The 288,358-nt window shown below is 40.0% G+C and overlaps 3 protein-coding genes across 6 annotated transcripts in view; 2 read left to right on the top strand and 1 right to left on the bottom strand.

The window, feature by feature from the left end:
* Positions 1–57,110: 57,110 nt before the first annotated feature.
* On the bottom strand, positions 57,111–60,458 carry LOC126240894 (probable nucleoporin Nup54). The gene has a single exon (XM_049947961.1). The coding sequence runs from the start codon at positions 59,786–59,788 to the stop codon at positions 58,145–58,147; it is 1,644 nt and encodes a 547-aa protein (XP_049803918.1). The 5' UTR covers positions 59,789–60,458; the 3' UTR covers positions 57,111–58,144.
* Positions 60,459–94,592: 34,134 nt separating this feature from the next.
* On the top strand, positions 94,593–250,679 carry LOC126240858 (zinc finger protein 37-like). Of its 3 annotated transcripts, none has more exons than XM_049947959.1 (14): positions 94,593–94,849; positions 109,065–109,214; positions 121,609–121,746; positions 126,406–126,519; positions 129,511–129,618; positions 147,762–147,866; positions 150,310–150,441; positions 180,406–180,531; positions 198,617–198,754; positions 208,727–208,809; positions 215,396–215,586; positions 229,642–229,922; positions 237,763–237,979; positions 249,235–250,677. In XM_049947959.1, the coding sequence occupies exons 1-14, from the start codon at positions 94,802–94,804 to the stop codon at positions 249,423–249,425; spliced, it is 2,022 nt and encodes a 673-aa protein (XP_049803916.1). In that variant the 5' UTR covers positions 94,593–94,801; the 3' UTR covers positions 249,426–250,677. The 3 variants fall into 3 exon arrangements, with proteins under 3 accessions (XP_049803916.1, XP_049803915.1, XP_049803917.1); XM_049947958.1 differs by having other exon boundaries at positions 198,614–198,754; XM_049947960.1 differs by lacking the exon at positions 147,762–147,866 and having other exon boundaries at positions 198,614–198,754; positions 249,235–250,679.
* Positions 250,680–281,405: 30,726 nt separating this feature from the next.
* The window catches only part of LOC126240832 (hydroxymethylglutaryl-CoA synthase 1), a 10,660-nt gene continuing 3,707 nt past the window's right edge, over positions 281,406–288,358 (top strand). The window contains exons 1-3 of one of the 2 annotated variants that reach the window (XM_049947957.1): positions 281,406–283,345; positions 287,508–287,612; positions 288,057–288,358. The exon at positions 288,057–288,358 is cut by the window's right edge and continues 3,707 nt beyond it. In XM_049947957.1, the coding sequence (XP_049803914.1) occupies positions 281,635–283,005 (1,371 nt within the window). In that variant the 5' untranslated portion in view covers positions 281,406–281,634 and the 3' untranslated portion in view covers positions 283,006–283,345; positions 287,508–287,612; positions 288,057–288,358. The other variant, XM_049947955.1, reaches the window with a different exon arrangement.

Here is a 288,358-nt window from a genome sequence, read left to right as displayed (position 1 = left end):
GAAATGTTATGGGCCGCACGCGATCAGATAGCTGCATGGAGGGAAGGTATCGGTTGCTCAGTCAAACCCTGTTAGGCACGCTGCAAGTGTTCTGGATGACAGGGAAGCCGTTGCAGCAGTAAAACCTTCGACTCAGCGTCACATGGGGCAGCGTTCGTTAGGGCCATAGCAGCAACAGGTCGCGTCACAGCAGCAGACGTTTGCCCCCGTTCCATCTTGCCCATACTAATTCGACCAACATGAGTGCGCTGTGTGCCCTAAGTATTGGGCTGTTTACAACTAGTGTCAAAAGAAAGGCCACATTGTGTCAGTGTGTAACTCCTCTTCAAACGTGGTGGATACAGTAGTACGAATGGAGATAAACTGTATTTCTACAATGACTGTCTCCCTGAAAAAACTGTTTAGTGATGTGCGTGTGCTTAATAAACCGCTAAAAATGGAAGTGGACACATGACCTGCACTGACTTTAGTAAACACACACAAATGTATGTTGACTTGGGCTCCCCTCCTCTCACACAGGTTCTCAGAATTTGGTTAGCTACAACAAACAGCAGATTTCGATCCTAGATCAATTCTCCATTTCTGTCTCTTACATACCTGTTGTTTGCCCTCATCACCTTCCTTGTCGTGAATCATTCCAATACAGCAGATCTGTTCAGGTTAGATGCACTGAACACTTTCGGTTACTCCATTGCTGATGAGGTACATTTAGTGCCAGATAAAGTTCTGTATTGGCAACTGGAGTTCTCTGCTCTGAGTTTTCGTGTCTGTTTTCCCCCAGGGCTCAGTTGCGCTACCGGTTTTCAACTCTCATTACCATGAAAGAGTCTGCCCACTCTTGTTTCTTTCGGGTTGCCTGTCATATTGCGAGAGTCTGCCAAGGCCGAAATGGACTGTTTAACGTCGCTCAATGTCTTTGGCCTATTTCTTCCAATGAATGGGCTGCACCACTAGTCATCATTAAGAAACCATTAAGAAACCTTTGCGGCGACTTCAGCAGCATCAGCTGTCACCACGGATCATGTGCTTAGTTGGGTTCTCACTTTTGTGCAGTACGGTTGGCCAGAAAAACCCACAGACTGTACCTCGGATCCCTTTCGTAATTCGTCTTCTTACAGCACCACCTTCCTTTCTTGGACAGGACTCTTTCGGCAGCTATGGAGGATCCCGCTTCCTTGTGGCGAGATATACTGCATGCAGCTTCTCCATGTCGGTCATTGGTGGACCTCTCGCGCCGAAGCTTTGATCCACCAGCATGTGTATTGGCCGGGCATAGATTCGGATATCACGCAGCTTATCACCGCTTGTGCACTCACTGTGTTCAGCAACAGGCAGCCCCACGGGCATCCTTTTCCCCCTGGCTGACGCCACAGCACCTGTGGGAGCATCAACACGTCGATTTTGCTGAGGCCTTCCTAAATCAGTATTGGCTCATTGTACACTACTGGCCATTAAAATTGCTACACCAAGAAGAAATGTAGATGATAAACGGGTATTCATTGGACAAATATATTATACTAGAACTGACATGTGATTACATTTTCACGCAATTTGGGTGCATAGATAATAAGAAATCAGTACCCAGAACAACCACCTCTGGCCGTAATAACCGCCTTGATGCGCCTGGGCATTGAGTCAAACAGAGCTTGGATGGCGTGTAAAAGTGCAACTGCCCGTGCAGCTTCAACACGATACCACAGTTCATCAAGAGTAGTGACTGGCGTATTGTGACAAGCCAGTTGCTCTGCCACCACTGACCAAACGTTTTCAATTGGTAAGAGATCTAGAGAATGTGCTGGCCAGGGCAGCAGTCGAACGTTTTCTGTATCCAGAAAGGCCCGTACAGGACCTGCAACATGCGGTCGTGCATTATCCGGCTGAAATGTAGGGTTTCGCAGGGATCGAATGAAGGGTAGAGCCACAGGTCGTAACACATCCGAAATGTAATGTCCACTGTTCAAAGTGCCGTTAATGTGAACAAGAGGTGACCGAGACGTGTAACCAATGGCACCCCATACCATCATGCCGGGTGATACGCCAGTATGGCGATGACGAATACACGCTTACAATATGCGTTCACCACGATGTTGCCAAACACGGATGCGACCATCATGATGCCGTAAACAGAACCTCGATTCACCCAAAAAAATGACGTTTTGCCAAGCGTGCACCCAGGTTCATTGTTGTCTGTGATGCAGCGTCAAGGGTAACCACAGCCATGGTCTCCGAGCTGATAGTCCGTGCTGCTGCAAACGTCGTCGAACTGTTCGTGCTGATGGTTGTTGTCTTGCAAATGTCCCCATCTGCTGACTCAGGGGTCGAGACGTGGCTGCACGATCCATTACAGCCATGAAGATAAGATGCCTGTCATCTCGACTGCTTGTGATACGAGGCCGTTGGGATCCAGCACGGAGTTCCCGTATTACCCTCCTGGACCCACATATTCCATATTCTGCTAACAGTCATTGGATCTCGACCAACGAGAGCAGCTAATATCGCGATACGATAAACCGCAATCGCGATAGGCTACAATCCGACCTTCATCAAAGTCGGAAACGTGGCGGTACGTATTTCTCCTCCTCACACGAGGCATCACAACGTTTCACCAGGCAACGCCGGTCAACTGCTGTTTGTGTATGAGAAATCGGTTGGAAACGTTCCTCGTGTCAGCACGTTGTAGGTGTCGCCACCAGCGCCAACCTTGTGTGAATGCTATGAAAAGCTAATCATTTGCATATCACGGCATCTTCTTTCTGTCGGTTAAATTTCGCGTCTGTAGCACGTCATCTTCGTGGTGTAGCAATTTTAATGGCCAGTAGTGTAATAGACACCTATTCCAAGTTTCCCTATGTGGTGCATTGTCTGTCCACGTCCGCAGTGGCTGCTATTTCGGCCCTGTCTAAGATTTTTACAATTGATGGACTTCCATATGCTGTGGTCACCACCAATAACCGCTTCCAGTTTGTTTCTCGAGAATTTGCATCTCGTTGTTAGGCTAGCGGTATTCGCCATCTCACAGCTCCCCTATTTCATCCTGTATCTAATGGTGAGACCAGACACATGGTTCAGCTGTTTAAAATTCTGATGCAGAAATTTGCATCTGGCAGGTACCATGAAGCTGCTTTAGACAATTTTTTTGATTTCGTACCACTTCACTCTGGTGGGGGACGAGAACCCACTGGAGGTGCTATGTGGACGCCAAACTTGGACCCTCGTTCAGCTGCTGCATCCAACGCCTCATCTCCCAGCACCACCAACTCCACAGCAGTTCCAGCCAGGTCAACATGCCCGGGCTCGTGGTCTCGGCTGCCGGCTGAACTGGGTTCCTGCCATCATTGAGCATCACCAGGCCCAGTGCCTCTGCACCATCCACACTCCTGACAGGTCGACAATTCGTCACTTTGACCAGCTGTGGCCGCACATGGTGGGGTCTATTCCAGAGAGCCCACTGCCTCCCCCACACTCCCTGCTGCCGATGCCAGTTCCAGTGTTACAGACGGTCTGGTTTGTGCTGCATCAGAGGTTTCTGCCTAGCGGATTCCTGTATGGGGTCCCTGCCTCTGTCATCACTCCTCGAGTGTCGTCGCCAGCGCAGCCACCACTGCACCTGATGCCACAGCCATCGCCACCTCTGTTGCTGGGTCCTGTGCGGCCGTCATCTCCGACGGTTCCACTCACGCCTCTGGCGCCGACTGCTGACCTTGACAAGGACATCACTGTGGACATACTGTCCCCATTCTGCCCTATGGCCTCTCACGAGAGGGGAGATGGCACACCGAAATGCCCCCTCAACACTTCCGCCCATACTCACTGGTGCCTGCCTGCCACATGCGGCAGCAGCCACCAGTGTCAGGAGATGAAATGGATATCAATGATCTCATTCACGTTTTTAGTGATTGGTAATCTCATTGCCTTCTGAAATTAGTGCTTTTCTTCGCAGTACCAGTATGTCTTCAGTACCAGTGTTTTCTTTCGGAACCAGTACATTTTTTCTATACCATGCATTCTTCTGTGCCAAGTGTTTTTATGTATGTAAGTGGATTTCCCACCCCCTAGAAGGGAAGAGTGATGTACCTTCATTCATGACAGGCGTGATTACAGAGATCTTGCACCCATACAGTTCACAGGCATGCTCATAGAAGCCACCTGGGTCAGCCGCTTGGCACACTCTGGTGAGCTGCCAAAGAAACAATTATATTTAAATGATGTACCTGGGCATTATTAGATCCCTCTCTCATTTTGGCTGCATATTTTATCACAATGCTGTACAATTACTCCTTGCTAAATTAGACAGTCTACAATTCAGTGTCATTTGTACTTGCCTTGGAGCTATGTGATCGACACCTACAAATGCTATTAATGGAGACGGGGGCATGCTCAGTCAATAGAATTCAGTATTCAGCATATTAGGATGGCTTCTAACAAATGAATGAAAAATCCTGTTATCTGCTCTAGTTTCAGTATATAGTATCATATCATTCCAGACATTAAATGTTCCAATCTACTACCAATGTTTGAGTATGATTTAGATGTACTTAACTTTCAAGACCATTACATTACTTTAAACAGGTTGCTTGGCTATTGCATCTGTAAACCCAACTTTCACTCCTACAGTACAGAACAAGGGGCCAGATCTCACTTATATCTATACTGATGGATCAAAAATTTTGCAAGAGGAATATACTGCATGCACCTACATTCAGTATATTCCTCTTGCAAACTTTTTGATCAATCAGTATAGATATAAGTACATACACCTATATTCCCCCCCCCCCCATGAACCATAGACCTTGCCGTTAGTGGGAAGGCTTCCGTGCCTCAGGTAGGTTAGAAAATTTACAAATGGAAATGGATAGGTTAAAGTTAGATATAGTGGGAATTAGTGAAGTTCAGTGGCAGGAGGAACAAGAGTTTTGGTCAGGTGAATAGAGGGTTATAAATACAAAATCAAATAAGAGTAATGCAGGAGTGGGTTTAATAATGAATAAAAAAATAGGAGTGCTGGTAAGCTACTACAAACAGCATAGTTAACGCCTTATTGTGGCCAAGATAGACACGGAGCGCACACCCACCACAGCAGTACATGTTTATATACCAGCTATCTCTGCAGATGATGAAGAGATTGACGAAATGTATCATGAGATAAAAGAAATTACTCATATGGTTAAGGGAGACAAGAATTTAATTGTGATGGGAGACTGGAATTCGACAGAAGTAAAGGGAAGCGAAGGAAAAATGTAGGTGAATCTGGACTAGGGAAAAGGAATCAAAGACAAAGCTGCCTGGTAGAATTTTGCGCAGAGCATAATTTAATCATAGCTAACACTTGGTTCAAGAATCATAAAAGGAGGTTGTATACATGGAAGAAGCCTGGAGATACTGACAGGTTTCAGATAGATTATATAATGGTAAGACAGAGATTTAGGAATCAGTTTCTAAATTGTAAGACATTTCCAGGGGCAGATATGGACTCTGACCAAAATCTATTGGTTATGAACAGTAGATTAAAACTGAAGAAACTGCAAAAAGGTGGGAATTTGAGGAGATAGGACCTGGATAAACTGACTAAACCAGAGGTTGTACAGAGTTTCAGGGAGAGCATAAGGGAACGATTGACAGGAATGGGGGAAATAAATACAATAGAAGAAGAATGGGTAGCTTTCAAGGATGAAATAGTGAAGGCAGCAGGGGATCAAGTAGGTATAAACACGAGGGCTAGTAGAAATCCTTGGGTAACAGAAGAGATATCGAATTTAATTGATGAAAGGAGAAAATACAAAAATGCAGTAAATGAAGCAGGCAAAAAGGAATACAAACGATTCAAAAATGAGATCGACAGGAAGTGCAAAATGGCTAACCAGGCATGGCTAGAGGACAAATATAAGGCTGTAGAGGCTTATCTCACTAGGGGTAAGATAGATACTGCCTACAGAAAATTAAATAGACCTTTGGAGAAAAGAGAACCACTTGTACGAATATCGAGAGCTCAGATGGAAACTCAGTTCTAAGCAAAGAAGGGAAAGCAGAAAGGTGGAAGCAGTATATAGAGGGTCTATACAAGGGTGATGTACTTGAAGACAACATTATAGAAATGGAAGAGGATGTAGATGAAGATGAAATGGGAGATACGATACTGCGTGAAGAGTTTGAGAGAGCACTGAAAGACCTACGTCGAAACAAGGCCCCAGGAGTAGACAACATTCCATTAGAACTACTGATAGCCTTGAGAGAGCCAGTCCTGACAAAACTCTGCCATCTGGTGAGCAAAATTGATAATTGACAAGGGCCTTACTAAAAAAATTGAACAATTAACAGATGAACTTGCTAGTGATAGGGAGAAAAATAAAAATGCCTGTCAATGAAAATCTAGAGAAAAATATTAACATTCTTGAGGAAAATATGAATGTGAAGGTAGTTGCTATTACAAGTAGCCTAGAACAGAAAGTCAAGTTTTTTGTGAAAAATGTTGAACTTAAAAATGTAATCAGCAAAAATGATGTAAACAACTTAGGGAGTAATTTTTCTGTCCTAGCTAAAGAAGTAGAAAACCTCAATGTTGACAAGGTCAGTAGGAACTTGTATGATGTCATATAATAACTAGTGAAAAACTTTTCTGATGAAGGTAGCATGTATCCTGTAGGTTTTATGCAGCACCGTATAGATAATTTTGTGCCACACATGACCAACTGCATGAAAATTAAGTTAATTAATAAGTTTTTAGAGGGCAAAGCATTATCATGGGCAAATCACTATTTTTATATTGATATGTAATTTGAAGTTTTTGAAAATACATTTGTTGCCAGTTTTGGCCAGAAAAAGAGCAGGCACGTATCAATAGCGAATTTTTGAATGGACCAAGGCACAAGGAGGGGAGAGACAGTACGAAACAATTTTGCAGGAAACAGACACACAAACTACCACATACTAGCAAACCTTTTGATGAACTCACAATGATTAATTGTTTAAGACATAGATTACCAGGTGAAGTTCAGTGGGATTTACTTTATGGAGTAGATGACACACTTGAACAGTTTTTGAAGAATCTTGACAAGTTGAATAGCACTTTGGAAAGAATAGGAAAACAGCATCGTAGTTACCACAACTTTGCACACAAAAATGTGAATCAAAATTTGGGAAATAATAATTATCACAAAAAAGAACACAAAGACTATCGCCACAGTAGTCGTATTGAAAATAATTAGTATCAGCAGAATCAACGGAACAACAATAAAAATTTCAAACACAGAAACAGACATTGGCAAGATCACCACAATTTTAAAGAACATCAAGGTGTAACTGTACATTAAGTAAAAAATAAATAAATGAATAAACACCTAAGTAGCTCTCCATTGTCAGTCTGCAAGTTAGGAGCAGAGAAATGTAACCGTAAACTGACCAACCAACCTAATTATCCACAACAAATAAAGTCATCTAATGTAATGAATAATTTAAGGAAATGTATTATCCACTATGCACCATTACAGTAGAGAAGTAAGAATGCCACACATCAAAACAAAAAGACCCAATTGAGAACATACATGACAACATTGAACATGAAGTACAAATGAATTTAGCAGATTTTTATGAATGGGCAGAAAACAATACTTTATCGGAACAGGTAACTGAATTATGTAATTATTTTGGGATTGGTTAGTTTATGGAGAAACAGGTAAGTCACCACTCTCTCTCTCTCTCTCTCTCTCTCTCTCTCTCTGTGTGTGTGTGTGTGTCACATGAAAGTGACTCTCGAGAATCTGGATATAAAAATGATGCTATGTTTAAGAATGATTTCAAAGGTAATGATTTTTGTTGTGATGTTTGTGTTAGTAAATGTGAATATAATGATAAAAATGATGCTATGTTTAAGAATGATTTCAAAGGTAATGATTTTTGTAGCGATGTTTGTGTTAGTAAATGTGAAGATGACGATGATATTGTGGAGAAAAGTGAAGAAGAGAAGTCTTTTGTATGTTTTAAGGAATAAGTTAAGGTATATCATGATAAGGAGGAGAATGATGTTCATGAAAGGGTAGTAGAAATATCCAAGGACACAGTTGAGAAAATAAGCAGTTGTAATGATAGTGTTAAAGCTGCTGAGTTCCTGAGTTTAATTTCTAATAAAAAGTTATGTCCTAGTAGTTAATATACTTCACATAACATTCTTGCTGAAATAATTGGTGATTAAGTGCTCTATAACTTGTGGTTAAACAGTGAGGCAATTCAGAATGGCGAAACTTTCAGAAAAATGTTAATCAAAACTTCCTGTCCACTATGGTGGCACAAAATTAAGTATTATATGTAAACAACTGAAAGCTAAGTGCATGAGTGTAGATTAATGCCAGTCGAGAGAAATTTCTTAGATAAATGACATTCTACGAGGGCCTTTTTTAATACTATTATTTTTATTTTTAACCTCCAGTAGACTATACATAAAAAATAATTTCATAGAAAACAATTATTTTATTACCAAAATTTTTGTACACTTATGGTTACTTTTTTACTTTTCAATATCATCACCGAAAAGATTGAGACATTTATCGTACCTGTAGACAAGCTTTGCAATACCCTCTTCAAAAAATGTTGCCACCAATGATTTATATGAGCATTGATGTTGCTTTTCTGGTATGATTTTTTTTTAATTGAAAGCTTTGTTGCTTTGGTAAAAATAAAATTGGTTCTTTTTGTCGTGACAGAATAAATTACTATTAATCACACCAGATTTGTCGGAGAACAGCAGCAACATGTGTAATTGATCCAGCTTTAAGAAATTCTATTACCTTTTAGCGGAAAATTCGTGCGGTACTCTCCGACGTTAGAAAAGTCGTGGTGTTCCGTTCGGAGCAGGAGGCGGCTGTCTTTTCTCATTCGCAATATCGAAAATTACTAAAAAATGAACAGAAATTTTTTTTCCGGAGGAAGATCGCGCTAACAAAACAGACAGAAGTTACATGAAAGAAACCTAAGGGACCAACTAATTGGATTTGTACGAACATATAAACGGAACTGAAAGAACTTGGAATAAATACTATAACAATGTCGTCACAACAGCCTCCTGTTCCGACAGAACACACGCTGGATCATAAGCTGCATAAATCTTTTAAACAGAAAAGATTATCACAAGTATAATTAATGAAAATAAGGTTGAGAGATTTTCTTTGAAATTAAATAAACTTCAAGGCTTCAAGTATTATATTATGAAACGGAAACTTACATTAACATGGCCACCCAATGTGGCGGTGGAGCGAATTTTCATGATACACATTCTCGCTTGTTTGTGGCTATATATATTTTTAATCACTTAAACTCTTAAATTTACAATAAAATGATTATATCAGTATGGAGCACAATACTTCTGCGTCCGACTTGCAACACATTCACAGAAGAACAGCTAGAGAGCGGCGCGGCTCCCTGCAGAAGTAAAAATTGGCAATTGCTATTTTTAAACATAGGTGCAACGGTTTTTTTTTTTTTTTTTTTAACTGATCGATAGCAGCGTGTAACAGTTTATAGCTATCGTGATATTCTGCGCTTTTCAGGAGCGCGGCAAAGATATCTGGTTACAACATTCATTGGTATATGTTAAAAGTTCGCACATACTGATGCGAATACAGAAAAAAAAAACTTTTACATGTTAAAAATCGCAGTGATAAAGGCTGTAATGTCACAATGCCTCCCATGTGAGGCATGATGATTCCGGAAGGATCATCAGGACTCACATGTAGTTTCAAGACATTACTGTGTTTTATCATCTGCTTACTTTCGTTCTAACATAAAATTGGAATGAGTTTGTCATCTAGTTATTTTAAGCTTCCAGTACAGTTATGAAAACAAATAGTCTTTCAGTGTCTTTTGTGCACTTTGGCACTTCTCTCAGTTCATTGTAAGGTGTCCTTGCACTGTTATCTTAATTGCTGTTACTGTGAAACAAAATATGACAAAAAACAATCTTAAGTCTAACACACACAAAGATAAATGAATAATACTCTATATAGAAAACAAAACATGTCAGTAGACAAACATACACAGATACATTGAAATAATTACTTAAACAGTCCTCTAAAATTGTCTGTGACCTGTTTGGTCTCGTAATGTTTTTTATCCGTTTCATTAGATTCTTTTAGAATGTCGTTGTTAATCAGGACGTTTCACTTGACACTACACTGTACACTTTTATTTGTCACACGCTCACTTAACCGGAGTCTGCAACGTCTATTCTCGTTCGGTGAGCGGCGTCGTCCGAGAGGTCACGACCCTGGGTAGCGTCTTTTTTGTGTTCGCTCGTGTTGCCTCTCTAGTGTCTCGCATCAAGCGTCATGTCGTTTACATGCAAATAAACAGAAAGAAACCCGTGTTAGGTTCGTGCTATAATGTAGACTTACAGGTAAAGGTTTTATAGGATTCTGGACAGGATTGATAACGTTCCCTTCCAGTTAACGTTTCAGTGCTCAGTAATGCCTTGTCTTTATTTAACTATCTATCGCAAAATATCCGACGTGACTGATTAAATGGAAATTAATTTGAAGCTAAGACTTCTCTTTTTACAGAATAAATAAAGTTCATAATTAAGTTTCACTGTGATAGCTTTAGCAATGTCTCTTGCGTAGTTGTGAGACGGAAAACATTCTAATGTCAATGACACACCTCCATAGCGCGCGCGTCGGTTGTGTTTCAAATGTTAATTGTTGAGTCCAACTGCAAGCAGCTCCGCGCTGTTGCCGGTTACTAGTCCAGTGCAACATGCGCTCGTGTATGCTCGTATGAAGGTTAACGTGTGTCACTCGCGCTCTGCTAAAATGAGAACACGCGGAAAACACATGTCTAGTGTCCTTTCTCCATCGTCGATCGGCGTATCGAAAACTTGGGTAGAAAATACCACCGTCTGTTTCGAGGATTTCACACGACAGTCCCTGCGACCTGTCATGCTGCTTACACACAGGTAAGTGAAGCCAACCTTTTACATATAGTTTGCAAAATGCTTTGCTGTGATCGGTGTCACTACCTGCACTTGCGTGTACACATGTCACTGCACACGTATTTTGTACACTTTATCACTCGCATTTTGTTTAGAACGTCTTAGAGTGTCTGCAAATTCACATCTCCCATCTCACATTGCGATTTCAAAGTTCACAGTTCAAGTTACTCACAGGTAAATACATTACAAGATTAAACAATGTCCATAAATTACATACATACATACATACATTTCTTAAGTTTGCTTACAGTCACAAAATTCTGTTAACCTTTTCAGTCACGCCACGCCGGATTAGCGTATTGAATACCATTACTTGTGCATCAAGGCACGATTATTTCGGTTATTCTCTCTCCCTTTTACAAAGGTAAATTTTTTTTTTAAACAAATCTTTTAAGCAGCTTGTTATTTCGTTTCTCTTCAAAATTTAGTGTCACTGTTTATGTAGAGCACAGATTGAACAAATTCTCTCTCTACTGGTCGAGCATACTCATGCATTTCTCTCCGGAAGATTCATGCTTCATAAAGTTACTGGCTGCAAGTACTACTCGCGGAATGTATTATAATCTCTCAACATTGCTACTCGCGATACGCGATTAGAACAAAACTTTCGCTAACGGATCGCTCCCACAAATTTCGTTTCCACTTCAACCGTCTAAAGAGCACTCAGATGGGCCTGTCAAATTCTAATCCTCACTTTTTTTAATGGGATAGGATGGGGAAGTGGAAGAGGAGAGGATCAAATATTAACATAAATACACTATATACATATACAAATTCCAGCACAACTACGCTAGGATATTTTTGTGACCTTAGATGCATGACATGCGTCACGTGTGCCTTCAAGTGGCTATTCTTTAATCTAATATCAATCTTAATTTTATTATTATAATGTGAGTCATATCTGGTGACAGCTTTCTAGTTTCTCACGCTTCCTTCTGGGCGATTGTCGGGCTTGGCTGTGAAATAGCTAATTACTTTAGTGCATCTTACATGTTTCAAGAAGAAACGTTTACCATCAGGAATACTTCAGACTTGTCAGTACGACGTATATGTTTCCATGTAGTGGCACTCTCGACTACATGACCTAACAGCTGTTGTAAAACAGAATAAAGGAAATGCTTTGTTGCTTAGCTATTAAATCTTTATGAGGCTTACTGTTCGTAGATGATACTTTGAATCTGAGATTGAATCTCCTGAAAACTATCAAATACTACGTGATACTCTCTCTCTCTGTTATTTACTGCTTTTGACAGTTCAAACACTTGGCTACACAAATCTGTTTAATTCTGAAGATCGCTCTAACAAAAGGTATAGTTCATGGCCGTGTTACAATAATGCACAGTTTACACGCAATAGGCTGTACTCTGTACATTTAAAGACTAACATTCCATCTTGAGGGCTGAAAAAGAGATTGCTTAACCTAATATTTCACATACATATATATTCATTGGAGTTGGAAGGTGGCAATCTGCTACTTCCTTCCGTATCTCCTTTCACCAATAACGGCATTTCTCAATGCCAACAGCCCACTTGGACTGCTTACACCTATGACTAACTTAAAACTAACTGAGAATCTGTCCTCTCAAATGGAATGTGCTTTCTTTTTCGTACGCCATAATACACTCCTGGAAATGGAAAAAAGAACACATTGACACCGGTGTGTCAGACCCACCATACTTGCTCCGGACACTGCGAGAGGGCTGTACAAGCAATGATCACACGCACGGCACAGCGGACACACCAAGAACCGCGGTGTTGGCCGTCGAATGGCGCTAGCTGCGCAGCATTTGTGCACCGCCGCCGTCAGTGTCAGCCAGTTTGCCGTGGCATACGGAGCTCCATCGCAGTCTTTAACACTGGTAGCATGCCGCGACAGCGTGGACGTGAACCGTATGTGCAGTTGACGGACTTTGAGCGAGGGCGTATAGTGGGCATGCGGGAGGCCGGGTGGACGTACCGCCGAATTGCTCAACACGTGGGGCGTGAGGTCTCCACAGTACATCGATGTTGTCGCCAGTGGTCGGCGGAAGGCGCACGTGCCCGTCGACCTGGGACCGGACCGCAGCGACGCACGGATGCACGCCAAGACCGTAGGATCCTACGCAGTGCCGTAGGGGACCGCACCGCCACTTCCCAGCAAATTAGGGACACTGTTGCTCCTGGGGTATCGGCGAGGACTATTCGCAACCGTCTCCATGAAGCTGGGCTACGGTCCCGCACACCGTTAGGCCGTCTTCCGCTCACGCCCCAACATCGTGCAGCCCGCCTCCAGTGGTGTCGCGACAGGCGTGAATGGAGGGACGAATGGAGACGTGTCGTCTTCAGCGATGAGAGTCGCTTCTGCCTTGGTGCCAATGATGGTCGTATGCGTGTTTGGCGCCGTGCAGGTGAGCGCCACAATCAGGACTGCATACGACCGAGGCACACAGGGCCAACACCCGGCATCATGGTGTGGGGAGCGATCTCCTACACTGGCCGTACACCACTGGTGATCGTCGAGGGGACACTGAATAGTGCACGGTACATCCAAACCGTCATCAAACCCATCGTTCTACCATTCCTAGACCGGCAAGGGAACTTGCTGTTCCAACAGGACAATGCACGTCCGCATGTATCCCGTGCCACCCAACGTGCTCTAGAAGGTGTAAGTCAACTACCCTGGCCAGCAAGATCTCCGGATCTGTCCCCCATTGAGCATGTTTGGGACTGGATGAAGCGTCGTCTCATGCGGTCTGCACGTCCAGCACGAACGCTGGTCCAACTGAGGCGCCAGGTGGAAATGGCATGGCAAGCCGTTCCACAGGACTACATCCAGCATCTCTACGATCGTCTCCATGGGAGAATAGCAGCCTGCATTGCTGCGAAAGGTGGATATACACTGTACTAGTGCCGACATTGTGCATGCTCTGTTGCCTGTGTCTATGTGCCTGTGGTTCTGTCAGTGTGATCATGTGATGTATCTGACCCCAGGAATGTGTCAATAAAGTTTCCCCTTCTTGGGACAATGAATTCACGGTGTTCTTATTTCAACTTCCAGGAGTGTAAATCAAATCTTCAATTACCTCCATAGTTTTTCGCCAAAGTGTGAGTACTCGTATTGGTGTGTTTGAATACCGAAGTGTTTCACAGGTTAAACCTTAGGCTAATGTTCCTTTGCTTGTTACTTTGCCTCGTTATACTTCTTGAGATCCTGGTGGTGATACAATCCTTTAATTCTGCCAGATGCTGGATCCGCTATTAGATAACATCCTATATGTGGTTTTCTAATTACTATAAATGGTCCGTCGTACAATAGCCTCCATTTCCGATTTCTTTTCAATAACTTCGATGGCTTAAAATGTGTCCGTAAAAGCACCTTTTCATTAATATCATATGTAAGAGCCTTAGATACCTTCTTGTCATAAGACTTCTTGCGTAGATTCGCCCGTACAGCTAAGGATACCAATGCTTGCCTAAGTTTTGCATCTAAATCTAATTCTGGTTCTACAATTTTAGGTATGGGATCTAACCATTCATTTCTTTCCCGATGACTCGTCATTAATTCCGCAGGTGTAAATCTAGTTGAGAAGTGTGGAAGATTGTTGACAATCTGCTCGAATGAAGATACAAAGTCAATCCAACGGGTTTGTCGATTAGGTATGTAGGTTCGAATGAATCTATTGAACTCTTTGAAGATACGTTTGGTGGGATTAGATTGCGGTCTGAAACGAGATATAAGTATTTGTTTGATGCCATGTCTGGCAAGAAAATTGCGCCATTGTCTGCCAGTGAAATTCGATGCATTATCTGATAGAATGGCCTCCGGCTTGCCAAATCGAGGAAAATAGTCTTGTTCGATTCGACGGATGATCGGAAGTGCACTGGATGATTTCACTGCATAAAGTCTCACATGTTTTGTGAAAAGATCCATCAATGCGACTAGGTATTTCACCCCTCCCCACCCTTGCGGCAGGGGGCCGGCGAGATCAAGGGCCAGAACTTGATTTGGTCTCTCAGTAATAATTGGATTCAGAGGAATTAGGTTCGAATGGTTGAAGGGTTGTGCCTTCTGGCAGATAAGACATGTACTTAACAACTGGTGGATTCGATGGTGCAAGTTTGGTACATAGCAATACGCAGAAATCTTTCGTTTGCATTTTTCAGGTCCATAATGACCCCAGGAAAGATGTGTGTACCAGATAAGGTGTTCAACGTATGCGTGTGGTATACACACACACCATCTACCAGAGAGGAGAGAAGTTCGATGGAATAAAACATCGTTGTGTAGTTTATAAAATTTGGACAAGTGGTGATCGGGTTTTGTTAGAAGAAGTTGTTTGACCTTACGCCATTTGGGATCTGTTTCTTGGAGTATACGCATCTTCTTGCAGAGCTGAAGGAAATACTTTCTATGTAGTGGGTCTTTCATTAGAAGAATTCGGTAGTTAGACATCTGCTCGATAAGTTCACTGGACTCGGGAAGTCCTTGCGGCATGCGTGACAAAGCATCCGCGATAATGTTGTTTTTACCCTTGATGTATACTATTTCGAAATCATACTCTTGCAAGAAGAGACTCCATCGTGTAAGACGAGGATGAAGAAGTTTACACGAGAGCAAGAAATTAAGAGCTTGGTGATCAGAAAAGACCTTAATTTTCCGACCATGGATGTAGTAATTGAACCTTTTAAAGGACCATACAATGGCCAGAGCCTCCAACTCTGTCACCGAGTATGACCTCTCACATTCTGTGAGAACCCTACTTGCAAAGCTGATAACTCTTATCTCTTCTTTTCCATCAATTACTTCTATTTGAAACAAACAAGAACCAAGGACCTGAAATGAAGCATCTGACGATATACAGAATTCTTTATCCATGTCTGGATGGAACAAAATATTGCTGTTAAGAAGTGCTTGTTTAATGCGATCAAAATCTGCCTAACACTCTGGCGTCCAATGCCAGTGAGTATTTTTCTTTAGAAGATCATGCAAAGCTAGACTGTTCATCGACTGGTCCGAAATAAACTTTCTGAAAAAGGAAGTCATTCCGAGGAAGACTTTCAACTGGCGTTTAGAAGAGGGCACAGGAAAGTTTTTAATAGCTGCTAGTTTGTCTGGATCTGGGGTAATTCCCTGTGATGATACAAGATGTCCTAAAAATTTAATCTCGCTTTTACCAAATTTAGACTTATGTAGATTAGCTGTGACTCCATAGTCAACAAACCTCTGGGAAACTTTGCTTATTATGTCTAAATGTTCTTCCCAAGATTTCGTAGCAATCAGTAAGTCATCAACATACACTGTTACTCGATCCAACAGTTCAGGTCCTAATACATGATCAAGTGCAGCTATGAATATGCCTGAACTCACATTCAAACCAAATGGAACTACTTTGAATTGGTATGATCTACCTGCAAAGATAAACACTGTATATTTTCGAGACTGTGATGTCATCTTGACCTGCCAGTAGCTCGATCTCAAGTCTACCGATGTGAGGAATTTTACTCCATGAAACCTCTGTAATTGTTCATCCGTAGCCTCAGGTCGAGTTCTTACTGGAATAATTATTTTATTTATGTTTCTTGCATCCAAAACTATACGTACACTACCATCCTGCTTCAAAACTGGCAATAACGGACTACTGTAAGGTGAGTCTGACGGTTCAATGATCTCCCACTTAAGCATTTTACGTATTTCATTTTTCACAGCCTCGCGCCTTGCATACGGGACAGAGTACGTTGTCTTGCAAAAAGTAGAATGGGGAGCGACCTTCATGTTATATTCGTAGTCACGTATTACTCCAGGTTTCGAAGAAAAGACATGAAGATACCTCATAAGTAAGAGCAGTAAATCTTGCCTTTGTATGTAATCAAGTTCACTTGATTCGCTTAATTTATTCAAAATCTCTTCTCTAGTCGGAAGTCCGTCATCAGTATCAAAATCCGTCCAACTGTTACCCTGTCTTGTCATGTGTGCTTGGTTCAAAAACATTTGCTGTACCAGTCTGCGTACCTTAACTTTGTGCTCAGTGTTGACTCTTTTGACCTTGCCGCGCAACAATTGCAGCGTTACCTCCTGTTCACCTACTCGGATTGTACAGATACCCTTTTCTATATCAATCACTGCCTTATTCTTCCTCAGGAACTCCATTCCTAATAAGCATGACACTGACAAATTCTTAACTACTAGAAATACACACATGAAAGAAGTAGAATTGATCCTTATCGGTACCTGAGCTTGCAAATTGACTCGCTGTGATAAAGATCCTACCGCTCCTGTTACTGAACAACCTTGTACTGGTAACGTTAAAATTTTCATCCCTGCAGAAACTTTCTTAAACATACATAGTGATAAAGCATTTACGTTTGCACCAGTATCAATAATAGCATCTATTGGTGTATTGGCTATGTAAATTTTAGTCATTGCTTGTACTTCGTCTTCCCATACGTCATTCAAGTCTGTCTCAATATTTTCCTGCAACAAATCGTCTCTCAAGTCAGTGTCGCGATCACAACGTATTACGTTAAGTCGTTCAAGGTCGAGTTTGCCCCCATTATGTCCCGCAGCATCCCCAAGGAGGCGAAAAGGTGCTGCCTTTAGTTTTCCGCTTTCTTGTGATGCGACTGATTTGATTCTTCTGTCACATCACTTGACCATTCTCGCTGGTTTTTTACCCATTGTGTGTGTTGATTTGTATCAAACCCTTGTTGGTACTGCACTTGGTTACCAGGCTGAAAAATCGGTACATTACTTGCCTGCGTAAAATATAGCGGTGGATTGTATTGTTTTCTTGGTTTATTGTTATTGTATCTAAAGTCCTGTTGTGGTGGCGTGTACTGTTGGTGTTGCATGAATGGTTGTTGCTGAGGCGTGTATTGCTGTTGTTGCTGGTGTTGTGGCTGCCCATAGGGTTGTGGTGGAGGTAGCTGACCTCCGCAATTTTGATTGTTGCAACGTTTACCCTTGTATTTTTTCCCATTCTGGTAGAAGTTACTACCGTTATTGTTTGATTGGTATGGGGCATTCCCGTAATACTGTTGTTGCGTGTTGTATATTGGATTGTACCGTTGGTTGCCGTAATGCTTGTTTTTGTGTTTACCATTACGGTAACCATTGTTTCGGCCTCTATTGCGGTTATTGTACTGTTTGTTTCCGTATTGTGTTTCGTGTGAACCATTTCCATTACTACCGTTTCCATTCGAATACGTGCCTGCGTTGTTGTTCTTACGGTTAGCATTCGCACGCGCGTCTTCGTGTATAAGATCGAGCGAATCAAGGACGGATAAAAATGCGTCCTGATCTTCCTCTGACACGTTCACTAATTTTTCGCGTATGGAAATGGGTAGTTTTGACTTAAGAATCATAATAACATCTTTTGTTGTTATGGGAGTGTCCCAATATTGTATCTTTCTCAAGTACTTTTCAAAGTACCGGCGAAGTCCGCCACTGTTCGAATGGAGACGTTCGGCGTTGTAGACCTGTTTGCGTAGGCGTTGCTGAACACCTGCGCTCCAAAATTTGGTTAAAAAGTTCTTCTCAAACTCGCTAAATGCTTTGCGCTTATCAACCATCTCGGTTCCCCATATAGCACTTTCTCCTTGTATGTATCCGGTAATGAATTGTATTCTCTGTTTGTCATTCCAGGCAGCTGGAAAGACTCCTGAAAAGTTCTTTAGGAAAACGACTGGATGAATATTTCGCTTTTCCGGTTGGAATGGTTGAAAAACTCTGTGTTTCAATACACTCTCCTCTTTCATGAGGGTTGTAAGTGTCAATTGTTCAGTGTTGTTGTTGTGTGAATCGTTAAATTCATTTTTCGGTCGCGGAATGTACTGTGGTGTGTTGTGTTGTTGTGTTGTCTGGTATTGATGTTCATCTGGTTCAGAAGGTAGTGGGTGTTTCCCGTCACTCTGGTTATCATACTATAGTGTTTGAATTTGCTGTTTCAGGTCGGATATCTCATCTGTTACTTGCTTCCGCCATTCCGGCAAATCCCGGGTAAACACTCGTCTAATTTGGCCTAGTTCAGTACAAACAGTGTCTCCTGAACTGCCGGGTGCAGATAATATGTCTAAGGTTGCGGATTTAACAACATCTTTCAAGTCACGTGTAACCTTCTCCTCAACAAGCTTCTCTTGTACATCAATCCATTCTTTGTAATGTTCGGTAAGTGCTTTAGTGTGCGAAGCAACACTACTGTTAACTCTTTCCTCAATAGTTCGGTCCGAAATGTCATTCGCCATTGCACATACTTTTGATTATACAGTGGCTACCGCTGTCGCTAACTCGTCTACCTGTCGTGCAACTGTTTTATACGCAAGTTTTGCCGAATCGGTTTCTTTGCGACACGCTTCGATTTGAGTTGTGAGATTCTGACCAATGTTATCAATTTTGTTATTCAGAGTGCTTATCTGTGTTGTCAAAGTGGTTACTTGCGCCGTGACTTCACCCTTAACCGAATCTATCTGTGCTGTGAGAGAGCCTACTTGCGTAGTGAGGGTACCTACTTTCGCATCAATGGTGGTATTTACGTCATTCCTAACTGAGTCAATCTGTGTTGTCATATCCGTTTTCAACTCTGATAAAAACTTGTCTCTGTCTTTCTCACGTTGTTCGCGATCACGTTCGCGCTCTTCCCTCTCCTGTCTGTCTAGTATCAATTCCTGTAACATTTTGACAATGTCAATTGATACCGTTATCGGGGAGGTGGATGTTTCCTGCTGAGTGTCGTCCACGTTAACTACCTCTTGTCTGTCGTCTGTCCTGGCCGTCGTTCCGCGTGAGCGGAGTCGGTAATGTTTGTTAACAGTGCCGTCGCTTTCGTCTGCAGAGTTCGCGCTCGATTGTCCGTCCGCCATAATGAAATTCAACTATTGCCAACTTAAAATGGGTACTACCAACTGAAATTCTGATTGTCAATTATTCTTGCCGCGCAAGTTAAAGTCGCGGCGCGTTCGTCAAATGTCTAATGTTACGTGGGTAATAACTGACACACGTCTGTAGCAAAAAGACAAGATGGAGTCAACGCCGTTGAAACAATTGATTCCCAACGCTGTTACACAGAAAAGATAGAGTGAGGTCGAATTTGAAGGTCAAATGAGCTACTCTTTAGACAGAACTATGGCAAACGAAAATTTGGTACTCACTCGGCGTTGTCTTCAAAACTGCAAATCTGCGTCTTATTAAATCCCAAGATATTTGTGTAAATACCGCGTCCTTCAATATTGCGTATATTTATTGCTCATCCGTAATTTTATGCAGCATTGGGTTCCAAAGAGCGATACATGAAATAAGACAATCGTATATTAGTACCGTGACACTTTCAATATTTTAGTCAAGTCCCTGTTCGGGCGCCAGATGTGGTATGATTTTTTTTTAATTGAAAGCTTTGTTGCTTTGGTAAAAATAAAATTGGTTCTTTTTGTCGTGACAGAATAAATTACTATTAATCACACCAGATTTGTCGGAGAACAGCAGCAACATGTGTAATTGATCCAGCTTTAAGAAATTCTATTACCTTTTAGCGGAAAATTCGTGCGGTGCTCTCCGACGTAAGAAAAGTCGTGGTGTTCCGTTCGGAGCAGGAGGCGGCTGTCTTTTCTCATTCGCGATATCGAAAATTACTAAAAAATGAACAGAAATTTTTTTTCCGGAGGAAGTTCGCGCTAACAAAACAGACAGAAGTTACATGAAAGAAACCTAAGGGACCAACTAATTGGATTTGTACGGACATATAAACGGAACTGAAAGAACTTGGAATAAATACTATAACAATGTCATCACGACAGCCTCCTGTTCCGGCAGAACACACGCTGGACCATAAGCTGCATAAATCTTTTAAACAGAAAAGATTATCACAAGTATAATTAATGAAAATAAGGTTGAGAGATTTTCTTTGAAATTAAATAAACTTCAAGGCTTCAAGTATTATATTATGAAACGGAAACTTACATTAACATGGCCACCCAATGTGGAGGTGGAGCGAATTTTCATGATACACATTCTCGCTTGTTTGTGGCTACATATATTTTTAATCACTTAAACTCTTAAATTTACAATAAAATGATTATATCAGTATGGAGCACAATACTTTTGCGTCCGACTTGCAACACATTCACAGAAGAACAGCTAGAGAGCGACGCGGCTCCCTGCAGAAGTAAAAATTGGCAATTGTTATTTTTAAACATAGGTGCATCGTTTTTTTTTTTTTTTTTACTGATCGATAGCAGCGTGTAACAGTTTATAGCTATCGTGATATTCTGCGCTTTTCAGGAGCGCGGCAAAGATATCTGGTTACAACATTCATTGGTATATGTTAAAAGTTCGCACATACTGACGCGAATACAGAAAAAAAAACTTTTACATGTTAAAAATCGCAGTGATAAAGGCTGTAATGTCACACTTTGTAGATCTTCATTGGTTTGAAAGTGCTGCCCTGCCAACCATGTCTTCAGGTCAGGGAAAAGGTGAAAGTCGCTGGGTGCCAGGTCAGGACTGTTGGTGGATGATCGCAAATGTCGCATTGAAATTGTTCAAGGAGCCATTGTGTTGTGCCAGCAGTGTGTGGACAAGCATTGTCATGGATCAACAAAATTCCTGAAGTCAGCATTCCTCTTTGTTTGTTTTGAAGGGCTCTCTGCATATGTCGTAAGGTTTCACAATAAGCAGCTGCATTGATTGTGGTTCCAGGCTGCATAAACTCTACAAGCAACACACCTTTTTGGTCAAAAAACATGGTAGCCATAACCTTTCTGTTGTTGAATGTTTGTTTGAATTTTTTTTTGTTTGTTTGGTGAATTTGGATGCATCCATTGTTGTGATTGTTGTTTTGTTTCTGGTGTGTCGTATTGGATCCAAGTTTGATCTCCAGTAACAATTGATTTCAAAAGGCTCTGTCCTTCATCATGATAACTGTCAAGGAAATTCAAAGTTGATGCCATTCGGTGACTTTTGTGGGTGTCTGTCAAGATATTTGGAACCCAATGAGCACAAAGTTTTTGTAGCCTAAATGTTCAGTAACGATAGTGTGTACGACAGATCTTGAAACTTCCAGAATTTCCATAGACAAAGCAGTTATGGGGAAAACTTTGCTGATACTGTGTCAACCTGTAATTGGGGACATGTGGAAATAAGTGATGTAATTAAATCAGTGGCAAAGTTAAGTGACTCCAGATCAGAAGATATTTATGGCCTCTCAAATTTTGTGATTAAAAAAATAATCAACTTGATATCATTTCCTCTCTGCACACTCATAAACTGGATATTTGACAATGGTATTTTTCCAGAATGTCTAAAGAAGACAGTAGTAATTCCATTACACAAAAAGGGTGATAAAAACTACACTAATAATTATCGTCCAATTTCTCTGATACCTATTTTTTCAAAAATAATCGAATATTGTATACAAAAGCAAATTAACATGCATTTGTCAAAAAACAATGCACTGACGAAGTCTCAATATGGTTTTAGGGCCCAGTTATCAACAATTAATGCTGTTGAAAATGTTGTTTCTATTGTGCCATCTTCTTTTGAATCCAAATTATCTGCTGAAGCCACACTAGTGGACTTAAGCAAAGCATTTGATTCTGTAAACCATACAATACTGCTGGAAAAACTATGGTGTTGTGGCATTAGGGATCTGGAACTCTCCCTCATTAAATCATATCTCAGTAACAGAAAGCAAACTGTAACCTACAACGGTCAAAAGTCACAGTTACTGAATGTCACTAGAGGTGTACCCCAAGGATCAGTGCTTGGGCCATTACTGTTTATAATATTTATAAATGACCTGCCCAGCAATATGCCATGCAAATCTGTGCTTTACGCAGATGATACAACTTTCATCAATTCAGGGAAGGACATAAATAAACTGAAGGAGCAAAGTAAAGATTTTCTCAGATTATCCAACATGTGGTTCAAAGCCAATGAGATAGCTATTAACTGTGAAAACACTGTAAATCTATCCTTCAGTTTATCCAATGCTGATATTGAGTACACTTCTAGCAAACTTCTTGGCATATACTTAGATACGAAATTAACCTGGCAGAGTCACATAGACAACATATCTCGAAAGCTTTCGCGAGTTATCTATCTACTGAAAAAATTATGCACCTGTATTTCTGAAAGCCTGCTGATTAATTCCTATTATCCATTCTTTCATTGCCATATTAGCTATGGTATTCTTCTATGGGGTAATTCTCCATGGTCCAGGAAAATTTTTATTTGGCAGAAGAAAGCCATCAGGAGCATCTCTGGAATTACCAAAAATAACATATAATGTAGGTCATACTTCAAAGAATTACAGATAATGACAGTCCCTTCTCTTTTTATATACAGCTGCCTTTTGTACATAAAAGAAAACTTTAACAGTTACAACCTTAGGCAGTCCGTTCATAATCATAACACTCGTCAAACATTTAAGATAGACATACCAACAACTCGACTCAAGAAAACACAAGACAGTTATGAATACATGGGAATAAGGCTTTTCAACACATTACCTGTGCAGGCACATTGTGTCTCTCTTAATATATTTAAAAGTAAGACTAAAAAATGGCTGAAAGACAAAGTTTTTTACACTGTTAAAGAATTTGAAAACTCTTCAAAAATAGACCTGACTTACGAAACAACTTGCAACTCTGTTTGTACCTCTTCCTAAGCTACTTTTGTCTCTGTAGTTCCACATTTAACTGTTAAACATGTGGAGAAATACTTACGTATGAAATGTATCCTTTTATTATGCACATTCTTTAAAATCCACACTTTAGTTATGTGGGATATCTTTATGTATCAAATGTATTCCTTTATTATGTATGTTGTTTTAAAATGAATACTTTAGCTTTGTGTGATACCTCACAATAGTTATATTTCTTAATATGTAAATTGTACATTACTCATGATGACATCGATTGCATGTAAATGCTTAAAGATGGATAAATAAATAAATAAAAAATAAATAAATGAACCTATGATTTTCTCTTACCATTCTGTTAACGCATTCAACAAGGTCGGTTGCAACGACAGACTTGCGACCTTGCTTTTCAAAAAGGCAAAACCACAATATCTACTATAAATAATTTTGTTGATAAAATTAGTTCGTCTCTAGACAACTCACTGCATGACACAGGAATTTTTTGTGACCTATCAAAGGCCTTTTATAGTGTGGATCACTCCTTACTACTTCATAAACTGGAAAAGTATGGAATTAGGGGCACGGCATTACAATGGTTTAAATCTTATCTAACCAACTGAAGACAAAGAGTGGTTATAACATCAGAGAGAGCAAGTTATGCTATAGAATTTCACAAGGAGTACTCCAAGATTCTGTCTTAAGGTCCCATTCTGTTTTTGTTGTACATAAATGATCTGCCACTTAATATTGAGTGTCAATCGGTTTTATATGCAGATGACACATCTTTAATCACTGAAAGTAACAACATTACAGATCAAATTCCACAAACTGTATTAAATACTCTAGAAAACTTAGATACCTGGTTTGATTTAAATGGGTTAAAATTAAACATGGAAAAGACTTAGTTAACGCAATTTAAAACAAAACAAGCAATTAAATGTTATTCAGGTCTGTCACAGAAACCAAGATTTGCAGGAAGCTAGCTGTGTGAAATTCCTAGGAATGCAACTAGATAAAATCTATCATGGGGGTCACACATACAGTATCTTGGAAATAAATTAAATAGCCTAGCATATACAATGAAAATATTGTACAATGCTACCAATAGGACATAAGAAAAGTAGTAATCACAGCTTCTTTGAGTCAGTAATAAGGTATGGAATTGTATTTTGGGGTACCTCAAACCATATGTGTCGAATACTAAAACTTCAGAAAACCATCATTAGAAATATGCACAATGTAGGGTGAAGAAAATCATGTCTCCGTCTCCTAAAAAATCTGAGTATACTAAGTGTTCCCTCACTATACATATATGAGCTGATTACCTTTTACTACAAATAAATTAGAGTTACTGTGTACAATCATTTTCAACATGATTACAACACCAGAAATCAAAACAATTTTATGCTGCCCACCCACCGTTTAAAACTTTATGCCCGAACTCCATATTATGCGGGTATGGAAATTTATAACAAAATGAAAGGAAGAGAATTGCTCAGCATAAATTTAGAAACAATGAAAAAATCCTTATATGAGAAACTAGTGCAGAAATGTTGCTATTCAGTAGAATAATTCATAAATGACAACCAGAAAATTTGAGCAGGTGAGAGTAAATACTTAGGACTGTTAATCTTAAAAGTCTGTTACTTTTGCAGAAAAATTATTAACTGCTTAGTTAAGTAATTATTCAGTACTGTATATTATATTACTGGTATTATAAGGAAAATTGTAAACCAGTTTTTGTGTTTTGACGAGTCTCCTGTACTTTTAAGTCAATGGGTTGAAATTGTATGTAATGAGACAATAAACATCTACTTCTACTTCTACTACTTGGCCCTCTTCATCATGCACTTCATTTCGGCCATCTTTAAACTTTTGGCACCATTCATGAACAACACCATCAGTCATGAAGTTATCACCATAAACTTAGCCCATTCTCTGATGAATTTCTACTGCACTATTCCCTTCTGCTTACAGAAATCAACTTACAATTCACACTTGGCAGAGCCAACAATGATGGCAGCCATGTTTACATGGCTGTAGTGCAACGCAGACTGATGTCTTGAGGTCGACAATAGCAGAGTGTGTAGTGCGAGAGAAGCGTAGTAGCCTACGGTGCAAGTCCACTGTCTGCCGCTTGCGTAGCTTCTATACTAAACTATCGGAGGTTGAAAAACAAAAATAAAAAAATAAAAAAGGCCCTCATCTGTGTGGATAATACTGTTGTTGTTGTTGTGGACTTCAGTCCTGAGACTGGTTTGATGCAGCTCTCCATGTTACTCTATCCTGTGCAAGCTTCTTCATCTCTCAGTACCTACTGTAGCCTACATCCTTCTGAATCTGCTTAATGTATTCATCTCTTGGTCTCCCTCTATGATGTTTACCCTCCACGCTGCCCTCCAATACTAAATTGGTGATCCCTTGATGCCTCAGAACGTGTACTACCAACCGATCCCTTCTTCTAGTTAAGCTGTACCACAAACTCCTCTTCTCCCCAATTCTATTCAATACCTCCTCGTTAGTTATGTGATCTACCCATCTAATCTTCAGCATTTTTCTGTAGCACCACATTTCTAAAGCTTCTATTCTCTTCTTGTCCAAACTGTTTATCGTCCATGTTTCACTTCCATACATGGCTACACTCCATACAAATACTTTCAGAAATGACGTCCTGACACTTAAATCTATACTCGATGTTAACAAATTTCTCTTCTTCAGAAACGCTTTCCTTGCCATTGCCAGTCTACATTTTATATCCTCTCTACTTCGACCATCATCAGTTATTTTGCTCCCCAAATAGCAAAACTCCTGTACTACTTTAAGTGTCTCATTTCCTAATCTAATTCCCTCAGCATCACCCGACTTAATTCGACTACATTCCATTATCCTCGTTTTGCTTTTGTTGATGTTCATCTTATATCCTCCTTTCCATTCCGTTCAACTGCTTTTCCAAGTCCTATGCTGTCTCTGACAGAATTACAATGTCATCAGCGAACCTCAAAGTTTTTATTTCTTCTCCATGCATTTTAACACCCACTCCAAATTTTTCTTTTGTTTTCTTTACTGCTTGCTCAATATACAGATTGAATAACATCGGGGAGAGGCTACAACCCTGTCTCACTTCCTTCCCAACCACTGCTTCCCTTTCATGCCCCTCAACTCTTATAATTGCCATCTGGTTTCTGTAAAAATTGTAAATAGCCTTTCGCTCCCTGTATCTTACCCCTGCCACCTTTAGATTTGAAAGAGAATATTCCAGTCAACATTGTCAAAAGCTTTCTCTAAGTCTACGAATGCTAGAAACATAGGTTTGCCTTTTCTTAGTCCAGCTTCTGAGATAAGTTGTACGGTCAGTATTGCCTCACGTGTACCCATATTTCTATGGAATCCAAAGTGATCTTCCCCGAGGTTGGCTTCTATCAGTTTTTCCATTCGTCTGTAAAGAATTCGCATTAGTATTTTGCAGCCCTGACTTATTAAAGTGATAGTTCGGTAATTTTCACATCTGTGAACGCCTGCTTTCTTTGGGATTGGAATTATTATACTCTTCTTGAAGTCTGAGGGTATTTCGTCTGTCTCATACATTTTGCTCACCAGATACTAGAGTTTTGTTAGGGCTGGCTCTCCCAAGGCCGTCAGTAGTTCTAATGGAATGTTGTCTACTCCTGGGGCCTTATTTCGACTCAAGTCTTTCAGTGCTCTGTCAAACTCTTCACGCAGTATCGTATCTCCCATTTCATTTTCATCTACATTCTCTTCCCTTTCTATAATATTGCCCTCAAGTACATTGCCCTTGTATAGTCCCTCTATATACTCCTTCCACCTTTCTGCTTTCCCTTCTTTGCTTAGAACTGGGTTTCCATCTGAACTCTTGATATTCATGCAAGTGGTTCTCCTTTCTCCAAAGGTCTCTTTAATTTTCCTGTAGGCAGTATATATCTTACCCCTAGTGAGATAAGCCTCTACATCCTTACATTTGTCCTTTAGCCATGCCTGCTTAGCCATTTTGCACTTCCTGTCGATCTCATTTTTGAGACGTTTGTATTCCTTTTTGCCTGCTTCATTTACTGCATTTTTGTATTTTCTCCTTTCATCAATTAAACTCAATATTTCTTCTGTTACCCAAGGGTTTCTACTAGCCCGCATCTTTTTACCTATTTGATCCTCTGCTGCTTTCACTATTTCATCTCTCAAAGCTACCCATTCTTCTTCTACTGTATTTCCTTCCCCCATTCCTGTCAATTGTTCCCTTATGCTCTCCCTGAAACTCTGTACAACCTCTGGTTCTTTCAGTTTATCCAGGTCCCATCTCCTTAAATTGCCACCTTTTTGCAGTTTCTTCAGTTTTAATCTACAGTTCATAACCAACAGATTGTGGTCAGAGTCCACATCTGCCCCTGGAAATGTCTTACAATTTAAAACCTGGTTCCTAAATCTCTGTCTTACCTTTATATAATCTATCTGAAACCTGTCAGTATCTCCAGGCTTCTTCCATGTATACAACCTTCTTTTATGATTCTTGAACCAAGTGTTAGCTTTGATTAAGTTATGCTGTGTGCAAAATTCTATGAGGCGGCTTCCTCTTTCATTTCTTCCCCCCAATCCATATTCACCTACTACGTTTCCTACTCTCTCTTTTCCTATTATCGAATTCCAGTCACCCATGACTATTAAATTTTCGTCTCCCTTCACTACCTGAATAATTTTTTTTTTTTATCTCATCATGCATTTCTTCAATTTCTTCATCATCTGCAGAGCTAGTTGGCATATAGACTTGTACTACTGTGGTAGCCGTGGGCTTCGTGTCTATCTTGGCCACAATAATGCGTTCACTATGTTGTTTGTAGTAGCTTACCCAAACTCCTATTTTTTTATTCATTATTAAACCTACTCCTGCATTACCCCTATTTGATTTTGTATTTATTACCCTGTATTCACCTGACCAAAAGTCTTGTTCCTCCTACCACCGAACCTCACTAATTCCCACTGTATCTAACTTTAACCTATCCATTTCCATTTTTAAATTTTCTAACCTACCTGAGGCACGGAAGCCTCCCCACTAACGGCAAGGTCTTTGGTTCATGGGGGGGGGGGGGGGGGAATTATAGGTTTTTCTATTAGTGTGATGTAATTTTGTAATCCAGATAAGACCAGTACAATTAAGATACAAACCATAGGTGGCAGTTTCAAAGGAACTTAAGATGATTTGTTATATTAAAATGTTAACCACATGATTATGGTGAAATTTGTAGTCCCATCATAAAAGTAAAAATAGAATTATGGAAAGGCAGGTGACTTGTCGACATACAGAGCCAGATGTCAGGAGTTTCTGAGGCCTTAAGCAAGAAAATAGAGGGAGGAAGTGCTTATGTTGAATTACCAGTGATTGGATTTAACATCAGAGGTGCTTCAGACAGACACAGCAAAACAGTGAAGAATCGAGCTCTGATTACTTTTAATATTGCAGAACTTTGAGTGAATTTTATGCTGGGGATAAACCAGATAGGAAAAGGCAGTGTAGGTTTTTATTGGAGAGGACGAAATTTTGTATTCCAAGACCAGATGGAAGCTGTGTCATAACCAATTTTCTCAAGTCAGATTTCAAAAGTAATAGTAAAGTTAATAGTATTCAGTTTTTGAAAGGAGGAGGAAATGTGAAGTATGACACTCTTGCTATAGACACAAATGAGGCAGAGTTTGAAGAACTTGTTAACATTAAAGTAGGAGAAGCTTGTTGAGTCATTGAACATCACAAACAGGAATTAAGATCTTTACTTGAGAGCACAGTAATGTCTTTGATAGTGAGCCAGGAAGAGTAAGAGTCTACCACTTTACACAGAGAAACAGACCACCCTGAAAACACTGATGAACTTTTACACAAATTTAAGACATAAAATTTATGCCAAGCCTTGATTTGATCTCAGGATTTCACCAGGTACATTTAGCAATGATTCAAGAAAGTATACTGCCTTTTTGTATAATGGTCACTGTCATCAACATTGTTTTATACTATTTGATTTGAATCATCTGTTGCTGAATTTATGAGAGCTTTTGATCATGTGCTTGTTAAAGAACCTGTGTCACAACTGACAATCTACATAAAAGACATTTTGGTAACTGGACAAAACTGGAATGAACACTCAACTTTTGAAACAGGTGTGCAATAAGTTAGACAAGGTGGAATGACATTTAAATTATAGAAATGTAAACTTGCTGTACCAGAACTTAAATTTTTTGGACATGTTATTACCAAAGATGGGATTCTTGCTGACCCATAGGAAATAGAAGCCTTTTCCAAATTGCCAGCACCACATAGCAGAAAGCAGTTAAAGTCAGTTTTTGGTTTATGTGGAGTCTCCTAAAATTTGTTAGTAATCGAGAAATTCGTAATCGAGAAATTTACTTAAGAACTCTGTGGATTTGGAGAAATGAATGTCAGAAAGCTGTTGAATGTATTAAGAAAGAATTGAACAGCCAGTTTGCCTGATTTCTGTTTGCCTTTTTGCTTACACACTGACTACAGTGATTGTGGATTAGGTACTAAATTATTGCAGAAAAAAAAGAAATTGATGGTAAAACTACACATTGTCCACTTGCTTTTGGAAGTAGAATGTTACTCAAACATGAAAAATCTTACAACATTACTGAAAAAAAGTTATTGACTATTCACCGGGCACTCAGCAAGTTTTGAAATTATTTGTTATGACATAAAATCAAAGTATACTCAAATCACAATATATTAAGTTACTTCAAGAGTGCAGATTAAATCATGAAAGACTCACAAGATGGGCTATGTTTTTACAGTAATTTGACTATGAAGTAGGATGCATCAAATGTACTGACAATGTTGTTGCAGATGCTTTATCTAGGTTACTCTTAGGTGGAATTAATGAATTACATGATCAGGAGGAGAAAAAGGAGTTTAAGATGAGATATTGAAGGGTGTTCATTATGAGAAAGTCATTAGAGCCATAGGAGAAATCAGAATCATGATTGAAACTGGAGGTTAGTCAAAAGCTTTTTAGGTAAGAGAGAATAAGAAAAACTGCATATACAAAGGAACACTGTTTAGGACATATTCTGACACTGATAACTGGGACTTATGTTGGTCAGAGGAGGAAGATAAAAATCAGGTACACTCATGAATGGTATGAAAACCATGGCATTCGGGAATGCATTCAAAAGTTACAAGAGAATGTTTATTTTTACAAATGGCTGAAAAGGTAAGGAAAGAATTGTCATTCTGTGATAGATGTCAAAGAGTAAGGGTAAGTAATAGGAAATGTCAAGATGTAATGCAGGACATCATTCCTGAAAATTTGATAACTGTTGACTTCTAAGGATCTTTGCTAAAGAGTAGAGGAGGTCACAGTTACATTTTTGTAATGGGTAACATTTTTTCCAAATCTATAGAATTCTACCCTGCCAGAAATGCCACAAATAAAGAGATTATTTATAAGATTAAGAAAGATTACTTTAAAAATGTAGGAAAACCAAATGTCATTCTGTCAAGCAATGGATCACAGTTCATGTATAAAAATTGGAAAGCATTTGTTGAAAGAACAGCAATTAAACACTTTTCGATTTAAGTGTATAACCCGTCGTCAAACCCTGTAGAAGGATACATGAGAGAGATTGGTGGCTATGTCGTACCTATTGTAGTCAAAAGCATGCTACCTCTGGTTTGAATACATTTGTGATTTTGAAGACTTCATCAATAGCTTACAACACAGTTCTAGAGTTTACGTTTCATAAGAAACCCGCAAACATTCTATCAGAGTTGATTGAATACATACCATGTACAATTTTGTCTACACAGGAAAGAAAGGAGAAAATCAAGACTGACAGTAAAGTAAAAGTAACACAGTTTAAGACTGGATATTAAGTACTTGTGAAATCACATGAAAGATCTAAAATGGTAACAGCAGTACTAAAAAATTCTTTGACATATACAGTGGTTCACTCAAAATTGCTGAAAGTCTGCATCCTAATGCATACTGTTTGATTTATCCAAAATCTAGAAAACTTCTTGGGTTGAGGAATATTACCAGGTTACAACTGTACAAACAAAAAAGTAGATTATTTGAAGTCTTGTGTTTCATAATGAACTAGCTGGAAAAAAAAGACTGGTAAACAGAAATTTAAATGCTAAACTAGTAAGTTTATATGAATATAGATTGAGGGAATATAGAATAGTTGTAGGTAAACAACTAGAATTCACTCAGATACAGATTTATTCACACTTAGCTTCTACACAGATACAAGTCCGGAGGCTAACTGCTGTTAGCGTCCAACATCCTGCCAAAAACCTTCTCCTCAAAGATAGCACACTTACGCACAGAACAAATATCGATATTTATGGCGCTCTACGCCACATAGCCCCCCCCCCGCACAGTATGGAGTACGTCCCTGTGAATGGGGGGGGGGGGGGGGGGTGAGAAGTTAGGAAGGTAATGCACAGTTCTTCTGCATCAGGCGGAAGCGGTCGACTGGTAGGAGACCGGGGGGTGAAACCCGGTACGTCGACGGTGAAGTCAGCAAGCGACGCTGGCGGCTGAAGACGACGTCCTGTCCTGGAGTGGAGGTGTAGCACTTCGTCAGCCGGCAGATGGAGAATCACCTTGCCAGAAGGCATAAAAAAGGCACGCAAATTGCCACACGCAGCACTTCTGCTCAATTTAAAGCAGCACACCACACGAGATTCTGCACTTCAGCCCTCAGTATTGTCACACGCGAGTACCACACACACCGTATCGCCATCTACGACAACAGATAATTTATGTATGTCATCAGGGTGCACATGTGTTGTGAATTCTTGGATGGCACCTGTACGAGCAATGGTAGGGAGGCAGGGAGGTGTGGGAAAGCCATGGCAGGGGGAAGCATCTGCTAAGAGGGGGGTGGCAGGTGCACTGGACTGCGCAGGAGACAACCTCGGGCGATCAGCTGACAGACGAGGGAGCGTGACCAAAGGCATGAGGAGCCAGCGTGGATTGAACGGCGTGACAAAGAGCTGTCACACGAAGATGATAACACAATGGTAGAATCCGAGTGGTTGGCAGTTCGACTGCGAGGGCTGTGAGGAGTGAAGCCCCGAAAAGATTGGCCACTCGAATTAGATGAACGCGGAGAAGGAGCAGTGCTCGGCAGAGAAGCACGCTGTGGAGAATCAATACCCAAATGCATGGTGTGGGAAGATGGATGGCCGCTCGAAGCAGGAGTGGGAGAAATAGGGGCAGAATCAGGGAGGTTCACCTGAGGCTCAATGAAAGCTGGTTTCACTCGGTTGAGTGAGACTGTGGTTACAGAGTCTTTTATGAGGAGATCCATGTTCTTTTCAGAGCGTTTGACGACCTTGTAAGGACCTGTGTAGGGCGACTGAAGTGGGGCTTTGAGTCGTCTCTGAGAAACACGTACTCACAAGAGTCTAGCGTGCGCGGTACATACACGTGCGGAGGTGTATGAGCAGCCAGAGGTGGCGGCTGAAATTTGCTGCCGTGCAAGCGCACCCGCTCGAGAAGTGAAGGGATTTCAGAGGTTGGCCATACACAAACTCGGCTACGGAACCCTTGAGGTCTTCCTTGAAAGTCGCACGAAGGCCAAGAAGCACGAAGGGCAGTGCCTCTGTCCATAGTGAGTCATGACAATGCAGGGCAGACTTTAAGGTGCGATGCCATTGCTCGACAAGCCCATTGCTCTGGGGGTGGTATGCAGAAGTATGAATTTTGACAATACCACACATTTTACATAGGTCAGAGAAAACTGAAGACTTGAATTGTCGCCCCTGGTCAGTGGTGAGGTAAACAGGTGAGCCAAATATAGAGATCCACGAATCTAAGAATGCTCGACTTACTGTCTCAGAGGTAATGTTCAGGATAGGCACAGCCTCAGCCCACCGAGTCATCCTGTCAATAGCTGTAAACAAATAACGGAAACCCTCGGAGGGGGGCAAAGGGCCTACGAGGTCGACATGAACATGGTGAAACCGGCCTGGCGGTTGGGCGAAACAGCCAAGGGGTGGAGAAGTGTGCCTGGAAACTTTGTTCTGTTGACACACCATGCATGCCCTTGCCCAAGACTGACAGTCACGGCGCATGTCTCTCCAGACAAACCGTTCAGCTACCAGACGGGTGGAAGCTTTGAAACCGGGGTGTGCTAATGTGTGTAGTTTGTCAAAGACCTGGCATTGAAGGGGCTTAGGAATGAATGGCCGCAACGTACCAGTCAATTCATCACACCACACTAAGTCAGATATGCCACGGAAAGTAGGGCGTACCGGTTGGAGAGAGGAGCTGTGGTCTGAAATTAACTGCATGGTATCGGGGTCTTCCGATTGCAACCGAGGTAGGTCCGTTAAGTCAATTAAGGTTGTGACAGCACCAACACGCGAGAGAAAATCAGCAACCACATTGTCGGCTCCTCGGATGTAGTGAATGTCATTTGTAAATTGCAAGATGTAATCGATGTGACGAAAGCGTCGTGGGGGCAGATCAGCCGCAGGATTTTTTATGGCAGGAACCAACAGCTTGTGATCAGTGAGCACATAGAAATCTCGTCCCTCAACATCAGTTCTGAATTGTCTTATGGCCTTGTAAACTGCAAGTAATTCTCTGTCGAATGCTGAGTATTTCTTCTACGCGTTGTTTAGCTTTTTTGAGTAAAACTGCAGGGGGGTCGTAACATCGTTGTATGTCTGACTCAGTACTGCGCCGATAGCATTGTCACTAGCGTCAGTAGTGGTAAACATTGTGGCGTCCGCACGTGGGTGAGCAATAGTGACAGCGGAGGCCAACAGCTGTTTGAGTTCGTTAAATGCCTTTTCCATGTCTGGTGTCCATGGTACCTGGTGGGTGCCAGAAGTTTGTGGGCCAGCGAGAGCATCTGTGAGAGGAGCCTGCGCCACAGAAGCGGCTGGCAGATGTTTTCGGTAATAATTAACTGTTCCAATGAACCTGCGTAATTCCCTATAGGTCTGAGGGCGTAGCATCTCGAGAACAGGCTTGATCTTGTCCTGCGGTGGTGTCAGACCATCCGATGACACAACATAACTTAGGAATGTGACGGATGACTGGTGCAATTGAGTCTTTTTATTGTTCGGTTCAATACCAGCGGCTGCTAAAATATCTGTCACGACTTGAATACGCTCCTCACTCTGTTCCAAAGTAGAAGCAAAAACCAATATGTCATCCATGTATACGAAACAAAAGTCTAGATGGGATAAAGTTTGATTGATGAAACGCTGCCACGTCTGGGGGGCGTTTTTCAACCCAAACGGCATAAATTTGTATTGGAACAGCCTGAAGGGAGTGGTTATGGCAGTCTTTTCAGTATCCTCCGGAGCCATAGGAATCTGATGAAATGCGTGCTTACAGTCCAAAACAGAGAAGTACTTTGCACCTGTGAGCGCATGGTTGAAGTCTGCAATGTGTGGGACTGGATATTTATCAATGATGGTGCGGGCATTTAAACGCCTTTAGTCTCCGACCATATGCCAAGTACCGTCTTTCTTTTGGTCAAACAGGATAGGACTAGCCCAGCAACCGGAAGAAGGTTCAATTATTCCCTTTTGTAACAGATCATCCAATTGTTCTTTTGCAATTTTCATAAATTCCGACTCGAGGCGGTGTGGGTGTTGCAATATGGGCAGCCCATCGGTTAGACGTAACCGATGAACTGTGCCGTTAGAGACTACTGCAATACGTGGCGCGGCACGACAGTCAGATGTCCATGAAGCGGAGCAGGCAGTGGCGGACGTGCAAAGCTGTGGCGCTGAGGGCACGGAAGTACAGGTGTGCCAACCACTCGTAGGCTGTGTAAAGGCCGCACGCATGTTAACATGGGCGAGGTTGGTACACTGGTTCTTGGTAGCGGGCCGTGCCGCTACGAGCGCTGTAGGCCCGAGTGGGCATGGCCGAACAGCAGATGGCTGTAGTTCATTGCCATGAGCTTGGCAAGTTAATTGTCCATTCGGAACGCAAGGAGCATGAGCACTCGGGCATACACTATCATTACAAAAGGGGGTGCTGACACAGTTTACAGAGTTCACAACATTGTTGTTAACGTGCGTGGGCATGGGAACACCATATTGGCATGGACTGACCTTGTCTGTAGCCGACAAGTCGTCTGCTTGTAGTGCCGCGAGGTGTTGTTGTGTGGAGGCCAACTCGTGGTGTATGTCGCGGAGATGCCGCAGCATTTCCGTACGTTCCATCCGCAACTTTGAAGACTTGTCACACTCCACTAGCCACTTGTTGGTCCAAGATTGCAGCTCCAAGGATAGGTTTACACACTTCTTAGCACAGCACACATGTTTGGTGTTAGCAGAACTGTCACTCAGCGAAGCAAAAGGAATATGTTTGTTAAGGGTGGGGGGGGGGGGGGTAAAACACAGTATTTTGCACAAAATCTAGTGACAACTGATAGTGCTTGAGAAAATCAATTCCGAGAATAGGTTCTTCAATTGTTGACACTAGAAACGTCCACTCCAGCTTGCACTCGGGCGAAAGTTTCACTGTATACAAAGTGGAACCCGAACACTGTAGGGTAGACAAGTTCACTGCACGAAGTACTGTTTTGTGTGGTTGCACTTTATTGGTTGCTAGGCGAACCGGCAGCAAAGAGAAGTCTGCGCCAGTGTCTACCAGAAAACATACACCTGATCGTAAATCGCGAACGTAGACTCAACCACACTTACTGTTATTGTCCGAAACGGAGTGCAATGTGGGATGGTGCCCGTTTTTTACATCGCAGGAGGTGGCACCATAGCCTACCTGCAGTTGGAGTTTGGGTAAGAACACGGCGACTGGCATTTGCGAGCTTGCTCCCCGAATCTCGCGTGGAAGAAACACTAAGGTTGGGCGGGCCTGTGCTCCTGCAGGTAGTTGCTAGGTGACGGACTATGTGCCCCATAGTCTTCCACAGAGGCCGATGCACTGTTGTTGCGGGGAGTTGAAGGTGCAGGCAGGGCGGCTAGTTTAACAAACTTGTTATTAGCAGCACCAGACAAGGGCGTGGCGTCAGAAAGCGTCTTAGTGCGGTCACGTCCAGAATGCAGTGCACGGAGCTCATGTTGCCTGGCGGAGTATGCTCTGTCGGCAACGCATAAACGTTCATTTACTGGCCTATCTTCATATGCAGAGATTGCAGTCTGGACAGGCAAAGGCAGCTTTTCAGTCCAGATTTCTGCGAGCGTGTCATCAGGCATAACTTGCTCATCGACGAGAAGACGGATGCACCGCCACAGCTGGGACGGAGACCTGTCGCCGAGACGCTCTTCTTAGATGAGCTGTCGCACATTTTCTCTCCTGGTTTTAGAGACGCGCTCCAGTATCGTCTGTTTCGCCACAGCATACTTCCCTGCTAGGGAGGGTGCTTTGACCAGATCGTAAATTAAATCGACGCGGTCGTGAAGATGGTTCATGAGGCAGGCGAAGCGTGCGTCGTCGTCCAAAGCACAAACATTGAATGTTTGCTCAACCAGGTTAAACCCGAACTCCGGGTGAGCGGGTTTGAAGTCTGGTAATTTTGGCAGATTCGGCACTGCAGTCACTGCGGAGGTGCGCCTATTACTTCGGATAGAAGTAGAGCATGCAGAAGATTGCGAGTCCGAATTATTGGCATCCCGTAATGCGGGAATCGCGAAATTCACTTGACGCCGGGGGGGCGGCTGAGAAGTGACGGACGCTCGAACGGTGTGAGGATCGTAGTCAAAATGTGCATTCTCACTGACGTGGTAGCTCAGAGAGAAGCCACAAGTGCTTAAGTACGGCGGCGAATGTCCGTTATGCACACAGTATGCACTCGACCGTGAGTGGTGGGGCTGGTTGTAGATGTCGGAGTAATTACTGTCCAGCACAGAATTGTTGACTTGATTAGAAGCAACACAAGGATCCCACACACGTCCACTAGGATGCACACTCGGTGTGATATTTGCTGTTTGGCGAGCATTGAACACCTGTTGACTAGCTGGCGCGGAAGGATACACACGTGGCGGGAACTGATTCGAGTTTGAATTTTGGATTTTCCAAAGTAGCAAAACCTCGCTCGACGCCACGAACTGTATTGAATTGTGTGTTCGACACAGGAGTAGGAATGTTCTGACCAACACTCTGTAGAGAACACGTGGGAAGGTCCAGGCTAACAAAGCCAGAGTCCATGACCGTTGGCGGTTGGAAGAAACTGGCGGCACTCGATGAATTCCACTGCATGTTCTGGCTGAAGGATTCCGAAGATTCTTGCGGCATGTCCACTATGACGGCAGGAGTTCTGAAGAGATGTTGCTGGAATCCGGGCGGCAGTGAATGCTGAAAGGCCATTGTCTGGAGCTGAACAAAGGCCCTCGCGATCGTGGAGAAACCCGACGCGGTAGGCGCGTAAATAACCTTCGGGCGGTAACTCGGACTCGTATTACACAAAAACGGGGTCACCAGTGAGGGAATATAGTATAGTTGTAGGTAAACAACTAGAATTCACTCAGATACAGATTTATTCACACTTAGCTTCTACACAGATACAAGTCCAGAGGCTAACTGCTGTTAGCGTCCAACATCCTGCCCACAGCCCTCTCCTCAAAGATAGCACACTTACGCACAGAACAAATATCGATATTTATGGCGCTCTACGTCACAAGATGAAATTTGATTCAAGTATTTGTCCTTAAATCAATTTGTGCTGAATTATACGCAGATATATTGTCTTGTTTGTAATCCTCAGTAGGCTGTACACTTCTTTGTACAGTAGGTGCTTGGTGAGCACAAAGGCCTTTAATGTTGCAATGCTGTTTTCTGTACTACTGCTTCTTCTGCTTTCTTTGAACCTATCAATATTTTCCTCTACTGTCAATGCTATATTTTCTTTTTGAAAACACCAATCATGAAGTAACACTTACATATTTACCTGGGAAACATTTAAATACAAAATGCCATAAACTGATTTAACGCTACATAATTTACCTACTGTGATACTAACTTCTGATTTGTGCTCTGAACTGTGATAGGTACCATACTCATGAATTCTGAAATGCTGAGAAACATGATGATGAAATGAATACATTAATAATAATCCTTATGAACTTATATTGGTTTTCACACCATGCAGTATCACCATTCAGGGTCTCAGATATTGTTGCATGAGCAATCTTTTTTTTTTTTTTTTTTTTTTTTTTTTTTTTTGCATGGAGACACCAACTGGTGTCTTTTGCAAACGTCATAGCATTTTTTTACACGTTTACTACAGTCATATATACATATGTGATTACATATAAATGATACAAATGTACCATTGTACCTAATAAGGCACAATATTGGGTGTTACATCGTACCTATTACAAATATTCAGATTTTACACAACTATATAATTTATTTTAGTTTAATATTAATATTCACTTAAAGAATATAAACACTTGTCAATCAAGAAATATTTCAGTTTCACTTTGAATAAGTTCCCTTTGTGGCACCTTATAGAGCTCGGTAATCTGTTGTACCATATTTGACCACTAATGCATGGACTATGGTCTGTTGTTTTTAATTTTGTTCTTTGTCTGTAGTAGCAGTCTTTATTTCTTGTATTATAGGCATGCATATCAGAGCACTTTGTTGCTTTGTTTTGATGTGTCACAAAAAATATAATTAATTTGTAAAGATACAGTGAGTAGACTGTGAGGTATTTATGATGAACAAAGATTTCCCTGCATGAATCTCTATACGCTAATCCATGGATAATTCTGATTGCTCTTTTCTGTAGGGTTAATATTCTGTTCATATGTATGTCGGCAGCACAACCCCATATCTCTATCCCGTAATTAATCTGTGCAAAAATGGTTCCATAATAAATTGTTTTTAATGTCTGATGTGGGACTACTTTTGATAACTGGCTGATTAGATGTAATGAACTGCTGATTTTATTGCATAAAAATTTGATATGACTTACCCATCTTAGATTTTCATCTAGGTGAATACCTAGAAATCTGCAGCCTTCTGTGTCCACTACTTCAATTCCACCTATGTCACTGATAGAGGTTTGGTGTGAGTTTGTAAGTTTAAATGGCAATAACTGAGATTTACTGATATTAACTTTCAAACCTTGATTTGGAAATAAGTAGTTATTTGACGTAGGCCCTCAGTTGCTACCAACGTTAACTCATCATTTTGTTTACCAAGAAATAACAGTGAGGTATCGTCTGCATAGGTTACCAATTGGGAGTTGAAAGGTTGCTCTATATCATTTATGTACACTAAGAAAAGGAAAGGGCCCAAAATTGAGCCCTGGGGTACACCTTGCGTGACTGTCTCATATTTGGACTGGAAATTAATGATCTGATTATTGATTTTGTAAGTCAGCTTTGTACACTGCTTGCGGTTAAATAAATATGTAGCCAGCAATTGCATGGATGCAGCATTTACATTGTATGACTCAAGTTTACTTAAAAGTAACTCATGGTTTACCGAGTCAAAGGCTTTAGTGAGGTCTAGAAATATGCCAGCTGTTTGCATTCCTTGATCAAGGGCACCATACGTTTTGTGAAGAAATTCCGTAATTGCTGTGATAGTACTATGATCCTTTCGGAATCCATGTTGTGTGTCTGTTAGGAACTTATTTTTCAAGAAATAGTCACTAAGTTGTGTCAGCAGCACAACTTCAAATACTTTGCTGAAGACAGTTATTAATGATATGGGCCTGAAATTTGAAACCTCTTACTTGGATCCTTTTTTATGCACTGGTTTAACTGTGCTCCATTTCAATACATTTGGAAATGTATGTTCTCTAATACTGCAGTTTACCAGGTGGGTGATTATTTTAACTAATTCCTTATTACATTTTTTAATCACGATACTACTCAAACCATCCCATCCAGATGAGTACTTATTCTTTAGGTTATTTATTATCCTGCCTATTTATTTTTCACTTACTTGTTTGAATTCAAAAGGTGGCTCTTCAAAGGGGCAGAGCTTTACCTCACTACTCACAATTGTGTTATTAACTGGACTAACAGCTGCAGATATAAAGTATTTATTGAAAACATTGCAGACTTTATTAGGATCTTTAATTGTGTTTCCTTCATGTCTTATATTTACAATTTCAGTTTCTGGCTTCGGTGTGGCTTTGCGAAATTGATTTACAATTCTCCATGAGGTCTTGGCTATATTGTCTGACTGAGCTATTTCACTGCTGTATATCTGTTTTCTTAGATTTGAAAGCTCTTTCTTAAAGATTTTCTTGGCTTCATTGTGCTTGGCCTTAAAAACATGCAGGTTTGTTGACTTGTGTAACACATCCAGGTCCTGGATGTTTTGCCTGAGTTTTATCATATTTGCTGGAAGTATCAGTCTGTTGGTTTTTGCACTTTGATTATGGGTGAACACACTTTGTATTTTTTTAACAGGGCAGCATCTGTCAAAATGTCTTAGCATAGTATCATAGAATTTGGCCCATTTGTTTTCAGATCCTTCAGTCTGGTAAACCAGATCCCAGTCCTCTATAGCTAATTTATTTCTTAGGGCAAGGATGTTACCCTCTTTTAGGATTCTTTTATTTGCGGTAACTTTTGTCATTTTTGGGATGCTTGTGTTTACATACTCTACAAGCTGGCATTTGTGGTCAGAGTAGTGAAAATCCATATTCCAGCACCTAACACTGTCTTTAATATGTTTACATAGTATAACGTAATCAATTCTGCTAGATGTGGACTTTGTTACCCTGGTATCACTATTTACTACATTTACGAGATTATATGGGTTAAGAGTACCTATTAACCTCATATTACACAAACTGGAAGATTTTGCCTCAATATTCAGATCACCAAGTATAGTTAGGTCACTGGGACCACAACGTCCCACTACTCTACTAAATATGTCTATGAAGCTAACTACATCAGCCTTTGGTGGATGATAAATCCTAATAACTTTATGTTTTCTCATAACCTCTCTACACTCTTTGGTGTGGACTTCGATGCCTGTCACTTCAATCAAGCCTTCTTTGTTGTACTGGTCTAGATAGTTTAATTTCTTGTACTCAAGATTCTCACTAATGTAAACTGCCACACCACCACCCTTATGTTGCTGTCTACAATAACTATTTGCTAAGGAGTAGCCCTCTAGTTTACAGTAAATAATTTCATCAGATTTTAATCCATGCTCAGTTAGCACTACTATATGAGGTGACTGTTCATTTACAAAAACCTGTAATACACTCCTGGAAATGGAAAAAAGAACACATTGACACCGGTGTGTCAGACCCACCATACTTGCTCCGGACACTGCGAGAGGGCTGTACAAGCAATGATCACACGTACGGCACAGCGGACACACCAGGAACCGCGATGTTGGCCGTCGAATGGCGCTAGCTGCGCAGCATTTGTGCACCACCGCCGTCAGTGTCAGCCGGTTTGCCGTGGCATACGGAGCTCCATCGCAGTCTTTAACACTGGTAGCATGTCGCGACAGCGTGGACGTGAACCGTATGTGCAGTTGACAGACTTTGAGCGAGGGCGTATAGTGGGCATGCGGGAGGCCGGGTGGACGTACCGCCGTGGGGCGTGGGGCGTGAGGTCTCCACAGTACATCGATGTTGTCGCCAGTGGTCGGCGGAAGGTGCACGTGCCCGTCGACCTGGGACCGGACCGCAGCGACGCACGGATGCACGCCAAGACCGTAGGATCCTACGCAGTGCCGTAGGGGACCGCACCGCCACTTCCCAGCAAATTAGGGACACTGTTGCTCCTGGGGTATCGGCGAGGACCATTCGCAACCGTCTCCATGAAGCTGGGCTACGGTCCCGCACGCCGTTAGGCCGTCTTCCGCTCACGCCCCAACATCGTGCAGCCCGCCTCCAGTGGTGTCGTGACAGGCGTGAATGGAGGGACGAATGGAGACGTGTCGTCTTCAGCGATGAGAGTTGCTTCTGCCTTGGTGCCAATGATGGTCGTATGCGTGTTTGGCGCTGTGCAGGTGAGCGCCACAATCAGGACTGCATACGACCGAGGCACACAGGGCCAACACCCGGCATCATGGTGTGGGGAGCGATCTCCTACACTGGCAGTACACCACTGGTGATCGTCGAGGGGACACTGAATAGTGCACGGTACATCCAAACCGTCATCAAACCCATCGTTCTACCATTCCTAGACCGGCAAGGGAACTTGCTGTTCCAACAGGACAATGCACGTCCGCATGTATCCCGTGCCACCCAACGTGCTCTAGAAGGTGTAAGTCAACTACCCTGGCCAGCAAGATCTCCCGATCTGTCCCCCATTGAGCATGTTTGGGACTGGATGAAGCGTCGTCTCACGCGGTCTGCACGTCCAGCACGAACGCTGGTCCAACTGAGGCGCCAGGTGGAAATGGCATGGCAAGCCGTTCCACAGGACTACATCCAGCATCTCTACGATCGTCTCCATGGGAGAATAGCAGCCTGCATTGCTGCGAAAGGTGGATATACACTGTACTAGTGCCGACATTGTGCATGCTCTGTTGCCTGTGTCTATGTGCCTGTGGTTCTGTCAGTGTGATCATGTGATGTATCTGACCCCAGGAATGTATCAATAAAGTTTCCCCTTCCTGGGACAATGAATTCACGGTGTTCTTATTTCAATTTCCAGGAGTGTATATTAAGCTTATTTCTAAGGTCTGTATGTTTAGGTGCATGAGCCTTAGTGGTATTTTTAACTGGTCACTCTGATTATCTTCCTTTAAAATGCACTGAGTTGGTTCACTAACAGTTGGCTTTAAATGTAATAGTTCCCCTTCCTGTAATATACTAAGCACTTCACTTGCTCCCTTTGCTTCTGGTACTGTGCAGTGATTTTTTTCAGTTTGTGTCATTAAACCTGGATCGTATCTTTGTCCGGTGTTTATATTCCTCTCACTATTGTCACACTGGTATTTAAGATGGACAGTTTTACTTACATCTTTTTCTGTGTTCTCTTTCTGCTTACTCGGTACCATAAAAAATCCTCACTTAGTGTAGCCGGTCTCCTAGTCCTCAGGCATCTGTCTTGATTGGAAGCTGCTTCTGCTGTTGATCTCCCAGGCCTCAGGTACCTCTTCTGTGTGGTTGCTGTTGCTGGTGGCTCCTGTGCTCCCCGACTTGGTGACTGCCCTTCTTTGTTAGCTGCTGCGGCTAATGATCTTTGTATATTTTCCTCACATGCATTTTCATTGCCTTGAGGTAGTCTTATGGGGTCTGCTGTTCTGGATGCTGTTGCTGATGACGACAGCTCTGCTGATGATTGTGGTGATTCTTCTGCTATTGGTTTATCTGACACTGCTGCTGAGAATATCTGAGCCTTTGCTGCTGCTACTGGTGTTTGTTGTAGCTCTACTGCAGATAATGATGGTTCCACTGTTACAGACAACTCTTGTTTTGGCGGAATTGGGATTGGAGACACTTCCATTACAGATGACTCATTAATAAATTTAAGTATTTCGGCACTAATAATCTTTTTCCCTTTTACGTTCATGTGGAGACCATGTCTTGTGAAGTGCTCTCTGTGAACACTGTTTATGTCTACGAAAGTCGTATTCTGGAAACCTCGACATATTTTCTCAAATAGCCTGTTTGCTGTAATAATCTCGATGTTTACGCACGAGTTTTCCATCAGATCGTGTCTCCTGGGGATGTTAACAATGTAGAAATGCACTCGAGGCATCCTTTTGATTGTTTCCTTTAGGATTCTCGTTGCACGTCAAGTTTCATTACAGTAAACATCATTTGCGCCTCCTATTATAATGCAGCTGGTTAGAGCCACCTAACATAAAGTCTCAGAATTGTTCTATAAGCAAATTCCCTTTTTCAGTCTTAACTGACTGGTTTTACTGGTCTGTACCAGAAGAAACCTTTAAAACCTCAGAATTATTGTCTGAGCACAAATTCTAGTTTATGTAAAAATACTCTTAAAGAAGTCTCAGAATTGCACTCTGAGCAAGTCTTTTATCATTTATGCATCTGACCTCTAAATAGGTCGTTGTACGCTATACACTGTAAATCATGTACTTGTATATACATTTACCCATTTGAAGGGATTTTCACTATTGAGTACTACAATTTCTATCTCATTTGTGAAAACATTTATTTTTAGCTACATGTATTTCTTTTCTCATGTGTATTGGTAATTAATGATGAATGAACATTTTGAATATCTGAAAAATTCTCAGAAACATCTAATGAGTTATTAAGTTTCTCTTCACTACTACACTTTTGATGAGCTATTAATGAAAAACTGTTTATTTAACATTTGTTTTACTATAGTGTTTTACTATTTTGATTGCATTGTCTCTTATTTAACTAGCAAACAATTAATTAGCATACAATATGTTCCAACAAAACACATTTGCTTTTATTCGTAAGTAACGAGTACTAATTGTTCTTGTAGTATTTTATTGTGTGTTTCATGCTATTTCCTTTTATATAGTTCTCATTGCTATATCATCCTTAGTTCTGTGACAACTTCCTCCATGTTTTATAGTCCACTGTGTCTCATGTTGGCATACAATCCTGAAACCCTTCTGTGATTGTTGTGTCCTCACTACTTAGTGACAAAGTGTCGTATCTGTTGTAGATATCTCCAGAAACATGTAATGATGATGAAGTTATATACGAATGTGCCACACAACTAATCACGCTAAGGAATTGCAGCAGAAGAAACTAGCAATGCCATGGACAAGAGGTCAAGTGAGCCCTTCATGAAGAAAACTAAAACATACTATTTTGCACTGTACAAAACGTAAAATTGTAGTCAGACCAGTTCCGTTTATGTTTCTGTCAGCCTGTTATTCTCATCCTCACATTCTGACTGGTGGGCTTGTGTGTTGAAACAGGTCTGACACGTCATCTTCTATGTACCAAGTGTAATTTCTAGTACAAGATGTTTTATAACACAGTTTGCAATATCCTTTTTTAATTTATAAATTTTGTAAATATTTGTTATGAAAAAAAGTCTTGATTATTTTGGTGACTGTAGGTGTCAGAGAGGTGTGTATGTGTGGAGAAATTTAATAATCATTGACCTGTGTGCTGTTGCCTTTGTATTTAACAATCTATAGACTATCAGTGGGTCAAATAAGTTAGATACTGTGGAGTAGTCTGCCGAGAGAAGTTATGTGTGGCCACATGTGGTCAAAGTTGGGTAAGTGTCGCCTGTTATGTCTAAATAACAATGCTCAAAAGCATCTTTTTTAAAATTGTGAAGCAAAAAAACGAGTTATTTAAAATTTGTGGAATGATTTCAAGAATATATCAACAAAGTAAAAACTGAAACATGTTCATTGTTTTGATTAGAAGTGATAGAAGAGTTGATACTCGTGAACTCCTGCAAATCCAAATATTTTGACAATATTCTCCAGGAAAGCAAGAAAGAAGACCGCTAGACGTGAACCACAAGAAACAACGAAGAAGAATTTTAGCAGCCAAGTATAAGTTATTTTGATCAGTCAATATTTCTGAACTTTCCATGCTACTTGCTCAGTATGCCGTGACAAAGGACGCAGTGTATGTCCCGAAAACCAGCAAATACAGTATTTAAATAATTAGTTGAATTAGTAATTATAGGATGGGAGGATCAGAACATACACTGTGAACTGTGTGACGTACTGCATAGGCTTGCTGGTAGATGCCATCGTGCTGAGGAAATACAAACTGTATTGAGGGGTGAACATGGCCCCAAGGATAGGCGCATACTTGTGTTGATCCACTGTGCCTTCCATAATGATTAAAACACCTAGGGAGTACCATGAAAATATTCCCCAGATCACAATGCTCCCTCCTGCTTACAGGGCATTTGCTTTCAGACTTGTCATGCCATGCACATCAATGGCCATCTGTCCAATGGAGCATAGAATGAGATTTATTTGAAAAGGCCACCTGTTACCACTCAGTGGACATCAAGTTGCGGTACTGCTGTGCAAATTCTAGCCTTCACCACTGATAAACAGCAGTCAACAACGGTGCATGAAACAGGCTCCAGCTGCGAGGCCCCATATGCAGCTATGTTTGCTGAACGATCATTGAGGAGACACTGTTTGTAGTCTCTTGGTTCATCTGGGTGCTCAGTTGCTCAACAGCTGCACATCCGTTTGCCCGCATAACACTCTGCAGCCACCATTCTCCCCTGTCTTGTATGGCCCATGGTGTGTCACAGTTGCCTTGGTGCCAGTTTTGGATAGCGCCATTTTGCCATGCACAGTATGTTTTAATCACAGTGACACATAAATAGTTAATAAGCTTAGGCACTTCAGAAATGGTTCCACCCTTGGTCCTTTTAATTGATCAGTTAGAAACACTGCTTAACATTCTTTTTACTGAAACAGCCAATGTAGTCGTCTGTGGAGATTTCAACATAAATCTTATGAATGAAAGTAGGCTAAAAAATCAATTCCTAAATCTATTATGTAGTCTCAATCTGTTTCCACTCATACACGAACCCACAAGAATAACATATAATACAAACAGTCTTATAGATAATATATTTTCAAACGTACAATCCACAGAAGTAGAAGTAACAAATACTGATTTGGGATTATCAGACCATAATGCTCTTATCCTCAAAATTCCTTCAATGTCACTAAGAAAAAAAGTGTACTTCATGTATAAAAGAAAATTTTCCACTAAAAACTGGGTAGAATTTACAAATACCCTAACTAGTGAGTCCTGGGCAGAAGTGCTGTCCCTAACAAATACGAATGATGCATATAATACTTTTTCTTCAACTTTCATGAGATATTTCGAAATGTGCTTTCCAGAGAAGCTGTCAAGAATCACATCACATCACAATACAAAGCCAAGTTCTTGGATCACAGCTGGCATCAAAATTTCTCGTGGAACTCTAAAGAGACTAAATTCAAAATTAAGATGTCTACAGATCCACGGTTCAAGGACTATGTTAAGAATTACAAGATGGTGTATCAAAAAGTAATTGCCAAGGCAATATTAATGAGTAATGACAATTTAATAAGACAGTCTGATAACAAATCAAAAGCCATATGGGGTATTGTGAAGACTGAAACAGGAAAGATGCAAAGACCAGGATATCATTATCAAAACACACAAAATGTCAATATTAAAAAACAAGATTTGCCAAATTACATCGACAATTATTTCATAAATGCAACAACTTCATTAAGCTTGAAATTTACAAACCAAGAAAAACCTGAATTTCCATAAGCTGCTTGTAGCATGAGGAGAGATCCAACAGATGAACATGAAGTGTTCAAAACAATAAAAAGCTTGAAACCTAAAATATCAGCACGATTAGATGAGGTGCCTGTTTATATCATAATAATCACAGCTGCACAAATCGCAAGGCCCTTGGCATACACAGCCAACTCATCATTTAGTGAAGGAGTGTTTCCGGAAAAGATGAAAATGTCAAAAGTGAAGCCATTATTCAAAAACGGCGACAAGCATAAGGTAACAAACTATCGGCCAATATCTCTCCTTCCAGCATTTTCCAAAATAATAGAAAAATTAATGAAGCACAGAATCAACAAATATCTAAATGATCATAAATTAATAAATAGAAATCGGCATGGCTTCAAGGCAAGTAAAAATACAGAAACAGCACTAACTGATCAAATAATCAAAAAACTAGAAAAAGACAACAGCGTAGTCGAAATAAATTTAGATCCCTCCAAAGCATTTGTCAATTAAGGCATTCTTTTAGAAAAACTGGAAGCATTAGGTATTCATGGGACAGGAAAAAAGTGGTTTGAATCATACCTACAAAACAGAACACAGATTGTAGGACTGATGTCTAATTACTCCAAACACAAAATAAATTTAGTATCAGATGCAAAAAAAGACTGGAAATAGGAGTGATGCAAGGCAGTATTCTAGGTCCCTGATTGTTCCTTGTCTACATAAATGACTTTCACACCTCAGATGGAGCAGCAAAGGCCATACTATTCACAGATGACACTAGTGAGTTAATAGGTGTACCAAAGTAAATGTTGCAAACTACTTCTGATCAAGTAATAAAGAATGTCCACACTTGGGTCAATGCAAACCAGTTGACATTAAATGCAAATAAAACAAACTATATGCATTTTGGGAAAATATGTCAAAATGTAAATCTTGCACAGTTGTTGGGGATTCATGTAGATGAAAATCTTAATTTTAATGATCACGTAATGAAACTTGTGCAGAAACTTAACTCAGCTTCTTTTGCTCTTAGAATTATTGCAAATGTTTGTACTGCAGAGGGTGCCAGGATGGCATATTTCAGCTGTCTCTTGCAACATACAGAATAATATTTTGGAGTTCCACCACTTGCCGTCTAAAACAAATCTTTCTGTTACAGAAGAGGGCTATCAGAATAATAAGACACAGTCATCCACAGACACAGCGCAGACCCTTATTCAACAAGCTTAAAGGTCTAACAATACTGTCCTTATATATATACAAATGTGTTTTATATGTTATGGCCCACCATACAGATTTTCCGACAAGTGCCGACTTGCATAACTACAATACTTGAAATAGCACAGCACTCCATACTCAGCAAACAAAAAGAACACACACACAAAGGCATGTGAGCCATATTGGTACAAAACTCTACAACATACTGGCAGCCAACTTCAGAAAGTCAGACGATGAAAACACATTTAAAGTAGAATTTAAGGAATTTCTACTTGAACAATGTTTTTACTCGGTAAATGACTGTTTAGGCCAATAAATAATTCTGATAATGCATACATTAAGGCAAAACTGAAAACACTGTCTTTCATCCCCTAAAGTATATCTGATGGACAGCTGCTGAGTGTTGTAATATCTTACTGAATAATTGTAGTGAATATAAGGGCTTCCTGTTTAGGGAAGACAAAAGTAAAACCTTGGGGCAAACAGAGTATGCAGTTACAATACTGTTAGTATACATGTATAAAAAGTTGTATTACTGTGTCTTGTATGACCAAGTATTATTCTTTGTATATTTTTATACAATTTTGTACGTATTATTCTTTGTGCTACTTAATGTAAAATTTTGTATGTACCTTTTGCACAAATTGTTTCCAGTAAATTTACATGTACTTTTGGACAAAATCCATGCAATATTTATTGTCTATAGATGGATAAATAAATAAATATTTTGGACATCAGATAAATCATTCCATTTCCATATTACCACAATAACTGCACTGTTTCCTATGTTCCTCCAACAAGCTTTATGTATCCTCCACTGCTAGTGCTGTGACTTGCTGTCTGCAAGTGGTTATAGTACATTGACATCAAACATATGCAGTAGTCACATTAACATGATTGGACCATGTACTTTGGGCCAGACCCTACTCATATAATTTATAGTGTAGATGTTCAGTATGGTCATGGAATTAAAGCACTAAGAGCAAAATGAACACAAAATTAATAAGGAAACAAAATGCAGGTACAAGTCTGATCATTAGGCACTTCAAATAAATAATTTCCATCTAGGTTATTCAAGGACTGTTTATTTCATACAACTCATTTCTGTAGCTATCATCATCCAAACAAAACACAGAACTCTTAATCTCTGTACTCCTTGATGGCAGTAGTTGAAATACTCTATAGAACAAAAAATCCCAAAGGAATTTAGACATAGTTTAGAAGAGAGTGGGTGCTTGAATAGTGTAGGTGTTGTGAAAACATCTTGGTTCAATCATTAACATGAAGCTCAGCAGACAGAGACATGTTTTACACATATGTGGAATCTTTACTGTGTCACATACATTTAAGAAAATTAAGAGATATAACATAGTTCCTTCTAATTATCAACTCTGCACTTTTTGATAACCATATCAGCTTTGGATAACAGTTATGGAGCTAGTCAGCAGATTTATAGTGTCCTAATCCAGAAGAAAAATATAATGATAATATTAACTAAGAAACTATGTCTTAGCAGTCCCATTTTCATCCAGACAGAACTAATGAAAAACCTTCAGAAAATATGTCAGCACAGCATCAAATGTGATAAAGAAAACCAGGAAACCTTTAGTACAAAATCAAGTTCCATATTCATAAAATATTGACTATTCATAACACTGAAAAGTATATATAGGTACTGTGTTGGGTAATCCGGAAGTTTCTGGTAATTAGCTGTGTCAATAACAACTTATCAAAAGTACTCGTATGCAATGTTGTGGATGACGTGGTAATCATCAATCATACCCATATTTGGACTCTCCTTTCTCCTAATAGAACGTCCAAGCTCTGGACAAATAATAATAATAATAATAGAAACAGTAGATCACATCACAAGCGGATGTACAATACTAGCAAATACAGAATACCCCAGAAGACATGACAATGTAGCAAAAATAATACATCAACAACTTGCCATACAACATAAACTAATAAAACAACACGTTCCCACATATAAGTATGCACCACAAAATATACTGGAGAATGATGAATACAAATTATACTGGAACAGAACCATTATAACAGATAAAACACCACCACATAACAAACCTGACATCATACTCACCAATAAAAAGAAGAAATTAACACAACTAATCGAAATATCCACACCCAATACAACAAATATACAGAAGAAAACAGGAGAAAAATTGAAAAATACATCCAACTGGCTGAGGAAGTCAAAGACATGTGGCATCAGGATAAAGGTGACATTATACCAATTATACTATCAACTACAGGAGTCATACCACACAATATCCACCAGTACATCAACGCAATACAGCTACATCCAAACGTGTATATACAACTACAGAAATCTGTAATTATTGATATATGTTCAATTACCCGAAAGTTCCTAAATGCAATGTAACATATACCGTACAGTTAGAAGGAAGTCACACTTGATCAAGGTCCGCGTCACTTTTCATTTTTAATCAGACATAATGTCTGAGAAAGGAAAGAAATAATAATAATATCCAAAGAACCATTTGCCATGAATGTTAAACCTATAGGAGAGAGAGAATCTCACTCTGTGAGTAGAACAGCTGCCAACTTGCAGGTACTGATGCATGTTTGTGTGTCTGAGATTTTCTGAAGTATGAAGATATCATATCTGAGACGAAGATCAAAACTGAGCATGGTAACACAGAATTTAGAAAAAAATCAGATGGACTTCATTTTATAAGTTGTCACTTTGCCAAGACTTCAAATCCTTAACATAAGAAAATTTTTGAATCTCATTTGTTAAAAGGACACAATTTTCAAGGAAGTCCAGCACCATAATAAATCAGAGTAAAATGTTGTCAGTATATTGTAAACAAGGGGATAAAAATCTGTGGAATTTGAGAAAGTTATCCACATAAAGGCTGGCACAACAGGACACCCTAGTTTCCAAGGCCAAATCACTGATGTTTGTAAGTCCGTCACTCAAATGTGAAATAGTTACTGGTGACTATAAAATTAATGAGAGGTGTACAGACATCACAGATTCGCTTTCACCTGGGTGCCATCTTACGAGTTGGTCAGCACCAGGCGGACAGGGAAGGAGGTTGATGTAAAGAGAGATTACATTAATGGTGACTGTAGATGGAGACACGGATGACAGCATTTGAGTTTAGGCTTGTTCTGTGCACCTAAGTCAGGCATTCTCCAACAGCCAATTAGCATTCAGTAGTGTTCTGAGCACTCTGCTATGAGTGCGGTAGCTAGTGTGAATATTAAACTTGATCGTAGCAAATTGTTTCTTGAATTTTTATTCCATTTGTTGCGAGTTGTCATCGCTGATGGTGGTGGAACAGTAATCAGCTCTGAAGGAACAAATGAGGAGGGTATGATTAGCATGTGTTCTTCTCAACACCTGTGCTGATCTATCAAGAGAGACAAAATGTTGGCAAGGAGGTATGGAGGGGTTGAAGTAGGAATTACAGAACTGAACAGCTGTTAATTTTAAAACTTACCCACATTGTTAATTTTACTTATTTTTTCTATAAACAATCAGGCATAGACAATGCTCCTGAATCCATATTTAAAAAATGTGTAATAGCACTAATTAAGCCCCTAACTCATTTTTGCAACTCTTCGTCATGTAAAGGTGTTTTTCGAGAAAAAATGTCGAAGGTAAGGCCTCTCTTCAAAAAGGGAGACAAGACAAATGAAAACAACTAAACAACTACAGACCAATCTCTCAGCTGTTCCATTTTTATTTTATTTATTTATTTATTTTACCAAGAACCCAACATGGAATCAGAAAAAAAAAACAAAATCAATAGAAAGAGCAATTTTTGATTCTAAAAACAAAGCACTGAACTGCAACAGACCAGAAGAAACATGTATCAGCAATATTTCTGGACCTCACAAAGGCCTTTGATATGATAAGACCACAACTTACTGCTACAAAAATTGGAATATGCAGGAATTAGGGGGGTTGATATGTGAATGGGTGACATCATACCTAAAAATCAGAGGGCAGACAGTAGAAAACACACATCAGGAAGAGAACATTGTGTATACCTACCACTCTAAAAGAAAAGAAATTATTTACAGTGTGTCCCAAGATTCAATTTTAGATCAATGTTATTCTTGATATTTATCAATGATCTCAAGTCATTCAGCAGGTCTGAGAAGTATACAATATCTGCAGATGACACAAATAAATTTATAAAAGGTAAAACTGCTGCAGACTACAATGTTGTTGTTGTTGTGGTCTTCAGTCCTGAGAATGGTTTGATGCAGCTCTCCATGCTACTCTATCCTGTGCAAGCTTCTTCATCTCCCAGTACCTACTGCAGCCTACATCCTTCTGAATCTGCTTAGTGTATTCATCTCTTGGTCTCCCTCTACGATTTTTACCCTCCACGCTGCCCTCCAGTACAAGTTGGTGATCCCTAGATGCCTCAGAACATGTCCTACCAACCGATCCCTTCTTCTATAAAATACAAAATTACTCCTCACACATTTGCAGAACAGTTCACCAGCAACACTCTTGTCTTTAAAACTTAAACATAAATACCAAAATGGGAATTTAATCCTACTCTATTGCCAAATCACTGTAGCTTGTCAGTCAGTATAAATGTGAAAGCTAACTTAAAATTCTGGCATCTTGTGTGAAACAAAAATAGCCTCACAATGGTTAAGATGGCAGAATTATTTAAGAGAAATCAGAAATATACTAGTCTTGCCTTACTGACACACACTGTGCAAAATTATGTAATTCACTTCGGGCGAATTTAACACAGCCACAGCCAATTCCCATCTTGTCATCACTTCTTAGATAGTCAGTGCATGTCCCACAGCATAACAATCACAAAGTTATGCATCAAATTGTTAAGGCAATGGAAGTTCTGCAACAAGAACAATGAATAAAAATGAGAAAAGAAAACCACTCACTCACCTGAAGTTGATATGGACTGAGCTCACATAGGTAACAACAGATAATTTTCACTATCTTTTTGAATAAGTGACTGCTGTCTTTGCACACTTTTTAAAGGCATAATTCATTTTAAGAAATTTAAGGAATCCTAACATCTGTTTTAACCACTGTACTTCATTTGGTATAGATACCAAAAGCAACTTTGCAAAATGTACACATGCCAAGAAAAATGATATACAGGGAATAATGAGATCTGTTACATTCTGGATTTGTCAGATATTACAGTGATGATGTACTAAACATCACATGTTTAATACTCAAAACTTTAGCTTTTGAACAGCCTCTTTCTTTAACTAAAGCAAACTGATGTGCAGTTCATACATTCATGTAACAGAAAACAGTAGTCACACTACCTGCAGGGATGCAGGAGTCAAAGAGAGAGTAGCAGGATAGTGTGAGGCAGGTCTTTTGACAGATGACTCAGTGGCTGCACGAGGCAAAAGGGGTGTGTGTGTGTGTGTAGGGGGGAGGGGAAGGAGAGGGGGGAGGGAGGGAGGGAGGGAGGGGGGAGAGAGGGGGGAGAGAGAGAGGGGGGGGGCAGCATGTGTTGTGCGCATGCTGTGGACAGGGAAGGGTCAGTGTGGACAGCTTCCCCTCCCCCCATGTGGGTATATAATGACAACATTATGAAAAGAATAGTGTGCTACTCACCGTATAGGGGAGTCGTTGAGTCACAGACAGGCACAACAAAAAGACTGTTACACGTGCAAGCTTTCAGCCAGAAGGTCTTTTTCTAAAATAGAAAAACAAACAATTCGTGCACGCACAATTCACACAAAGAACCACTGTGTCTGACCAGTGGCCATACGTGTGTGAGTTGTGCTCTGCTCAAGTGTGTGTTTTTTCTACGTTAGAAGGAGGCCTTTCGGCCCTAAGCTCACATGCACGGCTGTCTTTATGTTGTGTCTATCTGCTACTCATAAAGTGTGTGAGCCTGAAAGCTAGTGTGAATATCGTTTTATGTAACAAGTGTCTATGTGCCACACATCAGTCCACTACATGTGGATACAGTCTTTCCATCATTTTATGTACTGCTCCATCTCAGAATTTCCATTATCGTTATTTCTTTAACCGAATTCCCCATGCCTTCTCCCAATGCCCTGTGTCCACATAATATAATTTGATATGAAATTGTTAAGACATAGATTTCATGTGTGTGCAGTGCTAATGGCCATTTATTGTTTCATGTTTTGTATAGGTTAACTGAAAAGCGAGCAGGCAAGTTCCACATTCCTGCTAAAAAAAGGTTTTATCTACAAGCTACAGAGTGTTAATTTTTCACTAAATGTATTAACACTATACAGAACACAAAAGTTAGTAAATAATATAACCAACACAAGAGCTGCACAAAAAGAGAAGCTTCATGAATCGCTGCACACAGCACTACACTGTTATACAAGGAACTGTTTCTTATGAGTTCCTGTAGAGTAATTGTTGTGTTCCTCTGAGAAGCACCATTTCCTCCATTATGAGTGATGCCCGCTCTTCAGTTTGCAAACAGATAAAACATATTTTCTCTGACATATGTTCCCATACTTACTTTGTTATCAACTACAAACATGTACATCAATCTCCAACCTATTACTGGTTCACTTTAACTAGTTGCACAACTCTACCAGAGCCACTTATTTGCTCACTTATAATTAAGAGTAAAACAATAGAGAGAGACAATTAGTGATTGAGTCTTACTCACACACTCAAAATAATGCAATGTGTTCTATCCACACTTGACATTCCGCTTCCTTTAAGAAAAAATTACTTTCCTACATGGCAACACTGATTATATGTCTCACGATCGCAGATCAGTCTTCGTACTGCTCTGTAGGTAACAGATGGCTAGTTAAAACAGGTCTACGACCTAATCTGTGAGTATTATATGCTTACATTACTTTTCTATGGTAAGCAATTAACAACAACAATTTCAAATATTCTCTAAATTGTTATTTTTCGAAGTCTATGAAAAACAGTGTGTTCCTATTGCATCGAAGTTAGTTCAGTATAGTCAAAATAATATTCTGGTTTAGAATCAACTGATTTTAGTTTTTAATAAACTTTTACTAGTAAATAACAACAAATTATTAAGGACAAAAGTATGCATAACTTGTTAGATTGAACACAGTACAACAAGATTTATTGTCAGAAGTTTCACACAATTATGAATGTATAGGAATGGGTGCACAGAATACAAAAAAAAATGCAATAATTTTTTTAAATTATTTTTATCAACCTATGCTAGTGCTATATATTGTATTCATTTATCATTCCAATGTAAACACAAACACACAAAGGTATTGCATGAAAGTTCAGTCACATTTTGGATATCATACTATTCAGTAGACTATCTTTCAATATTTTATGGCAGGCAGAAACAAACTGAAAGATGACAAGTTCACATATGAGTAATTAAAAGTCTGTCTATAAAATGGATTTCAATTTTTTTTTAAGCAGCAGGGAGTAATGTAAAGGACAATCAAAGCAGATTAAAACTATATAAAAAATTCTTTTACATTCACTGTTTTATCTGTACATCTGCATTAAAAAAATTGAAAATAAAAATAATATAATTAATCTTCTCAATGAATAAACAAAAGTCTTTGCGAAGTGGACATAAATATTTCAAATCGGCACTCTAATGGCAAGTGTTAGATCATTCTGGGGCAGGATACAAACACAGTACAACAAGATTTATATTCTGAAGATTACAAATCAATTAAGACAATGTGAGGTGGTGTGAATATTGAAAATGACAAGCTCTTCACAATTTTGGTCAATAAGCAGGCCTATTTGTCAACTGCAATAGTGAAACAAAGGGCAAACAAATCAGTTGCAACATTTGAACTGAACGTCCCCCTTATGCAGATGGTAAATTTCTATCATTCAGTGTAGCAATAGGTGTACTACTTTATTTTGTACAACTTTTTCAGAATCTTCTGAACAGTTCCACATTTGACTGTGTTCTTTTCAAATCATATTTACAAAATTTCCACATAATAATCACACACTGAGAGGAAATTGAAACTATCATGTAAGAAACTGATGAATAAGTAACATAAATATAAAAATAGTGATGTTATGGAATAGGTCAATACTTGCAAATGAGGGCCCAGAGCAATGGACAATAATAAAATCATCGATTATAAGTTCTGGTTCATAAACAAGTAATTTTTATGATAAACATGCATCAAGAACCAGGTGGCAGCTTAAAAAAAAAAAAAAAAAAAAAAAAAAAAAAAAAAAAAAAAAAAAGCTAGAAAACCGAATGTTTAAACAAACACACTGCAACCTTGTCCAACTCACTCCACAACAACATAGTAATTTGTGTGTACATTCCATAAACAAACACACTGCAACCTTGTCCAACTCACTCCATAACAACATAGTAATTTGTGTGTACATTCCATCAAACAATAAATCTTTGAATCAAGTCACTGCCTCTTGACCTGTGGCAATGGTTAAGGCTGAAAAAGGAAAACATACTCCACACTAATGAACACACACCAAGTTAATACTCAATAATAAGGTAAACCAATTTACTGAATACACTGTTAGCAACTTATCAGACTGTGGCAGGAACTTTGCCACATTAACATGGAGTTTTGCACTCCTGCTTTATGAAATGTTGCATCCCTTCAATTTCCAGTTTGGTTTGACCAATCCTTTTTCTCTTAATCATCCCTTCTTAGCTCCTAAGCAACTCTACTATTTTTTTCTGTATTCCTATATGTACCCTGAATCTAAGGTCTTTTTCTTTCATTTTACAATGCTCTACATTCTAGGTGTTGGCTAAATATATTCCACCTTCTCTTCCTATTACATGTTAAAAATTCCCTTGGATTCATTCCATTCTGCATTACTTTAAAGCAATGTGTACATGTCACATCTTCATGTCTGAATGACTGTGTACGCAAAGCAGGAGAGGGAGGGATGAGAAAAAGGGGGCGTGGGCATGGAGGATGGATTCGATATCATGCATATAAAATTCACCAACAATATTTTAAATGCAATACTGTGACCTGGAAGCAGTAGTAATTTAATGAATTATAAATGTAGCACAAGAGAGTTGTCTTATATTCAAAATACACCAATAGCACAATAATAAAATTTTAACAAATGAGTAAAAAAATAGTTACAGAAAATATATCATTCACAAAACAGCCAAATGCTGTAGGAACATCTCCATTCTAGAAGCTCACCATAAACACAATGATCACATCTCACACGTATTTCCATTTCTTGTCAAAATTAAGTGAAATCTCATTTGTACTGCTGTGGCAAAAGTTTGCAAAGTCCTTCCTGAATTGTACGCATAGAATTCAAGTCAGATCGCACAACTTCTACAAGGCGATCAATGCCATCTTGTTCCATTTCCAGAAATTTTCGTAAGTCATCACCAAACATTGCTGAACTTCGTAAACCACTTCCTGGTCCTGCTGTGCCATCAACTCCTCGCCTCAAGCGTACCTGAGACAGACTTTCATTCAGTCTAGCTTTAACAACAGATGGAGCAGAAAGATGGGCTTGAAGTGCCTGCAATCGACTCAACAGAGCCTCTTCACGAGGGTCAAGCGCTTGCCCTGCTTTACGTCTGATCTGCTGTCTGCCGACTACAACTAGTGCTCTATGCTCCAAAGAAAGTGCTCGGCGACGTTGCTCAGAAACCTTAGCAGCTGTACGTGCCAATGCTGCACGCAAAGTAGAAACTTCAGCAGCTGATCGATCTAAGGCTGCTAAGTGTGCAGCTGCCTCACGTTCTTGGGCTTTAGCACGTGCTGCAAGTGCTTCAAACCCAATGACAGGGACAGGTATGAGATTAGCTGAATCTGGATTTTCAGCCTGTGCTTGTTTCCAGAGACGGGCATCAATACCTGGAGGAGGCTCTGACAGGTATCGTTCCACTTCAGGAGACAACAGGAGAGTAAGGGGCAGCACTGACTCTGCACCCAGCTGGGTCAAATGTTGACGTATGCCCGCTGCCAGTTCTGCTGCTCCACAGCGACGTTTTGCTGTTCCTAACTGCTGTTGTGCTTCTTCAGCATAAAGGCTCACTGTTGTTCTCTGAGGTCCTACAGAGCGAATACTGTCTATGTGAATCGTAGCTCTATCTCCCAATGCAGTTTGCAAGATCTGGACAAGCTGCGACTGGCCGGCTCGCACATCTGCCTCTGCCTTTGCAAACGTAAGCAATACAAGCCCTTCACGAGCTTCTTCAGGATCTACTCTGCGACTGTAAGCTATACCCTTAAATCGACATAAAGGGTTAGCAGGAGTAAATTCTACAGGTGGTTGGCCAGGTAAATAGTAACCTTTCCCACAACCCCACAAAGCCTGAAGCATGTTAAATTTTGCCAGTACTTGATCACGTTCATCACCAAATATCTGCACAAAGTACACAGCCCTTGCAATGGCCTCTTCCCCTTTCAAAGGCGCTTGTTGCTGCTGCAAAAATGACTGCTGCTGTTGTGGTTGAGAAAATAAACCAGTGCTTCCAAATGCTCCTATTGATGTCGCCGGTTTTGCACCAAACGCGCCAAAAGATCCAAATCCAGTTTGTTGTTGGCCGGTAGTTCCAAATCCACCAAATGTCGGAGCAGTTCCTGTCCCAGATACGGCTGATCCAGCACCAAACTGTAAACTGCCAGTACCAAATCCACCAGTCCCAGCTGCTGTCGTGGTTGTGGCACCAAAGCTGAATCCAGTATTCTGTGTTGATCCAAGGCCGCCAAAACCAAAACCTGTTGTTGTTGTGGCTGCTGTAGTACCCAGGCCAAAACTAGGAGTACCAAAGGAGAAACCTGTGGCTGCCGGTTTAGCAGCTGTCGTTAACGAGGAGCCAAAACCAAAAGATGGTGCAGACGTTTGCGTTGGGAATTTTGCAGTATTACCGAAACTGAATGCCATTATGTTAACTTAAAATGGGGCTATAAAAGTATCACTACACCTTCAAATTCTTAACTTCCTGGCCACAAAAAACATTCTTCCAACGCACATTTGCTTTACAGCCAACCCGTTAACATTACGCAACCGTGAAATTAGGCAAGTATATTAAAGACATGGTCAAAACCTAAATGGTGGTGGAAAACGCAATACAATTAACGGTTATTGAGAATGAATTCTAGTTCACATCAGGATGCTAAATAATGCAAAAAACTGTAACAGTACGAAACCAGTGCAGCATTCCTGTAATAGGTCACGGATATTATATTCTACGCTAACGATACACTTTATTGTCACAGTTTTGCAGCACCCACTGACAATCTCAACTGTCCGTCGTCAATGTATGTTTGTGTTTCTACCAGAATATCTAATTATTACTGCTTTAAGTAAGCGAACTTTTTCCACACAATTTTAATATCTGTTCCTGATAAATTAGAAAAAAATCAGTACAGTGATCTTCTTTACAGGGCGCGAAAACAAATATATTTACACCTCATAAGAAACTGGACCGTTGTCAATTAGTTTTCCACACTTCATCTGTACCATGCCCCACCATTAACACAAATAATCACACTCACTATTTATTACCGAAATACACAGAATTTAAATATCAACATTCCAAACCCTATGCATGAGAGATATGTTACATTACAATGTTATCAAAGATTACACATTCAGAACATATCACGCCATGTCCCTACATGGATGAATTACTTACGCATGCATCTCCCCACCGCTACCATTACATGCATATTAACTTAACCCCACGTTGAAGTTGGAAACACTACTGACGTGATTTTCAAGATGCAGAAAAGTGAACGTATTCGTACGGGAGCTACTGTAGTTGCGCAGCTTTTAGATGAAGAGGTTATAGTGATGATGACGAAGAAGAAATGGACCCAGAAATGTTGGGTACGAAAATGGGTATCACACAGGTATGCACGACCGCCCATGTCGTGCTGGCTCTATACATGAAGTCATGAGAAGACCGTTTCTTGCTGTAGTAATAAGGTGCAGCCAAAATTGGCGATACTGCATGAGATTAGGTGATAGCTGATGAGGTCGTGTAAAACGAGAATGAAGATTGGAGTTTTCAAGTAGTGTGACTTAGGTGAGGAGGGGAGAGGGGGATTCAGTGAAGCGGATGCAGTGCACATGCTTTGCTGTGATGACAGTGGATGGGCAGGGCAAGCCTTTTAGCAGCCATTAATGTCAGAAACCCAAGTGCAGAAACTTTGGAAGTGATGAAGTCATATTCGAACTCTGACGAGAGGCAGTACTGTCGAGAGAATGTCTCTGGTGGTGTGCCATCATAGATGCATTGCTCACCTTGTAGTTCTTCCACAACAAGAAGGTCACCGATTAGATTGACTGAGATCTTATCAGGTCAGAACTGGTGTAGCTCCACTCGCGACATAATTACATTGTCGTCTAGGTTAACATTCGGAATTTCGCCTATGTGGGTACCGATACTATCAGTAATATCATACAGGTATAACTATGTTGACCATAACAAAGGTCAATTTCCCATGCAGAAATCTGTCAAAGGTATTGTCACACCGTCTAATTACTTTATGAGGTCCTGAGTGGGGCGGATGTGGTGCTGGCCGTACAGTATCGTCATGCAGCATTATATGATAACAGCCATGAAGAGCTTTATGGACGAAAATTTTCTGGGGTCCAGGCGCTTACATTGGTAGGAGCTTTAAGGGGCAATATGTTACTTGATTTTGCAGACAAGCTGTGGCAGTTCTTTGTTTGTTGGCATTTGTGACATTTCAGTGAAATCTCCCAGAAGAGTGAAGGTTTCTCCACAAAGGAGTTCTAAGAGAGAGGCACTGTGGTCTGCTTTATAAGCCGTATACACACCTAGAAGAACCCTTAGGGTGGCTTCAATCCATTACCACCACAGGGTGTTTTTAGTGTGTGATGCCAGCTATATACCAAACCATTACTTTGTGAATGATAAGTTGTTGTTCAAAAGCACTAGAGACCACAGGTATGACAGAGTTCAGTAATAAGTTGTTGGAAACGTTTTGCATAATTGAATTTGTGTGTGTTTGCAGTTCTTGTTCTTGTTTATGCTCACATTCTGACCACTAATGCATAGGGTTTATTTATGTGAGCCCAGCTGTTTATCTTTGTCTTCTTTGCAGTAATAGTATTCTTTGTATTACTTTTGTTGCATATGAAAAGTCAACTGTTTGAAAGAAAGCCAGTTATTTTAATTAATAAGTAATTTCATAAACAGCTTTAGTAATCCCTCTTAGCAAACCTCCACTATTCACATCAAAAGTGCTCTCTCGAATTGCGTACCCTGGTCTGTTGTTATTGTAACAGGGCAACCAAAATGAGAAATCCAGTCACTCATAAAGGCTTTTGCAATTGTTTTCAGCACTGATGCCTGTAGTTGGTGCAGCCTCGACCCAGTGTGTTATTCAGTCAATTGCAGATGGAATATATCAATACGCATTTGAATCTGGAATGGACCCAACGAGATCTAAATGGAAATACAGAAAACGGCACTTAGGAATAGAGTAGCAGCCAAGTCGTGGTTGTGTATGGGTCCTATATTGGAACGCTGGTAGGCAGTGCATGCTTGCATCCAAGATTTACAGTCTTCATCGACATTTGGTCAGGTGAATCGGTCTGCGACAAGCTTCATCATTACACAAGTCATAGCGGGATGTGAAAGTCCATGCAGTTTATCGAAAGCGGCTCGTCTCATGCTGCGTGATACCAGTGGATGAAGGTGATTCTGTGGGACACCACATAGCACTTGTTTTGAAGAACCTGTTGTGGGGCGGCGGGTGGAATTAATTGTTTTGAAATGTTCCTACTATTTATTTAATGCTGTTGTTTGCCGTTCTCAACACTGGCTCTCTAACTACAATATTGGCAACCAGAAAGTGATTAGCAAAACGTGAAGCCTGCAGTTAGAATTCCTAGTGCCCACTTCATCTGAGAAATACATTTATAGCTACAGCTTATAGCTCTGAAGAATTAGGAAATTGTCTGGGATTCATAATCAAAAACCATTCTCTCTAAAATGTCCACTATATTCTGAAAGTCACAGACCAAAAAGAATCCACACAATCCAACTACCAGAGCAGTTCAGAGTCTAATGCGCTGATGCAACTATAACTGTTCAAATTAAATGTTTAAGTGAATGCTCGCCATAATTTGATGATAATGTTCATCAAACGCCACGCTAAATAATGGTAGAATGTCTGTCCTGCGGTGGCACGTGAAAATAGAACATACACAAACAAGATAGATCATTAAAGTCATCCCAGAATTAACACTTCACTCGAAAACGATTTCATGGTTATGCGTATCCCGAGTAACTTATTACTGCATCCGAGGCTGTTTATATCAACGATACCGACGCGACGCGACTCCCGGCACAGGTGGTTCGCTAATCAGCGTCTGGAGAGAACTGGGGCCTTTTTCTCTCGCGCAGCGTTCTTATATATAAAGCCGCGGTGCGGACGGCTAAGGGAAGGACTGATCAAATCCGCTCTCCCGACTAGCCGCTGGGCTAGTAATGCACCACTTTAAGTTATTGAATACATCACTGCTTCCTTTGCTGATGGCCGATGAAGCTCTCAATTTAAATGTACAATCAGCACACAGGTAAGTAATCATAATAAAAGTCTGACGTGGCTAAGTCAAATACTTTGGGCGAGAGAATTAATTTAATTACAGTACACGCAGTAGACGAGCTCTGAACTTGTCCTTTGGAGATACGTTATCGCTATAGTTTTATAGTTATTCAGTTGAAACTTCTCACATCATTATGATTGTAGCGGATCTTCCTTCTACATAAATTTAAACATCCTAGCTTTATTTAATCGCCTACTTAATCTATCTTGCTTCCTTAATTTCTAAGACAAAAACCAGAAAATCATGAATTTCAACTAAAATTTTAATTTGTGAGATCCAGAATACTGTTTCTACTAAATTATTATGCAAAAGGAATCTAAATATAAATTTTTAAGTTTCTAGCTCTTTTCTGTTGCGCCAATGATTTTTACAGAAAAACATCAAAATTTCGAAAATGGTTAAAGTTATTGAACTGATATCCAACACATATTGATTTAGTATTACTCCTGACATGCTAGAAACGTTTCAGGTTATTTACTTGATTTTTAAAGTATTGTGCAATATTTATGACGTCAGAGCTAGTTACAGCAGACTAGGCTGGTACACAATGGAAAGACATGTGAATTTTATAAGGCGTGAGTAGGCTGCTTCCCTACACTGTGACATCATGGCTTTCAATGCGCAATCTCAGTGTACTGTAAGATTTTGCAAACAGCCAAAAGCCGCACTTAGTATTTTCTGTTTACCGCTTTTGCTCTTCAAATGAAAAAGAGCATCATCATAATATACAGCGTAAAAGATAGAAACCGAGATAATACGAGAACTTGCACTGATGTTATGCAAAGTACATATTATATTTGCAGTACGGTGACTTATGTTCAAAGTTGACTCATGGCATTAAAGATTGTGTATAAGTGGGCTGCCTGCTCTAAAGACTAGACTGGATGTACTATAGTACACAAACTTACGTTTAAAGTATGTTTAAAGTATGTTTAAAGTACAGTCGTAAATCATAATATTAACACCACCAAAGATGATATTGACTGTGCAACACATGGAGGTAGAATTTTTACCTCCATGATACTACAGTACTTATTGCTCATGGTATACTGTATCCAAAGATAATTTATGTCTACAGAAAACGAAATTAACTTTTAATCGCCTCTTTTTTATATATAGATATCTGCTTATCTTTCCAAAAATACTAGTACATCTGAAAAATTAAAACAAAATTACATCATAAGAAATACGTATTTCAAAGTGTCTTTACAAAAATCCATTCAGTACTACCGTTTTTAAAAATATTTCTGTCAGGATAACATAGGAGGTGTTATATTTTGGTTACTTGTCTACAAAACTTCATCAGATAACTGAAAGAACCCACATAAATTAAATACTTTTTGTTTGGTTACTACATTTTGCGGGTTTTTCTTCTTCTCTAAAAAAAATAGAAATTCTTCAGAAATATTTAACAGAATACCTTTATGTCCAATGTGGATAATTTTCATACTATCTTGAATATCTCCTAATGTATGTGGTTAGTTGTCCTAAAATCTTCAAACAGTGCCACACAGTTTGAATTTAAATTTCCATGTTCCTTATAATGTATTTTAAACATTCTTCTAGTTTGGCCAACGCATGTGGTCTGGCAATTTTGGCAGTTCATTTTATATACCCCTGAATTACTGAATTTCACCATATGCAACATTCTTTTTGTGTATTAGTTAACGTCTAAGGGAGTTACTAGATCGAAATGCTACTTTAATTTACAGTCTTAGGAATCATCTCACAATATGGTCTGTTATAGGACCTTTGTACGTGGGTGTAATACACCTTTCCTTTTCCACAGCCTTTTATGCTATTGCTTTTCTTTCGTTTAATATTTTTCTGTATAATGTGGTACAGTTTCATTGTATCACGTTCCTGGTAACGGTTTCTTAATGCTATCTTTTTGATTATCTGTAACTCTGTCTTCATTTGTAAGTGGTAACTTTAACATTCTGTGTGAAGCTGAATAGAAATGATTTTGTGTACTATATTAGATTATCTGAATTATTACTAATAATTATAACTGATTATGTAGACTTCCTGTAAACTTTACAAACATGTTTCCCAATTAATCTACTAATTGATAAATAGAGAAAATTGATGCTACCATCAGTTTCATGTCAACTGTAAACTTAGCTTTTGGATGCATTTGATTGAGTTTGTTTCTTACTTCATTTAAATCTTGCTCTTTCCTTTAAGCAGAGCAATACCATCGTCTACATAACAGCGATAATACGGTATTTTTTGCTTTATATCGGGAATTTATCGAAAAATGTAATTTCCTAGCCATTAAGATAAGTTTCTGATATGATGCTGGATAAACTATTACACGTCGCTAGACCATCTCCCATGTGGTAAATTATTCCAGTAAAGGTAAATTATATGAAATCAGACTCAATTACAAAAAGTCTAACAACTCTACAATCTCACTTACTGCCTTAGATTTATGCTGTAGTAAATTACATTTAGTTATTTCTAACATTTCATCAATTGGTATATTAGTAAACACATCAGCAACATCCTAAGAGGCGAAAAATGCGTCTTCTGGGATAGTCACAATTATTAAATTGTTAGCAAACCAGATGCTGAAAGTTTTGCCAAATTTGTACACACTTTTAAGTTTTTTATCGAGTACATAATTCAGTTCACTATTGGTAGCATGTTTATTATTTTTAATAATTACACACATAAAAAAAGTTTTGCATCACCCCAGTTCCCAGAACTCCTGAAGATAGACGTTGACCCTGGATATTGTATCACAGTCAGAATCCCTTTGATTGTTCAGATATTTCACCAAACCCGCCCAAAGATGTGAACAACCATGCATGAGCAGCGCCTATTAGACGGAGGGGATCCGACAGCTGATCAGTTCTAGTCAATCCACCAGGAAGGAGGTACATGGCTCGTGTTGTCTGTAGTTCAGCCTTGCCTGGACGGTCAATACCGCAGTTCGATCGCGTCCACATTGTTACTTTGTACCAGAAAGGGCTCTCAACAACGGAGGTGTCCAGGCATCTCGTAGTGAACCAAAGCGATGTTGTTCGGACATGGAGGGGATACAAAGAGACAGGAACTGTCGATAACACGCCTTGCTCAGGCCGCCCAAGGGCTACTACTGCATTGGATTACCGCTACCTACAGATTATGGCTCGGAGGAACCCTGACAGCAACGTCATACTATTGAATAATGCTTCACGTGCAGCCACAGGACGTCGTGTCACCACACGAACTGTGCGCAGTAGGCTGCATGATGCGCAACTTCACTCCTAACGTCCATGGCGAGGTCCATCTTTGCAACCACGACACCATGCAGTGCAGTACAGATGGGCCCAACAACATACTAGGTTAGATTAGTACTTGTTCCATAGATATGAATATGACACTTCGTAATGATGTGGAACGTGTCAAGTTAATAAAATGTGTCTATACTAGATATTACATTACACAAAATATTACATGACACTCAATACTTTTAATTTTTGTGTGGGGGTTGGGAAATTACCCACTTACTATATCTAAAAATTCATCTAATGAGTAGAAGGAGTTGCCATTAAGAAATTCTTTTGATTTCCTTTTTAATGCTATATGGCTATCTGTCAGACTTTTGATTCTATTAGGTAAGTGCCCAAAGACTTTTGTGGCAGCATAATATACCCCCTTCTGAGCCAAAGTTAGATTTATCCTTGAGTAGTGAAGATCATCCTTTCTCCTAGTGTTGTAGCCATGTACACTGCTATCACTTTTGAATTCGTTCGGATTGTTAATAATAAATTTCATAAGTGAATATATATATATTGCGAGGCTACAGTGAAGATCTCTAGTTCTTTAAATAAGTGTCTGCAGGATGATCTTGGATGAGCTCCAGCAATTATTCTAATTACACACTTTTGTGCAATGAACACTATTTTACTCAATGATGAGTTACCCCAGAATATGATGCCATACGAAAGCAGAGAATGAAAATAGGCGTGGTAAGCTAATTTATTCAGATGTATATCTCCAAAATTTGCAATGACACTAATAGCATAAGTAGCTCAACTCAAACGTTTCAGCAGATCCTCAGTGTGTTTTTTCCAGTTCAACCCCTCATCAATGCATACACCTAGAAATTTTGAATATTCTACCTTAGCTACCGATTTCTGATCGAAGCCTATATTTATTAATGGTGTCATTCCATTTACTGTGTGGAACTGTATATACTGTGTTTAGTCAAAGTTTAATGAAAGCTCATTTGCAGAGAACCACTTAATTATTTTCTGAAAAACATCGTTTACAATTTCATCAGTTAATTCTTGTCTGTTGGGTGTGATAGCTATACTTGTATCATCGGCAAAAAGTACCAGCTTTGCATCTTCATAAATATAGAATGGCAAGTCATAAATATATATTAAGAACAGCAGAGGTCCCAAGACCAATCCTTGCGGCACCCCATTCTTGATTGTTCCCCAGTTTGAGAAATCACCAGTTTTTTGCATATTGTGTGATCTGTTTATTTCAACTTTCTGCAGTCTTCCAGTTAGGTATGATTTAAACTTTTTGAGCACTGTCCCATTCATACCACAGTACTTGAGCTTGTCTAGAAGTATTCCATGATTTACACAATCAAAAGCCTTTGATAGATCACAAAAAATCCCAATGGGTGACTTCAGGTTACTGAGAGCATTTAATATCTCATTAGTGAAAGTATATATAGCATGAGCTTGTCTAGAAGTATTCCATGATTTACACAATCAAAAACCTTTGATAGATCACAAAAAATCCCAATGGGTGACTTCAGGTTACTGAGAGCATTTAATATCTCATTAGTGAAAGTATATATAGCATTTTCTGTTGAAAAACCCTTCTCGAAACCAAACTGACATTTTGTTAAAACTTTATTTTTACAAAGGTGTGAAGCTACTCTACAATACATTACTTTTTTAAGAATTTGGATAAGGCAGTCAGAAGAGAGATCGGGCAGTAGTTGCTGACATCAGATGTATCCCCTTTTTTATGCAGTGGTTTAACAATGGCATAATTCAGTCTATCTGAGAAAATACCTTGCTTCAGAGAGCTATTACATATGTGGCTAAGAATGCCACTCATTTCTTGGGAACAAGTTTTTATTATCCTGCTGGAAATGCCATCAATTCCATGTGAGCTTTTATTCTTGAGAGAGTTTATTATCTTCCTAATTTCGGAAGGAGCAGTGGGTGGAATTTCAGTTGTATCAAATGGTGTGGGTAAGGCCTCTTCCATTAACTGCCTTGCTTCTTCTAATGCACATTTAGATCCTATTTTCTCTACAACATTTAAAAAATGATTATTCAAAATGTTTTCGACTTCCGGCTTGTTGTTTATCAAGTTTCCATTCGCTTTGATGGTGATGCCATCATCCTGTACTCTTGGTTGCCCTGTCTCCCTTGTAATAATATTCCAAATTGTTTTGATTTTGTTATCAGAGGTATTAATCTCAGACATGATGCACATGCTTCTGGACTTTTTAATAAACTTTCTTAATGTAGCACAATAGTTTTTATAATATTTGGCTGTTTCTGGGTCATTACTCATTCTTGTTGTTAGATACAGTTCCCTTTTGTGGTTACAAGATATTTTTATTCCTTTAGTAAGACAAGGATTTTGCATGGTTTCTTATAAGTAGATTTGACTACTTTCTTGGGGAAACAGTTTTCAAATTCTCCTACAAGCGTATCATGAAATAAGTTATATTTTAAATTAGCATCGGGTTCCTTGAACACCACATCCCAGTCTAACTGCTGAAGAATTTCTCTGAAATTTCTAATTGTTGAGTCATTAATTGAATGCACAACTCTGGAGGGTAGTTTTGAATTACTGAATCGAGGTATGTCATATACTGTAACTAGCTGAGCATCATGCTCAGAAAGCCCATTCTCAACAGGACAAGAATTTATGTTTTGTAAACCTATCTTGGTCTATAAAAGTGTTATCTATCAATGTGCTGCTGTCCTTTACTACCCGAGTAGGAAAATTAATGACAGATGTCAAATTGAAAGAACCGAGCAAGACTTCCAGGTCATTCATCCTATTACACTCTTTCAGTAAACCAACATTGAAGTCCCCACAAATAATAATTTACTTTCCCCTATCTGACAGATAGCACAACAAGGCATCCAATTTTTCCAGGAATAAATGAAAGTTTCCTGAAGGGGACCTATATACTATTAGAATTATAAAAGAGCCCTCCTTCAGTTTAAGTTGACAGGCTCATGCTTCTATATGTTGCTCTAGACAAAACTTTTTTGTGCAGCTAGTTTATAACCACTGATATTTACCTTTTCCATATCAGACACAATGTGATGCTCAGACAGGCATAGTATATCTATTACATTATCAGATTCAATGTCATCTAAACAAACCAGGAGCTCATCTAATTTATTCTTCAATCCAGGAATATTTTGGTGAAAAATGAACCACTCAGGATTGGTATCATTCTCTTCATCGATGAGTGTCGCATAGGCCTTCAACCAGACATTCGTCGGAGACGTGTTTGAAGGCAACCCAGTCAGGCTGAACGCCTTAGACACACTGACCAGCGAGTGCAGCAAGGTGGAGGTTCCCTGCTGTTTCGTGGTGGCATTATGTGGGGCCAACGTACGTCGCTGGTGGTCATGGAAGGCGCCGTAACGGCTGTAGAATATGTGAATGCCATCCTCTGACCAATAGTGCAACCATATCAGCAGCATCCGTCTTCATGGACAACAATTCGTGCCCCCATCGTGCACATCTTGTGAATGACTTCCTTCAGGATAACGACATCGCTCGACTAGAGTGGCCAGCATGTTCTCCAGACATTAACCCTATCGTATATGCCTGGGATGGATTGAAAAGGGCCGTTTATGGACAACGTGACCGACCAACCTCTTTGAGGAATCAACGCCGAATCGCCTTTGAGGAGTGGGACAATCTGGACCGTCAGTGCCTTGATGAACTTATGGATAGTATGCCATGACGAATACAGGCATGCATCAATGCAAGAGGTGGTGCTATTGGGTGTTATAGGTACTTGTGTGTACAGCAATCTGGACCACCACCTCTGAAGCTCTCGCTGTATGGTGATACAACATGCAATGTGTGGTTTTCATGAGCAATAAAAAGGCCAGAAATGATATTTATGTTGATCTCTATTCCAATTTTCTGTACAGGTTCCGGAACTCTCAGAACCAATGTGATGCAAAACTTTTTTTATGTGTGCATAATTGATTTGTCAGGTTGACATATTTTAATCTGAGCTCATTCAGTAGGAATCCTTAGCGTCATCACCTTCAATCTAAGTGTTTCTACTGGGTTAAATACGAATACAGAGGTATCAATTTTTCTGTTTCGGTCGGTCTGGAACTTATTGAGTAGAGCTTTACTAATGTTTTTGTCATTGTGTTCGAAATACTATAATATTTTGTCACTGTAATCTTGGTCATACAATAGCTCCGTAGAATTACCCTCATTAGATTTTATCACTAGAGCTTCTGCATCTAGAAATTTCTTGTTTACAGTTTTTACTGGTGTAGAGAAGCATTTGCGTTTAGTATATTATGTAGGACTTTGCTAGTTTGTAAGCTACTTTAGTTTCTTCATATTTGTTTAATATGATACAAATACAAGCTTAGAAATTATTTCTTTAGTGTATTTCTTCCATAAATAGTACTTTAAGTTATGATGAAGTCCTTTCTCCAATAGGTCTGTGTCACTCTTGTTCAATTGTATTTTTGTTAAATTGATGTGCTTGTCGTAGAATTTAATTTGTGTTTCTGAGTCACTTATGATAACATCCGTAACGAGTTGTGAGTTTAAAATTTTCCCAGGGAATTAAATGTTCGAAGAGATTTCGGGATTGCAGCTGGTCGTCGTAAACTGTACTCCACGATATTTCAACTGGACACCTGCCAGTCATCTTCAGGTGGACCATTGAAGACTGTCAAAGATGTTCTCCATACCACCTTATATAGTGCACTGATAGTATTGCCATGCATGCGAGTATTAATAAAAACATTATTCTAAATCATTATTGTAATCTAGATGCAAATATACTGTATTGCTTGAGATGTTGCATTCGTATTTTCAACACTTCCAGTCAGGAGACCTGAAAGCACTGAGTGTGTTAGCACTTAGTATTGGATGACTGATTATTATCATCCACTGAATTTGATTTCGTGTATATATTTAAATTATCTTTCTGTGTGTTCACATTTTATATCTCAGTGCGCTCAGTGTACCCACATACTACCGACATTGAAATAATGAAACATTTTCATGAAAACAACTATGAGGCCAGTTATTACTTCATGAAAAATTCGCTTGTACAATCAAGACAAAAAAGTGCAAAACATCTCCTATCGAGCGCCTTCCACTCAGTGAATCAACTCCCTCACTGATCTTCAGACTTCTGGCCTTCTGTACGTCAGCGCATCACAGAGCCCTGTCTCTGAATTAACAGAGTGCTCCTTTAATTCAGACTGAAATATGCCATTCCTGCTTTAGGACAGGTCTTAAAATCTACCCAGCAGATGGCAGTGAGTCGTTCATAAGTGAAGATAGAAAATGTTTTGCCAAATGTCTAGCTCTCTCCAAACATAACGTATATAAGACTCCTTGCAATAATGGCCACATCCTTCAGCCAACGTATTTGTATAGAGTTTGACAGACTACAGTAGCTTATATATATATATATATATATATATATATATATATATATATATATATATATATATATATATATATATAGTTGGTATTCGAGAAATTAAGTTGATTCAAATTAAGTCATTTTCAACAGTTTTTTTGGGATGCAAATACATTATTTCCTTTGTATTGCTTCGTTTACTTGAAGAGACCAAGTGTAAACAACGTGCAAATGTCAGTGTGAACACTCAAATTAAGATTAAAAAAGAATATTTTACGTGTAAAACGAATTATATGTTGCGAATGGAGACAAGGTGATTGATCTGCCTGATCTACCTGATTGTAATCAATTGGATTTTTGTCAAAATTGTATGCAATGGTCTAGTGATGGCAATAAATGTTACAATGGTTATCCTAATAAACCATATACACATAACAAGAAAATATATAGATCTAAATATTTCCACAATCATGTACTGGATTTATATAAAACTACTAGTGAAGTAGTGCACATATTTATGTTTAAGCCTCATAAAATGGATCGTATTGAATAGCTGTTTGAGATATTTAACAAACGTTACAAAGGTAAAGCTTTACTATACAAGCATTTTATTGCAAAGATAGCGGAATTGTTAAATAATGATCATCAGATAAAAGTATGTAATACAAAATGTAAAGTGTAACGAAATTATGTTAGAAAACCTAAATGGATCAGTATCAAACATTTTCAGTTAGTTTTCTGTGTTGTGCATCATAAGGGAAATTTTTCTTTCCATACATAATTATGTAGGCCAATGTACTGCCAAGTATTTTCTCATTAAAAGCAGTACATAATTTCATTGTTGTTTTTTGTTTAGCTACTATACGTTTTTCTATGTGTCATATTAGTCACATAGGTAGGATTGTTTGTTATAAAATTATATGGATTTATATCAACATCTGCTTTCAATTGTGTAAGACATTTAATTTCGCGAATTGCATCATAAGCTTTCAAACAATCATATGGTCGATCTAAACTACACATTTCTTGAGGAAATACTTCATTTCAGCCATTTTTCAAATGTAATGTACACAGCATTACACTGAACGAGGTAGTGCAGTGGTTAGCATACAGGACTCGCATTTGGGAGGACGACAGTTCAAACCTGCATCTCGAAATCCTGATTTACGTTTTCTGTGATATACTTAAATGCTGGAATGGTACCTTTGAAAGGGCACGGCCGATTTCCTTCTTCGTCCTTCCCTAATCCGAGCTTATGCTCCATCTCTAATGACATTGTAGTCGATGGGATGTTATACACCAGTCTCCTCCTACTCCACAGCATTACATGATCACGCAATGATGAAAAAGTCTACTAATTATTTTTCCGATTAGTTCGAAACACAACAAATATAAAGTAAGGCATATCATGCTCCACTCAATTATAATATTTCGTGATATCTATCTCAAAATTTTTCTTACTGTTTAATCCAGCTATCTCTGTAGTTTGTAATTCATAAAAAGATATCAGAATTTTTGGATTTTTCAGTATATTTTCTCTTTGCTCTATTTCATAATTACGTTCATATTTAACAATAAGTACCTGAATTTCCATATTTCTACAACAATTTTACCTTTATTTGGTAATGCGTCTTTTACTTCAACTCCATCATTGTAATCAGCCCATTTTAGTATAGCATTTCCAGCACTGGAACTCCATGTAAAAATTTCAGTAATTTCACCTTCCCAAATTTCCTATTTATAACCTCTGAAAAATTCATCTAACATTTCCAGTGTATATAGTACTTAGTTTTACTTCTTTCTTATTTTACCATTATTTAGTATATGTCCTCCCATACATATTTTATCAGTAACAGATTCAATAAAACTGATGATGAAATGAAAGAGTGTTCTATTCTAGATAAAACGTATTTCCCTTTTTATGGTTATAAAGTCTAATTATTTTGCCACACAGTTATCAATCAGGTTTTTATTGGATTTTCCCTCACATGTTGTATAATGTACACTATCATCTTGTATAGTTCTGAAGTTCATGTACAATAGAGAATGATTAGGATGCACCCAATCATCACCAATACTTATGTTAATTCTGTATCCTTGCCAGGAATATTTAAGTTATTTTTGATTTTCACATTCACAGGAAATGAGTAAAACTGATAGCTTTGAATCTCGTTTATTTACTGAGAATAAAATTCTACAATAACTGTTACATTAACACTATTGAAACGGTCAGATCATCATTTTCATCAGTTTAGTTATTACTAAATCCTGAATTTTATCATGATTCAGAATAAATAAAGAATGATTTGGTTAATAAATAATTGGTGCTCCAAATTCAACACTAGGTTTGAATGATGCAATAATATTAGTTTCGTGATGAAAGTGATCATTATGCTTTATGAACATTCCACTAGCTCACTACATACGAAAAAGTACATCAGTTCCTAAAGTTGACAAATTTCAATAGGCGCCATCTGAAGAACGCCATGAGCATGCAAGCACCACTCACAGCTGCACTTCAGGGCCACTGTACAAAAGGCAACAGGTCCATTCCCTGAATGGCACAAATGTTGGACAGTTTTGAGCAAACAAAACATGACTTCTCGCAAGGTGCCCTCTTAGCTCACCCTGACCATCCCACTCGCAGCTGTAACCGACTCCAGCCAGTCTGCTGTAGGTACAGTCTTGCAGCAATGCATCAAGGTGACTTGGCAGCCTCTGGCGTATTTCTCAGCGGAGGTCACACAGGCTCAGCAGTGTTGGTCTGCATGCAGTCACGAGCTCCTTGTTGTGTATGAGGCAATTAGGTATTTCTGCTCCTAGGTGGAGGGGCTCCATTTCACGGTTTTTACTGACCACTACCCTCTAACAAAGGATTTCTGTCACAAGGAGGGCACACACATCTCACCCTGAAAATTACGACAGTAGGAATATATCATGCAGTTTGCTACAGATGTGCATCATGTGGCTTGCATCAAAAACATAGACCCTGTTTGTGTTAGTAATTCATGTGCCCTTTCCACTCCCCCTTGGCTATATGGGCAGTGACGCTGCCAGGCTATAGACGCCAAGCTCCTGTGATTGCACAGTCACGAAAATATGCGCCTCAACCGGCAACTGCGATCATTACTAGGTGTCCACAAACCCAAACGTTCACACCAGTACTGGTGGCTACCTGATTCCCCCCCCCCCTTTGGAAAGTGTCAACCCCTGCCTTCCACCAGATTTACGCAAGTCGACCTTCGAACAATTGCACGGCCTGGCCCACCCTATCATCCATGCATCTACACCACTCATTCAGGAGCATTTATATTGGCTGGGTATCCAGTGTGACTGCACCAACTGGGCGAACACCTGTGTCCACAAAAGCTCTGAAAAGTAGGTATGCCTATTCCCCAAAACGGACCATTACTCCTCACACATAGACATGAATGCCGTAGGCCCCTGCCATCATCCAATGAGTACCAGTAAGTCCTTACTGTCTTTGACAGATTCACTTGGCGATTCAGTGTCGCGCTGCTGTCCAACATAACTGCAGACACAAGGCCTTCATAGACACATGGCTCTCGTATTTCAGGTTCTCCCGCCAAGTCACCATGGAACACAGACGATCCTTCATGTCTTGTGTATTTAAGACTCCTGCAGATACTTGTGGCAAACTTGCCCATTTTATGACAAGCTACCACCTTGCCACTAGCGGCATGATGGAGCGTTTCCACAGGTCTGTAAAAGCTGTCTTAATAAACCCCTCTACAAATTGGTCTGCTGCTCTGCCTCTAGTACTCTTAGGTTTGTTTGCAGGTGGATCACAAAGCTGATTTGGGCGTATCCTCCACCAATCTCACGTACGGGCAGTCAGTTACCATCCCAGGCAACCTCACTGAGCTGTACCCCGCCGCCCATGATCTGTGTCCTGGCTTTCATGCAACAGCTCCATGTCTCAATTGCACCCCTGCACCCTGTGCCCCCAAGTGACACAGCGAGCTCCACCTGGCTATGCACCAGGACCTTGGCATGTGCACAACATGACGCCAGTGCTCCATCTATAGTACTTGGACCCATACTTCATTCTCTCAAGAGGCGACAAGACATTCTCTGCATGGTTCTAAGGCGCTGCCACCACTGTCTCCACTGATCATCTGAAGCTAGCACACACAGTTGACCCCTGAGCTCGTGCTCACCACTGCCGATCCAGACTGAGGTGGCACTGAGTAACGATTATGGCGCCTTGGTCAACAATGCCAGCCTGAGAGGCAACCCATGAGACCCTGGAACAGGAGTTGCCCTACTGTTTGTGCTACCACCTCCCTCAGCAGAGCCACTGATTACTCACACCATCGTGCTCTCACTGCTGAATCCATCCGCAGCTGTGACGCTCAAATCACCATGTGGCATCGCTGTGTCCCGAGAACTAAAGAACCCCAACAATGACAGTGTACACTCCCACAGCAATGCATGACCTGGGCTACCAAAGTGGGATGTCAGCAGCAGACACCGGCAGCAATGACACACGACAGTATGCAGCATAAAATGTGCCTGCAGTGCACTACGTGACACCTGGTGTGCATTCCCTTCCCGTGTGTCAGCACACTACTGCTTCCCCTGACAAACTCTGAGCCCGTATCACAGCACATCCCAAAGTGCCGAACAACCACAATATAGCACCGCCCCTGCCCTGGATGGGAGTGCTCTGTCGCATCACCCTGATGCAAGGCTTGCCATGGAACAACACCAGGCCTGTCAAGCAAATTCTCACTGCATCTGCCACCATGACACATATCAGCCCCACTGGCACTGCGCCACTGCCACCAATGAGATCACAATGGGTGTCATCACTGCTCTGCAACACAGATGGCACTACCCTACCATCTCCTTCTCACAGGAATAGAACTGTGTGATGATAGACCACAGTGTGAATATGCCCCCCCCCCCCCCATTCACACGTTAGCAGCAGATGACATGTTGCATTGTGTGAGATCCAGCCACAAGAAAAGCGGACCCAAGAGTTGGAGTCTTGCTTCGCCAGCACTTCCCCGCTGCAGGGCAGGGTTTTTCTGCAAAGTCAAGTAGTAGAAAAATTCTCCCTGTCTCGCACTTCCCATGTGGACACTGAGTGACTCGCATCTCCATTTAAGAAACATAATTTTTTCTGTGTTTTAATTCTGGAGTATTTTGTGTTAGAAGAATGAACACTTGGCAGCTTGCCACAACAATGGTCCAGATAGATAGGCGTGAAGTAGTGATAAGGCCACTGAGTTAGCACAACACACTTTGAACTGAACTGTAATCACTGCCATCTGCAAGTGTTATTGAGAGCTAATGCAAGAATGGTTCATTTACCCTTTATACAGACCAAGTTTTGTAATTGATCTGTATGCATCGCTAAAGCATCTCTTTGGGTTAAAATGCTGCAAGCTGTAGTGCAAGTGGCTGTGGAGTGGATGGTTGAACCAGGAAACATGCAAGGTCAGCAGCATTCATAATTGAGTATATTGACTTTATTTTAAATCTGGTTAGAATTAACGAACAGGCTTCCCAGTTGATTAGGAAGCATATCTGAACAGTGAAGGAATTTTTTATCCCAGTACAATGATAATAACAAGAAACGCCTAAGAGGGTTCAAGCAATTAATAATTCTTCCCTACACGACAATACTGACAAAAGGTTATGAAAATCAGTTTAAATAGTTAAATTTTCTGTATCTCAGAACAATAATAGTATGAAAACTGCACTTAAGCAGCAGGGCTCAATTAATTTTCATCATACCTTAATAATGACAAAAGCTTATGGAAATCAATTTTTTCAAATGGTTAAAAAATTGAAACAGTAACACAAACTGATAGCGATATATTACTGTAGGTTAATGTAAATACAATGCACAGATCCCCCAAAAAGCACACTAAGGCTCTCTTCTCCAAATGAGATTCACGTCACAGCGCCACTAAACAGGCTAATGGCCAGAAATTCCGAAAAGAGCCTCATCTATAACACATCGATACTGGTCATGACTGACCGATAATGGAACAGATACAATTCAAACACAAATATACATTTACAGGACAATCCAGCTCCTACTTCTCCTTTCCTTTCTTTCCTTTTTCTTCTAACAAGCACTGGATAGAAGCTAGGAAGTCCCACAGCAGACCGGACGCGAGTGTCAGTGAACATGCCCATGCCACATACAAACATTCAAACAATTAGGCAATACTAATAACAGTAGTGCTCGTGGCATGGCACAAGGGCCCCATGATGTCAAACAGACCAGTTCAGGCGACCCAGCATTAACATGATCCCAAAAGAAACAAATTGTATCAGCCATCAGAAACCTAAATCATGTATCCAGACCAGCCCAGACAAAATTCGTAACTTATGGCAAGAATGAGACAAGCACACTCCAGGCCAAATTGACACTTCAAGATAACACCATAACATTTATAAATAAGGCACTTGCCAGGTAAAATTTAACACAAATCAGAATTAACTGCTCTTAGATCTCCACAAATCCACCAAGTCTCCAATGTTAAAGAACAGTAAAACCAGTTCTTTAAAGGACAGTAACCAAATTTGAGAACCTTGCTTGTGTTGTGTAGCGTAACCATACTATACTCTTCCATATAATTCCAAGCCTTTACAGCAGATCAAACAATCAATAGCCAAACCAACCAGAAGTGCCCTGGGAAACAATAAATTTACACAATGAGAACAGCTAGCTGACTACCAGTGCTTAACACGGTGGGTTCATTTTACATCAGTGAACCAAACCAGCAAACAGCTGCCTGTGGCAATGTTCAAGACAACAATCGTACTGAAAACATGTGTACCTGGTGCGACAATACATCTGTTGGGCGCTGCACAACCAACATGAATGCTCTCACTCACTCTCATTTGAAAGAAGCAGCTATCAGCAAATTCAGGGGTAAGAAAGTACCATCCCAGTGGGACACTCTATCTGCTTCCCAAGAAACACTTGGACAGGTCACACTGGACGTCCACAGCACAACTCAATTTAATTGGGCGCCGAAGAGGCCCTCTCCAGCTGTAGTTGTCCTAACCACCAACCCATACAAATACAACCAGAAGAAGGAATCATCTGCTGCTCGTCAGTGTCCATCGCTAACTGCTTGCGACCTGTAACCACTCTACCCAGCTGCACATGATGGCCAACAGATGGCACTGCGGCCCAAGCTAAGCCAAGCCATGGTAAAACATGGTACAACAGTGCATATATTGCCCATGGTATACTGTATCGATGTATGGGGCGGAATTGTTGGTGAAAAACTCGTAGGACCGTACACTCTAACAAACATGTTAACAGGTGCAATGTGTTACTGATTTCTGCGGGATTAATTACCAACGTTATTGGAGAACATTACCCTTGCAGAAAGACGGAGACTGTGGTTTAAGCATGTTGGGGTACCGCCCCATTTTCTATGGATCATATGACAGTACCTTATCGTAACGATTCATGAACGATGGATTGCTTGAGGAGGTCGGTAGCATGGCCTTCTAGTTCACCAGACCTGAATATGTTGTACATTTAATGGCTTGGGTGTTTATCGAACCCATTGGCAATATCGAGATGTTACAGAAGCTTGTGGCCAACGCATTCGACTCAATCTGTGTGGGACCAGGTATATCTGAAAGAGTGTGTGGTTCACTGTGAAGAAGGGCTGAATGATGCGTCAGGGTATGTGGTAACCACATGCAGCACTGTCCACAGTGCCCAGTTTTACAAGGCTCATCCAGTAAGCAAAGAGCATTTAGGCATAACTAAACAAAAAACGAAAGATATCAACACAAAACTTTATTTACGAAGTTACCGTAGGTTACTTTATTTTTTACTGTAGTCGCCATAGCTGTCAAGATACGTATTGTAACTTGGGACCAATTTTTCAATTTTCATCTTGTACTCGTCTAGCGCCAAAGATCTGAGCGAGGATGTCACTGCTCGTTTAAGGTCTTCATCGTCTGAAAACTGTTTTTGACCCAAAAATGCCTTTAGTTTTAGGAATAAGTGAAAATCACTTGGTGCCAAGTGAGGGTTGTAAGGAGGATGTCGAAAAATTTCCCACTTAAGACGCTGCAGTTCCTTCTCTGTTCAAGTAGATACATGAAGCTGCGCATTGTCACAGATCAAAAATACCTTTGCTGACAACATTCCACATCACTGAAGACTCGTTCATTGCACTGTCACCATAAACATTCTTTACTTGCTTATAGATTTCGATAGGTCCAACATTTTGTGGGTTCAGAAATCGGAAAACACCACGCATTTCGCATTTAGCGGGATTTTCAAAGGGTGCCGCTATTTCGAACAGTTACAGAGCAAGGAGGCGTGACTACTCGGCAACAGAACTCGTCTCTGACTGTGATGGGGGAAGGAGTTAACTGGCAGACTTGCGATCGCAGTGGTCAGGGATGACTAGGTGATTTTCACAAACGTTCATTACTCTGTGGATGACCGTCTGGTAGCCCTCAAAACAGACAAATGCAAATGAGAGGATAGGTTGCATCCTATCTCAGCACATATTGGTTTCTGGATATATTATTTTAGAGTCTGCATTCTATTTTTGACTAACACTGCCTTCTGTAGAAATATGCAACACTTTAAAAAATTGTATCTAGAAGCAGAGTAGTTAAATATCCGTTTTTAAGGATATTCCTGCAATCTCTGGAGCCAATATATTAAGCTTATCAAGAATACATCTGGTTTGCGAAAATCAAATTGTGTTAGCAGGAATAATTGATGGTATTTGAGTCATTATTCCAGGCAACAGGCCGTGATTCAGAGGTTTTAGCCCTGCAATATGGACGTTCAATTCTACATCTACATGGATACTCTACTAATCAGATTTAAGTGCCTGGCAAAGGGTTCATCGAACCACTTTCACAATTCTCTATTATTCCAATTTCGTACAGTGCGTGGAAAGAAGGAACACTTGTATCTTTCCTTACGAGCTCTGATTTCCCTTATTTTATCGTGGTGATCGTTTCTCCCCATGAACGTCGGTGTCAACTAAATATTTTTGCATTTGGGGGAGAAAGTTGGTGATTGGAATTTCGTGAGAAGATTCCGCCGCAACGAAAAACGCCTTTCTTTTAATGAAGTCCTGCCCAAATCCTGTATAATTTCTGTGACACACTCTCCGATATTTCGCGATAATACAAAACATGCTGCCCTTCTTTGAACTTTTTCGATGCACTCCATCAATCCTATTTGGTAATGATCACACATCGTGCAGCAGTATTCTAAAAGAGGACGGACAAGTGTAATGTAGGCAGTCTCCTTAGTAGATCTGTTACATTTTCTAAGTGTCCGGCCAATAAAATGCAGACTTTGGCTACCCTTGCCCATAACATTTTCTGTGTGTTCTTTCCAATTTAAGTTTTTCATAATTGGTCTGCATGGTGCTGATTATCTGGGATTATTCCATACATTTAGAAACAGCACTATGATTTCCATGGTCCAATCCTCAGTGATGGTTCCTGTAGTCCAAGCAATGCTGAAAAGCTAGATAGGAATAACCTATGGTTGTTTTTGTAGGTAGGAAGGTTGCGTTTAACGTCCCGTCGACATCGAGGTCATTAGAGATGGAACACAAGGTCGGATTGTGTAAAGGATGGGCAAGGAAATCGATTGTAACCTTGCAAAGGAATCATCCTGGCATTTGTCTGAAGCAATTTAGGGAAATCATGGAAAACCTAAATCTGGATAGCTGGATGCGAGTTTGAACCATCGTCTTCCTGAATGTGAGTCCAGTATACTAACCATTGTGCCACCTCGATCGGTGATTGTTTTTGACATATTAGGATTCATAGCATAGTGAATTTGGTTATACGCAAATATCGAGTCAGGAGGCAAATTGCAACTTTTTTCCACTTCTGTTGTTTTGAACGAGTTGACAGGAGAGCCATTACCGTCGGTGTTATTTCATTATACGAAAATAATTGGTTTGTGTCAAACATTAGAACTGGAGAGTACGTTGATAAAGTCTTCAATCTTCTGCCACGTCCTGTAGTCCACTACCTGATCCAACTGTATATTTTTTGTTGTTGTTATTATTATTATTGTAATTTACCCTAACATACCTTTTGGTGCTTCTTCTTCCCGAAATGATACAACATTTAGTAACAGCATATCTATTTTTGTAGTGTGCTTTTTAAATGAGCTACTTGCATGTCTTATCTTTCCCGTACTAGGTCACTCTTGATCCTAGCACAGCAATGAAAACTGACTGGTAAATGTTGTTACTCTTTGATGTGGGATAGAACTGCAGGCTATTTCATTATGTTGCTGAGGAATAAATTACATTTATTTTTCTAAAACTGCTACTGGAACAAGAGATGAAGTTCAAAGTCAATTATCCTGCTTTATTTATTCCATTCACTTTCTTAAGGTTTAATTTATATGCTGTTAGGCTGTTGAAAATTGGGAACTGTTTTATACTTTTGGTGGGGACTGCATAATGACTAGATCACAAGAAACAGGAAAGAATGTTCCACCCATATTCTGTAGATGTATTTATGAAGTAAAATTTGAGATCAGTTCTGAAGTTCCTGACACTGGTTTTGGGAATAGTACTGGAGATATGTCTCTAAGTATGGTATGGTTAAATTCATCGATAAATGTAGGATGGTCTTCTCGGAACTGTTGTCAAAAGCAGAGTTCCACAATCCATTACGTGTGTAGAAATCTCAGTGAGCCATACAAGTTGGTTAAAGCTGGTGTGTTGGTGTATACCGTTAGATTAGATTAGATTTACTTTCATTCCAATTGATCCATAGTGAGGAGGTCCTCCAGGATGTAGAACATGTCAGAAAAACAACAATACATGACAAAGATTTACAACTCAAACAAATAAGCTAATGTACCATTCCACAGGTCCCAAGTGGCATGGTCGTCATTTTTTAATGAACGCTATATGAAAGAATCACTTTACAAATACTAATGCACAGAATTTAAAATAAAAAAGGTTTTATTTATTTATAAGGTAATAAACGTGTATTACAACTACTAAATACTTATTTACAATGAACACATTACTGCACTGAACTGGTGCAGAAGTTAGATTGTACTTACACACACACACACACACACACACACACATACTTATTTACAATGAACACATTACTCCACTGAAACTGTGCAGAAGTATATATATATATCCAAAGATGATGTGACTTACCAAACGAAAGTGCTGGCAGGTCGATAGACACACAAACAAACACAAACATACACACTAAATTCAAGCTTTCGCAACAAACGGTTGCTTCATCAGGAAAGAGGGAAGGAGAGGGAAAGACGAAAGGATGTGGGTTTTAAGGGAGAGGGTAAGGAGTCATTCCAATCCCGGGAGCGGAAAGACTTACCTTAGGGGGAAAAAAGGACAGGTATACACTCGCACACACACACATATCCATCCGCACATACACAGACACAAGCAGACATTTGTAAAGTCCTGACAAAACTCTACCATCTGGTGAGCAAGATGTGTGAGACAGGCGAAATTCCCTCAGACTTCAAGAAGAATATAATAATTCCTATCCCAAAGAAAGCAGGTGTTAACAGATGTGAAAATTACCAAACTATCAGTTTAATAAGTCACAGCCGCAAAATACTAACGCGAATTCTTTACAGACGAATGGAAAAACTGGTAGAAGCCGACCTAGGGGAAGATCAGTTTGGATTCCGTAGAAATGTTGGAACACGTGAGGCAATACTCACCCTACGGCTTATCTTAGAAGAAAGTTTAACGAAAGGCAAACCTACGTTTCTAGCATTAGTAGACTTAGAGAAAGCTTTTGACAATGTTGACTGGAATACTCTCTTTCAAATTCTGAAGGTGGCAGGGGTAAAATACAGGGAGCGAAAGGCTATTTACAATTTGTACAGAAACCAGATGGCAGTTATAAGAGTCGAGGGACATGAAAGGGAAGCAGTGGTTGGGAAGGGAGTGAGACAGGGTTGTAGCCTCTCCCCAATGCTATTCAGTCTATATATTGAGCAAGCAGTATAGGACACGAAAGAAAAGTTCGGAGTAGGTATTAAAATCCATGGAGAAGAAATAAAAACTTTGAGGTTCGCCGATGACATTGTAATTCTGTCAGAGACAGCAAAGGACTTGGAAGAGCAGTTGAACGGAATGGACAGTGTCTTGAAAGGAGGATATAAGATAAACATCAACAAAAGCAAAACGAAGATAATGGAATGTAGTCGAAGTAAGTCAGGTGATGCTGCGGGAATTAGATTAGGAAATGAGACACTTAAAGTAGTAAAGGAGTTTTGCTATTTGGGGAGCAAAATAACTAATGATGGTCGAAGTAGAGAGGATATAAAATGTAGACTGGCAATGGCAAGAAAAGCGTTTCTGAAGAAGAGAAATTTGTTAACATCGAGTATTGATTTAAGTGTCAGGAAGTCGTTTCTGAAAGTATTTGTATGAAGTGTAACCATGTGTATGGAAGTGAAAAATAGACGATAAATAGTTTAGGCAAGAGAGAATAGAAGCTTTCGAAAAGTGGTGCTACAGAAGAATGCTGAAGATTAGGTAGGTAGATCACATAACTAATGAGGAGGTATTGAATAGAATTGGGGAGAAGAGGAGTTGGTGGCACAACTTGACTAGAAGAAGGGATCGGTTGGTAGGACATGTTCTGAGGCATCAAGGAATCACCAATTTAGTTTTGGAGGGCAGCATGGAGGGTAAAAATCGTAGAGGGAGACCAAGAGATGAATACACTACGCAGATTCAGAAGGATGTAGGCTGTAGTAGGTACTGGGAGATGAAGAAGCTTGCAAAGGATAGAGTAGCACGGAGAGCTGCATCAAACCAGTCTCAGGACTGAAGACCACAACAACAACAATCCCAAGAATTAAACACTGTCCACTTCTTCTATTTGCTTGTCATCATATGTTAGTCATATACTTGCGGGACACCGCTTACAAGTTCTGAACTGCATGTAGTGTGTTTTTTCAAAGTTTAGTGACAGAGAATTGGCTAGAAACCAGTGATTAATCTCCATAAATATTTTATTAGCTGACCTTTCTAAGACCACACTTGATTTGCTATTTATTGCAATGTTTGTATCGTCAGCAAACAAAACGAACTTGGCTTCTGGTAATGTTACTGATGAAAGGTCATTGATATACACAAGAAAAAGTAAGGGCCCTAAAATGGAACCTTGTGGGACCCCACATGTAATTATTTCCCAGTTGTATGATGCCTGATAGCTCGATACATCTCTCTTTCCTAATAACACCCTTTGTTTACTGTTAGAGATATAAGATTTCAACCATTTTGCAGCATTTCCTGTTACTCTATAATATTCTAATGGATATTGTGATTTACACAGTCAAATGCCTTTGACAGATCACAAAATATAACAGTTGCCAGCCGTTTTTATCTAATGAATTAAGCGCATTTTTACTGTAAGTGTAGATAGCCTTCTCAATATCAGAACCTTTTAGAAATCCGTAGTGTGACTTTGACAGTATGTTATTTGGGATAAGATGGTTATAAAGCCGATTGTACATTACTTTATCTAAAATTTTTGAGAATGGTGGCAAAGGTGAAATTGGATGGAAATTTAAAGCTATTTCTTTATCTCACTTCTTAAACAAAGACTTAACTTCAGCATATTACAACCACTGATAGATGACTGGTTACACAGATAGCTTAATATGTTACTTAACTCAGAATCACATTCTTTAATTAACTTTGTTGATATTTCATCATAGCCACTAGATATTTTGATTTTAAAGATTTTATGATGGATATTATTTCTGCTGGGGTAGTGAGGGTCAAATTCATATTATGGAAGTTACTTGAAAGGTCTGGTCTGAGGTATTCCATAGCAGCATCTACAGAACCTGACAACCCCATCTTGTCAGTAACAGTTATAAAATGTTTGTTAAAAATTTCTGCAACACTATACACGTCTGTCACCAATGTATCATTTACTCTTAATGCTATTTGTCCCTCTTCATGTCTGGTTCTGCCGGTCTCCTCCTTCACTATATCCCATATAGTCTTTATTTTGTTATCTGATGTGACTATCTTTACCTTGTAAAATATTTGCTTTGATGCCCATATTACAATCTTTAATATTTTGCAGTATTTCTTGTAATGTGCTATAGCATCAACATTGGAACTGTTTCCGATTGACAGATACAGTTTTCTTTTTGTTTTACAAGATACCCCTATTCCTTGAGTAATCCATGGCTTCTTATTCTACATGACTTCTTATTCTACACGAATAGCGTTTCTCAGTAGGTATTGTACAGACAATAGTGTTAGATACTTAATTTTCTTCTGGATCGAACTCTTAATAAACATTGATATGGAAACCATCAATAGAGCAAATATAGAAGACTTCTATAGAACTAAATAAAAAAATGATATGAATACTTTTTGCCTAAGCGAGTAGTTACGCCAGAATGCTATACCATAAGAGAACAATAAATGAAAATATGCAAAATATGTTAACTTATCGATTTCTTTTATCTCCGAAGTTGCCAATTACTCTTGTAGTAAAAGCAGCCAAACATAAACGTTTTAGGAGATGTACTATACAGTTTTTCTAGTTTAAGTTTTCATACTCACATCTAAGAACTTGAAATTTTCTGTACAGTTTATTATTTCTTGTTGCTACACTAGGTAAACCATAGATGAGATATTTTTGACTCTGCAAAACTGTGTGAACTGCGTTTTTCCAAAGTTGATAGCTAGTGTATTTGTGCAAAATCATCCAGTAACTTTCGCAAAATGTCATTTACTATTTTCCCTGGTGACACTTCTTTCCTCAGCTCCACAATAATGTTTCGATCATGTGCAAACTAGACTAATTCTGTTTTCTTACTCACATAAAATGGGAGATCATTGAGCAAGAGCAGTGGTGGGTTCATGATTGAACCCTGTGGGACTCCTATTGTAATTTCTTCACATACAGATGATGTGGCATCCTTCCTTGTGTTACTCTAATAGCCTAATATAACTTTCTGTATCCCAAAAACTAAGTAATGCATAGAACAACTATGCAGTGTGCAGAACTTTTCTGCCAGCTGCCTCAAACTGCGGCAATTTCCTGGCATGGTGAACTTTAACCAATCGCACTTATCCCATGTGGATGCCTTTCAGTCTTTATTGACGAATGTACTGGCTGGAAAACCTGCAAGTACCAAACGAATTATGTATGGACTCCATAAATGCAACAAGTGTTTGATCCTTTTAAAGAAAGTCTATCTCATACTACAACATTAGCACACCCACTTCCCCCCTCACACGTTTTAATCACAGGTGACGAAAGCGATATAGCGGAAGGAGTATTGCTCCAACAGACTACAACAGGAGTACAACAATTGTTGCATTTTTTCCCATAGAAACTACCTGATTCCCAGCGCAATTGATCAGCATTTGATAGGGAGTTGTTGGCAATGTATGAAATGGTATATCATTTCAAAGACGATTCAGAAGGAAAATTAATTACCATTTATACCAATAGCTAGCCACTGGTGGATTCCACTCACAACCCAGTGACATACGGCTACCCACAGAGTTTTCGACCCCAGATTATATCAGTGGATGACAAGCGTCCATCTTCTTCAAGGGGCACATAATGCCATTGAAGACTACCTCTCCCGGATAAACATACTCTCTGTGGATATCAACTATGTTGAACTACCCAAAGAACGGCAACAAGATGCACAAATACGCTACCTGCTAGATAACACCACGACTGGGTTGAAAATTGTACACTGCACTATGCCTGGCTCCTCTGATTAAGTTTGGTATGATATTTCGCTAAACAATGTCAGACACCCCATCCCACTCAACGTGTAGAGGACTATTTTCGACGAGTATACGGACTGTCACACCCACGAGTTTCTCCCACAAACGAACTAATAACAGACCATTTCGTATGGCCAAACATCAAACAAGACTGCAAAAACTGAACACAAAGTTGAACTACTTTCAACGTTGTAAGATAGGTTGGCATACATAGTCGGAATTTCGTCAGTTTGGGATACCTGATGGCCACATTCCATATGTTCACCCTTGCGTAATCAGACGCGGTAGGTTTCCAGTACATTCTCTCGGCAGCTGACAAGGTAACCTGCTGTGTCAAAGTCACACCTCTCCCTGAAAACATGGCAGAAACTAATACAAGAACCTTTGTACAATTACAGGTCTCACGTTGCTCTCGCCTGCCTCCATCACGACCGACCAAAGTCGTCAGTTCGATTGAGCACTATTTACTGAGCTCTGTAGCCATTGTGCTATCCAGCGCTTGCACACCACACTTTTACATCCTCAAAGAATTGGGCTGGAAGAGTGCTGGACCAACAGACTAAAAGCAGCACTCATGTGTCATACTGGCGATTGAACAGAATCATTTTATCCAGAATGAGATTTTCACTCTGCAGTGGCGTGTGCGCTCATATGAAACTTCCTGGCAGATTAAAACTGTTTGCCGCACTGAGACTTGGACTCGGGACCTATGCCTTTCGCAGGAAAGTGCTCTATCGAGTTCTAGTCTTGGTCCAGCACACAGTTTTGATCTGCCAGGAAGTTTCATGTCAGTACACATTCCGCTGCAGAGTGGAAATCTCATTCTGGAAAGATCCCCCAGGCTGTGGCTAAGCCATGTCTCCACATATCCTTTCTTCCAGGAGTGCTAGTTCTGCTAGGTTCGCAGGAGAGATTCTGTGAAGTTTTGAGAGTAGGAGACGAGATATTGGCAGAAGTAAAGCTGTGAGATCGGGGCGTGAGTCGTTCTTGGGTAGCTCAGATGGTAAAGCACTTACCCAAGAAAGGCAAAAGTCCCGAGTTCGAGTCTCGGTCCGGCACACAGTTTTAATCTGCCAGAAAGTTTCAGAATCATTGAAGCTGGTGCTCCTTGGGATGTGTTCTGTGTATAAGGAAGACTTCCCCACTTTAATGGCGGAAATCCTATTTGGTGAGCTACTCGCCATACCAGCTGACTTTGTCTTGCTGTCACAACTGCCGTCAGACGAGGAACTACGTCTCTCATCCACAATGTTAAACAGTACATCATACACCTCAGAGTACCACTTTTGATGACACCGCATCGCTCACCCAACATGTTTGTAGCTTCATCTACATCTATTTGATTACTTTGCAATTCACAATTAAGTATACGGCAGAGGTTTCAAGGACGACCTTCAAGATATTCTCTACCGTTCCACTCATAAACAGTGTGTGGGAAGAATGAACTTAAATCTCTCTGTGCTAGTTCTCATTTCTCTTATTTTATGATGATCATTTCTCTCTATGTAGGTGGGTGCCAACAAAATATTGTCAAACTCTGAGGAGAAACTTGTTGATTCAAATTTTATGAGAATATCATAGCACAAAGAAAAGCACCTTCTTTTTAAATATTGCCAACGCAATTTTCGTTTTAGATTTGTGGCACTCTCGCCACTATTTGGCGATGATACAAAACGAGCTGACCTTCTTTGTACTTTTTCGATGTCCTCCATTAATCCTATCTGAAGCGCTTCCCACACTACACAGTAATACTCTAGAAAAGTCTGCACACGCGTAAAAAAGCAGTCACTTAAGTAGACATATTGCATTTTCTGTGTGTTATGCCAGTAAATCGAAGTCTTTGCTTTGCTTTCTCCACAACATTATCTTTGTGATCATTCCACATTAAGTTATTCGTAATTGTAATCCCTAAGTACTTAGTTAATTGTGGTAAATGATAGCATCGTCTACAAACTAATTAAGAGGGCTGCTCAAATTGTCTCCTCAATCGTTTATATAGATTGGGAACAGCAGAGGGCCTATAACACTTCCCTGAGGAGCGCCACATATAATTTCTGTTTTACTCGATAACTTTCCATCAGTTACCATGAACTGTGACTTTTCTGATGGGAAATCATGAATCCAGTTGCGCAGCTGAGACGACACTCTAAAGGCATACAGTGTCATAAGAAGTCTCGTGAGGATGGGGTCATAAGCCTTCTGGAAATCTAGGAGCTCCCCTATCGATAGCACTCAATATTTCGTGAAAAAATCGTTTTCTTTGAGATAATTCATAATGTTCTAACACAATATATGTTCCAAAAACCCTACTGTAAATCGGCTTTAGTGGTATGGCTCTGTAATTCAGGGGATTATTGTTATTTCCTTTCCTAGTTATTGGTGTGACTTGTACAACTTTCCAGTCTTAGGTACTGGAACGGATCTTTCGATGAGCGAGCCATTGTACGTAATTATGAAGTATGGGGCCATTGTATCAGCATACTATGAACGGAACTTGACTGGTATACAATCTGAACTGGAGGCCTTCCCTTTGTTAAGTGATTTAAGCTCCCATTGCCCATTCCAGCTCTAAAAGATGGTGACTATGTCATTTTGCGGGATGATACGATTCGCAGTGCCTTGTAGCCACCATATTAAGACTCCTACAGAGTGATAAAACGTGGAGCTAATAAGTGTGACGCTCTTCTCCTTGGGAAACCAACCACTGTTACATTGAATTGTCTTAAACCTTCATGGGTGCTGTGGGACACTAGCAGTATAACTGACGAAGGCACAACTCACACAAACAGCAGTTCTCACACCTGTCGAGAGTAAGCCTGCATATCTGACACAATGAATGAAAACAACGTTTTTGCTGTGAAAGTCGATGTGCAGCAATTTCAAACATAAGACGTGACAGTGAAATTACTCAATGACTTTATCGTTGTCAGAGGACTACATGGGGAATGGCAGATCGGCAACCGGATCCTCTTCAGACAATTTACTCAGATCTACAAACTTTCCCACCATGTCGAAATAACCACGATATTGCCACAGGTATCACCTGACGCACTTCTTACCATCAGAACTATTAAGAAGCAGTAATCGCTCCCACTTAATCAAACAGAGGTTGAGGTAACTACTAGTATGATGCTGCCAGCCCTGAAACCTAGTCATCTGGCTGCCCAAACCTATTCCAAAACAGACCAAAAGTCGCACTACAGCTGACCCCAGCAACTCCATCTCTGCGTCATGCAGTACGAGCTATATTGTAAGAAGGTTGAGGATAACAACACATATTCTCTCACACCCTCTCGCTGAGAAACGGTCAATTCATGCCCTGCTTAGCAGCCAGCCAGAGCACAACTGATAATGTGCAGCTTCTCGAAGATTACTTCACTTACAGAGACTCCGGCGACCTCCTTCTGCCCCCCCCCCCCCCCACTTTCACTGTGCTCCACTCTCCTGGGGAGAGGCGGGTGTAAGGCGAGGTTCTGTGGTGGTTCCACGACCATAGCCCATACCAAAGGAGAAGGAGACTCTTTGGTCAGCAGTGAGACCATCTGTGATGAGACTATCTCTGGTTGTATCAGTTCACTCCAGACAATAGTTTTTCTCTGTATTACACTGTCGATAATAAAGTATGTATTATCTACAGCAGCTGCCTGTGTTATTATGCTATGAATATTCCTAACCAGACACACCACAACTGACTCGTTTTGAGATTTCGACCTAATTATCCTTACTTCTTCATTTCTTATTACACCATTCGTTTATGGGCTTAACTGGACAATGTCTCATGCTTCTGCCAAAGAATCGCTAACTATTGCAGTTGGTACAGCATTTAAAGTTTCTGACACTCTGTTAACTCTAGAAATGTTCCAGATTGTTCTATTATCACGCTCGGTAACACAACTGCAATCAACATCCTCCAAGGCTGGCTATTGTTGACTGCACCTAACTCATTGTGTTGTGTTTCAGATGTAGAACTTGTATTGCAGTACTAATATCTGATGGTAGCCCTTCTTAGCGGCCAAGTGCATCTTACCATCGATCAATATTTCGCACACTGGTTAGTGTATGTAGATTTCATATTGTACCCTGTCCTACTTAAATTCCACTCATACTGCTCATGGTAGACAGGTGAACTGTTTGATGTTCTTCTCTAAGAACACCGGTGAAACTCTGTTTTCACAGAGTATTACAGTGGATTGCGAAATGTAAACTTCTAAATAATTCTTTCTTCTAAGCATCAGGAGGTTGACCAATTTGTTGTTTGTTTAGCTCTTGCTAATCAAAGGGCGATGCTCATAACTTTAGAGTTATCAAAGCGATACTGAACATAGACATATTTGCACAGGCACACAGGCAACGAAAATTTGCCCAACCGTCCTCCTCCCCCCCCCCCCTCCCCACCAAAAATTGCTCTCCCAGGCAGTAAATATTTCCAATTCAAAAATGGTTCAAAAGGCTCTGAGCACTATGGGGCTTAACTTCTAAGGTCATTAAGATCATCAGTCCCCTAGAACTTAGAACTACTTAAACCTGACTAACCTAAGGACATCACACACATCCATGCCCGAAGCAGGACTGGAACCTGCGACCGTAGCGGTCGCGCGGTCCCAGACTGTAGCGCCTAGAACCGCTCGGCCACACCTGTCGGCAAATATTTCCACACATGTGATCTGATTCTCTACTGGAATTGTATTCAAGACTGCATCGAGTAAAAGACGTCATGCAAACAAATTTGTAGTGTTTAGCGCAAAGAATGAAAGGAATGTAGTCTCGCAAATGAAGGGCTTATTTCAATAGTGGTACAAGTCCATTTTTGTTCATTGTGAGATACATAGTCGTAAAGAAGCATTATAGGCAGAAAAGTGGAGGTAATGGACTTGTACCACTGTTGAAATAAGCCCTTCAAATAACAGGAATGTAAATGGATTTCTCGTGTATATCATTTGAGGGCAACCGACATCATTATAAAAGGGTTGTCCAAAGAGAATGATATGTCGCTAAATAAGTAAATGAACTAATAAAACTATCCCTGAAGACTTTTAGCCTTTTGAGATAGTTTCTTGCTCTGTACAGAAGTTATATGCAACCTCAGGAGAGCTGGGAACTGTACACCTATTTCATCATTTTTCATTTGATGTCACAGATCTTGAATTGTATGTCAATAGTTAACATCACAACAAAGCTCCTAGTCATAAAAAGTACTTAAATAAATGCTTCATAAAGTTACTAAATGTTCTTGAAACTTGTGACAGGAATCTCCAGCCTTCAGAAATGCCTTATAATTACTTATTTGTAATAAAGTGACTAAGCATCATTTGAAGTGACGAAACAGATTAATGATGTGCCATGAGAGAATGAACTTGCTGGCATTCATGTTATTACAGAACCGTCAATACTATAAAAGTATTTTAATTTCAGATTAATGATAAAAATGTTTCATTTTAGTCGTTGAGTGTAAATACTATGATTAAGTGGAATTTGTACCTTAATTTAAAGCTCTTTTTGGCCTAATTAAAAACCATTTAAATAGAATAGTGTTTGTATGGCTGTTTTGCAAAGTAGTGCAAAGTTTGGATGGGACAGAATTGAAAAGTATATTTATTCATTTTTAACTATGTTTCTGCACAATCAGTGCCATCATAAAAAATGTATGTATGTTAATGATTACTATTTTAAGCTGTTCTTACATGGATCTTTGCCTAATTATGTTGCAAGAAGGTATTTATTTAAGTAACTGCTTTAGGAAAGCACAATGTTACACAAACTGACCATTGTTTGCAGATCTAATACACCTTGTCACAATGTTTCAACATATAACACAAGTAACTTTATAAAATATTCCAAGTTATAATTTTGTATTGTAACTTATCAAAACACCAAGTCATGTATTATATATTCTTCAAATTACTTCACCACATAAAAAGTTTCACTTTTCACTTTTGTTGTTATGCATTTAAATTATTCTATGGGGACTGAGTGCACATTTTAGGTAGTTTGTTAAAATATGCCAAGGCCAAGATATTTATGGCTGTTGTGCTCTTTTCCAGCTGGAGTATGACATGCTCATTGTGTGTCTGCTTCTTGTATTATGAAGTTGCATTGACAGCCTAAGGTGAAAGTACTCAGATTTTGTTTGGTGTATACTAGGCAACTATAAACATGTAAACTATGGATTGTGTTGCTACTCAGTTCCCTAGAATAATTTCTACGTGATTCTCGCGGTATGAGTCCCGATATGCATCTGATAGCCTTTGTTGCCCTTTAATAGTGTCTTAGATCCACGTGAGTTTCCCGTAGCAAGTTTCCATATGTGAGATGGGAGGTAAAGAAAGCGAACTATGCACATAGTGGGAAAGTTTCACTAACACAACCTCTCAGTTTATATAGCACATAAACCATAAAATTAAGTAAGTGCTCTATCAGAACCTCGATCAACTCTAAAAATAAAATCAAAGCAGAATGAGAACAGATCTACCTAGCGGTAGTTGCTGAAGCTCTTAGAGGATGATAGTGGAGGTGCATGAGACTTTTAACTTTTCTAGGCCAACTGGCGCGAAAGTTAGCAGCTAGGGTGTAACCAAGGGCCACTTGACTGGCCGATGTAGTGGTGGGGGGATTCATGTGCAAGTTTTCGTTGCCTGTGGAAACAAGGCGTATGGCTTTGACATTTCTAGTGAAGCGACTGTAGTATCTTCCGTTGGTGTAGATGATTGTATGTAGGTTTATGTTGTGATGGATAGGGATGAATGATAGGTGTTTGAAAGATGTAGAGGTGCCACCACGATTACGCTATTTTTATGTGGTGGTGCACTCTATTGTAATTAGTTAATAAAATTGAAGAGGGTCCAGTAGTTGCAAAGAATATATCACAGTTTGACCATTTTGAGTTCCTCTTGTTTTGATATAATGGTTGATCGAGTTCCATTTGTAGTGGAAAGTATATATCAAGTAGAGGTAAGTTGAAATTATATACTGCGTTCGGTTTTTTATTTGATCACATATATACATGCGTACTGTGTTGACAGGTCAATGTTTGCTGCCTATTTTTTAGTCACCTAATTTGCCGTTGCTTGTTAATTTTTCTTCAGTCGATTACAGGAAAGATTCTTTTAGGAAAATAATATTGGGAATAACTAACTAGAAAATTTACTGTGTTCATCGAGACGCAAAACAGATAAAGGCGTACTGCTCTGAATGTGTTCTCTCCCATAATAGAGGCTGTAGGTGGCCCTACATTCGTCAAGAATGAAATATTTCTGTGTATAAAGGATTTTACAAGTTTAGGGTTATGTGCCTCCTGCGTCATATTTGCTGCGATCTTATTTTATCCGAACACAATCTTAGAGTTCCGCAAATGTTAACAATGTCAAAATATTATTGGGGGCTGCTTAGCCGGTAGACTGCAACATTGCAAGAACTTAAATCTTAATTGTGCCCATTGATGGCGAAAAGCTGCCGATGTTGACAAACATTCAAAATAAGCGTCTGACTAGTGTAATTCTGCATCTTTAGTTGCAGTATTTATGCTATGTGAAAACTGAATTTACGTGATGAATATACATTTTAAGGATTACACATGAAGTTTACAGCAGTCAAATAGTGGGAGCGATACTGAACTGGCTACTGTTTGGTTTTGCAAATTAAAAAAAATTTTAATCTGACGTCCAAATATGGTTTACAGGATTGCTCAGCATTTATTAATCCGAATACCGGGATGTTTCCTTTGAAATGCTTACTGTGTGTTCTCATCCTAAGCCTTTAACGGTCAGCACCTGGCATCTGTCAATAATCCCAACATCAATGATGTATTAAACCGTAGACTGCCTTCATTTGTTTCAGACTCTGTGTGTGTGTGTGTGTGTGTGTGTGTGTGTGTGTGTGTGTTTACTCTATTATTATTATTATTATTATTTTATTTAAGGGCACTCAACAGTGAGGTTATTAGTGCAATAGCAAGAATAGTCTGAGACAAATGTTGTTAAACAGCTGTAAGGAACAATGTGTAAAACACTAACCTCTTTTTAAACTGCACTCACACACTCTCATTTTCACATAAATTCACCTACACACACACACACACACACACACACACACACACACAGGCCTACGACTCATTCATATCAAATAATGCAAAATCTAAAACTGTCAGCTTTGTATCAGCTGTGATCTTCCAGCAATATATGTTATAGGTATACTTTCACTGCCCGATGACAGTTAACAGATCAGATTGATAGCTAAATAATTTTAGTTGGAGTCGATAATAATTATTTCCATGTACATTATGCAACTGCGAAAGATAAAATTAATGAAATAATATCAGTGTTAGACACTTGTCATGCAGGCGGGATGAGGTTCTCCTCACTCGCCTCCGCATCGGGCACAGTCTCTTAACGCACGGTTTTTAACTCTGGCGGGAGGACCCCCCAATCTGTAGTGCTTGTGGCGTCCAGATTACTGTCCGCCACATTTTACTTGACTGGCCTTTATTCTCTGACCAGAGGGCGGTGGTTTCCTTGCCACCGGATTTGCCCTCTATTTTGCAAGACGACACAACGACTGTGGTTAAGGTCGTACGGTTTTGTGTCCTGTCCAATTTGTTGGCCTCGGATTTTAGGGAGAGGATTTTAATGTGCTGCTGGGTGACTGGCTCAACCAGGTTTTAGGTAAGAGGTCCGCCAGTCACGATTACCTACTTGTTTCACTTCGATTTCTGCTCTCTTTTCCTTGTGTTTTCTTTCCCTTTTAATGCGTTTGCGTTTCTTCTCCTCTTGTTTTGCTTCTGTATGTGAGGATTTGGAACTGCGTCAGGCCTGTGTCTTTTAGCCGTTGTCCTTGTTCGCTGTCTGTCTTCGTCCCTTCACTGCATGTGTTCCTGTTTCTATGCGTTTGGGTGCTGATGACCATGCTGTTTAGCGCCCGAAAACCTCAAACCCCCCCCCCCCCCACACACACACACACATTATTATCAGTTGCTGTGTGTATGAGGCTCTTATTGTTTTCATGTGCACTGTGTCTGTTGTATAGTCTCGAGGCTCACATCTGTAATCTCTTGGATCAATAAAGACTACCTGCTCTTAGCTGATGCAAATAAAATAAAACTTTGCATAATCAGCCACAGCAGATGCCAATGCAATTAGCTGCAAAAGGCATGTGGCACAAGACCAGCAATAGCAGTGTCTTAAATAATTCATCATTGTTCATCATGCTGCACGGTCTGGCGCCGTGCTATGGTTCACGTGGCTGCAGCAAACCACTCGGGTAGGACAACTTACTTCTGTGCTTTTTTCAATTAAAGAATCACTGAGTTTCCACTAACATCAGTTGGAATTAAATGACTGATACTACAGTGTTAATAAATCAAAAGTCCAAGTCACACTTTTTTTATTAATAAGTTAACAATTTTGGTGCATTCTTGATCATTATCATTGGGCTTTTTTCTGTTAAGAAATAATCTGTCTTCACACACATTACTTTTCATTACACAAGTACAGCTTTATCACTTCAGCTCTGTCAGTAGATGACTACAAGGTTAAGGGCATTTTATCTTCACCATTTTGTAAAATCTGCAAAATCATCAGGCACACAGTTATAATGCTAAGCACCTTGAGAAGTGCGGTGCTGCACAGGAGGAATAGGTAGTTGCACAAAGTTGCATCTACTGTGTTGCTTCTGTGTACTGTGCATTCAGTGACAACATCCCAAGAATTTGATTACCACACCTACCCTTAAGACAGACACTTTGTGCCCCAGTGACTTCATCACTTTAGGGCAGGCAACATATATTGTACAGATGTATCCATCTGTGGGCATCATTGCCATGCCTGTGAAGACTGAGAATCATATAGTTAAGCATTGGAAGGTGGTATCGCGTGTAGTTTGGAGGTGATGCTCTGCTCTTCTTCCATCCCCTTCCCCCCACTCCCATACCCCCTTGTGAAAAAATGAACATGGAAACATATCCACAGATGTGTATAAACAGTAACTGGTTAGATGAGAGATGGCAGGTGACTGTTTGTAATGGAACATTCCAAGAAATTAAGATCTGTCGGAGATGGGCTAATGTGTCAGGCACTTATCCTTTCATCTCCCATAGTGTAACACTGATGACAGTTACCTGTATACCACAAATGTGTTGACAATCAAAACCTCCATCTACCTCATTATATCAGTTAGTTTTCATCTTCGACAAATTTGCAGCTGTTTGCTGTCAGTGGTGTGATATATCCCATTATGGGAGTAGACTTACTGGTCATTCTGTAGGCTCCTGCTAGGGAACCTCCGTTCATGCCTAATATATTCTGTGATATCCAGCTGGCTAGTCAGTGCAATTAGTCCTCATTAACACGGCCATGGTGAGAATGATTTGTGGTGATTGGGTCCTTTCCTGTTTTTTTACTCTGTGCGGTTGGTAAAGGAGCCACAAACTCACACAGTCAGTCAGGCCACTAAGAGTAAATTAATATCTACCAGTTCCCCTGAACACAGGACTCCATAGGTGTTATGGTAGGGCTATGGACACATGCAAAAAGGAATATTTTGAGTAGCTAATTGAGCTAACAAAAGTGTGAGGTTACTTGAATCTTAGCTTCTTCTTCTTCTTCTTCTTCTTCTTCTTCTTCTTCTTCTTCTTCTTCTTTTTTTTTTTTTTTTTTTTTTTTTTTTTTTTTTTTTTTTTTTTTTTTTTTAAACATAGACTGGATCGTTCAGGTTTTGGGCTTGGTGCAATACTAGAATACCATAAACTTCTGATTATTATCAATGTTCCTAATTCTGCTGACATAAGGGAGAGTCCAGATTAATTAGATTCAAAATTATGCTTTTTAAGATTATTATCTGAGGCACTGTAAAATTAGGTATAATGTTTTTTTTCTGCTCTTTACAAAGAGAATTTGGTTAGCAACCTAACTGTGAGGAGCTGTTTAAGGTGCCAAAAATAATTCAGTTATTGTCTTGATTAGATTGGATTGTAAAATTTACTTATGATCTGTATATTTACTTAAGGCAAATATAGTGTACTGTTAGTAATTCTCTGAAATGCTGAGTAACTTTAAATATTCAGGCTCAATATTTAATTAATGCAAGTTAAGTATTGGCTGTGTAAAAAGAGTGACTCTTGTCTTTGAAAAACAAAACAGCTCTTTATTATTTACAATAGATAATCTTTATCTATTGAGCATCTTTCATTGTAAATTTCTAGTACACATCTTTATATACACTATCAAAAGTGTGTTTTGAGATATTGATTCCCTCAGTAAGTTGTTCTGTCTTAGTTAAAGCAGACAAACCCATCCAGTCACAAGTGTTACTCCGTTGTAAGAAAGTTAGTGATGTACCTGTTACCATTACACCACTTCTGAATCTGGTAAAGGGTTTAATTTGCAATGGGACTTAATGCTGCAGACAGATGAGCAGTTGCGGAAAAACTTGGAAAAGTGAGAGGGTACCACTTCATACATTGTGTACATCAGGACTGCTAGACAATAAGGTTAACACCAGAGCAAGCATCCTAGCTTTTGTGTGGCATGCACTTCCTGAGAAAGTCAAAATGATGGTTTACCACAACATTTCAGTCACATGTCTTCTTGTTCTGCCAACAGCCCAATTTGTGGAAACTGTGGTCTGCTGCTTTATGAAAATTAATCATGTAAACTGCCACTATTCTGTGTCAGGTGTGGAGGTGATCACCCTGCCTGATCTCTGAAGTGTGTTACCCTACTATGGAACATAAATTCCTGAAACTTAAGGTCTCTGATTGCCTCTCGTATTTTGAAGCCCGGAGAACTTATATCTCGTCCCTATGGTATTGAATTTGCACAGATGTCGTCACTAAGAAGAATATCTCCATACTACATAGGGAACAATAACAATGTGAGTGTGAACAACTCAGCAATCACCATTTCCAATGTTTATTTATCCATAGGCAGGTCACTGATGTACCTTTGAGATGGCCACCTTAATCCTACAACCCTCCACTCTTTCTCCTACTTAGGGATTTCAATGCGACCACTCCCTGTGTCCATGTTTCCTGAGAGAGACAGTCTGATTGACCAACTTCTTTCTGTTCCTGATCTCTCTCTCCTCAATGGTGGTACCCCTATCCATGGAACTGATTCAGGTATTGTCCTTACAACAGTGTCATTCCCCATTCTTATGGCTTTGATACAAAGGTTGCTATACCACAGTCTTCACTTTCCAGTGATTGTCACTTCCTTGTAATTGGGTGTAAGAACAATTGCCCCATTGTGCTCCCTGAAGGGCAAACTGGCAGGTGTATACCTCTGCCATCATCTTCGTCCCTTCTCTGTCATATTGCATTGATGAGGTCTGAGATATCACCAAAGCAATAAGCTGTATCACTGGAACTGCTATTCCCCCTTTCTATTAACCCGTCCATAGGTTGCCAGTGCCATAGTGGACCAAAGACATTACAACAGCTATTCAGAACCATCAAAAAGCCCTACAATGTCTAAAGCGACGTCCTTGACAGACCACCCTCATTCCTTTCAAGAGGCTCTGTCGAGAAACTCACTACCTAATTAAACATAGTTAGAAAGAATGCTGGAACTGCTTAATCTTCTGCTTGGGAACATATGCCCCTTCTCCCAAGCCTGTGCCAGGCTCTATAGTCTGCTGAATCACCAGTGATCAACAACTGTTTGTGGTCTCCTCCTCCATCATGGTATTTCTACCAATGCGTTGTTTCTTGCTGAACAGCTCCTGACCCACTTTGCAACAGTGTTGGCATTGTCATCTTACCCAGTTATCTTTCAAATGTATTAAAAGACAAGTTGTAGGCATGCCCTTATTCCTTGCCTCTATAACCACAAAATATATGATGAACCTTCTACTGACTGAGAGCTGCTTCTGGCTCTCGACTCACCACATAAGGCCCCGGGCACTGATTCATTCATAATCAGGTGTTGCGACATCTGATTGTGACTCGTGGGGTCCATCAACTCAAAGTCTTTAACCCTATTTGTCTAGAAGGTGTTTTGTCTTTACAGACATAGTATCATAATTCCAATCCTTAAACCAGGCAAAAACTCAGTATCTCTTGACAAGTACCAATGTTGTTGCACAGTTTCTATTTTTGGAACTCATCATTCATAAAAAGCTGACGTGACATTCAAGAATAGCTGCATTCGAAAGCTGAACGTTCTCTGCTTCCTTGTGTTGACCTCTTGCACTGTTTGTGGATTGCACTGTTCTATTCTGCTTGTACTGGGGACTTGTCTCATCCCGGCTGGACTATGGTTGCCAGATGTATTGTTCAGCAGCAACTATGGCTTTGAAATTATTGGGCCCATTACATCAGTATGAAGAAGTAAGACTCACCACTGGCACTATCCAGACGAGTCCCTTACACAGTCTGCTTGTCGAAGTGGGCTTCTTACTTCTTCATTTCTTATATTACCAACTCTTGCTCAATTATGAAATCACCAAATGACAATTCCTAATCACCCAGCTTATTTAATTATTTTGAATACAGGGGATATTGACCCCGTCACTTTACCTCGGGTGGGCTTCCCAGTTGGAATGCACCTTGAGCCCCTCTTCCAGGGTCTTCCTACACCCACCTTAGAAAATGCTACTTCTGTATTTCTGTGCAATCCTCCTTTTTTAGTACTAGAATCGCTCTACATCAAGGATCTAAAGTTTGTCTCTCCCATGGTGTTTTACTATCTCAGTTCTTCAGCCATATCAGGGTGCTGCCATCATTTACAATGATGGCAATGAAATCATGGATGGAGTGGTAAATGCTTTTACATTTCCTACTGGTCAGGAACGGCTTAAGTTGCAAGGGACATAGTGTTTTTGTAATGGAACCTCTGGACTCATAGCTATTAGCAGAGCCCTAAGTTTTATTAAACAGCTCTCCCTTGACTGTGGTGTAGTTTATAGTGTCTTCATGAGTGGTCTCCAAGCTGTTGATCAGTGATGCCTTTGTCATCCTGTGATATCTGCTTTCAGAATCTTCTCTTTGACATTAGTGATACTACCTGCTAAGTTGTATTTTTCTGGGCCCCAAATTGTGTGTGTCCCAGTGAATGATCTGGCTGACCATTCATGGTTAGAGAATCGCTTACCCACCAAACATTCGTTTTTATGATCCTAGGTGCAGATTGTGTGTGCAAGTAAGACCTCTACTGGTTAAGAGTTGGATCATCTAGTGAGCTACTCCCCCTTTAATAAATTCAACATTATGAAGCAGACTACGGCTAGAAGGCGCTTCTCTTTCAATTCTTCTTGCAAGGAATACACTGTCCCTTACAGACAGTAGCTCACATCCCACTGCACTGCTCGCCCATTCTGGTTCTCCATGCCAAGTGTATCTTTCCAATTCTTTGTCTCTAATGTTAGCAGATGATGTACAAACAGTTGAAATGGTTATTCGTAGAAACGTAGAACAACTTGGTTTTTATTCTCAGGTCTAATGTTTTATAGTGCTTTAATGGCGGAGTTGGGTTGTGGGGGTTGGGGTGTCTCCTTTAGTGTGCTACAAGCTTGACCCAACTTACTCCACCAGCTGCCTCGGTCACACCTCTTTATTCTGTTTTTAATTAGTTTTAGATGTCGTTAGCCCTTTTTTGTCACACCCTATCTTAATTTTTTAGGGGTTCCCCTTTATATAGCAATCCAGTTTAGCCAAGACCTTAAGGATTTATTATCCTTGATACTAACTGATGATGATAGACCAGTTGAAGACATTTCTGTGCTTTCTGAGAGAGAGTGGGCTGTATTCACACCTTTTACACTTCCACTACAACAGACAGGAGGTGGAACAATAGTGGAAGGGACACCACCTGCCACATGCTGATCCCTGGGGAAACCTTATGTTGCTACTATATGTCCTGCTGATCTTTGTTACATTTTTAGCCTATTCACTTTTGCTGTTACAGATATCCTCCCTACCTCTGCTAGAAAGAATTATTTATTTATTTTACTTTATTACCACTGCATTGGGTCAGGAGAGGGGGGGGGGGTAGGCATGGAGACAGTGTCTCAAACTGTAGATGAAACCCCAGTGGGCCCCGTCTGCTGTCTGGCCTGCAGACCAGCCCAACCCATATACCTTTATCTCTTATCCAGTTATTTTCCTTCTCTGCCGTGAATCCTGTCAATGCCATGATTTTACCACACCTACATACTATCACATTTTGATCAAATTTCTGGTCGATGTCACTAATTCCAGATGAACTGTTGCATGACGAGGGGCCGCTAACCTCACTGTTCAATCGCTTAATCCCTCCCCGACTTAAGACTGTGGGTTTCAGTCTGCTTCGACTCCTCAGATTAACGCAAATGAAACTTGGATTGTGCACGACCATCACCACACAAATATTTTGTGCACATCACCATTTGGGACATAGACTTAAGTCTATCAACTCTTCATGTCACCTTCCAAAGCAGAACACCTAGCTCACTTGCACCAAATATTCACCAGACTCTGAAAGCCTGAATTAGTGATTACCCATTAGAGTGAATATTAGGGGTGAATGGAGTTCAGTTCCTTGAATAATTATTAATGTGCAAGCAACCAGGCCACCTCAGGAAAAGGTGGAAGCTGTCCTCAGATGATATGCTGTGTTCAAGTTAGTGGACTGATGTTACTCCAGGGATGACATCTTCCTTCCTCCTCCCTCCTGACCCCCCCCCCCCCCCTTATGCATATAGACTGAGGAAAGGACATACTACATGCTTGTTAGAAACACGAGAACTCCCCTTTAAGCAAGATATGGAATCCTGCTTTGTTGTGTATAAAAATGCAGTGAACTTTTTTGTTTCCAGCAGTGTGATTAAATTGCAACTTGTGACGGGGCTATATCATTCTTGTCTATTTTTACCACATATTGACACTTTATGTATACCAGGCACCATTAGGAAGACAACATTTATACAGATTTTGCCACATGAGGAGTGTTCTGTCTTTGGCCCATGGATTGGGGTAAACTCTTGTTTGGTGAGGTACGTAGGGCATTTTATTAGAGGATGGAAAACAGATACGTCATTGAAATATGTGTAATTCAATGCAAGATCTAGTAATAAAACACTATAAAAAACATTATTGACTACATAATCAGTTGTTGTTTGATGGCATTGTAAACTGAAAATAAAGACTGAAGAACATTGACAGTTCAGACTACATTCTGATGTTCTTATTCTGCCAATCAATAATGGTAAAGTCATTAATATCAGTCATGTAGTAAAAATCAAACAATGGAAAATCCAGAATGGAATGTAACAATACGAGGGAAGAAAAGGTGCTACTCACGATATAGCGGAGATGCTGAGTCGCGATAGGCACAATAAAAAGATTCACACAATCATAGCTTCCAACCATTAAGGTCTTTGTCAGCAGTAGACACACACACACACACGCGCACACTCCTGCAAGCGCAACTTGCACACACATCTGCAGTCTCACAGAGCTGAAACTACACTGCGAGCAGCAGCACCAGTGCATGATGGGAGTGGCGACTGGGTGGGGGTAAGGAGGAAGCAGGGGGAGGGGGAGGGATAGTTTGGTGGGAGTGAAGGACAGTCAAGTGTTGCAGTTTAGACGGAGAGCAGAAGAGAAGGTGCAGAGGGGGGAGAGGCTAAGTAGCTGAAAGGAGAGCAATAAAAGTAAATTAAAAGACTGGGTGTGGCGGTGAAATGACGGCTGTGTAGTGCTGGAATGGGAACAGGAAGGGGGCTGGATGGGTGAGGGGGTGACTTAAAGAAGGTTGAGGCCAGGAGGGTTATGGGAACGTAGGATGTATTGCAGGGAAAGTTCCCACCTGCACAATTCAGAAAAGCTGGTGTTGGTGGGAAGGATCCATATGGCACAGGCTGTGATGCAGTCATTGAGATGAGGGGTATCATGTTTGGCAGTGTGTTCAGCTACAAGGTGATCCACTTGTTTTTTTGGCCACAGTTTGTCGGTGGCCGTACATGCGGACAGACAGCTTGTTGGTTGTCGTGCCTACATAGAATGCAGCACAGTTGTTGCAGCTTAGCTTGTAAATCACATGACTGGTTTCACAGGTAGCCCTGCCCTTGATGGGATAGGTGATGTTAGTGACCGGAAGGAGTAGGTGGTGGTAGGAGGATGTATGGGACAGGTGTTCCATCTAGGTCTGTTACAGGGGTATGAGCCATTAGGTAAGGGATAGGGAGCAGGGGTTGTGTAAGGATGGACGAGTATATTGTGTAGGTTCGGTGGACAGCGGAATACCACAGTAGGGGGGGTGGGAAGGATAGTGGGTAGGACACTAAATCATCTCAGGGCACGACGAGAGGTAATTGAAACCCTGGCGGAGAATGTAATTCAGTTGCTCCAGTCTCGGATGGTACTGAGTTACGAGGGGAATGCTCCTCTGTGGCCGGACTGTGGGACTTTGGGAGGTGGTGGAAGACTGGAAAGATAAGGCACGGGAGATTTGTTTTTGTACAAGGATGGGAGGTTAATTACGGTCAGTGAAGGCTTCAGTTAGACCCTTGGTATATTTTGAGAGGGACTGCTCGTCACTGCAGATGCGATGACCATGGGTGGCTAGGCTGTATGGAAGGGACTTCTTGGTATGAAACGGGTGGCAGCTGTCGAAGTGGAGGTATTACTGGTGGTTAGTAGGTTTGTTATGGACGGAGGTAATGATGTAGCCATCTCTGAGGAGGAGGTCAACCTCTAGGAAGGTGGTTTGTTGGGTTGAGTAGGACCAGGTGATGCAAATGGGAGAGAAGTTGTTCGAGGTTCTGGAGAAATGTGAAAAAGGTGTCCTCACCTTTAATCCAGATAGCGTAGATGTCATCAGTGAATCTGAACCGGGTGACAGGTTTAGGATTCTGGGTTTTTAGGAAGGATTCCTCTTGATGGCCCATGAATAGGTTAGCATAGGATGGTGCCATGCGGCTGCCCATAGCAGTACCGCGGATTTGTTTGTAGGTAATGCCTTAAAAGGAGAAGTAATTGTGGGTGAGGATATGGTTGGTCATGGAGACTAGGAAGGAGGTTGTTGGTTTGGAATCCATAGGGCGTCTGGAAAGGTAGTGTTCGATAGCAGTAAGGCCATGGGCATTAGGAATGTTAGTGTACAGGGAGGTGGCATCAGTAGTGACGAGCAGGGCACTGTGTGGTAAAGGGACAGGAACTTGTGAGAGTTGGTCGAGGAAATGGTTGGTATCTTTTATATAGGAGGATAGGTTCTGGGTAATAGGTTGAAGGTGTCGGTCTATGAGAGAAGTGATTCTCTCAGTAGGGGCACAGTAACCGGCCACAATGGGGCGTCCTGGGTGGTTGGGTTTATGGACTTTAGGAAGCATGTAGAAGGTGGGAGTGTGGGGAGTGGTAGGGGTAAGTAGAGAGATGGACTCTGGGGAGAGGTTCTGGGATGGGCCTTAGGATTTGAGTAGTAACTGGAGATCCTGCTGGATTGCTGGAATGGGATCACTGTGGCATGGTTTGTAGGTGAAAGTATCTGACATCTGATGGAGTCCTGCCACGTAATCCTTGCAGTTCAAAACTACGGTGGTGGAGCCTTTGCCTGTAGGTAGGATTATAAGATTGGGATCAGTTTTTAGATGGTGCACTGCGGTTCTTGCTGCGGATGTAAGGTAAGTATGTATGTTGAGGGATTTGGGGAATGATGGTGAAACAAGGTTCGAGGATAAGAAATTCTGGAAAGTTCACAGGGTGTGGTTTGGAGGCAGTGGGGGTGCATCACAGTTGGATGGAGGAGTGAAGTCAGTCAGGCAAGGTTCAATATTGGTCATTTGGTTGAGCCCGATTGGTCGAGTTGGTGGCAAAAAGTGTTTCCACTGTTGGGACTGGGAGAACATCTTTAATTAATCCTGCATGGTTGAATTTGGGAGTGGGGCAAAAGGTGAGGCCTTTGGAAAGGGCTGATATTTCTGTGGGACTAAGGGCTCTGGAAGAATGGTTCAAGACTGTGTTGTGTGTCTGTTTAGGTTTTGAGTTCTGTGGGAGTGAGTTTTGGAGGGTAGGATAAGTGTAGTAGGTCTGCGAGACAGGGTTTGTCAGCTATGAGGGGACGTGGGGGAGGTCTGGAGGTGGTTGTAGAATTGATGGACAGTGGTACTCCGATGCGGGAGTAGGAATTGAGCAGGATGGAGCGCTTTTTGAGGTTGCGTTGTGCATGTTGCTCAAGTTCCTGTAGGGCAAGAGGTTCATTGTGTGTTATGGGTTCCAGGAATTTGGGATTGCATAGCAGGTGAATTTTGCAGATGGAGAGAAGGTACTTCAAGGAGGATTGGGCTTGGTTGATATGGTTTTGCAGGACTGTGTTGCCGAGGACTAAGGATTGGCGGAATCTGAACAGGTGGAGGTCATTGTGAATGAGGGGTGGCAACCAGAAATAGGTAATTTGATGGTAAGGCTATTAGGGTGGGATTTCATGAGCCAAGTAACAACGCAGGAACAGTATGTGGGACTGGGATCTGAATAGGGATAAGGAAACTTTTCTGTATAGATGCAGATAGAAAGAGCAAAGATCCATGGTGGGGCAAAAGTGCAAAAAAATACATACGTAAGTAGAATTATGTCCGTCATTTCACCGCCACACCCAGTCTTTTAATTTATTTTTATTTCTCTTCTTTCTGGTACTTAGCCCCCACCCCCGCCCCCACCCCTCCCGCACCTTCTTTCCTGCTCTCCGTCTAAACTGCAACACTTCACTGTCCACCACTCCCACCATACTATCCCTCCCCCTCCCTGCCCCTGCCTCCTCCTTACCCCCACTCAGTCGCCACTCCCATAATGCACTGGTGCTGCTGCTCGCAGTGTAGTTTCAGCTCTCTCAGACTGCAGACGTGTGTGCAAGTTACGCTTGCGCGCGCGCGCGTGTGTGTGTGTGTGTGTGTGTGTGTGTGTCTACTGCTGACAAAGGCTTTAATGACCGAAAGCTATGATTGTGTGAATCTTTTTATTGTGCCTATCACGACTCAGCATCTACGCTATATGGTGAGTAACAACTTTCCTTCCCTCGTATTGTTACATCATGTAGTAAGTTTGTTATGTCATTATTATAATCTCAAAATAATTGTTTACCAGATCCATAAATGTAAGATAGTTACAAATTTACTGACCAATACTTACTCTCAGGAGGTAAAATTTTTAGTACTAATGATAAGCGTGTGTTGAATGTACACAAAACCATCAAGGCTTTCAGAGCTGAGGAAAGAAGGATAAGTTGGGTAAGTTTAAAAAGGGACTGGTCGTTCAGGTCCCAGGGCGGGAGGACTTATGTTTTGTGTCCGTTGGCAGTTTTAGAAATGTTACATCCTAGGTGTAGGTAGTGGCCACCAATTTCATCTTGTTGTTTTCTCAAGTAAATTTTCCTTTTTAATCCATAACTAAATTCACCATGCACTTTGTAAATCAGATCTTCGCTGATGGACTACATATCATCAAATAGTTTTTATATTCAACATGATTAAAAATGTAATTGAGAATTGTTAAACACTCCTGCAAAACAAGCTGCTGGGAAAGAACTTTGTGTTGGGGGGGGGGGGGGGGTGCTATGTTTGGTTGCGTATTGTGAGAGGCATCCAAGGTGCCTTTCCAACACGTTTTTGAGTGTCTTTCAAAGACATTCGGGAGTGATCTGACAAATGCAACACAACAGCAATTGGAACACAGTTAAAGTGACCTTAAACCTGAGATATTCAAGCCTAAGATGGGAGATTTTGAATTGGCACACTCCTTTTATTCTGTGCAGTAGTTCTTTCACTTAATTTTTCACTATACAGTAATACTAGGAACTATAGGAAACTATAAATCTCATTTTGAATGTTTGTTTTTTAACTATGAATGTAGTAACTTGTTTCGTGACCTTGTAGCTTGGCTCAAGGTGGGGCCATGAAATGTGAAGGGAGAGGAGGGGGTGGGGTTTGTGGTTAAATCACTAGAGGTTTTTATAGTGCAACAAATGTAACTGTTATATTTCCATTTCATACCATTTTACCTCTTGGAGAAGTCCTGTCAGTACTATACATACCTTGATTGAAAAGAGCTATTGGTGCAAAGATGGAATATCTGTCATGCCTGGATCAGTTTTCTGTTAGAGTTGTTAAAAATTCATCATCAAGGATGCACAACTGTTAAAATTACTTTTTTTTCCACAACTGAGTTAATTTTGTTTTAAATTTTAATACACAAATTAAATTTCAGGGTCTTACACCTGGAACACCAATCTTCATCACAAAATTTGTACCTGCTGAAGTTCAAACACCATGCTTAGGAGCAGCTGCACTTCTACCTCCTAACCCAACGGCTGGTCCTCCTGCACTTAAGACTGTTTTCCCTGGAAATGTTTCACTGGTTAGTAGCAGCCGTTTCTAATTGTGTCAGATAAGTATATAAATTATTCTTATATTGGCTGTGCTTTTGGCGATGAAATGGAAAAAAGGTACTGTTGAAGAGATCTTAGTTTCATTGTCTGAATGTGGAGTATTGTGATTCAGTGCAGTGTGTAGTAGACTGGTTTCAGCACTCACACCTGCTACACATTCCACACTTATCCACTAAAAATATTTGTAATTTAAAAACAGCATGAATATAGTATTTAGTGTAACACATTCCATCATGTCATTGAAAATAATCAACTTTCCCTTCTGCCAGAAGGAGGAGCCACAGGTTCTGAAAGCTTGCAAATTTCAATACCTTTATATGTGTGCTCTGCTGCCACTGCTTGGTGAGTAGTTTTTTTATCTGTCCTGTTACATTATATTCAGTTTTCAGAAGATATCCTAGTTCACTCCTGCTGACTAGCTAAAACATTACACGTCATATGATAAAATAGCTTTGGCACATACATTATTAATTATATGGTGTTATACAAACAATATTTGCAACACCAGAGGTCTCTCTACTTACCAGTACAGAAATAGAAACTACAGGAGGTGTGGAGATGCACACAAGTAAGAAGTCATCCTGAATCCCTTAGACTCACAGGAATTTGAAAAAAAGTCATTCTTCGGCAGTCCGAGATTCATTGATAACAAGAGATAAAAGTTAAGATGCACGATTGTACAAAATTTTTCCTTCCCTCCTGCAAACCATATCATGAGAGATATCATAGTGCAGAAAATATATGAGACATAAAAGTTGACATGAGCATGACTCTCTTTTTATCTGCTTCGGATCACAAGGTTGGTAAAAACTTACATAAAAAACAAACCTCAAAGCCGTCTGCATGCTTTTAAGTGGGTGTCGCTAGTGGGCAGCTGTTGAAGCATCATTGTCCATGGGGCTGATTCAGATAAACAGAGCTCTGTCTGGATGGACATTTTCCCTCCAAATTTTTTCCAAAGTAGCAAAGGTTTGTAAGCAATTGTTTCGTCTTTGAAAGGATTCAGACTACTTCAAAATAGCATGCTACAGTTGGAGATAGAGCTATCAGAAGTGTCATACGGTTTTTAGGCACTAAAAATATTTGATTATTTAAAATCAAATGAAATGTATAGCATTGTTAATTTCAGGAAGGAGGCAGTTATCTGCCACAATACAGTGAAAGCTGACCTGAAAAAAAAATGTGAATGGGAAAATGTAGGTACCACAGAAGTGAAGAACATAACCGAGAAAGTAAGTGGATCGCTAGGAAAAAAATTGCATTGACTTGGAACATCTGCTCTCCCATATTTCCATACTTTATTAAAACTGAGTTTATGTGACTCAGTGTCAGACCCTCTATATCAGACACTACATTATGTTTTAATTACCAAAACTGTGATCATTTGTTGTATGTTTGCTGCAGGGGAAACTTCTTGTGCCATCATGGAACAAAGGTGCAGGAATCTAGTATATCATATACATCTCCACCAAAGTGTGTAAATTGTTCAGTTGATCATCCTATGCTGAAGTAGGGATTGCCGTGTTAAGCTGAGACGTGAAAACATCGGTAACTGAAGGTGACAAGGGGAATCATATATGGTAAGGCTAAGAAATTCATCAAAGTTATGTAGTCAGCAGCATTTGCCACATCTTTTGCAACAGTTCTTAAAAAATCTCATCAAAAACAGTGCCTTGACTGAAATTTGGACTTCAGAATTGGCCCTGAGTACATGTTCTTGCAGTTGCAGCTGCAGCTGCAAAGGGAAAACTTTCTCTGAACAGTTATGCTTCAAAGGCAACAGATTTTCCAAACATTCAATCTCAATAATGTAAACTGTCAACAAACTTGTACACACAAATATCACCACCTACAAGGAAAGAGAAAAACCATAAACTGGAGAAAACCAAGTAAATCAAATTAAAAAGACTGATTCACTGAACACTGCTACAATACAGTGGTGAAGGCAGTGGCTTCAATATTCATCTCATGCTGGAAAAACCAAAAAGCCCAACTACCATTTTCCACACCATCTTTTGCACATCATCACAGCAGACAAAATGAGAAGGGGAACGAAAACCTCAACTGATCAGAGGCACTTTAGTGAGTTTAGAACTTTCATGAAGGATCTCAAACTGATACCACTGGAAAAACCTCTATGCTTCTGTCTGCAGGAGACACTTGGAAAAGCTGTAATGATTTCTGTGTTAAGACCCTATTCTCTCCATGAGCAATAAAATCTTAATGGCAATAGACCCAAGAATAGGATGGTGTTATTCATGAGTAGTGCATGCCACATGTCACCTGTTCCATTCATGGCTAGCTCGAAGGCAACAGCAATTGTCATTCATATTTCACTGATAATCACCATATACATAGCATTTTCACCTCATTGGCCTCTCGATAAATAGACTCTTGAGTATAGATTTAAGTGTCAGGAAGTCATTTCTGAAAGTATTTGTATGGAGCGTAGCCATGTATGGGAGTGAAACGTGGACGATAAATAGTTTAGACAAGAAGAGAATAGAAGCTTTCGAAATGTGGTGCTACAGAAGAATGCTGAAGATAAGATGAGTAGATCACGTAACTAATGAGGAGGTATTGAATAGGATTGGGGAGAAGAGAAGTTTGTGGCACAACTTGACTAGAAGAAGGGATCGGTTGGTAGGACATGTTCTGAGACATCGAGGGATCACCAATTTAGTATTGGAGGGCAGCGTGGAGGGTAAAAATCATAGAGGGAGACCAAGAGATGAATACACTAAGCAGATTCAGAAGGATGTAGGTTGCAGTAGGTACTGGGAGATGAAGAAGCTTGCACAGGATAGAGTAGCATGGAGAGCTGCATCAAACCAGTCTCAGGACTGAAGACCACAACAACAACAATATGTAATAAGTAACTCCTCCCATCATGTGTACTTCTTGGGGATTTCATTTTACATAATATGTTTTCGGATTTGGATAAAACCTGACTAGAGGGTGAAGTCCTCAAGAAACTCATTGAATCACAAGACACTTCTATCTTGAAGCTGAGATCAAGCTATGGATTTCAGGTCAAGACTTGAGTGGACCACGTCACAAATGTGATCTACTATGCCTCTGAGACATTAATACTTCACTTCTACAATGGAATAACAAATGTGAGTCAGCATTCAGAGACAATGGGTGACTGCATAAGCACTGGACCAGAACACCAAGAGAGAATTTAGTGATCTTTCGGGTAATGAAGAAAAACAAAGCACATAATTAGAGGTAGCAGAGAAAGATCATAGCAAGAGTTTCTGAATTCCATTAATTGGTCCATACCTGCTTCAAAGTTTTGGTAATCAATCAGGATGATCTTTGTTAAAGGTAGATTCACATCTATCTCTGCCACAACGAATGATGATACTTTTTTTCTCTTTAACTTCATGACCTGGTACAGGACAGAAATCTAGTATATATCGTTTTTTGAACTACGAGGGCGGTTCAGAAAGTAACCTCCGATTGGTCACAGTGCGGGTTGTGGGGGGAGTAGCGACGCCATCTGTGCGTTCACGCACTCAACAGGTCAGTCGGCATCAAGCCGTGGTCGAGTGAACGTTGTACCTGCGCTAGTTTAGTTTTTGTGGCAGTTTGAAATGTGTGCTGCAATAGAAAACCCCGCCAAATGTGAAGTGCGTGCTGTCATAAGGTTTTTTACAGCCAAAGGATATTCTGCAGCAGCTATTCATCGTGAGCTTTGTGCCGTGTACGGACCAAGAGTTATGAGTGAAGGAGTTGTCCGTGAATGGGTACGTTTATTTAAAAGTGGACGAGAAAACGTTCTTTTGCACGATAACGCCCGTCCTCACTCTGCTCGCAGAACAACGGCCCTTCTTGAGTCCTTCAAGTGGGACGTTATCAACCATCCACCTTACAGCCCAGACCTGGCGCCAAGTGATTATCACCTCTTCATGCATTTGAAGAAATGGCTCGGGTCACAGCGGTTTGATGACGATGAAGAGCTCAAAGATGCGGTCACAGGCTGGCTCCAGGCACAAGCGAGTGATTTTTATGCAGAAGGAATTTCAAAGCTTGTGAAGAGATACGATAAGTGCCTCAATCGCTATGGAGACTATGTAGAAAAATAGTGCAAAGATGTAGTTGTAAGATGTATATATTAAAATATTTTTATTTAACTTGGTGTATTTGTTTAAATCAACCGGAGGTTACTTTCTGAACGGCCCTCGTATATATGATCTCAAGGAACACCTTATCCAGTTCTCATGTAAGTTCAGGAAGTATCATTCGACCCTAGACAACCTGACCCTTCTGGTGGCAATGGTTTACTTAGATGACTCCAAGGAATAGCTTTAGTTGAATGTTTCCAGAGAGTCTTAAGGATTCACGGAGTGGCTTCAGTGCTAAGCTATATATAATCGTTGTGGCTCTCAAGAGGTGAGATGTGCCCGTATGAAAACTTCCCTCACATGCTCCAACTTCCAGTGTTCTGGAGTCCATCCAGAGAATTTACTGAGCAGGGAATCTTTTTCAGATTATCCAGGCCACCTTGTTCTCTCTATTGAAGCAAGAGCTAGAAGGTGTCACTCTGTTGTGTTCTGGGGCACTCCGGACTTTGAAGGAATGGGATTGCGGATGCAGCTTTCATATAGGCTTGTGATCATTCAAGGCCTGCCTACAGTCAGTTAAGTAACTGGGTAAGATAGAGAGGGCTGTCACTAGTATAAGGGAGAGAAAGTGGCTGGAAATCACCAGGCTGTAGTACACTTCCATCCCATCACTCAGATGAAACAAGTTTATTTTATGTCACCTTTGTATAGTGCAGAGCCCATTGACCCATAGCTTCCTACTGTGTTGTAAAAAGTCTGCAGAATGCACCACAATTTGTGTCACTGTATCAGTGCACCATATATTAACTGAATGTTGTTCATATGCTGACAGAGGGCATTAAAGGAGTTTGCTAGAGACTTGCCCTCTATTTGATGAGGTGGTTGACTGAGTGGATCACGGAGTTCAACATTTTGTGAGGTATCAGGACTCTTTTAAAAGTCTGTAGGTGACTGATTCAAATTGCTGGCTCCTTCCCTCTCCTTGTTTTTTGTGTCAGTCAGCTGCATGTAAATGGAAGAAAACTAGTATTTTTATCCAGCTCTCTTGATTTTTGTGTGTGTATATATATTATGTTAAGACTATCGTAATTTGGTGCTTGCTGACAATCGTATACATTTTTATTGTTTGTTGAAATGTAATTATTTAAAATTATAAATAATTTAATTATTTCAGTTTTTGAGACACTCATACTAGTTACGTTGCTGTAGGTTCACTAACCACACACTGAAGTCCAAATTTCAGTCAAGGCACTGTTTTTGATGAGATTTTTTAAGAACTGCTGCAAAAGATGTGGCAAATGCTGCTGACTACATAACTTTGATGAATTTATTAGCCTTACCATATATGATTCCCCTTGTCACCTTCAGTTACCGATGTTTTCACTAGCAGTGTGTATCATAAAGTGTGCGTATCAAGTGTGTAGTCCGATTTGTAAAGTTTTGTCAGTGATGCCACGTAACATGTTTGTTTGAAAATATGAAATATTAACAGTAATACTCTTAATTTATAAAAGGAGAATGTTCTTCTTCATGTGTCCCAAAAGCACATAATCTCACGATTATTCATTTTTCTATAAATGCCCTGAACACAATTATTCATTTATTTATAAGATTACCCATCCCTCTTACTAGCTTCCCACCAATAAAAGAAAATGTTGTTCAGTGCCCCCACACCTGAGACAGAAGTAGAACAAGCTCTGCTGCCTTTATGCTGAATCATGCAGACCTGGGATAAGACTCTGGAATCATGTTTGGGAAGCCAACACTTCAAATTGCTGTCTGACCATCCATTGACAAATTCAGGCATCTACTGACATGTGAAAACTATTTCACATGACAATGCTCTGATTCTTACATTATCCCCATTGTCAACTTCGCATTGATAATGGGGAACATAGTGGTGGATTGTCCCAACCTGGGACAATGTTTACATTGGTGGGCATTTGAGGGGTCAGCTCTCCTTGCTGGTCTGACCTTGAAGAAGCAGCATTTCATAAACTCCCAAATGATGGTTTCACACGTTCTCAAAAAAGCTGTTACTGTATTCCCGTGGGACACCTTCACAATAGTATTGCTTGTAAGGCAAGACTTTTTTTGTATAGTCCACAAATGCATACACTCATAATAAGCAAAAGGTGACTTAGGTAAGGAGGTATGTTTTGAGGTATCAGAAGCCTCAACATGTGTGTCATAGTGTGTAGATGATTAGAGTGGGAAGAGTATTTGATGTCATTCATTTTGTATCTAGCATGATACAGTGAAATTACACCAGTGGCATAGCAGCTAATGAATATATTATAGCTCAGATATGTTCCAAATGCTGAAGTATTTGTTCAAAAGGAAATATAGTTTTAATGATATTGAGTACAGTGAAACTAATATGGGAGGGTAATAAATACTTAACCTGGTTTTTCATCCCATTTGTCTTTAATATGACAATTTTCTGGTAGGTTACATAAATGTGAACTGCTATGCTGGTCCATTAGTCTCACAGAAAAATGAATGTAGAATTAATAGTTGAACTTACAAGAAATATACAGCCATGTAAATAGAACTTGTCCTACTAAGGCTCCTAATGTGTCATTTAATTGAAGAAAATTCAATTTCTGTGACCACAAGGATATCAGTACTGGGCAGCTAAATGTGCTCGGTGGTACACACAAGTTTGTTTCAGGTGAATTAAATAACCTTTATGTGGTGAAGGAGGTGATGGCCACTTGGGTGATACTCTTTACAGTTAGTCTTTGTTAGCTGTTGAATGAAAATGGATTGGTACATGAACAGTTAAGGTTACACGAATCTCCTTTCCATTTTACCTGGATTTATCATACATATGAGAAAAATAGTAGCAAATATGAACATTCTTTGTCATACTGTGTCTTTGCTGAAAATACTCTTTCACTGCTTGTTACATTTCATTTTAATTCCCTGTCAGGTGATTGTGTTAATTTCTTTTATCTAGTTACTTTCTATAACTAGCTTAACTAGCTTTGTAAGTGAGTTCTAAGGTCAAAGGAGAGCAATGGCATACCATCTCCAAAGGATCATGCCTTTTAAAGCACTGTACTCTTAGGGTGCACTATTGAAATGAATGAACACCAAATTTTTGATTGTGTTATCTTCCATCACCATCTTATTACAGTTTCCAGCACCTGTCGGATGTTTTCCATGTGGTCATAAGTCAGAAGTAACAAGGGCATTTCCTTTATGCTAATTGGATTATGGTTACAAAAATGGCATTGTTTTCATTTTCCATTTCTAATTTTAAAAGTATTCAATATATCTAAAAACAAAGATGATGTGACTTACCAAACGAAAGCGCTGGCACGTCGATAGACACACAAACAAACACAAACGTACACACAAAATTCTAGCTTTTGCAACCAACGGTATGATCACAATCTGTGATCATATGACATTTACACAGAACACAAACAAATAATAGTAAAATGAAAAAATGAGAAATGAAAAATTAATGACATCAGCTACTATTCAGAATGTTCCACATTAGTTGTGATACATTTCATACTTTTCAAAAATAATTTCTGTTAAGTATTGGTTGCAGTACTGCAGTAGTCAGTTTTAGTTTATTTCACATTGCATGCTGGCTGAAACTACTCCTGGTCCATATGTATAAAAGTATTTACTGCCACCTACAGGCCAGCAGTGCAAGAGGTCATTACACTTGCAACTTATCAGTAGAATGTTAACTGCCATACTCATACTTTTATGTTGAAAAAGATAACCTTAACTGTTATAGGTAACTGGCAGTCAGTAATGTCTATGAAGGGCTGAGCTATTTTGTTGCATTTGTTTACAAATATTGTAAAATTTGACCATGACTAGTGGCAAATGTAGGAACTATTAGTTAGGGTATGATATGAGTTTCATACCGAGTCGTTTTGTTAGGGCGAATGTGCAAATGGATCTGTGGAATGTGCAATAAGTAGCTGTAACAGTTGGCTATCATATCAAATCAAAGCTATATAGGGTGCTCCTTTCATCAGTATATGTGCAAGATCATAATACATGGTGAGCACAAAGTCTTGCCCTGATTATAAAAATTTATAACAGAATAACCGTTTGACATAAAAATTTACATTTGATGCCATTACATTGGTTAGTGTTGACTTACCAAATGAAAGTGCTGGCAGGTCGACAGACACACAAACGAACACAAACATACACACAAAATTCAAGCTTTCGCAACAAACTGTTGCCTCATCAGGAAAGAGGGAAGGAGAGGGAAAGACGAAAGGATGTGGGTTTTAAGGGAGAAGGTAAGGAGTCATTCCAATCCCGGGAGCGGAAAGACTTACCATAGGGGGAAAAAAGGACGGGTATACACTCGCGCACACACACATATCCATCCACACATATACAGACACAAGCAGTGTCTGCAAACGAATCTGCTCCAGTCCGGAATCCCTGAAGCATTACACCAACAACCTGACAACAGCTTTCGCATCCCGCAACTACCCTCCCGACCTGGTACAGAAGCAAATAACCAGAGCCACTTCCTCATCCTCTCAAACCCAGAACCTCCCACAGAAGAACCACAAAAGTGCCCCACTTGTGACAGGATACTTTCCGGGACTGGATCAGATTCTGAATGTGGCTCTCCAGCAGGGATACGACTTCCTCAAATCCTGCCCTGAAATGAGATCCATCCTTCATGAAATCCTCCCCACTCCACCAAGAGTGTCTTTCCGCCGTCCACCTAACCTTCGTAACCTCTTAGTTCATCCCTATGAAATCCCCAAACCACCTTCCCTACCCTCTGGCTCCTACCCTTGTAACTGCCCCCGGTGTAAAACCTGTCCCATGCACCCTCCCACCACCACCTACTCCAGTCCTGTAACCCGGAGGGTGTACACGATCAAAGGCAGAGCCACGTGTGAAAGCACCCACGTGATCTACCAACTGACCTGCCTACACTGTGATGCATTCTATGTGGGAATGACCAGCAACAAACTGTCCATTCGCATGAATGGACACAGGCAGACAGTGTTTGTTGGTAATGAGGATCACCCTGTGGCTAAACATGCCTTGGTGCACGGCCAGCACATCTTAGCACAGTGTTACACCGTCCGGGTTATCTGGATACTTCCCACTAACACCAACCTATCCGAGCTCCGGAGATGGGAACTTGCTCTTCAATATATCCTCTCTTCTCGTTATCCACCAGGCCTCAATCTCTGCTAATTTCAAGTTGCCACCACTCATACCTCACCCGTCATTCAACAACATCTTTGCCTCTGCACTTCTGCCTCGACTGACATCTCAGCCCAAACTCTTTGTCTTTAAATATGTCTGCTTGTGAGATGTCTGCTTGTGTCTGTATATGTGTGGATGGATATGTGTGTGTGTGCGAGTGTATACCCGTCCCTTTTTCCCCCTAAGGTAAGTCTTTCCGCTCCCGGGATTGGAATGACTCCTTACCATCTCCCTTAAAACCCACATCCTATCGTCTTTCCCTCTCCTTCCCTCTTTCCTGATGAGGCAACAGTTTGTTGCGAAAGCTTGAATTTTGTGTGTATGTTTGTGTTCGTTTGTGTGTCTGTCGACCTGCCAGCACTTTCATTTGGTAAGTCACATCATCTTTGTGTTATATAGATAGAGGGAAACATTCCACGTGGGAAAAATTATATATAAAAACAAAGATGAGGTGGCTTACCGAACGAAAGCGCTGGCAGGTCGATAGACACACAAACAAACACAAACATACACACAAAATTCTAGCTTTCGCAACCAACGGTTGCCTCATCAGGAAAGGGGGAAGGAGAGGGAAAGATGAAAGGATGTGGGTTTTAAGGGAGAGGGTAAGGAGTCATTCCAATCCCGGGAGCGGAAAGACTTACCTTAGGGGGGAAAAAAGGACAGGTATACACTCGCACGCACACACACACACACACACACATCCATCCACACATACAGACACAAGCAGACATATTTAAAGACAAAGAGTTTGGGCAGAGATGTCAGTCGAGGTGGACGTGTAGAGGCAAAGAAGTTGTTTAAAGACAGGTGAGGTATGAGTGGCGGCAACTTGAAATTAGGAATTAGCGGAGATTGAGGCCTGGCGGATAACGAGAAGAGAGGATATACTGAAGGGCAAGTTCCCATCTCCGGAGTTCGGATAGGTTGGTGTTGGTGGGAAGTATCCAGATAACCCGGACGGTGTAACACTGTGCCAAGATGTGCTGGCTGTGCACCAAGGCATGTTTAGCCACCGGGTGATCCTCATTACCAACAAACACTGTCTGCCTGTGTCCATTCATGCGAATGGACAGTTTGTTGCTGGTCATTCCCACATAGAATGCATCACAGTGTAGGCAGGTCAGTTGGTAAATCACGTGGGTGCTTTCACATGTGGCTCTGCCTTTGATCGTGTACACCTTCCGGGTTACAGGACTGGAGTAGGTGGTGGTGGGAGGGTGCATGGGACAGGTTTTGCACCGGGGGCGGTTACAAGGATAGGAGCCAGAGGGTAGGGAAGGTGGTTTGGGGATTTCATAGGGATGAACTAAGAGGTTACGAAGGTTAGGTGGACGGCGGAAAGACACTCTTGGCGGAGTGGGGAGGATTTCATGAAGGATGGATCTCATCTCAGGGCAGGATTTGAGGAAGTCGTATCCCTGCTGGAGAGCCACACTAGAATTTTGTGTGTATGTTTGTGTTTGTTTGTGTGTCTATCGACCTGCCAGCGCTTTCGTTCGGTAAGTCACCTCATCTTTGTTTTTTTTAATATATATATATATATATATATATATATATATATATATATATATATATATATATATATATATATATATATATATATATGACCTCTTACGTTAGTAAATCTCAACAGGGGATCCCTTGGTAGCTCGGTGAATGTTGAGGCAGTATTCCAGTTCCCGCCAGGTGTTTCGTAACGTGTTCTGTCACAGTACCCACAGCATCTTGTATCCATCCTAGTGTTAAGTTTGTAGATGTTAGCAACTAGTGTGAAGAAGACTCTGTCCTTGACATAGCCCCAGAAATAATAGTCAAGGGGCGTAATGTCACGAGAGGGGAGTAATGTCCAGATCGGTGGATTGGAAGGAACGGTTCAACACCCTGGTCACCCCCCTCTCCAGACATAACGCCCCTTGACTTTTGGGGCTATATCAAGGACAGAGTCTTCATCACACCAGTTGCTGATGTCGACGAACTGAAGGCTAGGATACAAGCTGCTGTGGGTACTGTGACAGAACACATGTTACGAAACACCTGGCGGGAACTGGAATACCGCCTCGATATTCTCAGAGCTACCAAGGGAGCACACATTGAGGTTTACTAACGTAAGTGGTCTTAAAAAACAACTAGTAACACTAACTTATGTAATGGCATCAAATGTAACTTATTATGTCGAACGTTTATCCTGTTATAAATTTTTATAATCAGGGCAAGACTTTGTGCTCACCCTGTACTACTGTAGTTCCATAATCACATCACACTGTTACAACTTTATCTTTCAGGAAATCTTTCTCTCCATTGGCTGATGATTTTAGAAAAAAAGCAATGCTCATTAAAATTATCATCAGTTGTTAGAAGTCTTGAATTGATGTGCAGCTCTTTGATGCTATTCACCCCATCATACCATTGCTACGAAATATACCTAATATTAATTTTTAATCTTTTTTCCAATCGAGCCTGTGGAGAATGCTTGTTCATTGTGGAAGAACTATCGAAAGCACCAATGTTACTTATTAGATTGCAGAAATTCTTTCATTTTCTCCTTTCATGTAAATGGCACACTTACATTTCTAAACGAATGGAATGAAACTATGGATCTGTATGGATAGTTTATAACAACTTGAGTCATATTAATCTTTTTTCAACATTCTCTCCGTAAATCCCTTTTGTGGGTAATATATTAATTTTTCTCTGTTTTAGTCTTTCCTTCCTTCTTTCTATGACTTTGGTTTGTCTTTGACTGTAACTCTTCTTTATGATGGTCTCTGACCTCAAAACAGCTTTAGATTTTACAGTTATGTGAACTGACCTGCTCTTAACATTGACTCTGCTCTTTTGTTTGCCGTGCATGAGGTTTGTCATTTTTAATAATTCTGAATAGTCTGTTACTCTCTTAGATTCTTTCTATTTCTCTCTTTGATACCTATCTCTTATTCGAAAACTGTTATTTTAAGCTATTATAATACAGTATTCACTTTATTGCAGGGTAGATCTTCATCCACAAAGCCATTTGTGTGTTGTAGTTTGTTACACTTGCAGACTTGTTGTCTGAAATTTCTTTCTGTTTTTGCAGGCACGTTCTGTCACACCTCTGCTGTTGAGCAGTGCTGGACCACAGAAGTTTGCGCAAGTTCCTGCTGTTACTTCATCTGGTACTGTTCAGGCACCCAGTGTTAACAGTGGCAATTTCTTCCCTTCTGCCTTGCAACAGGTTAGTTTCCTTACCACTCGGTGTTACAACACTGTTTGCTTTTAGGCCCTGTTTATATTTCATGATGCTTTATTGGATGAATTGGTTATACAATCCAGGAAAACTACTATTACAAATAATACTGTTTAATGTATTTTGTTTATTTAGGTGTTGCTTCTAATATGGGAGTCTAAGAATGTGATTTTTAACAAACATGGAACCTATAGTTAGGTGCCTTCCAATGGTTGCATGTGTGTTCAATCTGCCAAATGGAGCAGCAAAAGTGACTTCGTGTGGCCTCTCTCACTCTTCCCCCCTCCCACACCCCCACAAAATAATAATAATTCTGTTGGTAACAGTTGTTTATTTGCATGACCACAAAATACGGTCCACCCAATTTTACTTGCTTGTAATACTGCCACCACATGCCATAACTTGTATGAATGCTTGAAAATGCCAAACAGTTGAAAATGCATTCACAACTAATAAAAACATTGACAACCATAAGTGGTATTTATCATGTGCAAAAGATTTTATAAAGGCTGCGGTTCCTATTATGAAAGGCTTCCATGTGAATTGGTAATCGATGTTATTCTTGATAGAACTGGCACAGGCAGAGTTGTTGATTCTGCACAGATTGTTGGCAGTGAGATTTGTGGCCATCTTCAGGTGACTGCTGTTGAAGTTAGTCTCTTTGCTGAAGTTAATGTAGAATCAACAACGCAGTCAGCTAAATCACACAAGAAATCACTGTGAAGTTCGTGAAAGAAGTTATTACCTATTTACTTCTTATTATGGTTTCTTCCAATTTCCCATGCATATGGAGTGTGAGAAGAATTACTGCTTAAAAATCTGTGTGTGCACTGTAATTAGCCTAACCTTGTCATAGTAGTCCCTACAGGAGAAATATGTAAGGGTGTGTGATGGATCCCTAGATTCCTCACTTAATACTGGTGCTTCAAACTTTGTAAGTAAGCTTTTGTGTTGTGTGAAATAATTGATGTCTGTCTTCAACCATCTGCCAGTTTAGAATGTGATGTAATCAGTCCTATTTGTTATGGATCCCAAACACTTGAGCAATATGCTATGATGGGTTGCACAAATATTTTGTAATTAATTTCATACATAGACTGTCTGTGTTTTCTCCAGTATCATACTAAGGATCAAAGTCTGCCACCTGTTTTAGTTACAAGTGAGCCTACATGATCATTCCATTTAGTGTATCCACAAATTGTTAAACTTGGTATTCTTAAGATTTGATGGATTCCAATTGAGGCTCATTGATATTATAATCATCCCTAGATTCTGTGTTTCTATATTTTGCAAAGCTCACTGTTCTACGTTTTTAGGCATTATAAGCAAGTTACCAGTCTTTTCACCACTTTCAGATATTATCAAGCTTTGAACATTTGTGCAAGTTTTTTTCAGATAGCTCTTCATTTATAGATAATTGCATTATCTGCAAAAAGTGTGAGGTTGCATTTAATCTTGTCTGTCAGGTAATTAATACACAGTATGAGCAGCAAGGATTCAACATACTCCCCAGGAGCACACTTGAAGTTACATCTGTCGGTAGTTCTTAATTCAAAATACTGTGCTGCATCATCTCTACAAAGAAACACTCAGTCCATTCACAAATTTCATTTCACCATATTATGATACTTCTGTTAATAAGCATTGTTGTGGTAGTGAGTCAGATGTTTCTCAGAAGGCAAAAATTACACATCCACCTAATTGCTGTGCTTACAAGATGATGATTGCAAAAACTATTAGTTGCGTTTCACATGACGGATCTTTTCAGATTCCACATTGGTTTTGATGGAAGGAATAATTTTTTTCGGACAGGTCATTGTTTTATCTCAGAATATATTCTAAGACTAGGGACAGGAAAGTTTCACAGAAATTATAAAACAAAAAATAATGCAAAATTAACATCCTTAGTGAAATAATGTGAACTTGGCAATTTCTTAAGAGACCACGAAATTTGTAATTTTGCCATATAAAAAGGTTTTAAATCTGAGGATGAAGATGTCAGTTTACTAATATTTGTAACTGACAGTTATTGAATTTTAAAACTGCATTTTGACTTGTAGTCCTCTTAAGACTCAGATTCTCATATAACCCTTAAATTACAGTTCAGGTACCATTATGTAATTAGATAGATGAAGAATCTATTCACAGAGCGGCAGCAGAACACACATAAAAGAAGGATATAATAATGCAAGCTTTCAGAGTCGGTGGCCTTCTTCCAGCAGAAGGGGAAGGAAGAGGGGTGAAGGAAAAGAACTGGATAGGTCTAGGAAAAGGGATAGATTTCAGAAAAGTCTCCTGGAACCACGGGTCAGGGGAGACTTACTGGATGGGATCAGAAGGAAAGACTTGATTGTTGGGGACTGCACTGGATGATATTTGAAAACCTGAGAGCTTAAAAGTGGAAGGCAGAGTAATATGTAAGACAGAGATTACTGTTAAAATATCATGCACGAGTTGCGAAGAGTGAAAAGCTAAGTGCATTGTATGTAACAGAAGTGGGAGTTGGATGGCGAAAAATAGGCAGGTAGAAAATGAAAGATTAGAAAACAAACAGAGTGAAGAAAGGAGTAGTTACTGTGAAGAAATGCTGAGATGGAAGAAATTAACGTAAATTAAGGCCAGGTGGGTTGCAAAGACCAAGGACATGTTGTAGAACTAGTTCCCAGCTGCGGAGCTGTGAGAAACTGGTGTGTGGTGGAAGAATCCAGCTGTCGCCTGTGGTGAAACCGGCACTGAGGTCATTACTGTTGTAGAGCATACTCTGCAACGGGATATTGTGTGTTGCCAGTATACACCTTCTGCTTATGCTCATTCATCCTAACTAATAATGTGGTGATAGTCATGCTGATGCAAAAGGCTGAACAGTGTTTACATAACAGCTGATATGATGTGTCGTTTCACAGATGGCTCTCCCTCTGATAGTACATGTTTTGCTAGTTGCAGGGCTGGTATAGATGGTGGTAGGAGAGTGCATAGGGCATGTCTTGCAGTGAGGAGGGTCACAGGGGTGGGAGCCATAGGGTAGGGGGAGGAGAGACAGGGTAGGGGGACCCTACACGTCTTCTGCACCCATCTCCCTACCCTATGGTTCCAACCCCTGTGACCATTCCCACTGCAAGACTAGCCCTTCTACCACCACCTATACCAGTCCTGTAACTGGCAAAATATATACTGCCAAGGGGAGAGCCACCTGTGAAATGACACGTCATATACCAGCTGTTATGTAAACACTGTTCAGCCTTTTGCATCGGCATGACTACCATCAAGTTATTAGTTAGGATGAATGGGTATAGGTAGAAGGAGCATACTGGTAACACCCAATATCCTGTTGCAGAGCATGCTCTACGATATGACAGTCGTGACCTCGGACCCTGTTTCATCACATGTGCCATCTGCCAGGAGGAGGAGCCACTGGCTCTGAAAGCTTGCATAATTATAACTTTCTTTCATGTACATATTCTGCTGGTGCTTTTTTATCTGTCCAACATAATATTGTCAAAAATTGTTTTTTTTTTGTCATATTAGTTGAATTACCATGCAACGGACTGAGATTTAATAATGAAAATAGCACCAAATTTGCAAAAAAAATTCTCAGAGTTTGTTGTGAACCAACAGCACTGGGTTTGTCATGAACCGACCACACCGGGTATGGTAAAAATCAACAAATTTTTCCTCTGCTCATTTTTGACTTTACAATAGGTGGATGTCAGTGATACTGGATGGTAATTTTGTGAACTGCTTCTGCTAGCCTCTTTATAGGATAAGGCCTGTGCTTGGGGCCAACTGATAAGCAGTGTTCTGTTGCAGGGGTCTCAATATATTATGATTAAGAGAGGGGCTTTGTTGTTGTTGTTGTTGTTGTTGTTGTTGAACTTGAAATGGCCATACCAGAATGTGAGTTAAACTTGGCGGACCTTAAAATGAGAACCAAGTCTTGCACTAATCAATAACTAGAATAATAAATACCAGACTGAGTGCTAAGCAAGAAATATATAGTCACAAAAAATGCTGCGTGACACAAGTTCTCACTGTCTTGTATTTGATAGTGCCGGATTCACACTTTGTCATCTATGTTTGTCGAGCTGTTTGCTTTACAACCAGGTGGACTTGTTCCATGACCACTGTTTGGTTGTTGTCGTTGATAAGGATAGATGTTATATCTCTACCTCTGAATCATTTTGGGCAGTAATTTGGAAAAAAAAAATATTGTGACTGAAGATATGATGTTATTAATAAAATATATTGCTAACCTAGAATTTCAAGTTATGTTCAGCCCGCAACTTTATCTGTTAATAATGTGCTGGTAATCTGATTGGATCCACAGATATCAGACAGGGTTTATGTTCACACAGTGCAAGTCCCACAAACCTGTCAAGCTTTTCTGAAGCTGTTGGTGAAACAGATGAACTTTCTTTTTGTGCATGCAGTTGAAGTTAAGGCTGAAATTTGAATGCACGTACCAAGGAATGTGTGTGGTTGGAAGAAAGGGGGAAGGGGGGGGGGGAGGCATATGCATGAGTTAATGTAAATAAGTGTATGATCAGTGACTATTTTTAAATTTTTTTTTTTTTTAAATATTGTGGTTAAGTTCACAATTCTGAGTGGAAAATTATTCTCGCTTGTGCTAACTACTGTTGCATTTTCCAGGAACAGAGCAAACCATTAATGGTAACCAATACTGTAGGTCCAGATGCATTTGCTCAACAATTTACTTGTCCAGTTCGCCCATCACTTAGCATTGCACCAGTGAGATATCAACAGGTTTGTGCTGCATGTTATTTAAACTTCCTTTTTATGAGAGGGGAAAATAGTCCCTATTTTCCTTATTTCAGTATAATTTGCTATAAACTGTGAGCAGACAAATGCGTGAAGATTCTGCTGCTTTAAATGTTTTCTCTTTCCAAAGTGTGGGTAGAGTATCCTCTTTATTTTGTGGGCTGTTTACTCTGAACCATGTAGTATCACTTCCTCAGATTTATGAACTTTTCTTAGGTCACGTGTGTTGTAAAGTATAAAATAGAAATACAATAAAATGGAACTGCCTTTCTATAGGTTGTACGTATTTGTACTACATTGACAGATATTAAATATTCATATATTCATCTGTCTAATACAGTGTAAGAGAAACCAATGTAACTAGCTTAACTGGTTACTCAAATCTTATCTAACTCTTTCTGTAATAGTTTCTCATAATTTCTTAAGATTTTTTTTATTTGTTCTTTTTCAGTAAGCTTTTTAAACTCTGCTAATAATTATGTGATTGATGTATTAGGGCAGTGATATTGCAGTGAAGGACAAGCCACTATCCAGTCACAGTTCTTTCTTGGGTTTTACAAGCTTGTTGTGTTACATCTTTTGTTAGGAACTTGAGAAGCAGTGTGGAAATGGTACAATATGTTTGTCCTGCTTGTTTAATTGAAATAAAGTGTGCAGTTTTGGAAGGTGAAAAATCCTCTTCCATGAAATTGTGTCCAGGGCTATAAATAATTATTCATACTCTTATATACTGCATATTACATGACAAGGCACTAGCTAGACGAGTGGTGAAGTGAAGCATTTTTGGGCTCATCTGTTGCATTTCCATATCCTCTTTTAAGTAAAAGTTATCTGCATTATTTAAGTCACAGTTCGTGTTGGGTTGCGTGTAATAACAGTGATACTGACATTTCTCAGGAAATTGACTCTGCTGTGCTTTTGGGGAAATTAGCATCTATATCATTTTGTAAATGATTAAACATATAAACTTAAGAGTCCCACACTACATGCTTGAAAATGAAATTGATTGGTGGAAAAAAAAAGTGGTTGGAGATAAAATAATATAATGTAATAAGGGATTTTTAAGTGGAATGTTTGCTTTTTGAAAAACTTCAACCGTTTTCTTTCTGAAATGGTTGTTGCTTGTTTTCTTCTTTTGGCTTTATGCAAGCTTTCAACAAATGATTGTTTATGTTGAGAAGTAGCAAAGGTTTCTTGCTGGTGAACAGTGTGCTTCTCTGATCTAAGGTGTTTTTCTCGACATTATCGTTTTTCTTCCTCCTCTTTCAATAATTACAAAATTAACAGAACATCGATTTTGAATCTGTGGTATATAATTTCTGATTAGCATATCGCAGAGCTCTACAGCTGGTACCGATAAGGTGCTTATAGTAGAACTGAAAGTAACCGTATTTACAATTTAGAGGGAGAGTTCTGATGTGGGCAAAATATATTACTGGTTCTGTGATACTATAACGTGTCAGTTGGATGCGAGTGTAAATAAACGAGAACAAAGACTGCCCGAGGTGAGAAGAGCAGTGTGGGGGAACAAGCTTCACCCATTTCTCACTGTACAGCCAGCCTACACCCACATTATGTTAATACAGAACTGTCAAAGGGATCACTAATCCCTTCTGGTGTTGTGAGAATCATAGTCAAACCCTGTGATGGACCAGGGTTAGTAACTTCACACATTCCACATGATGACCAACACACAACCGAAAGCAGAGTGGAGGCACAAAGCATTTGATAATGGGTGCTGCACCGTTGCTTGTTGAGTTTGGCAACATAATGAAGTCATAGAGACCATTCAACCACTTACAGATGGCGTGGCACGTGAGCTCAATTTATGAGCACACTGATACTTCGTTGCATTTGTGCATAGCTGTATTGTTTATTTTGCAAACACCTTCTTAACATAGGGTTTCTTTCCAAATTTTTCTTTGCCAGATGTTCTGTAATACCAGTAACTGGAAGTTGGTTACTTTTTCAATATTTATATGTAGAAAATAAGCTATTTCAAACAGTCCCTGATTTCATAGTTCATTTGATAAATTCTGTATGAAATAGTATTTGTTAGGTAAATTTGCATTTTTGTATTTTGAGGCAGAATTTGTCATTTCTTGTTTATGAAAAATGAGATTTTTTTGATCGCAAGTAATATAATTGTGCACCTGTAATTCTCTCTCTCCCTCCCTCCCTCCCCATGTGGCACACTACTATTTGTAGCCATATAGCATGCTGCATGTTGACTGAAAGTGGTGCTTCCACCCTCTCCACCTACTCTGTGAGTAAGAAAGTTATTGCAATCACATTATAGATCTGGTGTTCGTCCTACAGTGCATCTGTTGTTAGAACCTTGTATTCAGTATGTTGTTTTTGTTGCTTTACTTTACCCACAGAAAATAGTGGTAGTTTTTCTCTGTAGTAGTTCAAGCCCACATTGTATGCTTCACTGGCATTCAGCACTCGTACATACTCTTAGCATGTATGTTATCGTATGTTTTAAACTATATTTCCATAGCACAAGTAAGTGTCATGTAAACTATACCAAACTTACAAATTTGTAACACCATTTTAGATCATTTTGTCTGACAGATTTTCCTGCACGAGAAGAAAGTTGTGTTTGCTATATACTGATAGCTTGCTTGTTTTTTAGTGTTGGTGTTGCTGGTAAACTATTTTTTGTAAGGTGTTGATGCAGTTCAGTATTCTTCTGTAATGGTCAACTAAATGTGTGAATGTGTTAGTGCTGTAAGTTTACAGTAAAACAGTGAATTCATTTAATTAGTTTGTGGCCAAATAGTTGGGTCATTATTTGTATGGTATGAGTGAGTCAAATGCATCCATGCATCTTCAGTGACCTTACCAGAAAGGCATAAAAGATAAGTAATTCTTTTTCTCACTTTTTCATTTTTCTTTATTTTTTTAGTTTCAGGTTCGTTATTTTGTTTTCTGGTTTTTGATATTTATTTATATAATTTTCTTCATTGAAAGGTGATGACTCCTTCATCTACTCCAATGAATGATGTCAATGCAGAGTTCCTTAGTCATATTGTTGGCTTAGTGTCAGCTGTACCTCGTGCACCTCGTGCCATTCAGCAGGTGAGGCATTATTAACTTTTATGTGCAGAACTTGTTTGTCTTTATGCTGTCAGTGTTTGCTAGGGCCCCAACTTGAAGATCTCAGCTTGTGTTATGTAAAGTAGTTGTGCTTGCTGTGAACTCAGAATATTCCTTCAAACAATGGAAAATCCAGGATAGAATGTAACAACATTAGAGGTGGAAAGTTTCTACTCACCATATAGCAGAAATGCTGAGTCACAGATAGGCCTGAGACTGCAGTTGTGTGTGTGAGTTGTGTTTGCGTGAGTGTATGCGTGTGTCTGTTGTTGACAAAAGCCTTAATGGCCGAAAGCTATAATTGTGTGAATTTTTTTGTTGTGCTTATCTGTGACTCATCACCTCCGCTATATGGTGAGTAGCAACTTTCCTTCTCTAATATTGTCAGAATAGTCCTTAGTTATTAAGTGAGAAAAATGACGCTGGAACAGATTGGTAACAATGGGCTAATGACATCATGGATAAGGGATCACAATATGCCGTGTGTTTAGAGTCAAAGATTAACTATCTTTGTAAAATGATAAATTCCTACTCACTATAAAGATGGCCCATTGAGTTGCAGACAGGCAGAACGAAAAGACTGTTACGCATTATAGCTTTCGTCCAAAGCATTCTTCAGCAAGGAAAACAAACACACATTCACATTAGCAAGCATATGTCACACACACGACTGCTATCACTGGCAGCTCCAAACGGGACACCATATTTGCTGTTGACTCTAGAAATTATTTATTTTTATTTTGCAGTTTTTGCCTGTGGGCCATTTTCAAGTGGCACTGTGAAAGATTTTACTTCAGTATATGTTGCACTTTTAAGATCCTCCAACATGTACACATGTCGTCATAAAAAATAGGCCTTTTCACTGTAGAAATACAGTAGCACCAGATGATGACATGTTTACACATCAGAATATTTTAAATTCAGACATGTGTGAAGCAAAATCTTCTGCAGTACCACTGGAAAACTCCCAGAGGTCAAAATTGCAATAGTGAAATAAATAATTTCTACAGTCAAGTTACTCAATCTGAATTGGTGCATGGAACGGGGATGGATACCAGGTGTGGGTGGGTGAGAGAAGAGTGCTGTCTGGTGGGGTATGCAGGGACTAGACTACCAAGTGTAGAGTTGGGAGTAGGCTGGTGGGGGAGGAAGGAGGGAATGGTGAATGGAAAAGGAGTGGAGCAGGGAACAGGAAAGGACAGGTGGGTACATTGGCAAAGGGCAGCACACAAAGAGGGTGAGGGAATGCGAAAAGGGAGGAGTTGATAGGATCAGTGGACGGAAACGATTGAGTGGAGGGCATGGCGACGGTATGCTACCATAAGTTGAAGTTGGATTAATTTTGGGACCGGAGAATGTGTTGTAAGCATAACTCCCGACTGTGCAGTTCACAGGGGAGCATCCAGATGGCCCAGGTTGTGAAGCAGCCATTGAAATGAAGGATGTTATGGTAAGCTTCATTTGCCGCAGGGTAATCTGCTTTGCTCTTTCGCTACAATTTGGCGGTGGCCGCTCATCCTAATGGACACTGTTTGATAGTCACATCAGTATAGAAAGCTGTGCAGTGGTTGCAGCATAGCTGGTATACAGCATGGCTGCTTTCACGGTGGCCTGGTCTTGGATGTGGTAAGATAAGCCTGTGACAGAACTGGCATAGGAAGTGCTGCGTGAATGGGTTGGGCACTTTTTCACCTGGCCCTTCCACAGGGATATGAGCCCTCTGCCAAGGGGTATGGATTGGGAGTGGCATAGAGATGGACAAGTTATGTTGTGAAGGTTGAGGAATGGAACACCACTTTAGAAGGGGTGGAAAGGATCTGGAGTAGGATGTCCTTTGTTTCAGCGCATGATGATAGATAATCAAAGCCCTGACGAAGGATTTGGGTCAGTTGTTCCAGTGCAGGGTGGTACAGGCTGACAAATGATATAACGTGCATGGATATTTGTGGGCAATAATAAAAAACTTCATTTATTGTCTGTAGAGTAATGAGAACTGATCGGACATGTTTAACACCAAGCACAATCTGTGGATGTTAAGTTTCTAGTGACATGCAAATAACCATCTTGGTTTTGTCCGGCCTTGTACTGAAAGTTCCAAGTTCCTCATTGATATATGACAATACTGATTTTTAATCTAGTTTACTGAACATATATATATTTCTGCTTGGTTTAGTTGACCTTTGTACTTTGGTAATCATTGTTGCCACAGCTATGTCATGGTCACTGACACCAATTTCGATGTGTACATCCTCAAAGAGGTCAAATCTGTTTATTGCTATTAGATCCGTAATGTTTCCGTCATGAGTGGTGTTCCTAACAATCTGTTCTAGGTAGTTTTTAGAGACGGAATTTACTTAAATTTCACAGAATGTCTTGTCACACGCACCACTAACAAATCCGTAATTTTTCTAGTTAATTGTTGGATGATTAAAGTCTACACCACTGATTACAGTATTGGGGAACTTATGTGCAAGTGAACTGAGATTTTCTCTAAAAGTTTTTGGCTACGTCAGGAGACGAGTCTGTTGGGAGATACAAGGATCCAATTATAATTTTATGCCCACCCCTGATACTGAGTCTTGCCTAAGCAATCTTACATGCAGCTTCAGATTTCAACCAGCTATCTGTACCTAGTATTATGTGAACTTCACTGCTTTTCGGGAGTGCTTCAAACTCTTGTACTTTGTTGTGAATGCTTCGGGAGTTTACCATTATGATTTTAATATTCTCACCTGTGGGAGACATTTCTTTCAATTTTTCATGGTAGGTATGGGTTTACTACACCTATTGTTATCAGGATTTAATGGGTAGTTGCCTGATCTAAAAAACGCTTTTCTGCACCCCACTCAGTCAGCTACCTGAGTAGCAGCCTCTGATGTGTAGTGCACATCTTACCCAGTTAGGGGGACCTTACAATTCTCAACCCTATGGTGTATGTCCAGGAAGGCACAGCCTAGCTTGTCACAGAACCTTTGAAGTCTCTGGTTCAGTCCTCCTGTTTGCCTTAGAACCAAAGGACCACGGTCAGTTCTGGGGGCAATGCTGCAAATTGTGAACTTCATTGAAACTCCATGCGCAAGGCTTATCTTCTCAACTGCCTGTCAGTTGCTGGAATGACTCAAGTATGACCTCGGAGCCAAGATGACAGGCATCATTTGTTACACTACGTGCCAAACTCTGCAGTTGGTTGCAACCTGTTCACTCAGTGCCTGCTGGAATAGCACGTGAATGTGTTCAATGAGGCCCCCAGGCATGCACCCTGAGTGCACCCGGTGTTCTTTCCTGCCCTATGCTGCCATTTCCATAAGAGGTACTATCATTCGCTATATGTTTGAACTGCCAACAATTAATATACCACTACCCTTTTGCATCTGCATCCTCTTGACATTGGACAAAACAGGTTTCCCCAAAACAGGTCAAGTGAGAGCCACTGGCTCAGTTTCAATGAGAGAGAGTACCTCGGACTTATTGGTTAGAGGGATCGGTACAACACCCTGAATCCTTCCTGGATGTTGTCCACCCTGTACAGGACACCTAGATCTACCGTTGGCACGCCACTCACAGTCAGTTGGATGAGTAATGTTGGTGGTTAGTGTTAGTGTTCTTAAGATGGACAGAGGTGTGGACGGAGCCATTGGAGTGTCAGAGGTCGATGTCCAGGAAGTTGGCACATTGGGTTTAGGAGGACTATGTGAAGTGGATGGGAGAAAAGGTGGTGAGGTTTTTTAAGAATGAGGAAAGGGTTTTCTGACACTGGGTTCAGACCATGAAGGTATTATCAATGAACCTGACAAGGGTTTGTGGTTTTGGGGTGGCTAGGAAGGTTTTCTTTCAGTGGCCACTAAATAGGTTGGCATAAAAAAGTCACCCTTGACTGTGCTAGAGATTTGTTTGTATACCTTCCCTCAAAGGAGTGGTAGTCGTGTGTGAGGATATCATTGGTAAGGTGTACAAGGAATGAGGTTGTGGATTTGGAGTTGGAAGGATGTTGGGGCCATGGGAATGAGTAATGGTGTGTAGGAAGGTGGGATCAGAGGGACTGATAGGGATCCAGTTGGTCATGGAGTGGTAATGGGCTAGAGTATGTGTAGGAGGTGCTTTGTCTCTTTGATGTAGGATGATAGGCTTGGGATTGTTGATTGGAGGTGTTGGTTAACAATGGTAGAGATCCTTTCAGTGGAAGTACAATAATTGGCTACAGTGGGACGTCTCGAGAGTGTTGGGTTTGTGGACTCTGGGAAGCATGTAGAAAATTGATGGGATAAGGAGGGTGATAGACTCGTTGAGGGATTCCAGCTTGTTCCTCGTACACTTCACCAACAGCATCCTCACACCCAACTATAGTCTGTCCACAAAGAGCTGAACGAGGGATCTCTAGCTTTAGACCGACAGAAGTCAGTCGACTACATGTTTTGTGTCCAGAACCTGGGAACCTCAGCGATTTAAAACAGGACGTTGCCTATTTAGGTATTGTGAAGTGATTGTTGTGCCATGTTGTGTCATATCACAAATTAATACATCTCTTGATGAGTGACAGAGTGGTTCCTGGCCCATCATGGACTCAACTGAGAGAGGGATAGGGCAAGACAGTACTTTATAGAGTGGAACTAGAAAAATAATTAATGATGTTGCTGAATGTTATGAGCAAGAGTATTGATATGCGAATACAAATGTAAAACAAGCACTGCATGGTATAAGGGTGGCTCCTTCCTTGCTCTGCCCCTTACCTGTTGGTATCCCGTGCAGTGGAGTCTGTGTGCAGAACTCCCACACCCAAGCAGAATTTGTTCATCTCTTTGTGAGCAGACTGTACTTCTCCTTTGAGGAGAAGGTATATAAACAAATCTGCAGCACAGCTATGGGAACCCATATTGTGCCCTCCTATATCTGGTGATATTGAGACCAGACCCTATTGACAGTGGCTGATTAAGAAAACTTAACTGACAGTGGCTGATTAAGGAAAAGTGTTGGTGGACAACCAAGGTTCCAACAGTTTGTTTTTAAAAAAGTAATTTTCATTTATTCTTTTGAAATATAATAACCTCTGCAGAATTTACCATACCAACCTGGCCACTTTCAAGTTATTTATTACGTTCGCAAACCATCTTATTGTTGTTACAAATTTACTAAAATTAACTTTAAAAAGATAAGAAGCTCTGGTGAAATTTACCGTGATACATTAACAAATGAGATCTTTATAATCAGCAGTTTACCAGAAATTGTTTTAAAAAGGTAACAAGTTAAGATAGCCATATACAGACAATATAATCAAGATATTATTTATGCTGACCAGTGTCTTTAACAAATCTTTTGATTAAAACTCAAAGCATCCCAAAAGAAATATATAAAAAAAAAAATCACAGTAGTCAGAATACTGTACATAAAAGGTATAACCGCATCACAACAAAATCTGTAGCAGCTCCCTCTTACTGAAATTGTTTCAAGTTCACTTTGGAATGTTTGCAGGTTGGGATTGATTACTTTCCATTATCCACACCAACAGGCCATGCCCATTTCACATACAGTGATCAACGACAACATTATAACTACCAACCTACTATTGATATGAAGCTGTCCAGGTGATAGCAGCATCACCTGGTGAGGAATCACTGCTTGTCAGACACACACGTGGTGCATGTAGTATCAGTGAGCATGCTGTCCACGTGTGGAGTGGGGAGGCACACAGTCAATCTGATTTTGGCCGAGGGCAGATTGTGATGGCCCTAAGACTTCACACCAGCATTTCAGAAACTGCACGACTTGCCGGGTATTTGAGGAGCACTGTGATGAGGCCTTCAACACTTAGCGAAACAAAGGTGAAACCACGTCGAGACATCGTGGGGTTGGGCGGCCACTCCTCATTATACGTGTCGGTCATCGTAGGCTGGGCAGACTGCTAAAACGGGTTAAGTGGTGAACTATGGGAGGAATAACATCATATTTTAATACTGGACAGAGTACAAAAGTGTCTGAACACACAGTGCACCGAACGCTCCTAAAGATGGGCCTCCACAGCCGATAACCCGTGCAAACGCCAATATTAACACCACAGTATCGGCATCTACAACTGTATTGGACACGTGACCATCGGCACTGGACGTTAGCATCGTGGCAGAGCATTGCGTGGTCTGATGAAATCTGATAGCTTCTTCATAATGCCAGTGGTAGTGCACAAATCTGTCATCTTCAAGAGGAGCAGGTCCGTGACACCTGTACTGCAGGATGGAGACAAGCTGTTGGCTGCTCCATAATGCACAGGGGAACATTCACATGGGCATCCTAGGGTCTAGTGGAGCTTGTGCAAAGCACCATCATGGCCAAGGAATGTCATAAACTGGTTGCAGGCTACGTACACCGCTCCATGACAGTCAAGTTTCCAGATGGCAGTGGCATTTTTCAGTAAGTTAATGCACAGTGTCAGGAGGCCACGAGTGTGATGGAGTGGTTCAAGGGAACATGGTAGCGAGCTCCAGTTGATGTTCTGGCACCTCAACTCACCAGATCTGAACCCAAACAAACTCATATGGGATATGACTGAAGGTGGCATCAGAGCTCATCGCCGCCCGTCCCCAGCCCCCTACTCGGAATTTACGGGAATTAGGTGACTTACGTGCACAAATATGGTGTCAACTCCCTCCAGTGACCTACCGAGGCCTCATTACTTCCATGTCATGACATGTTACCACTGTTATCGGTGTCAAATGTCAACATAATGCAGGGTTGCCACAGGTTCTGGAAGTCAGGGAATATCAGGGAATTTCCAACACGTCAGGCAAATTGGGGGGGGGGGGGGATTGGAAAAATCTCATTTTTGCCTCTAGATGAAATGGTTTGTTTACTGAGGCATCACGAATCTTTGCCAGGTGGGTGCAGCAGAGTACGTGCCCTGCTTCCCTACTCCCTCATTTCTACTGCTTCTACCCTTTGTACCACCCCCCTCAGCTCGCAGTCAGTGCTGCCACCATTTCTTGCCACTACCTAGCAGCTGCTGACGAGAGGCAAGGGGGCATGAGGAATGGTTTGCTTGGATCTGATTCTCAGAGACTGTAGACGCAGCAGCCGGACACAGCGGTCATGTGTGCACGAGTTGTCTCTGAGTGATTGTGTGAATGTGTGTGCGCTCCTGTTTTCTGATAAAAGCTATGGCTGAAAATTTAGTTGAGAGTGCGATTGTCTTTTCTACGTGCCCATCTGCGGCTCAGCAATCATCTTTATGGTGAGTTGCTACCTTCCCTTGCTGTTATTCATTTTCAGAGTATTTGAACAAGTTATCTGTTGCATGGATTGATAACCATGGTCTCATTTCAACAACATGCTGTCTGTGGCCAATGAATAGCTGGCCATGTGAGTGGATTTCCATGACGGGTCAAAATTGGAGTCCATTTCTGCAGGTATCTGTAATGGAATGGGCCCGCTGATCTGAAGCCATTCGTTTCCCACTAATTTTCAGGCTTTGCTCGTCGGATCTAGCCTCACAGATCTGCCTGCAGGCCAGGTCTGTTTGTGTGTGGCATAATGCAGTGGATTTTCGTAGTTCATCCACAGACCCAGGACTACATGCTGCTCAGCAGGACAGAGACCATGGGCATGGATTTCAGAAACTGCGTCTGTGTTACTGCAAGCATGTTGTACAGTATGGCGTTTTATAGACATTTTATTTGTTTTAGTACATTTTGGCACCTCAAAAGCAGTTTGTGTGTTAGAAAGTATGGACAATAAGAAGAAGAAAATTGCATCAGTTGCTGGTGGTTTGTACACTATGGACTCATATATTTCATGAAATCGCACAATACCTGTAAAATGATAGATATAGCACAGTGGGTAATAAGCAACAATAACGAACTTATCATAACCAATATTTTATTGGTGGTCACCTACAGTGTTGCTTTACACAATTCTTCCCCGCCTAATACATTTCTTTTAGGAGGCCTACCTTTTTCTGAAATCGGTGAAGGTATTTTAAATCTGTCTTGTGACTCCAAAGAAATGCATATTTTTGTCACCAAATGTGCTTCATTGTATTGAAATAAAATAACTTCAGTGGTCTTAATGAAACGCGTATGCCATTTGGCTTGCTTTCTCCATCTAAAAACTGTTCATTACAGAAGATGTTGATGTTAGTTCTTAAGATTTTTCCTCAAATCAGGAAATGCCATCTATTTGCAAGTTTATTTTGGATATTTTCTTGTTTGCACTAGTTTCTTGTACCATAGCTGGAAAGACAGATTGTCAACTCACGTCTTATCTTATCCATGAAATCTCAAAATTTGTCAGGGAAAAACACTAAAACGTTGTGGAAATCGGGGAAATATGAGGGAAGTTCAATTGGGGAAACTTGTGGCAACCCTGTACTAGCTATCAGGTAGGTAGGTGATCATAATGTTCTGGTTAATAAGTGTACGAATAAGATTTTCTTACGTAAGTGCAGAGCTTACGCTGAAACATACTTATTTTAGGAACAATTCAAATGATTGGTTTACACACACCCACAACACAGTTTCACGGCCAGCACACCCAAACAAGATACCATACTCAACTAATTGCTCATCATTGCGAGAGCAAAGTCAGAAAGATAGTCATGAAACAATCACATATAAGTGGCAAATATTTCAGTCTAACAAGGTGGCATCTATATAGAAAGAATGCACAACTTGCACTGCGCTACCTACATCCATAAAATGCCACTAATGTTTGACATAAAGAATGTATCATGATAGTCATGTGGAGTCAACTTAACTATAACATACCAGTGTGAAGCAAACAAATGACAATATATCCACATCTTTCATATGATACTGGACACACCAGTTACACACATAGGAGGCTTCTAAGGGTACTTGGATTAGCTGTCGGATCCTAAATTCAACAAGATACAATATTTCGGTGATCCATCTGTCTGCAATCTTCAGGAGAATGCCACTGCTGCTGAGTGTCACTAAAAATTGATGCTGAGACTGCAAATCATTGTCCTATATAGGCCTTCATACCATACACGTCGCGTGTATAGAATGTAATATAATGATTCCAATCCCAAAGAAAGCTGGTGTTGACAGGTGTGAAAATTACTGAACTATCAGTTCAGTAAGTCACTGCTGCAAAATACTAACACAAATTCTTTACAGGCAAATGGAAAAACTGATAGAAGCTGACTTTGGGGAAGATCAGTTTGTGTACTGTAGAAATGTTGGAACACATGAGGCAATACTGACCCTACAACTTATCTTACAAGATAGATTAAGGAAAGACAAACCCACATATCTAGCATTTGTGGACATGGAGAAAGCTTTTGACAATGTTGACTGGAATACTCATTCAAATTCTGCAGGTGGCAGGTGTCAAATACAGGGACCGAAAGGCTATTTACAATTTCTGCAGAAACCAGATAGCAGTTATAAGAGTCAAGGGGCATGAAATGGAAGCAGATGTTATTCAGCCTGTATATTGAGCAAGCAGTAAAGGAAACAAAAGAGAAATTTGGAGTAGGAATTAAACTCCGTGGAGAAGAAATAAAAACTTTGAGGTTTGCCGATGACATTGTAATTCTGTCAGAGACACCAAAGGACTTGGAAGAACAGTTGGAATGGACAATCTTGAAAGCAGGATGTAAAATGAACAACAAAAAGAGTAAAATGCAGATAATGAAATATAATCAAATTAAACCAGGTGATGCTGTGGGAATTAGATTAGGAAATGAGACACTTAAAGTAGTAGATGAGTTTTGCTATTTGGGGAGCAAAATAACTGACGATGGTCGAAGTAGAGAGGATATAAAACGTAGACTGGCAGTGGCAAGGAAAGCGTTTCTAAAGAAGAGAAATTTGTTAACATTGAGTGTAGATTTAAGTGTCAGGAAGTCTTTTCTGGAAGTATTTGTATGGAGTGTAGCAGTGTATGGAAGTGAAACATGGACGATAAATAGTTTAGACAAGAAGAGAATAGAAGCTTTCGAAATGTGGTGCCACAGAAGAATGCTGAAGACTAGCTGGGTAGATCACGTAACTAATGAGGAGGTACTGAATAGAATTGGGGAGAAGAGGAATTTGTGGCACAAATTGACTAGAAGAAGGGATCGATTGGTAGGACATGTTTTGAGGCATCAAGATATCACCAATTTAGTACTGGAGGGCAGCATTGAGGGTAAAAATCGTAGAGGGAGACCAAGAGATGAATACACTAAGCAGGTTCAGGATGATTTAGGTTGCAATAGTTACTCAGAGGTGAAGAGGATTGCACAGGATAGAGTAACATGGAGAGCTGTGTCAAACCAGTCTCTGGACTGAAGACCACAACAGCTACACATCACGTGTGCCGTCCACCACAATTGCTGCCCTCCAAGACTGGGCTAGTGGCTCTGCCCTTAGTAGAATACCAGCAGTAATGATATATCACACTCAAAGACTATTTTCAAACACTCAGGCTGGCCGAATTGAAAAACGGCGTGTTTTTATATGTGATAGTACTAGGTTCCACATCCCGCTAAGAGGAAAACCATTCTCTATCTTAATCAAACTGTCTGCTGACTTAACTTCCATGGCCTCTTTATAAACAATGTTCCAAAAACTGAAAGTATTGACATCTATGCAGTCTCGTCAAATTTCATCCTGTGTCCCTCATTTAGGCGATGTTTTGCTGCTGCTGATTTTGCGGCTGTTGTAGCCTTGTGTGATGGCGATATTTCATGCAACTGTCCTGAACTGTGTGAATGAACAGCTGATGTAAGCCTTACCACAGTGAAATAGAAATTTATATATGCCAAGCTTCCGAGGTCCCAAATTATCTTTCAGAGCCAAGTATTGCCCTAATTTTGGAAGATTGACAGAACACACTATTAATGTTAAAATTTCCTAAATTCTTCCAGTCTTAACCATATGTTCCTAGAAAAGAAATAAATGCCACAGATCTATGCCTCTCTTCCTGCATCTCCAGGGCATGTCCAAACTCCATAACCCAACGAATCTGCTTCTCAGAGTACCCATTTTCCTTAAACACAGCCGTCAAATGTGCAAGTTCTTGGTCTAAACTGTCCATGTCAGAAATGGCATATGCTCTGCGTACCAGAATCCTAAAGGTGCCATTATATTTGTACGGTGGATGGCAACTCTTAGTATGCTGATACTGATTGGTGTGTGTCATATTTTGGTGAACACTATGTCCCATATCATCATCTTGTTTTTTGTAAGTGCTAACATCCAGAAATTGAAGCGTCCCATGACTTTCAACCTCTATGGTGAATTTAATGCTGGGATGGAGTCACTTGAATTGGTCCAATTATCTGTTGAGACCATCACATCTGTAAGGCCATAAAAAATAGGTATTGTTTATATATCTCCAGAAGCACATTGGTTGTGAAGCTGAAGTCCTCTGTGACCTATCCTCAAAGTCCTCCATCAGTTGGTGACTTACCCATAGCCACTCCATCATTCTGTTAACAAATGTTGCCATTAAACAATGAATACTTTGTTGACAGCACATGATGATACAGCTTCACCAGTTGTACATCCATTTTCTTACTAATCAGACTCAAGTATTCTTCCAGAGGGACACATGTAAATAGAGATACCACAACAAAACTCAGTAGTAAAGCCAGAGGACCCAGCCTCAAAGATTTCCACCGTCAAGTAAAATCCATCAAATTGAAGATATGATATTCACACGTGGTCAACATATGGGCTGAGAACAGATGCAAAATACCTGGCCGGATTATAAGTGGGTGCACCCAAATTACTAACAATAAGGCATAAAGAAACCCCAGCCTTATTTAACATTGGCAGATCATACAACAAAGGCAGAATGCCAGCACCAGGATAAAGTTTCTTGTGTGAATCTTCCAACAACATCCTCTTTTCCAAAACAGAGAGAGTCTTGCACTTAATGTTTTCTGTAGGGTCACTAGATAGTGTTCTGTCAGTCAGCTGGTGGTGCCAACGTTTGGCACATATGCCAAACTGTTTATGGACCATCTAGAGGAAACCTGCCTAGCATCTCAAACAACAAACCTCTTTCTGGTTCAGGTTCATTGATAATATTTTCATGATCTGGACCCAGGGTCAAGACATCTTATCCTCATTCCTCCATAACCTCAACACCTCCTCTCCCATCTGCTTACCCTGGTCTTCCTGAACCCAATGTGCCACATTCCTGGATGCTGATCTCCATCCCTCTGATGCCTCCTATTAAGCCCACTAACTGCAACTGTAGCTCTATTTGGAGAGCTGTCATCCCTTCCACACTAAAAAAATTACTCCCATATAGCCTGGTCACCTGTGGACAGTGCATCTACAGTGAACAGAATTTCCTTCCTCAACACACTGATACTCTCACAAAAACAGGCTCCCCCCCCCCCTCCCCTTTCCACCTTACCTCCCTCCCAAAAATAGTCTGCAAAAGATTTTTCGTGCCATATCCTCATACACTCCTAAACCACCCTCGAAGAATCAGCTGCAAAGTAGTGCCTCGTTTATCACCCAGTATCATCCTGGATTGAAGCAACTCAACCATATTATTTGCCAAGGTTTTGATTATGTGTGTTCATGCCCATAAATGAGACACATCGTACCCAACATCCTTCCCACCTGTCCTAATGTGGTATTCCATCATCCACGAAACCTACACAACATTCTGGTCCATCCATATGCAATTCCCACTCCCAACCCTTTGTTCCATGGGTCATATCCCACTGGAAGACCCAGGTGCAAGATTGACCCAACCAACACATCCTAATGTAGTCCCGTCACAGGTGTATCCTGTGCCATCAGAGGCAGAGCCATCTGTGACAGCAGTCATGTCATACACTGTTTCTGCAGCAATTACTGCACAGCAATTTATGTGGGTATGGTCACAAACCAGCTGTCCTCTAGAATGAATGGCCATCACCAAACTGTGGCTAGGAACACAGTTGTCCACCCAGTGGCACACATTCTGCTGAGCGCAATGTACTGGAGCTCACTGGGTTTTGCACAGTGAATGGTCTCCCTTGCTTCTAAATTATTTAGATTCTGCCAGAACTTTCTTTACTGTACTTACATTTATGTTTTCTATTCAACTTTAGTCATGGCTGTGTCCTATGATTTTTGTTATAACCAGTATGCTGCACTTCCGCAGAAAATTCAGGTCAAATGCAAGACATGACATTACAACTACAAACACGTCTATATCTACCATACCATCACAGTGAAATATGCTATCCTGGCTGATACACAAAGTTGAAATATGCTCACTTTTTTTTTATTTACTTAAATTCGGCATATTTCGTGACAGTACCTTTTCCGTTAGATGTTTACGAGGCGGAATTGGTCTTGGCTTCAGTTGTCTATTGGGAGTATGATTCCACAATGCGTCTTTGTCGGCTGCAGAAATGACCTGGTTCTATGTGTTTGCCTCATTTTTGGTGCTTCAAATTCCATTTCTTCGAATGTAGTTTCTTCTTATAGTTTGTAAAAAAAAAAAAATAGTAACATAATTCAAAATTATTTATGACGGCGACCTGCACATTCTTCTACCGTCAACACACACCAAGAGTTAACTGCCGACTGATTATAGTCAAGGACGACTCCAGCGTCAAAGACATTTTACACAACACACAAGCTTCCACTTGTAATCAGTCTCTTTGCTATTCTTCGACACATTTACTAATAGTAATCAATATGCTTTCACTCACAAAAATATAAGTAAATTAACATATAATAACGTAAATTATAATAAAAAAAATTCTGACAAAAAATATAAGAAAACATTTACAATTTGGTATCGATAAATCCGGTAAAAAAAATACCACATCTCCCAGATCCATTACAACAGCCATATGGCAGTACTTAATGTAACACAGACACATTTCAGTCCTACAGCCTCTAATACAGGCGGCCATGGTCAGCGTTTCTTGTAGTCTTGTAGTTCCTGTCACCTCTTCATCTTAATCAATATTTAGGGATATTTTAGAAAGTGCTGTACCCACAAAATAAATATTCGCTAAATTTTCTATTATTTGATGAAAGCCAATTATTTTCTTTATTCTTGATGAAATAAAACATTTTCAGTTCAGGATGTGTATACTGTCAGGATCTCTAACTTGTGTAGTCCCAATAGCATAAAGTGCTGCAATATTTAAAGAGCAGTTGAGTGCAACATTTTTTCAATCCAAGAGCTGAGACTTTATTTCATTTTTTTGTCTCCAAAATCACACGCACAATTTCATTAGTTCTGCAGTAATGTTATTTTGTATCCATTCAGGTGTATCTGTTCAATTACTGTGTTTTCAGCTCAATGTCTGATATGCATAACATGTTTGCAGAGATTAATTTGCACTTACACATGGTAGCATTGATGTTAACAATGCTTCCATATTATTTATGAAACTTTGAACTGAAGTGTTACCTGTGTTCTGCCTCAGATAATTTGTAGACAGTTTAAGAATGAGAGCTGATAGGGTACAGAAACCATAATATGATCACCTGAGATCCCCTTTTGCTTTACCATGCTGCTTCTTCTCATTGACTTCATCTCCATGGACTGAAATGTTGAGGCTGAAAATGTAAGTCCAAACTATCTCTTAAATCCACAAGATTAGAAACATAGATTCTTCTTGAAACATTGTATAGTAACTGAATATGACAGCAGGGAACACTTCTTTTAATAAATTTCTGTTGATGAACATTAACATTTGTTACCATTGTCCCCTCGTGACGTTATCCTTTTATCGTCTTGAGCTTCAGGATTCTATGGCTCACTGCGTGTTTCTGTCAGTCACCCTGCCCCGTCTTGTAGAAACATGTTATTCAGTCTCCAAATTTCATGCACCTTTAAACAATTCTCACACAATATGTGTGTTTGCATTTATTACCCCCTTAACAAAATTTCTACGTGCAGATGACAATCACCATTAGTTGGTAACAGATAAAGCTAGTACTTTATTACTTTTATGAACTGATATGTTACACTTCAGGCTGAAATATGCTAAAAGAGTGATCATTTACACTTAAGGTACTGTCCTTGCAGCTGTTTGGTTTTCTTTTATAAATATTTGATTGTATTGCATCTTAGTTACTCTACAGCTCAGCCTTTAGAAAACAGTTACATTGAAAAGGCCTTCTGTAAATAGTGAAAATTAGTGGACTAGAACGAGTACTCCTCTGATGAGTTTGTACCTTCTGGAAATTAGTGGTGAAATTGTGCTTGTTCCTTAACAACTTGGATTTAATCCATGCTGCCATGCATCTGAATGAGAAGTTGCATGCAGACCATACTCATTTGTGGCAGCCATACTCTCCAGATGGTACCTCAGTTTCTACAATTATATGTGGAAACAGTGTCATCCAGAGAGCTTGCCTCATTAGTCACAGCAACATTATATCCACGGTAATATGAAGAGTGTTTCTTGTAGTGTTCTTAATGTTGTACTTAACTGCATAACTGTTGACTGCAACTAGGTAATTATAGCAGAATCTTGTACACCAATACCTTATCCAGTAACTGATGGCCACAGACATCTGAGTCCTTGATTTGGCTGAAGGCACTATCCTACAACTACCATGCAACAAAATTCATTGTTGTCTTCTAAATCCTGATTTATAGCTCTGAATTGCTTTATTAATCTTACATGATGACAGGAAGTTGTTCTTGGAATAACAATAATGGAAGGAGTAAAAGTAATAACTCACTGTATAGTTGAGAAGTTGAGTTGTTGATAGGTGTGTAAATAAGATTGGGAGGCATCTCTCTCTCTCTCTCTCTCTCTCTCTCTCTCTCTCACTCACACACACACACACACACACACACACACACACACACAAACAAACACACGCGCGCGCGCACTCTCTCTCTCTCTCTCTCTGCATGGCCACATTGTACTGGTTCACTGCGATGTATCAAGAATGCAGCTGAAACTAAGGTAAGGGGTTGTGTCAGGTGGAATGGGTGATGAGAGAATGAAGGAGGAGGAAGAGTTGCAGGGAATGATGGCTAACAGCTGGTAAGGAGAAGCAGCAAGTGCTCAGGATAGGAAAATGGCACTAATGTGTTGAGTCGTGTGTGGCACTCAGTGATGTTGAGGAGTGGACTGGGAGGGGGAGATCGGAAAAAGAGAGAGGGAGGCTGTGGAGAGGACGATGTGAGTGTAGAAAGAGTGAAGCCTTGGTTGGATATCTTGGCCACAGCTCAACAGTGGCTGTTCATTTGTGTGGGGAATTAGTTGTTGGTCATGGCGACTAAAATACCGTGTGGAAGCTTTTATGTGATATGAGTGCTTTCACAGGTAATAATACCTCTGATTATACGTAACATGCCTGTAATGGGACTGGAAAAGGATGTGCTAGTGGGTGCATAGGACAGGTGTTGTTTCTGGGTCGTATATAGGGCCATGTGGCACAGGGTAAAGGTAGGGCATGGCACAAGGACAGATCAGGATATTTCACAGATACAGTGCACAATGGTTACCACTTTGTGTGTGTGTGTGTGTGTGTGTGTGTGTGTTTGTGTGTGTGTGTGTGTGAGGGGGTCTGTGTTTTTGTTAGCTCTGGGGGACATAGTATAAAAGTTTAACAACATTTTCAGTCTTTGCTTTGTGCCAGTTGCCCACTCAGTGGCTCCATTACTCCCATATTGTTTTATCAAACCTTCCCTAAACTAAACTATATTACCAGACTCCACCTGATTGTGCTCACTTTTGTACAAACTTCAGAGCAGTGAAGCTATTGCAGATGTTTATATTATTTTAACCAATTTCCAGAGGTTCATAAATCTTTTATGTGATTTAAATAATGGAATTATTAGAAGTTCATTGTATAGTTGAGGTGTTCAGCAGTTGACAAGTCTGGGTGGGATTCAGTGCTAGGACACCGTAACCACACATGTGAATGTTAGCTACTAGGGCTACACTGTTCAAAAGCTTACCATTGATTTAAATCTTGACATCTTGGGTTGTCAGGTGTTCTACTGGAAATCAGTGTCGTAATTGCACAATAACTCAGTAATGTAGCTCGTAACCTTCATCAGGTGCAACCTGAGACTGCTCCTCGAGCTGACCTGGTCCAGTATTTATGACTGTGAACTTCTCCCTCCACCGGCGGTTGCAGATGTTCCCTCTGCAGTCTGCATATGCTTGCTGTGATCTTCTGGAATGTTGCTGTTCTGTTATCGGTCCACTACAGTTCTGGGTGTTCCCTCTGTGATCCACACCCACCAGACCCGCTCCTGGGTGTTCCATCTTTGGTCTGGTGCATTTGGAATTCCGTCTGAGGCACCAGGCATTACCCCTGCAGTCCACTCCTGCTCACTGTGATCTGCTGGAGCATGCAAGTACGACGCCGATATCCGGCAGAATGCCAGACAACCCAAGTTGTCATTAGATCGCTGGGAAAGCATGAAGAGTTACATCAAAAAACTTTACAGTTTCAATCTTGTTTATGTGCCTGATGACCACTCAACACATCCAATATTTGGTAAATGGTTAGGTGTACACCATTCATTATTTGTATTCCACCTGGGACTTGCCAGTGTCACTTTTACGTAATTTGTCATGACAGTGGGAGATTAACTGATAATGGAATCCAACAAACTGAGACTGTTTAAACAGAGGTCTCACTTGACGATGCATTTCTCTGGTCACTCAGATGGAAACAAGCCAGAATGGACAAATTTTTCAGATTTCTTTGTGCTCTATTATCTTTGTAAATGTTGCCAATTGTCTTGTGATGGAGTCTTCACATGAACCCATCACGAATATGTACCTAAAAGTGCATAATGAAATTTATGCAGTAGTTGTTTCATAGGACCTACGTTGCTTTATCACATGATGATGGAACATGTCCTTATATTGAATCATCATTGAAGACATTTAACAATCGTAATAAATAATAATAATAAAATAATAAAATCGTGTTAATGTCAATTTCGAATGACTGGTAGTAGATAAAGAATGGGGAATGTGGCCATCACATGGAAAAAGTTAGATTTATGTGGAAGTGTTGTTGTGCAAAAATTGTACTTGTTGCTGTTAATTGACATTGTCCAAATTCCTGTTTATTGTCAGTATTTGAGATTTAGCAGAGTTTTACATTTTATTAGAGAGCTTTATTAACAGAGACATTATGTTAAGTTCAGTTTGCTAAGTTAATAACGCTTATTGATTTCAGGTCTGCATAGGGCCATCTTTACCTCAGGGCAACATTGCTGTACCCCCTCCACCACAGTCTCCAAGCATAACATCATCTGTGAACCTTCAACCAAATTTGCAGCAGGTTAGTTGTGCAGGTGTATTCCTACAATCTCCTGTTTCACAAAAAAGCTGCTGGTCTCAGTATTGATAAGCTAACCATATGGTGAATTCTGTCACAAATGGGACTAAATGCAACAGGAAAAAATACTGGTTACATCGCATCATAGTCGACAAAATTTACACCAGAAAACTGCCCACAAATGAAAATAAAATAACCGGCCACTGTGGCTGAGCAGTTCTAGGCGCTTCAGTCTGGAACCACGTGACCGCTACGGTCGCAGGTTCGAATCCTGCCTCGGGCATGGATGTGTGTGATGTCCTTAGATTGGTTAGGTTTAAGTAGTTCTAAGTTTTAGGGGACTGATGACCTCAGATGTCAAGTCCCATAGTGCTCAGAGCCATTTGAACCATTTGAAAATAAAGCATTACCTTAATAAGAACAAATTACAAGAAACATATACTGCCATACCATTGAAGAAAAATTTTGCATAAAATCAGACTAACACTTCAGAAAAGCAGCCTAAAAATAGGCATCAGAACACATTGCGTTCACAAATTTGTCATAACGTTGAACAATCCTGTATATTTGTACATTCAGGTGCCCATAAATTAAACACAATGACTCTGAGTAGATTTACATAGGACAAACTGAGTGATATTTCAAAACAATATTTAAAGATCCTATCTTCAGTTAGTACACACTTACAAGAACAAAACTATACGGACAGTGACATGACACAATGCCTATCAGTCCTACATTTTGCCAAAAAAGCCTGCTTACTAAATACTGTAGAGGAAAACGAACGGATCGATATGAAAAACAAGAAATTCCATGAAAGTTTCCTTACAGTTCTTTAATGACAACCTTTCTTTGCTCTGCTAACAGAGATTACACTAATCAGAAGTAGCATTATGTAGATGTTATTGCCTATATGCCAGTTACCAATGACAACTGCATATGTTTTGTAAAAAAAATTCCTGATTACAGCAGTATAAGCAAAAGATAGATTGCTACTCACAGTGAAGCTGACACGTTGAATTGCTGTCAGACATAACGAAAAGACAGTTACACATTAGCTTCCGGCCAAAGCCTTCTTTGGAAAAAGACACACACACACACACACACACACACACACACACATTCATTCAAGCAAGTACGACTCACTCTCACATGACCGCCATCTCTGGTAGCAGCTCAGACCGAAATATTAATGTGACTATGAACCAGCTGTTCACCAGGATGAATGGCCCCGTCAAACTGAGGCCAAAAGCAAAGTAGACCATCTTGTGTGTACAAAGTCGAGCTGAACACAATATGCTTGATTTCAGTGGCTGCTTCACTACTCAAACCACATGGATTCCACCCCGCACATTCAGCTTTTCTGAACTGCGCAGATGGGAATTATCCCAGCCTAAACCTCTACCATCCCCTGCACCCTCCACCTGACTGTTTTCACCCCTTTTGTCCTATCACCTCCTACCTATTTTCATCCCCTAACCATTTGTGTGTGATACTCTGTGCTTATGTGCTTGCTGGTTTTGATCTTCCCTGCTCCTCTTCTCTTTCCCTCCCCATTCCTCTCCCCCATACCTGGCCTTCCAATGCTGTACATGATGGAAGTGTAGTTCCAGCACACTCTGCCAGTAGTGCTCTTCTCTCCCCAATCTGTACACAGCTCGCTCTTCCCCTTCCCCGCCCCTTCCAGCTTGCTACTTTGTTTCTATGTGACAGTTGCATTCTAGTCCAAGCTGCCAGAGATGGCCATTATATGTGCACAAGGTATGCTTGCTTGTGTGACTGAATGCACGTGTGTTTCCGTTTTTGATGAAGGCTTTGGCAAAAAGCTAATGTCTTTTCACTGTGCCTGTCTGCAACTCGGCATGCCATCTTCGTGGTGAGTAGCAGTCCGTCTTTTCCTTATATTGTTGATATTCCAACCTGGAATTTCCATTGTTTTATACTGATTACATATATGTATATATAAATCGTGTAATGACATCGTTACATGAAAATTACAAAATATTGTCATTGGCATACGTTAAAGAACATTCTTTACATTACAATGAACTGAAAATTCTCATATGCATAAAACATCACTATATACACTGTAAGTAATTTTTTATAAGAAATGTTCTTTTGTGTAAAACAGATACTGCTGATGATAGGCAACACCCAAAACTAGTTCGGTAAAATGAAATACTACTGACAAGCAGCTTATGTTGAACACTTAATTATTATGATGACAAATTTACTAAATGTTTTGCTACAGACAAAATAGAATTACACTTCAGACAGTTTGTGCACATGCCTGCTATTTACAATTAATGAAAGATTCAGTGACACTTAGCAAGTACTAATATTTATGACTGTTAAAATTTATTCTTTGTTCATCATCAGTGTCATATTGATGTTTGCTCGCTGCAGAATTTTTTTTGTCATGAGGTCTTAGTGCAAATAATTCCAGGTTCGCGTTGCAACTCCGCCTGTCGGCACGGGGGCAGACCGACCTGCTGTAGTCATTAATGTTCCTGCGCCTGGCCACCCTCAGTTCAGCAACAGCATTTCATCTGCAGGATTCACGACTACATTCCAGCAGGTAAACAAATCTGGCCTTACATTGTATAAGAGAAGAAGTTGATTGAGAAGAGAGCAATTTACAATAAAATTGTAGAATGCAGTTTGGTATGCATGTGCACATGAAACTTATACACAGTATACATATTTTAATTAGGGAAGTAAGCTGCTGTATATAATAAGATATGCCTATAACATAATACAGTTGCATTTTTAAAACATTTATTACATTTAAATTTTCTTAAAAAGCCTTTTTGTAATTATGTGGTAGTTGTACTGGAATTTTAGTGTCCATTGGTAAATTAAAGTTTTCAGTCTCTTGAATAGTTTTGTCATCCTCTGTCTATTCTTATTTTAAACTAAATTTGCATTCACACTATCTATCGCACTTGACACTTTCCACTATCTGATGTATATAATGTAATCTTTTTATACCTCCAGTTCCTGCCCCCCCCCCCCCCCCCCCGACACACACCAATTTTTCCCATATTAAGGTAAATTAGCCTTAAATACTATAGTAAGTGCTTCACTAACAAGTACCTTCTGGTCAGGGTTTTCTGTAGAGTTCTTTCCGTATATGTTCTTCATAGTACCATTTGTTTATTGTCTTTATTTATCTAGCGCATATTTAAATTGCTTTATTTTTAGTGCTTTTAGTTCCTTATTTCCCTGTTTACCACTATTCACATTTTGCTCCTATACATTGCCATGCTCTTGTAATGAATATATAATCATTTTTTCAAAATTTCTATAGGCTCATGTGAGCTAAAGCTGGTCGTCCATAGAGTAAATGCTTGCTTAGTTCACAGCACACTGAAAAAATTGAACAGGATTATTAAATAAAATCTGAATTGAAGATTGTTTATTTAATTTATAACCCTATCCAGACTTCTGCACATTCTTAGGTGATTATACATTCAGTTTCATTGTTGGAGTTGGCTGTTCAATATTTAATGTGGAAATATGAAACTGGAAGACCTGAGGATAGCATAAGCTTGAAACTGATTGTAATTTAAATAAATGATTTTTAGTTGTTGTGACTGGAAGCAGTTTTTAGGGAAAGTTATGTAGTTCAACAGCATCCAATATGGATAAAATACACTTGCAAATTAAACAAAAAGTTCAAAAACTACAGATTTTTGATTGAATGAATAAGTAATGTACAGTAAAAGGCTGACAACTATTGTAAGGATCTCCTGTATAGGATAAAATGAGATGCTGGAAGGAAGCCTTTCAGCTTCACCTTGCAATATCTGTGGTTTATTAATAAGATTTTATAGTTGTGCTGGCAACCTATCAACAATAGAACTAACAAGTTAGGGCACACCTTTCTGTTCAGTGGTTAAGAAAATATTATCCAACTACAATTGTTGTTCGATAATGTGTCTTCTGAGATTCTATGTAAATTTATGTTAGCTCTTCCTCTTTTTGTTGAGGAGAGCATTATTCACTCAGTGGATTCTAATTTCCTTTGCTCTCATTGTGAGGTTTGTTTTTAGTGTGTGTGGATTCATCAGCATTGTTGTGAAATAGTGTTTTTGTACCTTTTTTTGTGTTGCTAGCCGAGCAATATCCGTGGATAGGTTTGCTGGAAAAAGAGGTTGTCTGAGAACATGTTTGCCAGCCTCAAAGGCATCTTGGGTTGGAAAGAAGTTTTCTATCTGTGGACATGATTTGTGAATTTGTGCCCCCTGTTGAGGTGTATACGCCCCAGGACATCTGGGAAAAACCCAGGAATTATTTGGAATTCTGGGAATTTTCCATGGTTTTAATTTTAAGTTATTTTTTTTTAAATTTTGACTGGTAAAAACTGATACTCTTAACAAAGAATATTACTATATACTACAGCAGAATAATACTGCAGCAATAAACCATAAATGAGAGAAAAATACCAAAATAAACTTTAGTTGCAAAGGAAATGCGCCATTTGCAACAACAAAACACCTTTCACACACAAGCATCTGCCAACAGCAAAATGTGTTGAAGGCATTAAGATGAAGACTGTGCAATACTTCGTAACAACAAATTGCTTCTGATAAGTGTGATGTCACAAGTGCTCACTGTAGATTCATTTGAGCAGTTGCCAGCGCGATCACATGCACGCACATTTCAGTCGCATATGAGCAGTACCTATTCCCGTTTTTCTGACTGCTTGAATCCATATGCTAACTGGAAAAAAATGTTTTTTTGATGCACCCAAGTTGCCAGATTTGTGCATACGCAGAGCAGTCTTAAGTTGTACTGGGGAGGGGAAAGGGGGGGGGGGAGATTAGTCTCCACTTGACCCATGTTTACATTTAGTGATATTCCCGTATCGTGTACAGTGCCCATGTCAAATGAAAACAAAACTGATTTATGTGGCCGCGAGCTATCAAATGAATTAAAAAAACATTCACATAATTACGGAAGGCTGAAATATATTATAGTTTTAGTTTTCTGATTTTATTTCATTTCACATTTTTGGCAGTCAAGCAATAAATGCCTGGCAGAACAATGAAATTATTTTTATGAGTTTGCTAAACAAGTTTGGCTTTTATTAACTTTTTCTGCTGAGGCTGTCAATTTATTTGAAACAAAGCATTTCATTCCACAGTATAGGCTAGTTCCTACTGTTTGCAGAATTTCAAGTGCACGTTTTCATCTTCTGGCACGTATGGCATTTTGTCATAATAAGGAATCAAATGAGAGATAGTACAGTACTGGTACTCCAACAAAATTTACATTCCAAAAACCGCACTGAAAAGCTACATATCGGGTTGGGGCCTACTTCATTGTGAATCTGGACATACGAATGGGCACTCCAAGCCGAATTATGCAATTTAGTGTGGTTTACAAACTTCCGGTGCTCTTGTAATAACCTCTGATGCTCTGTTGTTTTTATGACATAATGTAAGATGTCTTAATGTTTTATATGTACCAACATGGGCTTCCTATGCTATCGTAGCTGTGCAAGAGTTGTAACATCTGTTTTCAGGTACACTCTGGTAACTGCTGAAAGAATTTGTTTTTAACAGGTCTTGGGTAAAATATTCCGAATGGTGGTTTGAAAGCATTACTTTCCAAGTAAATTTCCTTTTATGTTTTGTGTGAGAATGTGTGAGTAATTTCTTAAATCACAGAGCATTTGACTCTCGTTTACAACTTAACATTTTGAGGACTGCCCACTTAGAAGAATTTTGAACCCAGAAAACCAGACATTTATTTTCATTATTCTAAATTTTATTGTCACATTTGTGTGATGAATCTTACAGTGTAACACGTGCAAAAAAGATCAATATTGCATGTGAAAACCACTTGCTTGTCACTTATTAATCTTCGAGGTCAATATTATAAGTGAAAGCTTAGCTTTTCTTGTAGCTACACTATGTATATTAGTTTAAACCATTAACTTTTGCTATTTGTGTGTTCACACTACTTAACAGTGATGTTGCTATTCGCTGACTACATCATGTGTCCTATGGTCTGGATATCTGCTGTCATCGGCTGGCGAGATCACGACATGAGCTATGATTGGCTTACAATAGGGCATCATAATCTTGGTTTCCATGCTTTAGAAATTAACATGGTGTGTTTGGTGCATTCAAATTTGCAATTTTGTAATTACGAAAAAATTTTGCGCATTGTAATACGAAAATATGCAGCGTATATGGTGCTGCACATCACCAAAAATCTTTCCAAGACTTTCTTTCTTTCTTTTCCCCCTTCCTAAAGTGGTGGCGGAAAGTTCTACGCCAATGATGTATAAAATGTCAACCATTCAAAGGATTGATAAGTTTTACAGTTCCAGGGAAAAGTATACAGTCACCCGGGAAAAAGTGTATTTTCTAACCGGGAAATCAGGGAATTTTTTTTCCTTGTCCATGTATACACCCTGCATGTGCAAGTGTTCCCAACTGTAATGTAATAGTGGTACTCTGATGATTTTAAATGTTGCAAGATTAGTGAATAGATCACCCATGGCACAGAAAATTCATAGTGCTGAAAATCGTAAAGGAGAAAAGGAAGGAAAAAGGGATTGCTGAAGCAACACCAGCTTATTCTTCACTTGGGACAAGAAAAATTTGACAGATAAGTAAGACTGACACATTCCTGTATGCTTTGATATGGATTATACTTTGTGGTTACAATCAGTACAGTGATGATCCCACTTTAAACAAACTCCTATTTAGTGTCAAAGAAATCAGGCAGTTTTCTGGATGCAAGTCGTTACTTCAAAGCTGGCTTCATGAGGGTGGTTTCCAACATTAAAAAAATTTCATCCTGAACATTGGTCATTGAGAGAACTGGATTGCAAATTACTGTATTTGCATCTGGCAAGAAGCATTTTATTTAGTGACATTATGTGGCCTGAAAAGACCTGGGTTAATTTGTCTCGTAACTGGACAGAAGGGACCATGCAGCACAAGGAACAAATAAATCACTGTCAGGCAAAGTTGCCATTATAATTGTCTTAACACTGCCACACTTATCATTCAATCAAAACTGAGAATTCCTGTTTGATTTCTCATCAAAGAAAGACAACTGCAGTGAGGGAATTAACATTATTTGATTTCGTCAAGTCATTTTATAATAGTCTTATTCAAAATGTTCCTCTGAATTCAACTCTAGCCATAGAAAACATGCCATACCACCCTTTTGGTGTGCATGAAGATCCTAGCGAACCCAGGAATGTTTTGAAATTGCTAAATATGTATGGGAATTGGATATATGCCTTCTCCCCTTCCCCCTTCTCCCCTTCCCCCTTCTCCCTCACCCCTTCCCCCTTCTCCCTCTCCCCTTCCCCCTTCTCCCTCTCCACTTCCCCCTTCTCCCTCCCCCTTCTCCCTCTCCACTTCCCCCTTCTCCCTCCCCCTTCTCCCTCTCCACTTCCCCCTTCTCCCTCCCCCTTCTCCCTCTCCCCTTCCCCCTTCTCCCTCCCCCCTTCCCCCTTCTTCCCCTCCCCTTCTCCACACCCTCCCCTCCCCCTTTCCCCCACTACCCCTCTACCCTCTCACCCTCCCTCCCTCTCCCCATCCCTACCCCTCCCTCCCTCCCCATCCCTCTTCCCCTCCCTCCCCATCCCTCTTCCCCTCCCTCCCCATCCCTCTTCCCCTCCCTCCCCATCCCTCTTCCCCTCCCTCCCCATCCCTCTTCCCATCCCTCCCCATCCCTCTTCCCCTCCCTCCCCATCCCTCTTCCCCTCCCCCTCCCTCTTCCCCTCCCCCCTCCCTCTTCCCCTCCCTCCCCCTCCCTCCCCATCCTCCCACTCCCCCTCCCTCTCTGCCCTCCCAATCCTCCCACTCCCCATCCCTATCCTTCTCCCTCCCCCTCTCCCTCTCTTTGTCCTTCCTCTCCCCCCTCTTACCCTCCCCCTCTCTTACCCTCTCCCTCTCTTACCCTCTCCCCCCTCTTACCCTCTCTCCCCTCTCTCCCCCCTCTTACACCCTCTCTCCCCCCTCTTACCCCCTCTCTCCCCCCTCTCCCTCCCCCCTCTTACCCCCTCTCTCCCCCCTCTCCCTCCCCCCTCCCCCTCCCCCCTCCCCCTCCCCCCTCTCTCTCCCCCCTCCCACCTTGAGCCTAGTTAATTGTTATTGCAAGCAATTGGGAATTGAAGTTGCTTAAAATGAATGGGTAAATCGTTTGGGACATTGGTACTCAGGGTATGAGAGACCTCACCTGCCACTAGATCAGTGAGGATAGTAGCTTCAGTTTCAGTATTTTGCATAATTTTAATCTGCAAATGGATGAGATTACAAAGTTTTCAATGATTCAGTCTGTAGCAGTATTGTAATTGTAAGCTGATAAGCCACAAATACAACTTTCCTATTTTCTGTTAAAAGTGACCGCAAGGAAGGAGAAAAAGCACGTAGTTGTGCATACAGCTTTTGTTTAACAACATTATGAGAAGGAAAGTTGCTACTCGTCATATAGCGGAGGTGCTGAGTTGCAGATAGGCACAACTTGTGAGAGTCTTTTTGTTGTGCCTATCTGCGACTCAGCATCTTCGCTATATAGTAGTAGCAACTTTCCTTCTCATAATATTGTTACATTCTATCCTGGATTTTCCATTGTTCAATTTTTGTTTCAAATTATTATGAGGACAAAGAATATATATGAGAGAAACAGTTTGTCTAATAGTTTAAATGCCTTGCTGTCATAGCTAAAACTATCTGTGAGAAAAGAAATGAAACCGATCCTTTTCACAGTACAGCATAGTATAGCATTTTCATTTCATTCTCACAACCATTTTTAAAAGAAGACCTGTGCAACACTGTTTAAATAAAATATGTAAGTTGTGTCTGTCAAAACTTTAATTAGATTATCATATAAAAACTTGAAGTAAGTAGGTTGAGAACTTCTCAAGATTTTTTGGTAACAACAAACAGTGAAAAATCCATGATGGAATTTAACAATATTATGAGAAGGAAAGTTACTACGCACCATATAGCGGAGATGCTGAGTCAGAGATTGGTTTCAGTTGCCTGAGACTGCAGTTGTGTGTGACTTGCATTTGAATGTGTGCATGTGTCTAGTGTTGACGAAGGCCTTAATGGCTGAAAGCTTTAATTGTGTGTCTTTTTGTTATGTGTATCTGCAACACAGCATCTCCGCTATATGGTGAGTAGCAACTTTCATTCTCATAATATTATTTTTGGTAACAACATTAGACAATGAATAGTGTCCATGTAGTAGTATAAATTAGTCCAGTGGAAGAAAACAGATACTTTGTTTTGGGCAGAGAGAAATTTTCTATAGGTGGAAATTTAACATGGCATGAAAAATGTAGAGTTAATGGAAGTTCTCACTCAAACTATGCTGAAAAGTGAACAAACTGGTAAAGGCAAATGTTTATAATATTTATCTGTATCTTGCCATTTCAGTGCAGTGGCACTTGGAAGGGCCCGGCTGAAAAGTAATGTTACAAGGAACCGTATAAAGTCTATGGAGCTTGAGAGGCCTGTGAAAGAAACTACTGCCAACATTACCCAGATAACTAATCTTAAGTTGATAGTTATACCAAGAAGCTAGGGCAGGAGATACAGATTCATGAAGGATTGCTGAAAGAACAGGTTGAAGACTTGGTCATGTCTACCAGCTCCAGGACAGTTCTAGGACTGAGGAAGAGGACATAATTGATAGTATTTATGTAGGATGCATTAATTCAATTATTGTATTTGGCATTGTTGTTCCATTATTGCATAGCAGCTCTTCCCCAATAGCTAGCTAATAACAACATAGCAATAAGTAGGCATGATATACTTGCTCCATGCTGACAGCAGTGCACTACCAAGCTAAACTGTCAAGGATTAAAGAGTTATTTGTCTGCACTGTAATATCCCATCCATTCAACACAATAAGCCCTCAAAGTCTTCGTAACTTCTAACAAAAATATGTATGTCCTTTTGCAAAAAGTAATGTTAATGTTTGTTACCCTTACTCTTTTGTTCTTACTCTGAAATTTCTTATACCTTGTTTACAGCTTGTGAAAATTGCAAGCTAAATAACAGTGGCAATAAAATGCAGTCCTTTTTAACATGAGCTTGTTTTTTGTTGTGATTCTTTAGTTTCTCCCAGTGTATCTGTTGATCTAACAGTCCAAGGGTGCACTGCCAGTTGACAGCGTCCAATGAGTTCAATATTTTGCCGATCAGACATGCCGCCGTCGTAAGGTGCACTGGCGAACTGAACACCTGATGGCGTGCACTTTACCTGCCAGAGCTTTGAGTACAACTCCCATGAAATGGCCAATCATTATGATTCCTGACCTGGCACTGGATTAATGGTGTTACCTAGATGGTACCTAACTCCATTCATATGAAGACCACATGATGTCATATATCAAAATTCTCACGCCTTTCTAACAAACCATCACTGGAAGCCCCATGCTAGATGGGCATAAATATGACTGACGTGGAGCTGAGTGATGAAGCAGTTTCAGTTCTGGAGAAGGGACTAACCTTTTCTCACACACCTAAGTTCACACCGGTTGCAGACATTGTCAGTGCAGTTGAAAAAGTTACGGCGAATACTACCTGAAGCAGCTGAAGAAGTACATCGTGAAACCTGCTGTGCTCTGACAAGAACTCGGCCTACAAAGTCGAACATTGGCAGCAGAGATAGGGCGGCTATTTGGGACTGGAGAAAATAGCCTGAGATTATAGTCTTACCTGCTCACAAAGACAGTGCTACTGCTGTTCTTTCACACAAGGACTAAATTGAGAAGATGCAGAGCCTGCCAGATGACTACCACTACAGGAATATCAACGCTGACCCCACAAAGAAGGTGGAGAACAAGGCTAGGGCTCTTCTCAAGGACGCAGATTTACCAGATAGGATCAGCAAAAAAAACTTAACCTCGTGGACCTGTACCAGCAAGATTTAATGGAATTTCTGATGTTCACAAAGATCAAATGCCATTGCACCCCACTGTCAGCAACATTATGATATCTGCATATTTGGTGGCAAAATACCTGACAGAAGCCCTTAAGTGGGTAAATGCACTCATCATGTCCGCAATTCTGTGGATTTTGTAAAACACCTCGACAACTTCAGGTGAAAGACTCTGATATCCTGGGGAGTTTTGATGTGATTTTGTTATTCACAGGGTACCTCTAAAAGAGTACTAGAGCTTATTGTCAGAAATTTTACAAGAATACCGACCTTTTCAGGTGTGTCTGACCTCCCGTATTTTCTGTTTAATGGAGAATACTATCAACAAACAGTTGTCACAATGTGCAGTCCAATCTCACCTGTGGTTGCGAATTTGTATATTGTATACCTTTGTTTACCTTGAGGAAGAAGCCCTGGCATCATCCAAATGGAAACCCACATGTTTTTTCCATTATGTGGATGACACATTTGTCATCTTGCCCCATGGTAGGGACCAAGTCTTCCTGACTTGATTACACATTTGGACTCCATGCATCCTAACACCAAATTCACTAAGAAGACCGAAGCAGAAGGAAGATTACCATTACTGGACATCATGGTCAAGTGAAGAGCTAATGGCATCCTGGCACGCTCTCTGCCCCACTACAGCTGTACAACCTGTGGAGATGGAATAAGTCATGGAGGAAGTGGCAGCCAATGCCTTTATACCATAGAGTGGTATACTATCGGGAAAAATTGGTTGCATATTGAAGAAGTACGAGTAAAAATGTCTTTTGCCCATCCAATAAAACTTAGCATTATTGGAAAACATCAAAGATGATTTCAGTTTGCATAAGGCCGGCATATACCAGATTACGTGTCATTGTTGGAAGACATATATTGGACACACAGAGTGCACCAGTGAAGATTGTTGTCAAGACCACCAGAGGCACACTCCACTGATGCATTCCAACAAGTCAGCGTTCGTAGAGCACTGTTCATCTGAGAATCATGAGCATGATCATACCAGGATCTTAGTACAGACTTCCAAGTACTAGGACGGTATCTTTTGAGAGGCCATAGAAATCTGCACCAGGGAGGATTTCATCAACCAAGATTGCGGCTACGTCCTAGCACAGGGCTTGGGAACCAGCTGAAATCCTGTGCCTGTTGGACACTTTGAACTGGGAGTAAGCCCATGGACTGTTTACTTTTTGTTGTGTCTCATCATCATCATCATCATCATCATCATTGTCATCATCATCATCAACCTGCTTGGTTTTTTCGGGTGTTATAAATTACTTATCTGTCATTGTACTCCACTAGTTAACATTTTACCTCAGCATGCATAGCCAGAGGCATTCTCTAGATCCACAGTTGAAGGAAGGTGTCTCAACTTTTCTTTTTTCTTTCTTCCATTTCTAACTGCATGGTCAGAATTGCTTCAGTTACCTTTTCTGGATAGCAAGTGGATCACTTTACTATTATTTATTTACTATTATTCTTTCCTTTCTCAGACGTTATGGCTGGTTAAAAAGGGAAAGTGACGCGGACCTTGATCAAGTGTGACTTCCTTTTGTGTATTTTTTGTATACCCTTCAAGGCAGCCATCTGTCAAACTGGTATTGACAATTATCCACTAGTACTTTCTTTGGCACTCTGATAATGATCTTCTGTGAACTTATGGTAGGAGACTAGATCAAAAAACTTCTAGTTCTTGTCTCCCAGAAATTTCAGTATTACCAAAGGCAAATTATAACACCTGCCAGCTTGACCTGAGATCATTTGGTGCATTACATATATGCACTTTTTGTCCACATCATTTCCTATTCATCTCCTTTTGTGCCTCAAGCGAGCAATTCTCTATCATATTTGACATACTCCTGCCATGTATCTGCCATTCTTGTTATTTCCATCTGCATCTTGTAAGTTAATGCCTTTACTTCGTGTTCATCTGAAACTGTTTCATCTGCTGGAAAGCCACTACAGATTTTTCTATGGCTATCTCCTTTTTCGGTGTATTTGCATTCTCACATTGTCTAATTTAACTTCAGATTAATTTCATTCTAAGGTACTTTTCCTTTTCGTAACAAAGCCAATATCTCCTAAACCATTCCCTGGTAATACCCTGTAGTGGTCCAACTAGAAATATGCCCTCTCTTCATTAAACAACACAAGTCTCTAGAAAATTTAACTTGAGCCTGCCTATCTCTGTCTTCAGATCTTCCATTTCCCCCACATGTATATACCAGTATATTAAATTTAACATAGAGCTAAGAATACCTGTCAAGAAGATCAAGAAAGACGATCTGTAAAGTACCTGATGATAAGGGGTTTATTAGGTAGGAGAAGAAATGGTGAAAAAAGTAGCTACAGGTTATCAGACTGGTTACACACTGCCACAGGTCTTAAAGATTTGAGGTTGAGCCACTTAAGATACACTGATGTGCAAAATTTGAGGATGAAGGTAACTTTTGCATGAAATGTCACTGCCAAGAAGCATAGCTTTATGAAACTTGGACCATACATAGAAAGAGCTGCTACAGTGTAGTGCAGAAGGTAACTGAAAGAAATACAAAGTGGGACATAGAGAAATGAAGTTTGTATTCAGACACAACAATTACACTGAAGTCACCGGGATTTGTGATAGTCCTTGGACATTACAAGAAACGGGACATGGTTCTTAATGGGATGAATGATTGCCATGGATGGCAGTGTATGCTGTGAAATGCTCCCACGCTGGCTACAAGATTATTAAGAAGTTCTTGTGCAAGGGTGCCACATTCCACATTACATGTTCTTATCTGTAGCATCTTGCAGCATGAGGGTACATCCAGGATCCATACTCAGACTGAATCTTCTCTCATTCGCTAAGAGCATGTGACCCCACCCCTCATTGGTCTAGTCCTTGTGTTCTTGGCACCATCGCAAATGCTGCTACCAATGTGTGGGTATCACTGGAATATAACATACTGGTTGTTGGGCAGAGAGATCACACCAAGCAGTTGCTGTGCCACTGTGGACCATGATGTTGTGTGTCTTGCAGAACTGTTAAATGTAGTTGCAATTGTGTCCACTGTGTGATTTGGGTCCATTATTTCCTGTGGCACAATGTAGTGGTCATGTGCTGCTGTAGTTGATTGTGGTTGACCATCCTCATTCCTTCAGATTGAACTGCCTGTGGCTTTGGAACATCTTCAAACATGAAAACAATGCAGTGAGCAATACCAAACTCATGGGCTGCACTTGCCACAGTTTCCAGTTTCCCAGTTATCCGCATGTGATGTGATCCAGATATTGTCTCTGGGCCATGTTGCAATGAAGGAAACCACTACAGTGCACTGTAACTGTTGACTGATTGACACACACATCTTTTCCCGTTCCTTCATGTGCCTTGTGTTGGAGCCAGCCTCCTTTTGACTCTATAGCCATACTGACCTCACTGTATGACATCAAGCTTTCTATGTGCGACTAAGAGACCTTGGGCAACACACTCCAGCACTTTCAATCATTTCCACCAAGTTACTTTACCTATCTCATCTTTAAGGGGGGACGGTGATTAAAAACACACACTATTTCAAAAATGCACCAAAGCCACAGTTTTGGAGATAAGGCAATGAAATTTTGTACCAAGCTTTACATGAAAGTAACACATTTACATATAAAATCCTTTGATTATATATATATATATATATATATATATATATATATATATATATATATATATTCAGCTTTTTTTTTAATGAAATTTGAAGTTTTATTTTCAAAAAATAATGTATGTTCCTTTTTCTCAGAAAGTATTAAAGAGATTTCTACAAAAATTTCTGTGTTTCATCTCTCTATATGTCGTATATCTCAGCTTGCACCGAGCGAGGTGGCGCAGTGGTTAGCACACTGGACTCGCATTCGGGAGGACGACGGTTCAATCCCGTCTCCGGCCATCCTGATTTAGGTTTTCCGTGATTTCCCTAAATCGCTTCAGGCAAATGCCGGGATGGTTCCTTTGAAAGGGCACGGCCGATTTCCTTCCCCATCCTTCCCTCACCCGAGCTTGCGCTCCGTCTCTAATGACCTCGTTGTCGACGGGACGTTAAACACTAATCTCCTCCTCCTCCTCCTCTCAGCTTGCAATCAGAATTTCAAAATTTGCACTTGAGACAATGTTTATTAGGTTTACAGAAATATGTGTACAAAATTTCATAATTCTAGCATTCATAGAATCTGAGGAAAAGGTACATAAACTTTATAAAACAAACTTTTCAGGAAACGCAATTTGAAGTTCAACCTAACTTTTTTTCCTTATGTCACTTCTTCAGAAATTTACATCCACACCTACATCCATACTCCGCAAGCCACCTGACGGTGTGTGGCGGAGGACGCCTGAGTTGTCTTTCCCTTCAAGGCTTCTCTTCTTGTTGTCTGTCTTCTTTCCTTTACCAGGTCTTCAACTGACTTTTCAGCTGCAGAGACGCACTGTAAATCTATTTTTCTCAGAATGTCTAGAGTAAAATTTCCCATCGTGAAGCACATTCTTTCTAATACCTTCATCCTCCTGATGTTCCCATCATTAAATACAATAACTGCATCATAAGTTGCAATTCTGACAACTGTAGCAGATGCAAATGTGTTTTTAGAGCATCCTTTCCAGATGAGTGAATTTAGAGACTCATTTGGATTTTGGGTTTTGCCATGAACACACTTTTTGAGAAGTGCGGGATCGGCCAGAAACCTGTCGGTGGGCTTGTCAAGATCCAAGATACAATTTGGAAGCCTCTCCTTGTGAATGTAGGGGTTGTTATCCCTCTGAGCTTGGCTTGGCAGGGAGGCCACGTCACACTTTAATTAATTTTCAGGCACTTTGGATGCGATTTCAACGTTGAAACATTGGGAACTTATTCTCCATGAGTTGTACTAACAAATAAAAAATAAATTGAAAATTTACATTGTTTGTCAGTTTCGCCAATGTCCCCCCTTGTTTTGCAGTGCAATGTAGATAAAAATACAGCTAGGAAGAGAGATTAGAGCTTAACATTCTGGCAACAGAAAGGTCATTAGAGAGCACACACTTGAATCAGGGTAGGAAATGGACTGCGTCCTTTAACAGAAACTTTCTGGCATTTGCCTGAGTGTTGAAGGAAACCATGCAAAACCTAAATTTTGCTGATTGAACAAGTATTTGAACTCTAGTCCTTCCACAGGGAAGTATAAGTAAAGCTGTTAGAGAACTGGAAGGGAAAATATTGCAGGAAATGTGTAGACAGGAATGGATGGATGAAGAGGAGGAGCAACATTAATGAGAATCATGACTACCATTCCACTGTGTGTGTGTGTGTGTGTGTGTGTGTGTGTGTGTGTGTGTGTGTGAGAGAGAGAGAGAGAGAGAGAGAGAGAGAGAGAGAGAGAGAGGGGGGGGGGGGGGTCGGTCGTGTGCAAAGCCTATCGCAAACAGGCGTAGCAAAGAAAATATTCCAGGAAAACCTGGATGGAGGTAGTACAAGAAAACAACAGTGGAGTATAAAAGGTGGAAAAGGTTGTAAATAGAACTAGCAACCTATCCCAACTTTGCACCGGTAGCACTAAATATCTACGGCTGGAAGATTTGTCTGGTTTAGCGGTAATTTTGTTTACGGGCCAGGGCAGAGAGTTATGATCAGAAATCAGAGAACAATATTAGGTAACTGAATATCATTATTTTCCTAAAAGTTAAACCATTTAAGCGGCATATCCCACTTGTCAACATACTCCAGCGGCAAAAATCGCGCGTGGAGTTCTCAACTGCAACCCATTAACTAAGCGAACCACGCATTCAGGGTGATGTTCCACCAGTGGAAGGGATGCGTTAGCTCGCAGCTCCCATTATTGCCACAAAGTTTCACTCCAAATGCCAGTTAAGTATGGCACAGATAACATTTATGTCTGTTGAGAAATCGCTGACCCCAGTGTCAATCAGCCAGGAGTAACAAAATTTGGTTCCTAAGAGTAACCTTCACACGTAACATGTATCCACAGGACATGTGGCCTGTAATTGAAGAAGTGTCATGATGATCTCTCCATTGGCAAAAGATTCCGGAATAGTCCCCCATTCGGACCTCTGGGAGGGGACTGCCAAGGGGGAGGTTACCATGAGAAAAAGATTGAATAATCAACGAAAGGATAACGCTCTAAGAGTCGGGGCGTGGAATGTCAGAAGCTTGAACGTGGTAGGGAAACTAGAAAATCTGAAAAGGGAAATGCACAGGCTCAATCTAGATATAGTAGGGGTCAGTGAAGTGAAGTGGAAGGAAGACAAGGATTTCTGGTCAGATGAGTATCGGGTAATATCAACAGCAGCAGAAAATGGTATAACAGGTGTAGGATTCGTTATGAATAGGAAGGTAGGGCAGAGGGTGTGTTACTGTGAACAGTTCAGTGACCGGGTTGTTCTAATCAGAATCGACAGCAGACCAACACCGACAACGATAGTTCAGGTATACATGCCGACGTCGCATGCTGGAGATGAACAGATAGAGAAAGTGTATGAGGATATTGAAAGGGTAATGCAGTATGTAAAGGGGGACGAAAATCTAATAGTCATGGGCGACTGGAATGCAGTTGTAGGGGAAGGAGTAGAAGAAAAGGTTACAGGAGAATATGGGCTTGGGACAAGGAATGAAAGAGGAGAAAGACTAATTGAGTTCTGTAACAAGTTTCAGCTAGTAATAGCGAATACCCTGTTCAAGAATCACAAGAGGAGGAGGTATACTTGGAAAAGGCCGGGAGATACTGGAAGATTTCAATTAGATTACATCATGGTCAGACAGAGATTCCTAAATCAGATACTGGATTGTAAGGCGTACCCAGGAGCAGATATAGACTCAGATCACAATATAGTAGTGATGCAGAGTAGGCTGAAGTTAAAGACATTAGTCAGGAAGAATCAATACGCAAAGAAGTGGGATACGGAAGTACTAAGGAACGACGAGATACGTTTGAAGTTCTCTAACGCTATAGATACAGCAATAAGGAATAGCGCAGTAGGCAGTACATTTGAAGAGGAATGGACATCTCTAAAAAGGGCCATCACCGAAGTTGGGAAGGAAAACATAGGTACAAAGAAGGTAGCTGCGAAGAAAGCATGGGTAACAGAAGAAATACTTCAGTTGATTGATGAAAGGAGGAAGTACAAACATGTTCCGGGAAAATCAGGAATACAGAAATACAAGTCGCTGAGGAATGAAATAAATAGGAAGTGCAGGGAAGCTAAGATGAAATGGCTGCAGGAAAAATGTGAAGACATCGAAAAAGATATGATTGTCTGAAGGACGGACTCAGCATACAGGAAAGTCAAAACAACCTTTGGTGACATTAAAAGCAACGGTGGTAACATTAAAAATTCAACGGGAATTCCACTGTTAAATGCAGAGGAGAGAGCAGATAGGTGGAAAGAATACATTGAAAGCCTCTATGATGGTGAAGTTTTGTCTGATGTGATAGAAGAAGAAACAGGAGTCGATTTAGAAGAGATAGGGGATCCAGTATTAGAATTGGAATTTAAAAGAGCTTTCGAGGACTTATGGTCAAATAAGGCAGAAGGGATAGATAACATTCCATCAGAATTTCTAAAATCATTGGGGGAAGTGGCAACAAAACGATTATTCACGTTGGTGTGTAGAATATATGAGTCTGGTGATATACTATCTGACTTTCGGAAAAGCATCATCCACACAATTCCGAAGACGGCAAGAGCTGACAAGTGCGAGAATTATCGCACAATCAGCTTAACAGCTCATGCATCGAAGCTGCTTACAAGAATAATATACAGAAGAATGGAAAAGAAAATTGAGAATGCACTAGGTGACGATCAGTTTGGCTTTAGGAAAAGTAAAGGGACGAGAGAGGCAATTCTGACGTTACGGTTAATAATGGAAGCAAGGCTAAAGAAAAATCAAGACACTTTCATACGATTTGTCGACCTGGAAAAAGCGTTCGACAATATAAAATGGTGCAAGCTGTTCGAGATTCTGAAAAAAAGTAGGGGTAAGCTATAGGGAGAGACGGGTCATATACAATATGTACAATAACCAAGAGGGAATAATAAGAGTGGACGATCAAGAACGAAGTGCTCATATTAAGAAGGGTGTAAGACAAGGCTGTAGCCTTTCGCCCCTACTCTTCAATCTGTACATGGAGGAAGCAATGATGGAAATAAAAGAAAGGTTCAGGAGTGGAATTAAAATACAAGGTGAAAGGATATCAATGATACGATTCGCTGATGACATTGCTATCCTGAGTGAAAGTGAAGAAGTATTAAATGATCTGCTGAACGGAATGAACAGTCTAATGAGTACACAGTATGGTTTGAGAGTAAATCGGAGAAAGACGAAGGTAATGAGAAGTACTAGAAATGAGAACAGCGCGAAACTTAACATCAGGATTGATGGTCACGAAGTCAATGAAGTTAAGGAATTCTGCTACCTAGGCTGTAAAATAACCAATGACGGATGGAGCAAGGAGGACATCAAAAGCAGACTCGCTATGGCAAAAAAGGCATTTCTGGCCAAGAGAAGTCTACTAATATCAAATACCGGCCTTAATTTGAGGAAGAAATTTCTGAGGATGCACGTCTGGAGTACAGCATTGTATGGTAGTGAAACATGGACTGTGGGAAAACCGGAACAGAAGAGAATCGAAGCATTTGAGATGTGGTGCTATAGACGAATGTTGAAAATTAGGTGGACTGATAAGGTAAGGAATGAGGAGGTACTACGCAGAATCGGAGAGGAAAGGAATATGTGGAAAACACCGATAAGGAGAAGGGACAGGATGATAGGACATCTGCTAAGACATGAGGGAATGACTTCCATGGTACTAGAGGGAGCTGTAGAGGGCAAAAACTGTAGAGGAAGACAGAGATTGGAATACGTCAAGCAAATAATTGAGGACGTAGGTTGCAAGTGCTACTCTGAGATGAAGAGGTTAGCACAGGAAAGGAATTCGTGGCGGGCCGCATCAAACCAGTCAGTAGACTGATGACAAAAAAAAAAAAAAAAGACGGAAAAAAGCAACTGAGAGCTATGAATTCATCATAGTTCAGCCAGTTTTAATTGAATATTTATAAATTGTATACAAAAACCTTTCTGTGACTCGTATCTATTAGTGAAAATGGCTGAAAATCCCTACAATAGTTCCTGATATGAACATACAAACAGAAGAGACCAGGCAACTTCAATTTATATATATGAAGAGAACAATTGCAAATGTGCCATCAGGATACGAAAACATTCAATAGATTCTTTGTGGTGTTGGTTCCAGGATACCAGGATTGTTCTTAAAAGTAAATAAATAATTTAAAACAGAAGATAAGTATTGGTTGAGACCATATAACAAAATAGTATCCCATAAAGCGACACAGTTGACAGTGTACAAATTGCTCAACATTGTAAAACCAGTCATCTGCCTCTGCCTGCTAAGCATTGATTTTCCTATCTTAATTTGACTATTACAGCTTTCTTCCATTACCATAGCAAAAGCTGATAAATTTTGTCACTTGGTTTTTTTTTATTGATTCATATTGGTGTCCTTTTGCCCTATTTTAAGGCGGTATGCATACAAAAATAGATAGAAACAAGTAATTTTTTGGTTCACAGTGGTTGATGATATTTATCGCTATACCATATGATATTTGTTCATATAAGTGGTAAGTGGTGGTGCTGTTTACGGTTTTAAAAGTGCTGCTGTTTGTGGGGGGTGGGGATTGTAAGAGCAGAAGTGTGGTAGTTGATTTGTACTGTACTGCTGAAATGTTTTATCCTTGATAATTGTAAATTGTAATAGAGATATTCCGTGCATCCTACTCCCGCCCCCCCCCCCCTTTTCACACACACACACACACACACACACACACACACACACACACACACACAAAACCCTTCATCCTTCCCGTCCCTATCCCGTCCTCAGTTTTTTCCCTCCAGAGTGGTTCTGTTTTTTGCCCCTCCCTGGGAATGCTGTTGCTCTTTGGCTTTAACCCTTCATACATTTTTTGTATCTAACATCCTTGCTTTACTGTTAGATTAAATGGATGTACATTATGTTGTCATGCGCCATTATGGGCCATAGCAGTTGGTACTATGCAAAAGACTATCTCATGTTTTAATTTCTGCTTTACTTTTGAAATGTTATTAAAAAGATTTTTATATGTATACATTGAGTTAGCTCTACTTCTAGTTAACCTTACAAGTATGAAGTAATTTGAGAGGTGGTGGTGTTTGTCAGTGTCGTACTATTGTGTTTCTTTATGGCTTACAATGAATGACTTGGTGTCACTGCAGCATATGATTGTTGTTTGTATACTGCATATGTGGAGCTGCTGCTGTTTACTGTTCATTACTTTTAAATCTCCTGCTGTTTATGGAAAACAATTTAAAAAGCTTAAGTGTGGTAGTTGACATGTTTATTGTAGTAATTGTTTTAACCTTGATGACTGGAAATATTAATTCCTGCATCCTGACAGTGCACCGTCTTTGTGAGGTTACCTTGTGGCAGTGTACAAAGTAGACTATCAGTTGTATTTTTGTCCTTCCACTGTTCATAAAAACTTGACTTTGTACATACGCAGGCTTAACATGATTTGCATGTTACTAAGGAAAATGCCATTTTGTCTGTCTGGTGTGTGTGTATCCCAATACAGTAGGCTATTTATCCTGTAGTAAGCACTCAATTTTTGTAGCAATTTATAGTTTTAATGTACACAGAGGATGATCTGAAAGTGGATTCAGGTGAACCAAAACTATTCATCAATTTTTAAAATTAAAAAAAAAAAAAATAATAATAATAATAAAATAATAATAAATTCACTGTATCTTGCAACTTTAACTTTTCCTGCATCTAACTGGTTAACACAAGTTGCTGTCCCTTTATTAACCCAGTATGCTGGAAATCCAGAATCAAGTAACTTTGTAGTGTGTTAATTAACTTATGTTACAGTATTATTCTAAACTTCAGTTACATACAGGTACATAGAAGTAATGTGATCATATCAAAGCAAAACGGCAACATCAGATTTTTAGTGGTGAGTGCGATTGGGTATGCATGACTTTAATTGTCAAAGGTGGCTTTACATTGAGGGGAATTACATATGAATTCTACGTCACAGACGGATTTGTGATACTGAAGAGCATTTTTATTTTTGGGATTGTAACTATTTACCTTTTAATCAGATTGTACTAAAAGATAACATATTAAGATGCCCTCTACATTTATCAATCTACAGAAGGAAAAGGCAGAGGATACCAAAGTCGGTGATAAGTGTGATGAACCAAAATCAGATTTAATATTTCTAATAATCATGTCCAACCAACCCAGTATGGTAATGAAACAGTAGTTAAAATTTTATAGTGCATGGTCATGGGTTATGGCTTTGACGAAGTAATACTGCGACATATATCTTGTCTTTGTAAAGTTGACTATATTGCCCATTTCCTGCCCCAGCATCCTTGATATTCATGGGGGGCGGGGACTGATTTTAAAGTGTGTACTTTTGCGAGATCTGATTTCAAACAATGTAAACAAGCCTTTACAAACCAGTGATTGATTCACAAGCAATTGTAATTTGTCTGGAGAGGTAGATTCTCCAAAATGTACTGTGAAAAATGATACTTCTTTTATGTATATAGTGTGCATAAATATCTCTCTTTCTTTAGCTCATTCAAGATGTTATCAGTCATCCTTGAAGTTTTAGTTTCATGCCTCTCTTCCATTCTGTGCAAAATTGTTCTGTATCATGTTCCTTTCAGAAGTAATGTTTATGGTTTTCAGACACAGTCACCAGCATCTCTTTCGCCTAGCTGTTCAGGTTCAGGCAGTTATCCTGTATTGGGAACTTTCTCTAATAGTTCTTCTCACAGTTCCAGTTTTCCTGTGAATGTTCAACAGGTCAGAAGTAATTAATACTGTCACATTTTGTGTATGACTATATGTTTCATTTTTTGCTCCTGCACATCATAGGGAGTACTTTATTTTGCTCCAAGTAGCAATACAGTTGGGTTTCCACCTTTTTTTCTTAACAGAAAGGCCTGAAAATCTTTTACAGTAGCAGTATGATCCCTGTTCAGTTTTACCTAAGTTTTACTATTTTCTTGCTGTTTTACAGCAACCTTCCAGGTGCTAAATAGCTCATTTAATTTTTCTTGAACACTATTTTCAGCTGTAGTGAAGTATTATTTGATGTTTATTTACAATTTTTAAATATCGTGATGCAGCTTGTGGCAGATTTATTGAAACCCTCCAATTTTTGCTGAGAACGTTTGCAATTAAAAATCCAATAAATTATTGTATATACTTGGCAATTGCATTATGCTCTCTGCTTAACATTTTAGTAATGTTTTACAAACATTTTCACATAAGTAGGCACGTAGTAGCAAACCTTGAGATCTAACCATTTTATGCCTGTCCGGAGAGCTGTTAATATATTTACATCTTTTAATTATTGTTATTGTCTTCATGGGTTCTTTTTTATGAAAACATCAATTTCTGTTGTTGTTATAGGCATTTGGTACTGAATAGCATGGATATTAGTATCTTATATTTTCCTTGCCATACTGTTCATGCAGAAATTGCATGCATTTGTGAAAATATGTAAACTTAAAATAATTTTTAATCATGTGTAACTGAACTTAGTTTCGGGTTTTCAGGTCCCTTACTTTTGTGTCTGCTTGTGCACTGGCCATTTTTCTTTACATTCCTTCCCCTTTTAGCATAGAAAGATTGCTTGCTTATGTGGTTTCACAACCAAATGATCCATAACTTCCAGCAAATAAGAGAATTGCTGTTAAGAGTTGTCAAATTCCCAACAACCTTCAGTGAAATTTTGCATTACTTTTCAGGAAATAATAAGCATTAGCTGTACAAAAAACTAGTCAACTGCCATGTCAAAGTTTCTGCATGTTTGGATGTATACAAATTGACTAAAACAAGGAGTAGGCCAGGGACTTTTTTTGGTAAAGTGCAGCTCATTGTTCAGAGTCTCCACAGGTGGTACAGCACAATATTTCTCATTCACTGTGTGTAATGTGACAGAGTGGAAAAATGTACCAAAGAAAATGTGATGCTGTAGAGAAAGTTTTGAATTTTTGCTGGTGTATTGCCATGATATTTCCTAGTGGTTTACCAGCAGTGGCAGAATTTGTCTACGACAGATTCACAGTGGAATTGCTCCTGGAAGTTGTAAAGAATTCAGAATGTATTCATTGCCATGGAGTTCCAGAATATAATTCGTAGGTGATGGGCAGTGTGTGTTTTTTTTTATACGGTAGAAGGAACCATTCTTTTTGTGAAAAGTTGATAAGGCAGGATGATGACAACAGCGGAGAAATTGTGAGTTCAATTGATGCTGAAGGTTAGCCTTATGTAAAACTTCATCAATATCCTAATTCCAGCGCAGAGCAGCAGCATTTTATGAAGTTGTACATATCTGACAGACATAAGAAAAAAGCGAACAGTTGCCGGAAGGTTCATGAACTTCAAAGTGTGTCCAACGTTAGTGAAAGAAATTCTGCATAAAACTGCATGACCCAGCTTGCTGCTCAAGTACAATAATTCTACTGAGCTGACCCAGTAAAGTGATCTTGGAACATTGCAAAGAATATTTCTTCATACTGGTTGTTTTGGTAACTCGGACTTCATTTTTAGTGTCTATAAACTATCATATCTGAATTGTAACTAAACCAAAATATGGAGCTTCAGAAAAACTCTACATTGACTGGAATATGGAGAGATTCTTGGTTCAGATAACATCTCCTTAGAGATTATTCAAAGATGTGGTTCACCCTTCAGGTCAATACTTTTCAAATTGTCCACTAAACTGAGAAATTAAAAATTATCTGTAACTTGAAAAATGATGCTGTTGTCAAATTAAAAATGATGATAATGGTAAGCAGAAATTATTGGTTGGTATTGCTGCTGTCTGTCACAGGTAAAATTCTCATTAGAATCTTAAATAAATAAATAAATTCATTATTGTTATATCTTAAGAACGCACTTCTGGAGTCACAGTGGGGTTTCTGAACATCCAGAGGTGCAACAGAAATGACTTTGTTTTCAATACCATTCCAATAAAAATGTACAGAACAACAGCACCTGTTGTCTTAAGTCTACTAGTGCTGGAGAAAATTTTGAAATCAATCATGAGAGATCTACTATGTGGCCTTAACTGAGATGCTTTTATTGCCTTGGTTCAGGCATTTATTGTTGGTATGATGGATAAACATTATATTCACATAATATGTCAGTATCTTTCCTTATCACTCATGGAATAAAACAGCATGGTACAATTGCACCACCTTTCTTTCTCCCTTGCTATGTGAAATACGAACCGAGAACAAAGGTGTTGATCTTGTGTTACTTTTCACTGGAGGGCTCAATCCCAAAATCTAATCAGTCATAGAAATAACTGAACTCCAGACAATGGAATGAATCATGGTAACAACTCTTCGTATATTTCTTGTATATGCTGTTCTGCATTCTCAACAAATTGTATGTCATACTGTTGTAATTGTAATCCACAACAGGTGCTTTTTGTTGTATTTTATCTGCTGCTATCAGCTTAAAATGATGGCTCACTAACAAGCAGTACCGATGGTGTGGTTTATTTGCTCTTTTTGGGTTCATAGCAATGAATTGCCTTTAATTTTCACATTTGCGCACCAATTATTTCAAATGCGAGGGTGTATTTCCCATGTTCTGTGACTTTTATTTTGGGTTGAATGTTTACCTGGGTAAATATATGATGAACAGTCCCAGCGTTCAAAGTTCATGCAGTATCATAAAGTGGAAACTTTCTATTTTTGCGACCGGCAGAAAAGTATTATAAATTCAGTTGTCAATGAGATCAGTAGCCTGTGACACTGAGACAATGCCATACAAGTTTGTCCAGTTTTTCGTGTAAAGTTGCAAAATATACGTTTTTTTTAATTGGGTAGTGTGTGGGTGATTTTGAACAATGCCGAGAACAAGAAAAGTGCTAAAATACTGTTTAATTATGACCCATAAATGTTAAAGCTTTTCATGACACTCAGTGTGGCAAATTATCGTATAGAAAAGTGCATGATTTTGTATGGCATATCTAGATTGACTCTATAAAATAAAATCCAGAAAGATTGGGAGGACAAGCAGTACTAAATTAAGAAGTAGAAGAATTGTTGAAGTAAGGTACTTTGAGTGCTGCATATTGGGGATTTCTTTTTACTACATTGGATATTAGATATTTAGTGAAAGGCTACATTGATTAATCTGGTCGAAAAGAGAAGAAATTTTCTAACAATATACCAAGAGAAGAATGGGCAAATTTATCTCTCAAGCAGCATTCAGAAAATCCCTGTTCACCTAAGCAAGAATATTAAAAGAGCTTGTGCACCAATGATTAAGACGACTGTTAAAATGTATTTCTCAATTATAAAGCCAGCGTTGAAAAAGCCCATACCTAGTAACATAATCAACTATGATGATACAAAATCTGGTCAAGTAGCAGATAATTACAAAACGAGGGAGTTAGCATGCTAAAAAAGTGATAGATTCATCGAAATCTCATATTTTGATAAAGATTGCAGCAAGTGCCAATGGTAAATTGCTTTCTCCATATATACTTTATAAATCCGAGCATTTGTGGGATACATGGCAAAAAGGTGGCCCACAGGGAGTCCGTTTCAAAAGGAACAAGAGTGGATGGTTTGATCTACTGATATTTGAAGACTAGTTCTTTACAGTTGCTTTGCCCTATTTGGGGAAGGAAAATGAGCCAACAGTGATGATTGGGAATAATTTATCCCGTCACATGTCTTTACACGTTATCGAGGAGTGTGAATGGAATAGCATCTCATGCATTCTCCTTCCCATAGTAACACCCACATCCTCCAACTGCTGGATATAAGCTGCTTCAGACTAGTGAAAGCAGTGTGGCAAGCTATATTAAGTGAATGGTAGTAGTACAGTCGCAGGGATATTTTTCCATCTTTTCTGGTGCAGACTAAAAACTAAACTCCATCTACCCAGGCCTGGTAAGGCCCAACAGTACTGACTGACTGCTGTGTCATTATCTGCAGCCTAACATAACCTAGGCAATTTATGGTGAAAAAACCTCAAAACAGTCCAAAATCAATCCATTTGACGATATGGTTTGTTATTAAATTTATATCTTCGATGAAAATGGGTTTATTTCCTATTTAAAATTTGATTTGTCTTTAGTTTTGAATTTCTATCACTGATAATTTTTTTGTCAAAGTGCTCAATATATTTTTATTTTCAAGCCCTTGCTGTTTGTTAAAAATGTTATTTGATTGCCAAACATGCGTAGATTTCTGTTTCCTCTTAGGCAGTTGTTCCCACCTTGGGGTAAGTGCACTCTGAAGGGTAAAATGTAATTTTTGAAGGGGTCAAAACAAAAGGGTTCAATTTTATTTCGATTATGAAACTACATTATTCTTTAAAAGAACATTACTATTATCACTAATTTGTAAGACTAATGCCTATTACATAAGTTGCCAATTATTTTATTTTATTTTATTTTTTATCAAATTCCAGCATTAACACGTGTCACAATGTGGTGGTGGTTACAGCTTGTAAAACAAATGTGTGAATATCATCTTCCTCACATAGTCTAACCAGTACACACACATTTAGTATTTTGAACTATGCATCTATAGCAATAAAATTGGGACACATATGTCACGTATACTTAAGTAGATCTTGAAGATACCTACTGCAAGTACTAGGTAATTCTCACAATGGACCAGAAATTTCTTCATTGTTCACTTTGCAACAGATAAATGAACTAATTGACAGCACAATACCATAGTAACAGTGTAATGGCTACTACACTGCTGTCGAGCGCATGCAGTATTATTATTACTTATTTATTTATTTACACCTCAAGTTTGATGGGACCAAAATGAGGAGCAAATCTCCAAAGTCATGGGACGTGTCAGTACACGAAAATACAATGTAAAACTAATAACAGCTAAAATAAATGTTTATGAAACGAAAAAAGTCAGTCCATAAGTTTAAGTAAACGCAATCAACAATACAATAACAATCAGCTTAATTTTCAAGGAACTCCTTGACAGAATAGAAGGAGTGACCCATGAGAAAACTCTTCAGTTTTGATTTGAAAGAGCATGGATTACTGCTAAGATGTTTGAATTCGAGTGATAGCTTATTGAAAATGGATGGAGCCGTATACTGCACACCTTTTTGCACAAGAGTTTAGGAAGTCTAATCCAAATGCAGGTTTGATTTCTGCCAAGTATTAACCGAGTAATTATTATTATTATTATTATGATTAGTCGCTGTGGTCAGACACAAAATACTGTCAGTTCAGAAGTAAGGCGTCCAAAAATCAAAGGATTTACAAACATAAGGTGCAGGGAGTACTCTTTTAACTTACTTGATTTTAAATGTGAGTACAAAGTTTGGGTAAGCACATGTCCCTAGGAAGAGGAGTAATGCAGAGGAAGCATGTTAAGTAACAAATGTCTACTGTCATTGTGAATATTTAGCTTTCTTTGCTGAGAGGGAGTTGTAGGTAGCACACATTGTGCACTGAGAATTGCTTCGTTACTCTATAAACACAGGTTGTTTGAAATAAGCAGTCCCATTTTCTCATTGCCTCGTTAGTTTGTGCTTTAATGAAATACCTAACAAACTAAGTACTGTGTCACATACTTTTCGTCAATTTACAAGTAAAAGTGTTCAAAGAAAACTCTCTTCAATTCTAAAGTTCAGTTAGGCGCTAAAGTTTGTTGACAGTGGGAATAAGTGGGGGGCGGGGGGCTTGCTAGCTGATATCTGAAACATTATACATATTTGGTAGCTTAAGAAATTTTTCTTTCTTCATCCTTTCTTCTTTCTTTCTACTTTTGCTAATGTTATTTTGTCCTTTGTGTTTGCAAATTTGCCCCTAATAATCTTCCTGTGTATTTTATCAAGTATATTAGGACTGTAGCCTTAATTAGCAACTTCAGTTTTAACTGTATTCAGTCCTTTCTTAATGTTTCCCTTAGTAAGGGGAATTCTAATGACACGATCAGCTGTGGCATGAAATTTATTTGCTAATAGGGGACATGAGGAGTTACGTATTATATGGTCATTTGTGGTTGGTTTACAAAGTGTGACAAATTTATAGCCACCATTATTATTAGATATTTGAGGTCTAAGAAGTTTATGCTCTTGTCTGTTTAATATTTGATGATAAATTTGTTATTAGTATTAATTTTATTCATTTGGTGGTGAAAATGATTTGGCACATTTGCATACATCTTTGTGATGTCTAATGAGATGAATTTTCCTTTTACTGGTAATTCCTATCTTTAATTGTATTAATTAGGTCCATGGTATTTTTAAATGTATATTTTTATAATAGAGAGAAACATTCCACGTGGGAAAAATATATCTAAAAACAAAGATGATGTGACCTACCGAACGAAAGCGCTGGCAGGTCGATAGACACACAAACAAACACAAACACACACACAAAATTCAAGCTTTCGCAACAAACTGTTGCCTCATCAGGAAAGAGGGAAGGAGAGGGAAAGACGAAAGGATGTGGGTTTTAAGGGAGAGGGTAAGGAGTCATTCCAATCCCGGGAGCGGAAAGACTTACCTTAGGGGGAAAAAAGGACGGGTATACACTCGCACACACACACATATCCATCCACACATATACAGACACAAAGATGTTTGTGTCTGTATATGTGTGGATGGATATGTGTGTGTGTGTGCGCGCGAGTGTATACCCGTCCTTTTTTCCCCCTAAGGTAAGTCTTTCCGCTCCCGGGACTGGAATGACTCCTTACCCTCTCCCTTAAAACCCACATCCTTTCGTCTTTCCCTCTCCTTCCCTCTTTCCTGATGAGGCAACAGTTTGTTGCGAAAGCTTGAATTTTGTGTGTGTGTTTGTGTTTGTTTGTGTGTCTATCGACCTGCCAGCGCTTTCGTTCGGTAAGTCACATCATCTTTGTTTTTAGATATAAATGTATATTTTGTGATACATGTATGTTATTGATTAAGCAATTTATACCATCTGATCAAAGGTATCTGGGCACCCCAATATAATGTGGAATTGTCGACTGAGTGAATGTGCCAGTATTGAAGGAGGTGGGCAGTATTGTGTTGTCATTGCAGAAGCGTTAACAGCAGAATGAGTTGGTAAGGAGAACTCGGTGAAGTCTACCGTCATCAGATGCCACAAGTAACAACTTCATCAGTATGTTTCAACTCTTCTAAAGGTACCTAAGTTGACCTTCAGTGATGTAATTGTGAAGTGGCGTATTTATGGGTCTCTGCGAAAGTCGAAAGTGTGTCAGAGCCCCAGTATGGTGAAAGCTATGGTGATTCTCGTGTACAACTGTGATGGTGTTATCCTAACAGCAGACCGTCAGTGCACAGTATTACTGTTTGTTTTTGGAGCATCACCTGCAGCCAGCTTTGCGAAAGAAGCGGTGACACGTTCTGCACAATCCACCCATCATTTTGCACAACAATGCACGGGTGCATACAGTACAAGCTGTGGCTGCTCTGTTCGGTCGATGGGACTGGCAAGTACTGTACCATCCACCACACTCCCCGGACTTAAGTCCCTGTGACTTTGATTTGATGCCGAAGATGAAGGAACCACTTCGTGGCATTCGCTTCAGTGCTGATCCAGAGATTCGACAGGCGGTAGACTGCTCCATTGGCACCATCAACAGAACAGGCTCTGCTAACGGTATGCTACGCCCTACACATCGCTGGCAACAGGTTCTACATAACACTGGTGACTACTCTGAAGGACAGTAACAGGTGCAAACATGTAACTCTTTTGTATCGGTTGTGAATAAATAGTTACCACTATTTAAATTCAAACCCTCGTACTTTCGTAATACGAAAATATGCTATGTTGCTGCAAATCAAAGGTCTTTCCAAAACTTATCTTTTTTTCCCCCCCTAAAGTGCCATGAAGTTGTATGCTAGTGTATAAAACGTTAACCATTCAAAGGATTGATAAGTTTTTCAGTTCTGAGGGAAAATCAGAGGGAAACCTACTGTCACTTAGCACAGAAAAATTGTGTATTTGCCCAGGAAAAAGTACTTTTTTAACCGAGATATCCGGTAAAATTTCAGGATTTATTTTTTCTTTGTCCATGTATACACCCTGTGACCAGAACAGTGATCGAAACCAGTACCAGTAAATAAATGAACATCTTTATGTGTTTGGACTGTTTATAATAAATCAGTGTTTAAAATTTGTTATAGCCACTAACTTTCCAATAGAAAGAAGGCAAATTGTTTGAAAAAATTTCAAATCAGGTTTGCTTTAAATGCATGCTGTAATGGTCATGAGCGTTAGTTACCTTTGAGATGGGTGTGGTGAGTAGATGTTAGTCCAAAAGCCTAAGGCAACAATGACGCTAGTAACACCACCTTGCTGGGTTTGAACAATTTCGTGTAATGTGGCTACGAGGGGCTGGATGTTCCTTCCATGATGTAGCTGAAAGACTTGGCAGGAATGTAGCCACTTTACATGATTGCTGGCATTTGTGGTCATGAGAATGTACAGTCACAAGAAGACCTTACTCTGGATAGCCATGTGATACTGCCGAGAGGTAAGACCATCGTGTTCGGCATATGGCTCTGGCATAAAGTACTGCATCTGCAGCAGCAATTTGGGCATCAGTTGGCACCTCAGTGACACAACAAACTTGCAAATCAGTTAGTTGATGGACAGCTCTGAGCCAGACATCCTTTAGTGCGCATTCCATTGGCAGGAACACCCATTCCTGTCAGAGCAAAATCCTTTCTGACCCACTCCATCGTTTAGCCACTTTCTTGAAGTCCTATTTTGCAGCAACCTGATTCTGGAATAACCACCCACCTCCAGCTTCAGGAGACAGTTAATGACCTATCTACTAAAGCCACAATAAGAATTTCCATTGTCCATGAACCCACTCCATCACCCTTTTACATCCTTTTTTTCCAACCAGATATTCTTCATTTCCCAGTATTCTTAGCTGGTGCAGACTCCTCAAATTTCCTTTCCCCAGAACTCATTTTATCAGAAAACATCTAGTCTGTACACCTATAAATTCTTTTTTTCTATCTTCCAATATCATTACTACTACTACTACTACTACTACTACTACTACTACCACCACCACCACCACCACCACCACCACCACCACCACCACCCTCATCATCACTATAAGTGGCGGCGGCGGCTGCGGTGGCGGCAGCAGCAGCAGCAGCAGTAGCAGAAGTACTGCCAGTATTAAATTTATTATTTAATAGTCAGTATTACTTCTTCACATTGGCATTACAGATACTCAGATTATTTTAATGCTATATCTCATTTTTAAAATTGTTGTTTCTGAGGTAACTATGATGTAAAAAAGGTACTGTTATGAATGAATCCCTCGTCTGATGTAAGAGTGGGCTTGATGGTCTTTAATCAGACCAGGTTAAATAAACAAAACTGAAAGATTCTTAGTACTGGGTGCTTCATATTTTTAACCCATAAATTTTTTATTTCAGCATTAATAGTAAGTGCTCTTTTTCAACAGACTTGAGTTTTGTGTGTAGTTGTTTCATGACATTAAGTGTGTACATGTTTCTCACTTCTGTTTGTCCACAGAACCGCAGTGTTATTCCACTACCCTTCACGAGTTCTGATACTGAAAGGTTTACACAGTTTACTAACACCGTTCCACCAGGATCTATTGCAAATGTTCCAACATCTCTTGCTGTTAGCCTTCAACAGGTAACATTATTTTCCTTTGTGTTCTTTATATTACATTGGCGTGTTAAATTATTTGTTTTCTTGCCAGAGGAGAAATCATTTGAGTTTCAAATAACTGCTCTAGTAGGAAATATATTCTCAAACACTGTGTGCAAATGATACATCATCACAATGAATCATATAGAGTGTGACTGACTGTGAAACGTTTCTCTGTTGTCTCAGAGGCAAAAAAGAAATGCTCAGTATTTCCAGTTTTCATTGCTTCCTCAAAAATTTGACTACCTTAAAAATATTCACCTAACTTGAACAAGTTAATTTGATTTGTATGCTCTCCTCTATAATAAGAGCTATGTAAGTTAACATCAAATGTTTGTATCTCATTTCACATAATGATAACAGAAAAAAAACTGGACACAACTTCATCTTGCGAGTATACATATACTTTTATAAAACAACAAATGGAGCAGAGAATCCATGGTTTACACTATACCATAGGGCAGTCACCATGTTTCACATGTTTCCAGTCAGTTTTTGTCTTTATCGTTTGAGTGGACCTGAGTTCATAATTGAAATTCTTACAATTTCCTATAAATTAAAAAGAAATCTTTGTTATGCAGTGAAAGATTATGTGATTATGAGGAGTAAAAGTATTTATACAAGTTTCAGATTATGTATCATGTAAAAGATATTGTTGTATAAGAATTTCTGTGTATGATGATGATGATGATGATGATTTGTATGTCATTCAGTTTGATATTGCTGACTAGGATATTGAAAAGTAGAAAGTATATTCCAATGTGATGATTAAATGCCTTTTTTCTCCTTAATATGTGGTTATTGTTTATTTTTTGTCTCACTTAATTTGAAAATTGTATTTTCAAGATTGTAAAAGTCAAGAAAAAAGGTTATTTTTATTGGAACAGCTTGATCCAAAGACAGCACCATCATCATATAGTTGGGCAGCACTATTTCAGTTCTACACTGAAGAGCCAAAGAAACTTGTACACCTGCCTAATACTGTGTAGGGCCCCTGTGAGCAAGCAGAAGTGCTGCAATATGACATGGCATGGACTCAACTAATGTCTGAAGTAGTGGCTGGAGGGAACTGACACATGAATCCTGCAGGGCTGTCCATAAATCGTAAGAACGTGAGGGGTTGGAGATCTCATCTGAACAGCACATTTCAAGGCATTGCAGATATGCTCAACAATGTTCATGTCTGGGGAGTTTGATGACCAGTGGAAGTGTTTAAACTCAGAAGCATGTTCTGTAGCGATTCTGGACATGTGGGATGATGGATTGCCCTGCTGAAATTGCCCAAGTCCATCGGATTGCACAACGGATGTGAATGAATGCAGGTGATCAGACAGGATGTTTACATAAGTATCACCTGTCAGTAATATCTAGACGTGTTAGGGGTCTCATATCACTCCAACTGCACACTCCCCACACCAGTACAGAGCCTCCTGCAGCTTGAACAGTACCCTGCTGACATGCAGGTTACATGGATTCAAAGGGTTGTCTCCATTCCCGTACATGCCCATCTGCTTGATACAATTTGAAACGAGACTCATCCTGACCAGGCAACATGTTTCCACTCATCAACAGTCCAGTGTAGGTGTTGACGGGCCCCGGCAAGGCATAAAGCTTTGTGTCGTGCAGTCATCAAGGTACATGAGTGGGCCTTCAGCTCCGGAAGCCCATATCGATGTTTCGTTGAATGGTTCACATGCTGACACTTGTGATGTCCCAGCATTGAAATTTGCAGCAATTTGTGGAAGGGTTGAACTTCTGTCACGTTGAACGATTCTCTTCAGTCGTCGTTGGTCCCGTTCTTGCAGGATCTTTTTCTAGCCACAGTGATGTCAGAAGTTTGATGTTTTACCGAATCGTGATATTCACAGTACACTCATGAAATGGTCGTATGGGAAAATCCCCATGTCATCGTTACCTTGGAGATACTGTATCTGATCGCTTGTACATCAAATATAAGACACGTTCAGACTCACTTAAATCTTGATGACCTACAATTGTAGCAGCAGTAACTGATCTAACAATTGCACCAGATACATGTTGTCTTATATGGGCTTGCCAACTGCAACGCCATATCCTGCCTGTTCACATATCTCTGTACTTGAATATGCATGATGCATGCCTGTACATGTTCAGTTCTTCAAGGATAATAGAGAGAAGCTCAAATTGGAAAAAATATTTTGAGAATAGGGATAAGAGTTAACACTTGCAGTGAAGCCGTCAGGGGGGGGGGGGGGGGAATTATGTTTCATAATACTTTTTTCATATGCTAATGAGAGATGAAACCTGAAGATCGGTGGTGTTTCCCAAAACACTTGCAAACAAATTGGGTGCCATAGGAGGGGGAGTGTTTGTTGCAGTTGACAAAAATATTGTTTCTATCGAGGTCGAAATTGAGTCTGACTGTGAAGGTACCTGGCCATGAGTTAAAGGTAAAGGTGAATTCTAGTTGATTATCGGATGGTTTTATTTGACACCCAAACCACTGTGACAGCTGTAGAATCATTCAAAGAAAGTCTACACACAGTAATGCAGAAATATTCCAATCATGCAATATTAGTTTGAGGCGACTTGAAACTACTAAGTGCAGACTGGACACTCCAGATAGGAATATCAGCAATGTAGGAAAATACATATTGCTACTTACCGTAAGCCAAGTGTAGACTGGGATGTCTATGGATTCATTGCAAGTGGTACATGCAGGTAGTCTTGTGAAGTACTACTGAACATAATTTTCTGAAAACTGTCTTAAGCAGCTAGTTTGATATTGTAGTATCCTGCCTGTTCGCCTAATATAGGGTTCCTTGGAAACTGTTTTCTCGGATTGCTGGACAACAATTCAAGCAAATCAGATTAATGGAGTTTATTACAGTAAGTTAAATTGACAATATTTAACTTTGTGTATTCACAAAGGTACGTCGCAAGCAAATGGCGACATGCAAATAATCAATGTTCTTTGGTATATACAATTTCAATGCAAGCGAAACAGTTCAGTTCAGAAGTCACTGCTGTAGTATTTGGATGACAGCTCATCTTCTAGTGCAGCCACGACTATTCTCTTCATATAGATGCTGCTCCTGTCTTGGTGTCATCCTAGAGAGTGTACTATTGGCTGACTTCGTCCCACTCCCCTCTCTGCTCTTCTGTTCTTCATCGTTGTGCCAGCGCTTGTCGTTACGCTGGAACAGGTAGCCTACATGCAGTGGAAATATTTTAGGCCATGCAGCTTCAAACAGTCCTGACATTATTGACAATGTTCCGTATAGAGATGAGTGTTATTGATGTCCTCGTAGTGATGGTGTTTAATAAATCCATCAAGAAGGCTAGGAGAGTATTTTTGCTAGAAAGAGCTAATAAACAATTCTTAGCATCCCTGTTAGAAAATGAATGGATATTATTTAGTTCCAATTTTATGGGCATAGAGAAATTATAGGCAAAGTTTAAGTGGATTGTACACTACACCCTGGAGAAGTATGTGTTGAGGAAGTGGATTATCGATACAAAGAGCCACATTGGTTTAATAACAAAATTCAGAAATTGCTGAGGAAGCAAAGACTGTCGCACACTTGATGCAGATGACGACTGGCAAAAGTTAGTAGAAATTTGTGTGTGTGTGTGTGTGTGTGTGTGTGTGTGTGTGTGTGTGTGTAATAAAAAAATAATAAATGCGCAAAGCATACAACTACCACTATCATACCTTAGCAAAAGATCAAAAGAGCATGCCAAGAACCTGAGTTAGTTACATGGAGGAGTTGTTAAGGAGAAACTTCCTCATTTTCCTCTTTTTTTCCACACATTGTGTATCACTGGGTAAGTGATCAAAAATTTTCATTGAAGCATTGTGCATCCCTTTTTGTGCTAAATACAACCTTAAGGTGGAGTAAGAAAGTAATTTTTCCTTCTGGAATTGTAATTATGTACATCATTGTTCCCTTTGAACTGTTCTGGATTATTTACAACAAACTTCATGAGGGAATAAATATACTTTGAAGCAGTAGGTGGAATGCCCAACTCCTTAAGAGATGTCTACAAGATGATAATGTGTGAGCACGTTTCTGAGATAGAACACATTTAATATAACTTTTGTACCTTTTTCTTGAATAACTCGAAAACTGCACCATCCGGTGAAAACAGGTGGCAGTACCAAGTTGTTGTTGTTGTGGTGGTCTTCAGTCCTGAGACTGGTTTGATGCAGCTCTCCATGCTACCCTATCTTGTGCAAGCTTCTTCATCTCCCAGTACCTTCTGAATCTGCTTAGTGTATTCATCTCTTGGTCTCCCTCTACGATTTTTGCCCTCCACACTGCCCTACAATGCTAAATTTGTGATCCCTTGATGCCTCAGAACATGTCCTACTAACAAGTCCCTTCTTATTATCAAGTTGTGCCACAAACTCCTCTTCTCTCCAATTCTATTCAATACCTCCTCATTAGTTATGTGATCTACCCATCTAATCTTCAGCGCTCTTCTGTAGCACCACATTTCGAAAGCTTCTATTCTCTTCTTGTCCAAACTATTTATCGTCCATGTTTCACTTCCATACATAGCTACACTCCATACAAATACTTTCAGAAATGACTTCCTGACACTTAAATCTATACTCGATGTTAACAAATTTCTCTTCTTCAGAAACGCTTTCCTCGCCATTACCAGTCTACATTTTATATCTTCTCAACTTCGACCATCATCAGTTACTTTGCTCCCCAAATAGCAAAACTCCTTTACTACTTTGTCTCATTTCCTAATCTAATTCCCTCAGCATCACCCGACTTAATTCGACTACATTCCATTATCCTCGTTTTGCTTTTGTTGATGTTCATCTTATATCCTCCTTTCAAGGCACTGTCCATTCCGTTCAACTGCTCTTCCCAAGTCCTTTGGTGTCTCTGATAGAATTACAATGTCATCGGCGAACCTCAAAGTTTTTATTTCTTCTCCATGGATTTTAATACCTACTCTGAATTTTTCTTTTGTTTCCTTTACTAATTGCTCAATATACAGATTGAATAACATCGGGGAGAGGCTACAACCCTGTCTCACTCCTTTCCCAACCACTGCTTCCCTTTCATGCCCCTCGACTCTTATAACTGCCATCTGGTTTCTGTACAGATTGTAAATAGCCTTTCGCTCCCTGTATTTTACCCCTGCCACCTTAAATTAAACTATATTAAATTTCCTACAAAAAGTCATCCTGTTCGTTTTTGCTCTAGAACTAATGGTTTGTGTGAAGAGAGCACGAGAATGTTGAAATACTCACTTGACGCACGTGCGCTGTAGCTTACGTAGTTTTTGTAGGCCTATTTGAGGTAGTTTCCCGCCTTGATAGACCGCAAGTGTGCTGTTCATCTCAACTTGCTACCTCCTTATGCTATGTGTGGGTTCTGCCTTGTCAGACACCTTTATAGAGGAAAATGGTGTGCCTCAGAAGATTTGTATGAATTTCTGACAGCGCAGTTCATTTCTTGCATCGTCTTTGTCTTGGGTGTGATGCTCTTCCATTCATTGAAACTATGAAATTCCTGGGGCTCATGCTTGATAGGTAACTTTATTGGTCCTCCCACATGTCTTTTCTGGCAGCCCACTGTATGCAGTCCCTCAATGCCCAAGTGTCCTCAGTGGTACTTGCTGGGGTGCATATCGAACCACGCTCTTCCATTTGTACCAGTCCCTTGTCTGTTCAAAATTAGACTATGCATGTTTTGTTTATATATCTGCAAGTCCATCCCTTTTACACCGTCTCAATACTATCCACCATCATGGCATCCATTTGGCCACTGGCACCTTTTACACCAGCCTGGTTGAGGGTCTGTATGCTGAAGCTGCTGAACTACCACTGTCTTAATGCCACGACTTTCTCCTCAGCAGATATGCATGCCGTTTGTTTGCTGTGCCTGGCCACCTGATATCTTCACCCGGTATCAGGCCATGCAGTACATATGGCGACATAGGTTTTTCAATTGTTTCATCTACTCAGACTCTCTTGGCCTCCTTCAAAGCCTCTGTGTGCTGCACACCGTCCATCCCTTAGTGCAACGGGTCCAGGAAAGCTGTCACTTGCTCACTCTTGAGGGAGCCACAGTGATTTTTATGTGGGTTCTCAGTCACATTGGTTGACAGGAAAAGAAGCTGCTGACACTGCTGCCAGGGCTCAGTCCTCGTGCCCCAGCCCGCTACTTCTTACATACCCTCCAATGATCTCTGTGTTGCTGTCTCTAAGCAGGTGGTGTCACTTTGGCATGACCACTGGTCTTCCCTTTACGGGAACAAGTTCCAGGTTTTTAAGCCTCTCCCAGTGGCTGGGATGACCACCTCTTGCTCGGCCCTCTCACTGCGAGGATATATTGTAATAATATGGTGAAAGCCATTTAATTTTTAGTTCTGGACCTTCTTTTCTCTATGGGGTATTTTATAGACCTTTCTCCATGTCCATATTTTTAGCTGTCTTCTCTTCCATCAAATGGGATTGACATGAAGTTTTTTTTAACTCCTCTCTTTGTCTTCGTGTTCTACAGTTTTGATATGGGCGCATGTGGCCCTAGTTGTTTTTGTGGCCGTAAACAAAAACAAACAAACAAACAATGATTCACACAGTCAGATGCCTTAGATAGAAAAATTCTGGTCTTATATAAAGTCATCAAGCAGGTGGAAGGCTTCTAAGCAGTCACTCATTGATCAATAAGTGTGTTAGTAGAAAATAGCTAAAGGTAACTGAAGTTTTAAATCTAGCATCCAAGAAATCATTCATGCAGGAGGATCATACACAAACATACTGTCATACAGATAAGAGGACATAGTAATAGGCATCCCCATGACAAAGATGCAGCTGAAAGAGATGAAAACAAGTCACCAGGTCAGGATGGAATCCCAGTTTGGTTTTACAGAGTGTACTCTTCTGAATGTCGCAAATCTATCGTCCAGCACAAAGTCCCAAGCTACTGACAAAAAACTCAGGTGACTCCTGAATATAAGAAGGGTAAAAGAATGGACCTGCATAATTACAAACCATTATCCTTAACATCAGTTTGCTGCAGAATTCGTGAATATATTGTCAGTTCGAATGTAACAAAATTCCCTTGAGACAGAAGAGTGTCTGTCCACAATCAGCATGGATTTAGAAAGCATCGCTAATGCAAAACTCAGCTTGCCCTTTCTCATATGTTCTCCTACGAACCATGGATGATGGTTAACAGGCAAATTTCACATTCCTAGATTTCCATAAAGTGTTTGACATAGTGCCTCACTGCAGACACTTAACGGAGGTATGAGCAAATGGAATAGGTTCCCAGATTTGTAAGTGGCTCAAAAACTTATTAAGTAATAGATCCCAGTATGTTTTTGTCAGTAACAAGTGTTCATCAGAGGCAAAGTTATTGTCTTGAGTGCACCAGGGAAGTGTGATAGGACCGCTCCTGTTCTCTATATACATAAATGATCTGATGCGGACAGTTGAACCCAAGAATTTGTACATTTGATGGCTGTTTTTAAGGAAAATGGATACTCTGAGAAGCAGATCTGCCAGCTATGTTGTTTCGGCCATCTCTGGAGGTGCACGAAGAAGAGCATAGATCTGTGGCCTTTATTCCTTATGCTGGGGGCCTATCGTTTAAGACTGGAAGGATTTTAAGGAGTTTCAGTAATAAGAGTGTGTTGCATCCACCTTCCAAGATTAGGGCATTACTCGGTTCTGTGAAAGATGATTTGAAACTTTGGAAGCCTGGTATATATAAAATTCTGTGTCATTGTGGGTAGGCTTACATTGGCCTTTCAATTTGCACATTCTAGGACAAGTGGATGGAGCATCACCATCACAAGAGGCTACAACAGCCAGAAAAATCAGTTGTAGCAGAAGATTACTTATATGGAGGACATGATGAAATTTGATGAGACTGTGATAGTTGCCAACACTTCCAGTTTTCTGAACAGTGTTTATAAAGAGGCAATTGAGATTAGATTGGCAGAAAACTTGATTGATAGAGGTAATAGCTGTCCTCTTAGCAGGGTGTGGGACACACACACACACACGCGCACACACACACACACACACACACACACACCAAAATTGTTTCATAGGTTGGCAACACTCACAACGTGAATGAAAACAAATGAACAGGCATAAATGCTGTAGCAGTGATGAATGAAAAACAGTTAAGAAAGTCAATTATAAATAGTGCAGCGCAGGAGATAACGCAAAATGCCAAAAACTGCAGATGTGAAATGAAGCCTGTTGACATCAACCACTGCTAGCAAGAGGGGAAGTTGCAGAATATGTAAAGAAACACCGTAAGTAGCTTACAGACTAACTTCATGCAGAAAACGCTGTTTTTAACCTAATAGAATCAAAAAATAAATGTACAAACGTGTGTATCCAATTTACAGAATGCCACAGAAGATGCTTTGTAAATAAAAGCGAAATGCATATGGTGTAATTCTTTTTAATTACAGATAACCTGTAACAACAGATGTTAACAGCTGCTGTGGAAGATGGCCACAGAAACAAACGTATAATATGGTTTATAATGTATATGTTTTACAGATTTTTTTTTTTTTTTTTTAAATATCAGGTAATGCAGCACACTTTCTAAACAAGTTCGAAGTATTTTGAATCTTTTTGAACCTGCTTAGGGTTATTAAAAAAATTACAAAGAAATTGATGTTTTTTTTCCCCCAAAATGCACCAAATTTTTACCAGATATGCATGACATGATTGCTGAGGTACCAGACCTATTTAATTCCACCTATTATGTATATTACAAGGATAAAAAACTATCACATCTTACATTTTAATTTTTATAATTTTTTTCCTAATAAAAATGTTATTTTTTTCTATAATTTTGTTGATTCTGCAATAAAGCTTAGGTGTACTACATAAGTATGGAGTATTGCAAGTTACAGAAAAAAAAATAGAGTAAGGCTTTATAAAGTTTAGGAAATATTTGTACCTGAATTCTGAAAAATACAACTTGTGGGAAATTGCGAATGAAGGTATGAGTCCAATTAAACTGTGCCTCAGAACATTACTGAAGCATAGTCTTCATCCTGCAGCATTTCTTCATCTTCAAGCTCCCTCTTGGCTTTCCTTTTAGCACTTCTTGCGTCTTTGGTAACTTGAAGAGCAAATCTTTCAGCTTCATGCACCCATTGTCTGTCACATGCAAGCAATTAATCTTCAATATTAGAGTCACATTTTGTGCCTGAATTTCTCAGGACTTCCAACCTTCCTATCACTCCATCATTGAAACATATCACTGCATCTAGTACACCAACTTTTAAAGTATTTAGTCGTACAAAAACATTCTTGGTTGATCTTTCCCATATGCAATGCTTGAAACTTTCATTTTATTCTGAGTGCTCCCATGAAGACATTTACCAAGCAAAACAGGGTCACTCTTGTCTCTAAAAATTGGTTTTATTTAATTCATAACAGGCTCAGGAAGAGAATGCTTATGATGGTATATTTGACCACTTTCTTTTGCTTTTGGGTAACCACACCAAGAATCTGCTAATTAGGGTAAAGTCCATGAACAAGGTGGTCATCTGTGGACAACTTATGAAAGTAGGTGGCCCATACAGCTTTTCTCATTGCTGTAACATCATTCGGAGTTGCAATTCGTCTAATGGCTAGTCCATAATAACTCAGAAGGAGGTCTATTTCAGTTTCTGTCAATCTGCCTCGACCAGACCGATTTTCCATCAGATAGAAACTTTTCTTTCATTTCTCTTTTTAGCTTCCTCAATCTAGCACCCATCCTCTTTTGCACATGTCCACAACACTCCAGTTTTGTTACCAAGGTATCACCATAAATATTGAACTCATTAATTTTATTGAAAGCTTCAGACTTCAGAGTCCCCATTGCCTAGGTACTTCGTGTATCTAATGTTATTAACGGGCACCAACCTCTGAAATATTTTTAGAGCTCCATCACAGTCCATACCTCCGCTGTAACCATCATAATTCTTAGAACACTGATGTTCAATATGTCCTTTGGTGTTACCATGGCAGGTGAGGCAGTACTTAGATGAGTACTCAACATCAACTACTTTTCCATTCTCCAGAGAAGTAGAACTTAAAACACCATTCAAGGAATGATGTCCTCGATGTTGCCATGTCCCATCAAGTGCGACAACAATGTCCCAGGTTCCAATAATATTTACAGTTTCTGCTACTGCACATTTCATAGATGCTGTAGATACAACCGTCAAGGCACCTAAAAGTATTTTTATGTACTTGTTGAACCTACTGGGACGAGGAGGGTCCATCAAACCACAAAACGTTTGAGCAGCCATTTTTCCTTTTCCTATTGCATGCAGGGCATGCACCAACTTCAAATTCACATCATATGAATTATGCACAATGGTTGAAGTCATTTTTGAGGTAGATTTATTGCAGGATCTACACAGAACAACTAATTTTATGCTAACCCCTTCCTTCTATTTTGTTGTTCAGTTATTTACAGACAGCCTACACCATCAACACCATCACATTGTTTATATTTCGCCACTTCATTTATCAAAGAAGTAAGATGCCCACATCAACAACAACAAATCCACTACAAACAGTGTCATTGTTAACACAAAAATTTGAATCACCAGGAGGCATGCATTGTGGGAGTTTCTTGCCTCAAGAACTGATACATAGGTTACTTTCAACAGTGTGGCTTGCTTTGTTTGTGAGCTGGTTATCACGGAATTTCCTTTTATTGAATTTCTTGATGTGTGGCATAGTGCATATTTATTGCCCACTAAAGGATATGTACTTCCACAAATATATGTAGCACTTGGGCAACATACATTCAGTAACATGTGAACAAACTGCTTCAGTGAAACAAAAGTAAATACTAGCAAAGATAATCATTTAGAGACACTATAAACCTTCGCTGTTACCAACATATACAATGCATCATACGTATAATGGCTGGAAACAGAAAGTTCACAGTTCTTCTCGAAATAATACTGGTTTCTGTAACAGAAATAAAGGGGCCATGGCGGCATACATGACTGTAACTTTAAAATTTGGCATATATAGGTTATTTTTCATTTGAAACCCTATGATGTATATATCAATGTAATCAGAAAAGACTATGGAATTTTATAGTCATAAAAAATTTTCGATTTTTCCACCATTTATAAGTACGCTGTATCCTTTAGGAGGCACAAGGCAAAACAAGAGGGGAGGTAAAAAATATCCCACCTTGCTTCGTCATGCAGTCTCAGTAAGAAAACTGTTTTTATAAATACCAATTACGTGTTTCGCACCGAGTGAAGTAACGCAGTGGTTGGCACAGTGGACTCGCATTCGGGAGGTTGAAGATTCAAACCCATGTCTGTCATCCTGATTTAGGTTTTCCTTGATTTCCCTAAATCACTTCAGGCAAATGCCAGGATGGTTCCTCTGAAAGGGCACGGCCAACTTCCTTCCCCATCCCTCCCTAATCTGATGGGACTGATGATCTCTCTGTTTGGTCCCCTCCCCCTAATCAATCAACCAACCAACCAACCAACCAATGTATTTCGCCCTTGTGATGCATTAGCAGATTATATAAAAATCGAACAGAAAAACTTCATTCATAAATTGTCACAACAGGACTTAAGAATAAAAATCATCTGTATAAGGCATTCACTCATTAAGTCTTATTGGAACAGAAAAGAAAATGTGCCAGGACCTGATCAGCATTGTGTACACAATGTAGGAACACACGTACAACATGTACAATGCAAGACAGGCAGAGTGAGTTCCAGTGAAGTAGTTCGGCTAAGCACTTAGTTCGGCTAAGCACTGTGGAAAAAGCTACTAAAGTTGGAATGGAACTAGTATTACAGTAGATGTTTCCTTTCCAATCAAAGATATTTAACATATAAAAGCAGCCACATCACGTTATCATTGAGATGGAATTATTTTGCACCCTTGTATGTGGGTGTAATAAACCAACGATCTGTCAGCTCAAATGACTGTTACCAAATTGTGGCTGATGCACCCTTCCCTTCAGCACTTGCTACTCTGAAGTGCACAGGTGGAAGCTGTTCTCCAAAACATCTAGATTCCCTCAATCCCGATGGCCTAAAGTCAGCACTCCCTTTCATCAAAAGTCCCTTGTGTTTGTTTTTAATCCCAATTTTGCTTCCATGGAGAGTCATGTCTCTCCTTCACCCGATTTCTAAAACTTTCCTACACCTTCCTAGCTCTCTGAGCAGGGTTGCCACAAGTTCTGGAGATCAGGGAATTTCAAACATATCAGGGAAAAATCTCGTTTTTGTTCAAGTAGCATGAAATTGTTTGTTCACTGAGATGTCGTGCTTCGTCGTTGGCTGGATGCAGCCAAGTACATATGCTGCTTCCCTACTCTCTCATTCTTACTGCTTCTCCTCCCCATCCCGCCCCTCAGCTGCCACCACCACTTGCTGCTACCCAAGCAGCTGCTGATGTGAGGCAGTGGGGTGTGAGGAGGGGTTTGTTTGGATCTGATTCTCAGAACTTGTTGACACAGTGGCTAAAGACAACAGTCATTTGTGCACAAGTAGTGTCTGAGTGATTGTGTGAGCACTCTCGTTTTCTGACAAAGACTATGGCCAAAAATTTAGTTGTGAGAGTGTAATTGTCTTTTCTATGTGTCTATCTGTGGCACAGCGATCGTCTTTACATTGAGTTTCTACCTGTCCTTATTAGTATTGATTCTCAGAATATTTGCACAAGTTATCTGCTGCGTGGGTGATCACCATGGTCTCATTTCATCAACATGGTGTCTGTGACACGTGAATAGCTGACCACATGAGTGGCCTTTCATGATGGGCCAAAACTACAGGCCATTCCTGTGGATATCTCTAATGGATAGGGCCTGCTGATCTGAAGCCCATAGTTTCCCACTAATGTGTGGGCCCCGCCTGTCGGATCTAGTCCCACTGATCCGCCTGCAGGCTGGGTCTGCGTGTATGTGGAATAATGCATTGGATATTTGTGGTTTATCCAAGGACACAGGACTGTGGTGCTCCTTGGCCGGCCAGAACCCATGGGCAATGGATTTCAGGAATTGCAACTGTCTCACCACAAGTACATTGTTCGGTGAGGCCTTTTGTAGACATTTCATTTATTCTAACACATTTTGGCACTTAGAAAGTAGTTTATATATTGGTAAGTATGGACAATAAGAAGAAGAAAATTGTGGCAGCTTGTACGCTATGTACACTTGTATTTCTTGAACGAAAAATCAAAAATTACCTGTAGAATAATAGACATAACACAGTGAGTAATAACTGACAATAACGAACATAGTAGAACCAACATTTTATTGGCAGTCACCTATAGTGAGGGTTTACACAACTGTTCCCCACCTTATACATTTCTTTCAAGAGACCTACTTTTTTCTGTGGTTATATCTGAAGGCAATGAAGGTATTTTAAATCTGTCTTCCGACTCCAACAAAATGTGTGTTTTAGTCATCAAACGTGTTTCGCTGTATTGAAATAAAATAACATCAGTGGTCTTAATGAAACGTATATGCCATTTGGAGTGCTTTCTCCATCTAAAAACAGTTCATTACAAAAGATGTTGATGTTAGTACTTCAGTATTTTTAAATGTGTGAGCAAAAATCTTAAGTCCTTACATTTTTTGTCTACTTATGTCTTCACTTACCCTTGAGATCTCAAAATTTGTCAGGGGAAAATGCTAAAATTCACCTGGAAATCAGGGAAATATCAGAGAATGTCACTTGGGGAAACTTGTGGCAACCCTGCTGAGACTCCACTATGATGACGATGACAATGGTAATGACTAGCCCCATCATTGTTATGAGCATGACCATCAAGCTGCCCTCTTTGGACTAGTAACAGAAGACTGTGGCAAAGGAAGAAAACTGTATTTCTACTGTTTGATTTTCACTTCATGATATGTCAGACACACATCTCAACCTTAATACGTATATTAACACTTATCAGTCTCACAGTTTAGACTAGTACTATGTTACAAGGTAAATATTCCTCTTGCACTTGTGTATCACATTAAGTTTTCAGACCATAACAATCCAAAAACAATCTTCTAGAAAATTTAGAAAATAAAAACTCTTATAAAATTGTTGTTACAACAACATCCTACATTAAAGAAAATTCGTGTCGTGAGAACTAGTATTGGGAAAGGGAATTTAATATTTAAGGGGTGGCAAATGTAAAATGTCAGTATTGCTTTTTGTTGGTAGGTTTAATGTGGACAGAGGTGTCAAGGTGGGTTCTGCAGAAGTGAACACCAACATTGTGGAAGTTTGCAAGCAATTTGGAAAAGGCCCAGGTAAATTTGCATTCTGGAATGGAATCAAGGTCGTGCAGGAAATTTAGAAATATTATTTTTGTATTGTTACCAAATTTGGCCGTTCTTTTAAATGATTTGTCATAAATTCTTGTCTCTTATTTTTTAATTATATTTTGTGTACTACTTTCACGCATCTGTTAATTATTACAGATACTCATATCTGATTGTTTATAGTTACCAAAGCCTTTCTATATAAGTTAAAAATAATCTCTGCTATAGTAATCTACTTCTATTTGTCTAAAAATGACTGCTTGAAATGATCACACTAACAAAAGACAGTGTCATGTAAGTTTACAGCAGGTGAAGACATGTGAGAATTTCACGAATGATGTGACTACTTGGAGATAAGCACCAGGTTTCAGCATTTATTCTGATCCAGTACGCTTGATGAAATGAAATGCAGAGTGTCATTTGGTTGATCAGACATTAGCTGTCATAAATTCTGGATATGAGGGCTAAGTGAAAATTTCTCTGTCTGGCATCAAGATAACATTAATATTAACGAAGTATTGTATTTGTTACACTATTTAATTAAAATTTTCTGTACACATATAGGAGGACATTAATAGAGGGTGTACCCACCCTTCACCTCAATGTTTGAATTGAACTCTTCTGGGGACATTTTCAGTGGAGTGTCGGACTGTCTGCAAAGGAATGGCAGCCCATTTCTTCTCAAGAACCAAAACAAAAGAAGGTAGTGACGTTGGATGCTAGGGTCTGCAGTGAGGGCAACATTCCAAATCATTCCAAAGGTGCTCTTCTGGTTTCAAGTGGGGACTCTTGATCAGGCCAGGCCATTGTCCACAACCCATTGCTTCACAGATGCTGCTTAATGACATTGTATTTTCATGCTATTTTGATTAATTGTCATCTCCAAACTGTTCCTGTACAATACGCAATGCTGTAAAATGTGTCCGTACCCTGCACATTCAGCACAATAAGGGGACCACATCCTAACCATGAAAAATGACACTATAGTGTACCACCACCACCTCCATACTTAACTGTTGGCACTACACTTGATGGGAGAGAACATCCTCCAGGCATTCACCAAATCCAAAACCTTCCTCCAGATTGTCACAGGTATAGTGTGATCATCACTCCAAGTCACTCATTTCCATTCATCCACTGTCCAGTGGCGCTGCTCTTTACTCAACCTGAAGCTTCATTTAGCACTGACTACAGAAATGTGTGGCTCACAAGGAGCTGTTCAATGTTTTATCCCTTTCTTTTCAACTCCCTGCATATTGTCATTGTGCTAGGTGGATTGCTGGTAGCACTTTGGAACTTGAGAGCAGTTGCTTCCACTAATTTCAGATGTCTTTTTAGAGCCACACTCTGAAGTGCTCAACTGTCCCTGTCTGTCAGTACATTGCGTCTACCTGGTCTCGGTTTAGCTGTTGTTGTTCCTTCATGTTTCCACTTCACTGTCGCATCCACAGCAATCAATGTGGGCAGCTACAGAAGGGTTGAAATATCACTAATGGCTTTGTTGGTTGGGTAACATCCATGACATTCAAAGCGACTGAGCTGTCCTTTCCAATTCATTTCGTCATTACTGCTTCTCTAATGTCAACACAGTACCCCCCCCCCCTCCTCTCTCTTTATATTGGTGGACCACCTCTTGTGGCATCTAGTGATCAATTCTGCATTAAATTGGGGTGTTTTGATAATTTTGATTAAATAGTTTGTTGAGAAATGAGGCAATATAATGTAAATAAAGTTTCAAAGTAGCTGTGCGGTATGTGTTTAGCTCAAATTGATAAATTGGACCAATGTGTTATCATTTATATTTGAATGAATTTTTACAAATGAAAAGTCATCCACATTTTTTGAAGGATTATAAGTAGTCTGCTCATTTTTATTTTATTTCATTTTTTAACTTTATTTTCAATGGCTGAGAACTGAGCAACTAAATGTAAATGTGACTATAATTCTTGTGATGGTAACCCTGATGGACATCCCCAAACTGTTAGTACAGATGAAAAGCTAGTAATTAATTCCTGGGCCTACGACTATGAGTGAGACTCCTGTTAAGGAAGTTGGATCATAAACAATAAGCACAAGCCTCCCTCATGGTATGTCATATGGTTGCCAACTATTATGGATTGTCCATAATTGTTATGGATTTACTACCTTAGTTACAGAGTTAAAGGAAGTAAGTAAAATTATTTATTTTATAAAAAAATGAAAAGTTACATTTCATTAATCATGTGCTAAAATGTTTTATAGATTTTAATGATTTCCTTCCTGAGTACACAGTAAACCTGTCTACGAATAATTTCATCACCATGGCTTACTAAAGGCATCGAGTTCAAAACATGTTCTGCAAGACTGTTCACAACATTGTTCGCAACTAGTACTGGACTACCAATGTTTGCAACATGTTGTCAGCATCGTGGCAACACGAAACCAGTGTGCCTCAGCAGTGTTGGTACAGATGAAAGGAACTTGACTAAATGCCACTATACAGTGCTAGTGTTTGGTTTTGCTTAGTCTGTAGTGTTGCATGTTGTTTTTGTATGTGAGGGAGCAAGAAGCAAAATTAATAAACTTGTCACACACTACGAGGCAGGGGAGTGCTTCTGGAATGTTTGAAGTCACAGTTTTAAAAGGATCATACAGAAGCAGGACTCAAAAAAAAAAAAAAAATTCTACATTGCTTCGCACCAGCAGCAGTGACATAGATAAAAATCTCTCACATTCAATACTGCCGCAGCAGGAGCAGCAACGACGACAACAACAGGATTCATTATCGGACTAGGGAAAACTTTGCTGTCAGCAAATTACATGAACTGCCACCACACACTTAAGATGCCCATTGTGAGGTCTTAATGAATTTGTGGATTAGGCAAGTAACCAAGCATCCAGAGGACCAAGTCCATTCCATGTAAACTCAGCCACACCATTATGGAGCCACCACCAGTTTGCACAGTGCATTGTTGACAACTTGTGTCCATGGCTTCATGGGGTCTGTGCCACAGTCGAACCCACCATCAGCTCTTACCAACTGAAATCGGGACTCATCTGACCAGGCCATGTTTTCCATTCATATAGGGTCTAACTGATATTGTCATGAACCCAGGAGAGGTGCTGCAGGCGACATCGTGCTATTAGCAAAGGCACTCACATCAGTCGTCTATTGTCATAGCCCATTAACTCCAAAAGTCACCGTCCTGTCCTAATTGGTATGTCTGTCTTCTGTATTTGTGAAAGACACTACTACATTGACTGATAAAATACATTTATGTGGTGTATCTTTACAGGTGTGTCAAAGTCTCAAATAATTTTTGGCTAATAGAATCCAATGTGCTGCACTGACAGTAGGTATTCAACAGAAATGAAAGTAACGTTCAGTGTCCACTCTGTCAGAGAGAGAGAATGTTATAGTATAGGTTTTATAAACTTCTGGAAGACGTAGATTTTTCTGAAGGCTGTATGGGAGGTTCAGTTCTTCTATAGGGGAACCTTTATACAAGTGTTAATCCTAAAATTTTTAGAGTGGTTCTTAACAGTTAGATTCCTTGTTAAGTGGGCTGGAAAGCAAAAGTTTAATGAATTCAGAGATGCTTTACCAGGATCATAAAAGGTTACTGCAGGCCATAAATAAGAGTAATACCCAAATAAGGACCTATTTTTCTTGTTCAGTTTTTCTCTGTCACAATTTTAATTATTTTGTGAGCAACATTTATGTAGTTAATGTGTTACTAAACTGCCATTCTTAAAATATTTTGTGGATTCGTTCTGATGCGTGGTTCGTTTTCTACCTTCTGAAGCAGAGCAGCGCAATGGCTATGCAACCAGTGTTATATCCATCTTTTACTGCCCCTGTGAGTGAGACTGGTATTGCAATTGTTGCCACTAGTGCCACTTCTGGAGAAATAACAGAAATTATTGAAGCTCCCGATTCGCCTTCAGTAAGTATAAATGTTCCATATCAGTCCTGGTTCACAAAACTTTCGTCATAAAATAATGTTACTGTTTGTTTCATTTATTGAGAAATTTATTTAATTGGATAGATAAAAAAAATCTACTCACCAAGTGGCGGCAGAATACACACATGAAAGATTGTCGTAATTGGGAAGCTTTTGGAGCCAGTGGCTCCTTCTTCTATGCAGAAGTGTTGAAGGGGAAGGAAGAAGGGTGAAAGAAAAGGACAGGAGAGGCCTAGGAAAAGGGTAGATTTTGGAAAAGTCACCCAGAACCGCAGGTTACCTGTACAGAAAGTCTCCCGCGGTTCACAGTGACTTTTCCCGAAATATGTCCTTTTTCTTAGACCTTTCCAGTTCTTTTCCTTCACCTTTCTTCCTTTCCATTCAACCCTTCTGCCTGAAGAGGGAGCCACTGGCTCTGAAAGCTTACCAATTACAACAGTTTTTCATGTGTGTGTTATGCTGCCGCTTGTGAGTAGATGTTTTTTATCTATCCAATTAAATAATGTTTGTTTCATTTGTCATACAACTGACCAAATTTAATGGTATTGTCAGACAGTCATGGTGACTACAGTTATTTTGCTTTAATTTCTGTTAATGAATACAATTAACGAATTTGCTTACTTAATAGAGTAGTAATAGTTTGGTCTCACCACATCAAGCAGTTTTAAGGGTGTTTAAATGTTCAGTTAGATAAACAGTAAGAATTGTTGGTTATGGCCATTCATCTCATTTTGAATCGTGTTGCAGGTGGCTAAGTTCTGATACCTCTTATAAAAACTTTTTAAATAATGTGAATATTTGAAGTTCAATTTGTCCAGCACTTTTCATAATTCAAAGGTATTTGAAAAATTGTCTTTATTACTAATTGTTTGCATAAAAGTTCACATTTTGTATCTGGCATTTGTAGCAAAGTTTTTGTCACATGTTTCTTAATTTTACTTTGTTATTTTCTACATTTAAACATCTGAAAAGCCGTGTGTAGTAAGTGTTTCCATAGATCACCTGAACTGGAAGTGTTTTGTGAAGATGGTAATGCATGAGGGCTACTCCATATACACTCCTGGAAATGGAAAAAAGAACACATTGACACCGGTGTGTCAGACCCACCATACTTGCTCCGGACACTGCGAGAGGGCTGTACAAGCAATGATCACACGCACGGCACAGCGGACACACCAGGAACCGCGGTGTTGGCCGTCGAATGGCGCTAGCTGCGCAGCATTTGTGCACCGCCGCCGTCAGTGTCAGCCAGTTTGCCGTGGCATACGGAGCTCCATCGCAGTCTTTAACACTGGTAGCATGCCACGACATCGTGGACGTGAACCGTATGTGCAGTTGACGGACTTTGAGCGAGGGCGTATAGTGGGCATGCGGGAGGCCGGGTGGACGTACCGCCGAATTGCTCAACACGTGGGGCGTGAGGTCTCCACAGTACATCGATGTTGTCGCCAGTGGTCGGCGGAAGGTGCACGTGCCCGTCGACCTGGGACCGGACCGCAGCGACGCACGGATGCACGCCAAGACCGTAGGATCCTACGCAGTGCCGTAGGGGACCGCACCGCCACTTCCCAGCAAATTAGGGACACTGTTGCTCCTGGGGTATCGGCGAGGACCATTCACAACCGTCTCCATGAAGCTGGGCTACGGTCCCGCACACCGTTAGGCCGTCTTCCGCTCACGCCCCAACATCGTGCAGCCCGCCTCCAGTGGTGTCGCGACAGGCGTGAATGGAGGGACGAATGGAGACGTGTCGTCTTCAGCGATGAGAGTCGCTTCTGCCTTGGTGCCAATGATGGTCGTATGCGTGTTTGGCGCCGTGCAGGTGAGCGCCACAATCAGGACTGCATACGACCGAGGCACACAGGGCCAACACCCGGCATCATGGTGTGGGGAGCGATCTCCTACACTGGCCGTACACCACTGGTGATCGTCGAGGGGACACTGAATAGTGCACGGTACATCCAAACCGTCATCGAACCCATCGTTCTACCATTCCTAGACCGGCAAGGGACCTTGCTGATCCAACAGGACAATGCACGTCCGCATGTATCCCGTGCCACCCAACGTGCTCTAGAAGGTGTAAGTCAACTACCCTGGCCAGCAAGATCTCCGGATCTGTCCCCCATTGAGCATGTTTGGGACTGGATGAAGCGTCGTCTCATGCGGTCTGCACGTCCAGCACGAACGCTGGTCCAACTGAGGCGCCAGGTGGAAATGGCATGGCAAGCCGTTCCACAGGACTACATCCAGCATCTCTACGATCGTCTCCATGAAAGAATAGCAGCCTGCATTGCTGCGAAAGGTGGACTTACACTGTACTAGTGCCGACATTGTGCATGCTCTGTTGCCTGTGTGTATGTGCCTGTGGTTCTGTCAGTGTGATCATGTGATGTATCTGACCCCAGGAATGTGTCAATAAAGTTTCCCCTTCCTGGGACAATGAATTCACGGTGTTCTTATTTCAATTTCCAGGAGTGTAAATGTAATTTATGGGACGGAGTTAGGAAGACCACTAAACAGGACAATATTTGTGTCCTTGAGATGTTAGAAAAAGCAAAACTTGAATTATATGAATTATAAAGGATGCAAACCAGAATGACTCTGGATGAAAGTGTTGAATGTGTGTGTGCCTCAGTTAACCAGCAGACTTCCCTTGTTACAAAAAGAAAGGAAGAGCCTTGTGCTTAGGTTAAATGAGGTGAAAAATAAAATAGGAAATGAAATAGTCTGCCTTGTGTAATGTTGTAGATATATAGGCAAACAGCTGTAGGAGACATTAGATTTAGGATATTGATCAGAAATTTCATAAAGCCGTGTGTTGGTGTTGACAAGATAATAAGAAATCTATAATGGTATAAGGATTTCAGCAAAGAGGGCTATTTTTTGATAGTCTGTGGAGCTAATAAAAGTATTAAGTTCATTGTGCAAGAAATATGAGAAACTATTGAGCACAGTAATGTAGGTTTGTGAGGTACCATGAAAGGTACCATAGGTTTGAGGTAAGCTGTAAGGTGCATGAATATAAATGAGCAAACTCTTTTGGATAGCAGTGATGTATCTATCCCAGCACTTACTGTTAAGAGACGGGGTATGCAATTATCATATCCATTGGACTAGAGAATTTGGATACATTAGGTTGACTATTTACAGGAAGTGTCTGTCAGGAGTCAGCTTTTTTCAGGTTTAATTCTGAATTAATGCAGTGACTTATTAAAAAATAAAACTTTGTAATGGAATACCTTTGCACTACATTAAGATAGAGGAAAATCATAATATTAGGAGTATTAAGAAAAAAGTTGTCCAGTTCCTAAAATGAAGTGCTATTAGCCACTTAAGATTTACCATCAGTTATTAATTTTGATACTCAAGTAGCTGATGGAGCATGTATTTTATACTGTATTAAAAGAACATTCTTTCTAAAACTTTAAATAACACTCTGCTTCCCAAAAACAGGATTTTAGTATTTTCAGCTCCCCCCCCCCCCCCCCCTCCCCATGGTAAATCTTTACAGTGAAATCTGTGTTAAAACTTATGCTTAAGACATATGTTCCAACAGTGCAGCTTGTCAAAGACCAGTTTTAGCTCAGATTCACAGAATATTGTGAATATATTTGTAGAGTTACTAATTTTGAGTATTCGTGTGTGCTTAAATGCTGCCCACAAGCTACAGAGACTGATCAAAATTAGGTCTGAAGTGCACACATCTCCTTCAGTGTATCCCACTGATTTCTGAATGTCAAAGTAAGCATGTTGTTAAAGGAAGTTCCAGTAATAATGCAAAGTAGGGATAGGAAAAAATCATTTCATTTTACAACCTGATTCGATGAAACTTGTTGCAAAAGTTGGCGTTACTTTGTGCTGAAGTCGGTGTTACTTTGTGCCAAATTCAATGTTACTTTTGAATGAAATTATTCCCCTTCAGGCAATTGAAACATTATTTATTGAGATTGGAATTTTGGCATATGGTCACGTTCAAGCATTGTGTGATTTTGTAACCCACTCAGTAATATAAAGCTGTAACATGCTGTTGAAGAGCTGTTGCATGTGATGATGTGAATTTATCTACTGTTCCATATATCATACACATTAGAAAGATTGTGAAATAGTGATAGTAACACTGAAGTTTAAATATACCACACAAGTGGCAAAGATGTAAATGTGCTACATGAGATTTAAATTTAAATGTTTATATCATTATTTCATCAGATTTCTAGTGTTTATGGTATATGGAAGAGCAGATAAATTCAGACCACCAAATGCAACTTCTCTTACACAGCATGTCGCAACTCGGTATTGTTGAGGGGGTTACAACAGCCTACAATCCTCGAAAATGACCACATGTCAAAATTGCAGTCACAATAAATAATGTTTTAACAGCCTCAAGTGGAATGATTTCATTAAAAAAATTCACGAAGGCTTTGGATCCAGCCATGGTCATCAAACTTCTTGGAGTTATCTGCCAGATTCAGGGCCATTTTCCAGATTTGGAGCCATTTGCCAGATTTGGTTTTTTGTGCTAATATCAGTGTTGTTTTAGTTGTCACATCAAAGTTAGTTACATGATATCAGAGTTACATGGAAAATGAACTGTTGGTGTAAGTTTATACACGGACCTCTGCCTTGAACAGCTTAGAGGTAGTTTTAACATTCAATAACTACCAGTTACAAATGTTAGTAAACTGCCATCCTCAGAATTATAACAATTTTAAGTGGCAAAATTACAAATTTCACGATATCTCATAAAAATCACCAATTTTGTGTTATCAAATAATGGAAAATCCAGAATTTTGCATTATGTCTTTTAAAACTGCTAATTTACATTATAACTGCTAATTTACATTATTTTTCATGTTTCCATTTTCTAAAATTTTCATGTCCACACCCATAAGTGCTCAATAGGATTGGAATCAGGTGACGTAGTCACACACACACACACACACACACACACACACACACACTCACTCAATTACACCCTTATATCTCTTGAAAACTCCGCAAGTTACTCCACCTCAATTTAGGAATGATGCTGTCAAGTATTGTCTTGTTGAATGTAAGCAAATAAATGGGTGCACAGAATCGGGCAGTAGTTTTTTGCATTCACTGATAAGAATTGTTGGAGTATTTATTGGGGACTCATTTCATCTGCTGTAAATAGTCCCAATACCACTTGTCTGAATAATGCAGTATTGGCACTTTGGCTGCAACCCCACACATACTTGACATGCATTCATTATGTAAAAGTGTGTACCTTGATTCATGATTGCACATAACCTTTTTACATACTTCGATTATCTAATTGTAAGTATTAATGTACCCATACTAATCTTTGTATCCTGTGACATGAGGTGAACAGAGAAACACATGAGGAGTGGTGGCTTTTGTGTCCTACACACATCAAAAATGTTTTGCATCACCTCGGTTCCGAGAGTTTTGGAACGTGTATAGAAAATTGGAATAAAGATGAACATAAACATCATTTCCACCCATTTTATTGCTCATGAAAACCACACATTGCATGTTGTACCACGATACAACGAGACCTTCAGAGGTGGTGGTCCAGATTGCTGTACACACCAGTATCTCTGATACCCAGTAGCACATCCTCTTGCATTGATGCATGCCTGTATTCATCCTGGCGTAGTATCCATAAGTTCCTCAAGGCACTGCTGGTCCAGATTGTCCCAGTCCTCAATGGCGATTCAGCATAGATCTGTCAGAGTGGTTGGTGGGTCATGTCGTACATAAACAGCCCTTTTCAATCTATTCCAGGCATGTTCGATAGGGTTCATGTCTGGAAAGCATGCTGGCCACTCTAGTTGAGTGATGTCATTAACCTGAAGAAAGTAATTTAAAAGATGTGCACGATGGGGGCGCGAATTGTCGTCCATGAAGATGAATGCTTCGTCAATATGGTTGCACTATCAGTCGGAGGATGGCATTTGCATATCATACAGTCGTTACAGCACCTTACGTGACCAACAGCAGCATACGTCAGCCCCACATAATGCCACCCCGAAACAGCAGGGAACCACCACATTGCTGCACACTCTGGACAGTGTGTCCAAGGCATTGAGCCTGACTGCGTTGCCTCCAAACACATGTTCGACAATTGTCTGGTCGAAGGCATATTCGAAACTCATCGGTGAAGAGAAAGTGATGCCAATCCTGAGCAGTCCATTTGGCATGTTTTTGAGCCCATCTGTACCGTGGTGCATGGTGTTGTGGTTGCAAAGATGGACTTTGCCATGGATGTCGGGGGTGAAGTTGCACATCATGCAGCCTATTGTGCACAATTTGAGTGGTAACACGACGTCCTGTAGCTGCACGAAAAGCATTATTCAACATGGTGGCGTTGCTGTCAGGGTTCCTCTGAGCCATAATCCGTAGGTAGCGATCATCCACTGCAGTAGTAGCCCTTGGGCGGCCTGAGCGAGGCCTGTCATTGACAGTTCCTGTCTCTCCTCCATGTCCAAACAGCATCGCTTTGGTTCACTCCGAGACACTTGAACACTTCCCTTGTTAAGAGCCCTTTGTGGCACAAAGTAACAATGCGGACACAATCGAACCGTGATATTGACCGTCTAGGCATGGTTGAACTACAGACAACACAAGCCATGTACCTTCTTCCTGGTGGAGTCATTAGAACTGAATGGCTGTTGGACCCCCTCCGTCTAACAGGCACTGTTCATGCATGTTTGTTTATATCTTTGGGCTTGTTTAGTGACTGAACTGTCAAAGGTATTATGTCTGTGATACAATATCCACAGTCAACGTCTATCTTCAGGAGTTCTGGGAACTGGGGTGATGCAAAACTTTTTTTGATGTATGTATATCAAAGTGCTGATTATGGATGGTATGGTGGTTTTGTCAGTCATTGTTTTGCAAATGATTTTTTGTACTATGGCTCATCTATCCACTTTTACAGTAAATCATCGTTGACAGTGATCTCTGCTGTCAAGATGTCGTTACCCAGACCATCTCACACTGCCAATAGATGGAACTGGTGACTGATGACTACTCTTCATGAAATATCCTATGCATTGGGTACCCGTAATATGGTTTCAATCAAACAACAACACACTTTTTCCCTATCGTGCTCTTGAACACTGGTTGCATTGGGTGACACACCAAACATTCCATTCGCTGGGACAATTGAGGTGCTCTACTTCCAACTCCCAACTGTCAGTAGCTCAGTTGCTCATGGATGTATACCTGGAAATTCCATGATCTATATTTTGCAATGAAGAGTGATTTGTAAACGAATAACTCATGTTAAATTACTGTTAAAATAAATAAATTCTAACTCTCACATATTCAACAGTATTGGAAATCAGTGTAAGAAATGTCAGTGAAGTTTTCAAACAGGATATTTGACTCCAGTCAAATGCCGGTAATTTTTGGTGATTTAGTGATATCACTATTGGTACACATTGTTGAAAAAGAGAGAATAATCGTGAAACTAGTCTGATTCATCTTTTGGCAGAAACAGAGAGAGCACAGTTCCTAGCTGCATTTTTCAGTAGTAATGTTGGAACTAGATCTAAAGGTTCAGTTACATTGAAGACTACTAAATCAGATCCTACAGTTGCCGCAAGTCTTCATACTCTGTTTAGACTTCTCCAGTGGCTTCAGAGCTCTGGAATAAAGCTTTTAGGCAACAAAAGTAGTTCAGAAGTGACCCAGTAGTACACGGCACACATGAAGGCTAAAGGAAAATGCCTCTGGATCAGTATCAGATGACAAACAAAACGAATGAGATAAATTAAGTTACATTCCGAAATATTATCTTTAATAGAAATGATGAGGCACTGAAGTCAATGGTTCAGTGATAGTTTCCTCACAGTAGCGATAAACATTAAACCTGCTGGGATACCAGAAACCAGAAAAGAAGTAAAAAGACTGAATGTGTTAGTGGAATAAAAGACTGTTTAGTGATGGAGTGGGAATAGGGAAGGGGACACGGGGGTGAAGGATGGTTGTAAAATATATATAGAGGATCGTCCACAAAGTAAGTTCCGTTTGGCTACATTAAAAAAAAAAATGTACAGATACAGAAAAAATATTTATTCTACAAAAATCTGCAACTGTTCAACTGCTTTTCTACATAGCTTCCGAAATTTTATAGACACTTGTCATAATGTGACACAAGTTTTTGTGTGCCTTCTTCATAGAACCATGTGGTAACATGTTCTTTCAGCTCGTCATCATCGTTGAAGTGTTGACCACCAAGGACAGATTTGCGGAACTTCCATAGCAAGGGCACTAAGTGTAAACTTACGGGTGTGCATAATCTTCTCTTCAGTTGTGTGAACCAGTTCATCAGTAACAACAGACAGACATTCACTTCATTCTTCGTCTTACACTTGATCACGTCCTTCATTGAACAGTCTGATCTATTTTCTAACCATTGAATCACACATAGTATTTTGTCCATAAACCTCCCAGATTTGCCGATGAATTTCCTTTGGTTTAACTTTCTTTGCATTTAGAAACCAAATCACAGATTTGATTTCACACGCGGGAGCATTTTCAATTATGGCTGACATTATAAAGAAGCACTACAAAACGCACATCGGCAGCAGCGATCTGAAAATGGTGTACATGTCTTTTCCTTGAGTCAGAGTAACTGCCACGCATGCTTGGAACTGCAATCGTAGTGCTGCTGCAGAAGGAAATAGAAACGGAAATTACTTTGTGGACGACCGTATCACAAACAAATGAAATTTGACAAATGTCAACAGTATGTCTGCCCTCCAAAATGCAAGAGAGAAAGGAGAAGAGTGTAATTTATGGTAGATGATGAAGCAGAAAAGGTGAAAACCGTGAACTTAGGGGATAACCGTGATCTTAGGGGATAACCGTGATCTTAGGGGATATAGGTGAGGTATTTTGTCTAATGCAGAAGAAGGCCTTTGGGCTGAAAGCTTTATCGTTTACTAATATTTTTGTTGCGCCTGTCTGCAACTTGGGATCTCCACTATGTGGTGTGCAGCAATCTCCCCTTTCCATAATATTGTCATAGAATGTTTTGATGATCTGCTACTGCCAGAAAAATGCACCATAGCTTTAGATATATATCATCAGATACCTAGAAAATAGTGGCTATTCCCAGTTTTAAGTAAGTTAATCATGAAGGGAAAGATAAAGTTCATGCTGTAGAAAGCAACGTAATCATAAATGCCACCTATGTCCTGTGACACTAAGTTGTGGGTTTTCACTTATTCTGCTTCACCTTTTACCACAAATTACACTCTTCTTTCTCTTTTGCTTTTTGGAGGAAAAACCTATTTCTGAAATAGAACAAATACTAAGGAGGAGAAAGGCACATAAAAAAGATCATTTTCGATATATCATGGTGCTAAAAGTCTCTTCTGTTTGAAGAGTAGTGGGCCGTCCCCATACACCTAGTTACATTCCAATTTGTGAAGAGTTTTTGTTTAGTTGTTTAGTTTTGGCCTGTTGATTCTAAGTTACTGATGATGTATGCATTGTGAAACAATTATAATTGTGAAACTTCCTGGCAGATTAAAACTGCGAACCTTGCAGGAGAGCTTCTGTAAAGTTTGGAAGGTCGGAGACGAGATACTGGCAGAGGTAAAGCTGTGAGTACCGGGCGTGAGTCGTGCTTCGGTAGCTCAGATGGTAGAGCACTTGCCCGCGAAAGGCAAAGGTCCTGAGTTCGAGTCTCGGTTGGGCACACAGTTTTAATCTGCCAGGAAGTTTCACATCAGTGCACACTCCACTGCAGAGTGAAAATCTCATTCTGGAATTATAATTGTGTTACGAATTTTCTGTGGTATGTATATTGAAAGTGAAATTGTGATGAGAAATGTTAGAAAGTCTGTAACCAAATGTAGAGCATTGCAAAAGAAATATTAATTTGTAAATTTACACGTATAAATCTGCATCATTTATTCAGACATTGCATAAATTATTTTTTTCCCTTTTAAATAGATTGACAGTTCTCACCAAGAAGAGCCCTGTGATGTGGAAATGGAAATGCAGGCTGATTTAACCCCAGAAACTGTAAGCACTACGTAAGTTTAGCACAAATATTAATACTTTGTGCTGCAATTGTAAGTACACTAATTATTTGTTAAATTGGATCAGCATTGTTGGAATTACTAAATTCTTCAAAATATCTGCTGGCAATGAACCAATGAAGCTGTTCAAAATATGTTGAAACAGTAGGGCTCTGTGAAACCATAATCTTACATGAATGGAACAAGCTGGTTAATGTGACCATGCAGAGCAAATATTATGTGGAATATGAGTAGATAGTAACTTAGGCATTCATACTCACAGTGACTTTTTAAAAGAGAGAGAATATGGTTTGACAGTGTTATGATCTATTGAAACAGGGTGTATACACCCTGGGACAGTCGGAAAATCCAGGAAAAACCCGGGAATATTTTCATCCTGGAGAAAACCAGGAAGAACCTGGGAATTTTCAGAACTCCACGAATTCTTCTTTATTTTAGTTTTCAGTTAAATATTTGTAATTTTGACTGGTAAGGTCTGATACTCTAACAAAGAATATTACTGTATCCCATACTGAAGAATAATACTGCAGCAATAAAACAAAAACGAGAGAAAAAAAGTATAAAACTTCAGTTGTAAAGGAGATGCGCCATTTACAACAAAACACTATACAAGCACTTGCGTCTGCCAACAGCAAAATGTGTCAAAGGCGTTAGGACGAAAACTATGCAATACTTCTTAACCACAAACTGCTCCCGATGAGCATGACATCACAACTGTTTAGGTTCCTTTGAGCGGTTGCCAGTGGGCTCGTGCACATGCACTATTCAGTCATATATGAGCAGTACCTTCTCCCACTTCTGCCTACTTGAAGCCAGATGCTAACTGGAAAAATTTTTCTGACGTGCCCAAGCTGCCAGATTTGCCCATGTGCAGGGCAGTCTGAGATGTAATGGGGAGGGGTAATCTCCACGTGACCTGTGTTTACATTTAGTGATTTTGTTGTTTCCTCTTCATTTACAGTTCTCAGCTGGGAGCTATCAAGTGAATTAAAATACATTCTACGGAAGGCTGAAATACGTTATTTGTATGTTTTCTGGTTTTTATTTTATTTCCACGTTTTTGGTGGTCAAGCATTAATAGCCCTGCAGAGTAATGAAGTCATTTTTGTCGGTTTGCTAAAAAAATTGGCTTTCATCAATTTTTTCCGCTGTAGCAGTCAATTTATTTGAAATGATGCATTTTGTTCCACAGTATAGGCTAGTTCCAGCTGTTCACCAATTTCATGTGCGCGTTTTCATCTTCTGTAAGTGTCACACTATTCCATAATAAAGAACCAAACACGAGATAGAACAGCACTAGTACTCCAAGAGGATTTCCATTCCAAAAATCACACAGGAAAGCATAATATCAGGTTGGAGCCTACTTCATTGTGAATCTGGACATATGAATGTGCACTACAAGCCAAATTACTAGTGTGGTTTGCGGAAGTCCGATGTTCTTGGAATATCCTCTGATGCCCTGCTTCCGTACGAACATATGGGCTTCCTACGCCATCGCAGCTGGCCACGCGCAGTAACGCCTGTTTTCTGGCGCTCTTTGGCAAAAGCTGAAACAAAACTATTTCTAACAGGTCTTGGGAAAATATTGCAGATGATGGTTTGAGAAGCGTTACTTACAAAGTAAATTTCCTATTACTCAAGATGAAGTATATTACGTGTGAGAATGTGCAATGAAGTCCTTAAATCACAGAGCATTTGAGTCTCATTTAAAACTTAACACTTTGAGGACCAGCCACTTACAAGAATTTCGAACCCAGAAACCAGACATTTATGACGTTATTTTAAATTTTACTGGAAAATTTGTGTGATGGATCTTAGAGTGTGTTGTTGTTGTGGTCTTCAGTCCTGAGACTGGTTTGATGCAGCTTTACATGCTACTCTATCCTGCTCCCAGTACCTACTGCAACCTACATCCTTCTGAATCTGTTTAGTGTATTCATCTCTTGGTCTTCCTCTATGATTTTTACCCTCCACACTGCCCTCCAATGCTAAATTGGTGACCCCTTGATGCCCACCAACCGATCCCTTCTTCTAGTCAAGTTGTGCCACAAACTTCTCTTCTCCCCAATCCTATTCAATACTTCCTCATTAGTTATGTCATCTACCCATCTAATCTTCAGCATTCTTCTGTAGCACCACATTTCGAAAGCTTCTATTCTCTTCTTGTCCAAGCTATTTATCGTCCATGTTTCACTTCCATACATGGCTACACTCCATATAAACACTTTCAGAAACGACTTCCTGACACTTAAATCTATACTCGATGTTAACAAATTTCTCTTCCTCAGAAATGCTTTCCTTGCCATTGCCAGTCTGCATTTTATATCCTCTCTACTTCGACCATCATCAGTTATTTTGCTCCCCAAATAGCAAAACTCCTTTACTACTTTAAGTGTCTCATTTCCTAGTCTAATTCCCTCAGCATCACCTGACTTAATTCGACCACATTCCATTATCCCCGTTTTGCTTTTGTTGAAGTTAATCTTATATCCTCCTTTCAAGACCCTGTCCATTCCGTTCAACTGCTCATCCAAGTCCATTGCTGCCTCTGACAGAATTACAATGTCATTGGCAACCTTAAAGTTTTTATTTCTTCTCCATGGATTTTAATAGCTACTCCGAACTTTTCTTTTGTTTCCTTTACTGCTTGCTCATTATACAGATTGAATAACATCAGGGATAGACTACTACTCTGTCTCACTCCCTTCCAAACCACTGCTTCCCTTTCATGTCTCTCGACTCTTATAACTGCCATCTGGTTTCTGTACAAATTGTAAATAGCCTTTCGCTCCCTGTATTTTACCCCTGCCACCTTCAGAATTTGAAAGAGAGTATTCCAATCCACAAAAGCTTTCTATAAGTCTACAAATGCTAGAAACGTAGGTTTGCCTTTCCTTAATCTATTTTCTAAGATAACTCGTAGGGTCAGTATTGCCTCACGTGTTCCAACATTCCTACGGAATCCAAACTGATCTTCCCTGAGATCGGCTTCTACCAGTTTTTCCATTCGTCTGTAAAGAATTTGTGTTAGTATTTTGCAGCCATTGCTTATTAAACTGATAGTTCGGTAATTTTCACATCTGTCAACACCTGCTTTCTTTATTATATTATTCTTGAAGTCTGAGGGTATTTAACCAGTCTCATACATCTTGCTCACTAGGTGGTAGAGTTTTGTGAGGCCTGGCTCTCCCACAGCTGTCAGTAGTTCTAATGGAAAGTTGTCTACTCCCGGGGCCTTGTTTCGGCTTAGGTCTTTCAGTGCTTTGTCAAACTTTTCACGCAGTATCATATCTCCCATTTCATCTTCATCTACATTCTCTTCTATTTCTTTAATATTGTACTCAAGAACATCGCCCTTGTATAGACCCTCTATATACTCCTTCCACCTTTCTGCTTTCACTTCTTTGCTCAGAACTGGGTTTCCATCTGAGCTCTTGATATTCATATAAGTGGTTCTCTTTCTCTCCAAAGGTCCCTTTAATTTTCCTGTAGGTAGTATCTATCTTACCCCTCGTGATATGCGCATCTACATCCTTACATTTCTCCTCTAGCCATCCCAGCTTAGCCATTTTGCACTTCCTGTCGATCTCATTTTTGAGACGTTTGTATTTCTTTTTGCCTGCTTCATTTACTGAATTTTTATATTTTCTCCTTTCATCAATTAAATTCAATATCTCTTCTTTTACCTAAGGATTTCTACTAGCCCTCGTCTTTTTACCTACTTGATCCTCTGCTGCCTTCACTATTTCATCTCTCAAAGCTACCCATTCTTCTTCTACTGTATTTCTTTCCCCCATTCTTGTCAATCATTCCCTAATGCTCTCCTTGAACCTTTCTACAACCTCTGATTTAGTCAATTTATCCAGGTTCCATCTCCTCAAATTCCCACCTTTTTGCAGTTTCTTCAGTTTTAATCTACAGTTCATAACCAATAGATTGCGTTCACAGTCCACATCTGCCTCTGGAAATGTCTTACAATTTAAAACCTAGTTCCTGGATCTCTGTCTCACCATTATATAATCTATCTGATACCTTTTACTATCTCCAGGCTTCTTCCATGTATACAACCTTCTTTTATGATTTTTGAACAAAGTGTTAGCTATGATTAAATTGTGCTCTGTGCAAAATTCTACCGGGCGGCTTCCTCTTTCATTCCTTAATCCCATTCCATATTCACCTACTACGTTTCCTTCTCTTCCTTTTCCTACTATCAGGAAAAATAATAAAAAAGTTGGTTGATTGTTAAAGAGCAGGGAACTATAAGGAAAGAGAGAGTACAGTAGTGTTGAAAACATAAAATGATAATGGTCTACATCATGAGCGAAGAGCTTAGCCTAAGTTGAGGGCAACTGGATGATGGTAACCAACCATACACAGTAGAAGGTGGTTTTACCTATGAAGCTATGAGATATCATAGATAGGTTACTGATTTATTTCACCTGTATCAGCCAGTAGCCCCCATGCTGTTGGATTGTGGTGTGCCCAAAATAATAAAAGACACCCATAGATGATCAAGCTTCACATGTTTGTCATATTTTTGGCAGTGTGCTGCTTTATTTGATATTTGTCAAGCATAGATTGTGCTCATTTGTTTCAGAGAAATTTTGATTGCCGATTGCGTTTATAAGCCCACCAAGCTCCACCTCGGTAACATGCCGGTCTGTAGTCACGAAGCTGAAAATCTTAATGAGTATTGGGTCGTGTTTGCCACAGTTTGGCAGTGGCCATCATGCAAACAGACAGCTTGTTAATTGTCATACACACATAGAAAACAGCGCAATAGTTGCAACTTGGTTTATAGATTACGCGACTGATTTCACAGGTAGCCCAGCCTTTGATGGGATGGGAGATGCCTGTGACAGGATTGTAGTAAGTGGTAGTGGGGAGGGGTCGGGGGGGGGGGGGGGGGAGGGTACACGTCTTGCGTCTTAGTCTGTTACAGGGATATGAGTTATGAGGCAAGGGGTTGGGACAGGGATTGTGGACAAGAGGTAGTCAAAGTCCTGGTGAAGAATGTGATTCATTAGCTCCAATTCTAGATGGTACTGGGTCACGAGGGCAATGTTCCTCTGTGGCTGTATGGTAAAATTTTGAGAGGTGGTGGGTAACTGGAGAGATAAGGTATTGCAGATCTGTTTCTGGGCAAGATTGGAAGGGTAATTTCAGTCTGTGAAGGTCTCAATGAGACCTTTGGCGTATTTGGAGAGCGACTGCTAGTCATTATAGATGTGACAACTGTGAGTGGTTAGGCTGTATGGAAGGGACTACTTGATATGGAACGAGTGACAGCTGTCAGAGTGGGGTATTGGTTGGATTGACATGCATTGAGGTACTGATGTAGCCATTTTTGGGATAGAAGTCAACATGAGGAAGATAGCTTGTTGGGAGGACGACGGTTCAATCCCGCGTCCGGCCGTCCTGATTTAGGTTTTCCGTGATTTCCCTAAATCACTCCAGGCAAATGCCGGGATGGTTCCTCTGAAAGGTCACGGCCGACTTCCTTCCCCATCCTTCCCTACTCCGATGAGACCGATGACCACGCTGTCTGGTCTCCTTCCCCAAACCAACCAACCAACCATAGCTTGTTGGGTTGAGGAGGACCAGATGAAGCAAATTGTGGAGAAGGTGTTGAGGTTCTGGAGAAATGTGGGTAGGCTGTCCACACCTTCAGTCTAGATCATGAAGGTGTCATCAGTGAAACTTTACAAGGTGAGGGGTTTGGGAATCTGATGGTTAGGAAGAATTCCTGTAGATGGCCCAAGAATGAGTTGGCATAGGATCATACCATGTAGGTGCCTATTACTGTATATTTGTTTGTAGGTGATGCCTTCAAAGGAGAAGAAATTGCAGATGAAGATACAGTTGTTAATGGTGACCGGGAAGGAGGTTACAGGTTTGGAGTCAGTTGGGCAATGGGAACGGTAGTGATCAATGGTGGCAATCCATGGGCATTGGGGATGTTCGTGTAACAGGAGGTTGCATTGACGGCGATGTGCAGGGTGTTGATTGGTAAAAGAACAGCCACTATGGTGAGTCGGTGGAGGAAATGATTGTTGCCTTTTATGATGGGGGGTAGGTTGCCGGTAATAGGATGAAGCTGTTGTTCTGCAAGTGCAGAGATTGTCACAGTGGGAGCACAGTAACCGGCTACAATGGGGTGTCCTTGGTGGTTAGGTTTATGGACTTTGGGAAGTAAGCAAGAGGTAGGAGTGAAGAAAGAGATACTTATCTGCATCTGTATTTCTTTAAGTTAACATTTAATTTCTTTTGAATTATGTGGCTGGAAATAATGCATGCAGTTTGCTAAAATTGACCTCTGTAGTATAACTCTCAAAAGCAAATTATCAGATATTTAAGTTTCTACAAAAACCTGTACTTTTATGTCAGTTTATACTTCATTGGCTTGCAAAAATTATTTATTATATTATCATGTCTAATGATCATAATGATAAGTATTATGAATGCCATTACTGATGATTAAATGTAAAAGTTGCTCACAATGAGACAATGCACAATGAAAACCCATGTTACATTTTTTAAAATATATCACGGAGAAATTAAAATTTCCTTTTGTTTTTAGAAGTCAGACGAATTCCTGTGAAGAAAATGATGAACTTTATGAAGAAAGGCATCACAGTGATACAAGCAGTCTAAGTATTTCAAGCAAAAGCAGCCAGGCTACGTGTGATGCCAGTACATTTAATCAAGACGATGAAGTAATATACAAGGGAAAGTCTCCTGAAGATGCTCTAGGTGACATCACTGACACTTGTAAGTTTTATCATTCTACAAAATATTAATAAGCCTGAAGTAGCACAAACATTCATGATTGAAATTAATAAGAATTTTTAAAGCCCATCGAAATGAAAGATTGTGTGGTATTGATGGAATTCTAAACATAATCTTGTACAGTTGTTCTAACTCAGTGAAGCATATCCTTAGTGGTACATGTAATTAATCGGCAGCACACAATGAATTTTTCCAGAACTTGAAAGATGCCATTATTAAGAGAATTGACAGGTTGTTGTTGTTGTTGTTATTGTGGTCTTCAGTCCTGAGACTGGTTTGATGCAGCTCTCCATGCTACTCTATCCTGTGCAAGCTTCTTCATCTCCCAGTACCTACTGCAACCTACATCCTTCTGAATCTGCTTGGTGTATTCATCTCTTGGTCTCCCTCTACGATTTTTACCCTCCACACTGCCCTCCAATACTAAATTTGTGATCCCTTGATGCCTCATGACATGTCCTACCAACCGATCCCTTCTTCTAGTCAAGTTGTGCCACAAACTTCTATTCTCCCCAATCCTATTCAACACCACCTCATTAGTTATGTGATCTACCCACCTAATCTTCAGCATTCTTCTGTAGCACCACATTTCGAAAGCTTCTATTCTCTTCTTGTCTAAACTATTTATCGTCCATGTTTCACTTTCATACATGGCTACACTCCATACAAATACTTTCAGAAACGACTTCCTAACACTTAAATCAATACTTGATGTTAACAAATTTCTCTTCTTCAGAAACGCTTTCCTTGCCATTGCCAGTCTACATTTTATATCCTCTCTACTTCGACCATCATCAGTTATTTTGCTCCCCAAATAGCAAAACTCCTTTACTACTTTAAGTGTCTCATTTCCTAATCTAATACCCTCAACATCACCCGACTTAATTCGACTACATTCCATTATCCTCGTTTTGCTTTTGTTGATGTTCGTCTTATATCCTCCCTTCAAGACACCATCCATTCCGTTCAACTGCTCATCCAAGTCCTTTGCTGTCTCTAACAGAATTACAATGTCATCGGCGAACCTCAAAGTTTTTATTTCTTCTCCATGGATTTTAATAGCTACTCCGAATTTTTCTTTTGTTTCCTTCACTGCTTGCTCAATATACAGATTGAATAACATTGGGGAGAGGCTACAACCCTGTCTCACTCCCTTCCCAACCACTGCTTCCCTTTCATGCCCCTCAACTCTTGTAACTGCCATTTGGTTTCTATACAGATTGTAAATAGCCCTTTGCTCCCTATATTTTACCCCTGCCACCTTCAGAATTTGAAAGAGAATAGTCCAGTCAACATTGTCAAAAGCATTCTCTAAGTCTACAAATGCTAGAAACGTAGGTTTGCCTTTCCTTAATCTAGCTTCTAAGACAAGCCGTAGGGTCAGTATTGCCTCACGTGTTCCAATATTTCTTATGGAATCCAAACTGATCTTCCCCAAGGTCGGCTTCTACTAGTTTTTCCATTCGTCTGTACAGAATTCGCATTAGTAATTTGCAGCCATGACTTATTAAACTGATGGTTCGGTAATTTTCACATCTGTCAACACCTGCTTTCTTCGGGATTGGAATTATTATATTCTTCTTGAAGTCTGAGGGTATTTGGCCTGTCTCATACGTCTTGCTCACCAGATGGTAGAGTTTTGTCATGACTGGCTCTCCCAGGGCCATCAGTTGTTCTAATGGAATGTTGTCTACTCCCGGGGCCTTGTTTCGACTCAGGTCTTTCAGTGCTCTGTCAAACTCTTCATGCAGTATCATATCTCCCATTTCATCTTCATCTACATCCTCTTCCATTTCCATAATATTGTCCTCAAGTACATCGCCCTTGTATAAACCCTCTATATACTCCTTCCACCTATCTGCTTTCCCTTCTTTGCTTAGAACTGGGTTTCCATCTGAGCTCTTGATATTCATGCAAGTGGTTCTCTTTTCTCCAAAGGTCTCTTTAATTTTCCTGCAGGCAGTATCTATCTTACCCCTAGTGAGATAAGCCTCTACATCCTTACATTTATACTCTAGCCATCCCTGCTTAGCCATTTTGCACTTCCTGTCAATCTCATTTTTGAGACGTTTGTATTCCTCTTTGCCTGCTTGATTTACTGTATTTTTATATTTCCTCCTTACATCAATTAAATTCAATATTTCTTCTGTTACCCAAGGATTTCTACTAGCCCTTGTTTTTTTACCTACTTGATCCTCTGCTGCCTTCATTACTTCATCCCTCAAAGCTACCCATTCTTCTTCTACTGTATTTCTTTCCCCCATTCCTGCCATTTGTTCCCTTACGCTTCCCCTGAAGCTCTGTACAACCTCTGGTTTAGTCAATTTATGCAGGTCCTATTTCCTTAAATTCCCACCTTTTTGCAGTTTCTTCAGTTTTAATCTACAGTTCATAACCAATAGATTGTGGTCAGAGTCCACATCTGCCCCTGGAAATGTCTTACAATTTAAAACCTGGTTCCTAAATCTCTGTCTTACCATTATATAATCTATCTGATACCTTTTACTATCTCCAGGGTTCTTCCATGTATACAACCTTCTTTCATGATTCTTGAACCAAGTGTTAGCTATGATTAAGTTATGCTCTGCACAAAATTGTACCAGGCGGCTTACTCTTTCATTTCTTACCCCCAATTCATATTCACCTACTGCATTTCCTTCTCTCCCTTTTCCTACTACCGATTTCCAGTCACCCATGACTATTAAACTTTTGTCTCCCTTCACTACCTGAATAATTTCTTTTATCTCATCATATATTTCATCAATTTCTTCGTCATCTACACAGGTAGTTGGCATATAAACTTGTACTACTGTAGTAGGTGTGGGCTTCGTGTCTATCTTGGCCACAATAATGCGTTCACTATGCTCTTTGTAGTAGCTTACCCGCACTCCTATTTTCCTATTCATTATTAAAGCTACTCCTGCATTACCCCTATTTGATTTTGTATTTCTAAACCTGTATTCACCTGACCAAAAGTCTTGTTCGTCCTACCACCGAACTTCACTAATTCCCGCTATATCTAACTTTAACCTATCCATTTCCCTTTTTAAATTTTCTAACCTACCTGCCCGATTAAGGGATCTGACATTCCACACTCCGATCCATAGAACGCGTTTTCTTTCTCCCGATAACGACATCCTCTTGAGTAGTCCCTGCCCGGAGATCCGAATGGGGGACTATTTTACCTCCTGAATATTTTACCCAAGAGGACACCATCATCAATAACCATACAGTAATGCTGCGTGCCCTCGGGAAAAATTACGGCTGTAGTTTCCCCTTGCTTTCAACCGTTCGCAGTACCAGCACAGCAAGGCCGTTTTGGTTAGTGTTACAAGGCCAGATCAGTCAATCGTCCAGACTGTTGCCCCTGCAACTACTGAAAAGGCTGCTGCCCCGCTTCAGGAACCACACGTTTGTCTGGCCTCTCAACACATACCCCTTCGTTGTGGTTGCACCTACGGCACGGCTATCTGTATCACTGAGGCACGCAAGCCTCCCCACCAACGGCAAGGTTCATGGTTCATGGGGGGGGGACGAATTGACAGGTAAAAATCATTAAATTTTCTTATTGATAACTTTTGTACAATATTCCATAAAGTAATGTGCTCAAGAGTAATACTGACAATTTAGTATGTGACAGTTTGGTTTCTGGAAGGGTTTATCGACTCAGAATTTCATTTATAGCCTTAAGCACCAAATACTTAAAACCTGTGTAGCAAAATATAATCAATTGATGTTGTCAGTGACTGGTCCAAGGCATTTTATTGTGTAGATTGACACTACTTGTATTACAAACTCAGGCAGGTAGATTCCATTCAAATATAATTTATATAGGAGAAGAGATCCACTACTGTAAAACTACACTGTTGGTGACTAGTGGCTGGAAACAGTAACTATCATAAAAAAAAAAAACAAGGAATAACAGTCTTAAGAGGAACCTAAAGTGGAATGATCACATAAAACAGATAATAGGAAAAGCAGGTGCCAGACAGATCCATACAAAGAATCTTAAGGAAACATGGTATTACGTAAAAATCAACACCTATTTCTTTCAGGCACTGTTTATAATGTATACATGTTACAGTGTTTTTGTTGATACCAGGTAATGCAGCACACTTTCTGAACAAATTACAAATATTTTGAATATTTTTGAACCTACTAAGGATTATAAAAAAAATTTACAAAAAAATTGATGCAATTTTTTTTTCCAAAATGCTTCCTCAAATTGAGGTACCATTTAATCCAATGTTATACATTTGAAGGAGGCCACATTTTTTACCAGATACACGACATGATGGCTGAGGTACCAGACCTATTTAATTCCACATATAATGTATATTACAAGGATAAAAAAGTCACATCTTACATTTTAATTTTTATAATTTTTTCTTAATAAAAATGTTAATTTTTTTCTATAATTTAGTTGATTCTGCAATAAAGCTTAAGTCTACTATATAAGTATGGACTATTGCAAGTTACAGAAAAAAGAGTAATGCTTTATAAAGTTTAGGAAATATTTGTACCTGAATTCTGAAAAATACAACTTGTGGGAAATTGCGAATGAGAATATGAATCCAATTAAACTGTACCTCAGAACATCCCTGAAGCATAGTCTTCATCCTGCAGCATTTCTTCATCTTCAAGCTCCCCCTTGGCTTTCCTTTTAGCACTTTTTACTTCTTTGGTAACATGAAGAGCAAATCTTTCAGCTTCATGCACCCATTGTCTGTCACACGCAAGCAATTGATCTTCAATATTAGAGCCACATTTTGTGCCTGAATTTCTCAGGACTTCCAACCTTCCTATCACTCCATCATTGAAACATACCACTGCATCTAGTACACTAACTTTTAAAGTATTTAGTCCTACAAAAACATTCTTGGGTAATCTTTCCCATATGCAATAGTTGAAACTTTCATTTTATTCTGAATGCTCCCATGAAGACATTTACCAAGCAAAACAGGGTCACTCTTGTCTCTAAAAATTGGTTTTATTTCAGTCATAACAGGCTCAGGAGAGAATGCTTATGATGGTATATTTGACCACTTTCTTTTGCTTTTTGGTAACCACACCAAGAATCGGTTCCTTTAGGGCAAAGTCCATGAACAGGATGGTCATCTGAAAGTAGGTGGCCGACAATAATGGAAATTCCTGCTTGGAGTCATAAGTAAAATAAAGGAAATAGAACCACTCACCAATAGAGCATCAGTGCATAGAGCACCAAAGCAAGCAGAGCTCACAATTTGTAGCATTGTTCCCAGAGTTGATCAGGGTCTTTTGGCGTGGAGCTGACTGGAGGGTCTCAACCAAAGGCTTCGATGACTCTGTGACAGTATTGGCTGCAGATTTTTAGACGTGTGTTATTGGGTGGTGATTTGTAGGACTCCCCTTGATAGGTCAGACGTGTGTAACACAAAGATTAGATGGGTACTATTTTTTTTCTTCTACTGTACGTCTTCCCCCTTCTCCAATAATATTCTGTTGTAATTTGATGTCATTCTGACCAGCGGTGTTATTTCTACAGTGTTTTGAAAGTTTAACCGTAATTTTAATCATCCAGTACTACTTATACCAAGTGAGGTGGTCCTCCAGGATGTAGAATGTTTCAGAATAACAAGAATAAACAGTAAACATTTACAATGAAAAACAAATATGCTAATGTAATGTACCTTCCACAGATCCCAGTTGGATGTTCACATTACTGCTCTGAATCTTTTATTTGACAACATTTGCATTGCCAGTGGAGTTCTGTTTAGGTGCTTCAGCAGTTCTGTGGTGTGCTCTTCCCAGTTGAATTTATTATAAAGATGTTGTGGTTGTGGTCTTCAGTCTAGAGACTGGTTTGATGCAGCTCTCAGTGCTACTCTATCCTTTGCAAGCTTCTTCATCTCCAAGTAACTACTGCAACCTACATCCTTCGGAATCTGCTTAGAGTATTCATCACTTGGTCTCCATCTATGACTTTTACCCTCCACCCTGCCCTCCAATACTAAATTGGTGACCTTGTTGCCTCAAAACACGTCCTACCAACCAATCCATTCTTCTAGTCAAGTTGTGCCACAAATTCCTCTTCTCCCCAATTCTGTTCAGTACCACCTCATTAGTTACATGATCTACCCAGCTAATCTTCAGCATTCTTCTGTAGCACCACATTTCGAAAGCTTCTATTCTCTTCTTGTCTAAACTATTTATCATCCATGTTTCACTTCCATACATAGCTACACTCCATACAAATTCTTTCAGAATAGACTTCCTGACACTGCTTCCCTTTCATGCCACTTGACTCTTACAACTGCCATCTGGTTTCTTGCAAATTGTAAATAGCCTTTTGCTCCCTGTATTTTACCCCTTCCACCTTCAGAATTTGAAAGAGAGTACTCCAGTCAACATTGTCAAAAGCTTTCTCTAAGTCTATAAATGCTAGAAATGTAGGTTTGCCTTTCCTTAATCTATCTTGTAAGATAGATAGGGTCAGTATTGCCTCATGTGTTCCAACATTTCTAAGGAATTCAAACTGATCTTCCCCGTGGTCGGCTTCTACCAGTTTTTCCATTCGTCTGTAAGCAATTCATGTTAGTATTTTGGAGCCGTGACTTATTAAACTGATAGTTCAGTGATTTTCACACCTGTCAACACCTGCATTCTTTGGGATTGGAATTACTATATTCTTCTTGAAGTCTGAAGGTATTTAGCCTGTCTCCTACATCTTGTTCACCAGATGGTTAGAGTTTTTCCAGGGCTGGCTCTCCCAAGGCTATCAGTAGTTCTAATGGAATGTTGTCTACTTCTGGGGCCTTATTTTGACTTAGGTCTTTCAGTGCTCTATCAAATTCTTCACGCGGTATCGTATCTCCCATTTCATCTTCATCTACATCCGCTTCCATTTCCATAATATTGCCCTCAAGTACATTTCCCTTGTATAGACCCTCTATATACTCCTTCCATCTTTCTGCTTTCTCATCTTCGCAGAGATCTGGTTTTCTGCCTGAGCTCTTGATGTTCATACAAGTGGTTCTCTTTTCTCCAAAGGTGTGTCTAATTTTTTTGTAGGTATCCTCTAGCCATCCCTGCTTAGCCATTTTGCACCTCCTGTCAATCTCATTTTTGAGATGATTGTTTACCCTTTTGCCTGCTTCATTTACTGAATTTTTATATTTTCTCTTTTCATCAGTTATATTTAAGATATCTTCTGTTACCTAAGGATTTCTACTAGCCCTAGTCTTTTTACCTACTTCATCCTCTGCTGCCTTCACTATTTCATCTCTCAAAGCTACCCATTCTTCTTCTTCTTCTTCTTCTTCTTCTTCTTCTTCTTCTGTGTTTCATTCCCCCGTACTTGTCAATTGTTCCCTAATGCTCTCAACTCTCTACAATCTCTGGTTCCTTCAGTTTACACGGGTCCCATCTCCTCAAATTCCCACCTTTTTGCAGTTTCTTCAGTTTTAATCTACAGTTCATAACCAATACATTGTGGTCAGAGGCCACATCTGCCCCTGGAAATGTGTTAAAATTTAAAATCTGGTTCCTAAATCTCTGTTTTACCATTATATAATCTTTCTGAAACCTTCCAGTGTCTCGAGGCCTCTTCCATGTATACAACCTTCTTTCATGATCCTTGAACCAAGTGTTAGCTAGGATTAAATTATGCTCTGTGCAAAATTGTACCAGGCGGCTTCCTTTTTCATTTCTCTTACCCCCATTCCATATTCACCTACTACTTTTCCTTCTCTTCCTTTTCCTGCTATCGACTTCCAGTCACCCATGACTATTAAATTTTTGTCTCCCATCGCTATCTGAATAATTTCTTTTATCTCATCATAGATTTCTTCAATCTCTTTGTCATGTGTGGAGCTAGTTGGCATATAAACTTGTACTACTGTGGTACGTCTCTATCTGAGCTATAATAATGCGTTCACTGTGCTGTTTGTAGTAGCTTACCCCCATGCTCGTATTTTTTTTTATTCGTTATCAAACCTACTCCTGCATTACCTCTATTTGGTTTTGTATTTATAAGCCTGTATTCACCTGATCAGAAGTCTTGTTCCTCCCGCCTCCGAACTTCATTAATTTTCACTATATCTAACTTTAAACTGTGCATTTCCCTTTTTAAATTTTCTAACCTACCTGCCCGATGAAGGGATCTGACATTCCATGCTCCGATCTGTAGAACGACAATTTTCTTTCACCTGATAATGACGTCATCCTGAGTAGTCCCCACCTGGAGATCCGAATGGGGGACTATTTTACCTCCAGAATATTTTACCCAAGAGGACGCCATCATCATATAACCACACAGTAAAGCTGCATGCCCTTGGGAAAAATTACAGCTGTAGTTTGTCCTTGCTTTCTTCCATTCACAGCACAGCAAGGCCATTTTGGTTAATGTCACAAGGCCAGATCAGTCATTCTTCCAGACTGTTTGTTGCCCCTGCAGCTATTGAAAAGGCTGCTACCCCTCTTCAGGAACCACACGTGTGTGTGGCCTCTCAATAGATACCCATCTATTGCGGTTGCACCTATAGTACAGCTATCTATATCACTGAGGCACGCAAGCCTCCCCACCATTAATAGGGGGAAGAATTTAACACTGTCAACTTCTTCTATCTGTTTGTCATCTTCTTTTAGGCGTATGTTGTTGGGAAGCCTGTTAAGAGTTCTGAATTGCATGCAGTGTCTTTTTTTTTCCCCAAGTGTTTGAGACAAAGACTTGACTAGAAACCAATTTATTAATGTCCATGAAACTTTAACTGATATTTCTGAGACTACACTTTAATTGCTATGTTTGTGTCATCTGCAAGTATAACAAACTTGGCATCTGGTAATGTTCCTGATGAAAGGTGGTTTATATACATAAGAAAAAGCAAGGGCCCTAAGATAGAACCATGTGGGGTGCCACATGTAATTAGTTTAAAGTTGGATAATGACTGACATAATTCAAGTCTTTTTTGTAATCACACCTTTTGTTTCCTGCCGGAGGTACAGGAATGGAATCATTTTGCAACATTTCCTGTTACACTATAGTATACTGTGATTTACACAGTCAGATGCCTTTGACAGATCAAAAATTATACCAGTGGCCTGTAATTTATTGTAAAATGAATTGAGTAAATTTTCGCTGTATGTGTAGGTAGCCTTCTCAGTATCGGAACCCTTTAGACTGAGACTTAGGCAATATATTAATTGTTGTCAAATGGTTGAGAAGCTGACTGTGAATTACCTTTTGTAAATTATTTTAGACTGCTGGAAAAAGAGAAACTGGATGGTATTTCGTTACTCCTTTCTTAAGCAAAGGCTTAACTTCAGCATGTTTCAGTATTTCAGCCACTCAGGAAATGTTCCACTGATAAACAACTGGTTACGCAGATAGCTTAGTATGTTACTAAATGCTGAAGCATACTCTTTAATTAACTTTGTTGATGTTTTATCATACCCACTCAGAATGTTTTGATTTTAAAGATTTTATTATGGACATTGCTTCTGCTTGGGTAGCGAGTCATATTAAGTTAGTGAAGTTGTGTGTACTGTCTGATTTGAGCATCCCATCTTTTCAGTAAAAGATTTGAAACGTTTATTAAAAGGTTTTGCAACACTGCACAAATGTTACCAATGTATAATTTACTCGTAATGCTATTTGCCCTTCTTCATGTCTGGTTCTAAGAGTCTCCTCCTTCACTATATCCCATATTGTCTTTATTTTGTTATCTGATGTGAATAACCTTTTCTTGTAATGTATTTGCTTTGACGACCATATTACTTACTTTAATATTTTGCAGTGTGTCTTGTAATGAGCTTAAGCATCAACATCAGAGCCGTTTCTTACCGACAGATACATTTTCCTTTTTGTTTTACATGATACTTTTATTCTTTGACCCTAATCGATGGTTTCTTTGGAATGTTTGGTCTAATCTGGCTTAGTTTTTGGAGAAAACAGCATTCAAATAAGATAAGTACTTCATTAATAAAAGTCTTGTATTTTTCATTCGTGACGTGAGTGCTGTATACATCACTCCAGTTCATTCCTTTGAGGTGTGTCAAAAAAAAAAATCAATTTTTGGCTTACTGAGCAGCCGTTTGAATTCAGATTTAATAGATTATATATACTGTTCAGTACTGGCATGTAACTAAAGGAACTGCATGTCATGATGTGAGAGGCCATTGACTAATTGTTTTGTTATATAATTTTGTTCATTAGACCTTTCTATAAAAACGTTAACAGTGGCTGTTTGTGAGCAAATAGCTATCCTAGTTGGGAAGTTTATGGTAGGAAATAAGTTGAATGGTAGTGTTACTGTCTCTAATAGTCTTGCTGGGTGAGTTTTTAAGAAACTGTACATTGAAGTCACCAGGAAGCACTATTTCTTTGTTTTTTGTTGTTAAATAGTTCAGTAGAGCTTCAAGGTGATTTACGAACAGATTAAAGTTACCTGCAGGTGCTCATTATACACTTATTATTATGAACCATTATTATGAAATTCTATTTCTGTTGCATATGCTTGCATGTGTTGCTCTAGGCAAAATTTATGAATATTTATGTTCTTAAATTTATGACGATTCCTGACTAATGTGGCAAATCATCCTTCCTCCATTTCTGCTCTACAAAAGTGAGGTGCTACCATAAATCCTGTAATACTTAAAACATCTATACCAATGGTCACACGATTTTCGGAGAGGCAGGTTATGTCAACTGGGTTTGATGACTAATTCATCAATGTAGATAGTTAGTTCATTGATTTTCCTTTTTAGTCCTTGAATATTTTGCTGCAATAAAGATAGCTGACATCCCCCATTGACTGAATTAAAATTTAATGGAAAAAAACATTTTTGTTGTTTACCGAAAATTTTTAGCCAACAGCAGTTTGTGCAGTATGCCAGAATTATGTTGCTTGACTACTTCCTCAAACTGACAGTTTGTTTCAGTCTTAACCTCTCTTAAAACTAACGGCTTTCTGTCCTTCTTACCCTGAAAAAGGTGCTTTTCTGAACCCTGTAGCCAATGGTATTTCATCACTCATGACAGTGCCTCTGCCCCTTACATTCCCTGCTATTATCTCAGCCAGTTAAGCCTTACCTTTTGCTGTTGAGATAAAGTCCATGCCTACTATAATCCCACCTATGAAGAAAATCCACTGGAACGAAGCCAGTATGTGACCCAACACAAGCAGCCGTTCCAACGCCACATTAATTCTCATGACTGAAGAGCTCAAATAAGGTCAGTCATGGTGCCCGAGAGCTGATACAAACCCAACATTGGTATGTCTCAATACTGATGAAGTCTTTGCCAGATCACACTCATGTAATGTAACCAAGATCTTTGTCATTGCTAATACCTGGTCCACCCACCATAAACAAGGTGTCTTTCTTGTGAAGTCTTTGCTGTCTCCTGCTCCAGACCAGCACTAGGTTTAAAAACTTTGTCACCTGGTATTAAAAATAAAAATCACAGATCCTAGTTAATCCTGCAAAAGTTGGCCCACATGCCTAGCATGAGAAATACATAACAACAAAGCATTTTTCTTCTTGACTGCCACTACATTCTTACTCTTCAATCTGCTACTGAAAGTTTGTTATGCCCTGTCTACACTTACATCTGCTTGAGGCCCATGAGTTTCTAGCTGAAGCAACAGGTCAGACTTATTTTGCACTTTCACCTGTCAGATGTAGCTCAAAACCTGTTCCTCCTATTGCCTGTTGCCACTTACCACCTTTCTTTACTTTCTCCCTCCACATTGTGTCCAGATCTTCCCTAGCTTTCTCTGATTTAGCCTGAAGGGTGGCAGCTTTCCCCTCCTGTTCCACTATCTCCTTATCTGTGCTACGTATCCTACACAACCACTGAAGAGCCTCATTTATGTCCCCAATTCCCACGCCGCTGCAGTTGTTCACATGTTAAAAACTACTGCACCCACACCAAAACCCAGACTTAACAGTTCTGTGGCAAGTCAGGCACTTTTCACTCATGATAAATATAATACTTTAGTAAGACTAAGTCAGTTAAACTACAGATTAACAAGAAAACATGTTTACAAAAATATGTAACTGTACGGAAGCAAACTACTGGTACTAATGCAAAGTTTCTGAGTCAACAACTTAAATTTAATATCTGTTTATCCATCAAGGAAAGGGGACATCTGCTGGTTGTGTAATTGTCAGTATCAATGAAATTCTCCAACAACTATGTAACTAAGATGTTATTTTATTTTATTTTATTTTGAAGACTACCAGTTTCAGCATTTCGCTATGCCATCTACAGGCCCCATATGCATCTCTCCAAACAAACGATAATGTCATATACTGCCATAAACAGATAGATTTACTATCAACTCTTTGATTGAAGCACTAGTGAAACAATTGAATTCACGACGTCCAGGGATTTATGACATACATTAACACACATATTTACTAAATGATCTGTACTGAACTAACTGATATTATAATAAAACTTACTTATTGTTGCGAGTACACGAAAAACTGTTGCTTCTCACTTGGTGCAAGGCTGTCTTGTAATCCAAAATCTGGTTCCGAACTCTGTGTCATCATTATATAAAATTAATTTGAAAACTTCCAGTGTCTCCATGTTTATTCCACATATACAACCATCTGTCATGATTCTTAAACTGAACATTAGCAAGGATTAAATTATACTCTGTGCAAATTTGTACCAGGTGGCTTCCTCGTTCATTTCTTTCCCTCAGTCCATATTTACCTCCTGCTTTCACATATCTTCCTCCCACTGTCAAGTTTCAGTCCTCCTATCACAATTAAATTTTTGTCTTTCTTAACAGTCTCTATACTTTCTTTTTTCTCACCTATTTGGTTTTGTATTTATAACTCTCTATTCATTATAACTCTCTATTCACTTGACCAGAAGTCCTGTTCCTCTTGCCACTGAAATTCACAAATTCCTACTATATCTGACTTCAATGCATCCACTTCCATTTTTAAATTTTATAGGCTACCTGCCCTGTGAGGAGATCTAACATTCCACGCCCTGACCCTTAGAACTCTGGTTTTGTTTCTCCTGATGACGTCATTCTGAATAGTCTCTGCCTGGAGATCTGAATGGGGGACTATTTTACCTCGAGAGTAATTCAGCCAAGAGGATGCCATCTCATTCATCCAGTCAATAGAACTGCATGCTTTCAGGAAAATTTACAGCTATAGTTTCTCCTTGCTTTCAGGCATTAGCAGTACCAGCACAGCAAGGCTGTGTTGGTTGATGCTACAAGGCCAGATCAGTCAATCGTTCACATGCCAACCTCTGCAACTACTGAAAAGGCTGCTGCCCCTCTTCAGGAACCACACTTTTCTCTGACATCTCAACGTACTCCTCCATTGTGATTGTCCCGTCCCTATGGTACAGCTATCTGTGTCGCTAAATATCTTTAATCTTTTTCCAATAATGTAAAATGTCTGGCAGGCAGCAAAGCAAATTGTAAATCTAATCTGAAATAATTAAATAATTTCTTCTGGATAACTCCTTACATTCAGTAGGTGAATATTAAACACTGATAATATGTGTAGTACAACAGTAAAATATGTTTGCTTTATTGTTAAATCTGTTTCATTTGTAACTCGGCTCATAACAAAAACTAATATGTTGATATTTATTAAATTTAAGCAAATGTACTGTTTCCTGTTTAATAATCTATAAGTAGCACTTACATACAAACAAATTATGTGCGCATAATATGTCAACTGACTCTTTCCACATCATTTCAATAGAAACTGCGCAAACAGCATATGGTACATGAAACTAACTAATTTACTTCCAGTTTCAAAAACAGTTTTGTTGTGAGTATACGTTTGTTGAAGTTTTAGGTAAGTTTATTTTAGAATGCAGTCTGTGTTGAAGCACTGATCCTTATATGGGACCATCTGTGAAGGAGCTAAATTCCGCCTGTTCAGTATCCAATTTTTAATTCTTTTTATTTTGAATTCATAATAATTAAAATCACATTTTTATATGTATGGAACTAAGAGATACAGTTATTCCCTTATTTTTTGTATAAAAATTACCATTTCATGTTATATTTTCAGCTTCTTCTGGGGTTGTAAGTAATGACGACACTGTTGAATGCAATAATCCAGAAAAGTCAGTTCAGATTTGTGAGAGGACAGAGCAAGATGTGTCTTGCACAACGGTACTTCCAGTACCAGAGCAGTCAGTAGTTAATAGCAACACAGAAGATAAATGTATAGAGACATCTGACATAGAAGAATCTGGGAGGAAAGCTATTGAAGCTTACCTAAATAAGCAAGATATGGGACCTTTCCAGTGTGAAGATTGTGGAAAGCTGTATTCACAGCGTATGGACTTGGTATGTGAGAGTTGCACCAGTCATCTAATGAGTAACATTTGGTGTGGTTTAAAGTAGTATTTGCCACATGAAGAAGGAAAAAAGAAAGAAAGAAAGAAAAAAAAAAAAGATGGCAAGCAACCATTTTTGTAACTTTATGATGAGAGACAATCTTCAATTAACTTAATACAGTTACATATTTATTGTCTGCATCTTTAATGCTGAAGCTGCCTGTCATGCTGCAGCAGAACATGTCCTTGTTCCTGAATTATGTGTTTATATACACTTTTACACACAAGTAAGTTATGTAGTGTTACATTTGGATTATAGGAGACCACTCACGGAATAGCAGAAGCATTGAGTTGTCAATAGTCACATTCAAAAGAAAGAAAACTTGCTAGCTTTCGGAGTTATCCTTTGATTAGCTAGCGTGGTGAAAAGAGAGGCCGGGGGGGGGGGGATAGAGAGAGAGAGAGAGAGAGAGAGAGAGAGAGAGAGAGAGAGAGAGAGAGAAACACGCACTCATGCCTCTGCCCCTCAGTTGGACTAACAGTTCCAGTGCTTTGTTTCTCGGCAGGTGGCCTGGCTGTGGTGTGGATAGTGTCGAGTGAAATGGGCAGAGGCCTGGGAGTGGGTGGCTAGCAGCTCACAGTAAGGCAGTCAGTTTGTTGGCTAATAAAGCAAGAGGAATAGGTGGCAGCTGTGTAGGCTAGGTGTGATTGTAGGGGCCGTTGGGGAGCCATGCATTCTGAAAGCGATGTGGGGACACGAATTAGGAGGAGGTGACAGGACAGAGGAAGAGGGAAACTGTTGGATGGAGGGTGCAGGGACCGTGAGTTGCCTGAGATTGAGGCCAGGATGATTATGGGAGCAGAGGATGTGTTGTAAGGACAACTCCCATCTGTGTAGTCAACAGAAGCTAGTGGTGGAGGGAAGGATCCAGACTGTCTGGATTGTGAAGAAGCCATTGAGATTGATCATGTTGTGCTGAATCTTGTGCCACCAGCTAGTCAACATTGTTCTTGGGAACAACTTGGCAGTGGCTATTCATCCTGTTGGGTAGCCGGTTGGTAGTTGTACCAACATAAATAGCTATGCTGTTTTTGCAGCACAATTGGCTTATGACTTGCTGCTTTCATAGACTGCCCGGCCTCCAGTGAGGTAGGAGAAGCCTATGACAGGACTGGAGTAGGAGGTGCTGAGTGGGTGGATTGGACAGGTCTTGCACCTATGTCTGCCACAGCAATATGATCCGTATGGCAGGGGATTGGGAATGGGAGTGGTATGGGGATGGACTAGGAGTTGTAATGGTTGGGTGCATGATGGATTACCACTTTAGGAGGGGTGGGGAGGATCTTAGGTAGAGTATTCCTCGTTTCAGGTCAGGATGAGAGATAATCAAAGCCCTGATGAAGGATATGGTTTAGCTTTACCAGTCCTAGGTGATATAGGGTGACGATGGAGGGTGCTCCTTTGTAACTGATTTGTGGGGTGGTGGGAGGATTTGGGGATTTGTGAGGAATAACACAGGAAAGCCGTTTGTGGACTAGGATCTGGGAGCTATTGCCTGTCTGTTAAGGTGTTTGTGAGGCCTTCAGCCTCCTGAGCAAGGAAGTTCTCATCACTGCAGATACATTGTCCACTAGGGGCAAGGCTGTATGGAAGTGATTCTCTTGTTGTGGAAAGGATGGTAGCTGTCAAAATTCAGGTACTATTTGTTGTTAGTGGGTTTAATTTGGACAAAGGTGTGGATGGAGCTATCGGAGAATTGCTGGTCAACATCTTGGAAGGTGATACATTGAGTACAGGAGGATCAGGGGAAGCAGATGGGAGAGAAGGTATTAGGGTTGTGAAGAAATGTGGATAGGATGTCTTCGACCTTCAGTCCATATTGTGAAGACACCAACAGTGAATCTGAACCAGACTAGAGTTTGGGATTTTGGGAGGCTAGAATGGTTTCCTCTAGATGGCCCATAAACAGATTGACATATGGATGTGCCACGTGGTTGCCCCTGACTGTGCTGAGGATTTGTGCCAGGGATTTGTTTGTATACCTTTCCTTCAAAGGAAAAGTAGTTATAAGTCAGGATATAGTTGCTAAGATGTGTAAGGAATGAGGTGGTGGGTTTGGAGTCTCAAGGACGTTGGTGAGAGGTAGTGTTCAATGCAGCAAAGCCGTGGGCATGAGGGATGTTGGTGTGTAGGGAGGTGGCATTAATAGTGATGAGTAGGATCCAGGAGGTAAAGGGATAGGGACGGTGGTAAGCCATTGAAGAAAGTGGTTAGCACCTTTGATGTGGGAGGCTAGGTTTCAGTTGTTTAGAGGTGTTGGTCAACAAGAGTGGAAATTCTTTGTGGCAACACAGTAGCCATCTACAGTAGGGTGTTCAGGATTGTTGGGTTTGTGGATTTTGGGGGCATGTAGAAGATAGCCTTGACACTATGAAACACTGCCTCTCCCAATGACCTTCAGATTCCAAACCCACCACATTGCTCCTTACGTATCTTATCAACTATATCTTGACCCACAACTACTTTTCCTTTGAAGGAAAGGTACACAAACGAGTCAGCAATACAGTCATGGGCATCCACGTGGCATATTCATATACCGACCTGTTTAGATACCGTCTAGAGGAAACCTTTCTAGCCTCCCAAAGTCACAATATCTAGTCTCATTCAGGTTCACTGATGATATTGTCATGATCTTGACTCAGGGTCAAGACACTCTATCCACATGTCTTCACAATCTCAACACCTCTCCCATCCACTTCACCTCGTCCACCTCTACCTAGTGCTTAGCCTTCCAAGAAGTTGACCTCCACCTCTCTGATGCCTCCATTCACTTCTCTGTCCACATTTAACCCACTAACGACCAACAGTATGTGAAGTTGACACCCCAAGAATCGGCTACAAAGGAGCACCCCCATTGTCACTGAGTATCACCCTGGACTGGAACAACTGAACCGTACCCTTCGCCAGGGCTTTGATTATCCCTCATCGTGCCCTGACATGTGGGAAAGCCTGCCTACCCCTCTTAAAGTGGTGTTCCATTGCCCACCCAACCTGCACCACATCCTAGTCCATCCCTATGGCGTTCCCACTCCCAACCTCTGGCCACAGGGATCATACACCTCTAGCAGACCGAGGTGCAAAACTTGACCGATCCACCCACCCAGCACCTCCTAATGCAGTCCTGTCACAGGCTTACCCTACTCCATCAGAGGCTAAGCCACGTGTGAATGCAGCAATGTCATGTACCAAGTCCGCTGCAAACACAGCACAGTTTTTTGTGTCGGTATTGTGATGTCATTTAGAACAAAGTATCGTGCTAAAAGTCGGTACTTCGAGATACTGCCACAAGTAAAGACAGTACCGCCGCAAGTAAAGACAGTTGTTGTCAAATGCAGCAACAAATCTGTGACTGCGTAGACATCCCCCCAAGTGTTTCTTTACGCCGCAGCAGTTGTGAAGTTACATATTTCTGAGTGCAGTGCCGCTCAGCTAATTAATGATGAATTGTAATCATCACTTATGATAGTATCATCACAGTACAGATCCAGCTGCGTGTGAATAGAACTGTTATTGTGAACTTAATGTCAGTTAAAGATCTGAACTCTGATGTGAAACTGTCATTCTGTAATGAAGTGTTTATGTGTGTCTGAGACAACATCAGTTTCATGTCAGCTGTGTGAAAACTACTTGTTTTCAAAGATAGGTATTTACTGTGATGAAATAGTAAGAAATTATTAATAATTTTTATGCATGTCATATTATCTGCTAGACATGCCCCTGAACTAGACTTGCAACAATATGCTACTAGTGTGACTACCAACCAGGATGAATGTCCAATGCCAAACTGTTGCCAAGAACAAAGTGGATTACCTGATGGCGCATCAAGCAGCTTAGCACATGTTTAATTTAAATGTGGATCCTTTGCTCCATCACCAGCTTCTTTGAACTTCATAGGTGGGAGTTATCCTTGTAACACATCCTTCACTCCCATAATCATCCTGGCCTCAATCTGAGGTAACCACTGCCCCCGAACCTCCACCCAACAGTTTCCCCTTTGTTGGTACTGTCACCCCTTCCCAGTCCACGTCCCCACATTGCTTTCAGTGTGTATTGCTCCCTACCGGCCCCTAAAATCGTGCATTACATGTCTAGCTCGTGCATCTGCCACCCCACTCTTCATTTTCCTAATAAAAGACAGACTGTCTTCCTCAGAGAAGCAAGCCTCTCACCCCCAGTCCCCGTCCCTGCCTCCCTCTCCCTCTACTCAACCCACAACCCAAAGGACACTCCACCTCACCACAGCCATTCCACCTGCTAAGGAACAAAGCTTTGTCACTGTCAACCTAGTTGGCACTATGGGGGGGGGGGGGGGGGGGGGGGCATATGCATGCACATTTCACTCTAGCTCATCAAAGGATAACTGCGAAAGCTAGCAAGTTTAATTTCTTTTGTGAATGCATGCCTATCGACATCTCAACACCTCTGCTTTTTTGTGAATGGTCTCCTTTAATCCAAAAGAATTTACATTCTACAAGAACTGTCCATAACATTTTATGTTATGCAGCTCCAGCGTAGCATACTCCATGTAACCAACTGCTGTATAAAACTTCCTGGCAGATTAAAACTGTGTGCCGGACCCAGACTTGAACTCGGGACCTTTTGCGGGCAAGTGTTCTACCGACCGAGCTACCCAAGCACGACTCACGCCCTGTCATCACAGCTTTAATTCCACCAGTACCTCGTCTCCTACCTTCCAAACTTCACAGAAGTTCTCCTGCAAAACTTGCAGAACTAGCACTCCCGCAAGAAAGGATATTGCGGAGACATGGCTTAGCCACAGCCTGGGGGATGTTTCTAGAATGAAAGTTTGGAAGATAGGAGACGAGGTACTGGTGGAATTAAAGCTGTGAAGACGGGGCGTGAGTCGTGCTTGGGTAGCTCAGTCGGTAGAGCACTTGCCCGCGAAAGGCAATTGGTCCCAAGTTCAAGTCTCGGTCCGGCACACAGTTTTAATCTGCCAGGAAGTTTCATATCAGCGCACACTCCGCTGTTGAGTGAAAATTTCATTCTAGTAACTGCTGTATGCACTTACCAGGTGTACCGGTATGAAATGAGCGTTAAGATACAAATGCGTCGATAGGGAACATTTGTTGTGAACAAGCCTTAATTTATTTTTGTTTGGTTGGTATGACATCTGTCAAAGATATTTAGTATACATCAAGTCATAGAACAAACATCATCATATGTTTTCATCATGTTAACTATGTCGAATTTTGTACCAGAAAGTGATGATTTGCGGAAAGCATTAATTTTTTGTTTTCATTTGAAAAAAAGTGCTGCAGAATTGCATCGAATGCTTGTCGAGGCATATGGTGATCATGCTCTATCAGAAGCAACATGCAAAAGATGGTTTCAACGGTTCAGAAATAATAATTTTGATGTAAGAAATGAAGAACATGGAAGACCACCAAAAAAGTTCGAAGATGCCGAATTGCAAGCAATATTGGATGAAGATGATACTTTGAGTCAGAAGCAAATGGCAGCAATGCTAAATGTTGCACAATAAACAATTTCTGACCGTTTGATAGCTATGGGAAAGATCCAAAAGTGTGGGAAATGGATGCCACATAAATTGAATGAAAGACAGATGGAAAACCGTAAAACCATTTGTCAAATTTTGCTTCAAAGACATGAAAGAAAATCAGTTTTGGATTGAATTGTTACTGGCGATGAAAAATGGATTTATTTTAAGAATCCTAAACGGAAAAAATCATGGGTTAATCCGGGACAACTATCAACATCGACTGCAAAACCAGATCGATTCGGCAAGAGGACAATGCTCTGTGTTTGGTGGGATCAGAAAGATGTGGTGTATCACGAGCTTCTAAAACCCAGTGAAACTGTGAATACTAATCACTACAGACAACAAATGATCAATTTGAACTATGCATTGATCGAAAAAAGACCAGAATGGGCCAGAAGACGTGGCAAAGTAATTTTTTTACACGACAATGCACCTGCACACAAAGCAAAACTGGTTCAGGATACAATCAAAACACTTGGCTGGGAGCTGCTACCCCACCCGCCGTATTCACCAGACTTGGCCTCTTCTGACTACCATCTGTTTTCATCAATTGGACACACATTGGCTGAGGAACACTTCGATTCCTACAAAGAAGTCGAAAATTGGGTGTCTGATTGGTTTGCTTCTAAATACGAACATTTCTATTGGCATGGTGTTCACCAATTGCCAGAAAGATGGTCAAAATGTATAGAAAGCAATGGCCAGTACATTGAATAAAATGTTTTTACTTTTCAATTCAAAATTAGTGTTTCATTTTCACAAAAAAACTCTCATTTCATACCGGTACACCTGGTAAGTGGTTTAATCCAAAACCGTCGCCCAATGTGGCGATGACTGAAATAAGACTTGCACTTGGCGGCCAAACTTGCCCAGATGGGGCCTCCTGGCCTACGATGCTGTACACTCATTTCATTTCATTTTTTCATTGTGCTTAAGCTCACAGCAGGAATTGTCTTTCTTTACTTAAATAGTTAATTATTTAGTGGAATGCTTGAATATAAGGATTACTACTTCAATTATTTTTTGTTTGTAACTGGATGCTCTGTACCATGCAGGTTTTAGATTAACACTAAGTGGATATACAATTAACATTTTAACAAGCCTCTTTGGTAAAGGCAGACACACACTATCTCAGTTTTACCCATAGTATCTAAATCTCTAAAGAAGACATACTCTGATACATTGAAGAGCTTCATAATACTGGTACATTGTGCCTACGATCAAAAATCAGCTACCCATAAGAAATATCATTTTGATTTTAGAGAGAGCAGATATTAGATATGATGGACATTAAAATACGAGGGTTGATTGAAAAGTAATGCCTCCACCTTCGTAACTCTTTAACAGTTGGCATCATTGGTATGTGGCAGGTACTGACTTGTTCCGTAGCCTCTTCTCTACAGCTCCAGTTGGCGGGAAGCCTTAGCATTGAATGGTTGCGTTGTAACAGTGTAAAGTATGGAACCCTGTGCAGACGGTCAGTCAATGCAATTTAAGCAACGTGCAGTCATTGAATTTTTGACAGCAGAAGGTGTCACCCCAAAGGAGATTCATCAGAGAATGAAAGCAGTTTATGGCAATTGTTTTGATGTGAGTACTGTGCGTCGTTGGGCGAGTAAGTTAAAAGATGTTGAGGCGGGAACATCTGACCTGCGTGACAACCACTGAGTTTCACAAGCAAAATGCTGACAGATTGATTCAGGATGATCGTCATATCACTCAGAGAAATAGCAAGCAAAATCGGCATTTCACAAGAACGTGTGGGGACAAATTATTCCTTTGCTTGGCTATCTGAAAATCTGTGCACGATGGGTACCCCGGATGCTGACTCCTGAAATGAAAGTGCACAGACTTGAAATTTGGCAGGAACTCCTGTCGCATTATGAGAATGAACGTGACGCCTTTCTCCTTTCAATCATGGGATATCATTTTGCTTCTGATGAAGACGTTGAGAGAACTGTGAGACTGTGGTTGCGGAAAGAGAGTTTCGACTTCTTCCGTGACGGGTTCAGGAAATTTGTTCATCGTTTGCAGAAATGTATTCGATTGGCTGTTGATTATGTGGAAAAGTGAACATTGGTAATTAAAGATCACATCCTAACGATTATTTCTGCATCTGATTTATTAAAATATTCTCATCCAAGCCCAATTAACAAAGATGGAGGCACTACTTTTCATTCAACCCTCGTACATAGGGCTTGAATTAATCTTCATGTTCACTTAGTTTGATTTCGTTTCTTACAGTCTTTCTTCTCTCTTTTGCAGGAGCGCCACATGTGGAAGCATACGGGTGAGAAGTTAACAGCTTATTCAGAGTCCAAGATGTCATATGATACTTCACTTGCACCTAATCAGAAGAGTTCAAAGTCCACAGATAAGTGTTACTGCTGCAAATGGTGTGGTGCAGCCTTCCGTCGCATTGTCAGTCTCCGAAAACATGTAGGAACCCACAGCAAACATTTACATACTTGTGAACAATGCGGTAAGTGTGTTACAGGCAATGTAAATTACTGTTTGTATTGCTACCATATTGTTCTGATAATGAAGTGGAATAGATATGACTGACGTTCAACAGTGTTTCATTTTTGATCACTATTCAGTGATGTAGAGGTCTCACCTTTGTAGGCTCTTTTCCCTAGAGTTCGTTTGTTGTGTTGCACTGCATTGATTTTCAGTTCCAATTTTAATTTATTATTTTACTTCCAGGCATTGCTTATTTATTTCCATACACTGCCTCCTTCTTTTCCACTTCATTTCAACAATTTGTGGTCATTATCTTAATGCTGTTCTGGTGTTAAACATGGCATTAAAAAGGAAATGTAACAAAAATCATCCATGGCATCATCAGGAAGCATCAGTGACATTCAGAAAGGTTAGGCAGCCTATCTTCCAAAGTACCAGTGCTTAACAGTCCAGTCTGTGCAGCAGGTACATGACACTTTGTGAGCACATGCGCGTTGAGCATGAGGCTGCAATTAGTTGCAGCACCTACTTCCTTTCTTGTGCTGCAATCCGCATTACCGAGTATCCTTGCTTCTCTTACTTTCCTTCCCATGGTGACAGTCTTTGATGTGTGGTGAGCACAGGCCCCCAAGCTGTTGTGGCATCTACTTCCTTTTGTATCTGCGATCCCCCATCTCCAACTATGCTTGCTTCTGTACTTTTCTTCCCATGGAGGCAGTCTTGGATGCTGGCCCAGCTGTGTGTCTAGATTTGTTTCTTTTACATCTTTATCTATTTACTCTAAATCAGTTTTTCAGTTAAAGTAATTTTTCGTTCTCTCTCTCTCTCTCTCTCTTTCTCTCTCTCTCTCTCTCTCTCTCTCTCTCTCTCTCTCTCTCTCTCTCTCTTTTTTTTCCCCTGTAGTGTGGACTGACAGGGAAAGGACACCTTAAATAGCACCAACTGCATATAGCATTACAGATCCTCTGCACACTACAGGGTGATTCAAAAATAAATGAGAGGTTTCAGTTGATGATTACAGACAAACAATGAAAGATAGAAACACATTGTGCATGTTACTGGATAGAGGAAGGTTCAGAGTTTTATGTTCACACACACTGTACCAAATGCTCAACATGAGCGACAAGCATTGCTCAAGAAACATTAGAACTGTAGTCCATTTCATTCTGCACACAAATCAAGAATCAACACATCCCTGTTTATTGATTAGACAACTTCAGCCATTAGATTTCTCAGCTCTTGAAGTTTAGCTGCCATAGATGGAACAAAGACTCTGTTGTTTATCTACTCCTACAGAAAAAATTGCAAGATGTTAGATTATGTGACCTGGGAGTCCAATAGCAATGAACAAGGTCTTGCTGTGTGCACCCTTTGCAATCCAAAGTTGTGTGATGGTGTTCTTAGTGTAATGCTGCACCTTAGAATGAAAGTAAGTTGGGGTGCCATCATGGATTAAAATGAAATCGTTGGAATCTTCATGAAGTTGAGGAAATGATCAATTTTGCAGCATGTCCAGATAACATTCCTGTCACAGTTTCATCTGCAAAAAATGATGGGTCCATAACTTGGTGTGTTTACTTTGCCCAATAGATGAAACATCAGTGTGTCCAAAATGATGAGTCATTCGGAAAAAGTATCCTGTACCGTATCCTGGAAAAATGAAATGCAAAATTCTTACCATCTGTAATGATCACTGGGATGTAACTGCTACAGTAACTTCAATTTGTAAATGCTTCTTATGCAGGCATTGTTTCAGAACAACCACACCATTGTTTGAGGAAGTTGAAGTCGCTGGCCCACTTATCTTGTGAACTTCTGAGGACTCCGTGTGAATGCATCTCAGATACGTTCAACATTTTCATCAGACTTGTGTGGTCAACCAGTGCTCTTCACTTTACAAATGCAACTAACTTCCAAGAATTTTGTATGCCAGTTCTTGTTGAATCGATGACTGAATGCACTTCGCACTTTAATGGATTAACTTCATGCAAATTTCAATACACGAAATGATTTCTCTTGTGATGTAGTCACTATGTTGCTACAGAAAATAAACAGTGCAGCTGTATCAAAACTTTGAACCTTCCTCTATCCAGTGACATGCACATTGTGTATCTATCTTTTATAGTTTGTGTGTAATAAATCTGTTTTTCTTTTTGAATCACCCAATGTAACTATGTAGGTTCATTTATGCACCTAAAAGTCAATACTGTAATCAATCCAATATGGTCGTGGTGTTTTATATCCTTTCAGTAGAACCCCCTGACATCATAGTGATCACACTTGTGATGCCTCAGCTGCTAACTCCACATGCTTGCCAAGGAGTAGATGCCAAGCTTCTTCAGACACCAGGACTCTTGGCAACAGCCGTCGTGCCAGATGACCCTTGCTGTGGCTGGGTGTCACATGTGGGGAAAGTCCTTGACATCATAAGTTTCAGACATTAAACACATCAGACTACATCAGTATAATGGCCTTACTGATTTGGCTGTCTCAACTGATATGCATAGACAGTGGACAGTTAACAAATCAACTGCTTTCCCTACCCTGGCTACACAAATGGGAGATGGACAAGCCATAAGACTGACAATAAAACAATTTATTCAATGTCTTCTGTGGACTAGAACAGATGGAGATAATTTTGTAATGACCCAGTCATTATTATTTACGGAACAGGCAAAAATAAATTTGCAGAGGTAGATGCATTGGAAAACAAGTGGAATATGTTGCTCTCAATTAGTCTCCTCCGCTGTGCAGTCTCGAGCACTTCTGGCATGGTGGTGCAGTGGTTAGCACACTGGACTCGCATTCAGGACAACGATGGTTCAATCCTGCGTCCAACTAACCTGATTTAGGTTTTCCGTAATTTCCCCAAATCGCTCCAGGCAGATGCCGGGATGGTTCCTTTGAAAGGGCATGGCTGACTTCCCTCCCCGTCCTTCCCTAATCTGATGAGATCAATGACCTCACTGTTTGGTCTCTTCCCCAAAACAATCTAACCTAACCAATTTCTGGCATGTGGAAGACTGGGTGACATAGCAGTGACTATTACTCCACATAAACCTTGGAATCTAGTACAGGAGTTATCTGTCAGGTCACTTTACACTCCAGACAGATGAGGAGCTATGAGCTAGTATAGAATGGTGAGGCATACATTTTGTCAGACAGGTCCAAAAATAACTAAATAGGTGCAGATGCTTTCATCTTAGCTTTTCAAGGGGATGTCCTCCCCAATAAAAGTTAAGGTTATGGTGTATAGGATTGATGTGGAACGTTATGTTCCACTATCCTTGAGATATTTTCTATGCTTAAGTTTTGGACACATCACCCAGCTGCACAGCAGATGCAAAATGCAGAAACTGTGGAAGATCACTTCATGAAGGTCGTCGGCCTTGCAAAAATTGCTTTTGTGTGTAAACTGTGTGGTATGCTACCTCCATGTTCATTGGTTTGCCCTTTATTTAAAAAAGGAAAGAAAATCGAAGCATATAAAACACTGAACCTCTTTCATATGCTGAGACACGGAAAAAATATGGACACATGCACACAGTAGACATGATGACAAATTTTGCAAAAGTCACAGCTCTTGCCCACCTACTTCAACCTTTTCAGCACCTAATCTACCAAGTGCTGTAAACCAAGAACTTGCAAACAAAACAAAAATTATGTGCAAGAGAAATTTCCACCCTTTTTGACTTACAATCTTTCAGAGCCAGCCAGAGCCTCTCAATGGATATAACAGGAGACATTTCGTATGCCTCGAACTGGAGAAGAGAGGAAGACCCACTCCACAGCTTCTTCCAAAACATAGCTTGCACACAAATACTAATCAGTGGTTAAAAGGGACTAAGACATTGGGCCGAAGAAGTGTCTGATCAAGTCCTTACCCAGACCTATAATCTGAAAAATTCCATGATGAGAAACAACAAAAAAGAGAAAAAGAAGGGAAAAAGGGCAAAACAAAGAATTAATGTCATTTAAGATGGAACCAGAATTCTCCTTGACAGTAGAAGAATCTACGGAAACAATGCCAACCACACAGGAAACATTGGAACAATCTGTAGATTGGCATATATCGCCTTCATCTCCGCTAACAACATCAATACCTTTGCTGTGATTTTACAATAGACTTGCAAGGGTTCTATCACCACATGGAAGAAATTCAGTACATAATCGCAAACTATCCCATAATAAATATTAATAAACAAGGCTGAAGATTTTTAGAAGACCATCTTCTTACTCCTAGAGGATGTAAGGTATATGGCAAAAATAGAATAAACATGGAATAACCATCCAGAGGTGTTTGCATACTAGTCATATCAAATACAGTCAGTGAACAAATACCTGTAAACACTGTACTGGAAGCAATAGCCATTAGAGGACAACTGAGCATAATGATGGCACTCTGTAATGTCTATATTCCTGTGTCTTAGAAATTTCCTGCAGAGATATGCAAGATCTAATTATATAGTTACTCCCACCTTTCATGTTACTGGTAGATTTTAATACCTGTAATCCCATATGGGACAGCATGATAAAGATTAGCGGAGGGCAACTATTAGAGAGAGACTCTTCTCAGACCTAAATCACTGCCTAATGAATTAGAGTCTTTCAGCACCGATCACTAGTTCTATTCTGCAATGTGCAGGCTTAACCACACATTTATGATCCAACTGTGAATGCTCGCAATGATCTTCGCAGTAGTGACCATTACCTGTTTTTTTGTATTGATCCCAAATTTACCTCCCACCCATAGTTTACCGCTTTGGTTACTGCAGAGAGCCAGTTGGAATTCTTTCACCACTACTGAAGTGCATATTACAATAAAAACGAAGGAAGGGGTTGGCCAGAGTAGTACAAGACACGATGGACATGATCATCCAAGCTGTGAATATAGCAGTACCATTCTCTTCAGGTCCTGTTAGATGGCAACCTGTTCCATGGTGGCACAGAGATATCACAGATGCCATCAGAGAACAACAAGGGCTCTACAATGACGTAGGCAACACCCTCTACCGAAAATTTAATTTTATTCTAAAGACCAAGGGCAAAAGCATATTACTTGGTGAAAAAAAAGAAGAAAGAATGCTGGGAACAGTATGTTTCTTTTATGATAGTACATACTCTAGCTGCAAAGGTGTGGTCCAAATTATGGCAGATTAATGGCTTTCATGACACTAAAAGCATTCAGAGAATTGGTGATTGACAGAAAATTAAACCAGTTCCTCTGACATTGGTGAGCTTTCAATGAGATATTGTCCAGAAATGTTGGCATCTGAGAATTAACGTCCCAATTTCATTAATCATCAACTTTTAACAGAATGTGGGAAATAACATTTTAAGCTGTACGTGTAGGATACACTCTTGCAATTTCGCACTTTATGCATGATAAATGTACATAACAGCCACCAAAAGAAGTGTCTGGGACTTGCTTATTATCTAATAAAGGTTTATTATCTAATAAAAACTGCTGTTATAACTGGAACTGGAACTGGTAATTGTCTGGGAAGTAAGAACGTTTGTCTCAATTTCAGACTTCATACTCAATGTTTTTGAAAGCCTGTAGCTGTCATTCATTGTTTAAATAATGAAAAACAGCACTAGTTAAGTATTTTTTCAATCTTAGCATGACGCATTTTGAGAATTTTTTTCTCGTTGTCAAGTGCAAATTTGTACATACGTATTTTGTGTGTTATTCTACATCTCTTGCAATGAAGTCTCTTGAGGTTATCGGGTATTGTGCCTCCTCAGTTATGTGGAAAACCACACACGCAAACTCTCACTCACACTGTTTGTGTAACATCACAAAAAATACATACGTAAATACTGCACTTGACAACAACAATAAATTCTCGAAACATGATTTGCTGAGCGTGAAAAAAAGTTCATAACCACCACTGTGTTTAAACTAAAAACATTTGAGCCACGCAAAGTGAATGACGACGTCAACTAGCGCTACAAGTGGCCAAACACCGAAATATGCTAAATATGGTTCGACAAAGGTATCACAATGATCACAACAATCACAAAACTGCATTTGCACAGTAGAGACAATTTGGAAATGGTTGTGTTTGGTCATGATACGTTTATTGAAACAAACCTAGTTACTCCCATCAGCCAGCACACCAAGTAGAGCTAGGCAGCGTGGGAGATATGGCACAAATTGTTCCAAATTTTACACGTTTACTGGTTCAAATACGCTGAGTGGAGTCCCCTGGTGTCAAGAAACTTAACCTCATATTATTTTTAAACACTACTGGATGGCAAACATCCTACCAGCATCATTTTTTTTCCTCGAGGATTTTTTTTTTTTTTTTTTTTTTTTTTTTTTTTTTTTTTGGTAATGCATAAATCACGGGAAAATTATAAATTTGTTGACACAAATCGGGTGCAAATTAACATTGTGGACATACGGAATTTGACGGGAATGATGAAAAATGTCGTAAATGGCAGGAAAACGTTAATTCCAGGAATGTAATAGCCAGGTTATACTGTACTCTATGTCTTTCATCTCACCAAACCTGGCAACCTGCAATGTAGACAACATCCATGATCAAATGCTTCAACAGCTTGGTAGAAACAGAAAAAAACTCTGTTCCACAAATTTTCAACAAGATGTGGCAAGATAGAAAATTTCCCTCACAAGAGAGAGAGAGAGAGAGAGAGAGAGAGAGAGAGAGAGACCAAAACCAAGTCAAGAGACAAAGAATAGAAACAGCAACATCTGATCAACCTAACAAGTGACTTTGGAAAATTATTAGACCATATGGTTAATGTGTGTCTTTTTTGGTGTTTGGAATCAAGAAACCTCCTTCCTCAATTGCAGTATTGATTCTGAAGATCTCGAACTACCAAAGATCATCTCCTACGATTGGTGTTTGTGATTCAGTAGGCTTTTGTGCATCTCCTACATATGGTCACAGTAGTTTTCGATTTACACAAGGTGTTCTATATGATGTGGCAATGTCACATTTTATCAGCTTTGCATTAGTGGGATTTCCAAGGAAATTTACCATTCCTCATACAAATTTTTTAAACTCGTAGACTGTTTACAGGGTTGTCACAGGTTTTGGAAATCAGGGAATTTCAAACGCGCCAGGGAAATCAGGGAATTTCAAACACGCCAGGGAAATCAGGGAATTTCAAACATGCCAGGGAAATAAGGGAATTTTAAACATGCCAGGGAAATCAGGGAATTTTAAAACACGCCAGGGAAATCAGGGAATTACAAACATGCCAAGGAAATCAGGGGAATTTGGAAAAAAACACGGGAAAAATCTCGTTTTTGTCTCAGTAGCTGAAATAGTTTGTTTACTGAGGTGTAGTGCATCGCCACTAGCTGGATGCAGCTGAGTATGTGTGCCACTTCCCTACTCCCTCATTATTACTACTACTACTTCTCTCCTTCCTATCACTCCCCTTAGCTTGCAGTCATTGCTGCCATCACTTCTTGCCACTAGCCTAGCAGCTGCCGATGAGAGGCAGGGAGGCATGGGAAGTGGTTTGTTTGGATCTGATTTGAGACTGTAGACGTAGTGACCAGAGATGCGGTCATGTACGCGTGAGTTGTCTGAGTGATTGTGTGAATGTGTACACACACACTTTCTGACAAAAGCTATGGCTGAAAATTTAGTTGTGAGAATGTAATAGTCTTTTCTACGTGCCTGTCTGTCGCTCAGCAATTATCTTTAAGGTGAGTTGCTACCTATCCTCGTTATTATTGATTCTCTGAGTATTTGAACAAATTATCTCAAGGATTGATTACCGTGGTCTTATTTCATCAACTTGTTGTCTGTGGCTCGTGAATAGCTGGCCACACAAGTGGATTTCTGCAACGGGCCAAAACCGTAGTCGTTTCTGCGGGTATCTCTATTGGATCGGCCCTGCTGATCTGAAGCCATTTGGTTCCCACCAATGTGCAGGCCCTGCTCGTCAGATCTAGTCTCACCTATCTACCCCCTGGTGGGTGTGTTTGTGTGTGGCATAATGCAGCAGATTTTCATGGTTTATCCATGGACCCAGGGCTGTACACTATGTACTTCTATATTCCTCAAAAGGAAAAATCACAAAATACCTGTAAAATAATAGATATAACACAATGGGTAATAACTGACAATAACAAACATAACAGAACCAACATTTTATTGGTGGTCACCTACAGTGTTGCTTTATGCAGTTCTTCCCCACATTATAGGTTTCTTTCAAGAGGTCTAGTTTTTCCTGAGGTTGTTTCTGAAATTAGTGAAGTTATTCTAAATCTGTCTTGTGACCCCAAGGAAATGCATATTTTTGTCGCTAAATGTATTTCGTTTTATTGTAATAAAATAACATCAGTGGTCTTAATATAAAACATACCATTTGGCTTGCTTTCTCCATTTAAAAACAGTTCATTGCAAAATGTGTTGATGTTAGTACTGAAGATTTTTGCTCACATCAGGAAGCGCCTTCTGCTTGCAAGTTTTCTTTCAGATATTTCCTTGTTTGCACTATTGTTTCTTGTACCATAGCTACAAAGACAGATTGTCAACTTACCCTTGAGATTTCAAAATTTGTCAGGGACAAATGCTAAAACTTGTCTGGAAATCAGGAAAATGTGAGGGAATTTCGCTTGGGGAAACTTGTGGCAACCCTACTTTAGAGTCAGGGTGGGTTTGATCATTAGTAACAGATATGCACAGGAAAATGGAGTTCCACAAGGATCAATTGTAAGTGCCACACTATTGAAGTAAATGGCATAGTATACACAGCTGGGCATACAGTCACACAAGCATTATATGTCGATGATCTCTGCTTGTGGTATATACAAAAGGCACAAAAATGGATTACACTATAGATACTGTTTCGCACCAACCCAATTGCATGCTGTGCACTTTTGTAGAATGCGTTCTGCCCATCCTCATACAGAACTATATCTTGAAACCCAATTACTGGAAGTAGTGGACCAGTGCCATTTTCTAAGAGTTCTTTTTAATAATAAACTAATATTCCGACCATATGTACGACACCTCAAGACTTGCTGCATGAAGAACCTCAATATTCCCCATTCCTCACTAAGAGTGCCTTGGATGCGAATCGAAACAGTTTTATTGATATTTTATAAAGTCCTCATTTTATCATGTTTTGGACTATGAAAGCACTGTTTGTAGGTCAGCAGCACCGCTCACCATAAATACTAGGCCGCGTTCACCACAAAGGAGTCCATTCGGCTACTGGAGCTTTCTGAACAAGCCCAATTGATGGCCTTCTTGTAAAAATTGTACCATGTACCATGACCGAAAAGACAGTACCAACAAAATTTATTTAATCACACAATCACAACTAATCAAATGCCAAATCACCCTTTCATACAATTTTCTTTGACGATCTGGTGACTCGTGGCCTGCATTAGAACCAGACAACTGGCAGCAGTATAATAGGAAGACCTCAGATGTGAACTTAAACTTCCTCTGATTCTCTACATGCAATACTGTCAATAACAGACACCTCCGTGGTGTGTCACCAAACCAGTAGTAAGAATGAACCAAAGACAATATAACTCCCAATTTTTTGTGCCATGCATTTTATTCCGTCATCCAAGAGTATCCTTATTATAATCTCCTTCATATGGACAGCTCCAAACATAACAAACGAGTCGGCTACACATATACACAATTGGTATAGAGAATAATGTTCTCTGCCAAAAGAACGCAGTATTGATGTTGTGTAGTTAATAACCATAAATAGAGCCCTACAAAATATGACTTTCCATCAATAGAATTTGATTATATGCAGTGAATCCCTGAGTGTTTTGCTAACAATAGGCAAGTGCTATCGAAGACATCCGTTGATCCCTACCATCCATCACGTACTGTATGCCCTCCACAGTACTGGGGTATCACTCATTTTTCTCTGAACACTTTAGTCACATTGGCATTCCAATTAATGAGCTGACTGACAAACTAGCCAAAAAAACAATGGAGATGGAAACGTGCAAGTAGATATTCCAAGTGCTAACTTAAGGTCACACATTCAATGTCTTATCCTGAAGAAATGGGAAAGACAAATGACTAGACAGTACACAACCCAGTAAACTATTGGTCTGCAAACACACCACTAAAGTCTGTCATACTTTGTTAGAAAGCAGAATTGGACATACCAAAATAGCTTGTAAATTTCTACCACGACAAGATGATCCCCTGTAGCGCATCTGTGGAGAAACTTTAATATTATTGTTCACCATATCCTCAAAGACTGTACAGTTACCCAATGTCTGCAACATCAAACGGACCTAAGATGCTACCCATAAGAGTTTAGCAGATGATGAAAAAACTGTAAGGCATTTGCTACTCTTCCTATTAAGGAGTGGATATTACAGCAAGATTTAAAGACAACACTGTTATGTCAGCTTAGGGGGGCAGGGATTGGACGGTGTGCCTCTCACCGCCAATTTAGCCATAAGGCACCACCCAGACTGTTCGTTGCACCTTAACATGCCATAGACAGCAAAATCCCCCCTTCTCTCACTGTCTCTGAACATTTGATACTAACTTCATGTATTAGGTTGCCATTTTAGCTTTCACGCTGAGATTTTAGTTGTATTTTTGACAATTGAATTTGTTTAAGATAGTTACCCATTGTGTGCTTGGTAGGAAACATGGTTTATTACTGTTGAAAACACACACACACGCACACACGTGGGGGGGGGGGGGGGTGCCTTCAGACTCTTTATATTTACAATAACCATTGTTGTCTTATAAGTCGAACTGCCAAATATAAAAGGTGCTGGCCAGTAGAAATTTTCAGAAATTACTATAAATTGCTTAGTTTTCTGAGAGTTGCTTCAGAGACATATTCTCCAACCTCACCCTCACTCCACCGCCCCCTCACTCCACCGCCCCCTCCTCTCTCTCTCTCTCTCTCTCTCTCTCTCTCTCTCTCTCTCTGTGCCCATCTGGCTGTCTGTCTGTACCCCTACCAAAACACACACACACACACACACACACACACACACAGAAACTTTTAAAGACAAGAAATTTATCAACTTTCCCACTCGCTTGTTTGGTGCTTCACACTTATTTTGTTTAGTTACTAAACGTATATCCCACCAATAAAACAAAATGAGCTTGCACTTATTACTCCACTGTGGATGTTCTGGTAAATTTATTAATTGGTTGCAGATTTACTGAATTTTGTAAATTATATATCACATGCTCACTTCCTGCATCTTATAATGTTATAACAATATTTTATTTTTAATCCTTTTTGTGTAATTGATGACTTCAAATTTAAATTCCACAGGTAAAACATTTGCAACTAAAGAAGATCTAACCAACCACATTCGGAATCATTCTGGAGCCAAATCGTTGTTTTGTGGAGAATGTGGAAGGGTATTCATGGAAAGAGCTAAACTGAAAAATCATATCAAGGAACACCAGAAGCAGTGGCTGGGAATAATCACTAGGCTAGCACTTAACACCACAGACTCTTAAGGTTTACATTTCAGGTACATTTTGTGCAGGCTAGTTCTTGTGCTGAGCAATTGCTGCTAATTTCATATCTTTTTCATAGTCACCCAACACAAACTTTTCATTTCTCTTACCATCTCTTTCATTTACCAGAATAATGTGAGTATGACTATTCATTCTGCCTTCCTGCATTATTTATCAAATTGCACTGCATATATTTTTATGTTTTTGTATTTATACCCCTGAGGGTATCAATCCACTTACAAATGACTGTCCAGTATGTTCCAGAAGGCTATGTCATAAACCACTGGTGTTCCTTGGAGCAAATATTTTAAATAATTTGTAGTAAATCCTAAAGGATTACTGCCACTGAATTATTTGAGTGTAAGGAAATAAAAAGAACAACAAAACTAGGCAGCACTGTACTAAGGCTATACCTTGTATTTTAGCTTATAACCAATTGAACAAAATGAGCTGTCAGTTCACAAAGGCTTGTAAGAAAGCAGACTTTGGATACAGAGTTATTGTCTATTGTAAACCATAATGTGTGATCTGTGTACCTTGAAATTGACTCTTTATTTTTCTTTAGCATAGACTTTTCTTTCCCTCCGTATGTTGATGTTTGAGAGTGTAGCACATTGACTTCAGAATGGGGAGGTAATGACACTACCTAGTATTAAATACTGCCACTTATCCATAATACTATAGCAGGAGGATGAGAGGAGTTTTGCGTAAGTAACAGAAATTGGTATGCAGTGGGGTATTATGACATATCAAAATTGTGCCAAAACTTATACTTTTTGTTTTTAAGTCCAGTGTTTGACAAGCATCTAGCAAATGATTTCAAAACTGCATTATCTGCTGATTGGTTTGTCAGATAAATCAGAGGAAGTTAGAGAGTTGATTCAGAACTGCCAAAGATAGAATGATTTAAGAAATATTTACGTATTGTGCTGTTGTATTTTTCCACACAATGTCCACTAAGGGGCTCATCCCCTCAAATTGTGTGTGGCTCAAGATCGCATGTTCTGTAGAGTGCATTGCCTTGCAGAACTTGAACACTAATTGTGTATCTTGCAATGGATTTATAAATTTGGTTTTGAACTGTTTATGTGAAGAAAAAATTCCATCCCTCTCCTCAAACCACTGCTGTAACATACATTTGTCTGAAAATCTTTCACACTAGAATTTAGGTATGGTGCACATGTGGGGGGGGAGGGGGGGGGGGTAAAAAAAACCAACTGCACCTCTGTTTTGTATTGTTACATTTTTGTAATTGCTTTTAGTACAACCATTATGGGGGGTAAAAAAAAAAAACCAACTGCACCTCTGTTTTGTATTGTTACATTTTTGTAATTGCTTTTAGTACAACCATTATATGATAACAGCCATGTTCAGTCAGCCACTAATGATGCAGTTACCTGGCAGTAAGTTTCAAAATTACTCACACATACTGCATATTTCCCAAAAGTAATTACTAACTTACGTAACAATTTTGTTTCAAGTTTGTGATTGTGTATAATTTTGACATCTTTTCACTGAAACTGCTAAAAAATTGTATTAAATGTATTTTGGAAATGATCAGTGTGAAGACTTTTCTGATGTCTTATTACGTATTAGTCAACCACGGTATTATTGTACCTGAGAGTGATGGCATTTCGGTCGGCTTATCATGAGTCAACACATAACCGGCATTGGTAGTATAGGCACAACTGACCTGGAAATGTTAACAGGGCAATTTGTTTTCCGTAATCATCCTGTACTACTTTACTGCGCTGTAGCTGTGTGTTTCCAACAGTGGCAAAGTGCAATAATATCGTGGTCGAGTAGTGTAACAGCATTTATCAGTTTTAGAGTTCCTTTAATTATGCAGATACTTAATGTCAAAACATACCAACATTCATCTTTCCACATTTTGTCAATTAAAAACTCTTATTGCAATGAATTAATTACTATATTATGTTTAAAACTAGTTTGTTTTGATCCCCTTGCTAATTATCATTGGTATAAGCCATATGGCAACTAATTTTTGCATGATGTTTGTTTGACATTTTATATTGTTTTACCATGCCTGACATTGTATGTACCAGATACCTGAAAAGATTTTTAAGTGTTAAAACAATCAAAAGATTATAAACATTTGTAATGTTTAGGAAATGTACAGGTGTGATGTCCACCTGTCATTGAACAGTACTACATTATTTATGACATCTTTTCAAATTTCTAATGTTTCAAAGTAGGGGAGAAAGTAAAATCAATTTAAGGTATTTGATATAGAATCTTCTTTTGTTTGTTGTTAAAATGTAGATAAAATTTGTAATTATGGTTTCTCTGCTACAAAACATGGAGTTCAGTATTTTGTGGAAACCTTTTAAATATAGCAATTTGCTGCTTGTTAAGTTTTCAGTGGTTGTTGGATAACAAAAAGGCATAATGAAATGTGCCCTTCAGCACCAGAATGATAATGTGCCATATTTGATGTTACAAAACACAGATGACTGCTGCACCTCTAGAATGAGGTGTCTCTCTTTTCAGAGTTTAAATGAAAATTACAATAGGGTAAGATTTGCTGTGATTATATTTCTTATAGCTCCCTTTTCGGGAGAGGTGAGTCATACGTATCTTAGGCTTCAAAATCATGTGGTGCAATGCTATATTCTGCATGAGTTGACTAGAACTATGATTCTAGAAGTGTGGCAAGCTACATTGCCTTTTTTAATTTGGAGCTCAGTACTAATCAATGATGTATATTTGAGGCTCTTAACCTACCATGCTGATCAATATTTCTCTGATTTGATCATCTAACGAAACTCTAATATTTGGACATTTTCAATGACAATGTGAATTTTGTAATTTCATCATCCTTTTCATAAAATAAAATTGGAGTTGTTATATTATAAAAAAGAAACAGGGCTCCATTTCTTACGAACAAGTGGTAGCAAACTGATGACAAAACCATTAATATCTGCCTTTTTTGTTTCTTTTTACATTTTTTGGATAATATTGATTGTCAGGTATCACTATTCAGTTGCAGTTTTGTTTTACGATGGATCATGTGCTGAATGAACAGAAGTAACTGCTGCTTTCTGTTTTGCTACTTGCTGTCTGCCCACCAAAAGTTGTGCATGCCAGTATTCTCTCCTGGTAGTTATTTCACTCCCAGGCATTAACATGGGAAGGTGCTGTGAGAGCTCCATGATTGAATAATAGTTACTCCTTTTGAAGAATATATTTTTTTTCTTGTAACACGAGTTCCCATTAGTCAGAATCAGGTGATGTGCAGGAAGAAGGCAGCATGAAGAAAGTAGACATTCAATTCATGTATATGGTATGAAGTGAGTAACCTGAAGAGGGAAGTCAAATGTTCGAATGGGCTGGAAAATGGAGGGTATAGTCAACAGTTAGCTTGTAGTGGTTCTTAAATGTCCAGTTTCACCAGACAAAAAAAATTTAGATGAGTAGATAATGTTATGAAGAACTCAGTGTGAAGGCTATGGAAGTATTTAGTGTCATGACAGAATAACATTCCAGATGATAAATATTTTTGTAACTTTCTCTCTTGCATGCAATGCACTTACATAAGAATTCCTGTCGAGAACTCATTGCATTTGGTTTAATTCCGTGTTAGCTAGTTACATATTTTTAAAATGGTGTAATTATTTCCTGTAATTTGTTAGCTAAATCTCTGTGTGTTAGAGGGTTAATTTATGAGAGGTAACTAGTAATTTTATGAGTAAGCATTACTAGGTGGCAGAGTTTAGAATATCAGTAGGCGGCATACTCCATATTTTTGAGTCCTTCCTGTTTATTAGGATTTCCTACTGAATAATACAAAGTGTAGTCTGATTAGGACACTGTGCCATATATATATATAATCTATTAGCAAAAAGAGGGTTGAACATTTGCAGTTTTACTGTCTGCAACACTGTTATGTCAAACATCTAAGCAGGTGTTGACATCACAGAAAAAAGGTTGATCAAGAATTATTTAAAAATTAAAAGGATTTTCTTTAATTCAAAAAATGACAATCTTCTTGTGATTGTCATGTGCTTGCTTTTAGATCAACAATGGCAGGTTGATGAAGTTGCAAGATTGAAAATGCATCTTCAGTAATTAAACATTTGTGACTGAAAGCATTTTTATTTGTAATTGAACTTAATACATTTACATTTTCAAACATCATCATATTCAATAAAATGAAATGAAAGCAATGGTATTGCAAAGTTATACTCAGTTTTACTTACAGAGAAATTGTAGTTTATAGACTATGCAAAAAGTAAACTTGAAATATAATTGACTGTCAGTTTTCACCAGCCGTATATTCAGTGATAGGTATGAATGTAAATATATAGACTGACATCCACTGCCATTTTGAAACATCATATAACAGACTTCATTATCTACCTCACTAATATTTACAAGAGATGTTCAAACTTGAGTCACCTGTCTCCCATTTCTCCTGCAGTAAAACAATGTAATAATAAAAACAGAAAAGTATTTGCAGTAGGATATACAGCACAAATGCACGTACTGCTGTCATAAGACTTGAATAAAATTGTGGCTGTCTCTGAGATAATTTTTCTCTTTATGTAGAAATTTTGTTAATACTTTTTGTGCAAAAAATATTTCAGTGAAATGAGTATAAGCTTACCTCATGCAGGAGATACACATGGGAGATTTGTATTCGTATTTCAAACCATGAAGTCGGCCAAAACTAATACCGACAGTTTTTGATTCATAGTGATTACAGTTGACTGACTACAGGAACAATTGTATTAAGTAGAAAATAGTTTCAAACCTGCAAAAGTGACTAAAATTCTTAATTTCCTTCGCTTCCTGCTGTCTTAGGAAGGGCGCTAAGTAATGCACTGTTGATGCCCTGTCATCATTCATCATTTTTATTGATTATAATTTCATATGTTATGGAAATTGATATTGTGCTGTACAAAGGTTTTGTAGCTAATTATTTGTTTAAGATTAATTTGATTTACGAAATTGCAGACTGTTTGCTTGTGAAGCATGGTCCATTTAAGTGATGCTATTTGTCGGCGTTGTTATGTAGGTGTAATCATATGTATGCAGTTGGTAACCATGTTGTCTGCCTTTTGTGTGATTAATGCACAATAGATAAATGTTTCTGGAAATGCACCAGTTTCTTTAGTGATAAATTATTTTCAGAAATGCTCATAATCAACTGCCATTTTAATGAGTCATAGCCGTAGTTGTAACATGACTAGAAATTTTATCTGATTGAACTAGTGAATACCTTCTTACTATCCTATAGAGATTTCACAGTCTCGTTGTACAAACAGTGTCAGTATTCTAGCCTTTATACTTTCTCCCCAAAAGTTCCATTAGTTTGCAGTTGCATGTTCTAATGTTCCAATGTCTTATGTTTGTTCTAGTAAATGGAAAACTATTCAGGTGCAGCTGTAATTGTAGCACACTTTATGTAGAATCATAAATGTTCATATGTAGTAGATGTGAAGTGATAGTTCTTTAAGCATTCATATGAATTTCAGACATAAGCACTCACTTTTTATAGTACAGAGGAGGCAGTCTCATAACATTTTACCCAAATGGTCTGACAGTATATTCAGTACGAAAGTAGTAATGCTTAATCACTCCCCATTCCCACCAGACACTTAAATGAAAGATTGAAGAATCTCTGGCTCCCTCATAATATACTATTGAGGGGCCAAGATCTGCTTATGTGGTGAACTTCTAGATAACATCCGAAATAATTATCTATAACTTTGCAATATCGTCTGTCACCAGAAATTTTATTTCATGAAGAAATTTCATTTCCACTCAGCTATAGTACAGACTTTCCTTATTATATTTGCATTGCCTTTGAAATTATTTCACCACATATGCAGACCAAATGCACTGCCAGATCTTTTTTTTATGTTTGTGTTATTTTTAACTAAAAGTTTCGTGTTGTGATTGTAACGCATATACAGTATTTTATTGAAAATGTATTTGAGATGTTAATAGCTGATGTTGTTTTTTGAAAAAACTTAATTGTTTACCATTAAAGCTTTAATGTTGTGTGTACTGTTTTATAAAAAAATATACAGTCATGTACATCATGAAAATAAAGGAAGCCAGTAACACTGGCAAAGTACATGAACCATCAGTGTCTTCTTTGTTCTGAACTGCCAGAAAATGCAGGGACAGCAGCTGGAAGTAATTGGTGGTCTTTCAGAAAAGCAAAGTGAAAACACAAGCCAGTGGCAGCCATTTAAATTTATTTATTTATTTTTTATCTGCTTCATTTTATTATTCTCCATTCATCTGGTTTTCAGCCTAGAGCTTAGATACCATTATTTTGATTTGCTTTTGCCTGAGACTTCTCGGTAAGGTTATATATATACAAAATCAGTTTCTTTAAAGTGACAATTCTTCTGGCAATTTTTAAGACAATATCTTACAGCCCCTTAAAGTGTTAATGTAACATGACAAATTCCCCAAATGAAGAACATTAAGTGCCTACTTACTTTCAATGATATCTGTACAATATTTCGTATGAAAAGACAAAAACTGCAAAGAGGATAACTGATAGTCATTGTAATAGCTAAGTAAAAAATCAGTCAAAAGCCATAAGCAGAACACAATTATCCTATTTAAATGCACTTTTACAAACAGAATCTAAGCAAGCACTGAGGAACTGTTTGGAAGAGTAAACAGAATAACTGTTCGTGTTTGAACATTTTGCACTTGAAGAACTAGAACCAGACTTACTAAAACAGGAAGTCCCGCATGTGCTGTAGCAAGTCATAAAACCAGAGAAATGGAAAATGTTTTTGCAGGACCCCTGAAATTAACACGAGTGAGTGACCTATGTATTCTGTTCCTTATCACAGTGATAAGTAAGGATTGGAATTAATCAGTGCTCATACCAGAAAACTGATACACTGAAATGTCAGATTTTTGAGCCATCACTTTGGTTCCATGTACAAGTAAGGTCTTTCTCAAACTGATGTAACATTGTATTAGTAATCCTGTGGAAAGTTGCAGCCGGCCGCGGTAGTCTCGCGGTTCTAGGCGCGCAGTCCAGAACCGTGCGACTGCTACGGTCGCAGGTTCGAATCCTGCCTCGGGCATGGATGTGTGTGATGTCCTTGGTTAGTTAGGTTTAAGTAGTTCTAAGTTCTAGGGGACTAATGACCACAGCAGTTGCATCCCATAGTGCTCAGAGCCATTTTTGAAAGATGCAGAATCAGGGCTCTGTAATTTAAAAGCAATGATAAGCAACTTGACCAGTCTTTCATGCATCACAGAAGGAGCAAAGATATGTCAAAAGTGGTGGTGTACCTGATTCAGTGTTGCTGTTAAAGCATTTAACATTATTGATCATATTATTCAAAGGCAGTCTTTAAAAGAGGAAGGCCAACAAGGCTTCTCTTTAGGCAGGAAATGTTGAGTTGCTGCTGCTGAATGCAGTGAATGAAAGTACAAAGTGGCACAAAATCACATATGGAGAATACCCATATGTCCACTAAAGCTAGCAGAGAAGTAAACTTCAGACTTGGTGGAGTATTTTTCTCTCCTATTGTTGTGCAGTGAGTTGGAAAAAGGGACTGTCTGCAGAAAATAAATCATTAACTGACAACTAATCAAATTGCAGTGATTCAAGTGCCAAATAATTGACCTAAATGACAACTAACCAATGCCTTTATCTTACAAACTCGTCATATATGATTGTGAAGTAAAAATAGACCTGAGAAGTGGATTGAAGCCTTTAAAATAGTTGTGATTCTAAATTGCTTTGCAAAAGCTTATATGGGCAGCAGAGGCCTCCACCAGGGAAATATTGTATTGCCAGTGGCCACAAGCATACACAAATTTCACGATTCTGTGAAAATAGAGATAGTATCCATTAACCATTAGTGTGGAATGAAAAGGTAACAAAGGGTGGAAGGTATTTCTGATTAACATGAATGTCTAGAAAATTATAAGAAATAACTTGAGCAATCAACAACAAACATTCAACTCTGGAGAGGAGAAAGTTGACAATCTGAGAGTCAAATTCAGAAATACTGTAGCTAACAGGCTAGATAAGTACATGCTATAGAAGATAATGAGGTATGCATGGATACCAACTTGATTAATTAGAATTAAATTAAATCCTTATAGCGAAGATGCTAAGTAGCAGATAGGCACAACAAAAAGTGTCACAAATAAAGCTTTCGGCCAGTAAGACCTTCGTCAAAAAATAGACCACACACACACAGTGAGCAGCAGCACCAGTGCATCATGGGAGTGGTGACTAGGTGAGGGTAAGGAGGAGGCTGAGGCAGGGAAGGGGAGGGATAGCAGTGTAGGGGTGGTGGACAGTGAAGTGCTGCAGATTAGATGGAGGGCTGGCAAGGGGGGGGGGGGGGGGGGGAAGGGTAGTGGAACAGGAAAGAAGTAAAAGAAACTGAATGCGATGGTGGAATCAGGGATGGGTGAGGACAATGACTAATGAAGATTGAGGCCAGGAGACTTAGGGGAACATAGGATATATTGCAGGGAAAGTTCGTACCTGCACAATTCAGAAAAGCTGGTGTTGGTGGGAATTATCTATATGGCACAAGCTGTCAAGCAGTCATTGAAATGAAGGATGTCCTGTTTGGCAGCATGCTCAGCAACAGGGTGGTCCACTTGTTTCTTGGGCACAGTTTGTCGGTAGCCATTCAGGCAGACAGACAGCATGTTGGATGTCATGCCCTCTTAGAATGCAGCAAAATGGTTGCAGCTTAGCTTGTAGATCACATGACTGGTTTCACAGGTAGTGCTGCCTTTGAAGGGATAAATGATGATTGTGACCGGACTGGAGTAGGTGGTGGTGGTGGTGGTGGTGGTGGTGGTGGTGGTGGGAGGATGTATGGGACGGGTCTTGCATCTAGTTCTATTACAGGGGTGTGAGCCATGAGGTTTCTTCCACCACCATGGATTCTTGCTCCTTCTATCTACATCAGTACCGAAAAGTTCCCTTATTCCTAGCTAGAACCCAATTGCTCATACTGTCCGTGCATTGTTGCATGGTTCATGGAATCCCTCCCAAATGGCCTTACCATCAAATTACCCATCTCCAGCTGCCACCCCTGCTTCCACAATGACCTCCACCTGTTCAGATGCTGCCAATCCTTAGCCCTCACCAACATAGTCCTGCAAAACCAGTCAACCACGTCAAACCACCTTGCAGCACCTTCTCTCCATCCTCAAAATTCTCCTGCTATGCAATCCCAAATTCCTTGAATCCATAACACACATTGAAATTCTTGCCCTCCAGGAACTAGAGCAACATGCACAACGTCACCTCAAAAAGCTCTCCATCCTGCTCACTTCCTACTCTCGCCTTGGAGTACCACTGTCCACCACCTCTACAACAACCCCCAAACCTTCCCCATGTCCCCTCAGCTTACAAGCCCTGTTCCCAGACCTACTACACTTATCCCACCCACCAAAATTCCTTCCCGCCACCACAGAATCCAGAACCTAAACAGACCCGTAACACAGTCATGAACCTTTTCTTCAGAACCCTTTGTCCCACAGAAATATCAGTCGTTTCCAAGGACCTCACCTTGTGCCCCACTCCCAAATTCAGTCGTGCAGGACTTGTTAAAGACCTTCTCCCGATCCCCGCAGTGGAAACACTTTTTTACCACCAACCCTACCAATCAGACTCAACCAAAGACCAATGTTGAACCCTGCCTAACTCAGTTTACTCCTCCATCCAACTGTGATCCACCCCCATTGCCTCCAAATCACCTCCTGTTAACTTTCCAGAATTTCTTAACCTCAAATCTTGCCACACCATCATTCCCCAAATACCTCAACATGCAAACTAACCTTACATCCGCAGAAAGAACCGCAGTCCACCATCTAAAAACTGATCCCGAGTTAATAATCGTACCTGTGAACAAAGGCTCCACCACTGTTGTTTTGAACCACAAGGATTACCTGGCAGAAGGACTCTGCCAGCTGTGAGATACATCCACCTACAAACTTTGCCACAGTGACCTCATTCCAGAAATCCAGCAGGATCTCCAGTCACTCCTCAAATCCTTAGGCCTATACTAGAACCTCTCACCAGAGTCCATCTCTCTGCTCGCCCCTACAACTCCCCGCACTCCTACCCTCTACATGCTTCCTAAAGTCCATAAACCCAACCACCCAGGATGTCCCATTGTGGCCACTTACTGTGTCGCCCCCCCACCCCCCACTCCATGGGCACCTGCATGTCACCATCCTATGCCAACCTATTCATGGGCTATCTAGAGGAATCCATCCTAAACACCCAAAAAAAAAAAAAAAAAAAAAAAAAAAACAACCCTCATGTGGTTCAGACTCATTGATGACATCTTTGCAATCTCGGTCGAGGGTGAGGACACACTATCCACATTTCCTCAAAAACCACAACTACTCCCCCATTTGCTTCATCAGGTCCTACTCAACCCAACAAACCACCTTCCTAAATGTTGACCTCCACCATAAAGATGGCTACATCAGTAGCTCCGTCCATATCGAACCTACTAACCACCAGCAATACCCCCACTTCGACAGCTGCCACCTGTTCCATATTAAGTAGTCTCTTCTATACAATCTAGCCACTTGTGGTCATAGTATCTGCAGTGACAAACGGTCCCTCTCGAAATACACTGAGGGTCTCACTGAAGCCGTCATAGACTGTAATTACCCTTCCAAGCTCGTACAAAAACAAATCTCCCTTGCCTTATCTTTCCAGTCTCCCACCAACTCCCAAAGTCCCACCATCCAGCCACAGAGGAGCATTCCCCTCATTACTCTGTACCACCCAGGACTGGGGCAACTGAGTTACATTCTCTGCCAGGGTTTTGAGTACCCCTCATTGTGCTATAAAATGAGAAATGTCCTGCCCACTATCCTTCCCACCCCTCCTAAAATGGTATTCTGCCGTCCACCGAACCTACACAATATACTCGTCCATCCTTACACAACCCCTTCTCCCAATCTCTTACCTCATGGCTGATAACCCTGTATTAGACCTAGATGCAAGACGTGTCCCATACATCCTCCTACCACCATCTACCCCAGTCCGGGCACAAACATCACGTATCCCATCAAAGGCAGGACTACCTGTGAAACAAGTCATGTGATCTACAAGCCAAGCTGCAACCATTGTGCTGCATTCTATGAGGGCATGGCATCCAACAAGCTGTCTGTCTGCATGAATGGCCATCGACAAACTGTGCCCAAGAAACAAGTGGACCACCCTGTTGCTGAGCACGCTGCCAAACATGACATCCTTCATTTCAGTGACTGAGTCACAGCTTGTGCCATATGGATTCTTCCCACGACCACCAGTTTTTCTGAATTGCGCAGGTGGGAACTTTCACTGAAATATATCCCATGTTCCCGTAACCCTCCTGGCCTCAGACTTCGTTAGTCATTGTCCTCACCCATCCAGCACCTTCCCTGTTCCCATTCCAGCACTCATTCCACAATTGCACCCACTCTTTTTACTACTCTCCTTTTCCGCTACCTGCTCCCTGTCTCTCGCCTGTCCTCAGTGTGACCTGCAGCACTTCACTGTCTGCCCCTCCTACCCTACTATCTCTCCCCCTCCCCAAACTAGGCTGCTCCTTATACCCACAGAGTCACCACACCAATCATGCACTGGTGCTGCTGCTTGCACTGTGACCTCTGTTGCCTGAGACTACAGTCTCGTCTGTGTGTGTGTGTGTGTGTGTGTGTGTGTGTGTGTGTGTGAGACGAAGGCCTTACTGACCGAAAGCTTTATTTGTGACAGTCTTTTTGTTGTGCCTATCTGCGAATCAGCATCTCCACAATATGGTGAGTAGCAACTTCCCCCCTTTTTTTTTTTTTTTTTTGTAATATTCTTACATTCCATCTGGGATTTTCTATTTTTTTTTTTAATTAAGTCCTTGTTGACAAACAAAAGCCTAAGTTAAAAGACCTGGAGTTCCTATGGACCCGTAAGGGCTGTGAGAACTTGGAGGCCATTTTGCAAACACAGAACAAATGTAAGTCAATAGTTGCCAAGTGTTTTTCCCCATTAACTGTAGCACTTGTGGTTCCTAAACAATAATTATATTGAGAAATTCACCTGGGAGGAACAGGTGAAGTGGTGGGGTAGTGGGAACTGAAAGCGAGTGACTAATGAAGGTTTGACTCGGCGGTGGTTTGAGAGACAACCAAATAAGAGGAAATGGACGTGTAGCAGGATAAAGGAGTTGGAAAAGTAGAGGAGGCTAGCAGTATTGGGCTGGAGTTGGGGCTGCATATGTAAATGGAAAGTGCGGACTGCAGCAGGAGGAGTTGCAATCAGCCCGAAGGATGTGGGCGGCAGTTTAGCCTGGACCAGTGGAGAGTGGAACACACTGTTCTCTCTGTGAACGTAAAGCATTGCAGGAAACTTCGTAGTTTATTTACATATGGGAGCAAGTAATTCTGTTCGGCTGAAGACTGGAGGACACACACATTTTCTATTTTACCAACTGTCAGGAACAGCTGAGAATGTCAAAGTGTGTTGCTGAGGCCATGTTAAAAATTACTTGCCCAAGTGCAAAGGAGCTACAAATTTTTATTGAAGAATATTAATACCATGGTGAGATTAAACCTGAACTGTCCAAGTGTAAAACAGGTAGAAATGACTTTCAAAGAAGATGAATAAAAACCTTTCATTTTAATTTTAATTGCCATATCTGTTTCATAGTTAGTATTTTCAACTAAAAACACTTTTAGGTCCTACATGGTGTTCATTTCCAGCTCTCCACCATAATCTCTGTGTGTGATATTCTAAGTTTATATTAATTGTCTGTCGACATCGATTTCCCTACTGTTCAACGTTCCTTATGAATGGATGCTGGGTCTTCGTGACTGTCAGAGCAGCCTGTGATTAATATTTAAAACAAATACCATTGTCTCATGGGGTGAACCTTTTACAGCAAGGCTAGTGATCCAGTTATTTATAGTTGTTGGTGTTGGAAGGGTTAATATTAAAGGTAGCTGAAAGTGATTATATTTATTTAAGTAAGTAAGTAGAGGAGTGGAACATCTCAATAGCTTCGAAAGTACATTTTATGTATGACTATTGGCAGCACTAAGAACTTTATTATCTGAAGGTACATTCTGGCCAGTTATTCTGTCATAATTTTGAAGTTTTCCCAAGTTTTACTTTTGTTGTAGATGTCTAGCTGTATCTGTCCAAATTGATGTATGGATGAATAATCTCTCAAATGGAGCTGTGATGAAGGAAGATGCAAGGTTTACATTTATCAGAAACATCCTAAGGAAGGGTAATTTACCAACATTTACGAAACTGTCGTCTGGCTATTTGTTGAGTGAGGTTCTTCAGTTTGTGACCATGGCCAAGTAAGATTAAAGGTTGACGTAGAGAAGCGTTTTTCTTTTATCTAAAAAAAAAAGAAACAGCTGTGTACTATGTCAAGCATTAGTTTATTCATCATGAATGTGTCACAGTGTGCTCAACAAAGTCTAGCAGGAAATACTATAAGAAAGACAGTGTTAATCATGAAGAGTGTTTCTCTCAAGACTGAGTGCTTACTCTTTCACTCAAGATTGAGTGCTCACATTTTAGCTTGAATAAAAAGTGTTATTTCATCCAGCTCCTGTCTGTTGTAGTGACTGCGAATAAAAAATTAGACAGTGTGAAGTCCAGGTTGGAATAACAACAATATAAAGAAAAGCATAGACTTGTACTCGCTGTAAAGATACCACGCTCAGTAGCAGACAGGCACAACAAAAAGATGACAGCTCCCATCTGCACAGTTCAGAAAAGATGGTGGTGGAGGGGAGGATACAGACACCTCAGGTGTTGAAGCAGCCATTGAAATCAAGCTTGTTATGTTCAGCTGAATGTTGTGCCACAGTGTAGTCTACTTTGCTCTTGGCCACACGGTGGTGAGCTCTCATCCTTGTGGACAGCTGGTTGGTAGTCACACAAATATAAAAAGCAGTACAGTGGTTGCAACAGATCTGGTAAAGGACATGGCTGCATGGTCTGTGATAAACATATTACCGGACTGGAATAGGAAGTGCTTTGTGGGTGGATTGGGCAGGTCTTGTATATACCGTATTTACTCGAATCTAAGCCGCACTTTTTTTCCGGATTTTGTAACCCAAAAAACCGCCTGTGGCTTAGAATCGAGTGCAAAGCAAGCGGAGGTTATGAAAAATGTTGATAGGTGCCGCCACAACTAACTTCTGCCGTCGAATATATGTAGCGCTACACAAGCATGCTTTGTGGGCACAAAGATAAATACTGGCGCCAAAACCTCTGCATCAGTAAATAAATTTAAAAAAAAGGTAGAAGACGAGCGTTTTTTTTTTTTCTCCGCCCCGAGTTTCGACCACTGCATTTTCATACATTATCCAACGAAGTAAATACAAATTCCGTATTGTTCATCTTCGAATGTAGCAGAATTTCAATGTACTAAGAAAATCCGACTGGCAAGACTGTTAGGGATGTTTGTCAATATGGCCAACTCTACGTTCCGAGTTTTTTCCTACCTGTGAGAAGAGATGGTTGCTAATAGGAACCTGATGAAATGTGAATCACATGCAGTAGTCTCTTCACCATAAGAATAATACGAATATAAACATTTTGCCATGTATTCTTTCGTGTTTGCTGCTATCTCATTTAAATCCTGTCTGCGTAATAAACTACGAAACTAGAGTGAGACAACAGCAAACGCGGAAGAATATACGTATCGTGTCATGTTTATATTCGTATTATTCTTATGCCTAATAGTGATACAGTCAGAAACGAAGCACGGCAACTGACTAGATTTTAAATGTAAGATGACTAATTTCTGTGCAGAATTTGATGTACTAAAGAAGCGGCCGCAAAGATTTTCAAACGGAGGAAAATTTTTGCAAAACTCTCGTTCAGAACATGTTCTATCATACGCATTTGGTTCTTGTTGATCATTATCAAAGAAAGCAGCTGTGTAAGTAACAACAAATAGCAGTCTCTTGCCATTGTTTCGCTAATGAGACGATTCCTTTTTTTTATGCAGCGCGCACAAAAGCAAGTCATGCCGCGAGCGGCGACAGGCCGTAAACACGCACTATCAAAATGCGACAAACAATGCATTACACAGTACAGTAATGCATTTTCAGCTTAGAGTGACGTAAACACCTATAACAAAGAAAACGGCACTTATCAGATCAAAGAAAAATAAGCAATCGATTGAAACCAGACGAAGCACGTGAAAAAGGAAGGGCACCCGTATAAATACGGGTGGAGCGCCTGACGCATAGCAATGGCTACCTGGTAAAGCTTAACTGCTAAGCTTACGACTCGAACCAAACTACTGTAGCTGTATCGTCTTTCATTCGACCTAAATTGTGTCTCATATTACAATGGACCAACTTTGTTTCGATGTGGAGGTGCGGCCTAAAACTTTTCTCTCCCCTTGAATTTCGAGTCTCAAATTTCAGGTGCGGCTTAGATTCGGGAATTTTTTTTTTTTCCTTTATTTCGAGTCTCATTTTTCTGGTGCGGCTTAGATTCGAGTAAATACGGTAGGTCTTTCTCAGGGATGAGATCCATGTGGCAAGGACTTGTGATTATGTGTGGCAGAGGGATGAACTAAAATTTTGTGAAGATTGGGTGGGTGACAGAACACCGCTTTAGGAGGGGTGGGAAGGATCTTGGGTAGGATGTCCCTCATTTCAGGCATTATGATAGGCAACCAAAGTCCTGGCGAATGATGTGGTGTAATTGTTCTAGTCCGGAGTGGTATTGGATGACGAAGTGTGCGCAACTTTGTAGATGGTTCTCGGGGGTGGTAGGAGGATTCAGGCTGTGTGGGAATATGGCAAGGGAAATCTCTTTGCGAACTATGTCTGGGGGATCGCCGTCCCTGTGTGGCCAGGCTGTATGGGAGGAATGACAGCTGTCAAAATGCAGAGAGGGGGCACTGAGGTCGCGAAGAAATGAGGATAGGATGTCTCGACCCTGATTCAAGATCATGAAGATTTCATCAATGACCCTGAACCAGACTAGGGGTTTGGCATGTCAGAAGGTGGTGATGAGTGCCTCTTGTAGATGTCCTAGAAATAGGTTGGCATAACAGGGCACCATGCTATTATCGACAGCCGTGTTGCAGATTTGTTTGTTTACCTTCTCATCAAAGGAGAAGTAGTTGTGGGTTTGGATAAAGTTAGTAAGGTGTATGAGGAATGAGATTTTGGTTTTGGAGTCTGAAGGACATTGGGGTAGATAGTGTTCAATAGCAGCAAGGCTCTGGGCATGAGTGATGTTGGTGTATAGGGAAGTGGTGTCAACAGTGAAGAGCAGGGATACAGGTGGGGAAGGAATGGGGATGGTGGAGAGTGAGTGCAGAAAATGGTTAGCACCTTTGATGTGGGAGGCTAGATTAAGAGCAATTGGTTGAAGGTTGTTGGTCAGTGAGGGCCGAAATTCTTTCAGTGGTGGCAGAATAGCTAGCTACAAGAGGCATGCAGGATTGTTGGGTTTGTGGATTTTGGGGAGCAAGTAGATGCTGGGTTTCATATGGGTGAAGAGGGAAACGTATTCAGAGCAAAGGTTCTGTGAAGGGCCTAAGGCTTTAAGCAGGGAGTTTAGGCTCTGTTGGACTTCTGGGATGGGATCACTCTGACAGCATTTATAGGTGTAGTAGCCATATAATTAGCGCCTTCCACTAGGTAGTCAGCGCAATTCATAATGACAGAGGTAGAATCTGTATCTGCAGAAAGAATGATTAGGTCAAGATTTGTTTTGAGGTTGTGTATGGATGTCCTTACTTCTGCTGAAAGATTGATGTTCTCTGGAAGGGACCCAGGGAAAGATGGTGAGGTCAAGTTGGAGGTAAGGAATTCCTGGAAGATGACTGGGTTATGGTTGGGGAGGGAGGTTTGCAATTGGATTGTGATATGATCTGTAAGAGGCAGGGTTCAGTGTTGGAATTAGGTTGGTTATGATTTGATGGATTGATGGCAAAGAAGTGTTCCTATTGCAGGGATCAGTAGAAGGAGAGTAGGTCTTTGACACATCCAACTTGGTTAAATTTTTGTGTAGGACTAAAGGTGGGGCCTTCGGATAGGACTGAAACTTCTGTGCAATTGAGGGTTTTGGAGGAAAGGTTAAAAAGCAGTGTTTGGGAATGTTCCGGTTCTAGATTTGATGGAGTATTGATAGGAAGTTTTGGGGGATGTGGCAAGTTGAAAAGATCAGCTAGGCATGGTCTGGGAGCTGTGAGGAGTAATGAGGAGGAACACTGTAGGTAGGATAGGGGTTGGATAGGGGTGCCCCGATGTGCCAGTAGGATGTTATCAGGTTCCTGGAGAGCAAGGGATTCACTTTCAGAGATGTGATGTATGTGATAGGGATTGCACACTAGCATTATCTTGCGGAGGAAGCAGAGGGGTTTCTGGGATGCATGTGCGATGGAGATGTGTTTTTGCATTTCAGGTTTGTGGGGGCCAGGGAATGGCAGAATCTGAAAACATGAAGGACGGGTGGAATCCAGAGTGACTTGGAGCAGAAGGATGAAGCAGGGATCCCTTATGACAGTGATGGTGTATCGGAAATGGGACTGATGCAAAAATGGGCAAATGAAGGTATTAGATGGTAGTGAGGGGAGATGGAGAGCAGAAAAGAAGTGCAAAGATACACAAAAACATGCACAGACGCATAAAAATATGCACAAAGTGTTAAAAATGTGGGAGAAAAGGAACGGACGAGATATGTTAGTGTGCATGTGTTGGGATAAAGGATGAGAGAGGGAAGGGGGATGTTTAAGTTGAGATTCACAAGTTTGTGTGGCATAGGTAAGTGGGGGGGGGGGGGGGGGGGTGGAGACACAATCTCTGGCAGCTCAGCCCGGAATGCATCTGTCATGCTGAACGAAAGTAGCAATTTGATGAGGATGAGGAAGAGGGGTAGGAAGGGATAGTGGGTACAGGTGGGGCACCCGCCTGGCCAGCCGCGCGGTGTAACGTGCTGCTTCTTGATTGGGAAGGCATGCCGGTTCCCAAAACAAATCCGCCTGGCGGATTAGTGTCCAGGAGGTCCGGTCTAGGGATGGTTTTTAAGGCAGTTTTCCATCTGCCTCGGTGAATGCAGGCTGGTTCCCATTGTTGCACCTCAGTTACATTATGTCGGCGATTGCTGCGCACGCGCGCGCCCCCCCCCCACCCCCCCACACACACACTCTCTCTCTCTCTCTCTCTCTCTCTCTCTCTCTCTCTCTCTCTCTCTCTCTCTCTCTCTCTCTCTCTCTGTATGCATACACCATAATTACTCTACCATGCAAACATTTGGGGTTACACACGTCTGGTATGAGACGTCCCTGGGGGGTCCACTGGGGGCTGAACCGCACAATAACCCTGGGTTTGGTGTGGGGCGGCGGTGGGGTGGGTGGGCTGCTGTGGCCTGTTGTGGGGTTGTGAACCACTGAGGGCTATGGCGGTATGAAGCCTCTCCATCATTTGTAGGTCCCCGGTTCAATACACAAGCGGGGCAGAGAAGAGTGCTTTCTGGCAGTGCATGTAGGGATTAGATGGAGCCATGACAAGATTCTGCCAGGTGCAGTGTCGACAGGTTGGTGATTGGGGGGGAGGGGAGAAGAGGAAAGGAGAAATACAGGCAGGTGCGTTGGCAGGGAGTGGCGTACAATGAGGGTGAGAGGACATGAATTCCCTGCTTCTCTCCTTTTTCGTTCCCCCTCACCTCCATGTCCCACAGCCTCCTGAAGCTGCACCTGACAGCAGTCTTATTGTGCCTCCATCTAGTCTCTGCACACTCTGCCAGACGGCACTCTTCTCTCCCCCCCCCCCCCCCCCCCCCACCCGCACACTGCTAAGCCTCCATTGCTTCAGTGAAAGCATCTCATAATATGGAGAACTTCATGAATAGATGCAATGCGACCTTACTGATACTGATTATAACTTCAGGTCTGTCAGTCCATATTTTGTTGTAACTGAATCGAAAGCTTCCTTATATTCTGTGGCTCTCAAAATCATTGTTGCATTTATAATTTCATACATGATTTGTAAATGGTTCCTATGGCACAATCTTTTCAGGTGTTGAAACTCAGCAGAAAAAAAAAAAGCGTTTATTCTATAGAAGGGTACAATAAAATATTGTGTAAAGCTGATACACTACAATATCTCGCAGAAGCCTCTATAGGCATGTAGGGATTCTGAAAGCAGGTTTAGTACAAACACAAATGTGCATACAGGATAAGTTTGAACTCCAGGAGGAAGAGTGCTGCCATTAATAACACAAACACTGAATATTATACCGTTTAGAAACATAAATTTTAGGACCTTCCAGAATGGATAAATACTAAATAACAAATACTTGGTGGTGGTAGGGTTTGCACTGGCAAGTCATAGCATGCCAGTCAGTGATGCTAACTGCTACTGCACTGTGTGCAGCACAGCTCGTGAGAAGTTTTCATTGGGGCTGGCCGTAGCACTCTGGATCTGCCAATGGTCCCCTGTTTGGTATAACAGACGGAGCCTCACATTTTGGTTGTATTATCAGATCCTTTCCGCAACCGAGCGAGGTGGCGCAGTGGTTAGCACACTGGACTCGCATTTGGGAGGACGACGGTTCAATCCCGTCTCCGGCCATCCTGATTTAGGTTTTCCGTGATTTCCCTAAATCACTTCAGGCAAATGGCGGGATGGTTCCTTTGAAAGGGCACAGCCGATTTCCTTCCCCATCCTTCCCTCCCCCGAGCTTGCGCTCCGTCTCTAATGACCTCGTTGTCGACGGGATGTTAAACACTAGTCTCCAGATCCTTTCCACTATGATGAGCATCGTAGACAGTCTCTCGCATTGATTCTTTGTAATTGTGGAGTGAGTATTCTGTTTGCATGAACGAGAAGACCCTACATTGATCTGCACCTCAGGACTGTAGCAGGGCTTCATACAGAAGATGGGGATAATGTCTCTGCACTTTTGTCGTCTTGATGAAGCGTCATATTAGTAGACTTCATATATGACCTCCAAAAGCAATGTACAACCAGAGGTTGTGCTGCAGTAACTTTACTGGTAGTACCATGTTCTACACAAGTGCAAAAAGTCATACCAGGTGTTCTGGCTTGTCTCTTACTGCCCGGCTCTTGGTGTTACAGCAATCTCGGTTCTTCTTCTGAGCATCTAGGGTCCCTAAGCACCTTGCTTCTTTGGCCCTGGTGATGAGGTGTTTCACTTGATCATCTTGCATATCATCTTGTTGAAATGGGAACAGTGAATCCATCTATGTTTCAGTTTCATGACCATGGAGCAGAAAGAATGGCCTGCAGCTTGTAATATCTTGCTTTAGTGTGTTATATCCAAATATCACAACAGGCAGTACTGTATCCCCATCTCTCTGTTCAGCTTTAATATACATCAGGAACATAAGTGCCAACATCTTAATAAGCATTCAGTGGGGCTCTCTGTCTGTGAGTGGTAGGCAGTTGCCATCCTGTGAGTGACGATGCAACAAGAAGTTACCTCTAACACTTGTCTTGATTGAAAGACTTTTCCACAATCAGCGATCAGCACATGAGGTTCTCTCTCTTTGAAATGGTCTTCCACAAGGAACCTTGCAATTTCTGGAGCTGTGGCAGTGGGCACAGTTTTACCAACAGTGTAGCCGATACGATAGTCATTGCAGACTGTAATCTGTCGATCCCATTTGTCAACTTCAGGACCTCCCCAAGAGGTTGATTCCATTTTAGTGAATTTGTGCGGCTGCAAGCAGATCGGTGATGGGGCCACTCCTGTTCCCTATTTATATAAATGATATTCCCTCTGGTATTACAGGTAGTTCTAAAATATTTCTGTTTGCTGATGACACTAGCTTGGTAATGAAGGATGTTGTGTGTAACACTCGCTCTGTTTCAAACAGTGCAATTCATGACATAAGCTTGTGGATTGTAGAAAATAAACTAACGCTAAATCACAGAAGGCTCACATTTTACAGCTTCTAACACACAGTTCAACAAAACCTGACATTTTAATTTCACAGAATGGGCATGTGCTTCGTAAAACTGAACAGTTCAAATTTCTAGGTGTTCAGGTAGATAGTAAACTGTTGTAGAAAGCCCACATTCAGGATCTTGTTCAAATACTTAATGCTGCCAATTTTACTCTTCAAACGGTATCTGAAGTAAGTGATAGTTCTACACAAAAAGTAGTCTGCATTGCCTATTTTCATTCGGTAATGACATATGGTATTATATTTTGGGGTAACTCTTCCCATTCTGAAAGGATATTTTTGGCTCAGACACGGGTGGTTTGGGCAGTAAGTGGTGTAAGTAAGGAACCTCTTGTCGAGCCCTGTTCACAAGTCTGGGTATTTTGACATTGGCGTCTCAATAAATATATTCTTTACTGTCATTTCTTGTTAACAATTTCAGCTTATTCGCAAGAATTAGCAGCTTTCACTCAGTTAATATGAAGCAGAATATCCACTCTGCATTTGGATCGCACTTTCTTGACTCTTGTGCAGAAAGGTATGCAGTATATTGCTGCATCGATTTTCAATAAGTTACCACAGGAATTCAAAAATCATAGCAGTAATGCCCGCAGTTTGAAGAGTTTACTCATGGATCACCCTTCTATTCTGTCAAGGAGTTCCTTGAAAAATTACGCTGATTCTTGTGTTGTATTGTTGATTACATTTACATAAACTTACAGCTCATAATTTTTTTGGGTTCATAAACATTTTATTTTATCTGTTATTACATTTATGCTGTAACTTCATGTACTTACATGTTCCATGACCTCAGAGATTTGCTCCTCAATTTGGTCCTGCGGAACTAGATGTGTAAAATAAAAAATCCTGCCTGCCTATCCTGATTTAGGTTTTCTATGATTTCCCTAAATTGCTCCAGGAAAAGGAGAGTATGGTTCCTTTGTAGAGGCACAGCAGGTTTCCTTCCTCATCCTTAACAAACCATCCAAGGTTGTACTGTGTCCGTGAAGACCTTGTTGTCGCTGGGATGTTGAAGCCTAATCTTTTTTCTTTGGACTTGGATACTAGTGTGGAAACAGAAGCTATCATCTTTCAAGTAACTTTCTGAATTTATATTAGAATTGCATCAGTCCCATAACCTCTAGTGTCAGTGTGAAGTTATTTTTCAGCATTCTCATCATACACTGCTAGGACTGGAGACGATGTTAGTGCAACCAACGTCCCCAGCTCTGTGTATTGATCTCCAAAGCACTCTCACCGACGAGAGGATTTGCACTGAGAAGTCTAGACCCAGGTCCTCCTGAAGTATGCACTGGCTCACAGAGATCAGCTCTAGCCCCCCATTTAGAAGGCAATAGCCAGCACCATCATTGTCTACCACTGGAACGGGGTGAGCTGTGGTGCCACTCATCCAATCGAAAGTAGATGACATACAGCATCCAGGTCATACAGATCAAGTGTCCAGCAGACCTACACGGTGATGGTGGCCTCCGCGCCCCATCAGTATGGCCTCATAAGTTGGCAGTGCAGCTGGCAACAGCAGCGTCATTCCAGCTGAACTCGTGGTTCCATAGACTATTGGAGAAAGGTGTGCCGATGTCCACCTCCATAGCCTCCCCTCTCACTGGACAGCTGCAACTGACACAGGGGCTGAGAGTATGCGATGGACAGTCAGCAATCAGCAATGAGACTTTTTTAAGAAGTGTGGGATATTTATGTTGCCACTTCCGTAGAGCTCCATGGCTGTGGTGACGGCTATGACATCTTGTGGCCTGGTTTTTCTTTGTCGTCAGCTCTCCTGGTGACTTCAGACTTTTGCAGCTTCACCTTTCAGAGGCTCTTTTCTGCTGGCTTGGCACCAGTATACTTAAAATTTTATTGTACCTAGCATTTCATGAAACTTCGCTTCGTCACTAGTATGATGGTATCTCTTGGCTTTCATGATGTCTTTATTCTTTGCTTGCGAGTTTGGGTGCTAGGTCATCATATTTTTAGTGTTTGCTGGTGACAGTATCCTGGGACATAATGCCTTTATGATTTTTAGTTCACGTTTTAACTGTCTTTCCACCATCCTACAAGTGCTTAGGCTTTTAATTATTCTTTATTTGCATTGGTTATGAGGGAGCATCCGACGACACTGACTGAAATTGAGCAATGCCGGGCCGATACAAATATCTTGTTATTTTGAAGTAAACCTGCAGTACTGAATGAACAGTTAGCTTTTAGTTTTTATTAACACCTAATTTCCTTTTGACTGGACTAAAGTTAGCCAGAGCAGTAGATATAGGAAAAATACTATGTTTTTTAATCCTGGTATTAAGTTAACCTGAATGTCAGTGTAACTTTGTAACAGTATTAAAATGGAAATATTATTTTAATAGGACTTAATTACATACATTTTAACTTCCCTAAGCACTCATTAAGTACAGATGTAACATGGTACAATGCCTGTTGTAATGTATAATTTACATTGTGTCAACCAGTTATTCATCTGCTCATGCAGGCAACAAAACAACACTTCATCAGACAATTACAGTTCTGAGTCTCTGAGCGTGGCAGCAAACTGCAAAAAGAGAACAGTGTTCTGAATGGTGCTGATTTTTAACAAACAGTAATGGGGGGGGGGGACTGAACTTATTGCACCCTTGCTATAGCTAGTGTATTGGTGCTCCTAATATACTGATTTACGTAGGCTACCAATTAATAATAAGATTGGTACATATGCAGCATGAGGTGCCACCCCACAATTTCCCTATTGGCTCTTCAGCAAAAAAGGTTGATGATCGCTTGTGTAGGGTGTTACCAATGTGTGGCAATGGACAGACATGTTGGTTAGTGATTATATTCAGTCGTTGGTACTGGTCACAAAAATGTCGTGTCATCCTCCTCCTTCACGAGGACTGCAGGAGAGGACAAAGGACACTGAAGGTTCGATGAAGTCATCTTGAAAACATCTTATCCATTTCCTCGTGGATTATGGGTTGTTCAGCTGGTGAGACCCTATACAAATGCTCATTAGTTAGTGGTTGATCCCCACTGTTGATATGGTGTTTTACCATGGACTGTTTGTTCAGTCCATTCTGCATCCTGGATTTGAAAGCAACCAAACATAAAGCATAACATTTGCCACATTATTCCTCAGCTGTGCCAGATCCTGTTGGCAATTGGATACGAGTTTCCTCCATTGTGCTTACTGTAGTGGTAGCGGAGCACAATTTTGCATCAGTGGCACAAGCTGCCCTTCCTGTACTGGTTTGGCCATTCCTACACATGTGCCTTCAGGGGTGAGTTGTGGCTTCTAGTGCAACTTATTGATCCAAAGTTCTCTTTGGCCACATGCAATGCTTATAAACATTGCTGGCATGTAGATTTCTTATGTGAGCCTGAGTAGCTTTCTGCAATTGACAAAAGCTTTATAGGTTAACTGAGCATCTAGAGTGACGGTTGGGAGCAGTCTCATTGGTGACAGTGGAACAACAATGTTTTCAGCGGTAAACAACTGCTGGAAGCAATTAAGTGTGCTGGTTGGAATAGCTTTATCAATATGGAGCTCTGATGTTCTTCAGTCTGACTGCTTGTCATCCCTGCAAGAGGTCCCATAAAGAAAACTGTGTCTACATTCTGCCAAAATGACCAACTTTAACCTTTGTGTTCTTTCATTGATACTTGTTTCTAACAAATATATGTTCCTGGCAACTGGATGTATTTTACATTTGCAACTTTCAGCACAATTCCTTTTGGTCCGTATAACATAGCTTTCTTTAGCTGGCAATGATAAGCATTTGACATTACTGAAAAAGAAGCTCCTGAGTTGACTAGCATGCAGACACGTTGGCCGTCAGTGGATTTCCTGACATCACATGACTGTTAACCATCAAGATTTTCATCTGTGGTAGCCTCACCTCCATAAATGGTTGCCTCACTTTGTTCTCCCGAATTTAGTGGCTAGGTGAATGGTTGGTCCTCAGTACGGCAATGGAGAACAGCTGACACTTCGCCCCCCATCCCTCCCACCTCATGCCTGGGTCTGTGTATGGTCTGCTATTCCCAAAATTCTTTTCTCTGCACCAGCATACTGATGTTGCCAGACATAGTGACAGTTGTTATTAAGTTCATAAATCCATCAAGAAGGCTAGGAGAGGTTTTATGTTGGAAAGAGTAGATAAATGGTTTTTATCATCCTCCATAGACAATGAGGAACATCATTTAGTTCAACTATGATGGACTTGGAGGAATTATGGGCAAAGTTTAAACTGATAGTAACTAGTGCTCTGGAGAAGTATGTGCCAAGTAAGTGGAAAGATCCACTACAGCTTAATAACAAAATTTTAAAATGCTGAGAAAGCAGAATTTGTTGCACTCTTCATTCCAAAAAGGATGCAGACATGTTAGCAGGAAAAAGATAGTAGAAATTCACGCACCTATAAAAAGATTGACGTGAGAAGCCTAGAGGAACTTCCACCATCAACATGTTAGCAAAAGCTCTTGCAGAGAACCCAAGAAAATTTCAGTCCTATGTAATTCACTAAGTGCATCAAATGTTTCCAGTCACTCAACAACTCTGGTTTGGCAATAGAAGGTAGCAAAAGGAAAGCTGAAGTTTTAAATTTTACATTTAAAAAATGATTCACACTGGAGGATCACACAAATACATCATTATTTGACCATCACACAGCCTTCCGTTTGAAAGACATAGAAACTAGCATCCTTGCCGTAAAGAGACAATTAAAGGGTTGAAAACAACATGTATCATGAATTTTGTATGAGAGAGGTATAAGAACAGACCCATGAAATTACAGATCCACATCCTGGACATCAGTATGCTGCACAATTCTTGAGCATATTCTGAGTTTGAAAAGCCTCTGTCCACAATTCAGTACAGAATTAAAAAGCATCATTCATGCGAAACGCAGATTGTCCTTTTCTCTCACAATATCCTGCAAGTGAGGGCATCAGTATTATGAGAAGGAACGTTGCTGCTCACTGTATAGCAGAGGTGCTGAGTCACAGATAGGCACAACAAAAAGACTCTCACAATGAAAATTAATGCCTTCATCAACAATAGGCACACATATGCGCACACACACGATTACAGTCTCAGGCAACTACTGCAACCACCAGTGTGGTTTCAGTTGCCTGAGACTGCAGTTTTGTGTGTGTGTGTGTGTGTGTGTTGTTGTTGTTGTTGTTGATAAAGGCATTAATTGCCAAAAGCTTTAATTGTGAAAGCCTTTTTGTTGTGCCTATCTGCAACTCAGCATCACCATTATATGGTGAGTAGCAACTTTCTTTTTCATAATACTGTTACATTCCATCAAGAAGAACATCAGGTAGATTCTGTATTCCTAGCTTTCCATTTGACACAGTGCCTCACTGTAAACTGTTAAAGAAGATCTGAGCATGTGGAATAGGTTCCCAGATATGTGAGTGGTTCTAAGACTTTTTAAGTAATGGAACCTGGCACTTTGTCCTGGATGTCAAGTATTCATCAGGTACAAGGATATCACCAAGAATTCCCCAGGGTAGTGTGATAGGACCCCCTCTTTGTATCTATATACATACATGATCCAACAGATAGGGTGAGCAGCAGTCTGCTGACGACGCTTCAGTGAATGGGAAAGTGTTGCTGTTATGTGACTGTAGATGGATACAGGATGGCTTAGAATTGCTATTTGGTGTGATCAATGACAGCTTGCTCTGTATGTAGAAAAATGTAAGTTACTGCAGATGAGTAGGGAAAACAACCTTTTAATGTTCAAATATAGTATTATTGGTGTGGTGCTGGACACAGTCATGACAATTAGTAAAGCAGTATAAGATGAAATGAGCACATGAGGTTTGTCATAGGGAAGGTGATTGGTAGATGTTGGTTTATTTGGGCAGTTTTAGAAAAATGTAGCTCATCTATAAAGGAAATTGCATACAGAATACTAGTGCAACCCATTCAACTGCTCTGGTGTTTCCGGATCTACTCCAGGTCAGATTAAAGGAAGACATTGAAGCAGTTCAGAGGAGTGCTGCTAGATCTGTTAGTAGTACATTCAGTCAACACACTGGTGCTGTGGAGGTGGTTCTTCAACTCAAATTGGATTCCCTGTAGGGAATGAATGTAGAAAATACTCTTTTCATGAAACACTATTGCAAGCATTTAAGGAACTGTCATTTGCAGTTCGCTGCAAAATGATTCTACTACCGCCAATGTACACTTTATATAAGGACCATGAAGATGAGATAAGAAAAACTAGGGTTCGTATGAAGGCATATAGACATTCCTCATTCTGTTTGAAAGTGAAACAAGGAAATGGGACACTATACACCTCATGGATTGTGGAGTATGTATGTAGATATAGAACCTGCACAGAGCAGTAGGGCATCTAGCAGCCCCATCATTAAACATTAGCTTGTCAGGGACTATAGAATTTCACAAACCATGTGAATGTTGCTGTGAACATACCTCTGCTAGGATTAAGTCTCAGTCCAGGTCTGTGTGCCCCTGAACCTCATATCAGTACAAACAGTTCTTGTGCCACAGGGACCACATACCAATATTGTCACTTAGCACTTCCATAATGTGTTAAATACAGTAGTTAGCAGACTTTGACTCACTGCCATGCAGGGTGATGTGCTGCCCAACCATATTCACTCCCCATCAAGATTTTACCCTGTGGTTTCTAGCAACTGTTCTAACGTTTTTAATGACAAGAATGTGTGACCTTCCCACTTCTCTTACACGAGTCGACTTACTTGGTGTGGTCAGCCAATCTTCTTCTCTGGAAAGCCAGCTTCTGGAATCTCTATAAACTTCTTCTCCAAAGAATGATGCTGGTTGCAGGAACCTTAACAATTGCGAAATAATTCGGTTCTCGAAGAATACTTTTCAATAACTACTGGTATATTTGAGCTTCATAAGAACAAAATTCACACTTTGCACATAAACATTTAACTTCTCGTAAGTAACTCATTTCGTCTCACATCAGAAACAGATTTAAGTCCATTTAGGAAAGCATTGGCTTAACAACCATCTCCCTACTACAAACATATCATAAAATATGTCTCGCCTCCAGCAAGTCCAAGATAAGAGTTTTTTCACAATTCAGAATCTCAATTGTACTTTTGTCACTAACAATAGTCACAATTACAAACCAGCACAGAATAACACAGAAGTTCCTTGGTGCTGCTATGTGCTTTCATTACGACTTCCATGGACCGAGCGACAAGTACTTGTTGGTGCCGTTCGACCGCCGTGTCTACTGTCTTCTCACGATAAACTTCGGACCTGCACACACAGACGGGGGATGCGCAGTAGATAGGGTTCCTTTCTCCCACTCACATCTAAAATATCGTGTGTTCGAGACGGTGGAAGGCCGAGTGATTCTAGAATTTGCGCGGAAGTTCTTGAAACACTACTCTGTACGACATGAGCATTGGAATCTACCCTAGTTGGTTCCTGTAACCATCACCAAGATGTAATTAATGGCTTTCCAACTAGCTCTAAGTAGTGTGATCTTCTGCATCTAATGTAATCATCAGAAAACTGTTAACCCACAACCTTCCTTCCATCATCCTTTTACAATTCTAGTTTACAGGCTGTCCTAACAAAGGAGAGCCCCCACTGTACTACTCTCTCAAGACATGAAACACATCACTGACACATGCCATTTATCCGTTCCCCACCAAATCGCTCTTGTGACAAATTTTACCCATTTTCTTAGAGAAAACTGGATTCATTGTTGTAGGAATGTGTAAGAAAGAATCAATCTATCTACATGGTCTCCCTTGTATCTCTCTTTGCACTGCACTAGTCAAGTAGCATGACTCAATCATTGGTTATGTTTCTGCCACACAGCTCTTCGAATACTTTAGTCAACAGCAAATTTGCATCTGGGATGTGATACATCAACTAGTATGTATTTTGGTGTGGAGAATCCAAATATACCTTTCAAAATGTTGTAGCATCTACCATTTTTGAGATTTTAAAGGTTTTCATTTTTCGTATTCAGTATTTCGGTTTTTGGTGTTCTTCTGTTTTGATGTTTGTTTGTTTTTTATTTGCAGAGGAGAGCTAGAAGATCTACAAATCATCAGTAAATGGTTGGTGTGATAATCTAGTGGTGTGAAAGAGATCCTCAGTGAGTATTTCCTGTAAAAGATAGTGCAAATTTTTAAACACAAAAACTTACACCAAGAAAAATGGCAACTAATAAATCTCGTTGCTGTCTAAACCACCCCGACAACTTTTGTTATGTGTGTGGGAAATTCACTCCAAAAGCCCAAAGAAAACCAATCACCAATTTGGTAAAGAACACATATAAATTGTATTTTGATTGTCTTGTTGGTGATCAAGATAAAAATTTTGCACCTCATGTTGCCTGCATAACCTGTACCACAACCTTAACCGAGTGGTTGAAAGGTAAACAAGGAGCCACGCCATTTGCTGTTCTGATGGTGTGGTGTGAGCCTAGTGACCATTATTCAGACTGTTACTTCTTTCTTACAGATATTTTGTGACATTAAAGCAAAACTAGACATAAAATAAAGTATCCAAAAGCATCTTCAGTGAATTTGCCATGGCGAGGGGTTGCCTGTTCCTGTCTGTAACTTGAGAGCCGCAGAACCAGACACCATGTCAAGTGAATCAGAAACTATCAAACATATAGAAGAGTACTGCCCTCAATATCATGACACTTTGCCTCAGCTCTTTAATCAAAAGGAATTGAACAATTTGGTTTGCAATCTAAAACTTCCGAAACAGAACCTGAACTCTTGGGGTAGAGACTGCAACAGCCGAACATTCTAGCCCCAGGGACAAAAATTTCCTGTTTCAGGTCAAGAGGTGCTTCCTTCGCTCAATATTTTGATATGCAGAATTCAATGTGTGTGTAGAGATGTCAGTGGTCTGATGATGCAGCTAGGTGTACAACATAATCCACAAAGTGTTACATCCCGGTATTTCTATGCATTGACTGATACCAACATGTTTTATGTTTTTGTGAAGTGCAAAATTTTTACGTTTCTGAACATTTAGAACAAGTTTCCAAACTCTGCACCACGTTGAAATCTTATCAAGATCTGATTGAATATTTAAGCAGCTTCTCTCAGATAGTATTTCATTATACATAACTGCATCATATGTAAATACTCTGATGTTACTATTAACATTGTATGCAAGGTCATTAATACACAACATGAAAGGCAATGGTCCCAACACACTTCCCTGTGAAACACCTGAAGTTGCTTCTACATCTGAAAATGACTTTCCATCCAAGATAACATGCTGTGTCCTCCCTATCAAAATGTCCTCAATTCAGTCACAAATTTCATTTCACACCCCATAAGATCATATTTTTGACAATAAGCGTAAGTGCGATACTGAGTCAAATGCTTTTTGAAAATCAAGAAACACTGCATCTACCTGGTTGCCTTGGTCCAAGCTTTCAGTGTGTCTTGAAAAAAGTGCAAGTGGGGTTTCACATGATTCATGTCTTCGAAACCCATGCTGGTTGGCACTGAGGAGGCCATTCTCTTCAAGATACTTTATTATATTTGAGCTCAGAATATGTTCTAAGATTCTACAACAAATCAATGTCAAGGATATTGGATGATAGTTTTGTGGATCACTTCCATTATCCTCCTTGTAGACGGATGTGGCCGGTGCCTTTTTCCAGGAACTGGTCACAGTTTATTGTTCAAGGGATCTATGATAGAGTATAGTTAGAAGAGGGGCTAATTCAGCCACAAATTCAGCATAGAATCTGACAGCGATTCCAGTGGGGCCTGGAGCTTTGTTCAGTTTTAATGATTTCAGCTGTTTCATTCATCCTTTCAGTGGTATGAGGACTAAATTGGTATAATTCTCCTGGGTTTTTCGTTGTAACGGAACATTTGAAAATCAAATTAAGCATTTCGGCCTTTGCTTTGCTATCCACAATTTCAGTTCCTATCTCATTCACTAGGAACTGGGCATTAATTTTGGTTCCACTAACAGACTTCATGTACGAACAGAATTTCTTTGGATTTTGTGAAACTTCCTTTGACAATATTTTGCTACGGCAGTCACTGAAGGCATCACACTTTGCTCTCTTGACAGCGAAATGCATTTCATTCAGCATTATGCCCTTTAATCCTTTTTGAGAACTTCACTGCAGGAAACAATAATAAAAAAATGAACATTGACTACTAATAGTATCCTCAGTACGTTCTGGCAGAAAATCAACAGTAACACCTCCCCAGTGACTTTTGAGTTAATCTTTCGTAACTTTTCCAATTGCTTTATAAAACTAAACGGATTGATGGCTTGTATATTAACAGTGGTACTAGCTTCTGAAAATCTTTTATGGCACAGTGTTCAAAGAGCTGCAGACTCTTTGTCAACTTTTACTACTACTGTACTAATAATGTTAGGATAGCTGGTAATTGTCAAGATGTGCTCTTAAATTTCAAGGAAAAAGAAATAGGCTGAGTACAATGCCTATCCTCGCGTCTGAGGAGTAAACAATACTATTTAAAGTTAAATCATAATTCTCAGATCTGTTTTGTGTGAAGTATTGCCATCTCGACACTGTACTTTTGCACTGGATACTGCACACTTGGCCTAGTATTTAGTACCGCACGAAGAAAATTGTAAGATATCACGATTAGGACTGATACGAGGGAGCGTCCCTATTAAGTGCCACCGAAAGGAAAATTTGTGTGAAGTGCGTAGCTTAGTTTACGCGTTCTGCCTAATCAAAACTTTAATTTCAGGCGCTTTGATTCAAACGGACAGTGTCGCCACTCGCCATGCATTAAACTTGAACTGCCTGAAATATCACAGGGGAGAAAGCAAGAAAGTCCTTGATGGTAGTTTTTCTTTAAACTTCACGCCTGTGAAACGTGTCATGTAAGAGTATTAACTGTTCTCGAAATCCATTTGCAGCCAGTGTGTTGCAACATTTGTTATACACATGAATAACGAAATAGGATTCACCGTGGCAGAGATCTATATATTTTCTTTTGAGCATGTTGGCAAGCCTCCTACAGTGTTTAATCTTTGACATTGTGATGGCATCTTGACAACGTGCACAGTAACGGTACAGGAGTTATGCGTGTATTTTTAGTAGGCCAAGTACTTGAAGTACCGTGAGAGGCGACACAGGCGAGATTCTCCTCGCCTGGATGGTGTCGTGAAGTGTGCGAGTGCTTGTTGACATTCCTCCAGTTCTTTCCACCGAGTGTCGCGATACTGCAGTGCGCTGCCGAACCAATACCAGTTATTTTTCGTCATCAAATCAGCGAAAATGAGTGCCAGACCATCCAATGTTGGTATTGTTGCCATTGAACAAATTTTTCCATCCCAGTACGTTGACCAATCGGAGCTGGAAGCGTTCGATGGAGTTTCGGCAGGAAAATACACTATAGGCCTGGGACAATCAAAAATGGGTTTTTGCTCAGATCGTGAAGATATAAATTCACTGTGCCTCACAGTAGTGTCGAAACTGATGCAAAGAAACAATATTTCATATAAGGAGATTGGAAGGTTGGAGGTAGGTACAGAAACTATTATAGACAAATCGAAAAGTGTGAAGACAGTGCTGATGCAGCTTTTCGAGGAAAGTGGTAATTTTGATGTCGAGGGTGTGGACACTACAAATGCATGCTATGGTGGCACGTCTGCATTGTTCAACGCAGTTTCATGGGTCGAATCCAGTGCTTGGGATGGTCGTTATGCCCTTGTCGTATGTGGTGATATTGCTGTATACGCAAAAGGTAATGCTCGGCCCACAGGTGGGGCGGGAGCCGTTGCTATGCTGGTTGGTGCTAATGCTCCTCTTGTCATAGAAACAAGTGCTCGGGCAACATTTATGAAACATGCTTATGATTTTTACAAGCCCAATCTCTCTTCTGAATATCCAGTAGTTGATGGTAAATTGTCAGTTAAGTGCTATTTAAGTGCACTGGACAACTGCTATCAGCTGTACTGCAGCAAAGCAGAAAAACATCTTAATGGTAACAAGATTAACTTGGAATACTTCGATGCAATGATCTTCCATTCCCCTTATTGTAAATTAGTGCAAAAATCACTGGCACGTTTAATGTTGAATGATTTTATACGTTCTCCTCAAGATATTCTTGCAAAGTATCCAGGGCTTCAGAAATTTCAAGGCTTAGATCTTGAAAACACATATTTTGACAGAGACATAGAAAAGGAATTCATGACTTGCAGCAAAAGTGCCTTTGAAGAAAAGACTCTTCCCTCTCTACTGTTAGCGAGGGAAGTGGGCAATATGTACACCCCATCTTTATATGGATGCCTGGTATCATTACTTATAAGTAAAAGTGCTGAACAACTTGCAGGAAAAAGAATCGGTCTTTTTTCTTATGGCTCTGGGTTGGCTTCCTCCATGTATTCTGTGAAGGTGGCAGAAGATATTTCAGAAAGATCATCTTTGAGACACATTATTGCTAATCTTGCTCACATCAGCACTCAACTGAAAAGCAGAACATGTGTGTCTCCAAGCGATTTTTCTTCTATAATGGAACTTCGTGAAAAAAACCATCATAAGGCACCATACACTCCTGAAGGTCCCATAGATACGCTTTTTCCAGGAACCTGGTATTTGGAGTCAATAGATGAACTGCATCGTCGAGTGTACAAAAAGGCTGCCTAATGTTTGTTTAAAGTAGTAATTTTTTTTAGAAACATTGCAGTTTTAAATATCAAATATTTCTCAATCAGTTCACTGTTTATATGAAGAAGTGTACCATCCCTTGATTTGTGTTCGCTTGAACTAGCTCATTGAGAGAGAGACCAATAGAAGTATTGCTTATGCTCTACATGATTTTGTGTTTATCATGAAGATGAAATGGATTGACATTTTCTTTTGTGCCCAAGGAAGTTGTTAAGTAAAATACTTGGCCATAAAAATCGCTATTCAAGAGCAACAATTCTTCAGCAGCATTTAGTGTTCAACCAGTATCACCTGCCAAAGCATTTATTAATCTACTGTGGTAAGTATATAAACAGTCACATGCTAATATTTATCATCAATCATGTGATATCAATAGGTGTAATATTAACATGCTTAACAGTGTTTAGATGATGGTGAAATTCTGAAGAAGAACCTACACTTATTGATCATTTGAATTCATTTGTGACATTAGTCCTTACACATGGTATGTCAGTTGCAAATTAAGTAATCCTCATTCATTTAAATGTTGGTTTATTGTAGTCTGCATATGTTGGAGAGATGCGATGCTCATAATTCTCAATGTTTATTTTATTTTGACACACACTCCAAATTGGTTAAGCAGACACAATGGAAAAGCATAAGATGTATGTAAAGATGTGAACTAATTTTACATATAAAACCTAATAAGATGATGTAGCTCTGAAATATTTGGTGTCATAGTGGTGTGGTCAATATTCAGAGATAATGACAGGAAAAAGTCTAATAAATAAAGAGTACTATGAGCTCTTGATCAGTAGATGAGATGTTTCACAGTAGCAGAGATGAACTGCTCTTACCTGTGTTTTAGAGCCCATATTTACTAGCCTCGTTAGCTTCAAATTATAGTTCCTGCTGCATCACCTGGATATTGACCATTCCTCCTAGGACACCCTGTGTGTGTGTGTGTGTGTGTGTGTGTGTGTGTGTAATAATAAACTAGTATCTCCAGTCTTGCATGTGATAAATCAAAGAGAACAGCTTTGAATTTTTTAATTTACAAAATAGACTGCTGTGTCTTGTTCTTGTTAGAAAGAAGTTGCTCGTTTTAAAAAGTTACTATTCATCTTATTTTTATCTCAAAGAAATGCACACAAAGGACTGATGATTTTCTTTTTGGGTAGGAATTTGGGTATGTAACACTACTTGTCCATTTTAATATGAAAAGGCTTTTGTTCCTACAGTTTGACAATAACTGTGAGGATAGTCCAGTGAAACTTCTTTTGAAGATTTTGCATGTTGTCCTTTCATTTATATTAGATTTGCTACAAACAATGATTGGAGCATATTTCGCTCTAGTCAAGGTATTTTCAGCAAGTAATATTGCCCCCTTTCCTATGAAACAACTGTTTCATGACAATCTGCAACTTGCAAGACCATTTGCAGTCCAAATCCATTTTAATGCTCACCAGGATGGAGCTGATAGTGAACCAGTAGGATCTAATAGTTATCTTATTTGCCCCATATGGGTTAATTTTGGAAGCAAGTTCTGAAGTCATCTACTCCACTATATCCGTTAAAAACTTTTTCAACACTAAAACAGAAAAAAAGTCATAGTATTGTGCACCTGCAGTGTTAAACTCATCAGCAGCCATGGACCTTATGGCACTGGTACAGATGATATTTACATATGAAAGAAAATGACTCTTATACTTTATAAGAATCAGAAGAGATCACTGATAATTTTTAAATGTTTTTAGTGATGTAATGTAATTGAAATTGTCGTAGTTATGTTGAAGCACTTCCCTCATAGTGTCCCTTTGTACCATCTGTTAATATACAGATGTTATGAGATAATGGTTTTCTATATGGTGTTTCATTCTATATTAGATGGAATAAATCAATGTTGTCTTGTTGAAACTGAAAAATCAATTAAGTGTTTCAGTATTGCATTTAAATGTTGTGGTTCTATACAGCTTTGAAAAAACTGGGACAGAGTCAGCTTCCAAAATTTGTAATTGCAGGACCATTACTAGGTTATGTATCAGAATCAATGGTCACAGAGAATTTGTCTTAAACAGCAATACCCATTGTGCTGTTTCTGAGTGTGCTGCAGAAGATAATAGTAGGAATTTGGATGCTGCTTTTATTGCTTGTTGTTGTTTGTCATCATTCCCCTTTTGCCTACAAAAAATGCTTCCAACTTTCAGAGCAGGAAACAGGCTGTCCAGTATATACTTTGGCTCTTGCCATCTAACTGGTCTTTGTATTTACATCTGTTCTGTGTATTGCTCCTTTCAGCCAGAGGGGGAAATGTATATAGAGCTTTATGTTGAGTTTCTCTGTCTTAGCAGCTAACTGCCTGTCTTTCTGGCAATGTCTGATTGGACATTAATTAAAAATTATCAGGTAGCTTCTAGATATAGGTCATTTTTAAAAATTGTCAAATTGCAATTGCTAAGTCATTGTCATTAAAATTAAATTCACTTAGAGACAACAGGGTTTGTCAGTACTTACCTTAAGGTTACTGCCAGGACTGCCAACAGAAACACCCAATAGAAAATAGCAGGAAATGAGGCAAATTTAGGAAAGACCCCTCCCTTCTGTGTACATGGTTGCCTTTCAAATGACCTTCCAATTGTCCACACTATCACAACCAATGGCTTTTACTTCACTGAGGTAATAGTCTACCATCAAAAGCTAGCAGTGCTGTTAATGATTTCCGTTTAGTTGGTAGTACAGGGAATTATGCCTCCAGGAGGTAAGTACTAACCAGTCCATATGTAACATGAACAGTAGCAGCCCTTTTACACTTCTGTGAGTCAGATCAAGAGTTATTTATATGTCTGTGGATGATAAAGCTAACAGTTCCACCAAATAGTTATGAGCTGGGTCAATGATAAGGCACATAAACAAGACTGAGAATACTGTTAGTTTTTGCACGAATCCTCCTTCAGAGTTACAAGAGTAAGCATACACACATCTTCAGCTAAATTTTCTGGCTGATTGCATTTGACTGGCACTGCAGTTTGACAGGGTCCAAGACTTTCCATGACCATATTTTAAATCCCCCACAATAGTATTTGTGGTATTGAATTGAAAGGTTTTTAGAAGCCTAGGAACCAGGGTGTCAGGTCTGAATATCACAATTAGTTTTCCAGGATCATTACTTCCAGAATGCATGAAATCCACACTTATTGCCTGGGATAATGTCATCGTGCAGAATTCTGCTTGCTGTAAGAGAATGAAATGAGGTGGAGGTTTTTGTGGACCAGGTCTGATATCTCTTTTGTAGAATGTATGATCTATGCTCCCATCCAGTTTTTGGGAAAAGGTATCTCTTCAGCAGATCTGAAGACCATTGATTAATAATGTACATAATGCACCTGCAAATTTTGAACCCCCATGGATTCTTTGAGCCCCATGGTCCTTTTGAGCTTAAGAAAATTCTATTTCTGTTCAGTAGTACCAATACTGATTACTGTATCACTCATCTTTACAACTGTATGGCATTATGAATTGTGATGTTCCTTAATTTTGTTTTGTGGAGATCCATTTCATTATGGTAGTTTGTGTCCCATACAACATGGAATATCATGCTTATTTAAATATCACCAGCTATTACTGCTTGATTGAGAATGTGCACATTTTGAATTGCAGAGAAAAATCAGTTTTTAGTTACTTCAGCAAGTGAACTTCCTGGTCAAAGAAGATTCATCTTCAACTTTATAGTTAAATCATATTCACAACATTTTGTGTGCAAGCCATTTTGTACTTCAGTGTTTACATGTAAAAAAGTCACTCACATGTTTACATGTAAAAAAGTCACTCACAACCTGTCTAGCCTGCCTTGTTTGGTTTGTCCCAGTGATCTCACTGCTATGAATTCCTGGCTTTAGTGAATTATACTCATGACAAATCGCACTGCTCTTTAGAGGGACTTCAAACTGTGGCAGTTTTCTGTGAATGCTATTATAAGTGATCAGTAATACCTCAGTACTGCATTAGTTAACAGAATTAATTTGGAAATTCCTTAGCACTACATTTATTCTGAGTGGATGCAGGATTACCCAGTAAAACAAATTAAAAATAGTGTAAAAATTATTATTCTTCGTACAGTGTGTAATAGTCTTGAACTTGAGCTGCAGTGAATACTTTACCCTGTGGTGTAATGTGTGTTGTTCTGTTACTCGCTGACAGATTGAAACCTTGTGCTGATAACAGGACTTCCCTTTCATTCTTACTAACTGAGCTATCAAGCCACCATCCACATCATGCCTGCACAGTTTAAATTCATCCTGTGTGTGTGTGTGTGTGTGTGTGTGTGCGTGTGTGTGCGTGTGTGTGCGTGTGTGTGTGTATATACCACCTTTTAAATTTCACTAAGGTGCTCATTCTGCTGGAAAACTGGTATACAACTTCTGATATAGTCATGCCAAAACGCTTTGCTGTTCAAACCTTTACAATGATGACATTATTTTGATACCTGAAGTTTTTGATTCTAGGTGTTCCTGGTTCCTGTCAGTCACCTGTGCAGCAATCCAGTTTGGTTGATCTTCATTGTTCCTGATGTGTTGCTTATGTGCTAGCAACAAACACAGAATTTTAAAGTATGACATAAGAGTGGCATTATCTTATTATCTCTCTTTAATGTTTTGTTTCTGTACCTGCACGTCTCATTTTCAGTTTGTACTAATAACAACATATAATACCAAAGAGTGAGACTGAGATCAGGGTTATCTTGATGTCACAATTGACTTTGTGTGCTTAACAGAGCATCTTCATTAATGGACACTGCAGTAGAAGTGGTCATTATTCATGTAATCAGATTTATATTGTACTACATTCCATATAAAGCTGCCTCGACCTTATCACTTCACATGTACTATAAAGATTTCTTCTGTGTGTCTATGGTTAATTGCTCATTTCATCTTTACAATAGGGATTGCAAAAGGAAAGGGAGGATAGATGCACATATTTGAATATGGAAAATGTGATTGTAGCTGGTGACCTTTTAAATGTTTAAATCTATTTTGTATTTTTTTTTTTTTTAGATTTATTGATGGGTGGGTACTGTGTGTCACCTCCTGTAATATAACTGGAGGGTTCTGCAGAAGAAAGTGCTAACATCGATATAGTAAGGATTAAATGAATAACTTTATTTGTTGTGTTTATGAAGTTGTCATATGCTGATAAGTTGCGCTTTCACAGGAAACTTCCTGGTAGATTAAAACTGTGTGTTAGACCTGGACTCGAACCTGGGACCTTGTGTATTGCAGGCAAGTGCTCCACTGGCCGAACTGTCAGAGCCCAACTGTCATCCCACCCTCACAACTCCACATGTCAGTGCCTCATC

The sequence above is a fragment of the Schistocerca nitens genome, chromosome 1 (genome assembly GCF_023898315.1).
Source record: "Schistocerca nitens isolate TAMUIC-IGC-003100 chromosome 1, iqSchNite1.1, whole genome shotgun sequence".
Lineage (NCBI taxonomy): Eukaryota > Metazoa > Arthropoda > Insecta > Orthoptera > Acrididae > Schistocerca > Schistocerca nitens.
The sequence above is the reverse complement of the archived record's forward strand: the minus strand, read 5'-3'. Positions and strand labels throughout refer to the sequence as shown.

What these genes read in the sequence shown, in the direction of transcription:
- LOC126240858 (XM_049947958.1), top strand. Translation starts at nt 94,802, where the DNA reads ATGGTTGATCGAGTTCCATTTGTAGTGGAAAGTATATATCAAGTAGAG. An exon ending in TCCCTTCTGCCTTGCAACAG is followed by an intron (nt 121,747 to 126,405) that starts GTTAGTTTCCTT and finishes TGCATTTTCCAG; the next exon opens with GAACAGAGCAAACCATTAAT. An exon ending in CCAGAAACTGTAAGCACTAC is followed by an intron (nt 208,810 to 215,395) that starts GTAAGTTTAGCA and finishes TTTTGTTTTTAG; the next exon opens with AAGTCAGACGAATTCCTGTG.
- LOC126240894 (XM_049947961.1), bottom strand. Translation starts at nt 59,788, where the DNA reads ATGGCATTCAGTTTCGGTAATACTGCAAAATTCCCAACGCAAACGTCT.